The 288,358-nt window shown below is 37.5% G+C and overlaps 1 protein-coding gene across 3 annotated transcripts; it reads left to right on the forward strand.

Moving 5' to 3' along the window:
* Positions 1 to 7,882: 7,882 nt before the first annotated feature.
* On the forward strand, positions 7,883 to 240,051 carry CDH2 (cadherin 2). 3 transcript variants are annotated; one of them, XM_015121712.3, is made up of 16 exons: positions 7,883 to 8,883; positions 38,429 to 38,540; positions 171,976 to 172,202; positions 173,901 to 174,047; positions 176,062 to 176,217; positions 179,969 to 180,113; positions 182,792 to 182,964; positions 191,581 to 191,718; positions 192,378 to 192,563; positions 200,999 to 201,252; positions 202,676 to 202,818; positions 205,571 to 205,804; positions 206,100 to 206,333; positions 208,250 to 208,389; positions 228,086 to 228,250; positions 239,260 to 240,051. In XM_015121712.3, exons 1-16 carry the CDS (start codon positions 8,824 to 8,826, stop codon positions 239,464 to 239,466), a joined length of 2,721 nt encoding a protein of 906 aa, XP_014977198.1. In that variant the 5' UTR covers positions 7,883 to 8,823; the 3' UTR covers positions 239,467 to 240,051. The 3 variants fall into 3 exon arrangements, with proteins under 3 accessions (XP_014977198.1, XP_077831671.1, XP_077831670.1); XM_077975545.1 differs by lacking the exons at positions 7,883 to 8,883; positions 38,429 to 38,540 and adding an exon at positions 106,150 to 106,257; XM_077975544.1 differs by lacking the exons at positions 7,883 to 8,883; positions 38,429 to 38,540 and adding an exon at positions 136,791 to 137,021.
* The last annotated feature ends 48,307 nt before the right edge of the window (positions 240,052 to 288,358 follow it).

Here is a 288,358-nt window from a genome sequence, read left to right on the forward strand (position 1 = left end):
GGGTGAAGGTACCTCCATGGACTGCTTCCACATAAAACCCTGGAAATCTGATTTCATCTGTTTTTTTGTTTGTTTTGTTTTGTTTTTTTGAGACGGAGTCTTGTGGAGTGCAGTGGTGTGATCTCGATTCACTGCAACCTCTGCCTCTTGGGTTCAAGTGATTCTCATGCCTCAGCCTCCCGAGTAGCTGGCATTACAGCACGCACCACTACACCCAGCTAGTTTTTGTATTTTAATAGAGACGGGGTTTCACCATGTTGGCCAGGATGGTCTTGATCTCCTGACCTCGTGATCCACCCATCTTAGCCTCCCGAAGTGCTGGGATTACAGGCATAAGCCACCGCGCCCAGCCCATTTAACTGTTGTTATGTTATGCTGAGGATAAAGCATTTAGAAGGTTTTTTTTAAGGTGAAAACTATAGGTGCCAAAACAAATAATTTGGGGTGAAGTCATTGGTGGAGACGACACTATTTCTCACAGGACATGAAGCACGGGAGGCCCATCATTAACTTTTGTGACTTCCATGTCACAATAAGAGTCCTAAACCGAAAGCCTCCCATGAGAGTGATGTGTATCTCATCCTTGGGAAGAGGCAGATGACCAACTCAGACAAAAGAAAAGTGTCAGTCATCATCCAGAAAATCACTTAGGGCTCCTGCTTCCCTTTTTATCAAGGAATAAATCACAGGTGACATCTTGTCACAGATAAGTAAGGCCAAGCCCCCAGCGGAGCACAGTGTGACTTGAGCCAGTCTCACCTGGGGAGGTTCTTTAAACACCTTTACAGGGCAGGAACTAGTCCCAAGGTGCAGATGGGAATGAGGTATCTGGTGTAAGTGAGGGAATAACAACCCATTTCCTCAGAATGGGAGAAGGCAGTGGTTAGAAGAAGTTTGGAGGAGAAGGTTCCTGGGAAGAAGCCTTAGGGACAATCTGTGACCTCTTGCTTCAAGCAAAAACGAGGCAGGGTAGGGTGCCTCATTAAAACCTGGTAGGACTAAATGACATTCTACATACTAAATAATCTCTTCCTCAAGAAAGCCTCAAACATGAGACAAAAACAAACACTGCCAAAAAAAAAAAAAAAAAAAAAAAAAAAAAAAAAAAGAGAGAGAGAGAAGAAACACAGATAAAGTATAAGCAGAAGAAAACTTTGAACAATATGTAGAGTTGGGAGAAGCTCTTACATTTATGAAATGAGAGCAAAGTTCTATTAAAAATAAGTCAGAGAACACTAAAACCTCTTGGAAATTAAAAATATTATCATCTCAACAGAAAGGTAGGAAAAAAAGGTAAAGAAACTGCAATTTTTTAAAAATTTTATCGTAGAGAAAAAGGGAAAGAGAGGGAGAAAGGGAGAGAAGATGGGAAAGAGGGAGGAAGAGAGAAGAGAAAATGAGAGAGATCAAAAAATTAAAAATCAATACTCTGGAAAGTTCTGCATCCAAAAAAACAGGGGTTCATAAAATGAGGTAATAAATTAAGAAAGCCAACTTACATCTTCTTCAGTTAAAGCTTATACTATCCATTTATTTTCAGTCAAATCGTGCTTATTTTTGACTGGAAAAGACTGTAAAGTACAAAAACCATTTTACATCATCTCCATCCTTACAAAAACAACTTGAGAAGAAGTATAAATAGGTATTTCACATGTGTTGAAGCAGCAATTTTAGAACGGAGGATAACCCCACACATCCCCAGCAAGCATCTCATGAGGAGCTGCTCTCCCTCATCAAGAACTGTGCAAATCTAGGGCTAGGACAGGGTGAACTGGCCTGGATGAGCTGTTACATATCAGGTGCTCCCTTTGTGTGGAGCCTCCTATCAGTTCTGGATACCAAAAGGCTTGTCCCCACCCTCCCGTCCAAATCCCATGTCCTATTTTCCTCTGTGACTCACTCCTAAATCTGGGCAAATATTTGTTGAGCAATTGCTATGATTATGACCTTCCCCAGATCCTATCATTTGACCATAGTCCACACTGTATCCACATCATGAGCCTCTTCTGCTGAGAGAGCACAAACCTCAAGCGCTTTAGTCCTTCCTGATGTCCACTTGTGACCTTTATCCCTGTCTCTCGCCTCCTTTCCCTCACAGCACTGACCGGCGGGCTGCTCAAAGCCCTCTTCCCTCAATTTGAGACAGCCTGTGTCCTCACCTGCAAGAGCTGGAAATTCCACATGGCTTGGATAAATTAGTCTTGGAATGCAAATGCACTTTTATTATTGGCTCTAGTAAATACTTTCGAAATGAGACTATCCCCATCCCTTGCAGACGTGTCTTTGAAAAACCTTTCTCAAGGAGGAGTCAAAATAATAGACCTCCCAGAAAGATCATGCTTATCTGTGATAATCACTCAGCTCTTTCTAGTTACTATGTAAAAAATGGGTCAGAGTGGTATACATTGTAAATTCTGTAATAAATAGGAATATCGTTGATATTTTACATTCCCTGTTTAAAAGGAAACTCAGACCATATCTGCCCAGCTGGTACCGGAATATAAGGATGGGTAAGCATAATCTATGAATGTTTATGATGCATTTAACAACATAATTTTGTCAAATATCTGTGAATGTTGCCTTTATAATGGGAAAGATAACTGTTATTTTTAAAATTTACGAATAAGTGGGAAAAAGGAGAAAAATTTAATAAGCACTTGGTGGCTTGTTGATTATACCACATCATTCAAATGTAACTTAACATTAGACACCAATCATTCCTCTTATAGTTGAATCCACAGCCTTAAAGAATAACATGTACTTATGTAGAACCTCTCTCTCTATGAAGAACTAAGTAGATTTTACCGACATTGTTTTCTTAGTCCCCTCAGCATTCTTACGAGAATAGTGGCATTATTTCTGCTCTATGGATTAGAAAACATTTAAAGAAATTAAGTGTCACACGTAAGATTATTCAGCCAGCCACAGACCTGGGAAGAGAAAACTGGTCTCCTGAACCCAAGCCAATACTTTATCCACTGCATCAATTTTCATTGGAGGAAAGGGCACAATCAAATATAAGTTCAGATAGTAAATATGTTTTACTATCCTCTAAATACTGACAGTTGTGTTTCAGAACTTTCCTGAAGACAGATCTTTGCTTTTAAAAGGTCATGAAGGCAAAAGTTGGCACCACTAAGAGTTACCAAAGTCTTCAGCATGATTTGGTTTATTTTCTCAAAATTTGTTTATCTTGTGAAATAGGCTTTCTGTCTTTTAAGTGATCCAAAGTGCTGGTATTACCCTGTAAGTATCCATGCTTCTGGTGCAGAAGGTAGATTTCTTGGATATCGTGCAAATCTTATTTTCTCAAATATAGCTGATCTTTAAACAAGACTCATGAAATCAACTATGCAACTATGCAAACCCAACTCTGGGAGCACACAGGCAAAAAGCAGTTCAAGAAACCGTAAGAGTCAGGTTAGCAAAAGAAAGGTCCTAAGCAAAATGCAGTTTTAGTCCTGATCTCGGTGTTTTCAATTTATGAGATAATTCAAATATGAATTCATTCTCCTATACCAAATCAATACATTAATACTGATTATATTGTTTCCTGTGAATACTTTCTTATGTCTAGACTTGTTTTTCTGAACATTACAAAGCCACCAAATTTTTCTCTTTTACCAGTCTGTAGATTATGTACTTAGCAATTACTTTTTACATTAGAGATTTTGTGTTGTTTCGTAAAATTTGAACCTCCCAAATAAAATTCTCATTGAAAGCACGTTTTTTAATTGCAGACAGCAACTGGGAGAGGTGAAAGGGTGTTCACTCAGATTCTTAACTGTGCTCTTAACCCTCTGTGGAAATCAGCAGACCTAATACACTATAGATAAAATGCTAAGGCCCTACTGTGCTCTATTGTGTTCCTATCAGACTTTTTAAAGAAATACTGTCATTACCTGCATTTTCAAGATAAGAAAAAAGAGCCTTAGAAATGTCAAGAAACTTACTCAAGGTCATAGAGCTAGGTCTACTCGAATTTATAGCCGTATCTGTTTCTTATACTATACCCCTCTACCTTCCAGAGTCAGAATGGGATTCTTTTTCTTTCTGTTGTTTGTTTGTTTGGTGGGGTTCCTTGTAATTCAGGGCCTGCTTATGAATTACTCACTTCTGTTGAGTTGCTCATCTGGCAACTTTATAACTTACTTCAAGTTACTTTTTTGGTTATATTTTCCATGAAGATGTTGATTTTAATTTTCAAATATTGAAAAACAATAAGTAAATAATATCTTCAAACAAGAGCAGATTTTTTTTTAAGTAGCCAGGTTTTTTTCTAATATTGGATCAGATCACTACTTCTCTGAGCAACAGATGAACGGCTAGCTTGTGTTTAGCAGCCAGGTTGTATCAAAGATATGGATCTTTAAATACCAAAATCACAATAAATAAGACAAGATGATCACACTAAGAAAAGCATATGAAAACTGAGAGCAGTGAAAATAAATGTCCTCAATTTCACACATACTTTGAAGAACAAAAAACTTGAGAAAAATAGTAGACAAATTCCTAGCATCATTATATTTTCTTCTTTAAAAAGAAAAATCTCCCTCTCATCCCATATAGTTGAATTTTTCAATGTTAAAGGAACTTCCCAGAATAAGATAAAGAGCATAGGTAAGAGTGGGAGTAAGGGAACCTGGGTCCCATTCTGCATTCCCTACTTGCCAGCTGGTGGCCTTGTGTACCTTTTTAAGTCTCAGGGTGTCCCATCTGTAAAATGAGGGGGTTGTAAAGACCATCTTTAATGTTTCATTTAGAACATTCTATGACTCTATGAAAGGGATATTACCCAGGGAAAGTCAGCTTTAATGTACACTAAAGCTAATTATGGGGAAAATGTAATTTGAGGGGTACTTTCTAACAGAGAGGGACAATCCTAGTTTGCGCTGAAAACGGGGAGAGGAGGAAGAGTGGAGAAGGGCGTCTTCATTCAACATTTGGGAAGGACACTGCACTAGGTGTCAGACACAAAGACAAGTGTGGAACCTGTCTTTGAGGTGTATATCTGTAGGGGATAGGGAAGGGGAGGTGGGGGAGAGGAGGCTCCAGATTAGACTACTACTGTTGAGCATTTATGTCCAAAGCAAGAACCCTTGTACACAAACACCCACATGGTGAATCTGTACATTTAGCATCTCCTGTCTGACAAAACACACCAGAACAAAAATTATTACGATTTTTGAAATGCTTAGGAAAAAACATCATGACCTCTACATACATATAAAAACTACACATATATAAAAATGAATGCTTAGAAATGAATCATCGTGACCTCCACATACATATAAAAACTGGCCATGTGTTCAGAGTACATCATTTAATCAGTCTTTCCATAATGCTCTGCAGACCTCTTGTAGTAAACAGGCATCACTCCACAGGTCAGAAATGAAGGATTAGGTTGATTTTTGATGTGTGAACGCAGTCATGTTTTATATTATTATATATCTGTTTCTTGTCTCCAACCATCCAACACCTAATACCTCCTGGTTGCTTCACTGGGTCACTGACAATCCCCTACATCCCTGGAGTTCTAAATAGGCTGATGGAAAACCAGTCTTCAGACAAGTAATGCTTTGAGCAGGGGCTAAAAATCTGTGAGTTTGGTTATCCCTTGCCCAGGACAATGAATGGCCCCATTACCTAATCTTAGGTATGGTATTGCTGAAGTAAAGCTGTGTTTGGATATCATAGTCAACACTAGATCTACCTTCATTAACATCAAATGGATGCACAAAGTCTCCAACAGCATGATTTTAGACTAGACTATTCCTTCTTGTAATCAGAGGCCTATTATTATTAGCAAAATTTGGCTGACCAGGTGATCAACTTAAAATGAGGCAAGATTCTAAAATAGTTCACAACTACTGAGGAGTGAGAGGCATGCAAATTGAACTTTTAAAAAATGCTGCAAATGCTTACCTAAAGGATCAAAAACTGTTGGAATCAGAGAATTCCTTGACTGACAGCCATTCCAAAGGAGATTTTGAAATCATAAGCGTTTAATTTATAAGGGACATAATGTTTAAAGCTTCAAGTAAATACTACTAACAAGAAAGAGTTACTCATGCTGAAATTTGTTCTACCTTTAAATTAATCACAATGGTAATAAACATCAGTGGGTACTGCTAGGAGTGATGAGGATGCAATCAAAACCCCACGGCGAGGGTCGAAGCTTAAATCTTAGCCATGGAGATGAGATCTCTACATCTCACATTGGAATACAACAAACATATCCCCATATCTCAACTGAATTTTTACTATTATTTTGCATGACTCCCAGAAAGCATAATTTATAAATACTCTATTGCAAAGATAACTTTTAGGATGATTAGCAATAGTATGACAATAATATCTAGCAAAAAAAGAAGAGAAAGGGTAAGAACAAGCAGTTCTGATTACTATATTAGCTAAGTGTTTCATTTCATCTTTTAAATTTAATTAACATAACCTTTCTTATTCTTTTGAGAAGAAAATCCAGGAAAAATTTTGTTTCATAAAAAACTTACAATATTATGTTTTAATTAAAATTGAATAAGCCTCCCTATGAATATTAAATTTTTAAAAGTCCAGCCAGCAACAGTATATTATTAAAAGCTGCATCACTTATGTCAAGAAATTAGTAGCTGATTTTTAAAGGTTCATCATCAAATTCTTAAATGATCGGTATCTTGAAACTCAAATAATGTTAATACTTCAGTCACCCAAAGCAGAAAAACAAGCAATAAAGACAGAAAATATTCATTAACTGCAATGAACTTCACCGACCTCCCAAGTGTTGAAAAGCTTAGATAAAACGGGTATTTCTATTTACTTGTAAACCTTTTTTTTTTAAACGTTCCGGACGATTTATTACCTCACCAGAATTAGAAAAAACAAAAAAAACCAAAAACTGCTCCCCATCCCCCGCTCCATTCCACAAATGCTTGTGACTCAAACTTGTAAAGTCTCTCACTGTGTTGCACTCCAAGTTCATGCCTTAAAGGAAGCCAGCAGAAACCCTTTACACGGTGAGAATTCTGTATCAGTCATTTTATCTTTTAGATAATCCTGTTTTCACGAGTTCCGGCTTTTAGTCTCTCCTTTTTTTTTTTTTTTTTTTTTTATTTGCTGTTGGGGGTGGTAGGAGGGGATAAAAGTACCCTGAAACTGTTGGCCCCAAATGTGAACAGTACCACTAACGGGTAGTAATAGAAAACGTGAAATTTCAAATAAAATAACAAACATGCACTCTCAAACTCCCAGAGGGGACAAAAGAAAACAAACCAAGAACACAAAAACTTGGGCTGTTCCAGCACATCCGCAAGGGTGGGAGCTGGAGGTGCGAGCTCCAGAGAGAAGCCGCGGCCTCCGCCCTCCCCCGCCCGCAGGTGGCTCCGGGCGAGCGCCTCAGACAACAATAGCTAGGATGAGCTTGGCCTGCGTCCTTAGTTTGCTGTGTCTGCCCCTGCCAGGAAAGATTACCCATCTTTAAGAACGACAAAATAAAGAAGCGTGCGTTAGGCTCCCAAGGATGCACCACCACCCCCGGCTCACCATTCCTCATCTCCATTAGATTCCCTACCGTGGACCAAAGATGAACCTGCTACCAATCAAGTTCCTGCCCAAGTTATTTTATTTCCCGCAGCCCCTCCACCTGCCGGGTGGTGCTCGGCGCACCCCAGGCTTCCCTCCGGCGACCCCCCGCGGGCTGCAGCAAAATACGGGGCGCTTCGGCGGGGCGGGGGCGGGCGGCTGCCGCGGATCCGGCCGGCTACAGCCGCAGCTTGGTGGCCTCCGATTGGCCACGACGCGGGCGGGGAAGCTCGGCGGAGGAGGGAGGCGGGGGCGAGGGCGGCGGCGGCGGGAGGGATAGGAGAGGGGAGCGGGCCGCGCAGCCAGGCAGCGCGTGCGGCGAGCGCGGGGAGAGCGGCGGCGCCTCGCCCAGGTCGCGCAGCGGAGGCCGAGCGGGGTGCGCGGTCGGCGACGGAGGGCGGCGCGCGCAAGTGAGCGGCGCAGGGCGAGGACCGGCGGGCGGGTGCCGGTGCGCGGGCAGCAGGGGCGGCTGCGGCGGCAGCTGCGCGGGACGGAGCCGCGGCGGGAGCGGCCGCGCCGGCCCCTCGCCTCACCCCCTTGCGGCCAAGGCCGGAGAACAGTCTCCAACTCGCCGGGGCACCGGAAAGAGGAGCCGAGAAGCGGCCCTCGGCCCCCACGTAGCTGAGGCGCCGGGTGGCGGGACTGCTGCTCTTTGTGGGTGCAGCGCGCACGGCCCGGAGCGCCCTCCCCGCGGCGCTGTCTCCGGCGTCTTCGTCGCGCCGAGCGGCCCTGGAGCGGGGACCCGGAGGAAGCAAAACCACGAGCCCGAAACCTCGCGTGGCGGAGCTCTTGGGGAACGCCATCCGCTCCACTTCCACCTCCGCATCCTCCACCGGCCAAGGTCCCCGCCACTGCATCCCTCGCGGCTTCCGCTGCGCTCCGGGCCGGAGCCGAGCCGCCTGCGCTGCCACAGCGGCCGCCTCCACACACACACACACACACACACAGACGCTCACACTCGCATGCTCGCCCGCCCTGCTCCCCCGCCCCCCTCCCCAGCTCCTTGATCTCTGGGTCTGTTTTATTACTCCTGGTGCGAGTCCCGCGGACTCCGCGGCCCGCTATTTGTCATCAGCTCGCTCTCCATTGGCGGGGAGCGGAGAGCAGCGAAGAAGGGGGTGGGGAGGGGAGGGGAAGGGAAGGGGGTGGAAACTGCCTGGAGCCGTTTCTCCGCGCCGCTGTTGGTGCTGCCGCTGCCTCCACTGCCGCCGCCTCCGGCTCCTCGCTCGGCCCCTCTCCGCCTCCATGTGCCGGATAGCGGGAGCGCTGCGGACCCTGCTGCCGCTGTTGGCGGCCCTGCTTCAGGTACGCGGCAGTCCCCGCGGGCCGGGCCACGGGCGGGGTGGGGCGGGCGGCGCCGGGTCCCTTTGTTCCCCGCGCCGTTGCGGGGCCGGGCTGCGCACCCGGGAAGGGAGGTGCCGCGCCGCGCCGCGCCGCGCGGCCGGGAGCTGCGCAGGCATCAGGCTCCGTCTGGGCGCCGGGGCAGGGTTGCCCGGGGCCAGCAGGTTTCTCGTGCCTTTCCTGACGGGGCTCTAGGCGCCCGATTGTGGGTCCCCTCTGCTCCTCCTTCGGGGCCGAGCAAGCTCGAGGGGGGGTGTCCCCAGGAAGCAGAAGGGTGAGGCAGGGTAACTCCCAGGTTTTGCAGTTTTCTGTGCCTTTCGCCCCTCGCATGGTACTTTGCTCCATTTTTTTGTTGTTGTTTATTTCTGCAGGGATGGGTCACGAGTTTACAGTAGGAATTCTCACTCTGGTGTCTTAGTTACGGGACTTGCCTCCGCCTTACCCCACCCTGCACCCGTGCGCCTCCCGGTGCCCAAGGGCTCCACTGTCCTATTGTCTTTATCCCAGTCTGGAGTTGCCTCCTTTTCTTCTTCTCTTGCCCTCACAATATTCTGTGTCGGTCCCACCTGGAAAGAAAATCTGGCCCTCTTTCCCGGAGGAGTCTCTGCCGGTCCGCGCCTGCCTCCAGACCCAGTCTGGCCTCTCGCACCCATTTCCCCCCTCCCGGGCGAGAAGTTCCGTTACGCGGCTGCTCCTCTATCTGTCCGGCTGCCTGTGCCCTACATGCGCCCCGGGGGCGCCTTCGCCTGGAGCCTTCCGTACTTTTCATACCCTCGGGAGAGCGCCAGCGAGCCTTTTCATTTAATCTCTACTAAGAGGCTCCACCGCTGCAGGAAGCACCTGCTCCAGTCCGGGCGCAGGTTCCCTCGCCGCTGCGCGCCGCGGGTCCCCAGCCCAGCGGCAGCCCAACTTTCCGCCGCCTCCAGGCCGAGGATGCCCCTAGGCTCCTCCTGACCAGCCAGCCCAGGCCTGGAGGCCACTTCGCACAGCTTCGGCCGGGACCCTCTAGCTGGGCGGGCACAGTGCCCTGGTCCCAAGTCAGTCTCCGCCTGCCGTGGGGTCCCTAGAAGGCTGCGAGAAAGGGGCGTGCCCGCCCTCGCCGCGGGGCAGGAAAATCCGCGGAGGGGCACCTTGGTATCGCTCTCGGGGCAGGGGGAGGGGTGGTCTTCTGCCAGCTGGCAGCCCCGAAAAGTGCGGACGCAGCTCGGAAGTGTCTGCTCCGGGGGTGGGGACAGGTGGTGTGGATTGCCCCGCTCCGTGGTTTTCACGGGTCAGGGCCAGGTGCGCTCCGGCCCGCCGAGGGGTGAGTGCTGCTGGGGCGGGGGCGGGATGGGGCTGGCGCCCGCAGTCTCTCGCGCTTTCTGCCGCCACCTCCTAGACGGGTGTGGGCCGCCGCCGCGCGGAGCCCTGTCCATGGTGCGCCATGGTGCGGCACGCCTCGCCCTGCCCTGCTCCACGCTCTCCTCCCGGGGTCGTGCTCTCTCACTTTCTGTCTCTCTCCACCCCTGCCTCCCAGGCCGCCAGGGTCTCGGCGTTCCTTTCCCCTTTCTTGAATTTCTTCTTTTGTTCTTTAGTCTCCTACTGGTCTTTCTCCCCTTCCCCCCCGCCATCCCCCACTGGGCTCTCTCCTGTCTCGGAGATTTCAGAACTATTAGACTAGACATTTTTGGCCTTTGCAGTTTTGGAGAGTGCATGGAATTCCTTCTAACTTGGGGGAGGAGACCTGCCAGTCACTTGCTAACAAAAGTACCTCCTGTTATAAAACCGCCCTTTATTCTCCCAGCGCACACTCCTCATTCTTTCACCTCGTGTCATTTCATTTATTGTTTCTTCTTTAAAAATGGGGTTTATTAAAGAGGTTAGGCTGAAGGAGGAAGAAGGAAAAAGGTCCTGTTTCTAAAGTGTTTGAAGTTAAAAGGAAGGCAAGACAAACTTAAGACTCCGTATTAGGATTTTTTTTTTTTTTTAACGAAGGAGATGTGATACATTTTTTTAAAATCTTTAAAAACATGAATTTTTGGACAGTATTGGGTTGTCTTATTTACAGACAGTAAATCCTCAGTGTAAATCCAGCAGCAGATGTTTATTTTCACAAACTTTTTCATCTAAAAGTGAGTTTTAATTGAATACTGTTCAGTGAAGTTAGGACACGAAGAGACATTTGTTGGTCATGAATACTGTGGGAAATCTTTACTGTGTGTTACAAGTGGAGCAGTCTCATTTTCTGTTTTAGTCATCTGCCTTGAAGTCAGGTGTGAATTTTCTGTCATTTTTTTTCTTAAGCATTTCTAAAAATATCGTTTATAAGCGTTAAATAATGTGCTTTTCTTTTCCGTTGTACGTTCAGTTTCTTCTATACCAATGTTGACTTTTTTAAACCTTCAGGAAAGGCGAAATTTTAACTTTGTCATCAAGTTATTTGGCAGTCCTCTAATTCATGAGTACAAGTCAAGCAGTAACGCTGAATGATTTGAAAGGTCATTAGGAGTGGAAGCAGAGCAGTTTATGCCACATGAGTTTTAGGGTTAAGTGCACCATGTGGATTGTACAACTGAGATTAGAAATGACTTTGTGCTAATGGTCTGCTTTACGCGCCAGAACAACAAAGCTCTATCTCCAAGGTGAAAGTGGCTGCTCTGCAGTCAGCTGCTGTTAGCAATCTAGGGTTTTTTTTTTTTCCTTTCTTTTTAAAATTACAGACTAAGCAGCCCATAGTTTCAGAAAAGAGAATGCATAGGTTATTAGTGCAGATATGGAGCACCCTTTTTTTTTTAAATACAAGCTAAATATTCATAGGACTCTGTGCCTTTAATTGTTAACTGAAGTGTCTACGTTATTTTACTTTGAGAAATTATTAGTTTAGTTAGTCTGTCACCTAGATTTACATAATTCTAGTCAATTTTGCATATTATGATGATCAACATCAATACTTTCTTTAGTCTTTCTCATTTTAAGATATTAGCGTTTTTTACATTAAAAAATCCGAATTTGAGCATTCAGCCTACCTGATAAAAAGATAAAATATTATATCACAAAGTTATAACCAGCTTTCCCTTTAAATAATACAAGTGACTTTCAAATTCTTACATAGGTTTATGGTTAAGAAAAAAAAATGTTGCTTTTACCATTGACCTAGTTAATTAATATATTAGAAACCTGTGTTGTTTTTCTGGTTCACATCTTAATTGCATAACCCCCATGTTCTAATTTAAATACGTTTGTATGGGTTATGGGGCATCTAGGACAGTATTTTAATGTTCATAGAAATTCAGAGTTCTAAGACTTAACACATAGATCCTGGTTTCAACCCTGCGTGAGGACCTTGGAAAAAAGATGCATAAACCTTATGTGTTTTTCGCCTATTAGATACAGATTTTAAAGAGATTAATATTCAACATATGAAGCATACATAAAAAGAAGCAGCTTTGTTCTAGAATGTGGCAAGGATTCAGTCATCTTAAGTGTAAAGCATGTGTTTATTCTCAGTATGTATTTGATTTTCATGTACTTTGAAACATGAGTTCTTGTGAAAATAAGAGTTAACTTAGTTGGTGTTCAGTTTATTTTAGTTACTAGACAAAGTTATGTGTATTTCTGTGCTTTTCTTAACTTGAGGCATGGCGGTCATTACTAATAGGTAGTAGGTTGCAAACATACTAGGTGTAATTTGAAAAACAGTATTTTGTATATCTTTACTTGTTTTTAAAACACTATATATTAAGTCTTAGATACTTTCTGAGTTTTATGCTTTCATGAAAGTCTGCCCTAACCTTCTAAAAGTTCAGACTGAGATTTTATGAGGAAATACTTTTTAGATATGTCTTGATTTTTACATGTAGAGTCTAAAGTCTTTCTGGAGCAGATTATTTTCATGATAGTATAGAGCAGCAAACTGTCCTTAATTTTCTTTTTCATTAAAAATTTCAATTCTTAAATCTGCTGTGCTTCATTAAGCTTTAGGGTTATTAATAGGGAAATGTCAAGACTTAAAGCAACAGTTAATCTTGCTTTAAATCCTGTTTTTTTTTTTTTTTTAATCCTAAGTGATTAAAATCCCCATCTTGTTTTCAAGGGGATATTATGAAGTTACAAGAGTGATTCTTAAAAATCAGAGCTGTTATTTAAGAAGTGTAGTGTTTGTATATACACTACCATTTTTCCCAGGTTAACATTCAGATTTGTTCTTTTGGCTCAAATACAAAAAAGTAATCAAGTTTAGGCAGTGCTTGGATTTGGTGGTGGATTTTGTCAGCCATTTAAAAACGTGATAGATTTTTAAATTTGGATAATCATCTGAGTAAGTATTTCCCTCTGACAGCAGTATCCTTGCTAGAACCTAAGTATTTTCAAGTTGGGTTGAGAGTTTTAAGTTGAAACATAATTAGTACCAACAAATCACTGTGTCTCACATTTTTGTTGTTTCCCTACTAAAATTTCGTTTTAATTTTTCAGAAAAAGACATCAGTTAATTTGAGCAGATGCTAGTCTTTGTATTTAACTAAATACATGTAAGTTTTAATTAAACAACCCTGTCCATGCCAAGGAAGAGGTATATACAGATTAATGTTTTGGTAAGAGTTATATCTTCTGCATATATGGAGTGATGGGTCTAAAGTAGGCAGAACAAGGTGAATTCACAAGCTAAATGAGACTTTTTGACAGATGTAGATTTAAAGATTATGATTTATGTTATAATAGAGTCTAAGGAAAATTTAGATTAATTTCTACTTAAATTTTTATTCCTTGTTACTCACTCTTTGGTATTCAGTGCACTTCCTTGTCTGCTTCCAACTGTACTTACAGCACTCAGGCCCTTGGATTGCATACACACACATGCACACACACACACACACCCCCCAAATGTATGTTGAGGACTGCTATATACATATGAGTCTCCTGCAACACTGAGTACAGTCTGATATGAAGTATCAATCAATAATTGATTGATTATGTCATGAAAGGTGGTTTAGGCACCAACAGTATAATAACTGATCTGTGCAAGTGAATGCCCCCTTGTGTAGTGTCAAGGGCAAGAGCTAGTGTCAAGGGAAGGAAGCATGGGGTTCTGACCTCATCCAGATGTAGTCTACTCTCTTAAACTCCTGAGACCTCATTTTCCTCAGCAGTAAAATCTTGGGCCTAGTTGGATTAGTTGATCTCTAAGAGACTGTACAGTTGCATGATTTCTGGGGCTACTCAAAAAATATCTCAAACACCTCTCCTTTTCGAAGGTTGTGGAAAGGCTTTTTTTCAGCCTAAAATGTAAGAATTTTCAGATACTTGGAGTGGTAGAGTGTGAGTTTTGAAGATTTATTAACTATAGTTTATCATAAGTGATAGGTTTAAAGTCATCTGTATTTTTTATATGCCTGAATTTTAAACTTAAAATTTTCTTCATTGGCTGTGCTACCTTTGCTAGTAAAAGTAAACGGTTTGGGGGAGGGGTTTAGGTTTAAAGGAAGGTAAGTGTAATATTACTGAGACTAAAAATTATTTATTTTATTAGTTTTATGAGCTCATGTTTCTTTGAGAGAACATAGCCTTCAGGAGAGCCATTGAATTGAGTGATAGGGGTCAACATTAAAAATATAAGTGGGTCAACATTAAAAATGTGGCCCTTTGTCAAGTTCTCCTGTAGCTTTTTTTTTTTTTTTTTTTTTTTTTTAAGATAGTCTCGCTGTCAGACTGGAGTGCAGTGGCACAATCTTGGCTCACTACATCCTCCATCTCTCAGGCTCAAGCAGTTCTCCTGCCTCAGCCTCCCATGTAGCTGGGATTACATGTGCCACCACACCCAGCTGATTTTTGTATGTTAGTAGAGATGAGGTTTCACCATGTTGGCAAGGCTGGTCTTGAACTCCTGACCTCAGGTAATCTGCCTGCCTCAGCCTCCCAGAGTGCTGGGATTACAGGCATGAGCCACTGCTCCCGGCCTCCTCTAGTGGTTTTTTTTTTTTTTTTTTTTTGTACAGGTATGCATGTATTTATGACAAACACCGGTATAGATACATATATGAAGATAGTCATTGAAGTATTGCTTATGATTACAAAAGATTGGATTATTTGATCTCTAAAAGTCCATGAGTAAGAAATGATTTAATAAATTATGGCATAATGTGAAGCTAAATTTAATAACCTCTGCTGTAGGGAACAAAACATTTTCTACTAGTTCAGGTTCAAGAAAGCGATTGTTAAGCCACCTCATGTTTTGGAAATAGTCATTCACCTAAAAAAGCTACAGAGGGCCAGGCACCGTTGCTCATGCCTGTAATCCCAGCACTTTGGGAGGCCAAGGCGGATGGATCATGAGGTTAGGAGATGGAGACCATCCTGCCTAACATGGTGAAACCCAGTCTCTACTAAAAATACAAAAAATTAACCAGGCGTGACGGTGGATGCCTGTAGTCCCAAGTACTTGGAAGGCTGAGGCATGAGAATCACTTGAACCTGGGAGGCGGAGCTTGCAGTGAGCCACTGCACTCCAGCCTGGGCAACAGAGCGAGACTCCATCTCAAAAAAAAAAAAAAAAAGCTACGGAGAAGGACAACCAAAATAAATGGGGATTTCAGGCTTCTGAATGAGGGTTAATTTGACACAGACCACACTATAAGCTGCCACTGAGGAATATACAATTAAACAGTAGAATTAAGAATGAAGATAACCTAACACTAGGACAATCCAAGTTAGGTTTAGAACAACCTATAGCAGCCTGAGCTATAAGTAGATCCAGAGGAAGATTGGCTGAATTAATGGATAGCTAAATAATGGGTAAGTTTCCATGCTGACATCTTGGAATAACCACTTTGTGCTGAGTTCTCAGTGCCTGAGATGTTATACTAGTTCGGCAAACCATGGTAATATTTCACATTCTCCTGACTGATTGAATGTTTAACTTTTCATCTGTTCCAGTGGTGGAAGTGTAATTGAAAGTAGACCTTACTAGTATCAGGAACTGGAGAGACAGAAGAACATTTAGTATAGGAATCAGAGTTCTAGTGTACCCACTGCCTTGATTAAGGAAGCAGTTTAACTTGGGTTTTTCAAAGTAGCATTGGGAGAATTAGTTGTATAATGCTTTAAAACAGCCTGAGCTTTTTTTTTTTTTTTTTTTTGAGATGAAGTCTCGCTCTGTCGCCCAGGCTGGAGTGCAGTGGCCGGATCTCAGCTCACTGCAAACTCCGCCTCCCGGGTTTACGCCATTCTCCTGCCTCAGCCTCCCAAGTACCTGGGACTACAGGCGCCCGCCACCTCGCCGGGCTAGTTTTTGTATTTTTTAGTAGAGATGGGGTTTCACCGTGTTAGCCAGGATGGTCTCGATCTCCTGAGCTCGTTATCCGCCCGTCTCGGCCTCCCAGAGTGCTGGGATTACAGGTTTGAGCCACCGCGCCCGGCCAGCTTGAGCTATTTAAAAAGAGTTGCTATTATAAATATGATAGGGCAGTTATAATGGAGAGATGTTTGATCCATGATCTGTTCTTAGATTTTCTTTCATAAAATATACCTACCTATAATTTAAAAATTAGATAGTGTACTTACATACTCCCATATGTTGTAGTTTTAATTTTAATACTGATTTTTGTGTAATTAAAACATTAATTGGCCATTATAATTTAAAACATGTATGCCCAGATTTTTTTCCATTCTGATATGTTATTTAATTTTGGGTAGATTAAATAATTAGTTTTAAAAAGTAAATTAACAGGTGCATAGTTTGGAGTTTTTATTATTCCAGAAATCCCTGGCACTAAAAATGTAAAAATGACTCTTTTCTCCCTTCATTACTAAAATACACTTTGAGTTTTCTTAACTTTCTTCTGTTGCACTATCGGACTTTGATGTTACTGCTTTCATTAAGGGTTCTAAGGATTGTCCTTAGTTTTTTCCCACATCTGCAGTTTTAAGACATTTCCCAATTTATTTTATATTTGGGAATTGTCAGTAGGTCATTCATAGAACTCAGTAGAGCAAATACAGCAGAGAAAACCCTTGAAACTAGGTATTTGCTGCCTGTTTAAAGAGTTTTTCAAGCCAATGTCTGGTAGTATTAAACCTCCGAAATTAAGTATTTTTAATTTCAGGGAAGGAAACTGTTATGTTTCAGTTCATTGTCTCTATAACTATGAGATAGGTGGTTTTGTTCTCATTTTAGAGGTGATAAAACTGGAACTCAAACATTTTGAATATGATGAGAATCCAGAATAAAACCATATTTGTCATATTCAAGTTGGGTTTGACTACAAAGCATACGAGTTTCTCTCTTTGTCAGACTGCAGCCCTTTTTGTATAATACCCAGAGAATGAATATCACAATAAAGAAGAGTTTCTCTCTACTTACTTGATTTTTTTTTCTTTAAATAATTAACTTTTGAATTACACTCTCCGTTTAACCTTGGCCTTAAATATTTTACTTTCTTTTGGCATCTGAAGCCAAAACATAATGCTTGGTTAAGATTTTCATTCATTTTTCATATGGTCTCTAGGAGAGAGAAAACATTTTAGAAGCATTCATAATCAGTTTTTAAAAGTTCTTCTAATTGTTTTGATCAACAAATAATATGCTGGTAAGTACTCCAAAATAATATATGAATCTTGGAACATAAAATACTTTCTCAAAGCCTATAAACTCTCAGGCCACAGACTACACATTTTTTTTGAAACTCTTTTTTTCCATATTCAGTGTGAAAGTAAATGCAAGATATTCCACCACCAATTTTTGAGAAGTTTTAATGTTTAATGTTCAAATATTTTCCATATTTGAACTTTGCATTACTTTTTCTCACACTATGATAAAGTTATTTGCCGTATTTTAATATACATGTCCACATCTCAAAATGACCCCCTACAGACAAGTTCCAGTGAATATTCTGTAGAGTAACAGTACAGATACTGATTTGTTTGCTGCTGGGAAAAACCTAGAACTATTTTACTTGTAACTTGACCTGTTGTTGGTGGGTGGATACACTTGGCTTGACTGTAATCTTGCACGAAGTGTCTGTTTGTTGGGAAACTATTAAGTGGAACCTGAAATTAAGGACTAAAAAAATACATTTACTATGTTTAAGGGGGATATAATCGCCCCACCCCCGCTTAACATAAATCTTTAATAAACTAGAAACTGTGACCACTTTGTTATTATTTTTCCTTTTGTTGTCTTAATTGGTTAACACAGACATTCAAAGTCTGAAGTTCATTCTTTATGGCTCTCAGGTTGAGTAAATAAAGAAAAGTCTATTTTTGCAGCGAAAATATTGGCCTTTGTCACCCACTCTCTTGGTAAAGTCTGTTTGGTGTCAACACTTCCACGATTGGGTTCTAATATCCTGCTTCCTGATACTATATTTTAGGGAACTCAAAATTAAGATTAAATATGTATAATACACACATATATGTTTACTTTATGGAAGTGTCAAATGCATACAGGAAATTGCACATAGACGTGGACAGTCTGCTAAATGTTTCTAAATGGAACATGCTAGTTAATCACCACTGAATCAAGACAGAATTTTACCGGTACCCCCTTCCAATTTTAACATCCCTCAGTGGTAACTATTTATTTGACTACCAACAGCATGAATTTTTTGCTTATTTATACTTTATGAAACCATATTCTCTTTTGTGTCTGGCATCTTCCACTCAGTACACAGAATCTTTCTCATATTTATATCATATGTATTTGTAATTGTCACAAAATTAGGAAAGACTTATGGACACTATAGAAATATATTGGAGGTAAGGAGGTTGAAAATTGGTTTAAAATGAAAAGATTAATCGTTTTTTGCAGCTAAAGGCCACTTGCACATTTATGGTGTCAAGCCACTAAATACCTTTTGTGAGTTTTCTTACAATGTCTTTTCCATAGTTCTGGTAGTTTGTCAATATCACTTCAGCCAAATGCCAAAGACATTTGGAATTCTGTTAAGTTATAGTCTCTCTTGTCTTTCCTTTTATTAGAAGGAGAGTGGAGACAAAGAACTAAATGATCTTTCTGACCTGAAGTTTTTAATCAGAAGATTTAGGTGTTAACAGACTCTAATCTTTTCAGCGATGGTTCTTAATACGTTCTCTGAGCTTACTGGTGACCCAGTTTTCAACAAGGCTTTACCCAGTTTGTTTTTGTTTTTAATTTTGGAAAGGTTACATTGAGGGGTTTCTAATTCCACACACTGTGTGTATCTGGGTTCCATTTACCTTTTTTTTATGTTTGTGTATCTTTTTTAAAGATCTGAGAGTCTGCCAGGAGGGATGCAGGTTGCCCACATTTGTCCCAGGATCTATCTATCTGGAGGCCTTTTCTGTTTATAATGGTTTAATAGCTCTAGATTGCTGGTAGAGGATTCCACGCATAATGATGAAGACTTGAGGAATCAAATTCCATAGGTAATTGCCCACCAAGGATTTGTTGGCTTCAAAGCTTCTCTAATTTATTTATCTTCTTACACTTGTGGACTTAATTTTACCGTAATTTAAAGATTGTGCTCTTGGTGTGGCCTTAGCTTATTGATAGGTAATTTGTATTTCACTTGCTTTTGCCTCCATACATTGGTTTTCTACCATAAAAGTAATTGTGTACATACAGTGTTTGTGTTTGAGGGCATTACGTCTTCTTCACAGTGCTATCTTTACTGTTTGACAGATAAGAACATTTGGGGAGAATATTATAACCATTGATTTAATTTACAAATTGATTTAGAATTAAGTACCTTGTAAATGAAACCGAGTTAAATTCATGATTTGGTTTATGATCCTTTCCTTTATTTGAGGCCTTCTTGATGAAGCTGTGTTTTAAAGGGAGATAGCGGTGTACTCAAACGTAGATAACAGTGGATTATTTTGCAGATTGCTTATAACATTTTAGGGTGGAAAATAAAGCATTTTGAAAGGTTACTTTAAGTATTTATATATAATAGATACTGTCAAGATTGTGATTCCTTATTTTCGTGAATCTTGGTTCTTCGTAATTAAAATACAGACATACATATATATGTGAGTGTGTCTGAAATACTCCTCTTTGGTGGGTAAGCAGTCATATAAATTGAGGCCTATCCATTTCCAAAGACAGCTTCCTCAAACCTCATACTATGTCAGATATTACTTATCTGTTTGTGTTTTCACATATGGATATTTTATTTAACTGAAATTTACTTTTCTATGTGTTTTGTGGAAGGAGGTCTTGCTTTATTTTTTTGCCTAGATTTTGTATACATGGTGATATATATACACACAATAATACATTTAGCATTTGTTGAAGTTTCTGCTTTTCTGAACTGAAATGCTTTTTTTATCAAGTACATCATTTCTGTGGATTTCTAAATCTTTTTCTGTCTCTTCTCTTACGTTACACTGACTTAGTAGCCTGAAGAAGCAGTGTGACACAGTGTTAAGATTGGGGACTTGAGCCAGATTTGCATTGGTTCCCTGGCTCTGACACTTGTTTTCTGTATGGACTTGGACAACACATTTGATATTTCTGTCTCAGTATGCCCATCTGTAAAATGGGGTAATAAATAGTATCTATCATAAGGTGGTTATCAAGAATAAATGGGTGTGTGTGTGTGTGTGTGCACACGCGCGCATATATAAATCACTTAGAAAAGTGCTTTCAGGCTGAGTGTGGTGGCTCACAGTTGTAATTCCAGCACTTTGGGAGGCTGAGGCCAGAGGATAGCTTGACTCCAGGACGTTGAGAACAACCAGGGCAATATAGTGAGACCTCCCTCTTTACAAAAAATAACTAGCTGGGTGTGGTAGTGCACACCTATAGTCCCAGCTACCCCAGAGGCTGAGGCAGGAGGATCACTTGAGTTAGTAGTTCAAGGTTACGGTGAGCTGTGATCACACCACTGCACTCCAGCCTGGGCAACAGAGGAAGACTCTGACTCTAATAATAGTAATAATAATAGAAAGAGAAGTGCTTTCATATAGTGAGCAAGATGTTGTATATTTATTTGAAGATTTGGGGACCTGGTCATTACTGTGGTTTTACACAAACACAATCAATGGATAATGTAATTGTTTAAATAAGTTTGAGCACTTAATGCATGCAAGACTTTGTTCTATGTTCAGTGTGACAACCAGATAAATTATAGCTCTGCAGGGACTACCTACTACCAGTGTCCCATCAACCACACTTGGAAACCACAATTGAAGGGCAAATATTTTAATAATCCTCCTTAAATTTTAACAGATGTTATCTAGGCTGATACAATTCCACTGTCTTCATAATTAGGGAAAGGCATTAGTGTATGTAGAGTGTTAATTCTGCCAGTGATTTGATTTGGAAACAACAGGTATATCAGATAGGAGCTTTTCTGGTGTCTCCTCCTAGATCTGTCTCTTGTTTCTGTAATTTAATTTTTTCATATGCTAATAAGGATCCATGTGTGCGCACGTGTGTGTGTGTGTGTGTGTGTGTGTTTGTGTGTGTTTTGAGACTAGGCTAGAATCAAAGTTACTTAGCCTCTGAATGCTTTTAACATGATGATGACAAGCCCATAGAGGAGAGGGTTGAGTGTAATGGTACGGTATTGGTTGATGCCAGCACAGCATCTGGGAAAACAGGGAAGGTGGATTCATTGTCCTCATAGATGCCAATGGTTTATTGACGATTAGATGCAGGAAATGTTGCCTTTAACTTAGTATCTTTCTATCCTAATAATAGCTTTTCATTATTTTAGTAATTACTATGTACCAGACATGATACAAAGCACTTTACATGTGTTAACCCATTAAATTCCTCCCCAGTATACGCAATTTACATATTAGGATACCAAAGCATGGCAAGGTTATCTGAGCTATGCAAGGTTGTTTTGTCAAATGTTGGAGCTGGAGTTTAAATGCAAGTAGCCTCATGTCAGGGCCTGTGTTTCTAGGTTTGATACATATTTGAATCCAGGCAGAAAAAAAATGAAAGCAGATTGACATCCGTTTGTATTTTTTATATATATATATGGAGATCACTTTTTAAAAATAACTTTTTATTGTGAAGTGTGATATGATAGAGGAGTCTATAAAGCGTATGTGTACAATTTAAAGGACAATTAAAGTATATAAAGTACATCCGTATAACTACCAGCCTGGTTAAGAAAACAGAATATTGCTACTACCTTGGACATCCCCAGAGTGCTGCGTCCATTCCCCTCTCTCCTCCCGGAGATAACTACTGTCTGGATTTTTCTAACATTTATTCATTGCTTTCTTTTGTAGTTTTATCATCTGTGTATATATTCTTTATAGAGAGGAGACAGCTGGGCGCGGTGGCTGACGCCTGTAATCCCAGCACTTTGGGAGGCCGAGGTGGGTGGATCACAAGGTCAGGAGATTGAGAACATCCTGGCTAACTCAGTGAAACCCCATCTCTACTAAAAATACAGAAAAATTAGCTGGGCATGGTGGCAGGTGCCTGTAGTCCCAGCTACTTGGCAGGCTGGGAGGCTGAGGCAAGAGAATGGCATGAACCCAGGGGGCAGAGCTTGCAGTGAGCTGAGATTGCTTCACTGCACTCCAGCCTGGGTGACAGAGCAAGATTCCGTCTCAGAAAAAAAAAAAAAATATATATATATATATATATATATATAGAGAGAGAGAGAGAGAGAGAGAGGAGACATGTTTTTATATATGTATATACATCATGCATAGATGTATACATGTGTCATACATGTGTATATGTAATGTATTTTTCTGTGATTTGCTTTTTCTACTCAGCATTATGTTACAAGATTCAGCTGAGTTGTGTAGGTGTAATTTGTTCATTTTCACTGCTGTAGAGCATTGCATGCTATGAATATGGTACAATTTACTTACTTGGTTTATTGTTGATGGACTTGGGTGTGTGGTTTCAGTTTTTTGCTGCTGTCAACATTCTTATGCATGCCACCTGGGTATAAATGCCAGGGGTACTCTAGGGCTGTGTTCCCCAAACTTAAATGAGAATCACCAGAAAGGTTGTTAAAATAGGGATTCCTGGCCCTAGTCCTGATCATCTGATTCAGTAAGCCTGCAGTAAAGCCTGAATATTTGCCTGTCTGGCAGACTCCCAGGTGATAGTACGGTGGTCTGCTCTTGGATATGTACCAAGGACTAGAATTGCTAGATTGCAAGGTATTCATGTTTTCATCATTACTAGCTAATACAAGATTGTGTTTTCCATACTGGTCTGCCAGAACTATGTGCATAGTTTCCCCCTAATTTTAGGATACTTGTTGTAGTCAGACTTCAACATTTTAAAAAATCTGGTGGACTGCATAATAGTGTCTCATTTTGCCTTAAATTTGAAATCTGGTTTCTGATGAGAGTTTTTGTATGTATTTTGACCTTTTGGTTTGCCTTGAAGTGTCTATATGAACACTAGCCTGTTGGATGAAGTTCATAACTTGTTTGTAGCTTGGCCTTGCTGTATGTTGCTCATTCTCTTCACCCAACATTTTCAGTCATAGCTTGTATAGGTGTGTTTTGAAGCATTGAGAACCTTCTAGGTAGCCGACACAGGGAATTAATATTTACTGAGTGCTTACTATGAGCCAGGCCAAGCACTTGACCTGCATTTTCATATAATCCTCACATCAATCCTCTGCAATAGGTAGACGTTATTGTCATTATCCATTTTAAAGATGTCTGAACAGAGATTGGCTTAAACTACTCAACTGAAGGCACACTGCTGTGAGGTGGCCGGCCAGGGCTTTAACAGTGCTTTACTTTCCTGATAACAACTGGGCCAGTTCCCTGAAAGTCTGCGAAAGAATGGACGCAGTGGGAGCAAGATTAGTCTATTCTGGACTTTGAAGGATTGTTGCCTGAAGGAGGATTTGGACTTTAGAATGAGGATTTAAAGGATCTCGGTTTCATGGAGCAAACTCTGGGCTTAAGAATGGGAAAATCTAACAGATTGAGCCAGATTCAGGATAGGCTACCAAAGAAGCAGGCGGTTTCTGCTGCTCGCCATGGAGCTTCTTGGTGGTGACTTGGAGATGCAAGTATCTGATGAGCTGTTGATAGTTCTTTCTGTGAATCACTCTGTTTTCTCCTGACCTTACCCCACCTTGGCCCAGTTCTGTACTCACCCAGCAATCTAGGGGCACGAGTGGCTTTCTGTTGCAAGCACTTGTGCTCCCCTGAGTACTTGAGGGGTCTTGGTTGTGCTCCCCTGAGTACTTGAGGGGTCTTGGTTGTGTGCCTCAGACTCAGCACAGAGGCATCCTAGTGGGTCTGAGGCCCTGCTGTCTGTTTAACAATGTTATTTGGACATACTTCTTTTTGATCGTTTAGCCTTGGCCTTTGAGTGTTCAGTAAGATTGAGACTTTGTAGATAATTTTGTTGTCTTTGAAGGGAGCTAGGCAATAGTGCTCCTTATCCATTTCAATTCTGTACAAATAAGACCAAAGAATCAGTAGATAGAGAACCAAAATTACAACATGTATTACTGATAAAGACAAGGTTAGAGAATGTGGCTTAAATCTTAAACATCTCAGATTTAGTTACCCTTGGCCTCCCATCTTCGACAGTGCTCCCATCTGGGGATCCTGCCCCCCTCAGACCTATAGCTTAACAATATTTGCATGACATAGGTGGTATGGCTCTGACAGAAAAAAAGGTGATGAAGAGCCTGGGCTCCGTATGCCCACTTGCTTTATCTAAGTTGCCCAGAAGTCAAGAATATTATTACTAGTGCAGCTCCCTCTACATGGAAGTAGAGGATAAGGGTTACCCTCTGACAGTCCCCAAATTTTGGATTGACTGTTGAGCTCATGTTCTTAGTCATCAAGTAGTGTGTGCTTATTCCAAAATGTGGCAACTCCCCTCAGAGGGCGAGATGGGCATCTGTCAGGACAGACTTATTCCCAACTTCTTGAAGTCTTGGAAGATCTGTAGCTTTCCTTTTTTTTTTTTTTTTTGAGGCAGGGTCTCACTCTGTCGCTCAGGCTGGAGTTTGGTGATGCAGTCTTGGCTCACTGCATTCTCCTCCTCCCGGGGTCAAGCTATTTTCCTGTCTCAGCCTCCCAAATAGCTGGGACTTCAGGTGTGTGCCAACATGCTCAGCTAATTTTTGTATTTTTTGCTAGAGATGGGGTTTCACTGTGTTGGCCAGGCTGGTCTCAAACTCCTGACCTTAGGTGATCCACCCACCTTGGCCTCCCAAAGTGCTGGGATTACAGGTGTGACCCCTGTGCCCGGCCAGCTTTACTTTTTATGGAGTTCCCAAACTAAAACCTAATGGGTCATGCAAGATGATCACAGCAATAGTCTTAACAGTTTTCAAAGTTAGAAAGCAAACCAGGCTCTGCTCCTGGAAGAATCATCCAGACGAAATTGTTTCTCATGTTCCACAGTAGAGAGCTCGTGGTAGGTGAGGGATGGACTGATAGTGGGCAGAGAAAACATTCTTCATTTTAACCTTTCCTGGATGCTGGTCAGTCTAAGCCTCTTGTCTGTAATCTGCAACCTTTGAACTAAACGAAGTTGAAAGGGGGAAGTAGAAACATAAAGATACTGAATATGCTAGATGAGAAAAAAGGCACCTCAAGAAAGACGAGGACCATCGGACATTTCTGAACCTTGTGCTGGGTGACAGTATCTCAGATGCCAGCTTTCTGAAAGAAAACCTGGTATGCATGTGTTACCCCAAGTGGTAAATAGGAAGTGCTAAACAACCTCCCAGTGGGAGCCTCTCCTCAGTTGGGTTTTGGTTTACAGCCAGCCTGTTCAAAACTCCTTTGCCTTTGAGACTTTCCCTTCATGTCCCTTGGATCTGACAGCCCAGTGTTATCAGCACGTTGGGTTCGATCTGGTGGTTGACTGGTGGAGCAGGTGTTTTCAGTCTCGGGCCCCACTGACTCTTTTCTCTGCCATTTACTATGGAGTTGCTTTGGCCAAAGAAGGCTGCCTCAAGGAAAGATTTCTTGTTCACTTGTAAAGACCATCCAGACCACTTGGTGGGGTCTGACCCTTGAGCCAATTGTCAAGCTGTCAGAATCCACACTGTCCCCACCTTGCCCAAGTGAGAACCTTGCTAGTGCTCTTGAACTCAGTGTTATTAAAAAATAACAAACATTGCTCATTGACTAGTCTTTAGGCAGTAGATGTTGAAATAATTCTCTGTTTATGCCCCTCGGCTTGTTCAAGCTGAGGCCCATGAGCACTTCCAGAGTCCTGAGCTACCTTAGACCATTGCCAAGGCCAAACTGTGGCAGCCTTCACCCAGATTGTGGCATCCCTCACCCAAATTGTTCACCATTGGGCTAAGGTCACTGTGCATCCTGCCTCTTTTGTGTCTGGGACCCTTGGTTTATAGTCTTTCCTGAGGTCCTGCTGTTTTTTTTCTTGAGGCACCACCTCTTAAACAGCTATCATTTTCCTGGAGATAAGCCACCCTAAGTGGTGGTCAAGCATCAAGGTCAAAATACTCTGTGGTTTAGGAATTTAGGCCTTTTGATGTTAAAAGCCACCTCTCCAACTATAAAAACCAGCCACCCTACAGAATCAAGGCTATAAACCACCAAGTTAAAAGAAAAGTGCAGGGGACCGGGCGCGGTGGGTCATGCCTGTAATCCCAGCACTGTGGGAGGCTGAGGTGGGTGGATCACCAGAGGTCAGGAGGTTGAGACCAGCCTGGCCAACATGGCGAAAGCCTGTCTCTACTAAAAATACAAAAATTAGCCGGGCACGGTGGAGGATACCTGCAGTCCCAGCTACTCAGGAGGCTGAGGCAGGAGAATTGCTTGAGCCGGGGAGGCGAAGGTTGCAGTGAGCTGAGATTACACAAGTGCACTCCAGCCTGGGTGACAGAGTGAGACTGCCTTTAAAAAAAAAAAAAAAAAAAGTGCAAGCATCCTTTTCCCACTGCCAGAAGCCCAAGTTCCTCCATGAATACTTTCTTCCCCTACATTGGACTCCTTTTTTGTTTCTCAAGATCCCCAGATAGGTCACCAAGTGCTGAAGTCTTTCAAAGGACCCAGTAAATAGGACCTGTCCTCCCTGTCTTGAATTCTGAACCAAGTGAAATGTAAGCCAGAAGAATCAGAAGATACGAAAGGAAAATATCACCGTAGTCCTGATGAGCACTAGGCTGGCAGGCATGGCCTTCCTCTGTTGGCATGTCCCCCTTACTAACACTGAATCCCAGAATTCCAAAGACATGCCCGCTTCCTTCCACTGCCAGATTGCTGCAGGGAATCTGTGAACTCCCAGCATGGAAAATGAGATCACCAAGCTTCTTTTCTGTGGACCTGTGACTCCCAGATGGGCGGAGTAGGGGACAGGGTTGGGCACCAGCTGCTCAGATTATTCTTTCAAATGCAGCCTTCAGGTAAATTTGATCCATCCCTCTCTCTTTAGCATAACACTTTACAAACTTTTTAGTCTCAGGACTCTTTTACTTGCTTAAAAATTAGTTCTTCAGTGAGCTTTTCTATTATAGATAGTATCTATCAGTGTTTACCATAGAGAAATTACACTGAAAAAATTATATTTAATTCATTTAAAATATTAAACCAGTTGTATGTGTAACATAAATAACATTTTTTATGAAAAATTCATGTATTTTCCAAAAGAGAAAAACAAGATTAGTGGGAAGAATAGCGTTGTGCATTACATTTTTGCAATGTCTTTAATGTCTGGCTTAATAAGAAGATAGCTGGTTTTTCATATCTGCTTCTGAATTTTCTCTGTTAAGGTATCACATATAACATAGCCTCTGGAAGACTTCACTTTACACTTGTGAGATAATGAGAGTGAAAAGGGAAAATATGTTGTAATATTTTGGAAGTGGCTTTGATTTTGTAGATCCCCTGAGAGGATCATGGGAACTCCTAGGAGTCCACTCCTCAGACCATACTTTAAGAATTGTCATTCAGGATAAGACTGACTGGGGCAGTGGAAATTACTGGGAGTTGAGAGCAGAGTGCCTTCCACATTGAAAGAAGCATCAGGAAGGGAAGAAGCATTTCCTCTATGGGTTACACTGTAAAACTATCCAGATGCCAAACTTCAGTCACCAAAGATAGGACAATGCTTGTCATTTGCCCTTGAGTTGAAACTGGAGCAGACCATATTAGCTCTGCAACCTCAGCCTGCAGGGCTTGAAGATGTACTTCTTTATTGCATGATCTATTAGAACACCACTGGATGGGGTGCTGCTTCCAGAATAAGTTCAGGAAAGGCTTTGAACTCTGGCGTTATGCCTCCTTTCACTGCAGTGCATTTCTGGAAGCTATGTCTTGAATGTTGTTTTCTCACAAGAATAATGCTATAATTGGGTTGTGTTTATCTTATCAGGGACTCAGAATTACATAAATCATTACTGTGGCCAGCTACTCAAATTAAATCAGAGTTATGGGGACTGTAAACATCTGTAACCATTTTTAAAAACTGAAACCATGCTCCAGGTTTTATGAAATGGGCCTAATTGTACATGAATACAGGGGACTCCAGAGCAAATAAAGTGTATAAAGAGTTCATTATAGACTATAATTATTCCTTCATCAATATCACGTCTGAAAATTTACCCACTAGCCATGATAGCTATTTACTGATAATTTTCCATGTATACTTTTAGAAGAGTTTGGGCTGGGGGGTATGAGACTTTGATTTGGAGGACTTAAAATGTTTTAAAAAGTTTGACCTGATATCTTTTTTTCCTTAGTTTTTTCCATAGTGAACAGAAACATTGAAATTGTTTTATTAGCATATATCACGTATCATATGTGAGAATCGTATTTTAGGAGAAAATTTATTATGGCAACAGGCAGATTTTTCACTTAATCTCAATTCATATAGGACAATTTCCAGCCCTTAGCCAGTTAGGTACTATGTGTCAATGTATGTGAATACTTCCTAATAGGCATTGTAGTGGTTGGGTTAAGGGTTATCCCCAAGGCCTTTTGATGCCAGTTTGAATAGTGTCCCTAAATTGATTAATTAAAAGACTTAGGGCAGTTTCCTTTAAGTTAGTTTCCTTGCCTGCAAAATGGCAGTACTAACAGCATTTACCTCATAAGGTTGTTGTGAGGACTATTTAAGATATACTGCATGGAAAGCATTGTAGCATGCTTTTTGGCACATATTAAGCACTCAGTAAATATTTGCAGTCACTGATGCTGAGTGTATTTAGTTGAATGAATTTCCAAGTTCATTATAAACACAGTCTAATGCCAAGTGCTATACTATCTGATAACATTTTGAGTATTATATATAAGTGTGTTGTAGTCTCTGCTGAGTGTAATGAGTTGACGGGACAGAATCAATCTGAGCCGTGATTGGCCATCTCTCCTGGAATGCCATAGGCACTTCTGGAACTTTTCCTGACAGTTCAATTGCACAGCTGCCTGGGCCATTATCATTTGATAGTATTAGCCTTTTACCTGCCAATTAAACCTGTAGGTACATTGTTGCTACCTGTTACATTAAGCATCCGCTTCATGGTAAGCTCCTGTCTATCCTTTGAGACTCAAGAAAGCCTGGAAGCCTAGGAAGCCTCTTCTCACTTGGGCAGAAGAGATTTGGGATTGCACAAAGGTCTATGTGGATGTCACTGGATGTATATTTTCATCTTGTCCTAAGCCTTGATAGTTTCTGCTCCTAGGAAGGTGACGTTCTAAATCACATTTTATATGCAGACCCAGATTTTTGTCTATCAAACTCTTGTATTGTGGTGCTTTCAGCTAAGAGTTCAATTTCAACAGTTTGCAGGTTCCTGTGCCAGCATCAATGCTATTTTTGACTATTCTGTTTGTCCTTACTTCATTAAAGGAAATGACAATCAGAAAACTAAAAGTACTGGTACTAGAGCTACTCAAGGACACATCCTAATAAGATAATTAAAATAAAGATGGAAATTACTAGGTGGTCAGATGGGGCAAATGTGTGATCTCAGTGCAGTATTCATTGAACCTAAGCTGCTCTAGAGCACATCATGAAAGCAAGAAAGAGTTTAAAAACCCATGCAGGACAAGATAATCTCCTTCCAGAGTGGTACTTGACAAAGCAAAAATATTGCAGCTGTTCAGGGTTAAACTTCTGCACGTTTTAAGCATTTTCGCAGGGATGTGAAATTCAAAGTGCCATCAGTGGCATAACTGACACAGAGAAAAATCTTTGAAGAGTGGCAGTAGCTCTTGAATAATCTTCTTAACATAGCCTCCAGCATCATGGATGGAATCCTGTGAGATGTCGAGAATCTGGCAAATGTAATTGTATGGTGAGAAATTGGATTAAAACATAAAAGAAAATTAGTCATGCCGAATGTTCTTGAACAGTTTCATTACTCTGTCACCATGTACTCAACTGACCACTTTAACAGTGTCTTCATTAACTGTTTATGTTTGCTTATGTCATTTGTAAGACATAACCGCATAATAAAAGTATTACCATAGTTGTCGCCCTCCCTGTACTGCAGCTTCATCCCCCAACCCACAAATCACATATCAAGAAGGGAATTCCACTTGTGCATCTTTTGTCCTTGTTTGTGAGTAAATTTCCATTTTTTTTAAGCTTGGTTTCTTTATGGTATTCCTTCTTTACAAGATAATTTAAAAATATTTCTCAGTTACTTACAGAACAGAGATAAAAGTCTCCACAATAAAGGCCAGGCACGGTGACTCATGCCTATAATCGCAGCACTTTGGGAGACTGAGGCGAGTGGATCACGAGGTCGGGAAATCCAGACCATCCTGGCTAACACAGTGAAACCCCGTCTTTACTAAAAGTACAAAAAAAAAATTAGCCAGGCGTGATGGCGGACTCCTGTAGTCCCAGCTACCCGGGAGGCTGAGGCAGGAGAGTGGCTGAATCCAGGTGGCGGAGCTTGCAGTGAGCCTAGACAGTGCCACTGCATTCCAGCCTGGGTAACAGAGTGAGACTGTCAAAAAAAAAAAAAAAAAAAAAAAATCTCCACAATCAAAACAATACCAGCATCATAATAGCTAACCCTTGTCCTGTAGTGATCACGTATTTTTTAAGCCCTTTGTATTCTTCACAACAATCCTAAAGACCTGTACTTTAGCTGTTATTGTTATTATTATTATTATTACAGAGGAGGAAACTGAAGCACAGATGAGGTTACACAGCTTGCCAAGGTCACACAGGTAGTAGATGGTGGAGGCTGGATTTAAACATGAGCAGGTTTGCTGCGGAGTTCTCAGTCTTAACCCAGTCTTAACCAGTCACAACCCATTATTGCCCTTATTTCCACAAGAAATCAGGGGAGCAAACATAACGCAAAAGAAGGCCTCAGCTTTGTTGACTGCATTTGGTAATCTCCCAAACAATAATCTGATTGTTACAAGATTGTGACTATGGAATCTCTGATAGGGAGAAAGTAAGAGATGAGTGTTTTAATCCGACATCCGATGGATTACATTTAAGAGTTTATGATAATTAACTTAGTCTAGGTTTTGGTTAGGCAGTCTTCAGAGCCAGAAAGAAAAGTTATGATTTCCTTAGGCTTAGGCTGCTTTCAGAGGTGAAATTTTTAGCCAATAATCATAAATGATCTTAATGAGGAAGAGGGTGAGGAGGCAAGGCAACTGAAGTCTGTCCATGGTGATTCCACGTGGAATATTTAAGAGCTTGGATTTAGGAGTGACTTGGAGGAAATTGGAAAGCAGATCGAGTGACCAAGGATGACTATAAAAAAGAATAATGAGAATGGGAACCGAAAAGAGTAGTGGACTCAGGGCTTTAAAGCGCTCAGCATTGAGACCGTGGAAAAATTTGAACAAGAACAAAAACGATGTCCCTGCGAGTGCAGAACCGGAACAGAGAGACCGATACTCACAGGCAAGCAGAACTCAGCTCCTATTACACTTCTGTCCTCTCTAGACAAGGAGGTCGATCTTCAGCCTGGGAAGAGTAGAGCAAATACTTGTAAGAGGAAATTGAAACTCAAGATAGGTGAGCTGATTGTGCGAGAGCACAGAGCGGCACTAAATGAGTTCAGATCCTCTGACCAGCGTGAATTTTGCACTGGTGGGCCGAGAGGACTTGCTGACTGCTTGTCATCCTTGAGGAATTGTGCAGAAGAGGAGAATTGCTAAAGGACTGGGGGTAGGGTAATGCTCTGTACAAAGCAAAACAAAAAATTCAAAATCAAGAAGATGTAGTTTTCAGAATAAAGAGAAGAGAGCATGGGATTAAGAACGGAAAAATCATGGTTTCTTTATTCCTTTTTGCTGTTGCTAAGCTATTGGATTTGAAGACTAGGGTCAAAAGGTAGCTGTGCTGTTTTGAGAACATTCAGAAAGCTTTCCAGAGGTGAAGATAAGGGCTGGATGTGTGGCCACCACATGCAGCACAGGCACTTGTTAAATACCCTGATTTATCCATCACACCTCTTGAGAGTCTGTTTTAATGAGTCTTGGGCTGGGACCCAAGCATCTGTATTTTAAACAAATGTCCCAGATTGCTTGCTGTGTTGAGTAAGTTTGAGAACTACCGGCCTGTATGGCCAATGCACCACGAGTTGGATTCATGTTGCCCCAATAGTATTAATACTGTGATGACAAACAGCTAAAACATTGAATAACCATGTGCCAGACACTATCCTAAGTGCTTTACACATACTAACTCATTTAATTCTCTCATCTGCCCTATGAGTTGGTGCTATCTTTAGTACTCTTGTTGTACAGATGGGGAACTGTTTCTTCTGAGAGGTCTCGCAGATAGCAGTGGGACTGGGATTTAAAGCCAGGCAGTCTGACCTGTTGGAAGTTTGTGCTGCAATCACTGCTCTTCTTAAGAGCTCACTGAGGGCCCTGGAGGTTGAAGGGGTGTACCCCGGGCAGATATCCCCAAACCATGTCTGGGCATGCGACATACCCTGTTTTTAGCATCTAAGTAGCATCTATATGAAGACTTTGGGGTATCTCATTAGACTTTCTTGATACGTAAAGCTGGAAGGAATTACTAAAGCCAGCTGAATTGTTAATTTATTGAGACCAAATTTTGGAGGGTTAAATATAAATTGCTCTCCCTAAGGACCCAAAATCAGCAGCAAAGATAATAGAGGAGGAAGCCATAACTTAACAGTTGCCTGGAAAAAAAAAGATCAGGGTGTTTTTGGTGGACTACAAGCTCAACGGAAATCACCAGGGCCTTTGTTGTGCTGTACCTGTTGCCTGGAATTCCCTTTTCCACTTCCCCCTCTGGCAAATTTTCAATCATCTTTAAAGTCAGAGCCTAAATGTCACTTCAGCTGTGGAGTCTTCCTTGACTCCCACGGACAGATTTATCATCCCATTCTTTCTGCTTCTTTAGCACTTTGTTCCTGATGTTATAGTTTTGCGATTATTTTTCCTACTTGTGGCACCCATGTTCACAGCCACTCAGCTGGAAACATGAGGGAAGGCATTGTTTCCTCCCTCCCTCCCTCCCTCAGTGAGTCCCTGCCCAGAAGGCCCTATCGATCTTAACTATCTGGGTATTGACAAAATCTGCCCCTTCTTCGTTCCTTGTAGCCCCTGCCCTGACTCAGGTCTGTGTCCTAGCTTGTCTCCCTGTTGTCACTTGTCATCCCCTGTCACACACACATTTCCCACAAAACTATCAGAGAATTCTCTGTCAGATGCATTCAGTCTGTGCTTAAAATCTGTCCCTGGCTCCCCCAGCCAACAGGATAACCCCAAGCCCCCAACCATTTATGATCCAACCCTGTCTAACTCTCCAGCCTCAACTTTTGACATCCTGCCTTGCTTCTTGGACTCCAGCGACACTGAACTCATTGTAATTCCACAGGCACTGTGCTGTTTCTTGCTGCCTTGTTTTAGTTCAAGCAGTGACTGCCTAGGATGGCTTTCCTGACACCCTCTAGCGCCTCGCTACTCCAGCTCTGCTTGGGAAGCCCCCAGATTCCCTGCCCTGGGCTTTGCTCATATCCTCTGCATATCTTAACCTCCCACATAAAGTCTTGAGCTCCTTAAGGGCAGGGGCTGTATCTTGTGTTCTGTTTCCAGTGGCAAATGAACACTCAGTACATGTTTCTTGAAAGATTGTGTTGTAATTGTTGTACTTGGAAAGACTACAGAGTTTGAATCCTGCCTCTTTCTCTCCGATGTGAGGTCTTGGGTATTTCACTGTACCTCTGTGTGAGAATCTATTTGCTCATTAGCAAAATGCAGATAGTTTAACCCCCTCTTACCGGGCCTATTGTGAGAATTAAGTGAGATAACAATGTGATAGGAAACTTAACACACTATTGCAGGGATCTGCAAACTACACTCCTGCTGCCTTTTTTTTTTTTTGGTCTGGCCAAGAATATGTTTTACATTTTCAAATGCTTTTAAGCAAGAAAAAGAAGAAGAGCATCTTTCAAGACTTCAAAATGGAATGAAATTCAAATTTCAGGGTATATGAAGTTATATTAGAATGAACACAACCACGTTCATTCATATACTGATTGTCTATGGCTGCTTTTGCACAACAGCAGCAGATTGAGTAGTTTCAACAGAGATCCTGTGGACTACAAAGCCTGAAATACTTAGTTTACCCTTTACAGAAAAAGCTTGCCAACCCATGCACCATTCAAATATTAGGAAAATGCACGTTATTCACATCCTCCTCCTCATACCCACAGATAACTTGTTGAGGGTAGGATTCCTCTTTCTCCTCTTTGAAGTTCCAGAATTTCATCCTGGGCCTGGCAGAGTGATGACTTTATGTGGGAGTAAGCCTCAGGGACCGGGTTTTCGCTCTGTGGGATGCAGGGTGTTCCAAGAGTGATGAGGCTACTTGAGGAGACAGTGATCTTCATACTGATGGGAGTGTTAATGGGTAGGTAGATACCTCTTTGTCATGTGCTGCTGTAGAACAGGTTTTCTTAACCTTGGCTCTGTTGACATTTTGAGCTTAGCACTCCTTTGTTAGGGATGCTGTGCTGTGTGTTGTGTAATGGTTAGCGGCTTCCCTACTCTACATATTTTATAATGAAAAAGAGAAAATATCAGAAATCAACTGAGAGCCAATAGCCACTAGTAGCCAGTAACACCCCCTCGCAGTTGTGACAGCTAAAAATGTGTCTGCACATTGACAGATGTCCCCTGGGTGGCAAAATTGTCCCGGATTGAGAGCTACTATTGTAGAACATTCAGGCATTAGCTGTGTGTTAGATCAGAGAACTTCCAATGCCCAACAAGGATTACCACCACAGTGCAGTCAGTCCCCTTGAGGGAATTCTGCCCATCAGCTCTTGGTCTCCCGCAATCTCAGACCTGGTATCAGGCACAACCTTGTAGGGTTGCAGGGAGGATTCAATGAGATACTGATTTACCAGCACAGTGCTTGGCACAAAGTAAGCCTCCACTATGTCCAGTTGGGAGCCTGTATTCATTTGAGTGCTTCCTGTTTGTTTTTTGAACTTGTTAACTTTGTTATTTTTTGACTGAAAGTTAAGAGAGGAAATAAATAGGGAGAATATATATTTTAATAATTTTATGGAGATTATTTTAAAGAAAATACATTATAGATTATTATTATATTGTGGATCCAGGATAATAATATTTTGTGGATCCATTTTGTCTTGAGGGAGAAGAATTTAGAAAAGTTTCAGCTATTTAAGATGAATATGAAATTATTCAAAGTATGACATGACTTCCATGGATATTTAATGTTACTAGTCAGTATTTGTTAGAGATGTGCTTTAAAAGCATTGTTTCAGTAATTCTGATGGCCAACCTGGCCAGTCAGCACCCTTTTTTACATGAGGAAAATGAGCATGGAGAGGTTTAGTAAGGGGCAGCACATTGAGAACAGAAGGTCCCTTTTCTGAAATAAGGCAGAGAACAAAACACAGAGGTGGACATTCACCATCTTCCTGTCAGCTTCGATGTGGCCCTGAAGTCCTATTTCTGTGGTTTTGGACCAGGAACTTGGTGCTGCTGATTCTCCTACCTTAGGGCAGATCCACTGGGAAACAAGATTCAGTCATGGAGTTGAATAAAAGCTTAACGGTTTTCCTCTAGTCTTGAGACTTCCTTGATCTCTGAGTGCTTACTCACAAACCCACATACTCTACTACCCCGAATGCCCCTATTTGAAATGTGACCCTCATCTGCTCCGTGCCTTCCATCACTGGCTTCTGGCCACTGCCTTTCTGGGCTCTGGCCTCACCTATCCTGGGCTAGCACCTGCCATGCCTCACTGCTCTTAGAAGCCTGGGCTAGAAGGATGAAGAGGCAGACCCCTAACGTGTTGGTGGGACACAGGTTTACAACACATTTGTCCATTTTATATGGCAAACTGAGGAGTTCCCTGTGTGTGTTTGGGTTAGCTAAAAGCAAAAGTTTTCCTTCACTCAGTTCCTGCACTGTGCCGGGCATGGACAGTACCTGGATGTTTACACGTGTCAAGTATCAGACTGTGTCCCAGTGTCCCAAACTTGATGGGTATTGGAAGCCTCACTTCTTATTTCTCAATTGGTTTCTGATATTTTCTCTTTTTCATTATGAAATATGTAGAGCAGATAGTTTGTGGGGTGAATACTGTAATTTGTACCTATGTGTCTATGCAGATCCTTACATTTTACCTGGTTTCCTTCAGAGCCTTTTTGAAAGAAATGAATTATTACAGATAAAATTGAAGCCACTCGTACAGTCTTTCCTGATGCCTTTCCTAGTTTTCCTTCCCCTAGGTTAACCACTATCCTAAATTTCATGTTTATCACTATGCTGTTTTCGTTTTCTTCTTACAAAAGTATGTGTTCAAAACATTATGTTATCTTTTGTGTTTATATAAGTGGAATCATCAGTCATGATTTCTACTTTTTTTGCAGGATTTCATACTGCAGTGAGCCTTGTCTTCAGTCTGAATTTGGGATGTCACACAAATGGGTTTTTGAACTTACTAGTCATCTTTAGGTTGATTTATAATTAAATTTATATCTTAATCATACATGGAACTTAAACCGACTTTTTGTTTTGTTTTAGTTTGCCTCTGAGATGTAGCCCTTTGGATAAATGTAGTTCCAGTTCTTCCATTTTAATGTTGTTTTTTTCTTTTGGCTTTGTGATAATGTATTAGACCATTCTCCTTTTGATGGACACGTACAGAATCTCTGCTATTACAGTCATGCATCAGTGGACATTCCTGCACATGTCCACTGGGGCACTCATGTGGGGTAATATCTCCTTAGGAGTAGGGAGGATATATCCACATTCTTCTTTCCTAGAGTTTGCCAAAAGTATGCCAAGGTGACTGTACCAGCTTCCACTCACACCTTTTAAGGGGATTGGTACTTCTTTATTCTTCACTTGATACAGCCCTTTCTTGCACATAACAGACTTAAAACTGCTTATTCATTTGATGAGCCTGGACTAGTATCTCACTGTTGCTCCTAATAATTTTTTGAGAATAAATACTGTGATATTTAATACTGTTTAAATGTAATTTATTTTTTATTTTCTTGGATTTGAAAAGAACAGTTTATTAGATTGGTCTGGATTTTTGCAACATTAGTATTTGCAAAATTTCACATGCATAATTCAGGTAGTCATTTAATTATGAAGCTGCACTGCATTGCTTCATCCAGACAGTTGTTCTGAGATCTCTCTGTTTCTGGGACTTCCCTTCCTCTTCCTTTCAATTTCTGGTTCTCACTAGGGTGGACTGTCCCTAATGCTGTCCCTGTGGCCACTGAAATCCCTTCATTGGGTAGCCTCATTCTACTCGTCCTTCCTCTGTATTTGAATCCCCATCAGTACATGGTAGAATTTCCTATAATTAATGCAGATGCTACAGGAGCTCTGCTGAGGGCTAACTGTCCTCCAATTGTGTCAGTAGGGCTGAAAGAAGTAGGGGAACTAACTTGGAGGGTTAGCTAGACAGCAGTAGATACGACTGAGTTTTAAGCACACTGAGTAAATTAACTGTGCATATGATGATATAGAAAATGACAGATACTTGGTTACTTTCTAATTTTAAGTGTAAACACATAATTGTATTAATCTTTACTTACATTTTTAATGTATCACTGTCCTTCAAATTATAGAAATAAATATATAGTTTTGATTGGTTTTACTTGGTATAAAATACTATCTGTCGCACTGTTGTAAGTATAATTTTATTTTTTAAATGAACATGGCATCTTGAAACCAGCTTTATAGAGAATTAGCTAAGAATATAAAAATCTCCATACTTGAATGTATACATTTTTCATGAAAACTTAAGTTAGTGATGGTGACTTGTGGAGCCCAAAGACTATTTGGCTGTCCCCCAAACCCCACGCCCACTTGATAGTTCTTCAGTCACAATGAGCATTTTAATGGAAATGTTCAGTCCTTAGAAGAACCTAGAATGTGTATTATTTCGCTTTTACTGGACTAGACAAGTGGGATTTGTTTCTTCTACTCCAGTTATCAAAATGATTAACCCTTTGCCCTCTACATTCTAATTGTAAGCACTTGGAAACAAAGGGGTTGTTTGTACAAGATAGTTGAAAAAATGAGGCTTTATGCCAAGTGGAATGTTTCTCAGTTGAAGGAGGTAGCAATCATTGTACACACACTTTTTTTTTTTTCCCTTGTGTTGCAGGCGTCTGTAGAGGCTTCTGGTGAAATCGCATTATGCAAGACTGGATTTCCTGAAGATGTTTACAGTGCAGTCTTGTCGAAGGATGTGCATGAAGGACAGCCTCTTCTCAATGGTACTCTCTTAAAAGATACATTTGTACATGCAGTGTCCATGCTCATGAAACAAATTAGCCATTAGAAAAGTCTAAATCATCTCTACTGTATAACAAGTATGAATTTTTCACAATCACTATGATGAGACTGTAGGGACTTTATTTTAGGATTACAGAGGAGCTCATGAATCTCTTATATACATAATTAGAAGGCTCCTGATCTCTTGAAATCTTCAGATTTCTTCCGTTTTTAATTTACAGGAGAAATCGTTATGTAACTGATTATTACCATTTTTGTGTATACATTTTACTTAAAGAATAATATTTTGAAGAATAATTATGAAACCTCTGGTTCTAATGGCTTTAAAATTTATTTACAGGAAAAAATGACTTAGTATTTTGAATTAAAGGAAATTATGATATTATATTAGATAAAATGTGAAGCTTTAATATTTAGCTGAATTATAGTGAATGAATTTAACATGTAAAGTCTCAGTGCAGGAGTATGAAATTCATATTTTTGTTATGACATTGTTTATAGCAATTACTAGAAAGCTAATTTAGTTGTAGCATATGTGAATTTCAAATATAGTCTCATTTCCCATTTAAATATGGATCAAGTTCATTATAGTTATCATATGGAAACTCTTGCCAATAAGTCTAGATAAAATCTGAAATAAAACCTAAGTATCAAAAGGAAAATTGAAAGCCCTTTCCTTTAGCTCTAATTGAAAGCAAATAAAATGTTGGTTAGTAGTATTTTCATGGACTTATTTATTATTACGCAAAATGTCATTGAAATGTGAAAGCAAGAAGAATTGATTAGTAAGTTGTATTTAAATTTTAATTCCCCACAAATCTTGCATATCTCTGAGGCTGTTTTAGAGAGCTGCTTTTAGAAAATCTGTGTAACCTCAACTAATTAATTTACACAGAGCTCTACCACACAGCCTTAATTGAAGTGTCTCCACAGAACTGACAAACCTTAGTGGTATAGTACTTAAGACTACCATAGACAGAGGACTTTGAAATGTAAATGGCCTCTTCGCTACTAACATTCTTGGGTGCAGGTTATATTTTATTTTAATTTCTATTTAAATTAGGATTTGCTCACGCCTATGCTATCTTTCTGAAGTTGATTTTTAATTTTTTTAAGGCATGCTCTTGTCCCTGCCTCATTACCTGGTATTTTAATGGGTGAATGTTTGAGTTAGTCTGTCTCAACACTGAATTGCTATCTCATCTGGTGGGTAATGGAGGTTTAATTTAAATCCGTGTACAGCCTTTCTTTAACTTAATATGGCTTTTGGAGTTCTGTGTGTGTGCCATTTTCTTTAAATCTTTAAATTATTACTTGGCACCCTAGAACTAGTATGACCTGTAAATGTGTATAAAATATATTGATATGATTCTGTAGAATAATTCAGGCAGATAACAAAAAGTGGAATTGGTTGCGTTTCTGCAGCATATTTTTGAGATTCATTTTTAAATGGGTAATTTCATTTTCTAAAAGCTTATAATTTGTTGTTTACAAGTAAACACATGGTGTGTCACTAGCAACCATTGATTTAAGATTAATTACTTTGGCACGTTGAATAGTTTTGAAAATGATAGCTTGTTTTCACATTATTAGATAATGCTGGTCACAGTAGAAATTGGACATAGCTTTTTGCCAGTGTCTTTTTAGGATAACTAGAAACAGGATTTTTGCTAAAGTTGTAAATGTGAAAGATTGAAAATATTTTTTACTTTCTGCTCTAGCTATTACTGAGAAAAGTATGTATAATGGTCTGTGGTAGATTTTTGCAGTTTTGCTATATCCACTTGTTCCCAATTTTAGGTTTTAGCCTTTTTTTTTTTTTTTTTTGACAGTTTCTCACATGACACCATTACTTTTTTCTTTATCATTCTCAGAATATGTTAAAGGATACCAGCATCTTAAAGCTCGAAACATACTGTTTAAAATATTGATTAGTAGAAAAAAACAACTTTTTGGAAGGAAGAAAATTTACACAGGCTTTTGTGGAACATCAGCATTTCTATTCAACACAAGCGTGTTATCTCCAGTTAATGTTTCTTCTGGAGAATTGCTACTTAGGATAATTCTAGGTTTTTACCTTTTATGTCTGTAGAAGGATAATCCAATGCTATAGCTATACACTGAAGCCAAATACCACACCATAATTATATCTGTGAATTCTGTGTACTGCAGTAAATCCATGTACTATATATTTGCCACAACTGAAAGGGATATATTGCTAGGCCAACCAGAGTGATGACTTTTGCCATGATTTTGTCGCCTATAAGTGTTGAAGGAAAGCAGTAATTGTAGATAAGAGGTATGTGACAGTTTCCCAAGGCATTTACGTCATAGCATCTTCTACCATATATTGATTGACTTTAGAGTCCAAGACCCTGTTGGAATCATAACTCCTAACTCTGGATGCTTCCTTTAATTTCCCATTGATGGCATATGGGGACAGGATGACAATGGCTCACCAATATGTACAATATACTTTCATAGGATACATCTGACACACTAGACTTTGTATAAAAGTTTAATATGTGGGTGTATTGGTGCCATGAACGCTGATTATTTTTCCAACAATTAACATAATCTTTGCGAAAATGCTTGAAGAACATTGAATGTATGGTAGAGACATAAGTCGATATTTGTCATGGTAGAAGATTATATAGAAGCAGCATGAAATGTGCAAACTGGACTGTGGTTTAAAGAGCATTCTCTCCTCCCCATTTCCCTTCTATTTTTTGCTGGTGTAATGAATTTTACCAAAATAACAAACTCAAAGAACTAACTGTACCCCTTCCATTTATCTTCTAGTTTTTAACCATGTGGTTTTTGCGAAATCATAAAAAGGGTGTTTTGTGATCAACCTTTACATTTTATGTAATATCACATGAATACATCCACTCTTTGAAGATAGTTCTGTATTTTAAAACATGGCTATATAGGCCTTTGTCCCATTTTGTTAGCAAAACCAGATTCTGCTTAACTGTGCCTCTATTTTTGAACATACAGGTTGTTTCTAATTTTCCTCTCTTATATATAGTGCTGCTATGGAGATTCTTTTTAGAGATCTTTGATTTTTCTTTAGGAATTTTTTTGGGGGGAATTTGTGTTCAAAAATAGAATTACTAGGTCAAAGGGAATGTAGAGTTTGACAGTATCTTTTTTCTTTCCATTTTGTAGCATTCTTCATTACAAGGCTTGTATGTTCTTTTCAGCATCCTCATCACCATTTAATTTCATAATGTATTGTCATTTTGCTCTTTCCCCTCTGGTGAAAGTCATTCCGTTTTTATCCCGTGGCATATATATATATTTGCTTTTATAAATTAGGATCAATTTCAGTGGTTTAGGTAGTCATTTTTACTTGCATTTTTATATTCTGTTTTAAAAGCATTTATGGCCAAAATCTTCTTTTTAAAAATAAGCAAATTAGAGCTCAGAGATTATAGGCTTTTCCCGTGATTTTATAGCTCTGTTTTTTTGTTTTTTTGTTTTTTTTTTAAATTTTACTTTAAGTTCCGGGACACGTGCAGGACGTACAGGTTTGTTACATAGGTATACATGTGCCATGCTGGTTTGCCGCATCTGTCAACCTGTCATCTATGTTTTAAGTCCTGTATGTGTTAGGTATTTGTCCTAATACTCTCCCTCCCCTTGCCCTCCACCGCCCGACAGGTCCTGGTGTGTGGTGTTCCCCTCCCTGTGTCCATGTGTTCTCATTTTCAACTCCCATTTATGAGTGAAAACATTCAGTGTTTGGTTTTCTGTGTTAGTTTGCTGAGAGTAATGGCTTCCAGTTTCATCCATGTCCCTGCAAAGGACATGATCTCATTCTTTTTTATGGCTGCATAGTATTCCATGGTGTATATGTGATTATGTGGTTCTTTAAATTGTCAGCAGCAGATCTGGAATTAGAACCCAGGTTTCCTGATTTCTAATTTAGTTCTGATGATGCTGATGATAAAAAACTATTATGATATAACACAGAGAAGGGATCCAGCCTAAATATCCAGTTGTGTTATTGCCACTTTATTTTAGAGCAGGTCTTTATTCCCCATTTACCACCATGAGTTGTGTGTTAACTAGATGTGTTTGGGAATTGGGGAATATGTTAAGCAACTCCTTATAATTAAAAAGCATCTTTCAATTATTATCACTGTTAGTATTTTGTGCACACCTGTTTACAAGCAGAAGAACCTGGGGCTTTTGAAGATAATACATAGTCCTTAATATTTAACTTACACTCCACTGACTAGGGAAAAAAAACCTCTTGTGGTAGCATATTTCTTGAAAATAAAATAACTGCAATCATACATTTTCATTTTGTCACTAGCAGTGTATCTAACACTATGAAATAACAACCACACTGTGACATTGCAGAGAGGATCCTGGGCTGTTTTTCGTGTAGATGTCAAGAGTGATATTCCTGTGTGTTTAGCATTGGTGGTCTGCATGCTTAGATATTTCTCTAAGTAAACTCCTCTGAATCTGGTCAACATAAATAGCAACCTGCAATTACCATGAATATTTTCAGTAATCCATTCATGCTCACCATCTCTGGGCAGCACATGATGATTATTTTCAACTAGATGGAATTTGATTTAGATTAGTGTGCTTACTGATTGAGGCTTGTCTACATTAATGTGGTCAGAGGAAGCTGCAGTATGGGATCTTAAGATAACAGAACTGAAGTACTTTTTATTAGTTTAGTAGGACTATCCAACTGTACAACTCTTCTATATTTTAATAATATGAATACTTTTGTATGATGTATTACTAAATTGGGAAAGAGACTTGAATTATCTGTTAATGAGCGCATGGCTTTTGTTTTTGTGTGTTTTTTTTATTTTTATACATCTTTTTTGTTATCAAATGTGTAAATGTTTTAAAATATTTGAAAGGTAGGTTTATAAACATCTTGTTAATAAAGCCAGCCAGGCCCTTGCGCTTTACAATTTCCAGTTGATTGTGGAAAATGGTACCAAGACAGAGATTGTTCTCTCGGATATTGATGATAAACTCTAAGGAGGAAAAAATGAATTCTCGTCCTGCACATTCTCAGGGGCTGAGGACAGTTTTTTAAACCTTGGGGTATTTTTTGTTTGTTATTTTTTAAAAAAATAATTGAATATATGATAAGATCAATAAAAGAACCAAGAACTTTCCATACTTTTTTTTTTTTTTTTTCTATTTCAATCCTTATTTTCACTGTAATCATTTAGACTTATTTAACACTTGGAATTTTTTATATCCCTTTTGATGTATTTTAGGTCTAGTTTTCTTAATGCAGTGCAGCAAACTAAGATAAGCCAGTTTGGGTGGTCACTTTTCTATAAAGTCATTTTGTGGTTCTTCATAGCCTTCAGTAATTTGGACTAGCTGAGATCTTCTCCCTTACAAACTTGGAACGAGGAGATACGTGTTTAAGAAAGCACGTCACAGCTCCACATCTATCATTGCATGCATACAGACGTATTAGCAAGCAGACACCCAAATGGTTTAAAACCTGTCCTTTTAAGATCACAGAGGCCGTTACTCTTTATCCTTTCTAGTAAACATCTAATAGGAAGTAGAAAAGAAGCTCAATTAAATAAGTAAAATGTACTGAATGATAGATGGTGATAAATGCTATGGAGAAAAATAAAGCAGAGAAGAGAAATAGGGAGAATGTGTGCTTTTGCATTTAAATATGGTGGTCAGAGCAAATGTCATTGCATAGGATACCATTGAGTAAGAATTGATGTTGGTGATGGTTCAAGGATGTTGGTGATGGTTCAAGGGCCTTACATATTAAAGGGAGAAGCATTGCAAAGCTTCTAACAGCAAATGCAAGAGGCCTGAGGCAGAAACGTGTCTGAGGTCGGGTGAGGTCAGATAAGTCATGGGCCACTTTGTGTGGGGCTTTGACTATGAGGAGCTAATGATCTATTGGAAGGCTTTCTGTAGCGGTAAAACATGATCTGACTTTCAAAACAGGATCATTCTGGCTGTTGTGTTGAGGAAAGAGCAAAATGACAAGAGAGGAGGGGAGACCAGGTATATTATTACTAGCCTAGTAATAATCTGATGGTAATAATAATCTGATGAGAGAAGGTGGTGTGGATCAAGGTGATAGCAGTGGAATTAGAAGAAGGGATTAGATTCTGAACTTTAAAAAACAATACTTTATTGAAGTGAAATTCACATAACATAAAATAACCATTTTAATGTGAACAGTATAGTGGCACTTAGTACATTCACAGTGTTGAGCAACCATACCTCTGTCTAGTTCTAAAATGCTTCCATCACTTCAAAGTAAAAAAGAGAAAACACTCTAGTCATTAAGCATTTTCCTTCTGATTTCCCTTCTCTGTGGTGTCATAAACCTTTGGTGTTTGGCTTCTTTCATTTAGCATATACTAGCTTGTATTAGTACCCTGTTCCTTTTTACGCTGAATGTATTTCATTGTGTGTGTATATATATATGTATACTTTTCTGAGTTCCTGTTTTCTCTTCTTTGGAGTATATACCTGGGAGTAGAATTGAGGAATTAAATATTAATGTTTTTCTTTAACTTTTTGAGAAACTTTCAAATTGTTTTTCACAGCATGTGAACCATTTTGCATTCCCACTAGCAGTGTACAAGGATTTCAATTTCTCCACATACTCATCAACACTTGTTATCTTATTTTACATTTATTTTGATTGTATCCTAGTGAGTGTGAAATGGTACCTCATTGTGGTTTGATTTGCATTCCTCTAATGACTAATGATGTTTCATACCTTTATTTATATATGTATGTATGTATTTATTTAATGTATTTACATACATTATTTATATATGTATGTAAATTATATCTTGTTTGGAGAAATGTTTATTCAAATTATTTGTCAAGTTTTTAAATTGAGTTGCTTGCCTTTGTGTTTTTGAGTTGTAGGAATTCTTCATATATTCTGGATACTAGATCCTTGTCAGATATATGATTTACAAATATTTTCTCCCATTTCACAGGTGGTTGTTTTAGTCTTTTTGGACTACAACAAAATCCATAAATTGGGTGGCTTATAAATGATAGAAACTTATTTCTCATAGTTCTACAGGCTGAGGAGTCCAAGATGAAAGTGCTTGCAGATTCAGTGTCTGGTGAGAGCCTGCTTCCTTACAGATGGCCATGTTCACGTTGTAACCTCACATGGTAGAAGAGGCAAGGAATCTCTCTGGGTCCTCTTCTGTAAGGCCACTAATCTCATTCATCAGCGTAGAACCATCATGACCTAATCACCTCCCAAAAATTCCACCTCCTAATACTATCACATTGTTAATGAGGATTTCAACATTATGTAGAAATGTAGGGGGACACAACTATTCAGACCATAGTACTTGTCTCTTCACTTTCTTGGTAATTTCCTTTGATGCACAGATGTTTTTAATTTTGATGAAGTTCAACTTACTTGTTTTTTTGTCTGGTTTCTCTTGCTTTTGATTTTGTATCTAAGAATCCATTGCAAAATCCAAAGTCATGACGAATTACCCCTATATTTTTTTCTAAGAGTTGTATTTTTAAACACTCATATTTAGGTAAATGATCTATTTTTAAAATTGTTGTATATAGTGTTAGGAAGAGGCCTAATTTCATTCTCTGAATATGTTTGAAGATAGTATTGACAGAATATGATGGATTGAATGTGTATGTGGGAGAGACGGAGGATTCAGGGATGACTTCATGTGGCGTTTGAGCACTGGGAAGGATGTGACTGACTGATAGGACAGATCAGGAGCTTGGTTTGAATCTGTTGAGATGAAGATCAGAGATGTCAAGAAGACATTTGGATATGAGTCTAGGGTTCTGTGGAAAGGGCTTGGCTACAGAGTTGGGAGTACTCAATCTACAAACAGTAAGTAAAACCTTGACACAGGGTAATAAAATCATTGTGGAGCTGAATGTGAGGAGGAGAAGCCTAAGAAAGAAAAGAAACAGTTTGCATATCAAGACTTTGAGAACTCTAGTGTTAGGAAGTTAGAGTTAAGATGAACAATAGAGGCTCAGTAAGAGTGATCAGTGAGGTAGCAGAGGAATCAGTAGGGTGTGATGTCTTAGAAGGTAAGTGAGGGAGTGTTTCACAGGAAAGGAGTGATCATCTGTGCCAAATGCTATGGAAGGGTCCACTCAGATGAGGACTGAGAAGTCACCACTGGATTTAGCAACATGGAGGCAGCCAGTGTTTTAGATAGAAACTGTTCAGGACAAGGATCAGAAGCTTGATTTGAGTGTGTTCACCAGTCAGGTGGAGTCTGGAAACTCAGTCTGGATACAGATTGAATTTTTCATTAAGAGAAAAAGAAGAAATTGGGTGGTAGTTGGTAAGAGAAGTGTAGTCAACTGAGGCTATTTGTTTTTGAAGATGAGAGTTAATGTGTTTGTGTAATGAGGTCAAAGAATCCAGTGGGGAGGGAAAAAGTGATGGTGCAGAAGAGGGGAGACAGTTGTTAAGACAATATCATCGAGTAGGCTAGAGAATTAAGATCAAGGAGGTTTCAAAAATCTGCGTTTTTTAACACATCCCGCAGATGTTTTTATGTACCTGCATTTTTAGAACCACTCTAACACATTTTGTTGAGTCACTCCTAAAATAGTTAAAAACTCTTCATTTTATCTTGCTGATTTTATGTCAGCAGAAGGTTTTCTCTACAGAAATGGCAGAGAGGATAAAAATGAAAGCCTTGTGGTGTTCAATGATGTAAACAGCATTTTCATTGCTGTAGCATCCTTGACAGATGGTTTTCCAGTTTCTGCAAGAATACTACTGCCACTCCCTTCCCCCCAAAGAGGAGGAGATCGCTCTTTTACCAAGTCTTCCCCATCTTTGGAGCGCCCTCACTGTTAAAAAGTGATTTCTTAAAAAGTTTAACTGAAGCATACGTTTCTAAAATTTTTACCCACTGGTGACTTTGGCGTGACACAGAGCAAGTATATCCTTTTACTCTCGGAAGTCATTCATTTTATTATTTCTTTATTCAACAAGTAATGTTGAACGGTGATCATGTGCCAGGCCTTTCTCAAAGAACTGGGCAATAGTGGTCAGCAGACAAGCAAAATCTCTGTAATAGGAACTTGTGTTCTAGAGATCCTTCAAATACCTGAACATAATCACCTTGGCTCCTTAAATCTGCCCTGCACTGGGCTAAACATCAAACAATTTCTTCAGTGATGTTTCAGCATTCTTCTTTAGTCTTCCCTTTCAAATAGAGGAAACTGAGGTTCCCTCCACAACTGAGCTCAATGCTTTGTGGGTCTCGATGCCTGCTACAGAGGCATTCTTCTTGCCTTTGATGTAGATGCAGGACTTCTAGTGCAGCCCAGAATGGATTTGGCTTTGTTTATGGCTACATCATTCTGTTGGCTCCTGTTAAGTCTGTGGTTAACTAAAACTCTTGGGTGTTTTTTTCAGACAAACTGCTTACCATCTTACACTTGTAAAATTGATTTTTGAACATAAATGTTAGACCTTTCGGTTGATTTTTTAAAGGTCTTAGCTTCAACATTATCTGGAGACCCCACTGACAACCCACTCACGTAATAGCCCTAGGAATTAATGCCAGTACTTATTTTAAATCCTCATTTGAAGAAAGGGATATGCAATAAAATCAACAAGTTTTAGATGACATAAGCTGTCAAACTGATGCTCTCTCTCTGTCTCTCTCTCTCTCTCTCTCTCACACACACACACACACACACATCTACACACACACAGATTCTTTAAATCATTAAATGAACAAAAATTAGTCCATGAATTTCAGCCTACAGCAACTTTAAGACACATGTTAAGACTATGTTTTAATTCTTGGCCTATGATTTTCTTAAAATAGAATTCTTAATGCCAGGCAGTGGAGAAAAGGCCTACTGCAGATATGTAAAGGTATAAGTAATGGGATTTAGATCATTCCAGTTATGACTGCTTTAAATCTCTCCTGAAAAATGCATCTTCTTCTTTTTAACAAAAAAAAATAAAAATTATATATTTCTAAGAATGTATTTATCTTACTAAAGAACATCTATAGTTGTTAAAGAGTGTCCATTTCATCTTGAGGACTTTTATATCAATAGAGGGTTGTCTCCTAAACTTATAGAGCATAGAACAAAGATATACCCCTTATGGTGTTCGGACGTAATGAGCAAGTTTTTTTTTTTTTTCCTTTGGCCTTTAATACCTTTGTGTTTTGAACTGTGTCTCTGCAAGAGTCTAAACTTTGCTTTTTTAATTGTTCATTGTTAAATCTTTTGTAGATCACTCTGGTTGGGATTTGCTCACTTACAGGGAGAAAGTCACCAACAGCTCGATCTATTAATTTTCCCTCTTCAATGTGGATTAAGGTCTTTTTATGGATGCTTTCCTGTCATTTAAAAAAGATATCCCTTAGACTTCTTTCCAAATGGAATCATCTTTGATGCTAATATTCATACTCTGTGTTGTATGAAGAATGAAACTAAGAGCGCCAGCCACTTTTGAAGATGTGTGTCTTTATACCCGGGCCAGTCTCCGCTGCACCTCCCTGAGAGCCAGTCATTCTTTGTAACAATGCATTATTTCACCTCAATTGAAGGTTTTCATCGTGTGAGGAAATATCCCTTCAACATATGCGCTCATCAGATTTTAATTGTACCAACTTTTAAATTGACTGCTACCTGATTTTATGCTGTTTATATGCCTTTATTTTTCCAGTTCAACTTTTGTTTTTCTAGTGTTCTGTATTAAAAAGTATAGGAAATAACTCAAAGTCCTCATGTTTTAATTCTTCTAACCCAATAGCATTGGTTTTCAAATTTTAGAGTGCTTAAGAGTTATTCAGGGGAAGCTTGTTAAAATGCAGATTCCTGGGCCCCCATCCAGAGTTTGAGATCTGGGTCCTAAGAAATGTATTTTCTCAAGTGAATTCCAAGTGATTCTGGTAGATTATTTCCTACTATACTTAGATATTTGACCTTAGTGTGCATTTCCACGACAGAAATACAGATTATCTTCAGTTATGTTCACTCTGTTTTTAGTCAACCATATTAGTCTAGATGGATTTTTGGAGGTGTGTACTTTGGAGGTTATAAATTAAGTCTTCTTTCTTGTCTGTTTATAGAAGTCTACTTTCTGTCCTTCGGTAGACATTACCATAATCTAAAACAGATACTGAAGAAACCTTTATTCATGTTAACAATTGATCAGAACATGTCTGTATACATTATTGGTACATTTTTGTTTGTTTTTAAATATTTGAATATTTATTTCACCAGATGCTCAAATAAGGAGGTGAGTAAACTCTGATAAACGTGTTTAATGACAAATCGCGATGAAGATTCTTCACTTTACTTGATGGTAAAAAAAAAAAAAAAATTTACAGCAAAGAACATGGCCCATAAGCTGTACTTCTCAGTTCATTCCTGGACCTGAAAGCTCCTCCTTCCTGACCACTTCATTAAACTGCTGATGTTATCATCTGACCATGGACATTTTTGACAAAGACAAATACTGCCTTTGATTTTCTTCTGACATCAGATGGCCTTCCTGATGTTCTTGACTTTAGCAACTTGTTGGATTGTATTTCGAAACCTTGTAAGTCAGGGCCAGTTCATTATTACTTTGTCTTTCATTTCAGAAGTTAACTTTAGATTAAGTATTCTCAGATTTGGCGTGTATTGTGCATTTGAGAAAATGTTGATAAGGAAATTCTCAGGTTCTGGGAAGTCTTTATATTCTGTACATTCATTCATTCAACAGATACTTGTTTTATGTTTTGTGTAAATAAGTCACTGTGTATTACCTTGGAAAATGCTAGTGCCCAGCTATCAATTACTAGTTGTGGTAGTGGGGAAAATATGCATAATTTGTGGCAATCATTTAAATTTAAATGTCTCTTTGTAGAATTTCTGCATGGTTTTCAAGGCTTAAAAAATAATGGGCCACGTTAATGAAATGACCAGAGAAAAATCTCAACACAGGTGAATATTTGTCCTCCTAATTTCTTTGTGAGTTTAAATCTTTCAGATTTTCACCTTATGCATGTATGCAATTATTCCTTCAGTTCAGTCACTTAGATCTGGTATGGCATCTTTGTTGACTTGTCATCTATGTTGATGCAAAAGACAAATTTATTAAAGCATCTCATTGCATTTATATTGTAGGAAAATGGTCCCTTATGGGATAATCTCACACTAACTACTCAAACTGATAAACCTAAGGTATGGTATTCTCACTCACTAATGATTAACAGATTAGTAGAGAGCATGAATTCTCAACTCATATTGGTACCCCATTGTCGTAGTTTTATATGTAAATGTCCTAAGGGTTTAACCCATCTCAAACAAGAATTATAATTTATTACTTCCTAAGCAATGATTAAAAAATAGGAAATGAAGAACAGATCCATTCTTCATTTGGCTGTCTGTTGATAGATCATCTGTCTGGTCGCACGTGGCCATTTCAGCAGTGATACTTTGATGTTTCTAAGAGACGCTTTACCTTTGCCATTTAGATTGGTTATTTTAAAATGTATTACATTTGCATAGAATGTTATACTTCTTGAGCAATTTCATAAATTTTATTTAGCTGTCCCACACCCTATGAGTCAGGTAGAACAGGGGGCATTTCTATTTTCACATAATGCTGAGTCCACGGAGCTGAAGTGATTCACTTAGAATCATGAGATGAATACGTAGCCGAACATGGTCTGGATTATTGTGTTCTCACTTCTGTCCACTGTGGAGGGCCCTTTCCCTCCAGCCCATGACGTCGGCGCTTCTCAGAACAGCTGCTTTTGATCGAGCCTTTGGGTGCCTTCCACTTTCCCATCCTCTGCACGCCAGTACTCACTTGCTTATCTGGGTTTTTAAAGTCCGTGTTGCTAGTCAGGGCACACATTCATTTTCCCATCCTCTTTTCAAGAACAATCACAAAACTTTGCTTGGTTTCTCTGAGATGTCAGTAAGTGCACACTTACTCAAGTTTTGGTCCTGCTGCTGAACACTTTTTTTTTTTTTTTTTTTTGAGACAGGATTTTGCTTTGTCCCCTGAGCTGCAGTGCAGTGGTGCAAACATGGCTGCTTTGTCCCCTGAGCTGCAGTGCAGTGGTGCAAACATGGCTTACTGCAACCTGAACCTCTTGGGCTCATTCCGTTCTCTCATCTCAGCCTCCCAAGTTTGCTGGGACTACAGGCATGCACCACCATGCCCAGCTAATTATTTAATTTTTTTGTAGAGACAGAGTTTATGCCATGTTGCCCAGATTGGTCTTGAACTCCTGAGCTGAGCAGTCCTGCCACCTTGGCCTCCCAAAGTGCTGGGATTACAGGTGTGAGGCACCTTGTCTGGCTGCTCAATCTTTTTTAACCCTCATGGGTTCTGAGCAGTTTTTAGTTCTTTTTTGTGGGGGAAAGGTTGGGGGAAGGGGACAGGTAGTTGGTATCATCAACCATCTACCCAACATACTTTAAGCCACGAATGTTTTCTATTTAAGAAATATTATTATTATTATTAATGTTGAGATGGAGTCTCGCTCTGTCGCTGCTGGAGTACAGTGGCACAGTCTTGGCTCACTGAAACCTCTGTCTCCTGGGTTCAACTGATTCTTCTACCTCAGTCTCCTGAGTCTTCTTTTTTTTTTTAATTTAGTCAGGACTGTAGTAACACCATTATTGTTCATGGCAGCCTCAAGCTGAAGATTTCTTTTACTTTAGCTGCCTGTGTAGCTGGGACTGCAGGCGTGACTCACCATGCCTCGCTAATTTTTAAATTTTTATTTTAGAGATGAGGTCTTGCTACATTGCCCAGGCTCGTCTCAAAGTGCTGGGCTCCAGCCATCCTCCTGCTTTGGCCTCCCAGAGTGTTGGGATTACAGACGTGAACCACTGCGCCTGACCCAGAAATACATTCCTATGGATGATGATAGAAGACAAATATAGCCCTCATGAAGCAGCATCACGGTTTTGCAGTTTACAGGGGCCAGCAGTTGAATAGACACAAATACAGATATAAAGATATAAATCCTCTTTTTGCCCCAGAATACTTGTTGTTAAGAGCTAGCATATGAGAGCACTAGAAAGCAACAAAAATTCCATGAAAACAAATGAGATTTCATGGCTCTGTAATAATAGATTTTATTTATGAAGCAACTTGTATATGCCAAGTTCTTTTTTTTTTTTTTTTGAGACAGAATCTCGTTCTGTCACCCAGGCTGGAGTGCAGTGGCGTAGTCTCGGCTCACTGCAACCTCCGCCTCCCAGGTTCAAGGGATTCTCCTGCCTCAGCCTCCTGAGTAGCTAGGACCACAGGTGCCCACCATCACACCTGGCTAATTTTTTGTATTTTTAGTAGAGATTGAGTTTCACTGTGTTAGCCAGGATGGTCTCAATCTCCTGACCTCGTGATCCACCCACCTCGGCCTTCCAAAGTGCTCGGATTACAGGTGTGAGCCATCATGCCCGGCTTGCCAAGTTCTTATTATAAATTTTCTTTAGTTTTCAGCCCTGCAAAAGTGGTAATCCTGTGTTACAGGTAAGGAAATTCAGATGTAAACAGTTTTAAAGTGATTTACTGAAAGCATATCATTAGCAAATGGTCTGTGGGATTTCCTCTCTTGTTCTTTTTGTGACATAACATGCTGTCTCCATAGGATTTGCCTGAAAGTCAAAGTAAGTGAGGAACCAGATCAGACAGGTATTGCTGATTTCAAGAAGGGCAGTTTGGATGGATAAGGAAGAGAGATAAGGAGAATGTGTGTGAAATTGTTTGACATGGGAGGAAGATTTTAATTGGCGAATACTCTCCCCAAATCTGAACTATTTGGTGAGACCAAGTCTTGAGGATGCTTGAGTGCCAGAGGGAGAATTAGAATTGGCTGATAGGGTGCGAGTTATCTAGACGTATGAAGGAGAATTAAGCAGTTATGGACTTGGGAGAGGACAGTAAGGATGAAGTTGACTTTAAAGGCCATAAGCAGTCGGTGAATAACATTTTGTGTGAAATCAGTTGCATAGTGGACACTATGGTGGTCTCCCCTGAGATTCATTTTTTAAATTAATATTTGGGTATCTGCTCCCTGCTGCTCCTGTGCCATCCATAGCTTTAGGACGGGCTAAGTTCACCTCTGGTTCTAGGGGTGAGGCCTCAAAGTCCTGTTCCTCTGACTGTAGCATAACCCCTTTGGATCAGGGAGATCACATTTAGGGAATTGTTGCTCCCTCCCACCCTTTGCCTTTGTCTTTTGCCCCCTTCTGTCCTTCCCTCCTCACCTCCTTCCCTTTCTCTCAGTGATTCTCTCCCTCCTTGACTGGAGACAGGAAAGCCAGTAATCTCAAGAATCCTTGTCAATCATCCACTTCCTGGCAGAGTGGAGAAAAGGAAAGAAACTGGCCCTTAATGAAATTATTGAGCTGCTGAATTAATATAATCCAGAAGCTTTTCCTATCCCTGGGCCTCCAGTCATGTTAGCTGATAAGCACCATCAATTGTGTAAGGCAGCGTGAGATGAGTTTCTGTTCCATGCAGTGAGTTGCATCCTAACTGACAGTGGGTCTCACTGAAGGTCTCAGTGAGGATGTGAGCACAGACTACATAACTTTGGGGGAATGAGAGGCTAGTGTACATGGCTAAGGCCAGAAAGGGGAAGTATCACGTTAGAGAGAAATAAAAGGTGTTTCCTTTTGATCAAGGGGTCCATACTGCTGTGCTTTTCCGCTGAGCCTGAGATGAGGTCACCTTCGTAAGGCAGGGATGGTATCACATTTGCCCAGTATTCCCAATGCCTAGCACAATGCCTGACGAATCCTGGCCTTTTGATACTCATTGATAGCTTAAATGAGTGTGAACACAAGTTTGGATGTTTATTAAATAAGATGAAGGAGAGTAATATCTATTGCAGAGAATAGTTTGGAAATATTTTTGATGACGTGCTTAAGTAATTTAGAAAGATGGGAATGGGATGCTAGCTTGCGAATTAGTGGAAAACAGTAGGTAAGATGAAATTTTAACTGAGCTGTAGGATCACACTATTTCAGGCCACACACACACACACACACACACACACACCCCACAAATGCTTTTTGAACAGTATCTTCTGTCTTTTATCCTTAATTTTCTCCCTCTCTCAAAATGGACCAATTTTCTTCTAAATGTCCTCCATAATATTTTGGTTTTCTCATAAAAATACAAGATGGAGAGTACAGGGAAAAGAAATCAAGGGCTTTTTCTAGGTCAGATCTTAATATAAAATCACCACCACAGTGATTGATGTTCTGTGTGAAGATTCTGTCAAATGTTCTGTAACTTGCCCAGATGTGAGGGAAGGTGGTGTCAATAAAAACCCATGGTGAGCTTGCACAGAGACCTTGCTACCTTTTTACTCCTGTGGCCTCTTTCTCACAAAGTTGGGGTATAACAATTACTCAGAGTGTTAGATTATTTAAAACTGACACAATATTTACTATCTGAGAATTGTTTTTTAGTTCCTAGCAGTTGTATTAGTATTTCTGAAAAAAAAATCAAGATGATGTAATTCTGGATTTGTGAATAGACCAGATGAAACTTCTAAGGGAGTTATAACTTTCAAATACTGAAGATCTTAAAATACCTTTTTTGCCCTTTTTGGTGTAAATTATTTTACCAACAAATTATGTGGTATTTATTGGTTCTAATGGCATTTGCTCTCTCGGATTTTTGGAACTGTTTATTGGTTATGTCTGGTTAGCCGAGGAAATGGTGTAAGGAGCTGTTTTCATCAATAAAAATAAAGATTCCATTGAATGGATGAGTGTGTGTGTGTCCATGCATGTGGTGTCTGATTCTAAATTTCTAATAAACTCTTGCTTTTTCAAGGGTACCTCATCAAAACTTGGGATTATCAAAACTTAAGTCTCACCCTCCTATAGAAATTTAATCCTTTTACTATTCTAGACCACTTTGAAAGAGGGGTGATTGCTCTCACAGTCTAATTCCACTTCAGAAAGTCTTGGCAGCATTACAGCCCTCTGTGCCCCTAAGGAGGTAACACAGTTTTCAACTTCAGTCACTGGGGACAGAGCCTAAATCCTCTCCCGCAGGGCTCCCTGGAAGAGGCCTGCTCAGCAGCCATGCGCGCCTCTGGATGTGCTCCATTTTCTCAGGACTTGTGCCAGTGAATTCTGGCTTCTGCATCCCAGCTAGGCTTGGTACGATGGTTTCGCAGGTGTCTCTGATTTGGAGTGGATATATGCCCATGTCTTTCAGAGCAGTAGTTGTCAGAATGTTATGTCAGAAATACATTTTACATCACGATACTACACTTACATAGCGAGACTTACTTTTGACTGTGATATACTCCATTTTCCACCCCATTCCTTTCTAAATTATAGCAATAATGTGTTGCTGTCTGCACTTTGAAAAGCATTGCCTCCTCCTTGCTTGCTTGGGTGGAGGGAGTACTTAGCCCCTGAGTCTCTCAGAAGCGTTTCTGTCTGTCCTGTGGCAGTGTGGACGTCTGATGACCAGCCAGGACTTGCTCATGCCCAGAGTCCTTCTGTTAGTCCTGAGCCAACTACAAAATGATCACGATGCTTCTGACTAATATTTATGAAAACTGTATCCTAGATATGAAAATATTTTATGTGAATTAGTTTCTTTATGCTCTACAATCATCTGTGAGGTATAGGCATGGTGATTGTGTTATCTGTTTTACAAATGGAAACAGAAGACAAGAGAGGTTCATTCTTCTGCTAAGCAGGTAGCAGAGCAGGGACACTGTGCTTAATGTCACATTATTGCAACAATTCTGCTTTGCTGGCCTAATAACACCTTTCTTATATAGTTCTAGATGTCCAAAAAATAAGAAAGATCTATAAATTATGTTTGCTGGGACATAGACAGTAGAGTCATTCAGTCTTTTAACATTTAATTAACTAATTAATTAATTTTTGGAGATAAATGTATGATCGCAGATCACTGCAGCTGCAGCCTCCTGAGCTAAAATGATCTTCCTGTCTCAGCCTCCCGAGTAGCTGAGAATACAGACTTGCAACCACCACACCCAACTGATTTTTTAATTTTTTGTAGAGACAGAGGCTCACTGTGTTGCCCAGGCTGTTCTCGAACTCCTGGCCTCAAGCAATCCTCCCACCTTGGCCTCCCAGAGTTCTTGGATTACCAGTATGAGCCACGCAGGCCCAATTTTTATAAGTTATTTATTTGTATTTTCCAAGTTGTAGCTAGGCCTAGAGTCTAACTGATAATCATCTGCTTTGGAAATCATAAGCTGGACTTTCATCAAGGAAAATAAAGTTTTGATATTTTGGTTCATGTTTACCTAATATATCAAGGCAAACTCCTTTCAAATATTTTTTGACAGTTACCACAAAGTGTGATGGCTTATATTATAGATAGGTTTTTATATGCAGGTGGTTATGTTTTATTTGCGAATTTAAAATTTTACAGCTGTGATTTAAAAATACCAGACTGATGGAAGTAAGTTTTTTCAGAGAAAAATAATTTAGCATTAGCAATGCATCACCTTTGGATTCAATGATATTTTGAAAGACAGATTATAATTTTCAGTGGAGTAGCTATTAACCAGAAGATCACACAAAGCAATTCTAAGGCCTGTTTGCATATATCAGGGGTAAACATTACTTAGCATAAGATGCCTAATTCTTTTGAGTGGACTGGGATATATCTGAAAACTATATAGGAAGGTTTGATGTACTTAGATCTTATGGGTGTGGCCTGTTGTTGGTTGCATCTGAAAGTAGTTTACATATTGACTTTCAAATGTAAGCAAAACAATTCAAATAGGCCTTTGGTTTGTACCACTGGCATATCTACCAGAAAAAAATAAATAGGGTGCTTGTTGCATGTGTGGCCGAGTGCATCCTGTTTGTGTTTTTGTGTCCTGTGGAAAGTAGCCTCATTAATCATGGGGTGAATGCTAAACCCAGCATTCACTTAGCTCCTTAATTCATGAATGCTACTGAAGCACATGAAAACAAAACTTTAGGTATTACAGTTGAACAAACTTTTTTTTTTTTTTTTGAGACGGTATCTTGCCCTGTTTCCTAGGCTGGAGTGCAATGACATGATCGTGGCTGTCTGCAGCCTTGACCTTCTGAGCTCAATCTACTCTCCTATCTCAGCCTCCCAAGTAGCTGGGACTACAGGCATGCCCAGCTAATTGTTTGTTGGCTATTTGTGTTTTTGTAGAGACAGGGTTTTGCCATGTTGCCCAGGTTGGTCTTGAACTTCTAGGATCCGCCTGCTGAGGCTTCCCAAGTGCTGGGATTAAGGCGTGAGTCACTGTGCCCTGTCAACAGTCACTAGTTTTTGAATATTAGCCACATCATTAGAAATACATATACATATATCTGATATTTTAGGTGCACAGACAATATTGTACACCTAGAGTTATTGATGCAGAATCTATGACTTTATATAAGTGATGAGATTATGAGACTTAGCCAAATTCAAAGTTTTTCAGAACATAATTATGTATTCTGATGTAACCTATTTCACTTTCACTACACATTTGAGAAACTGACAAGGAATTTTTTAATACACTTTTAAAAAGTGTGATCACAAGTTGCCATAGACTTCATTTTGTTGTTAGTGGTATACTAACCATATTTTAACCACTTCCTTTAGTCGAATGTCCTGGGAATGTGGGAGGTGTCCCAGGATGACAGCCAACCTGTCATTGATCATCCCTTTATCTTTTTATTTGTTATCTAAACTGTTTGGCACTGAGCATTCTTTTAGGATTTCTGGTTAATATTTGATAGGTTAACTTTGCAAAATATTTGACCACTGTCATTCTTGGCCAGTATTACCCATGTACTTTGATGCCTGTGCACATAAAGCTTCACAATATGTTAACCATACAATTAGCTGAGTTTATGTATATATATAAAATGCAGGCAGAAATGTCACACATTTGTGTCCCTTTATGAAAGAGTTTTCTATTTGAATTCGTCTTGAAATAGCCTTGAAGGACTTGGAGACCTTTGGGCACCCCTACCTCCAGCCGTAATAAACTGTGTGTTTTTCTGATGTAGTTGTATTCATAAGTATTTGCAGTTTTTTTGGTCATGGCTTAAATTGCTATATTGTAATCAGCCTTGGTGTTCAGTTAATAGATTTTCTTGTTAAAAAGTGAAATGAGCATTATTTTAGGAACATTAACTGCAATCTTAAATGTATTTTTGCATAGGAAAATTGACTTAACCATTGCACCACGATAAGGAAAGTATTTTCCCTTTGCAGCAGGGCCTCGTGCTGATGGCTGCGTCCCAGTTTCAGATAGGGCTGGAACAACCTGTCACTATGGCTAACAGAATTTGAATTTGCTGTTATTGGGGGAAGCTTATACATTCCCAAGCCACTCGGAAGTTGAATCCGTCCACTAAATCCGTAACTGCTCCTGTGGGAACTAGGAGAAAAGCCAGGTAGATTTTAGTATTACTTCCCCTAAATCAGGTTGGTGGATAGGATGATTTGACAATTAGTTTTCATTCTACAAAATAAAGTGATTTCATAAATAACACAGTACTCATCATTTTTTAAAATTAATACAATTTTTCTCCAAGCTGTCTTCCATTTGGTTTCTTTATACACAGCAGATAGCACGTCTTTCTCCTGCTTAAGAACTCATGCATGGTTCCACAGTGCTTGAGGAGGAAGTCCAGCTGCTTGGCCAAGTGGGACCTTTGGGTCTGCCTCTGGAGCACCCCTCCAGCATCTCTGCCTCACCGTCCCTCTGGACATTCTGGGGTCACACGGAACCCTTCCTAATTGATGCGTCCCCGCTGCACATGTGATCACATTGTCATGTCTTTCCATGTTCCGATCGGTTTCTCTCGAGATTACTTGTCCCTTCTGTCCACCTTTCAATTCTAGAAAGTCACTTTTCCCCACCAGACTGCTAGTTCTGCCTGGATGGCCTGTATCTCAGTCACATCTCTATCTTCTGTGTCAAGCACAGCACCCTCAATGAATGTTTGGAACAAATGATGATAGCGGGCACTCCTTCTCTTTATTTAATGGAAAATTGGAGCAATTTACCCCAAATTATTATTGTTTTTCAAAGTTAATTATTTGTAGATGAGAGATTGGAAGCCCCCGACCTTATTTTATTATACTTATGTAAGTATATCAAATTTGCATGAATTCCAGATAATGTCTCGGGGTTTTAGATGTATTACTTAGCTTAATTATCATCACAGCCAGTTGGAGTGGATTTTATATATATTTTAAAGGGATTCAGTAAACAGATTGAGTAAAGCTAGGGTGTTTGAACAAGCACCCAATGAGTAAATAGAAGATTATGTATTTTTTCAAAGGCCATATGCCATCTTTCTTAAGCTAGGATATGTTACGTGCTATGTTCTAAATAAATAATTCACTTTGGTTTTTGGAAGTTTTATGATGTAGCCATATTAACCGTCCCCCACCTCGCGCCATTAATCTATTTAAGTGTTATTCCATATATCTGTTTGGTAATAGTATATTACCAAAGCAGTCATGCATATCTATAGTTTATTTTTTTTATAATGATAGCAATCTTCAAAATAAGAACATTTGATCAGTTTTAAAGCATATACATCTGGGTATTTCCTCTAGAATAAATAATCTGTAAACTTTTAACGGTCTCATTTTCATTAAATATCACCTGTTTTTCTTTAAATGTGAACCCTTGTCCAGCAGTTCAAAGTGTTAGATAATGCAATTGACCATAGACTCTTTTCCTGTAAAAATACTATACATAAGGTAAGCTTTCATATTTCTACATTTTTATACTATTTTCAGTTCAAAATTGAGGAGAATGATGAAATCACATTGTGTATTTTGTACATCCTAAAATATTTAAAAAAAAAAATTTTTTTTTTTTTTTTATTTGAGACAGAGTCTCGCTCGTGGCCCAGGCTGGAGTGCAATGGCACAATCTCGGCTCACTGCAAGCTCCGCCTCCCGGGCTCACGCCATTCTCCTGCCTCAGCCTCCCAAGTACCTGGGACTACAGGCGCCCGCCACCTCGCCCGGCTAGTTTTTTGTAGTTTTTAGTAGAGACGGGGTTTCACCGTGTTAGCCAGGATGGTCTCGATCTCCTGACCTCGTGAACCGCCCGTCTCGGCCTCCCAAAGTGCTGGGATTACAGGCTGAGCCACCGCACCCGGCCAAAATATTTCTTAAATGTAAACTTATATATGATGTATTTTGTAATCAGGAGTAGTGATCTCTGGATTGTAAATGAAACCTGAGATTAACCCCTTCAGTTTCTTTATTGAAAACTGAGGATACTAATGGTGACTGTCTCACATGCCTGTTAAGGTGCATACATGAGTTAATATTATAAAGGGCTTAGAACAAGCTCAGCACTAGTAAATGCTAAGTAAATGCTCATTATGATGATTTAGGGGTTTTTAACCCAGTTTTTTCAAAATGAAGCATTTTCTTAAATCAAGTGAATTTATACTTAATGTTTACTGTAAAACATGAATATGTTAGGGTGGAAGTCCATTCTTATAAAACATGTTTGGATTAGGTTCGCCATTTTTTCCCTCTCCAATACATTTCTACTTCATCCTGGCCTCCTTTTTTTTAAAAGAAATTGAATTTTGAAAAAAATTTTTTTTTTTTACTCCATTCCATCTCCTCTCTGCCTTTGGAATCACTGCCAGCAGATATTAGTTTTTACATTAGTTCTTGCTGTATTAAGCAGCAACATTGCTTAATGTATTATTCATCCTAGGTACTTTGTAAATATTGGTTAAGTGAATTAATGACTGTGTAATAATGTACAGGCAGTCCCGGCTTACCATGGTTCAATTTACAGTTCTTGACTTTATAGTGAGTTTCATTGGAATGCAATCACATCAGAAGTCGAGGATCATCTGTAGTGAGTTTCTGTCTTCCTGACCTTTAGAGGAAGGAACTTAAACATTTTCTAATGCCTCATATACTGGAACGTAAATTGTAAAGTAGAAGTCTCTCCCCTTTCCCTCCTCAACTAAAAAGTACATAAGGTCTTTGTGACAGCTATAGTCTTCTCTGATAAAGTGGACATAAAGATGTTAGCATTTAAATCCCACGCAATTTAAAAAATAACTCATACTTGTGTCTAATGCTGTTTTCAAATAATTATCGTAAAATGTCAGAACCAACCCAGTGAACAGGCAGCATGTACTCCATATCTTGAAACTGAGAGGCATAGCAACTTGCTGAAGATACCACACTGTACAGCTATTTAGTGGCCAAACCCGTATTTGGATTGCATTCAAGCTTAAATTCAGTTCCTGGGCTAGAGTTTTCTCCCTCTTGACTGAAACCAATTACTTTATGTGTTTTAAGTTGAAAAGAGTTAAGAAATAGAAAAATTAATGCGGTGGTTGAATACAAAATAGTTATCTTCTTCTCTTTTAAATATCAAGATACCGAAGTAGTAGATCAGAGTATGTAAGTCCTTGAATGTGAAAGACTAGGTGGAAAGCCTTTTGGGAGATGTTCCAGTGGCCAGTATTTAGAAAAAACAGCTAGGCTTTCTTGTTTGTTTTAAAATTGAGAACGCTTTGAATGTGTAAAGATGGGCGCTAACAGAAATTGGGAAACACATGCTTGGCCTGTGTTCTGAAAACCAGGAGAAAGGGGTGTGGTTTTCCCTTTTCTGAGATAAAAGCCTGCTGTAAATTTTGGCAGCAATATTTTATTGTAATAAGATCAACTCGCAGCACATTCAGGCTTTTTTTGAATGAGAATTGAGTTTGACTAAAGAAAATAATGTCCTTCCAAATGAAAATGAAAATGAGCAGATGTACAAAATGAACCTTAAAATTAATCTTGGATTTACCCCTCCCTGTATGCATCATTTAGCAGTCAGTGAAAGTGACGAGGGTGGGGAAGAAACTGCTGTGTAGACTTAAAAAAAATCACTACAGGCATATTTTCAGGGTTTGAAGGAAACAACTGTATTAGAGACAAAATTGCTTTTCTGCTTAGAAACATGAAAATAAAATATTCCTCTTTTAAAGGTAGTGTTACCTTTCACTTGTTACTATATCATTCTTAAAATTGGGAAATCCTTGAATTTAACGTAAGTTTTATCTCCCCCACCTCCCGCCATTCTGTAACTGAATGCTGTCTATTATTTAATCATGTTAATCTACTACTTAGTGTAAATTGCTGCTCTGTGGCTGCCTGAGAACAAAAGTGCTTTCTGTTCTTCCTTCTTCAGTGAACCAGGGCTTCACATCATGCATGGTCTTGCAAACAGTTAGGGGTTTAGTCTGAGCTGATCAATAAATTCAGAACCCTTTATTTAGTGAGATCAATATAGTGTAATGAAGTCTGTGCTTCAATTCCCTTCCAAGCATCACTGCCAGGGTAGGAAGGTGTCTGTTTTTCTTTCTAAAGCACAATCAAAATTATGTTTGAGGTTTCTTCTTATTAGCCAGGATGGAGCAATGCATTTGAACCCCCTCCAAACAAACCTGAAAGAGCTTGCTGCTGGGTTCATCCAAAAACCTGTCCTCTCTCTAGTAATGAAGAATGAGTGAACAGAAATCATTTGATTCAAGAAAGAAAAATTGAGTATTAGCAAAATACTGCTTCAGTTAATATCTGTGACTTAATCACATGAGATGATTGCTGCTAAATGGTTTTGAATAAAATTCTTCATTTTATGAAAATATGCCTGCAGGTTAGCAGCATGCTTATCAAAAGTATATGGATAATCATAGCGTCTGAGAGGTGATCTGTCAACTCTTATTTTACTACAGATACATTTGTATGCAGCATGAATAAAACACTTTGGAATATATTGTACTTTCTGAATTGTTATGCTTAGTTCAGGATTTGCTGTTAGTGAGACTTAAGCAGTTTTTATCTTTAAAAATATTTGTATATTTGGAGTAGTATTTTAGAGTATTTGGGATATCAGCTTTCTAACACTTGTATCAAGATAAGCAGAACTGAGGCCTGAAAATTGATCTCTTACATAAAAAGTGTTAAAACACAATTTGTCACCTTGTTGGCTACCGTATCTTAATACATCTTTCACAAACTTTCATCATGATCTGAAATTGTCTTGAGATTGTTTTTTACTAGAAAAATCTATCTTGATAAAGGTTGTCCTATTAATTAGAAATTACTCATTTTTAATACAAGACTGTTTCATGTGAGGCCCACTGGAGAATTTCTTTTAGTTACTAAACGTTTTAAGAAAATGTTTATAGTCATAGGCAATCAGTGTTTATATTCTTAGGCATTAAGAGTGAAGTACCTCTACTCTGCTAAAAGAGTTATGTTTAAGAAAGTTTGATGGAATCACCTTATACGGTCGTGATTTAAAGAGTTTATTTCTTAGTGTTTTATAATTAGAAATCTTCACACTAACTTGTTTTTCCATTAACCATATTTTGTATGATCAAAGACTAATAGAATTCTAGACTTAGAAGGAATTTTTCCAATTACGTAGCACCACCCCACCCTTTACCATGGAGTCCAATAATTAATAAAATGAAAAACCTAATTTAGCTAACTTAATTTATGTTGACTTTGCTAATAGCGTAAAAGAAGATTTTTGAAATACCGAACATTACAAAAGCCGGTGTGTAATAATGAGTAGGGACAACCAAAAGAAAACTCCTAGGAGAAAAAAGGCAGCACCTGCTGTGTACAAATACCATAGTACAACACTGAATAGAAACAGTCTTGCTTTCCATAAGCTTTTCATTAAAAAGGGGAGTTGTTTGATACAAATACAGACAATATTAGTGGATCCTTGAAAGAGTGATTATTTTTTGCTGTGGTGGAGGTTGAAAAAGGTTTCCTGGAGACATGGCATCTGAGCTAAGCCCTAAAACATAGGTATAAATTAGATGAAGCCAATTGAGATGTTTTGCTTGGCATTGTTTTTGCCGTATGGTACCAGGAGGAGAAAGAAGCCTAAAACTTTCAAGGTTTTGAATATAAGTAATTACAAGAATGCTAGTACCACCAACTGAAATCCAGAGGCACTACCAGCACGTGTCAAGAGGGAGAAGGGAAGACCACCCTCATTTTCTATCACCTTTAGTTCTTTCTATACCGAGGGAAATCATTGCAGTTCCCAAACTCTCTCAGCTGTACAGCTTTGTATGGATCACTTACTCATCTCACCTCCACCCTCCCATTCTGCCCTGCTCACTTCGCTGCTTGGGATTTTTACAAAACCCAGGCGAAGTATCACAGCTTTGTGCGCAGCCACTGAGATAGGTGCTTCTATGCTACTGGTTCAGACTTTTATCATCTGTCACACCAATGTCAATGTGGTTTTGTTTTATGGGTCTACAGTGTCTGTTTTTTTTTTTTTTTTTTTTTTTTGTTTTGGTAACTTTAATCCCTGGCACACAGTCAATGCTTAGTAGATGAGTGTTGAATTGATGAAAGTCATAAAGAATTTGAATTGCTGGAAAGGTAGCTACAGGGAGGACATCCAGAGCTGGAGATTGGGCCTAGCTTTGTGGAAGAAGTTAGGGAATCTAATGCATGAGACTTGGTGCAGAATATAGAGAAGAGTAAAGAAAGCTGAGGCCTGAATTGTGGGACCCACATGTAGAGGTTAAGGTAGTGGTCAGTACCACATAAGCTAAAGACAAAGAAAATTCCAAGAATTAAGGAATGACCAAGGGGTTAGAATACTGCAGGGAGGCCAAGAAAAATGAGACATAATGAAAAGGTTGCATTCAGTGAATGGGCGTCTTTCAGGCCCTTTGAGAGTAGTTTAAATAGAGTGGTTATGATGAAAATATGTGTTCCTTTAAGAAAACAATCACATGTTTTCTCATGTCATTTGTAATGATCTGTTGGACAATTTAGTTTATTTAGGTGTTTTCTATTGACCTTAAACCTCTGTGTAACCAGAAGGCTAAGGATTTCTTGTGGTCATTTTTAGTTGATTGAAAGCTGGTTACTGGGTAAAACATATTCTAAGCACTGGATACTTATGTGAAACGGCACAGAATAACATTAGCGTTTCACTGTGGTTTCCATGGATTTCTGTATTTGTCCTTGGCTTGGAGGGAGCCTATCAAATATAAGCTATTACAGTGCCTGTGAGTGGTCAGATTCCCTAAGTAAAATCTTACACCTGTGGCCAAAGGGGCTTTCTCTTGGGTAGGGCCAAAACCCTTACCTAAGAGTTTAAGATCATTTTCGCAGGAAATAAAAACAACAACAAACAACTTAATAGTATGGGTAATATCTGTGTCTAGGGGTGACCCATGTGTGTTGTGACTGAGTATTTCTTCAGTACTGTTCTTTCATTCGTAGGTTTGTAATGTAGAATAGGATAGATGGGGTCGATGAAGTTCCATAGGTTTTCTCTCCGACTTGGGCATAAATCATGCCTCCCTTTTATATCTGTGTGTTTGATAGTACTGCTCATCTGTCTTCTTTATTATAGGTATGACGTATCTTCTGAATACAAACAGCCTGTTTGCCCATGTACCATTACATGAAATATTAATTCTGGTCATGTATAGACATGTATTTGCTTTTTATCTATGACTGTGTAATAGCAAAGTTTTTGGAGAGAACTAAGTGATGTATATATTTTATATATCAAAATATATATCTTATCTTCTGTTATTGAACATCTTATGATTTCTTTGGTCACATTCTCAATTGGTCATATTTTAAAACATCTAGTTGAATGACTTGAGGAGAGGAAGTTTAGGAAATATCTTGGACCTATTAGCATGATAAATGATATGCCATCTGAAAATGGGGCCTATACACATACATACAAAATACATATATGACACACATTATGACCCATATGAGTGTGCCTGTGTGTATAGTTTCAGTCATGATGTGTGTATGTGTGTATGACAGAATTTAGTCAGAGTACTTAGAAATAATTTAAAAATAGTGGTTTTTGTTCACTTGGTTTATTATGAATTAGGCAAAATACAGTTTTGGCTGTGTGAAACAGGAAATAGGAAAAACAGTAACTTGAACAAGGAAGATGTTTATTTCTCTCACATGTAACCATTTGGAAGCTGGCATTCCAGGAAAGATACGATGACTTTGTTTCATGAAGTCATCCAGGGATCCAGGCTCCTTCGTTGTCGTTTGGTCTTCCTATAGTATTGCCCTCATTTGCAGTCTGAGATGGCCAGCAGTCAAGTTCACTGTCCAGGCAGCAGGCAGGCAGAGAATGCCCTCTTCATTTTCAAGGCATGACCTGGAAGGTACACATGTCACTTACCCATGTATCCCATTGGTCAGAGGTTTCTTAAAAGGCACAGCAACCTCGTGGGAGACAAAGTTGTGAGTGGCAGTATGCCCAGCTAAAACATCTATTACTGTGGAAGAAGAAGAGAATGAATATTGGGTTACAGTTTCAGTCCTAGGGCACAATAGAGGTGGTGTATATATATAGCAGATACATATTTTCTATATTTACATTATTATTGATCAGTTGTAGAATGTCCACTCAATATTGCTCAATATTAAGGCATTATTGAATGCTTTATAAATTATGCATAAAACATCTTCTAAATTTGCAAAACCTGATGATCTCAAATTCTAGAATTTTAAACTTTAAGGATCTGATTGTGTGTAGATGACAATTACTGATGGAGATCTGTTTGTTTTCTAGCAGGTTGGGGTGGTCTGTGTCTGATTGCTTCTTGAACATTATTCTTTTCGCACATTCATTTTGACTCTTTATTAAGCTCCCCATATGGTGGTCCTTTGCCAGGCTGTGCATGGGATATACCTGAATGGGACACAGGCCTAGCATTAAGGCATTTACAGTTATGTGTACAGGCCTATGAAAAGCAGTCCTGACAGTAGCAGCTGTACCTGGTCCAAGTAACAGGAAAAGTTTCCCAAAGGATTCTTCCTCTTTGTTCAGGAGTCTGCTTTGCACAACATTCCCTGAACATAACCCACTTTGGATGTGGTTGCTGCTGTGGGGAGTATTTTTTGAAGCTTCAAGTTCTTTATGTTCCCTGGATATTTTGGTTTTGAACTTTCCAGTGGATTATATAGTAACCTTTTCTGTGGTATATAGGACATGTCAGAGAGCAAGGAAAATAACTTTAAATATGTCTATTTAATTAGAGATTTTTCAGGATCTGGAAAGTTATTTTTTAACATAACAAAGTATACTTTTAACTAGTAATTATATACATTGTTTCCTTTCATAAGCAATTCAGAGTTCATACTTTCCCATTTAATTAGACTGTAATTTTGGGACTTTTTAGAACGAGCAATCTTGATAAAAGGCTGGTTTTGATACAAAATTAGTGGAATATATCAATAACTACTAAGGTATACAGCCTAAATATTCCTTAGGTGCAGCGTTTGGTTTTTATTCTTAAAATCCAAAACAGTAAATTTTGTTATGATTCCCATACTGCTCACAACCTAAATTCAGCACACACACACACACACACACACACACGCACACACACACAGTGAACTAAATTTAAAAGCAGACTACTAATTAAACTGTAAATGCATTGTAAAACAGCAACAACAAAGAACACTTGGCTCACCCAGTTTTATCTTGCTTTGTGTCATTCTTTTTAATGAGAACTGTGGAATTTGTTCTTTTTAACAGGATTCTTTGAAAATAGGTTGATTATTTTCTTTGACTATCTAATTACATTAAAATAGTAAGGACCAATATTGATGTCACTAAAAGCCATGCGTAATAGAAGATGGAGCACTTTGGCTGTAAATGTGCAGCAGTGCATTTGTGGCAAAATCAGCATTTGTTCCTAATTCCTTTTTTCCTATTGTATTTCTGTCCCTTCACTTCTTACTATTCTTTCCATCTCAAACTGCTCTGTTCTTTAACATAGTTGTATGTGAATATTAATTATCATAGAGACAACTTTTGAAGGATTCAGTTTTATTGTATGGATAGAACATCATTGGGGATATATTTAAAAAACAAAAAACAAAACTCAGTAGAAAAAAAAGGAAAAGGAAATTGTATGTGTTGCCCTAAACTTGATGGGAGGGTAGATAATATTTAAATAAAGATGCAGATAGAACATCACTATTCTTTGCTTTTATTTTTAATAAATTAAGTCAGATGAAGCCCTTAAGTTCTGATATATGAAAACTCTTAATATTTTTCCCAGGATGGTGCATGTCATTTAGATGACAGGTGGCCTACATACTAGAAAGAGTAATAGTCTAGGAGTCAGGCAACTTGGGATTGGGGTTTGGCTCAGCTACTAACTTTATTATAAACTTACCTAGTGTGTAGGACCTCTGGGTGCCATTTTCTCATCTGTAAAATGCAGGCTTTGCACTACGTGGTTACTGAAATTACTCTTAGATCTGTGATTATCATTTTACTGTCCACTTTTGTCTTAAAACCAATACAAAATAAAACAAAAAACGAGCAGTTTTTAAAAGCCGCCTTCTGCAAAGCGGGATTTGTGCACACATCTGTGTAATTCATCTTCCTTTGAGGCTATGAACATTTCTTGATAGCTTAAACTCTTCATGAATCTATTTTGTGATCCAGTGATGTTAGGCTCTCGTCCCTGTTATAGCATGGAGCCTCTTTCTACTCTATTGTAGGAGCACTTAAAATCTCTGAACCAGCTCACAAGTGAAGCTGTTGGTGTACACTTGGTGTAAGCAGCCCTAACCCTAGTGTACATGCCACGGTGTGGGCCAGGTGGCCAGTCTGGAAGGGATACCTGTGTCCTGCTGGTTGTGAACATTTGTCCAAGTCATATATTTTTCCTGTAGCCATATTCCCCTGCAATCACATGTCTGGCCATATGGATTTAGTTTATTTAATTTGAGATTGGTATATCCAGTCTCAGTTAATCTTATTTAGAACCATTTGTTCTTTTACAAGTATGTGAGTGGATTCCTTTTTGTGTGTCATTGCATCACCTTTTTGTGGCAGCAATTTTAATTTAAAGAGAATATTAAATAGTAGCATAAAAATGAGTAAAGTAAGCAAGCCACTTCTCAAACTTCAAAAATTAGAAGATTTATCTCAAATACATTGTAATTTGTGAGGGAGGAAGAGTACAAAAATCAGATTGCGGGCACATTTGTAGGAGATGAGGCTACTTAATGAACCCTACTCCGCCTACAATTTGATTAATCTAGTTTTTTAAAAGATGAAATACTGATTCTTCTCCCTTTATTTCTGAGACAGGTACTTACTACATAAAACAAGCAGCTATTCCCTTAAGAGTATGCCAGTGTTAATTCTTTCAGGTAGCACGGGTATCTTTAGTAAGCCTGGTTCAGTTTTCTAAGTCAGGAGTTCATACTTGGAGGCACCCAGACCTTGAGCATTCATTGTGTTACACTGATTCTGTGCTCCAGATCAAAGACAAACAGGGAAATGACAATCATTAACTGGTTTTATATAAAAATCTTGAATGTCAGTGACCTTTGGTATCATCTGGCTTAGTCTGCCCTTTTGGGAGTTGTTTCTAAAATAGGCACATCCATGGACATTCACTCTCCACTGAAAATCTTACAGTGATAACTGACTTCCCATTGAAATAGTGATTTCCTCAAGAAACTTGGCTTTGTTCTAAGCTAAAATTCATGTGGCTTGACTCAACATAGTCTATAAAAGGACATTCAAAATCATAGAGTCTGATGAGAAAATGTGCTAAAACAGTAAAATTTAAAACACGATTCAAAAATATCACATTATTATTTTGATTGTTATAGATGCTTGGGTTTCAAAGCCCAGAAATTGTTTGATTATTAAACTATCTTACCTAGTGGTCTCTCCCTAACAAGTTGTCTTTTTTATATGCCAGGCCATATGGATTAAAAAGTAAAATTAAAAAAAAAAAATACACCTACCGAAGACATTAAGCCAGGGTTTTTCAACATCGGCACTATTGGCATTTTGAACCAGATAATTCTTTGATGTATAGGGCTGTTCCGTGAATTATAGGTTGTTTAGCAGCATTCCTGACCTCTACCCATTAGAATCCACAGTTGTGACAACCACAGTATCTCCAAAGATTGCCAGATTTTCAGAAGCCAAGATCACCCCTGGTTGAGAACCACTTCATTAAATAAACAAACGATTATTGTCACTATTTAACATAAAAATGTTTGAATGAATGCTTTTCCAAGAAAGAATAATGTGGCAAACTTTAGGTGACCTAATAAAAATGCAATATAAAAACTTCATGAGATTTACTGAATTTTCCTTGTTTTCTTGATACATGTTTGAAAAATTCAGAACAGATAGTACGAGATGAAATAGAGTGCAGATATCCCACTTGTTCTGTCACTTAAAAAAAAAGTGTTGTAAAATTCACACAGACATGTTTGTATAAATGGAAGTCATCATTTTAATTTAGTTCCCTGACTTTGGAATAATCTTGGAAAATTGGAAAGCTGGCCCACAGTAAATTGGTTGTGATGGTTCCTGTGTGGTTCTGGATGAGGGCCGCAGCCATCTTCCTGTCTATCCTCAGGATTGTGTGGCTGGGGGCCCTGGTGTCAGGAATTTCTCTGAGCAAGATACCAGGAACCAGTGGAAGCTTTGTCACCAGTCAGTAGGAGACAGCTGCCCTGGCCCATGTTTGAGAATCCTTAGGGTTGACTGGTTTCACTTCTGCCAAGTCACTGGTGGATGTTGCGGTGGTCAGCACCAGGACAGCACAGTGATTCACACTGGGGATATTCCTGCATCTTCCTGTTTGGAGGGTCTGGAGAACAGGGGAGTAACTAAAACAGGATGACTCATGCCCCCCTTCCCATAAGGCATTTTTTGTGGAAGTAGTTGCTATGGGCAATCACCTGTGAGCAGAGGAATCTTTGTCAGGAATCTCTTTCATAAAAAGCTTCAGCCTCAGTACCTACCCCAGGAGCTAGCGCTCTGAGTAACCCCAGGTCTTTCCAGGATATCAGTTTGTTTCCCAGGCTTTAAGGATAGGTTGAAGACTCCCGGCACTCCAAGGTTCTCAGCGCAGTGAATTTCTGTAGGCAAGAAACGTTCTTCTCCCCGTTGGAGATCACTGGAACATGACTTAGGAGCTGCTTGTTACACTTAGCTGGACTGGGCAAGAAAACGATTGAGAACAACAAGGAGCCTAACAACTTTTGACAAACAGAATTTAAACCTTAAAGCTATTCATTGTAAGACTTTTTTTTTTTCAATTTTTTTTTTCCATTCTGTAGACAGCCTACAATTTAGATGGAGAAGAATAGATTCATTTTTTTTAAGAAGATGGACAGGTTGAGTCTAAGGTTGCAGTGTGCCTAAGGTCATGGCATATTAATATCAGATTCTGGATGTGAAAATCTAAAAGCCCTATAACTAAAAGCTCTCATGACTTAGTAACTTAAGTATTTTACTGACACCAGGTCCAGACAATGTCAACTTTGAACTACAGCTTGATATGTGAGTCATTATTAAAAACCACCTTTGACAGCTCCATGGCACAGGAATTTAAAGGAGAAGAACATAATTTAAATGAAACTAAAGCCCATTTTTTTGCTCACCACTTGTCAGGCCAATTTAGGAAAAATTCAAATACAAGTTTAATCCAGATACAAAATATTCAATCACTTTTTTTCCGATTGGACAGTTGTTTCTGTGCTGTTTATATGAGGACCAATAGAAAAAAATACAGGGTAGTGTGTGCATAGAGGCTTGGAATCAACTGGAAGTACTCTTAAGATCCAGTTCTCTTGCCCTATCTAACATCTTTTCTTTTAATTTTATTTTTTATTTGACCAATAATGATTGTACATATTCATAGGCTGCATGATGATATTTCTATACATATAATGTATATTGATCAGATCAAAGTAATTAGCATATTCATTATCACAAACATTTTTCATTTATTTTGTTGGGAATGTTCAGTATCTTCCTTCTAGCTATTTGAATCTATGGAATATTGTTAGTGTCATCCTTCAGTGCTATAGAACACTAGAATTTATTCCTCCTATCTAGTGATAATTTTGTATCCTTTAACAAATCTCTCTCTATCCCTCCCTCCCCAGCCTATAGTATCCTCTCCCACCTAACATCTTACTTGTTGGAGGATGCCACTACTAAATACTATGAAATCTGATTTCATTCCAAATGACTGCTCTTGTTTTAGATAGTCTTTTTCCTTTTTCTTTCTCCAGATACTGTCATTTTTCCTTCGCGATTTTTAAAAGGAAAATGCATATTTTCATTATGCCTCTTGGGAGTTTGTATAAATTACTCAGTCTTTTATAAATTACTCAGCCTTTTATGGAGTGTAACTTTATATACATTAAGAGTCATCTTTAAAAGCTTGAAGGAATTTATAGCAGTATTGAATATTCGCTGTCTTTTTTTCAGAGCTAATTCTGTCATTTTTTTTAAACTATGTGTATTTTATACAGTATTCCAAAGAAGAGGATTCCATAAAAATGCCCACAGTAGTAGAAATGTTTTGGTCCCATCCCATCAGCTATGAAGCTGTCTAAATCCAAATCATTCTTATTTCAGTTATGCTAAATCTACCTTGCCTTCCCTTCTTAGGCAGTGGAGAATATTTATGCCACATCTTTGGTAAATATATTTCTTTTTTTCATCTTCTTCTTTTTTTTTTTTTTTTGTTTTTTTACCTTTTCCTGGCTTACCTCAGTATATTGACACTTCTGCATTCCAGACCAGTAGCCATATGTAACTGTTGATCATTTTTAATGTGGTTGCTCTGGATTTCGAAGACCATGTACCCAAAAAGAATATAAAATGTCTCCTTTAAAAATATTGATTATATATTGAAATGATAATATTTTGGATATACTGGGTTAAATAAAATATGATATTAAAATCCATTCACCTCTTTCTTTTTACCTTTTTAATCTGACTGCTGGAAATTTTTAAATTACACATGCAGCTCACCTCATACTTCCACTGCCTTAGTTCCTATATAGTTGCTTTGCACTGTAGCACCCAGGTTCAGTGTTTTATTCAAGGTCATAAATATCAGTTGTATTGAAAGGAGATTTACTATCATCATAGTCCACACATACTTCCCAGTACATTTACCTACCTCCCTGGCATTCTTAAATTTTAGCAAAGTTGATTTATTTTTTCTTATTGTTTTCAGTCCGCAGATTTGGCCTCTTTGATTCCTTTTTCTGTGTTGTCTGTGCTGTTGACTTTTCTTCAGTAGGAGAATTAGGATACACTCTTGCAAAGCCTGTATGCCTTGTTTGCTTGCCAGCCTGTGAAAATAAGGGGCCTTGGAGTGTGGCTTTGATCTCCGCTTTGAAGTAGGTAAATCTGCTACTCTGAATGTGGGCAAGGATCCTCGGGAAGTTGTTGTTGTTTCTTTCTTTTCTTGTAAAATACGGTTTGAATGACTAATTAGAAGATATTTATAAGAGCCTACATACTTCATGGTAGTGAAAGGTTATTGGCTTATTAAAAAGATCATGAGCACTATAATGTAGTTTTAAGAAACTTTCTTTTGGAAAACGTGCCTGTTAACTTCTTTTAAGCGTTTTTGAAGTTATAAGTGAAATTTTACATAAACTTCACAGCCTTATGCTGAATCCATCACCTCAGTGCCTCCTTCAAAGGAATTTGAGTCAGCCTCTTTACTGACCATTTGGTATCATCTGTGCTGTGAGCCGGACAGAATCTTTTTCCGCTCATTCAGACCATAGTGTGGAATTCTGTGGGCAAGACATCACTAACCCATTTTAGGACAGTGAAAACAGAAAGTCAGAAGGTTTTATTTTGGTTCAGTGAATTTGCCTGTGAGCCTGGAGCTAAAATATGAAACAAACCAGCTCTGGAGACACAGAGTCTTGCATTTATAGTGGGGGTGATTAGATAAGTGGTCTGCTGGTGACATGGACGTGATTCATGCTCTATCTACTGATGACTAAACTTTCCAAATACTTTCAGTGTACTGATAGTACATTTCTTAAATGCTAAATATATCTAACTGTTAACAGCTAATTGTCTGTTGGGCTCATTGTCTGTTACCCTTAAATGCTAAGGTCAGACTGTCCTTCTAGTTTTGTAGATAGAAGAATATGTGTGGCAGAGGCCAGCGAAGAAAATCTATAAAAAATGAGGGTATACTTGTAAAAGTTTGTTACTTTAAAATTTTGAAAGTAATTATTTTAACTGCAGTTTAAACTGTTTACATTTTTTTTTTCTTGTTATTCTTATTCAGTTCAGAACAGAATCATAGAACTTTACATTTGGGGAAAAAAAAAAACTTGAAAGATCATGTGTTTCAAGCTCTTAATCTTTCCCTGTTGCGTATTAGTATACTGGGTTTAAACAGGTGAATGACATTTTCAGTCTTTATGCTAATTGATAGCATGGGTTAACCCAAAATTTGGGACTCTGACATTTAGGTTTAGTGTTCTTTCTGCCAGGGTTTGGCTTCACTCAAAAAGTTTCAGGTTGATCAAGACATCTGGGAACTCAGTGTTTTTAATTTCAGAGAGCCCACACCTGCCTCTCTGATGCTCAGTTTATTTATAAAATGCTAGGTCTTGGATAGATAATTTCTAAGATTATCTTTTTGCTCCCATAAATTACAGTACAGAGTTCTTTCCCTTTTTTTTCTGTGATGTGGACAACATTCTTACCTCAAATACACATTTTCAGTCTTTTAAAAAGCCACTTCTGTTCCAAAGTTATGCTAGCTAACATTGAAAATCCAGATGAAATTTCATTGCTTGGGTGTTTAGGGTTGGGGGTCATATATGCATGTGCTACACCCATGCCCCAAGATAGCTCTGTCTAGGTCAGCAAGTGGGCTCCAGGACGGAAGAGGAGGCTGAGGCTAAGCTGCGGAGGCTTTGAGGTTTGATAATAGAAGTCCTTCTCTGTTGTTTTCTTCCCTGGCAGTATTTGGTTTGCCTCTTTCCAATACCTGTAAGTAGGCTGGGGTGCCACTGCAGATTGGGCTTGGGAGTTAATAGGAGAGCTGGTAAGAACTCTCTTTTTGCCACACTAAGCAAGAAGGCCCACCTTCCATGACTCTGCACAGACCAGTGGCTGGATGGGCATTTTCTTTCTTTTTAAGCCTCTTTCCTTTCTCATGCTAACCTCATTTAGCTTGATGCACTCCGAGTGCTGCTTGATCTAGAAGTGGACCCCGGAGAGAGTGTGGCTTGGCGAAGAGAACCCACAATTTAGAGAATAGTGGTTTGGGTTCTACAGCCATCTTTGCACAGGAGTGCATCTGGATACCTTTAGCCACATCTTACCACCTCTCTTTGGCCTCCACTGCAGCCTATATAGATACAGGTGTCTTTTTCATTTGAATTCTTGCTGCAGTAAATAACATATTCACTTTAGCAATTACAGTATGCATTGATTACACCATCATTAATTTCTTTCTTTTAGTGTCAAAAAGAAATCCGCAGTCTACTTTTAGTTTCCCAAGAGCATGTATATTCATGATCCCACCTCTCTTGACTCCTCCTATTGCTTAGGTGGATTGGCCCAGTGGCTTGCAGAACAGATTCATTATTTCAGGCATAAGGGACAAAAGCAAAGGCTTTTGCAATGAGAATTGACCGTTGCTGTGCACATTTGGCCGCAGTCAACTGACTTCTTTTCTTGGTTCTGTCTTCATTATTCCCTTTTTCCTAAGTTTGATTCTGACTGACTTCCTGGCTGAAGTGGCTGCAGCAATCTCTTACTCCTGGCCTTAACTTAGCATTTCACAAAGGGCCCAGGTTTATTCTCAAGAAATAATTTATGCAGCGAAAGCATGTGGCTGACAGAGGGTCCCATGTAGGGAAACGCTGTTTTGTTATGTTAGTCTTTGGCTGCAACTAAAGCAAAGCAGAATTAACCATGGGATAATGCTAAACAGCGGAGATAACAGCAGAGGTCCCCGTGGGTAATTAGTACAGCACGAGTGTGTTCTCATTTCATGTGTTTACATGGGCAACACCAACTTCTTAATTCAGAAAGGGAATAAACTCCTAAGTGTGTGGGGTTATTGCCTCTTATCTCAGGAAAGGACACCATATGGCCTTGTAGTTGTATGCTTTTGCCATGACAATTCCTTCTGTCAGAAGTGATTTTCTCCAAAAGTATGGTATGTACATTCTTGGGCAGTCATTCAAAAAAGAAAGGGAATAGCCTTTGTTAGCCAGCATTTTTGAAAGTACTATTTTGGCATATGAAAGAGGAATTCATAACACTTTATAAATGCTGACACTATGTGCTTTTTGTTATAATAAGAATCCATAATTTCATAAACAGTAAGAAAAGCTTTCTTATGATCTTCAGATTACCTAGACATGGAATTTTTAAAAAAGAGTTTCATATACTTAAGTATTAGAGAAAAGTGTCAAGAGATTTTTGGCACCAGTTACTTGTGAATTCACCTGGAAGCTAAGACTTGGTTTTGTCTTGACACCAGTTATTTGTGAATTCACCTGAAAGCTAAGACTTGATTTTGTCTCGAATGATACTGAAATGTACAATAATAATAATTCTCCAGGTTTTGAGATTAACAGTGCAAAATTTCTTATTTGTATGGTTATTCTCTATCCAGCTCCTCCTATTGTCTTGTTTCTATGTATTACTGTAACTAACAGAGATGTGGCCAAAGAATTCAGCTGTAAGTTTTCATTATGTTCAGTGCATCTTCCTCTTTAAATACCCGCATGAACTGTGTAAGGAGGAGAAAATCTTTACTGTTTACTTCCAACAGTGTAGAGATACAGTAATTCCTCAACTTAAAATTGGAGGGCATTTCGTGTGTTGCCACTTCTTTGCAAATTAGTAAACATTTTCTGACATAACTGTGTTAAACATTTGTTTTAAACAGTAAAAGGTTACTTGTGGTCACAGGCCAGTCTACCAAAATATATTTATTTTGCAGCATAGATATCTTGTTTCTATGGAAAATATTCTTCATTTGATTGGCCATTTTAAGCATGAATATTCTCTCTTATTTCTTATTAGCTCCAGTAATAGGAATTTGTAGATACAGTATTTAGGTCATTAGCAGCCTAATTATTCTCCAATGGCATGGTGGCCGTGGTTCAGATGCTGGTTTAATAAGATTAATCATGCTGCTTTTAGCACTGGAGAAGGCGCTGTTGTGTTGTCAGAGTATTTAATGTTCAACAGGAACACAGCCTGTTGAGGTCTGACTAAACTTGAGTTTTATGATTCTGCCTTTCATGATTTGCCAGGTAAATGGAATTCTGCCAAGTAGTAGGGAAGAGAGGGGAAGTTTTTAAATTTAGTTAGACACCCTTGCTTCTATGTAAGGTTAAGAAAATTTGGGGAAAGCTGTTTCTGCCTTTTTTTTTTTTTTTTAAAGTACATCTAATGTTTTCTGCAAAGCAGAGTTTACATCTTTAGGAAGTGGCTAGTAACACCTGATAAAGCTCTGCTTAATGCAAAATAGCATCACAGAATAAACTTGAATTTGTAATTTTGTAATTGAAATGTACATATATTGTATTTGGCATGTGCAAATGCATTTTGGAGACTTAGAATAAACTTGATTTTATGAAATTCCTCCTTGGATGGGTTCTGTTACAGGGACACAAATGTGTGTCTTTGAGCAGCTGCTTGATTAAAAGCTGAGCCCTGGTCTGTCAGGGTGAGTTGGACTTGGCCAGGGCTCAAGTGTATTTGATTGCATTTCATCTGTTTGTTATCTCAACAAATGGATCTATTTCCTTGAGTATTTGTAGTTTGTCCTTCAGCAATGACTAGATATACCAATGACTATAGATTCCAATGACCAGAAAGAGTTAATGCTTTTCTGTAGAATGTTTCTCGTAGTAGTCTAAACATTTATAGATCCAATAAGCAACTGAGAGTTTTTCGTACTTTTTCAGATCTTTGGAGGTTGTCTCCAAAGTCTGATCCAAAGAAAATGAGGCCATTTATCTTTCCAGGGGTTTCCATGCCCTCTCAATACCTATCTGTTAATGGGATAAGTAAGAGTAGTTTTCACTTCTTGAATCCTAAAGGGTATCAAATAGAGAGGAAAAAAAAATGGGAAGGTTACTGTTTCCTCTGTCTACCAGGTTTTATTATGGAAACTGTTCACCAGATAATTGGGTTTAATTTGTTACAGAGGGGAAGATTTGTATTGTAAACAAGAAAGTTCTTTGAAGATAAATCTTGTCAGTAGCTGTTGGAAGGATACTGGAGGAAACTGTGAATGTTTTTTAATGGCCTAGAATGGGAGGGTGTTTTTCTTTTTTCTTTCTTTTTTTTTTCCCCCTTTTCTTTTCCGCTAGACTACAGAGTGTTAGTGGGGCTAGAAGGTGATAATTAGTAGTCTTCTCCTGATTCCTTTTTTTTTTTTTTTTTTTTGCAAGATGGCTAATTAAAATGCATAAAAACCTTTCACGTTTTTGTCCCCAAAGGAAAACATACCTTTTTTTGACATCTGCCTTTTTTGCCCTGCTGCAGTCTTCCCTGCTTTGCTCTGTGTTGTATTGCCTGCTTCTTTATACAGTTGAAAAGAGCTCTAATACGCTTATTTGTAACTTTTAAATATTAGGAGAATAAGTCCTACTTGTCAATGTAAGCTGTGTACCAGTGTTTATCAGGGTTATGGCATACATATTATACTCCTATTAAGTCATTTATTTGGTTCTCGTATTTTCTACATTGGACTTTTTATTATTTAGTTTTGCATCATTTTAAGTGTCCTTAGGTATACAGTCTTCTATATTACAATAGATCACAGATTCAACAGTTTCCATTTTCATATGCATACCATCGAACACTCCATATTCTGTGGTCACACCAACTAATTTTTTTCAACATTTTAAACACAGTATTGGTAGGTTTTGAGTTTGGAGTATTTTAGTTTCACTACAATATTACAGACTTCACTTTAAAGCTTGTAGGTGTCTTCTTTACATAATAATATATTATTTATATTATACGTATATTGTTTTGTAAGGAAAAAAATTTATTAGATCTTTGAAATGATTAACTTTGATTTTGTAGTCTGAAATGGTGCAAGAATTTTCTGAAATACTACTGCAGTAAATGGACTATAGTAGTATATTTTAGTTTTGCCTGATTTTAATTGTCAAACTTGTGGAGTTTTTCAGCTTTACTGTTTTCAAGTTTTTCATCATCTCACAAAATATTCATGGAATTGGTAATGAATGCCCAGCTGTGTGTGTGAGTATGTATTTAATCAGTGCCAGATTAGGTTGCCCCTTTGTATGTAATTTTGACTTTTCTTGCTTATATCCATAGTAATTTTCACTAAACATTTGTGTAACTAGGTAAACTATAAAATAATTATCTCATGATATCTGTGATATAAATAATACAATTAGAGATGCTAAACTGAAATTATAAATTATACATTATTTTAAAGACTTGAATTTGATTTCTTTTAAATGCTCATATGTATTTACCATTGTATAGTAAAAAGGTTTTAAAGAATAGTTAAGACAGAAACAAAGTCTATTAAATGGGACAGACATGCTGAAACTCACAAACAGAAAAGTAGCTCATCTTGTGGTCTTCCTCACTGTTCGGTAGTTATATGTGACATCATATTTTTAAATCATACCTAGAAATTTTTAACTGTAGTGGATAATTTTTGTCTTCTTTGATAATAAAGACAAACCATCTATCTGGGAAGAAACAAACAAACAAAAAACTCTGGTAAGTTGATGTCCATAACATAGATATAAGACTTTTTTTTTCTTTCTTTCTTAAGATGGGATGTTACTCTGTCACCCAGGCTGGAGTGCGGTGGCACCATCTTGGCTCACTGCACCCGCCACCTCCCAGGTTCAAGCGATTCTCCTTCCTCAGCCTCCTGAGTAGCTGGGACTACAGGTGCACACCACCATGCCCAGCTAATTTTTGTATTTTTAGTAGAGATGGGTTTTTGCCATGTTGGCCAGGCTTGTCTCGAACTCCTGACCTCAGATGATCCACCAGCCTTGGCCTCCCAAAATGCTGGGATTATAGGTGTGAGCAGCCGTGCCCAGCCAGATATAACACTTTCTTATTCCACGTTTGCTAATGGTGACTGACTGCTGGCAGGATATTAAAATTTTCAAGAATCTCACACTAACTGCCGGAGCAGAGAACTTGTGAATAAGCACTGTGAGTTAAGTAACATCTTGAGGATATTAAAGAGAATGAATTCTACTCACTTCGCATCTATTACAACTTCTGGTTACTGCTTTTACAATAAATCCTCAATTAACTAATAAGCATAGAAAAGAGGTTTTTGCCTGGTAAATTAAGTCATGTAGGAGTTTACCAGAAACCCATTTTTAATGTGAAGCTTTAATTTCAGACATCTTTGTAAGACATATTAGGATACTTTGGTTATTAAAATTCTATTGGTGAATGTAATTATATTTTTAATTTTCCGTACATTGATCTGGGTGGATATTTTTCTGAATTTGAATTTTTATTTTTGAGTTTAAGGTCCATGACTCAGAAGTTAAAGGTGTGTGAAAAAGGTTTACTGAATGACTGATATAAATTTGTTGTCAGTTTGAACTTTCCTTCTAGGTTTAGAGAAAAAAATAATAATAATTTTTAAATTTATGTATAATTGATACGTTCTGTTTAATTGAGACTGTATTTTTTTTTCTCGTGAAAAGCTGATTTTGAAAATGATAGCAGGAATTTGGAAGTATTCCAGAAGTCTGTAAAATTCACAGTTAATAATTTGCTTCATTCAGATTTATTTTGATTGGCATGTGATCCCTATGTTGTGTTCTGAATTATCTGAAATCACAACATCTTGATAGAGTTTGCTCTATTTTTGAATTGTTTTAAATAGTAACTTTAAAATTTGCATTAATTGAAAGGTACCTTGTCACAACATTTGCTTTGTGTCATGGAAGGTTATCTATATTTGGAAGTAACATTTTGGTAAAAGGAGGATTATGGAATATTTATGAACTTTCTCTCTCACAGATTCATAGATTTTTTAGAACAGGATGGAACTTTAGAGCTTTTCAACCACAACCTTCTCAATTTACAGTTGAAGGAAATGAGTTCCAGAAAGATTAAATGACTTGCCCAAGGACCCACAGCTAGAATAGTATAAGAAGGATTGTGACCCAAGAAATCTGGCTCCAGATCAAGTATTTTACCATTGAAAATTTTCTTCAATAAACATAATATAACATTTCTAAAAAAAATCATGGTACGAAGCTAGACAGGAGTGAACTAAAACATATATTTTACATGTATTTTATTATGGTGAATATCTGTCTACAAGTAATATTATCATCTAAGATAACCATCTTCATTCACATAATTAATGCACAAACAGGAGTAAACATCATTCAATAGGCAAAAAAGCATTTGATTACCTAAATATAGATATGGATGCAACATATATCTATCTAGATAGAAGATAGATATGTATTATAGATAGATAGATAGATAGATAGATAGATAGATAGATAGATAGGTAGATATGTGTTTGCATCTATATGAGTGTTTAGGTAATCAAATGCTTTTTGCCTATTGAATTACTTTTAATTCTGTTTGTGAATTAATTATGAGAATGAAAATGATTATCTTGGATAAAGATAATTTTACTTACACTTCTCACCCATTTTTAGGACTACTACTCCTTAATAACAATACCTCCATAAGATAATAGAAAGGCGTAAGAATTCTATGTAAAACATTTAGTTTGAATTCTTGGATTGCTTCATGGTTTTTAAAAAATATTTGAAAAGGGAGAAAAATTAAATATTATCTGTTTGTTATCCTTGATTTCAAGATATCAACAGTTATAATCTCCATTTTTCTGTTATCAGATTTTATGATAAAGAACAAATACCTTTGCACTTTTAAATCATTTTGCTTTAGTCAGTTTCTTCAGAAGAAAAGGCTTTTATGGTTCTTTTAATGAATATATATGGTAAATATTTTTATAGTCATAATATATGGTAGAGAACCTAAAGACATTTTTGATAAGATTGTTTATAGTAGTTCTTAATCATAAGTCTGTTTTAGTAACAAAAATCAATAATACAACCAGCTGGAATTAACACTGATTGTTTTCTTGGATAGGCAGACAGGAAAAAGTCATAGCCAGCTGGCATCAGAAATTACCGCAAGAGCTCAATGCTACTGGCCACAGCTGGTACACTTTGCCAGAAAAAGTGGCGCCCCAACTTCTCCTGGGCCAGTGGTATTCATACTGTGTCACTCATTTTTCTATTATAGAACCAAAAAAAATTAACAGCGTTTAAAATTTCTAGTGAGTTTTTTTTTGTCTGTGTATATAAATATAAAATACACCATGGAATACTATGCAGCCATATAAAACTATGAGTTAATGTCCTTTGCAGGAACATGATAAAGCTGGAAACCATCATTCTAAGCAAACTAACACAAGAACAGAAAACCAGCTACTGCATGTTCTCACTCATAAGTGGGAATTGAACAATGAGAACACGTGGACACAGGGAGGGGAACATCACACACTGAGGCCCCTCAGAGGATGAGTGCTAGGGGAAGGGATAGCATTAGGAGAAATACCTAATGTAGATGACAGGTTGATGAGTGCAGCAAACCACCATGACACATGTATACCTATGTAGCAAACCTGGATGTTCTGCACATGTATCACAGAATTTAAAGTATATATATTATATATATGTGCAATAAATTGCACATAGGTATTAAATAATGTAGGTAGAAACTGTAGCCTATATTTATTTATATTTATACATTTATATATATAAATATATATTATGTATAAATATTAAATATACATATTATATATAAATGTATAAATATATATAAAGGAGTTCATATATAAAAGGAGTTTATTAGTTGGGCTTAAGTGTTTTATTTACATTACTTCATTTGTTTCTTCACTGACAGTTCACTGAGTATCTGCCTACTATGAGTACCTAGTATTAGGTAACTAGTGATAACAGAGTGTTTTTTTATAGGCAAATAATAGATTTTGATTATTTAAATCAGCACAGATGTATGTAAGAAGTACTTCACCTGACTTCAAATTTACCCCCTAATTTTTTTTTTTTTCATAATCTGAAAACCAGTTTTAATTGCAGTGTTAGGGATTCCTAGATATTTAGCATTGCTCACCATAAACTGTAGCCTATTTTTATTCTTTATATTTTCTTCCAATTTCCATATCAGTTTCTCAGATAAGTACTTTGAACCACTACTGCCCACCCTTTGCCACCTCTCCTCCCACAAATAAGTCAAGTAAATAAGGCCTCTCAATAGCAATAATTTACTCCAAGCCACAAAATAAGTTTTAGGATTTTCTATATTTAATTTACATTAAGTGCCTAAACTCTTGACTTAAAAAGGCAAGGGAATAATTTGCATATTCATTATAAAATAAATAATCTGCTCTGCAATTGCTCTTTCCCAAGGCACCAACTACTGTCACTCACTGTTGGATAGTCAGTGTGAAAATAGACCTCTTTTCTTGCACATGGTCCACAGCTTTGCTCACAGGGCTGGATATATAGAACCAGAAAGCAAGGATATGGATAAGGATTGCCTTCTGTGTTTCCAGTTAAAAAACACCAAAACATTTCAAGAAGTGATTCTATAGAGATGGATCAGAATACCCTGACTGTGCTTGAAATTTTCATTTCTTCTTAATAATTCTTTAGGTGGTTTGTAGTGAATCAATTCCAAACACTTGGGATTTCATTTCTCCATTTAATATAATGATAAAAAATAAGATATTTTTTCTACTAAAATTAACTCATTTATGGAGAACATAATACTTTCTCCCAAAGAGAGGGAGGAACCAGTTATTTTTGCTCTGTCTTGTAACTGGAAAAGTAGGACACAGGCAGATTTCATAGGAGACAAGGTTTCTACTCCATGATTAAGGAGAGTAAATACAACTTGGGCATTTCTTTATGGATGACTGTGGGAAACAGGAACTTGCTTTAACTTCTCAACCAGCACATCCATCTTTTTTTTTCTCTTGAGCAATTTGAGAAATAAGAAGAGATGTATGTAGAAATGGAGAGGGCAGAGAAAAACTGAATCAGGTGCACAAGTGGCTAATTTTGCCTTTGGTAGGATATTCACTGTGACAAAAGTGGGGTGTGTTTGTAGGGTAAAGTGGTTTTTTTCTTCTTATATTTGGAATTCTTAAGCAATCAAGAGAATTAGAAACCCTTTCATGCTTAGGGTAGATTCTTTCTAATCTATTGTGTGCCTCAAACTATGCAACTTAGTTTCCTAGATTGCAGAAAAGTTTATGCTTGTACTTCAATCAGTCCTTTCTCTTTTTTAAAACTCTTGATCCACAAGAACAGCTATTTCGGCAAACATAGCATTTTGCTCAAATTAAATTGCACATAGGTATTAAATGAGCTTGGTGAGATTAAATTCTCAAATGCGTTACGGTGTATTTGTTTATAAATCACAGGTGTAGTTACAGTCAATTCCCCAGGTGGCTTTTGGAGAAATATAAGTTAATAAGGTGCTGTTAAAGAAATGAATACAGGTGCAGATGACTTTGAAAGGCAGGAGAATTCACCACTAACTTCATTATGGCAGATGAAAATCAAGTTGTGTTTAGTCAGGAGAGTCATATAAATAGCTACAGGGGTCATATGACATACTGCTAGGGAGATAGTTTTCACGTATACTTTAAAACATGAGGGCATAGGAAGGTCTGAAATACTCTTGAACAAAAGTTAGGATTCATAAAATACTAAGTGGGAAGCAAACTGCTAAGGTGTTCTAGAGCCAATGCAACTAGAAAGTTTAAGCCATTAACATTAATTCTAGTCATTAGCAGTATCTGTATTAAAGGTAAAATTTTATGTTTTATGTGTTTAAATCGTCATGTGTACTGGATGTTCAGTTCTCCACTGGGGTGTTCTAGAAAGTGTGTGTTGAGAACAAATATGAAGGGTCACAAGTTATGTCATACTGATAATTGTTTAAAAGTTTTGCAGAACTTCACATTTTAAAAGCATATGTCTGAGTGAATTCTAGCTCACTCTGTTTTATGGTATTAGTCTCACTCACCTACATCCAGACTTTGTTCATTGGGATAGAAAGGTATAATGTTTCAGTTAGTGAGTTGGGCAGTGTACACATTGCATTGATGTGACCCGTAGTGAGTTGTTTTTTTATAATTACACTAATAACTGTGAAGATTCTATTAATTCTCTTTCTTTAAGTTCCAACAAAAAGTTTTTAAGTTTCATTATAAATTTCTTACAACTTTGGGAATGCAATGTGTATGTGAATAACATTTGATTTTCATGGTTAAAAGATCTGCCAAGCTAGACTGAAGACCACAGGTAAGTTGGGCCATAAACCAGGTTTGGAGAAACTCAGAACTCCTCTGACATGCTCATGTATCCTGGTAGCCCAGCATGGTTACTAGCCACGGTTCTCCAGAGAAACTGAGTCATAGGAGTTTTTTTCTAAGGGATTGGCTCATGGGATTATGGAATCTGACAAGATCCAAGCTCTGCAGGTTGAGTCAGCAAGCCGGATACCCAAGAGAGCTGATGGTGTAGTCCAATGTGAAGAGTGGCTGGCTTGACACTTGGGAAGAGCCATTGTTTCAGTTTGCGTCTGATGGCAGAAAAAAACTGATGTCCCAGTTCAAAGGCAGTCAGTCAGGGGGAGTTCTCTCTTAACTCAGAGTAAGGTATGCTTTTGTTCAGCTGATCGGCCTTTTGCTTTTGTTCAACTGATTGGTTCAACTGGTCTTCAGCTGACTGGATGAAGCTCACCCACATTAAAGAGAGCAATCTGTTTTATTCAGTCTACTGATTTAAATGTTAATTTCATCCCAAAACACCCTCATAGAAACACCCAGAATAAAGTTTGGCCAAATACCCAGGCACCCCATGGCCCAGCCACATTGTCACATAAAATTAACCGTCACATGTGGTATTTATCCAGTGCCCCAAACAGTACTTTATAAACATCAGTTCTCAGTAAATATTGGATGGATGAGTAGATGGATGGATGAATGTTCATCATAGAAATTAAACAAACTTAAGTTTTCGTATTGTAGATCAAAAAATACTTATGTTTTTGCTGGTTAAAAATTTATAACTTCACAGATGTTTGTCTGAAATATAGTAATATTTGATCATTGTATTTAATATTTAGGCCACTCTAAAGGTGATACCTACCTTTGAAAGTAAGATGTTTAAGAGATCAAATATTTTTCTATCTGAAATGTATGCACATGCTTTCACTTGCTATTTGCTTTCTCTAATATTACACTGTCTCTCAATTTTTCTTTTACTTCCATGGCCTTGTTTTCTTATCAAGGTGTATTTAATATTTATATTTATATTTAATTTTTTATCTTTATAGGTAGTGGTTATCTGCTCTTCTCCCTAACTCCTTTTGGATTTGGTTGGTTTTGCCCTTACTAAACTTCTTTCTAGTGGTTTCTTGCCAATTGTTATTATTTTTACTGTGTAGTTATAACAACGTTTTATATTTTAATTGATGTTAAAGTGTTTAGTGAGGTCTTGCAACTGGTTAGCGGTCATATTAGTGTGACTACAAACATGAAATGTGAAATATGACATCATTGTTTTGGAAATGAATCATATAAGCTATAAATAACTTGAGTCCATTTTCTCTTCATGTAGTATTATCACCACAGAAAGTTAAAGTCCTCTTGACCTGCATTCTTTTTAACTCCTTAAAATTAGATACTGCCAGTGGTTAAGGGGAATGGTTAATGGCAAATAACTCTCACTATCACAAACTATTTAACAGTGTAAGATAGTTCTTAAAATATAATGTAAACACCAAAATTGTAAAGGATTTTGTTAGTGTTAGTTTTCTTCCTATAATTCAAAAGTTAGTAGATGTTTGCAGTAGCTAATTAGAATAGGTAATCAGATATGTCATAAGTAATTGAAGCAGCATGATAAATTTACCTTGAAGCAGCAGATGAGCAAAAAGAAGTAAGTATTACGTGTAACACATTTACTTAGTTACTGCATGGAGAGATTCCTGTTTCTAGATTACTTAAATCCATCCGGGTTTCCCCCTATGTGTATATACAGTCACTCCTGCTTATTTGTGAGGTCCGTATCTGAAAATTCACCTATTCCCTTAGACGTATTTGTAAGCCCCAGTTAATACACATAGCATTGTCTTGGTCATTGGCAGACACATGAAGAGTAGCAAAAAATTTGACTCAGCCAGCACGGACTTTCCCACCTGAGAATGAACAAGTAGATTCTCTGCCTTACTATTTCAGTCCTCAGACTCTAAACAAATGTCCTTTTTGCAGCCTACGTAATATCATGTTTCCTCATTTGTGTGCTTTTTGTTGGTGATTTCACTGTTTAAAATGGTCCCCATGTGTAAGACTGAAGTGCTGTCTAGTATTCCTGAGCACAGGAAGGCTGGATGTGCCTTACCGAGAAAATATGTGCAGTCAATAAGTTTTGTTCGTGAGTTATAGTGCTATCGGCCATGTGGTCAATATTAATGAATCAACAGCATATATTAAATAAGGTATCTTTAAATAGAAGTACACATAAGATATTGATCAGTTGATGAAAACCTTGTGACCAGAGGCTCATAGGAACCTAATTTTGCATTTCTTCTAAGAGCAGTGGTTCAGTGTTTATGAATTCAGTGTTTTTGGCAACTTTACAAATCATAACTACTGCAAATAATAAGAATAACTCCAATTATTTTATTTTTTCAAAATGAGTTTCCTCTCTAATGCGTTTTCCCTAAATGGTATATTTTAAGTTATTTTTCCTGTATCACTAGATCTTCTTCAATGTTATTGTCATATCTGTGTAGCAATACAGCATACAGATGTGCTATTAGTATATTTATTAAAAATTCTTTTATAGAGCATTTACAACTTCCTGTTCCCCAACATTTTGCTATTATATAAAATTCTGGAATAAACATCCTTGGCAGTTAATCTTTATCAGAACTATGATTATTTCCTTAGGATAAATTTTCTGCAGTGAAATTTTGGGACACAGGATATACAAATTGAAACTTCTGCTATTTGCAAGAGTCCTCTATAATCTTTCAAATATGCTGTTTCTTTTTCTGAACAAAAGAAATTAACAAAATACTCCATTTTATCAAAATTTGAAAATCTTTTTAGGAACATGAAAAAATTATAAAAATTATTTTTAGCTCTTATTTCAATGGCCATTTATAGTACATTTTAAAATAATGCATTTAAATAGCAATGCAGAGTACAGATGTCCCTCGGTATTCTCAGAGGATTGGTTCCAGGAACCCCTTTGGATACCAAAATCTACAGATGCTCAAATCTCTGATATAAAATGGCATAGTATTTGCATATAAGCTATGTGCATCCTCCTGTATACTTTAAATTATCTCTGGATTACTTATAATACATAATACTATGTAAATACTGTACTTTTTACAATATTGTTAGTTTTCATTTTTTTCAATATTTTTTATTAGCAATTGGTTGAATCTGTGGATGCAGAATCCATGGATACTGTGGGTCACCTGTACTTTAGACATGGACAGAATTACAGATTAGATATGAATGCACTTGTAAGAACAAAATGCTGGGATTATAAGCATTAGCTACTGTGCCCGGCTGGAGTTGCATTTTTTTTTTTTTTAAAGAACAAAACTCGATAGCTGTGTTTCCTTTGGAATACTGTGACCATAGCTGTGTAGGAGGACTTAGACTGTCCATCTCCATTTTCATTCCCTTTTTGGTCTCTTTTTTCTAGCTTTGAAACACAGGTATCTAAATTTAAGAAACACAAATACATATTGATTCCTTGTAGACACAGATGTAGAAGTGAAGAAAGGATACTACTTCCTTTCATCCTGCACATCAGAGCAGATACACCCTCAGCTACAAGGGAGACCCTGACTGATGCCTCAGGGGGACTCTAAGCAGAGTGTACTTGAAATACAGAGGTAGGAGAAAATATCACTTGTGGCTGTGAGAATTGGATGGCTGAATGAGGTGGCATGTGTAGACATTGAAAGATGGCTTAAAATTATCATGGGAGAAATTACTGCTAAAAATTTGCATACTTTCACTACATTGGCAGATTTTTAATTTTGATCTTTCTCAAGTAGGGAGCGTGCTTTGCTTGTCATTATTTTAAGCATTGCTGCTACAGAAGAGCAAATGTTGATTAATGCTGTTTAAGTCTTATTTACAAAGTGCACATGGCATTTCACATTTTTTACATATCCTCATGACAAATTTTTGTTTTGTTTCTGCAGTGCCTTTGTGATCATAAACTATTGAGTACATGATATTAGATTGTGTCAATACACTTTAGTTTGTTAACATTCTTCTCTGATTTGATGAATTTGGATTTTGCTTCACTTTTTGATTTTTACAGATAATGCCAAATAAACAACTTAATGCTTATTTCTTTTTTATTTCTTATGGTGTATTTTTGGAGAATGTGTTCTTAAGAGTGGAATTACATGAAACTACTTTTTTGTTGTTGTGTATTTTCATATTGCGTTCCAGAAATGTGTTACTAATTAATAGTATTCGCTGCCATGGTTACCTCATCATTGTGTGTTATGTGAAAAAAAAAAAAAAGAAAAAAAAAGAAAGTATGCAACTTGCTTCCTTGGCAGCCATAAAATGGCATCTCAAGGTTGCTTTAATGTATACATCATTGATTACTAGCATGGACCAATCTTTTTCTAATATTATTTACTATTGGAATTTTGACTTATATAACATTGTTCATAATTTTTGCCCAAATACTTGCCTGGTAAAGCCTTTCCTTTGCCACAGTAAAGATCATTCCATTCTTTCAGGAATCATTCCAAGTTATATATGTTTTTATGTTTGTAAAATTTAAAGTCTGTAATATGTACCTTTACATACCCAATGGTATTGAGGGAATAGCACCTCATACTGTTGGGTTTTCACTTGGATCCAGACACGTTAAGGCATAAAAACATGTCTGAATCACCCTCACAATGACCTATGAAGGAAACAGAACTAGTTTAAACTGCATAACTCTCAAATAGTTTGTTTTCTGATGTTAGGATGCACCATAATTCATGCTGTAACCTTTATGCCTCTCTCCAGTTTTTTCAGGCCCTTTCTGTGTTGCTATTGTACCTTGTATGTATTCTCCATTTCCATTGTGGAACTTAGTCATAGTATATGGTAATTCTCTTTCGTTTCTTTTCTTTTTTTTTGGATAGAGTTTCACCCTGTTGCCCAGGCTGGTGTGCAGCCACATGATCTCAGCTCACTGCAACCTCCACCTAACGTGTTCAAGTGATTTTCCTGCCTCAGCCTCCAGAGCAGCTGGAACCACTGGCATTTGCCATCATGCACGGCTGATTTTTAGTGACGATGGGGTTTCACTGTGTTGCCCAGGCTGATCTCGAACTCTTGACCTCAGGTGATCTGCTCGCCTTGGCCTCCCAAAGTGCTGGGATTACAGGCATGAGCCACCACACGCAGCCTTAATTAATTATTTTTTACCTGCCTGTATCTCCTTTTCTGGATGCATTCTAAGGAGTGGAACCCTATAGTTAGATTCTTTTTTTCAACTTTTTATTTATTTTTTATTTTTATTTTATAGAGATGGGATCTCACTATGTTGCCCAGGCTTGTCTTGAACATGTGGCGTCAAGCAATTCTCCCACCTTGTCCTCCTAAAGTTCTGGGATTATAGGCATGAGCCACTGCACCCAACCCTTTTTTTTCTTTTAAATTCCACATGCCTAACTCACAGCAGTGCAGTCACTCCTTGGCTTGTTTGTTTATCTAGCAAGCATTTATTAGATGTCTGAATACTCTTCTAAGCTTTATTGGACATGGAGCACATACAGATGAAAAATCCCTGGTACCTGAAGCCTGGCCATTTACAGGGACGTAAAACTTGAGTCCCTAGTTAAGTGACAGAGTGTGAAAACTGATCTTAGAGCTTAGAAGGGTCTTAAGGCACTAAAAGATATGAGTCAAGGCACCTTATTAAAGCAGCAATGAACAGAAGTTGTTGGAAAACGTATGTTATAATATGTCATATATATATCTCTAAAAGAAATTATAACATGCTATAATTTCTTTAACATTTATTTCCCCCCAATTTATAGGTTTTTAGTTAAATTGGCCTGGCCCACTGAATCCTTGCTTTCATTTATAAAAAACGTTAAGTCTCAGAACGGTAGCATTTATAGTTGGTAGGAACTATAGCAGTCATCTGTTTTGTTTGTTTGTTTGTTTTTTGAGATGGAGTCTCACTCTGTCGCCCAGGCTGGAGTGTAGTGGTGCGATCTCGGCTCACTGCAAGTTCTTCCTCCTGGGTTCACACCATTCTCCTGCCTCAGCCTCCCCAGTAGCTGGGACTACAGGTGCCTGCCACCATGCCTGGCTAATTTTTTGTATTTTTGGTAGAGACGGGGTTTCACCGTGTGAGACAGGATGGTCTCAATCTCCTGACCTTGTGATCTGCCCGCCTCAGCCTCCCCAAGTGCTGGGATTACAGATGTGAGCCACCACACCTGACCTTTTTTTCTCTTTTTAAAGATAGAGTTTAACTCTGTCTCCAGGGCTGTAGTGCAGTGGTGTGAACGCAGCTTTCTACAAACTCTGCCTCCCAAGTTCAAGTAATTCTTGTGCCCCAGCCTCTGTAGTAGCTGGGACTACAGACCTGCACCACCATGCCTGGCTAATTTTTGTATCTTTTTTGTAGAAACAGAGTTTCACCATGATGGCCAAGCTGGTCTCAAACTCCTGACTTCAAGCGATCAGCCTACCTTACCCTCCCAAAGTTTCGGGATTATAGATGTGAGCCACTGCACCTGGCCACAGTCATCTCTTTTAACTCCTCGTTTTTACAGTTGAGGAACTCCAAAACAGTTGCAGCGTCCACTAGGCTAGCTGGGGTTTCTTTTCAAAGGAGATTATTTCGAAATTGTAGAAGGATATATTTTCTCATAAATGTGATGAGGAACTTTATTCACATATTTGCTCATTTGAGTCTAAGTTTTTAATGTACTCCAAGAATAATTGAGATTCATTGGTGTGAGGGCTATGGGATGTGTCCAGTTGACTTTGAGGACCACCTCTGCTCAGGCACCCCCCTGTTTCCATTCTGTGTAGACCTCCAAACATGCCTCAGGGAGCTGAGAACTGTGATATTGTACGTGTATGCTCTTCACTTTTTTAAAAGTAAAAGTGAAATTTACTTTTGAGGTTTAGTTGTGATTCTCTTTGTGACAAAGGCGTGTACAAGTTACTACTAGGTTTAGAGTTTTAGTTTTTGAGTATAATGTATAAAAGAATGAAATAGAATATGTCAAGGAAAATGGATTAATCGTTTAACTGGCTGGCAGTGATGGTGATTTTCACAATGTTTTATCTGAACCTTATAGCTAAATTTGTTGTTGGTTTTGAGAACATCCTGATGTGTTTTGTTTTGTTTTCCTTTTTTTTTTTTTTAAACTTTGCTTAGACTTTAAAAGATAAAGACATTCATATCTTAATCATACCAGACAAAGCTAAATAGTATCTTCCATATGGGAGTCGAATGGTGTAAAGAGTAGAAAGAAACCTTTGAAAATCTGTATTATTGATTCACAGAATTTTAAAAACAAGTTAGGATTCCCATCTTACTCCTTTATTACATGGAAACAGTCTTCTAGTTGAGATGAGGGATCAGTTAGAAGAGACTTTACCCCGTATCTTCTAACTTGGGCTTTGTTTTTATTTATCTGATTCAGAGGTTTAAATATTATAATACTTTTTGGGGGATATTTTCAACTTTCTGAAATGCCAGATTTTGTGTGTATTATATGCATGTGTGTATATATCCATCTATCTGTATAGCTATATATGATTTTTTCTTGGAGAAAAGGTTCACATAGTCATCAATTATATTTTAAAAGGTGTTCTCTGAGGAAAACTATGAGTAGTAGCATTGTTTCAATCTTTTATGCAGTACCTACTAGATCGTGATGACTTACGAAATGGCCAGCCACTCTATTGCCACTATCCTTTTTAACGAGTCCTTTGGAGGGACAGAGGTGACAACTCAGTGTTACCTACATTTGTGATTTGCTCAATAATAGAAAAATATTCAAAATCATTTGCCTTTTAAAGAGCACAAAATGTAAATGAGGGTGTGGCATAGGCTGGAATATTGGTGGATTCCATTGGGTTGTTAAGAAAGTAGTTTCTTAATGGACCTCATCCTTCACTGTTAAAATAGGGAACAGATGTGAAGACTTCTACAATTCTGTTGTTTTCCTGTCATCTCATTTATTCTAAGAAGGGTAAATAAAATTAGAAATAAATAGTAGTGATGTCATTTAATACCACCTCTGAATTAGGGACTTTTTCTTGCTGTGGTTTCTTCAAAGATTTTGCCTTACAAAATAATATTATTTAAAATAATAGTATATGTTAATATTTTCAACTGCTGAGGTTTTATGGGGCTTTTACAATTTTAGATTATTTTCATCCTTTTTTCCCCCCTTCTAATCAGTATTTCATTCCTATTCCTTGAAATAGGGTAGCAGAAGGAATTTTGAGAATTGGATTGAGCAGTTTATTACAATATTCTTCCGAGGGTGACAAACAAAATTTATGTGTGCTACCCTTCCTTTGATTTATTTGTTTCATTTCATAAATCAGCATTTTATATTTATACATGAAAGTAATCATTTCTTTAATAAAGGCTAAGGTGAGACCTGTATTAGCACTATTGTTGGTTTGGCATCATGGTCAGTAATTTCTCTGCCTTCCGAAAGTCTGCCTTTCTTGGCCTTTAAGAAGCAAGAGTGTCATTACGTGTTAGACTGAGAGAAGGAGACATTATAGAGCCACTTGGAAATGAAGAGTTAATTTTTGGTTAGTGGGTGTGTTACAGGCTGAATTGTGTTCCCTTAAAATTCGTATGTTGAAATCCTAAACCCCCGAATGTGGTGGTATTTGGAGAGAGGGTCTTCATCAGGTGGGCCCTAGTTCAGTGTCATTGGTGTTCTTAGGACACAGAGATACCCAGAGGGAAGACCACGTAAAGAGACTGGGAGAAGGTTGTCCACAAGTCAAGCAGAAAGGCCTGCGAAGAAACCAACTCTGTTAACACCTTCATCTCAGACTTCTAGTTTCTAGAATTGTGAGAATACACATTTCTATTGTTTAAGCCAGGCAGTCTGTAATGGAGCCCTAGCAAACTAATGGTGGTGGGGGCGGGTGGTGGGGATGTTGCTTAAACAGTGATTAAAATAGCTCAGTTAATCAAATGAAAAGATAAGTTTACCATTTTCTTTGGAAACAAAATTGGTATTAATGTCATTTTCAAATAACTCCTATGAGAGCATCCCAAAGCCATTGGTATTTTAATTAATTTTCCAGTGGTAGCTTCTTCAAATAGTAAATCAGTAAGTTGTCTTTAAAGTATCATTTTCTGTGAAGCTTCAGGAAACTTACACTCTAAAAAAAAATTTGAGTTAATCATTTAGGATTAACTACTTTATTCCCATCAAAATACTATCTTTTTCTTCTCTGATGGTAAGAGAAATGAATAAGGTTCCCCGCCCCCCGCCCCCCACTACTTTACAAAAACATAGAGAGAGAATTGTGAAATATTTACCAGACAGACTGAAGGACAAAGTTTACTAGCTAACCGAACTAAAGGGAATTAAATCCAATTTGTTACAGAGTAGGTGAAAGGCATTTAATTGTCAGGGGGTGTTTTCATTTTCTTCCCATTTCTGAAAGTAATTTAAGAACAGAGGGGGGAAATGAGGGATTGAGGAGAAAAGTACAGTTTTATCACCTTTGCTCTCAAGTTGGCTTATGATCCCCAGTGTCAATTCTAGTAGGAAAAAAACAAAACTTTTTGCAATCATATAGTTATTACAGAAACCAGTGCTCTTAAGTTTACTTTCTTCTTTTGACTTCATAGCAGAGTACATCTAGATCCTTTCATTTTGAGAACTTTGTCCTGGAAAATATGAGAAAATCAGCGTATGCAATTAAATGCAAAATCAATGTAAACTGCCCGGAGGACTAGCATATTAGGTATTAGCTTGTAGAGACAAATGCTTTTTCAGTCCTCTTGTGATTCAGCCACTATTGGATATAGAAATTTAAGGCTTAATCTCTATTATCTCAATGTTCTAGTTGTAGGCAGAGTGAAAAGGAATCAAAGAATTATTTTTTTTCTTCCCCAAACCAGTAAGATACATGTTGTTTTAGAAATATCATACTGGCTTCTGGGTATTTTTAGGCTATGATGGATACAACATTCTTTAGTACAATAAAATAAAATTTGTCTTTTGCCCTGAAGTTATATTTTAGCTTTCATTGAGTTCTTGTCTACCATAAGGTTGAAAAGGGAGAGCATTTATAGCATGCCACCAGTTTGCTGGAATACGGTACAAGCTACTCTAATAAACATAAACAGAGATGACTTTTGAATTTTGTAGCTAAAGGAGAATTGTCCTCTGTGGAGGGAAGGTTATGGGTAACACCTGAGCAGATGCTTGTGGACGCTGCTTTGGGGGAAGAAGCTATAGTCCACAGTGTTCTCGCTAGCCGGTGGTATGGCCTTCGAAGATGGTGCAGTCATTTCTGGTCTTCATTTGTGCTGCAATGAGGACAGGAAGGAGATGGGTGAGATTTTTGCCTTTATTGCCTTTAATGGCCCTTGGAACTGTTGTCCAATACACAAATCCATACATCAGCCAATGCCACACAGTTGTCACTGTGAGACAAATTAATTTAGATGTTATTACTGTAATAGACATGTATTTAAAAGCATAGTGAATTCAAAGTAGTTTATAGGCATTGTCTTAGTCAACAGATGCAAAAAAGAACAATTACTAATATGTGGAGGGTCCACATACCTCTGTGTTTGTGTGTAGTTCTGTTTTGTTTATAAATTAAAAATTGGCACTTGTATTCAAAAAGGAAAGGAACCGCCAGACGAATTGATCTCCAAGTTCTTTGACATCGATGGCATCCAATAATTTTTTGAAGTATGCTAACTACACTTTAGTTTCTCATCAATTAAACCTCAAAGATTTACTAAGGATGTAATAAAACAGTTTATAAGAGCATAATTCACAGTGGATGTGGAAGGTTCTGTCAGCTGAACATGGATCTGAAGTGTGGAGAGCTCTATCAGGACAGGCATCGGGCTCTGTCCTGTTTACCTCTGTATTCCTGGCACTGTTCACATACCTACAGGTAGCAGGGTAGCAGGTGTCCATTAAATATTTGTTGCTAAGTGCATCTCTTGGGATAAGACCTGGTGAAGAGTACTAATTATGAATTTGGCTAACTCTACTTTCTTTAATCTTGTTTTAAGAAAACCCGTTACAGATTGGACCAATTAGGAAATGCATAAATTAGATATAACCATTTGCTTTAGAAAAGATTATTGGACTTGAACAAAATTGCAATTGAAATTTCTTTAAATTACTTAAATAATTCAAGGACATTTAAAGTATAACTCTATTTACAGACTATCAATTTATATGCAATTTTTTGGTGAAAAAAAGATTATGGAAATTAGATAACCCATATGTATAGTAAGGCATAATAACCCTTTAAAAATTTTCCTTCTAGGAAATGCTACTGACTATAGTGATTAAAATGTGAAGATTTTATAATTATAATGTGAGGAAATATATGTGATTGGTTATTGTAAGTTGTGACTGAATATTGTTTTTCTGTTGTAGTTATTATATAGAAAGAATTTCGTTGTGTTTATCACTCTTTTATTTGAGGTGCTAAAATCTTTTTTCTAGAAAATTATCATTTGATGGTGTCCTCATCTGGTAGAGAGTCAAAGATCTAGGTTTGGCGTTTAGGTTTTCATGAGGTTTCTATATTATGAGGTTCTTTATTATAAGCAGGCTTTTCCAGTGTGCTAGGGTTGAATGACATGTAAAGGAGATGTACTCCTGATGAGCTCTGTTCCTCCTCTTTTCTTTTCTACTTCTATTCAGTTATGAGAAAGAGCAAATGAATGAAACTAAGTCACAGTGTATAGGCTTTTGTTTCCAAAGCTCTTTAAGAATCGCTATTTTGTAAATTATACTAAAGTGTAATAATCTAGATATTAATATTTTTTCAAGTCAGGTTTGTTTCCTCTTGAATTGGCACTGTAGTCTTTTTCTGACACCCAGCGTAGAATTTGTATTTTGTGTCCTGATATGCAATATCTGCCTCCACTCATTTCACACTTTGGCTTCTTTGTATGGTGGCTATCTTTTGCTCTGCATAGAAGGCCCCCAGTTTAGAAACACTTGACTTGCTGTAAGGTGGTTGTCAGGGAACACGCCCGCCCCCTTAGGAACCCTTTCAAACCCCTGCAGGTGCTGTCTGTGCTAGAAACCCTCTTCCTCTGTCTGCTTCCTTTGGGAGGTGCCTAGCTCACCAGATGCCTCTGGGACAGACTTACATACTCCTCAGGACATTTCCTCCCCATCACCTTAAGGGTCTGAAAGCCTTCAAGCACATGAGGCTGAAAGGCAGGATTGCAAGGTTCCTTGTGCTGTTAATTCACTCTGCTCTAATTTAGAAAGGGTATCTGAGCTAACTTGGAGATATCCAAATGATTTTTGATTTAATTTGAATGAAAAAAATTATGGTTCAAGTGTCAGATTGATAAATTAACATTAAAACTCATTTGCATGTTCAGGGCTTACGTATGTTTTATTTTTCACGTTAGATTTTGAGTCTCAAGGGGCAAAGACTGTGTCTACGGTGATTTTTGTTTATATCAACTTATATAAGTCAACTACATTCAAAAATGTAGTTGACTTAATGAGTATCAATATATTCCTTCCCCAAGAAAAGTAGAAAAAGAAATTATACTTTAATCTGATGTGAAACAGCCTCCTTTTTCTTTAACCTATTTTTGTCAGTGTAATGTTATAAATTAGTTGCTTCTCACCCATTAAGCCTAATTAATCAAGGTAGTATTTAATTTTCTCTGACTTACTGTCTGGTTTAATATTTTCACCAAGCAGCCCTAGTTACTGAAGGGTCATCTTTCCATTTGACAAATCAAGTGTATCTATTGAGCTTGTCTGTGTAAATTTCACATTCACTCCCTCTTTGAGGGGGAGAAAAAAAAATGAGGCGGGAGAGAGTAAAAACCTGAGTATCTGTAGTGTGGTTTGCCTGTCCTTTATAATACAGCTATAATTTCCCAGTCCCAGGGCTCCCATCATGAAAGTTTGGTCAGCCTTATTTTTTGTTTGTTTTTTATTTTCATTCATTCTTTTGTTTTGTTTTGTTTTTGTTTTTTTTCTTCCTTTGAGTGGCTGAGCCTGTGAAGTTTGGAGCAGAGGTGAATATGTGTGTCAGTAGAACATGATGACAAGTGATATTGCCACAGTATTTTTAATATAACAATATCCTATCAAAGGAATACATATTTGAATTTTGAAGTGTAGAGAGAAGGATTTTTTTTTTTTTTCTTCTTAACCCAATGTAATAAAAAGCTTGGTTGAAGACCGTCCCAGGAGTAAAAACCCAGTGTATCTAACTGGTGTCATTTCAGGACGGCAGGATGCCAGTGGAGTTCAGCCCCTGCGGTTTGTTTGTGTTGGCATGCCGTCACGTATAGAGGGCATTTTAAAGTGCTCTGGCATAAGAGAGGAAGAAGATGCTTCGAGTATTTTAACCTGGTTACTGCTCCCGTTAGAACATGTGCTTTTGCTTTCGTTAGGCGGGCTTGTTGTGTTTACGTCTTTGTCCCTCATCATGGTGTGGGGAGAACTGCTTTATGCTTTATCATGCTTCTCTTCACACAGATGCACAGCCCTTTGTGTGCTTTGCATCAAACTTGTCTTTCATCCTGCCTTTTGGATCTTTCTCAAGGAAATTGATCTCATAAAGAATGCTATCAAATTCATCAACTGGCAAAAGATAGCATTTCAAAGTATAAGTAAGAGACATAAAAAGGATGCAATCGTAAGCTTGGCTGTCTCAACAGAGCTGCTTAGCAGAAAATATTAAATTCAGCCTGCCTGCCATTCAGTCACTCTGGGCATAACTAGCCAAAGAATTTCACAATGTGGATAACCTCCAGCCCTCTGACTGTATGCAAAGTAGGAGGCCTGAATGAGAGCATTGTGTTATAAAACCTTAAACTGGAGCAAGACTAAAAAGCCCAATCTCTCTGGTTATTTTGGACATTCAAATGCTGTCTAAGAGAAAAGAACTCATTATGACTCAGTTCCGTTAATTAGACGTAAATTACCATCTTTTATCTGATACAAAAGAAGGTAAAGGGAACTCTGCAAGACCAGAGGATACTGAAATTCTAATGAGATGAGAGCATAGGCTGGAAACTGAGTGAAAACAAGAAGCCATTCAACTAGAGGCAAGCCCCTAGTGTGTCTTGTGTGTGAGCAAAAAGCAAAAACATACATTTGTAATTGTCCAGATTCATATACTATTTAGAACCATGGTCAGTGTCCCCAGAGAGCTCATAGGGTCCTGATTTTTGACAGGATGTGATGCTGACTCACACAGAAGGAAATAGGCTCTTTTCCTGAGTATGCTCTGAAGATTTTTGTTAGGTACACAGCCTTTCTCAGTGGGAGACCGTAGTGTGATTGAATGATAAATAAATGGACCTTTTACATAAAAACAATGAAGACTTAATAAATAAGGCAATTAGCAAAGTTTGACTAAGAGATTTAAAGAGTTATATGTAGTAGAGGAAATGTTTAAGCCTAACAATAACCGAAGAACTATGGAGTTATAATGTTGAAAAGGACTATAGGGTAGTTATAAAACTGGAAACTACTTCGTTAGGATAATGAAATAGTATAATAACCCCGTTAATCCCTTCTTTAGAACAGTATAAACACATTTTCTTAATTGTATCAACTTCTCAATTGCAAACCAGGTTGTTCCAGAGTGAATTTAGCTGTACTGTTGCTGCCTGCTAGAAGGTTGACGTTCTCCCTGTGTTAGGCGAAAATTAACATAGTCTCAAAGGTCTTGTATTCTGTCAAGTTTATAATACAGTGGTGAGCATGATTCCAGATGGATAATATTTTTATTCTCCTTCAGAGAAGATGGGTACCGTGGTAGTTAATAACCTGTGTCCTGTGACATTGACTATCATATGATTAGTTCACATGACCTAAATACTAATTACTTAGGAAATTATAATATTGCAAGTAATTAATCATTTCATTCATTGAGCACATTAAGTACTTACTAAGTCCCAAACACAGTGTTATGCACTAGGGATTCAACGATTATTGTGACTCTAGGGTTGAGAATAAGAATGTAGAGTATGGGACCAGATTGAGAACAGAGTTGAAGATTTCCATCAGAAGTGTGACTTTGAGATGCTTATGGACATGACAATGTCAGTCAGTACAAAGTAGATATTTAAACATGATTTTCTGAAGATGGAGGTTAAGTCTTGGCTAGAAGGTGCAGATGTAGCAGTCAACAGTAGGGAGTTGTTTGTTGATACTATGTGGTAGTGGTTGCAACCATACAAGGTGAATGAGAAGAGCCGTGATATAGGAATGATGCCTTGGACGGTTAAGATTTGAGGGGCAGGGTGGAAATGAGGATACTGAGGTGGAAAACCATGCATGTGCAGAGGAGCGGGTGAACAAGTAGAATGCAGTGCTTGCGGTGCTGTGCTTGCTAGCTAGGGAAGTGTCTTTTCTCAATATGTTTGAGTTGGAGGAGATAGAGTGTGTGTTTGTGTAAGTGTAAGAGAAAGAGAGCAAGAAAGAGACTGCTTAATAGAGCTTAGAACACTAAGAGAAGGCCGGTGGTGGGAGGAATGACCATTTTTTAAGTTTATGGCTGTGTACAAGGAAAGTTTAAAGAGAAAAATGGAAAAATGGAAAGGACTGAAGATAATCTGTGTCTCTAGAGGAAGTCAGGGTCAGGAACTCAATTGGGAAGTCAGTCTCCAACAGGAGGAGGAGTTCAGAGTTAGGGATGGGTATGGCTCTCTCTACATATAGTATATTTTAGATAGAAGAGTGGAGTGGGAAATTCAGCTTTGACCAGGGCTGGTGGCCTTCATCTTTTCAGGAGAGCAGGAGATAAATCACCTGTTGGTCCAGAGCCTAGTGATGGTCTAGAATAGTCTCTGAGGGAATTGAGAAAGAGCTGTACCAAGGACACCTAAAAAAATTCATTGTTACTGGTTACCAGATTAGGACTCAAGTCATGGATAGGAGGAGAAGCACAGCACAATTTTCCCCCAAAAGTTTTCAGCTTCCTGCATCTGAATGAGAGATCGTGCTTTGCTGTATTGATCCCAATTTTAGGGTTTTGCTGGGTGGTTGAGGTTGAAGGAACAGGTCAAAGTGGAAGAAACGGTTGTTTAGCTGGCCCATAAGCTGATAAGAGCAGGCTGGGACTTTGATATTTTATGGGGGGGGGGGTGTGTGTTTGTGTGTGTGTGTCCTTTTTTTTTCATTTTGTACTGCATGTTACTTCCAATTACTATTCCCTTTCTTGGAAATAGTGTTAAAACTGGCTTTCTTCCGCTATGTGACTTGGAGAAACCAGATAAAGAGGGAGATTCTCTGGCCATTTTTCAGAAGGTTGACCACAGATGAAGACAAAAAAGCAACTCCTGAAATGGTGGTGACTCTTAACTGTTCTTGTTATTTTGTACTATTTTGTACTGTTGTATCTTCTCATAAAAACAAAACAGCAAAGAAAGAATAACATCAAATAAGGAATTCCCTTCCCTGCTGTGTTAGAGTTCAGTGACATTTTTGGAGGCTCTGCCCTGTTGGATTTTTTCCTCAGTATTGCTTGCGAGTTCTCAGGCAAAATAAAAGTGATAGGCACTGCCTGAGTGATTATTTCTAAAAGCTCAGAGGCTAATAGGTATACAGAGAATTAAATAAATCAGATCCGTGTATGCCAGTTCCTATCACCGAGTGTTGTACTGTTGGTGTTTGTTCATTTGAATTTGTCAGACAGAAGTCTTCATGGCTGATTTGCTTACTGGCTACCCAGGACAGACTTCAGATTATATGTGAACCAAGTTAGACACAGCTCTCTAAACTCGGCAAAATTGCTGTCCACTGAGCTCAGAAAGAGAGAGGTAGAACTCATTAAATCAAAATACTTACCCGCCCACCCTCATAAGAAAATGTGAATGTGAGGAGTTGCTCACAAGCCACCGTAGTATTTTCTCAAAATACTGGATTAGGGCAGTGATTGTCAGCCCTGGCCTGGTGCTAACTAGTCCTATATCCATTTGCCTCAGCAGACAAACATGAAGTCAGTCAACTACAGGGTGTGTATGTTTTCAGTCGACCTTACAATCCATCACACCTGTTATGATTGAAAGAGCATATTCACACAAAACTTACGTAAGGTATAGGGAACTAGTGTACTAAATCTTAGCCTGAATATAAATAAGAAAAATCTGTATGCTAGTTCTTATTCAGCAAGTAACTAGCTTTGTTACCTTAGAAAAGTCACATACCTCTGGGAGGTTAGTTTCCTTATTCATAAAATGATCTTAATTTAAGGTCTTTTTCAAATTTTAATAATTCATTAAATTGCACTTTAAAGATTTTTAAAACAATTTTTTTCTTGATGTTTTCTACTCAGTCCAATGTGGTCCAGCTATCCATGTTTCTATTGGATCAAAGCCTTTCATTTTCTTTTTAGTTCTGTTTTCCAAGTGATTTTTGGCTATTTGTCTATTAGTATCTTCAGCATAGAGTGGACTGGGACAATAAAATACAAAATTCAGGCAAGGTAATACTGCAGTCTTGGTCTGATGCTGAAAATGAGTTTCTTGGGGGTATTATCTTTAGTTATTTAATTATAGTGTCTGTGTCTCCAGTAGCTAATTGAAAGAATAGCTCTGCAACCAGATCAACAGCAACGAGCATGTTTTACCAGGTCTCTCCCCTAGGAAGTCCATAGGCAGGAAATTGAATATTAACATTCTTTTTTGCTCAGTTGGCATCAACTGTTACTTGCTTTTAGGATAATCAAAAGGTATTTTTAAACTCTGCTACTTTCGTTCACTGTGAAGGACAGCAAACCCTAACCCTGTTGTCACAGGAGGGTGGGAAAGAACCTTCTAGTTGGTGCAATCCAGCCTTCCACCAGTGCTGAAATACTTTTCTTAAGAGATGATATTAACTGTTTTCTGTGGGTATTGACAGTATTTTCCTGTTCTTTTTCCATGTCTCCCAAATAATGCATTTTTTGAAAGTATGTTTTCATTATATTCAAGAAACCACAGCTCAAGTTCAATTAAGGCAGCAACTATTTAAGGAACAGCTGTGTGGTCATAAAACAACATGTGTAATGCACCATTTTATGATCTAATATAAAATAGGATTAATGAAATGATAAGAATTGCTTTGTGAATCTTTGAGCAGTTTGTAGGAAAAAAATATAAATTAATTTTTGGATGGGGGTTGCCTATTAAAATCTCTGATGTGGCAAATATACTCAAGAACTTGATCTACTTTTGTTAGGCTGGCCAACCTTTGTTATGGTGTCTCTAGTGAAGAAATGTAACAATGCCTATAAGTATTATGTTCCCTATTATTTATTTATTTAGAGTCTTGCTCTGTTGGCCAGGCTGAAGTGCAGTCGTGTGATCATAGCTCACTCCAGCCTCAGTCTCTGGGGCTCAAGTGATCCTCCCACCTCAGCCTCCAGAGTAACTGGGAATATAAGTGTGAGCCACTACACTCAGCTAATCGTTTAATTTTTTTTTTTTTTTTTTTTTTTTTTAAGAGACAAGAGTCTCCTTATATTTCCCAGGCTGGTCTCTTAACTCCTGGGCTCAAGCAGTCCTCCTGCCTCTGCTTCCCAAAATGGTGGGAGTACAGGCTGTTGTCAATTTAAACACTTTTTAGAAATCCTAAATTGACTGTGATCCTTATAGCAAGAAAATATTAGATCAGTCATTTTTCTCACAAAAAGATTCTCAGTAGTTTATAGCAAGATTTTACAAGACTATGAACTTCAACCTGGACTTGATTATGTGACTTGAAGAGCTGACACTGAAAAAGATGGTATTCAAAAGATGACAAAGAGGAAAATGCTAAACTCCTTCCTTCCTTGCCGGCTTATGTTATATAATTTGATCAAATGTAATACCCTGTTCCAAAATGTGTAACCTTTGATAAGCATTATTCACATATATTTTATTACCTTAATGCTAACTTATATATGAAGCTCAGCAGCCTCTGAGCTAAGCATTAAACCATTGTCAACTTATGATAATGCTGTAGCATAAGAAAGGGTCAATTTTATAAATGCAACATCGTCATTATTCAGGGAAGTTTTGTAGACAGTCCTGAAGCCAGATGGTATTTTATCCATGAAGCATTGTTACACTTAAGTGAAATAATACAATTAATTATGTATTTGATTTATATATGGCAAAATTTACTTTTTTTGGATGTCCGAGAAATAGATTTATAATATCATGACTTGCTAAATATTTTCAGATAAAATATTACAGCTAGTTTGTAAAAGACTTTTAAAGTATCCTGTTTGTAGGGGAGTTTCTGATACTTTTAAAACATTTTCTAAAAGTTGTTCTTTCTAGCTTTCAGTCGTCTATTTTTTAAAAAATGGATTTTCTCAGGCTTTCAAGGATAAATGAATTAATGGACAGTTATTTTGACTAGTACTTTAGGAAGTGCTTCAGTGTATATGATGGGATCTGCCCTAACTGGTATGAAGTACAGCTAGGGAGAACACTAACATAAGTAAACAATTTCAAAAAGCAGTGATACGCTAAACTGTTAAGAGTTAAAAAATCCAGAAAAGGAGAGCTTATCCTGACCTAGGTGAATGAATAGCATCTTGGGCTGTATCTTGAATGATGAGACTCTGTGTAACTAATTCCTGTGGTGTACAGGGAGTCATGCGAGGTCCTTTGCTTATGGTTGAGCATCACAGCAGCCTCTTCTCAGATGAGGAAGCCAAGGCCAAGAGTTTAATCATTTACTCTTGATCCTGTAGCTGGGTGCTCAGTGGGCTGCTTGCTTCTGGGCAGAGAAGACTTTCAAGATGGAAGGAAAGGTGCTGACTCTGGCACAACTATGCTCTCCAGTAGTTAATAGGTGCTAAGTTGATAGGAAATCTGTACATTACAGGAAATCTGGAATAAGCAGAGGAATGGGCCTTTTTCAGTTGTGTTAAATATTTTTCTTTGTATTACAAGCCGTTCACAGGATTGTATTGTGAAGGTGGAATATTAACTGAGGATCCGCGGTGCTCAGTAATAGTAGCTGATTGAGTGAAGGAGTATTGCATCTTTCCCAATTTACTGTATCATTCTTAAATTAGGTTGGTCATTTGTTTAAATCTTAGCATGAGCATGATTTCACAAATAAGCTGTAAGCAGTATGCAAACAAAATAAATTTAAACTCTGTTAAGATTTATGGTAATTTGTTTCAGCATTTTTTGATAATCAAAGGTTTCAGGTTTTTTTAAGTATTTCTTTTTCTGTTGTCTTATGCTTTGCTAATTTTTGAAAGACCTAGTTATTAAATGTGGGTGCTGTCATCTCACAACCTCAAAATTTAGAAACTAAGCAAGGCAGCTTTATGGCAGAAACCCATTGGAACTGTAAACTTGCGTTTTAACATAATTTCTGTGGAATTTTAATTTCATTTTGAATGGAAATAGAGGTTCTTTCCAGTTGCCTTATTAAACAGGAAGTGAAAGCACAGATTTCTGAATTCTGGTGTTATTCGTGGTTTTCAGATCATTGCTGGGAGGCCTCGGGCTTGTGTTGGATTTCACAGGTAGTGACCTTCCTCTTTATTGCTAATTCTCTCTTTGCCCTTAAAGCCAGTGTCATTTTAGTTTTTGCTTTGCCCTCAGGATCTTGTCTTTCCTCAACCTTCAGGTAAATTAATTACCAGCACATTTCTGTTTCTCTTTTGAGTTTCAGCGCTGTGTCCTCTTCCTGAGGAACCTCTCATTAGTCACTGAAAGCTCCTCAGGGTCTCTGGATCATACTCTAGTAATGCTCTTCTGGAGAATTTCAATTCATGTGTTAAATGTAAGAAGATGTTTTTCTGGCCTCATGTTTCCACTTGCTAAAATTATATTTTGCTGCTTTAAAAAATTGCTCATAAAATAATGGGCCAGTTCTAAAAAAATCAGTTAAGGCCCTATGGTCACATGACACATGTTTTCTGAGTTGGGGGTGGAATTTACCTTTAAAAGCAGTGACCTGCTAAACGTGCGAGAACAAAGTGTCCATCATAGGGCATTACCATGACGATGCAGATCTGTGGTTTTAGGACAGTGTCCTGCTTAACAAGGCTCTCCCCTTCTCAGGGGTTTGTTGGCTTGCCTCTGATTTGATAGCAGAACTGGAATTGAGAATCTTTACTCCTTAAAACATTAACCGCAACATCAATTTTTGCTTTGCCTTGGTTTTGTTTTAAAATAAATTTATCCTGCAAAGGAAAAGATTTTCATTCAGTGGGATTATGAAACAAAACTGTGACCTCTTAAAAAGCAGAATAATTTGCATCAAGGGAAGGCACTTAGCTATAGAATAACAAATAATTGGAGAGACCCAAATACAGTTGAATATGTATTCTGATTGTTTCTAGACAGGACTCAGACCCACACAGGATTGAAAGTCATGTAAACTTTACGCTGTGCTCTATTGTAAAATACTACCTTCTGCATGTATTGCATCCTAAGAATTAATAGAGAGATTAAAGAAAGCAATAGAAAAATAATGTTTAGAGAGCAAGGGTTTTTGTAATCTGAAGGGAGGGTGAGAAAAAACACGTATTCATTAACCCATTCATGGATGTTGATGAGAGGAATTATGTTTTACCACAGCTTTATCTTGAGAAATGATGCTAAGCATAGGTTGGAATTGTAGACAATTTAGATAGCTAAATATTAGATGATTTTACGATTTTATTGAGCATATATTTGTTGAGGATTTACTAAGTTGCTAGGGACAGAGTTAAATAAGAAACATTTCTGAAGACTTAAGGAACCAAAAGCCCATTATTAAAACACGATAAGCAAATAATGGCAGTTCAAGGTAGGCTCTACTCTGATAAGTGTGTGGAGGAATGGGTTATTAATGTCCGGAGGAGAAGTCCTTTTCTAAGTTATCACGAATTTGATTATTCAACCAAATGTGAAATAAGCATGCTGACAGTAGAAGAGTGAGAAGCATACTTTGACTGCATAAATGACGGGGGTTAAACTGCTGGGGGGAAGAGTATAGAAAACTGTTATTGTGTGGACATGTTAGGGTCTTAAAAGGTAAGTAGAAGTTTTTCAGCTAGAGAAGGGTATTTCAGGAAAAAAAAAAATTAAACGTGCAAATGCCTAGGTGCTTGGAGGAGCACTGTATTGGGAGGGAGAATTCAGTATAGCTGGAATATCAAATATGAGGGAGGTGAGGCAGGCAGGCAGGCAGGCAAGGTCAGGAAGGGCTAACACTGCCACTCTTAGGAGTTGGTACTTTGTCCTGACGTCAGAAATAGCGTCATTGCCCTCCATTGCCTCAGTATCCTAATGGTCACCAACTATAGTCTCCGCTGTCTTAATCCATCTTTAGTTAAGTTCCTCCCCAACACTCTACCTTTCCCATTGCTGAAGTTCAGATATCCTATTATTTTTCTCAAGACATTGAGGTTAATGAATCTCCATTTTCATTTACATGTGTACATCACTACTTTGCTTATATATATTAAATCATACAGTGTTTGCACAGTTCCAGAAGGTCAACAGCTGATCTGGGTTCTCTCAGCGCTGGAGAATCCTGTCAGTTAACCTAGAGAGTTCTGAGACACAGAATGTATCTTCAGAAGCATACTCTAAAATTTTAGCTTTGAACTTCATTTTCATGACAAGCAGAAATGCAAAAGGAATGTAATCTGTCCTGCATGAAGGACATTTTACAAATAATCAGAATATATTCTGTGGGAGGGATGTCTTTTGATACAAAGTTTATGTCCAACTTTGATGTTGATAAAGCTGTGGTAAAAACATGTCCTTTTGCCGTGGCCACAGATTTGATTTGGTATCCAGAATTTTGCAAAGCTTCCATTTTAATGGAAGAAGAATAAATGTTAATGATGTTCACTTTTCCTTTTCTTTTTCTTGTTTTTTTTTTTTTGTTTGTTTTTTGTTTTTTGTTTTTTGTTTTTTGTGTTTTTTGAGACAGGGTCTCACTCTGTCACCCAGGCTAGAGTGCAGTGGTGCAGTCTCAGCTCAGGGCAGCCTCCACATCACGGGTTCAAGCAATTCTCCTGCCTCAGCCTCCTGAGTAGCTGGGACTGTAGACACACACTGCCAGACCTGGCTAATTTTTGTATTTTTGGTAGAGACGGAGTTTCACCATGCTAGCCAGGCTGCTCTCAAAATCCTGACCTCAATTGTTCCGCCCGCCTCAGCCTCCCAAACTGGTGGGATTACAGGCGTGAGCCACGGAGCCTGGCCCTCACTATTTATTTTCTTTGGGAATAGGATAAATGTTTTGCAATTTGTTTTTATTTTTTCTGCTTAGTCCTCTATTTTGGAGGACTTCTAGTGTTAAAAAACGATGATATTTCTGGGATTTCAGACCACACTGACAGATGCCTTGGTCTAATATATGCAGGAATGTTTGAATGTTCTTGCAGTGATGATTTTTCTTATTAAAGAATTTCTTTCAGTCTTATTTTAATTTCTGATCCGATAACATCTTCCTTTGTAAATTTTCATGTTGTTCGTTTAGGAGATTCTGTTAATCTTTGATGTAATTCATTCTTTGGCTGTTGACTCCAAAGATTATGATTTCTGCTTATAAACTTCTGATTGTAAACAAGCAGAATACTATACCATTACTCACTAGTTGGCTTTTAGCAGTTTTAGTAGGCTTAAAACAGCAAGCAGTGTGGCCAGTGTTCCAGACAACAGTAACTATTTAAAATAGGAAGGGCAAAATTAACATTTATTACCAATTTGGCTATTTGATGAAAACTGTTTAGTACCCACTTTTCCACCCTGGTACTAAAATAGAAGATGAATAGGTGCTTCCATAGTTGATGACGACTGATGATTAAGATATGCTAATGATAAAGGCAAATTTTTATCAAGGCAAGTGACAGCTACTATATAGAGTACTTCCTATGCATTATAGCATTTAATTTTCATACTCTTTTGCTTTTCCATCTATCACAGATTTGCAGAGTTATTTTATTTAGTTATAATTTTATGAGAGATCTGATAATCCACACATTTCCTGAAAACAATGTTTCTCAAGCTTGATAAATGAAAAGGGCCTCCTTTAGTTAGGAGTTAAATTATATTACGATAATTATAAACATGTAACATACAAAACTAGTTAAACCTTTACTATTATATATGGCTTATATAGTTTTAAAAGCAAAATAATTAAACACACCCAAAAAAACTAAAGACCCATGCGGGTGTGGTGGCTCATGCCTGTAATCCTAGCACTTTGGGAGGCCTAGGCGGGCGGATCACTTGAGGTCAGGAGTTCAAAACCAGCCTGACTAACATGGTGAAACCCATCTCTACTGAAAATACAAAACAAAAACTAAAGACCAGTTTAAACTGGAATTAGATAATTAATTTAATGTCGTGGATAGTAATGTTTTATTAAAAATAACATTGCACAATTATGCTGGTGGCTTCAGCATTCTCATGTAAGCATGTGTCATGACAGTTGACTTCCTCACTGCTTTCCTTATTCAAACTAGCTAAGGTCTTCATACAGCACAGAATGGCCTCATTTGATCTTTGCTTGAGAAGTGAGTATCATCCATATATTAGGTTCACCTTTACATGACTGCTTTGTACCTCTTTGTTCATGTAAATACAAGTTGTCATTAAGTATTCTTGTTAACTTCAAAAAGTATTATATGAATAAAAACCAAAATTAATTTTAAAAATTCTTGCAGAGAATTTGTAGTCTCTCAGAACTTTTTGGGCAAATCTTCCTGCTTCCCACCACCTCTGACATGTTAATGAAATTAATACAATGTAAACAACAAGATAATGAATGGCTAAACACATGTTGGGCTCTTTGTATGCATTATTTCATCGAATCTTGGAGCAACCCCAGGAGCAAGGTCGTCTGGTTAACCCTTTTTTGCAGATAAGGCTAGTGAACCTCAGATGTATTAAGTAAATGCCTCCCAAGGTCACATGGCTAGTAGAATATCAAACTGATTTTGAACCCAGATTCTCTCACTCCAGAGCCTGTAACACCCCCACTAGTAGCTTCATTAGTTTGTCCGTTCAATAAATGTGTTTAACGTATCTGTTTACCTGGTACCAGTCCAAATGCTTCTCATACATCATCATCTTTACAGTTTCAGCAGAGTAGATTCTGTCATCTGCCTTTAGTGAGCTAAGAGGGCTCAAGGTCACCCTTTTAGTGACACTCTTCCCCCCACCTTAAGAGATGTAAAAATGTAAAGACTCATTGTGAGGGACAGTTTTAAAAGCAGAATTTAAAATAGTGTCTTTATTTTCTGTATCTTCAGGGCTTGATTTACAATTTTCAAGGAAAAAAAAACCAATCAACTAAGAGATCCTATCTTTGTATTGATTTTTTAAAAATAAAAACTCAGAAAATGTCATTAGAACTTGAGCCTGTTAAGCTTTTTAAAGGCCCTCATTGTATGTGAACCTCAACAATGGACATGAAATAAACACCTTGTGAAATGAACTTCTCTACATTGAAAACATGTTGGGTCAGTAAATTTTTTGGCAAATTTATCGATGTAGTAAATATTTCGTTTACTAATAGGGCTATTTGGAAGAAGATTTGTTTACACTAGAGAACTGAAGGAAATGTAATCCAAATTACTGGCATGATGATTCTCATTGGTATTCTTGCAGTATCCTCTGTATTATGTGCATCTATCAAATGATTATATTTTGGAAAAAAGCATTCTGTGCCACCGTCTGTGTAATTTATGTGACATTATTGACAGTTGATATTCTGACAGCTAAGACAGTAATAGGGATGCTAGGTGAGTATGTGTGAGTATATATGTGTGTATATAGATCTACACATACACATAAAGGCATGTATGTAACCCATGACTCCAACTAAGGTTTATATACTTTTGAACATTGATGGATTTTTATTTTGAATATATGTTGTCACTCTTATGTTCAAATGCTACTGTTTGTGTGAAGCAGAAATTACTGCTTTGTGTATAAACAACTATTTGAGGTTATTTTGTTGATTACTTTTGTTTGAAGAATAAAGCATTGGAATAGTAAATACATCATAAAGCTCAGAAAGCCTTCCTGTGTTTTATGTAAAAGTTGTATGGAAAATTGTTCGTGGGTTTTTAGTCTCTATTATTTGGACATGATGTTCTAACCTACTTTATTATTCAGAACTCTTAATTGGCTACTTGCTACATTATAGAGGGTAACAGTGTTTAACAAGTGTTTAACAGAGTCCGTGACCTGAAGGAACTAGTGGGATGGATAGTTAACAAGTGCATGATTACAGATGGTGGTAAGGAAAAGGACAGAGAAGAACTGTGCCAGGTGGGATCTTCCAGGTTGAGTAGGCCTGTGTCGAGGGGGATAGGAGGCACTGAAGAGGAAAGACAGAGCCGCGTGAATACAGGCGCTCCAGTGCAACAAGCACAGCACTGCTTAGAAGCTGGAAGGCATGTGGTATGGCGGTCACATAAGGCTAGTGTTGGAGACAGGTAGGTAATTAGGAAAGGACTTTTTATAGCATATAAAGAAAATTCAAGCAGGGTGCCTAGGAGCACACCTCTACCCAAGAGAGAGGTAAAAGAGTCTGATAAGGAAAAGGCACGAAAATGGGAGAGGAGAAGGAGAGAATGAGAGAACCTGATAGTTGGGGCCAAGGTGCATGGGGAGAGGGAGTTTCAAGGCAGAGAGAATAAGTGATTCTCTGTCAAACATTGCTATGTTTTGACAAGAATTCTTTAGAATCATGGACTTTAGCGATTAGGCTTAAGCTATCATTGGTGACCTTATCAAGAGCAATGTCATTATCTCTATTGTAAGTTGAGTTCCTAGGATCTTCGAAGAGTAATTGTATCATTAAAAGTCTCATAAACCTAGTCATTTTTTTCTAATGGCACTATCCTAGGCATATTATTGCCACCTTTAGGGTTAATAATGTAATCCGTAAGTGTGAAAAGAAACCAAACTTGGCCTAGAAGGAAGCTCAAAGGGAGAGAAAGCATTACTCAAGCTACTGCAAGGAAATGGATAGTGGACATAGGCTCATCTAGAATACTTAAGTGACAGTATTTATCTTAAGTAGCTTAGAAACAAAATTACTGGGTTGCTGATTAAGAAAATGCATGCCAACTTGTCAGAATGCCAGTAGTTTGTTAATTATTTAGCAATAAAATAGGTTTAATTCTTTCCTGCTTTCTGGCTAATGGGGAGATGAGAAATGGAGGAAGGGAGAGAAGGTCAGACTTGTGCAGTCCTGGGAAGGTAAAGATCGGCCTCCTGTGCTCGGTGCTCTGATGATGGTGTGACAGTTATGGACAGAGTGTCCCTCCCACTAGCCTTCTCTACTCCCTGCATTCACTTACGCTTTTCCTGCTTGATTTCCTGCTTCATCTCCAAGGAGCAGAGAGTGACCTTCTGACTAGTACATACCTGCATTTTTGCTCAGCAGCACTTATTAGGAACCGGCACATACGTATTTTCCCAACTCTTCCTCTTACTCAAAAGAAGGGGAAAGAGAGAGAGAAAGGGAGGGAGCAAAAATTGGGAGAAAACTGTGAAAGAAAATGAGTTTGACAGATTTGTTCAGTTCTGGATGCCTGTCCTCCTGTTTCCTAAATCTGTCAGAAAAGCTAAGACCCTGCCCCCACAAAGAATAAAATCCCCAAGGCTACAGTCTGAAAAGAGGGGCGATACACATCATTTTCTCCCCATATTATCAGAAGGAGATCCATGCAGGCAGAACTGAGACACAAATCATTATCTCCAAATTATTGGCACGAAATCATATCCATGCTTGGGGCTTTAAAATGGGTGGGCTAATGTGGAGGAGAAAAAATAATTGAAAAACAGAATGTCTCCTGAATAATAAGTAAAATCAAATTGTAATTTAATTTGAATCCAACCACTGATGGATTGCTCGTGATTTGTGGTGTGACATGGTGTGCTGTTTACCATTTCCTGGCATGCTGCCCTACTACCTGTTTTTGTCCCCCACATTTATCTTGTGACGTTTAACTACTTGTTTACACTGTGTTGTCCCCAGTTACACCATGAGCTCTGTGAGGGCTGGGAGTGGGCTTACTGCCTTCACAGTGCCCCACTCACAGTAGGTATTCCAGAAGGCTTTGTCGTCTGGTCTAGTGAAGCGTCCAGCTCAGGAATGGAGGACAGGCTAGCTGTATGTATTCTCTTCTCAGATGTGTTAGCTGGGCAGTTTGCTCGACATCCTGTCCCTTTCTCCTTTTTGTGTTGGTCGATTATAGTCTCATGCTACAGGAGACAACCTGGTACCATGGAATGAGAGCATCTGATTTGGAATCAGTGACACCCCAGTGCAAATCCCACCTCTGCTCCTTAGCAAGTACTTTTCCAAGCCTTAGCAACTAAAACAGGGATAATTATACCTATCTCATAGGGTTGTGATATGGTTCAGATGAGATAATAACTATGAAAGCACTTTACAAATTACAAAGGTGGTAGTTGTAGTTGAACTTGTAAGATGGAGTAACAGTAGTTGAAAATACTATACTTTCTATGCAACTTTTACTCTTGGTAAATTTCCTTCTATAGACAGGGTAGTGTGATTGTAAGTTTAGCTTAAGTTTTCTTGACCTACAAAATTCCAGCTCTCTTCTAACCCATGTTCCCAAATCACATCCCAATTTTCACCCTATCTATGATTCTATGAAGATTGGATTAACTGTCTGGTTAGTTGCCGTGTTTACTAGTCTGGTTATTTGCCTCTGCCTACTAGACTTCTTGTGGATGTTGATACACTGGAGGCCTTAAAGTGAACTTCCACTTTATCACACTATTTTGGTTGGGGGGTGGTGGGAGGAGCTACTTGTATTACATTTTTATAGCATTCCCAGGGAAATGGTACCTTGAGGGGAGTTTCTGATGGGGTGGAAGGTTAGGCAACCATTTCTCAAGATGCCTTCAGAAAAGTTGCAGTGTCAGCTCTGAGTGCAGCTCAGATGGAGATCTCCCACATAAAATATGGTAGACGCCTTAATATGTCCCGCATTCTAGTGGGGCAGCTAGTTCTCTCAGTGTGTGCTCGTAACACAGGTATCAAACAAGTCCGGGAAAGCCCAAGGACTGCATCCTGATAATATATAGATGAGATAATAAATGTTCTCTTTTATTTTTAAGATCTGAGGGAGGAATGTTTAAGGTAATCCACCTGAAAAAGGCTAAGGTACCCTGGAAAGCAATGTTGAGGTGAGTTGGTTGTCACCAAGTCTGTTGGTTCTGGGTACTTGAAAGTTGGAATGAAAGAAAACATGGGATTACTATTATAGAGAGACTTCAAAATGAGGAGGGTAGTTCCTCTGAAAGATAGAAATTTGTCATCCATTGAGCCAGAGTGATAACGGCAAGTTCAGAAAAAAATTGACTATTTTTTCCACTTACAAAATAATCATATAGACCTTTTTAGATTGTTGCCTCAAACAAATTTTGAAGAAGCAAGTCAAATTCTACATAAACAAACCAAGGAAAGGTTGGCATTAGTGTGATCACATTTCCAAAATTGAAAATACTGTCATGCAAAGATAGGTGTAAAACTTTGTGCACAAGCTGTGAAATAATGTGCATCTCTACTTTGTCAAGTTTACTATAATTTTCAAAGTAGTTGAGGTGAATTAATTTTCATGGTGATTCCATTTCATATGGTAAACAGAAATACCTTTCATTCCTTGTTATTTTTAGTCTGAAATTAAGGGGGAACTCCAGGAATAGGCCCCCTGCATAATATGGGACAACATTGTGTTTTTCCGTTTTCCAAAAATAACAAAAGAGAAAGAATAAAGATGGTTTATGTAGTAGAGAATGACTTGTCCTTTATGTAATCTAAGGTTTTTATGTTATTAAATAGATTGAAGATTGAATAGCTTTTCAAATGCACATTCCCTGTCAGGTTGTATCTAAAATAGCATGGGATCTAATTCACCATGATGAGTTAGTTCTTGACTCTGTATATCTTCTTCAGCAAGAAGGCATTTCTTGTCAACCTTCTTAAAACCAAGTGTACCCTTAAATCTGCTAGCACTGCATGATGGTTGCTAATGTTATTATTTTTATATGTGAACATCAAGTGTCAATAGTCTCTAACAAGGCTCAGTGAAGCTATTTTGGTCATACTGTTAACACATCTTCCACTTTTAATACAGAATATCTGCATTATAAGCTGTATGAGTAAATTCAGTTTATTTTAAATTTGTTGATGTTTTGTACTAGCTGGGAACATTTAGGAACATTTATTCGTGTATTCCATCTCAGAATGTTCAAAGTGGTGTTGATAGTGACATGAGTGTTTGTGTGTGTGTTTGTTAACCTTTGAGCTTCAGCAGTGCGTACTGACAAGTTCTTAGGTTTAGACTGTTTGGCACCTTTGTATTTATAGATAGCCATTGTTCATGCTAATAATGTTGAGACCTTATAGCTAGCAGCTCTGACATTTTTATTTCTTCTCTTACCGTTCACTTGCCAAATCTGAAAAGCTGTTTGAAATGGTTTGGGGATCGGGGATCTTCTCTTTGCTCCTTTGCATCTACTCCCTGCCCCAGGAGGCTGATTTGTGTGGACTCAGCAGTGGGATCCTCCCTTGTGTTTCAGAAGGATTTGCCACTGAGAGCCTTGGCAGAGATTGGAGGGAGGGAGGAGGGGGGAATCAGGATATTTATTATTCTGTTTTTCTCCCTGTGGAGTGGTTTTACACTGGTGTCACTATACTACATTTGGAGTTTTATTCAGCTTTATTTTGACAATTCTTTACATTGCATTATAAGCATCAATTTCTAAATAGTTAAAACTTTACGCTCAGAAATAGTCTTGTCTCATTGTAACTAGACAATTTATCATTATAGAAATGAGAAAATTTGAGGCTCACATAAGATGATAGACCTTACTTAAGAATATTACAACTTGACCCTAAGGGACATTCAATACTTTTGACCATGGTCTTGAACAGAAAGTAAATTATTTTACTTTGAGGAGAGGTTGCTTTATATGCCTTGATCGGATGAATACTTTTAGTCAACGAAGTAAAACAAAATAAGAGATACTGTTTAAAAAAATTAATCTATTGGAAACAACCCAAATGCCCATCAGCTAATGAATGGATACATAAAATGCGGTAGCATATCCATCTAATGGAGTATTATTCAGTCATAAACAGGAATGAAGTACTGATACATCTACTACATGGATGAAACTTGAAAACATTGAGATAAGTGAAAGAAGTTAATCACAAAGGACCACATATTGTATGATTCCATTTGTATGAAACGTTTAGGTAAATCTTATAGAGACAGAAAGTAGATTAGTAGTTGCCTAAGGTTGGATGGTAGGGGATTGGGATTGGGGAAAGGGGTGAGTGGAGTGGGAGGTGATGGCTGTGAGGTGCAGGGTTTCTTTTTGGGTAAAGAAAACATTTTAAAATCGGTTGTGGTAATAGATGTACAGCTGTGAATATACTAAAAGCCATTGAATTATATACTTTAAATGAGTGAATTGTATATGTGAATTATCTAAATAAAGCTGTTAGTAACACTAGAAAATAAACAAAAAGCAAACAAAACCCAAAGCACAGAAATCTGTATTTAATAATCTATATGAGCATGCAGATATTTACTTTCAGATTTTGTGAAGGCTTTTATATAAGTTGCTAATTACCAGGAAGTATATAAATCCCTGCAATCTATTCGTGAGTACATTTGTAGAGTTTGTTTTCCCCTGTACGTTACAAAGTTTTGTTTTTATAGGTTTGTTCGTGAGGAGAAAGACCCAAATAGAAAACTAAATTTCTATATGTTCTTATTTTAGGGCTTTTATTTTGAGTTTTACTTAAAATTTACTTTCAATTTTTATCTTTTGTGAGTTTTGCCAATTCTTTCACATTGGAGGAGTATATACATAAATGAGGCAAGAGTTGAGTCTAGTAAGTACTAAATGTGCTCGTTTTGTGGAGTTCAAATTGTGACAATAAACTTTTTTTTTTTTTGTAATTTACAGATTAATTTTTTTTCCATCTAATCCAGTGGTAAAACTCACCCTTTGTACAATTCAGATTCAGCTTGATTATAATAGAAATCATTATTCAAACAGTAGAGTAGTAGCAGCTTTTCAGTGGCACCTAAACTAAAAAGAGAATTAGTAAAATGGTTTTAATTACATGCTTGTCTGCTTGATAGGCAGTAAGAAAAGGAGAGTTTCGCCTTTGAAAAGTGAAAAGGGGTCTATTTGGAGAAGGGAGTTGTCAATACAATTCCATGCATTCCTATCAAGAATTATTCTGAAAAATTCTTAATGCATTAAACATAAGAGCCTTTGTTCAAACTCTTGTGCTAAAGGTGGCAACCTTAAAATCTAAAAATACTGTGATTAGACACCCAAGTTTTACTTTAATAATGTAAAATTAGTGTTTCTCTTTATGAAATATCTGCATTTTGAAGTTTATATGTAATTAATTTTGAAGGTACAATTATTTTATATTTAGTAAGTGTCTGCTTTGGCTAGGTTTCTTTCTTCTTCCTGTGTGCAATTGAAATATTGTTTAGTATTGTTTAGTTCAGTCCATTGTAATTTCAGATACATGTTTTGAACTTACCAACAACTTTCAAATGGTTATTATCAGAGAGCATTGTGACACAAATGAACACGCAAGTCCTAGAACATGGCTAGCTCTTGAGTATTTGATGCACCAACAGGGAGAATGGCAGAATGCAGCCAGAAACCTGTCATCCCCCTAGCGCCACCTCCACTGGAAGGCCCCAGGATGCTTTCTGTGTCAGAATTGGTACATGTCTGGGTGGATAATCCTCAAAGCCCAGGTAGAGTGCAATTTAATGATGTGGTCTTCTTAGAACCCCTAGCATTTAAGTTTGGCGTTGCCCATAAGAAATAAAGGGTGGTGTATCACCTCATACCTAAGGGACTACTGAGATCTTTGTATACTTCTCAGATGTCATTGGTTATGTTCTCCCGCAGAATTTAATATTGGAGAATTAGACAGGATGATGATGATAATGATGATGATAAAGATGAGAATGACAGAGGAAAAAAGGATGATGTAACATTTCTCATAAAGTCAGCACTCTGGGCAAACAAGAAACCAATTCTACCGCTAGTTACCATGGATTTCCTTGAAGGTTGACAATGACTGGATTATCAGTGTAGCATTCCTGGCACTTGAGCTAGTGTCTGGGAATGTAGAGCAGTAATCCCTCTTCCATATTAGGAGATGGAAGCATATATAGTTGAAAAAGCAGTCCTTTTGAAAAATATTTTTATTACAGTTGCTATAGAAGGATTCTTGTTAACATGGAATGACCCAAGTGCCGTTTTTGTTAATTACATCTTTGGTAATTAAAATTCTGTTTTGGATACTCGTCCATCACCCTACCACCTGTATGTATCCTGACATACTAATGTTATGTTGTATAGGTTGTCAGCTGTGATGCCTGATAGAGTTGGGACCCTAGCTTAGATCTTGGCTCAGATCTTGTCACATCTCTTAACAATGAAATGTCAACAGGAGATAAAAATCCTTGGTGAATGAATTTCTGGCTCAGTTCCCAAGAGTTGCCCTTTATCAGGACTGGAGAGTATTGCAGTGAGCTACAAACTGGGATAGTTACTGTGAATCTAGAGTTTTTTGGTAGCCACTGAGCATAGCACTTGACTTGTACCACAGCTTCATTTGTGACTTCCTTGGGCATGAGAAATCTTATGCTGGTAAGCAGCTTCGGGAAGGAAAGGGATAATTTATGGCCCTTGGAAAGGACAAGCTGAGAGAGGCAGGTTTATCATGAAGCTAGGGAAGGTCAAGGTTCAGGACCCCTCACTTTCAGGCCCTGAGTAATAGGGTTTGCTGGAAATTATTTTAGAGTGTCCTAGGAGGAGAGCAGAAGCAAGGTTGTAATTTGAAAACATTTCTGGTAAATTTCCTCAAGAGATCTCTGAAGAAGGGGACCCGAATCTCTCAAGGCTCCAGTAACGTTGGTGATTTATTTTCTCATTTTAAGTGACTGTTCACTTTATAGTTCATGCTTTTATTAAATAGGACTCCAGGTTTTTTGTTTGTTTGTTTGTTTTTAATTGGGGTTTTTTGGTTTGTATTTCTTTAAACCACCTCAGAACTGGGGGTAGGTGGCCAGTTCCATTCATCCCCATCATTCTGTTTTAGTCTCTATACCTGTTTTATTTTTTATTTATTTTTAATTTTTTCTTATTTTGCCACTCTTGTATTTCCTTTCTCCCCACTGGCTGGTATGACCCTATAGGCTTTGGCTGATGCCTCATGGAAAAATGAAGTTTAGGAATCCAGTGAAAGAAAAGGGGATGCTGGGTGTGGTGGTGCACACCTATGGTCCTAGCTGGTTGGGAGACTGAGGCAAGAGGATTGCTTGAGCCCAAGAGTTTCAGGCTGAGTGACTGCCTGGGCATCTAGCCTAGGCAACAGAGTGAGACGCTATCTCTTAAAAGAAAAATGTTAAGAAAATTTTTAAAAAGAGATGAGAAAATTTTCCCAATCCCCAGGGATTGCCTCCATACAAATGTCATGTTTAGAGACGGGGTTCGTTTTGAGACAGAAGAGAGAAAAATCTCCTTCCATCCCCCTGACCCCATCCTCTTTTGAGGAATTCATAGTTTTAAGAGATTTCCAGATGTTTCTCATCCAGACATGTCTGGAGAAATAAATGAAGGACAGCATATATTTTAACTTGTTTTGGTTGTTAACGCCTTGCAGGCAGGCAATAAATACTCTATTACCTTTTCCTGTGTCTAAGTCGATCTTAAAGGTAGAATAAATTGGGGCTGGTTATTATTTGCAGTATACTGTGCTGCTGGTGATTTTTGAAGATTATAGAATACAGACATATTAAGTTCTAATATGAATCATATTATGAAGCACCTGGACGAAGAAAATGTAGAAAAGCCTGTTAATGCTTTCTGAAGCATGAAAGAGGATACTTTTGTCTACAAATCCCAGAATGTGTAGTTTAAATGGTATGAAGTCTTACATACACAGTTATGCTGTCAGATCTGCCCTAACCAAGTAAATTTGTCTCTGCAGACACCCTGCTGTAGATCATTACCGGGTTCAAACTTCACTTTATGGCTTCCTGAAGCTATAGGCCTCCTGCTGACATTTAGTTTTGCATGTTGATGAGAAAGGGAGCCCCTGTGAAAAGTTTTTATTAGGATGTGTTAATGATGCTTTAGTGCTCTACACTAGGGCTGAGAGAGAGGAGCTGAAGTTGTGGGTGTGTGCCACTATAAATAACCTGCCAGAATTCCCTATTGTTCTTTGCTCCAGCTGAGAAAGACTGCCATAGCCTTCACAGAACAATTCCTCAAAGGAACCGTCTCTTCTCATTCCCTGAAACCGTGTGTTATTCTTCTGCCTTTAGTTAATGTACTTCCTGCATTGTTGGTTGTTGACTCCTCTACCCACTTTGTTTTGTTTTTAAACACCAATTGGTGAATAAGTTCCAGTAGTAATGAAATGTTCAGTAAAATGGTTAAGCTTCAAGATACAAGAAAAACAGTATAAGGATTTTTATTGTCCCATAATAATTTTGGGGTTTTTTTCCCAAATAGTTTTTAAATGAAACGAATAGGATTTTACAAAGCTGTATACTTTTATTATAAAAAAAAATCACCATAGCAAAGACTTATGAGTACATACACTCCTACTTATATCTAATGTAGCTACGTTTAAAGTACTCCTTTTTAAAAATGCTATCATAATATAGTTTTAACAGTTTGAGAGCATATTAGGCCTTTATGAAATGTGTATTTCTGAGACAGAGTCATGCTCTATCACCCAGACTGGAGTGCGGTGACATGATCTCGGCTCTCTGCAGCCTCTTCCTCCCAGGTTCAAGCGATTCTCCTGCCTCAGCCTCCCAAGTAGCTGAGACCCCAGGCATGTGCCACCACTCTTGGCTAATTTTTGTATTTTTGGGTAGAGAAGGGGTTTCACCATGTTGACAGGTTGGTTTCAAACTCCTGACCTCAAGTGAGCTGCTTGCCTTGGACTTCTAAAGTGCTGGAATTACAGGCATGAGCCACCATGCCTGGCTTGGACGATGTATTTCTCAATTTGTGATAGTTCATTCTATTTTTCTTAATGTTGCGCCATTAAAATTTGGAGAGTTTTAATATATGCAGTTGCCTGGTTTTATGTTAGTGTGGTGAATGCATCATGAACTCAGTTGCACAGGGTGGATTACTTGACTTACAGTATAAGGGCTCTTATAAAAGTAGTTTTATTATTTAAAAAAAAACTTGGAAATAACAGTTTTCATTATAGTATGTTATAAAAATACTGAAGACAGGCAAAACTCTTATTATTGACTCCAGCTGAATATATGGGATTATAAATTGTACTTAATTAGTTGAAGAAGTTATATGTTTTCTGTTGGAAAATTGACATATTCTTTCATTTATTGGACAAATTAATAAATATTTATCAGTAGTCTTTCCTATTGCATTATATTGTCTTTCTGTTGAAATAATTTCAGCCTCTTTTCAATTTTTAAAAAGAAATAGATAAATGGCTAGAAAAATATTAAATATCTCACAAATTTATAGCAAAAAAATGAGGCTGTTCATTGTATCTGTTTGTAAAATTTAAAGACTGCAGCAAACCAAATGATTATAAACCAGGAATTGATTGAATATGTGGTACATCATTCTAAGGAAGTACTATGTGGCTATCAAAAGGAGTGAGGGCTGTGTACAAACTGCTGTGAAGAGATCTCTAGGTGATATGGTTTGGCTGTGCCCAAATCTCATCTTGAATTGTAGTTCTGTAGTTCCCATAATCCCCATGTGTCATGGGAGGGACCAGGTGGGAGGTAATTGAATCATGGGGACAGGTTTTTCCCTTGATGTTCTCATGATAGTAAGTCTCCTGATATCTGATGGTTTTATAAAGGGGAGTTCCCCTGCACATGCTATCTTGCCTGCCGCCATGTAAGACATTCCTTTGCCTTTTGCCATGATTGTGAGGCCTCCCCATCCATGTTGAACTGTGAGTCAATTAAACCTCTTCCCTTTATCCATTATCCAGTTTTGAGTATGTTTTTATTAGCAGTGTGAGGACAGACTCATGCGCTAGGATAAAGTGTGTGTTTGCTTTTGGGTTTTTGAGACAGAGTCTCACTTGGTCTCCCAGACTGGGGTGCAATGGCAGTCTTGGCTCACTGCAACCACTGCCTCCTGGGTTCAGGAGATTCTGCTGCCTCAGCCTCCGAGTAGCTGAGATTATAGGCACGTGCCACCACGCTTGGCTGATTTTTGTATTTCTTTAGTAGAGATGGGGTTTCCCCATGCTGGCTAGGCTGGTCTCAAACTCCTGACCTCAAGTTGTCTATCTGTCTTGGCCTCCCAAAGTGCTTGATTTCAGGATAAAGTTTTAAGTGAAAACAGCACAGAAGAGGGAAGTACACTTAGTAAACAGCGCTTACTGTTTGTAGAAAGGAGGGTGTTTTGTGGACTTGACTTTAGAAATGTGTACAAATTTTGCATTAAGTTTAAAACAAAACCAAGATAATGAAGACAACTAGTAAAAGTGCAATACATAAGTCCCAATGTAAATCATGTTGCTGGTATACATGGCCACACTGAGAAGAACCATTTTAAATGATGTTATGTCACAGAAATGTAACTATATAGTACAACCTTAGTGGGATATACATTGAAGTTCAAAAAACGGCAAAAGAAATTTTAACCTGTCTCACAGTCATTTTTGGTGGTAGTGCTAGTATTAGGAAGAAACACAGAGGTGTAAGATTGGTGTGATTAAGTTAAAAAAGTGAATTTGCCTGAGAAGTAGCAAAATTATTTATTTTTTAAAATTGCCGATTTTGCTGATTTATCCTTTGGAAATGCCCGAAAACAATGAGTATCCAATAGCAGTGAATACCCTGGGGGTCCATACTGAAGTTCACCAGAAGGAGCCAGGGTTCTTTGAAGAAATGGCTGGTTCCATGTCCAAGGCACGAAGTGTATGAGATGACCTGGAATATCATGTTGTCTTATAAGATTACTAGTCTTACCAAATGTTCTCCTGAAACTAAGCCAACTTAGTTACTAACAAGGTTACTAATTGAAGATGAGGAACAAAACCTATCCCATTTTGTGTATGGTTTTGAAAAAGATAAAGAGAAAGAATCAAGTGCTTGTTTTGCTTTTTTTAGAATGACTATACTTTAGGTATCTAACTATATTAGATAGGCAGGTTCTTCTGTAAAGAAATACTGCAGTTAATAAGTAAAGAAGGGGCTAGGCACAGTGGCTCATGCCTGTAATCTCAGGACTTTAAGAGACTGAACCGGGCAGATCATTTGAGTTCAGGAGTTTGAGACCAGCCTGACCAACATGGTGAAACCCCGTCTCTATTAAAAATATGAAAAATTAGCTGGGTGTGTTGGCACACGCCTGTAGTCCCAGCTACACGGGAGGCTGAGGCAGGAGAATTGCTTGAACCCAGGAGGCAGAGTGCAGTGAACCGAGATCGTGCCACTACACTCCAGATTGGGCAAAAGAGTGAGACTCTGTCGCAAAAATAATGATAGTCATGATAAGTAAAGGAGGAATTATAGAAACTGATCATCACCATTTTGTATCTCTTATTGAAATAGTGGACCTACGTGGTGATCACCAGTGACTAAAAGGAAGACTATCTGTTTTGTATTGTTATGTGCTCCTGATAGGAACTTGTTTGCCAAAACAAACAAACAAACAAAAGAAAAACCAACCTGGGTCTGATCAAACTTCTAGATGTGCCAGCTTATAAGTAATATAGAGTGCAGAGGATTATATTATATGAAATTACAGAATTACAGTCAGCAAAATCTAGATCATAGGGGAAAATGTTGTAGGACGAATGGTCCAGTTTCTTCCACAAAAAAGTTTGAAAGGAAAAAGAGGACAAAGAATACATAGATTAAAGAAGAGACCTATCAACCAGTCTCCTTGGAATCTGATTCAAACAAATGTGCATGTCTGTGTTCAGATATATAATATACATACATCTACATATATATGAAACATAAATATGCACTCATATATGCATGTGTGTGTGTGTGTGTGTGAGAAAAGATAAAATTACAACAGATTTTATTCAAAGATCTTAACTGGCTTTTATTCACAATTCTAAAATATTGGGCAGCCCTCAGAACCAGAACAGGTTCAGAGAACTTCAGGGCTGGAACTTGGTCAGACAGTATTTATGGATAGAAAATAGAAGTTAGTTATAGAGTTTAATTGGTTATAATCCTATTTGAATTAGTTAGCTGCCTATGATTAACTAAAACCCAGGGCCTGTTAACTATCTGAAACCCAGCTATTTGTTTCATGAGTATACTCCTAAGTTAACTAGTTTTGTTTAGCATGATGACTCCATATTGGTTTGGTCTGTTGGACTAAGTACAGGAGCCCAGTCCAAATCAATGGTATTTCCCCCTTTTTGGTCAGGCTGTCACTTAGGTGAGAGTATGACCACAACTTAAGGGCATTAGTGCGACTCTCAGTTCTTATCATTTTAGATTTCCAGTCTTAACCTCATAGGTTACAGTGTTATAGTGATCATGCATTTCATTGGGTTTTTGTTATTCCAACCAAAGAGACCATTTGGTGTTTGATGGTTATAGGCAAACATTTAAAACTTTTGAGAAAGTACAGCATACCCAGAGACTGCCATTATGACTCTCAGGAGGATAATACCAAGAGTTTGGAGTTAGTGGCTTAGCAAGGGCCCCCATAAATCAAACCAACTAAAATCAAACAGATAAGCTACATAAGGAGTTCACCTGTTTTAACCAAATAGCCTGTTTCTTTTCATTGTTTTATAACCAAGTGTCTACAATACTTAAGGTATTTATGCACAACAAAAAATACTAGCAACTGCACAGACTCCTACTTAGCCAGTAAGCAATCTAGCATTCCATGACTGGGCCAAATCAAAGCAGGAAGTGAAAACAAGTGGGTCCAGAAGTTCAAATCTATAAAACAGAACACTAAGAAAATTTAAATAAACAGTCAGATTAGGGATGTTGCTAATAGTAACACTAAGTGGACTAAGGAATCGCTGAGATCATAACAGATCCAACATTTCAGACCGGTTATGAAGCTCTAACTTCCAGGTGAAAAAAGTAGGCATAAACAAGGAAAAATGAAGAGGGATAAAAGTCACATTTTGATGAAGAGTTTTGTTCTGATTTCTTAGAAAACACCATCCAGGCTAAAATGTCATATGTTCCTAGGGAAACTTTTCCCTCATCAGTTTTACCTTAAAGTCTTCAACAGGTGTACAGTTGCATGAGCCTGGAGGGGCCATTTTAACCTTGAACCAAGGTTCAAGGTCTTGAAGCTTTATTGCAATATAGGGGAGAAGAACTCTGTATTGTCCCTTCCAGTGGGGTTCAAGAAGAACAGTCTCTCTCTCTCTCTCTCTCTCTCTCTCTCTCTCTCTCTCTCTCTCTCTCTCTCGTCTTGTCCAGAAGATCCAGTCTTTGGGTTCCAGATCACCAAAGGTCAGATTGTCATCAGTGGATTATGAAAGGTTTGTTTTAGCTATAAAAATATGCCTTGGTATCACAGTTTGTAAGAATGGGTGATACATGAGGTTTTACTCATTGTATTGACTTTCCTGCAGGGACTGCTTTGATCCAACCAGAGAACACTGTTACAAGAACATATTTACATCCCATTGAAATGGTAATTGAATGAAATACCTGTGTAAATGATCCATCAGATAGCAGAATTATACGAACTGAAGTTTTGATTATCTTCCCAAGATGACAGGTTTGAAAAACTAAACAGGGGTCACAAACCACCTTAGCAATTCTAGAACAATCACCAAACCAATATTTTTTCCATGATTTGTATTATTTTGTCTACTCCATGATGAGTGATGAAGTGTAGAACTTTTAATAATGGAAACTTAAAAAACTCAAGAAAGACCAGGTGACTGTCCAGGTTCTTCATGAGCCTACACTTAATACTGGGTTTATATCCTCTTAAATACCAATTTCGATTGTCCAGTTCAGGTGCATTGGACTGCTTCCTATTAATAAATAAGTTATCATAGGTAATTTGACTTTGATCAATCTAACAGAGTTTATTCAAATTTCTTTTTTTTTTTTCTTTTTTTTTTTTGAGACTTAGTCTTGCCCTGTCACCCAGGCTACACTGTGGTGGCATGATCTTGGCTCACTGCAACTGCCGCCTCCCGGGTTCAGGCGATTCTCCTGCCTCAGCTGCCCAGTAACTGGGATTACAGGTGCGCACCACCACGCCCAGCTGATTTTTGTATTGCTTTAGTAGAGACAGGATTTCACCAAAGTGTAGGGATTACAGGCTTGAGCTACCTTGCCCGGCCTCAAATTTCATTTCTTAGCAATTTCAGTACTAGCAGACTTAGCATGAAAAATCTGCCAAAGCATTTCCTTGGTATTTAAATAATTCTTGTTCTGCTTGATGTTCATTTAGCAGTTTTATAAAACAAATCAGTTTCTTCATTACAGTTCTGAGAATTCTGACCCAGTCCAGTGATATGTTCTTAAAATTATCAGAAACTTGTACTTGTCAGAGTTCTTTCCATGAACCTCCTTGAAGAGGAAATAGTTATACTTGCTCAGGAATGTACCAGAGTACATAACCATCTGTGCATGACAAGACTTCAAATGATCATGTTTCAAGATCTGATTAGAATTCCTTACAGTAATGAAGGAAATTTTGTTATTTCTGTGGCATACAATAATTCAACACAATAACCAAAATTATGGCTAATATTGAATTTCTAAGAATTTTACACAGTTTCTGGAACACACACCAATAACATATCCATGCAAATATAACTCAAGGTTTAGAATCACTTATTATTTGACAGTGCTTCCCATATAACTTAATATATCAAATAACCTTAATTAATTGAGTATATCTCTTTTACAAGAGGAGAGACACATTTTTGGAGGGTTTCAGGGACTCAATAGGAAAATTCCAGAGTTAATTCTAAGGCAAAAAGTCTTAGAGTTTCCTTTTGGGAAGTTTGTTAAAAGTATCAAAGGTTTAAAACACTTGATCAAAATGGGATCACAGGTCACTGTGAAATAAGAGTCATTTATTTAGCCAGAGTGATCATTAAATACTTCAAAGACAAATAAAGTTACATAATTGTAGGGAAAGTCTTATTTTTAATAGAGAGGACCCAGTTTTCTTACATGATCAAAGGCCTAAGAAACACAAAATGAAGCACAGGGATTCATCTTGATAAAACACAGAATCTTTGTTTCCTAGGCCAATTACCTAAGAGATAAAGAAAAGCCTTTTACCATTTCCTGTTAGGAGCAAATAAATACTTCAAGAAAACCTATTTGTTTTATCGGAAAGGACCAAGTTCTAGTTTTGCATCAGTGTAGCTTTGATAGTAAAGTTCAATTTTTAGAAAGCCTTACAAATAATTTCCATTCTAATCTTAGCCAGCTTGGTCATAACTAAAATTCCCTTCACAAAATCCATGTTCTACAAATCCTCCACCTTCTAATATCCTTTTCATCAGTCGTTTTAGGACAAAAATTACTCTTTTTCTCTTAAAAAAAAAATCTTTTAAACCTCATGGCTTCACTTACCAAAAACATGTTTTCCTTTCCCCGAATATGGAGTCATTTGCCCTACCATTTCCAGTTTCAATTACCATATAGTCATTAGAATACTTAACTCTTAGTGATCTTAATTTCTATTAAAAACCTAGGAAGTAAAGTAAAGCAGTTTTGAACTTTCTGTCATATAGTTACACTTTCTGTATATACATTTCAGAGTTTCTAACAACATGTGGGGCTTCCTCATAGAAAAATATTTTTTCAACTAATAGACCCAAATATATTTAGCTTCTTTGCGCCATACAAAATCAAGATGCCAAAGTATATATATAGCAGTTTCAGTGTTTAAACATACTTAAAATTACTCAGACATTTCATAAATACTAATTAACATAGCTTTAAATGTTTAAATTACTTTTTAAAGCCAATTAAAGCTCTTTATAAATTTTAGAAAAAAATCACACATATATAACATACAGACATATATAGATATACATAACCATACAGACAGAAACATATCCTAGAACTTTCATTAAGATTTTTCATTTGCCAGTCTCCAAATAACTCTTCTTCACCCTTTACACTATCACTCTTTCAATTACCTGTTTCATTGCCCTAAGCAGTTGTTAGCTAGGTTGCTCACTGTAGTAAATTTCAAGCCTAAATACCATTATTTTCTGAGACAAAGGCATAATAAGCCTAGTGATGTGGATTGGCTGTGTTCCCACCCAAATCTCATCTTGAATTGTAGCTTCCATAATTCCTGCATGTTGTGGGAGGGACCTGGTGGGAGAAAATTGAATTATGGAGGCAGTTTCCCCCACACTGTTCTCCTGGTAGTGAATAAGTGTCGTGAGATCTGGTTTTATAAGGGGAAACCCCTTTTGCTTGGCTCTCATTCTTGCCTGCCACCATGTAAGACGTGTCTTTTGCCTTTTACCATGATTTTGAGGCCTCCTCAGCCAAGTGGAACTATCAGTCCAGTAAAAAAAAAAAAAAAAAAAAAAAAAAGGTCCTAGGTGAGGCATGTTATATAAATTTAAGCTTTTGGCTTCTCCATTGTAAAAGTTTCTAGTCACTTAGCTCTTTCTGTCTTCTCGGTATAGAGAGGGAGACACACTTAAAATTGCAATTTTCTTTATAGATATAAATTTTTCTTACAGAAGGGTCTTGAAATAACCAGCTGAAAATAATCCTTATTATGCCATAAATGCATTTTTTTTTTGACCAAGAAAAAATTTAGGAGCGTAGCAAAGATTATGACAAGAAAGAGGTGGCAACAAGGGTTTGAGAGGAGGGATTTCAGTCAACTGAAAGTTTCCCATGTTACAGGATCAAACAGGAAACAACAAACAGAGGGCTAATTTGATGATTATTATCCTGGGAGTAAAGTCTTTTGGGGCTTCCTTTAGTAGGGAAATAGTCCAGGTCTCAGAGAATACATTCATCAAGTGGCTGGTGTAAAAGTGGACGATTTCCTTTCTAATGGACTGACTCTTTACAATAAAGGCAGACATCTTGGGTACAAAGTTTTTTAGTTTGGGACATCATGGTTTTGGTTTAAAATGTGGCAAGGAAGTTCTTTTGATTTCTGTAAGTGTTGTAGCTGTAAAGACATGCACCTGTTTGCCTTTGCTAAGGAGGCAATTTTTGATTAATCTTATAGCCTCTGTATTCCAAACAAAAAAATGTGTGTCATTGTTCCTGTGAGGTTCTGATCTTTTCTTTCATAACGAACCCTACAAGTGAACAATTTTATCTAGATTAGAACTTCACTGTGGGCAGTCTAACTATTTTTGGTAAAGTTTACCCATTTTTCTTAAAAAACAAAAAACACAGCTTCTGAGTCCATAGTTCTTATGCATGAAATTGTCTGGAGTTCCAGATGGAGGAGTTCTAGACTCCTTGGATCCAGATGATCCCAGGACTTCTTGTGTTCTAGTAACCTTACCTATCTCGGGAAGCCAGTCCACTTTTAATCTGACTCAGACTCCTGACTCCTCCCCACAGGATCCAGTCCTGTTTTTGTCAGGACTTTCAAAACTTCTGTGCTCTCTCACAACACAGACTCACCCTTAGTGCCTAGCCCCAGGTTATGCAGCCTCCCACAGCACAAACTAGCCCTGGATTCGGAAACCTAAAAGGTTAGGGGCTCGATGCAAAAAGCAGAGTCCAACCCGAGAGGAGCTTAAAATTCTCGGGAGCCCATAAGAAAGATAGAGAACTTCAAAAAAAATTTAGTGGTACCTCTCCTGCTTTCCTCAAGGGGTGTTTGGATTCACCGTCAATACCCTTCTGGTGCCACACTAGGCACCGGTAGTCTTAAAAGACAAAAAAACCAATAGTCTTAAAAAACAAATTTATTATACAGATGTTAATTATTTAATATTTACGATTCTTGAAACGGGCAGCCCTCAGAACCAGAACGCACTCTGAGGCTGCAGCCTGTTCAGACAGTATTTACAGAAAGAAAACGGAAGTGAGGTATAGAACTTAGTTAGTTATTTGAATCAGTTGGCTGCCTCCAGTGACTAACTAAAGTTGTAACTAACCAAAACTCAGTGATTGGTTACATGAGCATGCTCCTAAGTTCATTAGTTTCATTTAGCATGAATTACCCCATCTTGGTTTGGTCTGTTGGGCCCTACAAATTTTGTTTAACATGTGACAGGTAAATTACTCACTGGATATTTGATAATCTTAATGAATTATAGTTATCTTCTTAAGCATAATAGGTTTGTTATCTTTAAAAATGTCTAATATTTAAAAATTAAGGTTTTACTAACTTGCCTGGTTATGTAAGAAGTCAGTGAATAATTTGTAGAGTTTGAAGATTTTCAAACTAAACATTTACAAGGTGGAATGTCTTGCTTGGGCTGACGTAACACAATACCACAGGCTGCATGGCTTAAAGAATAGAAATTTATTTCTCATAGTTCTAAAGGCTGGAAATCTGAGACCAAGGTGCCAGCAGGTTTAGTTTCTTTAAAGGCTTCTTCTCCCCCAATTGCCTTCTAGCTGTGACCTCACATGGTCCTCCCTCTGTGCACATGCATGTCTGTGTCCAAAATCCTTCTTTTTATATGGTCATCAGGCATATTGGATTAGGACCCACCCATACGACCTCATTTTACCTTAATTACCTCTTTAAATGACTTATCTCCAAATACAGTCAGATTCTAAGGTACTGAGGAGTTAGGATTTTAATGTATGAATTATAAGGGGACACATTCAGCCCATAACCCACAGAATATAATTTTCTAGTGATTTGAGGGGAGAGATTAATTTTTAAACTGCATAAAACAAGGCATCTCATTTCAATGAACTGTTTCATGATGTTGAGCAGGTAGGCACACCTGAGAATATCTGGCCACTTTGTCACGACCAACATTTTCACTTTCAGTTCTTCGGTGGTTTGTATTTTGTTCCAGTACTGTTTTCCTTTTAATTTTCCCCAATATTGATAATTTTGATACATGTACCCGTGTAACATTGAAGTTAAAGCACTATTTAATGATTTTCAAATACTTCTCTGCCGTCTTTGAAATTTCTCTACCTTTCTGAACAAATACACATAAGACCTTATAGAGAGGCGAACCATAAAATATATTAGCTTTTCATTTCAGAGTTTTCTTCTGTATACTCTTCAGTGACAAAGGACACTGAGAAGTTAAAATTTAGTTTTTCATTTGCTGTTGTTACAGCTTAAATATAAACTAAAATTCAAATAATAATTTCTTTTTCTTCATCTGTTTAATTATAAGTTTGGTACAGATATTGATACCATGTCTTCTTTCAGTTATATTTCTCTTACACAAATTACTTCCCATGTGGAATAAGTTGAAAATAGAAATTATGACTCCTTTAATTATTTCTCATTTCTTAATTTTTTTGGGGAAACGCACTCTAGAGCTGGGAAATACAAAGACTTGTCTTTGTAAAATATATTATGGTGTATTACCACTTTAACATCGTATATCAGATATCTCATAACAGTTATCATTAATTATGTTTGGGCTATGATGACATCATGGTTCTTTAACGAAAGTGTCTATATTTGTAGAGATGCATACAAATGGGATCTGGGATTTGCTTTAAAGTACTTAGGCAACTGCAATAAAATGGATATATAAAACATGCGTGGCAAAATGCTGATAGCTGTCCAATCTGGATGATTGGTATGAGTTTTTCCATACTTTTCTCTCTTTTTGTGTATTTTGCAGTCATTCCCAGTAAAAATTAGTGCTATGGCATAGTTATCATTATTATATAGTGATTTCATAGAAAAAGATATAACAGTAAACTTTACCACATTCAGGAGTTTGATTGATGTACTAAAGATTTAGAGGCATTCTTAATAGTCCTCATAGGATGTATGTTAGAAAACTTACTCATAAACACTCTTGTATCCAGGGCAAGTTCTATAGTTGGTAGGAGACATATTTTGAGTAAGGTTAATTTGCAGAAAAGATTCTGTTATCTTTAATAAAAATGTTTGACATTTAGTATCTTAACTTTAAAAAGTTCAGCACTCCTGATAGAAATAAGAATGATTCTGACAAGGAGTCTGTCATCTTACATGGAAATCACTTTCTCTTACTTTATACACTGCATTTCCCAGGACAAGCAGACATTTTTAGTTGCAAGTCTAGTATTACAGACTGTAGAGATAACACCATCCATTAATTATGCAGGGGTTAGTTTGAAATTTATTTTCCCAAGGTCATTGTTACTTCTAATCATTATATCTATTTTGTGGTATTACACTATCTTCAGGTTTTGAATGATTTTTGCCTAGTATCATTTTAGCTATACTTTAGTTTTCACTACTATAAAATAGAGAAATCCCGACTACCCTGGGGTCCTAGGAAATGTATCTGATAAAAGTGTGTGTGAGTTACAGAAATATTAATACTAATATAATACCTGGAAGGATTTAATCTCTTCATCAGTATCTTCTAAAAGCTAACTCAAGAAAAATGTTCATAGTTACCTATTTTTTACAATATGCATATGGATTAGAATTGAGAAGAAAAATTATTTGAGAGAATTATATTTTCTTTTCAGTTGGTAACATGGATTAGTTAGGAATACGCCTGGCTAAGGAAATACATATTTTTAAAAATAAAAGTCTGATTTTTCCTTTGTGTAGTCCTTATCAAGACTGAATTATCTTAATGATCATAGATTAAAAGAAATAAGCTTTTTAAAAAGAATCCTCTTGAGCTAAAACTTATGACTACCGTAGGAATTTTCTAGGCTGTACTTCTCCTGTGCAAGAAGAGAGCTTTCAGGCATCCCCAGAGGCCTCTCCTTGTCAAGTGGACCATCTGGGGGTGGGAATGGGAGAGCTATTTCAGTGCTAGATGAGTCCCTACAGAGCAACAAAAGTGAAAAAGACATTATATCTCCTCCATGCAGCCTGCTGGTTTCCCCTTTAAACATTTTTAAATAGAAAAAATCTTACTCTGAAATACGGTTAAGTGTTAAGGAAGCACCTTCTTGAAACCTAGAACTGCAGCCCATTAGCTGTGGGATCTGATAAATTGCTTAACCTCTGTGAGTCTTAATTTCCTCATCAGGAAAGGAGGATAATATTTACATTACAGGAATTGTTTTAAGAATGAAATGAATAGAAAGTGACTGCTCTAGTGCCTGAGACATAGTATTTATTAAATGGCAGCAGCTACTTATGTGGGTGTAGTAGAGTCAGAAGAGGGTAAAACTAAGAAGGTCCAATTGTACAGTACTAAGGCTTATAACTATATGCTGTCAGCAATACTGAAATCTGTATTTTAATTTTACCCTATACCATTTAATTAAAAATGGGCTCTATTTATGATGATGGATTGTTGATGTTGTTCTCAGTTAGCATTTGCCACAATGATGCTGCATAACAAACCACCTTGGAACTCACTGGCTTAAAACAACAATCACCCTTCTTTTCCGTCCGGCATTTGTGAGCTGGGTGGGGCTCAGATGATCCAGGCTGGGCTTAGATCCATGCCACAGATTTGGTCTAGATCTGCTCCACATGCCCTCATCCTTAATTTGGTGGATAGGCAGAACATGTTCTTTTGCGTGATGGTAGCATAGTCCAAGAACAGGCACATTTCAGGCATTTACTGATGTTACATCCACCAACATCCCAGTGACCAAAGCAGGACAACTCACCACACTAAACATCAATGAAATGGGAAAGTATATTCTGCCAACAGTGGCAGTAAGAGGGTAGTGACTATTGCTATACAATAATCTAAACTATTTAAATGATTATCATCATAATAATTATTAGTTGCATACAGGTTAAATTGCACCAAACATTTCTAACAGCAGTGACTAGGTCTGCAGGATGTGGCTGAGGCTGTTGTGGTGGTGGTTGGTTGTTTTTTGACACCTAATGTGCATGTGGCCTTGTCCTAGATATTATTCAGTGATGAGTTAATCCATTCACTTTGTTTCCTTATGATCAATATGCCATTCGTGATACACAAATACATATAAGAATTTTAAAGCACATTGGTGCTTCTCCGGTATCATTAACAATCTAGTCTAGCTGAGGATGTTTTCCACCCGTGTTATCAATCTGCTTTATTCGGTCTAAATTTCCCTTCAGTACTACCACAGTGTATATTTGTCCTGTTCATTTCATCTCTGTGTGAAATTTTCCTCTCTTGCAGAAGGTAGTGTTTCAGGAGCGTGTTTAGCATTGTAACAGACGAATTGGAAATAGCCGTATAGCAACCATCGGCAGTTATTTTGGTGCACGTAGTATATGCCCATAGCATGTTTTTGTGTAGTCATCACAGAGGAAGCTTTTGAAATGCACTCACCTTTGCTGGTTGGATTTGACATTTGCCACTTGTAAGTGCTTATTTCTTCATACTTTTTCTTTTACCTCCACATGACCCCAAGCAAATCAATCAGAAGCCCTCTGCTTGAAAAGTTTTCCAATAGATGTCATAACACCGGCATAATCTTTAAAAAATAAAATCACTGTGTATTTCTCCGAATGTACAATAACTGGGAGTATCAGTTAGGTTCAGGGAATGAAATAGAGCCTAAAGAGAAGTTTTTGGCTGCTCTGGGTTCATGCTGGAGTGCAGCAAATAGACCCACAAGGTTTGTCCTCCTGCTTGCATGTAGATGGTATTATCAGTTTTCTTTTCTTTCCTTTTTTCATGCAGAAGTGGGTGGAGAGGGCTGTTTCAGCTGCCATTGATGAAAATCCAACTCCTAATGTCTGATGGCAGGCTGTTGTTTCACGCTCTGCTGTTTCTGTTTCAACAGAAATTTCGTTTGTTGTTTCTACTGGCAGTGTTTGCCTGTTCTGAAGTAAAGGCACTGCTGCATTTAGTTAGGGGATCAGCATTCTTTGCTTACATTTAAATTTGTGTCATGGTTATGGTGCTTCAGATTTATTGAAAAGAAACACCTTCACGAAAGCTGGGAAATAGCATTTTGAATAGCATTGTAGTCTTGAAGAAATGCCAACACTTTAATGCCAGTCTCTCGGTACCCACTTTGTATGCTTTGGGAGCATTTGACCCATATCAAATACATATCAAATACAGTTATTCTTTATAACAACCAGAATCATTATTTACCGCCCTTGTGAGGTACATTTTTGCAGAGTTGTTTCTGTATACACATTTAATATAGTAAGATCTCTGCCTATAATTTCAAATGAAAAGCAGATAGGTGAAGCAAAACTATAATGGAAAAGTTTACTGTAGCTCCCCTCCCTTTTAATATTTAGCATTAAACACTAAATAGAGGTAAAAACATACCACAGTTCAAACTTGCCAATAAACCTGGAACTTACCTTGATACCTAGAACTGCAGCCCATTAGCTGTGGGATCTGATAAATTGCTTAACCTCTGTGAGTCTTAATTGCCTCATCAGGAAAGGACGATAATATTTTACATTACAGGAATTGTTTTAAGAATCAAATGAACAGAAAGTGACTGCTCTACTGCCTGAGACATTGTATTTATTAAATGGCAGCGGATCCCTGCTATTAAGATCTCTGCCCATACTTTCAAATGAAAAGCAAATAGATGACACAAAACTGTAATGGGAAAGTTTACTGTAGCTCCCCTCCCTTTTAAAGTTTAGCATTAAATATTAAAACATTAAATAGAGGCAAAAACGTATCACAATTCAAACTTACCAAGGTTTCATTCTTTTTATGGAAGCAGCCTCTTTATGTCAGTCTCAAATCTTAAGAGATCAGAACTTGAAAGATCAGTTGAACACTCTGCTTTTCCCTGTCCTGATACCTACTGAACTGAAATCTAGCACAGCTTTATAGCTCAGGTTGTTTCCTGTGTTTTATTTATTTATTTATTTATTTATTTATTTATTTATTTATTTATTTTTTGAGACGGAGTCTCCCTCTGTCGCCCAGGCTGGAGTGCAGTGGCCAGATCTCAGCTCACTGCAAGCTCCGCCTCCCGGGTTTACGCCATTCTCCTGCCTCAGCCTCACGAGTAGCTGGGACTACAGGCGCCCGCCATCTCGCCCGGCTAGTTTTTATTTGTTTGTCTTTTGTTTTTGTATTTTTTAGTAGAGACGGGGTTTCACCGGGTTAGCCAGGATGGTCTCGATCTTCTGACCTCGTGATCCGCCCGTCTCGGCCTCCCAAAGTGCTGGGATTACAGGCTTGAGCCACCGCGCCCGGCCGTTTCCTGTGTTTTAAAAGGATGAAATCGTTAAGTACGGCCCTCTGTTGGCTGAGTGCTTGACACGCCAAACATAACCTCTGTCCTTAAGATATCTTCGGATGTAAAATGAAGAGTGTTTTGATATTTTTTCTTGCTTAGCCTTGAATATTGAGGGCCAAGACTTTGTATGATAGATATCTAACTTTAATCAGTATCTCATTTCTTCTTGACTTCGAGCAAGCTTCTAGGTATTTAAATCTCTTGGTGCTTTTTTGTAACTTGTTGCTTCTCTACAGCTAAAACTTCACTTCCTATGGAAGTGACGGTAATTTGTTTGTGAACCACCTGGAGCCTGGCAGATCACAAAGCTGTGGAAGATCTGAAGTGTAAAGGAATCCCTCTAGGAATCACATCAAATACATCCATTTGGTTTTCAGCACATCCCAGTAATGTATGATTCTTGAAATTCGTAGAATCTTTCTTTTCCAACTCTCCACTAGATTTCACAAAGGTAATATTGCATACCTGCCTTAAGGCTGCTTTAGAGGAAGAAATTCACTTCCAGTTAATCAGTCATGGCTCCTGTCACTTCTATCCATTACTCCAATTGAACATAGGTGAAATCTGAAAAGCAAAATTATGTTTTTGCTTTGAGCAAAGTTCATTAGAAAGTCCACCACATTTTTTAAAGGGCTATTTATAAAAGTTAAAATAAGTAGCATATCTAAAAGTCTATAAAATGGCCATTGATTCCATTTACTTATTTAATTGACTAGGCTGAATCTTGACAACTTACATAGATTTTATTCAGGTCTGTGACAAAATTTCATAGAAGACTTGTTACATAGGATGCATTCTATAAATCTGCAGAGCATTTTCTCAGCACTGAGTCTTACAACTTAATTTGATTCATGATATACGATTTTTCTCTAAATTATGAGTTATGTTTATATTCTTTCCCACCCAAAGCATCACTTTATGCCAAAAAATGCTTACTTTCTGGGTTTCTGACCACATCTTTGCATTTATTCTAAAGTTTTTATTATAGCGTAACTATCAACATTTTTAAAGAAATAATTCTCTGTTTTAATGAGCTCATTAAAATATTCTTCTAATATATTTTTATCCTCCAGATTTTTTCTGAAAGTTCAGTTACATACTAAGGAAGTTATGTGTACATGTATTGAAGTGCCTACATTTCCTAATAATAAAGGTGATCACAAAGTACTAGATAACAATAGCTTTCTTTCTGGTGCTGCTCTGTAATGCACAGTATTTAAATTATTTAGACTGTGAAGACTTTCTGTTTCTCAGATTGTCATTTAAGGGGCAATGGCCATCTTATAGAAAGGAATGCTTGGCTCAGTCCCTTTTGGAATGATGCATCAGCTTCATCACATACTTGACTACCTTAAATAAGGCATCCTTCACAACTCTGATGGAGTGTTTTCTTAATGAGTAGAAATCGTAAAGATGAACAGTTATTGTATTCAGTATCATTGTCAGTCCAGTGAGAGTCACTGAGCTGAATGTCTGCAGACTCCAGAACATAACCTGAACTTTACTGTTAATTATTCAGTTCTCTCAATTGTCTTTTTCTGCTTTCTACCTTTATTCATTCAGCAGGCAGATCTCAAGGGCCTGTTTTGTGCCAGGCTGTGAGCTAAGCACCAGAGCTTCTAAAGGAAGCTGTGGTTTAGGAAAACATGTAAACAAGCGTGTGAAATTCAGCTTTGAGTGCTGTGATGGAAGCATTTAAAGAGTACAGTTGAAGCACACACATGGGGGAGGGCTTTGTCTGCTGGGGCTTCATAAAGGAAATGACCCTTGAAAGATGAGTAGCCACTGGCCAAGGTGCTTAAGAAAGAGTGTTCCACTCAGATGGGCTAGCATGAGCAAGGCAGAAGCCTGAAACAGTTGGATGTGTTCCAGAAACTGTAAGCAATTGAATACAATGGAAATGAAGTTTATTAACAAGACCATGATGAGAGAATTGACTTTAGGCTGTGGCCACATTGTTGAAGGACACGTGTAACAGTCAAAGGAGTAGGTCTTTCTTTTCTAATCAATGGAGAGCTATTAATAGATTTAAACCTGATAAGCTTTGAGTTTTACAAAGACTTGTTCATCAGCTGTTGGGAGGGTAAATTTGGTGAGTACAACAAGGACAAACTAGCTTAGTTAGGAAGCTGTTACTAGAGGCCTGATAAGAGGTTTAGAGAATCTATGTGCCTGGGAGAAGTGGGGAGGATAGAACCTTTACCCTTAAGGGTAAAGGCTATAGGGCTTGAAGACCAGTTGCATGAAGAGGAACTATAAGATTATCATACTTATGGCTGAGGTACTGGTAGATGGTGAGTGGTGTAGGAGAACCCAGGCTCAGAGGAATGTGGATGTTAATTTTTCTTTTTGAATTTGGAATTTGAGGTCTATCTACATGAAAATTTCCTATAGGTACTTAGATCTATTGCTCTGAATTGCAAGAAAGAGTTCTGGGATAGACGTAATGAATTTAAGTCATAATGAAATATAACGACTGTCATTTATAGAAAACACTCTATGTGCCAGGACCTGTTTACACACACACACATACACACACACATAATGTTATATATTATCTTCTTAAAATCTTCAGTGTAATTCTAGGAACAAGATACTCATTTTTTTTTGACAAGTAACTAAGGCTTAGAGAAGTTTGAAAACATGTACAAACTTCCACATCTAATAATTAGCAGGTCCATCATTGAACCCAAACATACTGTTAAAATAATGTTCACTGTCTTTTCCACTATTATTTTTAGTAGTGTTTTAGAATGGGAAGCATGGCTATGTATGCACTTTGCATGACACTGAGTAGATAGGCCTGGAATTTGAAAGCCTATAGAAGTGTAATAACAGAGAATATTGAAATATTTATAGTCTTAATTTTATCTTATTGACCGTAGGAAACATTGAAAGTTTTTAGCAAGATGATTAGAAAAGGGGAATGGATCAGCGGGAGGGGGTGCGATAGTACTCTTTTGGATGGAAGTAACAGAACCCATTTTAAGCAGAAGGAATTGTTTACTGGAAGAATATACCAGGAAAACCTTGGAGAAACAATGTAAGGGGTTAACAAGCAAAATGTGAACAGTTTCTAGAATTCCACCTCCAGGGTACAGCCAGCAAATTAGCACAGCTACCAACTGGTCCTTGTCTTTATTTACCTCCGTTCAAACATCCAAGAGTCTAGCAGGGCGTGGTGGTGCATGCCTGTAATCTCAACACTCTGGGAGGCTGAGGCGGGTGGATCACTTGAGATAAGGAGTTCAAGACCAGCCTGACCAACATGGTGAAAACCCGTCTCTACTGAAAATGTAAAAATCAGCTGGGCATGGTGGCGGGTGCCTGTAATCCCAGCTACTCAGGAGACTGAGGCAGGAAAATTGCTTGAACCTGGGAGGCAGAGGTTGCAGTGAACTGAGATCATGCCACTGCACTGTAGCCTGGGTGACAGAGCAAAAGCAGGACTCTGTCTAGAAAAAAAAAAAAAAAAAAAGTCCAAGATTCTGAGAAAGATGAGCTGGAGAAGAGTGGCCCAGCCTGAGGATGGCCACTCATAGCTAAAGCAGTGTGCTGTGATCATTCACTTGTAACACAGCATCTCCAGCTCCTTTAGGTCTTTTGTTCAACTCTTGACCTTAGAAAATCATTTTCTTCTATCTTTACTTGTTAACTCAGAATGAGACTTTTCAAAGATGATGATAATAAGAATAGTGCCGGTGGGGAATTTATTTCAAGAGGAGAAACCATAAAGTTTGGAGTGAAATTAGATGTAATGGAAGAAAACTCAGTGCCATCGACTGTTAGAGGTCTAGTTTAAGTCTCCTTAAAGCTCATAAGTCCCCATCAACTACTTCAAATCAAACCTGTTTATATATATATTTATTTATTTATTTCAGTAGTTTTTAGGGTACAGGTGGTTTTTGATTATATGGATAAGTTCTTTAGTGGTGATTTCTGAGATTTTGGTGTACCTGTCACTCAAGCAGTGTACATTGTATCCAATGTGTAGCCTTTCATCCTTCACCCACCTCCCACCCTTCTCCCCGAGTCCCCAAAGTCCTTTATATTAATATTATTATTATGTCTTCATATCCTCATAGCTTAGCTCCTGCTTATAAGTGAGAACATATGATATTTGGTTTTCTATTCCTGAGTTACCTCACTTAGAATAATGGCCTTCAGCTCCATCCAAGTTGCTGCAGAGGCCATTATTTTGTTCCATTTTGTGACTGAGTAGTATTCCATGGTGTATATATATATCACAGCCAACAAATAGTTGATTTCTTTTTGACTATATGCTGATGATAATTCTTGCTTTAATATTGGCAACAACTGACTGGCAGTGCCAGAAGCAGAAGCAAATCTCTTCTTGACTGATTGAACACAAATAAAGTTGGCAAATATTTTTTATTGTGATCCATATCTTCAGTTTTCAAATACCATCATTATTTCTCCTTAGTAGTAAGAGCTTTATTCCTTCCATTCCTGTATGAGGCCTAGTTTCCAGCTAGAAGCATTTGCTCTGATTTTTATTATTTTTTTTTTCTTGCTGGGAAAAGACGAGATCCTGAATTTAGACTTCAAACAGAAAGAATGCTAACATTCTACTTTTAAATCCTTAATTTCCTATAGTAACTTTTTCTTATCTATGCAAATCTTGCTTTAATTTTTCATAAACATTGTGTGTGTGTGTGTGTATTTTTATGGTTTCTTTTTTATTCACTGCAGTGTCCCTAGGGCCCCTAACAGTGCCTGGAACATAATAGGTACCCAGTAAGTGCTTGTTGAATGAATGAATAATTTTATAAGATATGTTAAAGTGAGACAACTTGTCTCCTTGTTTTCAACATGAAAATTAGAATAGAATTTATCAAACTTCAAGATTTGTAAATACTTTGGTAGCATAATATCAAGACTATCACTGTAGATACACCAACCGTAATACCATTCTGTAAAGAGTGGATTAAAACATCAGACAGATCACCTTAAATGTCATCTGAGTCAGGTTGATGATGGAATTACTAAAGAACTTTTAGGCCGGGCGCGGTGGCTCAAGCCTGTAATCCCAGCACTTTGGGAGGCCGAGACGGGCGGATCACGACGTCAGGAGTTCGAGACCATCCTGGCTAACACGGTGAAACCCCGTCTCTACTAAAAAATACAAAAAACTAGCCGGGCGAGGTGGTGGGCGCCTGTAGTCCCAGCTACTCGGGAGGCTGAGGCAGGAGAATGGCGTAAAAACCCGGGAGGCGGAGCTTGCAATGAGCTGAGATCCGGCCACTGCACTCCAGCCTGGGCGACACAGCAAGACTCCGTCTCAAAAAAAAAAAGAACTTTTAAACGAGAATGCTCCTAAAGTAATAAAACATTATTTCCCTAATTCCAATGCTGTCTTATTGGGTATTTTAAAAGTAGAAAAACTTGTCTATGAATAAACAAAATAAATGGTTCTAGTTATATAATACTAACGATTTTAAGTTTCCTATATTTATATTGTTAAAAACATTAAGACTAGAATGTACTAGTAAAATAGAAAAAATACATAGTGTAAATGAAAAGGGCTTATTAGCAGTTTGGCATTTCAGATATACTAATTACAACTTTGATATTTGCTATTTTTATGGTGATGACTGTTTCTCAGTGATATCTACAATGGGCATAGTAAAAATTAAAGACTGCTCTTTAAGGGGCTGGGCATTAATTTGTTTCTTTCATAAATAAACTATATTTAAATGAAATCAGGGTAAAATTCTTAGGTAATTGGAAATATTTATTGGAATGGTATACTTTTACATATTTATGTTATTGTAGACTACAAAGTTGTTTATAAGGTACAAGAAAATATTTACACTGTAGAAATGTTGAATAGTGGCAGCACTTAGGGAGAACACAAGTCCTCTACAAATTCAGGAATAGGTATAAAAACTATGTTGAGGAAGGCTCATACTGCCTGCACTGCCGCTTAATTCTGTTAAGAATGATTCGTCTGAAAGAAGGAAGGAATCACTAGGTTAATTCTACCCTAATCTCTTTGAGTCTGCTAACAGTGTTGCGTCCACTGCTGTAGCATTTTTTCCTGTTGTCATGGACACTTATCCATTAAAAACACCATCGCCTGCTGACTGTCCATCTTTGCACATTGCCTGGTGAGGCTGGAGTGTGATTTTGGGCTTTGATTAAAGTAGAAAGTATTCAGTAGAAATCCATTCTTTTTATTTTATATAAAATGCCATGTGTGATTACAATGAGAAAATAATTGAATTGTTTCTTTTGTGCTTGTTTTCAGCAAAGTCAAAAACATTTATGTAGCCCTGGTCCCTATGTATACCTTATTTCTAAATAAAATGTTTTTCTCTTCAGAACACCAGTTTTGAAAACATGTCAAGTAAAAGCGATTGTTTGAAGAATGTATCAAATGATAAAGATTTCATTATTTTCTAAGTTTATAATCTAGTGCTGCTCCTAAGGAAAATACATTTTTATTCATAAAGTTACTAATTCATGATTTATGTTTTTACTCTCAATATGTACTCATTGTGGACCCCTCCCCAGTAACTGAAAGCCAGTGTGATTTTTTGAGGAAGCATACCAGGATTTGGAATCACACAGTGATGTTCAAACATTCTTAGTTCCACCACTGTGTCATCCTGAGTCTGGTATTTTATCTCCTTATGACTCGGGAGTTTTTTTATTTCTAAAGTAACATCTACCTTTTAGAGTTGTTCTTAGGATTAAATGAGATGATCTGTGGAGTGTGTCTGGCATAAACACCCAATCAGTGGATCAAAGATCTTTCCATGTGAGAATAATGAACTAGAATACTTGGTATTTGTTGTGCTCTCACTACACTGTGAGTCTCCAGTAAGCTGGGATGGGAGTCACCCATTTGGCATTCTGTGTATAATATTTTTGTTGCACTTAGTAGGGCAATATTTGCTATATAAGGGTTTATAGAATTCTACATTGAAGCTTGGCTGGACTGTATTTTTTCAGCATCTACTTTATATTGTTTGCTCTGCTCTCTGCATCTGATATTTTTCAAGCAGTTGCTATTTTTGCTGCCTATGGATAATTTTGTTCTGAACATTTCTGTTAATAGGAGGTAAACCTAAAGGTTTTTGTGTTGACTGCAGATTGTTGGAACACGATTTTTATCAGGATGCTGACCTAGGAAAATTAACATTGTCTGTTCATGGAATTTTACCTACTTGGAGGTGAGTTAATTACTGATGTGATGGAACTCGCTCCGCTGGCATACAGTTTTTGGAGTCCTGCCATGTCAGGAATTATAATTGGCCTTCTGCTTATATGAGGGCAGTTTTGTATCGTTTAAAAGTGCTTCACAGCTGTAAGTTAGGAGTACTATTATCTTGATCATACAAGAAATCTGGGGTGGTTCTCTTTATTAAGAGCAGTGTTTTAGCCATAAAGTGAGTGTTTAGTACCCCAGCATGCCACACACTTGTTTGGATTCACTCTGAGGCCCTGTGCACAAATGTTCAATCAACTTTCAGTAAGCATCGTTGCCTCCAACTAAACAAATAATTATTCAGTCATCAGTAGCACCGTTTTAAGATATGATCATAATACAAGCTATTTGCAAATTTTATTTGTGTTCAGTTAGTCAAAATGAGATTTGCTTCTGGTTTTGGCATTGCCGGTCAGTTGTTGCCAGTATTAAAGCGTGCATTGTCATCAGCATATAGTTAAAAAGAAATAACTATTTGTTGGTTGTCTAATACTCTCTTTTTCTTGAGCCATAAATGTTGACCGACCTTTGCTTTCTTGTGTTTATACTAATCACTGTAAAATATCAAGATCTGTTTTATAAACCACACAGAACTCCAAATTGTGTGGAATTGCCTAACCCTACAGCTTTTAAAATTGGAGGAAAATTATCCTTACAAGTTAGTGGTGAGAAGAACTTGACAAAAAAACACACAATACAGACTATGAAATCCTGACTTGGCACTGGTAGAGCAGAAAATAGGTAATTATAACAACCCATAAAGTAAATGTGAGCTAGAAACCTATCGTTATTTATAGTTCATTTGGTCCCTAATAATGGCAGTTTGTTCTGTTTGACAGTTGTGGTACCTAGGGGCAAGTTGCTTAATCTCCCTGAGCCATAATTAATTCATTTATAAAATGAAAATATGAGTTGCTGCCTACTCAGCCAGGAGTTCCAAGGATCAGATATGATCATGTATGCGAAATCAATGAAATATCAATACCAGTCTCCCAAGTCCAAGAGAAGACTGGAACTAGCATGGAAGGAATGCAGCCAATCAGAGAGTTCCTGTAGCACCCTGCCCTGAACTCAAACGCGGGACATCCTGTGAGTCGTGTATCCTTGCCCTTCCCTATGCCACACAATCCTGAGGTGTCAGAAATGTGGATTCATGCAAGGGGCTAGGCAATGTAGGTTATGGACTTGCTAGCTTCCAGTAACTGTGGAAAGGAGAGAAATGAAGGGACTTTGTATGACATTAGACCCAGTCTGGTGGCAGGGCATTGTTTAAACAAGGAACTAACAGAGTATGATGACACATAAGGGCTACTGTCCTGTGTACAGTCCCAGAAATGAGATGTGGATCCCTCAATTATCATTAATACATTCAAAGATTTTTAAGCCCACGAGAAATTGCCAAGTCTTCATAGGAGTTCCAGAAGCTGTAAAGTATTTTGCATTCAGTAGGTACTCAAACATTGTTGTGATGACAGTAATTTGCACCAGCAGTTCTGCTCTTAAAAATTTTAGTTTTGTGAGTTTTACGTTTGAAAAAGGTGGTAGCAAATTAAAATGTGGTGCAGAGGAAACACACAAATTATCAAAGATCCATGAGTAAAGAAACTAATAAATTCAGTAAGTTTTGAATTTATTAAAACAAGGCTGACATCAGTACAGTTTTTAAAATACCTTTTTGAAGAGATGTCTGCGTACAAGATGGCTATCAGATGTCTTCTGTCAGTAAGACCAGTAAACAAGATAATCTAAGCAGGAAAATGTTCGATTAGACATGACTTTCTCCCTGAGAGATTTCACTTGATTCCTGGGACTTCAACTGTACAAAAAAAATACATGCATTGGTTTCTATAATTGGACTGGGGAAGCTCCTGCAGAGTAAGGCCTTGGGGTTAGTTTATGAGTCCTTTATACCTAGCACTCAGAACAGGCACATTTCATACACACACACACACACACACACACACACACACACACACACACACCTTTTTTTGAGGCAAGGTCTCACTCTGTCACCCAGGCTGAGTGCAGTGGTCCGATCACAGCTCACTGTAGCCTCCACCTCCCGAGCTAAAGCAATCCTCCCACTTCAGCCTCCTGAGTAGCTGGAACTACAGGTGTGCGCCACCATGGCCTGGCTAATTTTTGTATTTTTGGTAGATACAGAGTTTTGCCATGTTGCCCAGGCTGGTTTTGAACTCCTGGGCTCAAGTAATCTGCCTGCTTTAGCCTACCAAATTGCTGAGACTATAGGTGTACCCGTTGCACCCAGCCCTCATATATATTTTTAATGCTGAATTAAATCAGCAGTTCTGAAAAACAGTCTTTCATAAAACTATTTCCTCCTTGAGATTTAACCTGTTTCTATTCATCTTTTGCCAAGTCAAGATTCAAAACATCGGCATCCTTTTGGACTCCTTACTTCCCTTCAATCGCTATTTTCTATACCCACATCATATTAGCTACACGTTCCTATGGATTATTTCCTCATCATCTCTTTTTATATGTTTCTTCTTTTGAGATTCCCATTCCCATTACTCTGGCTAGATCTCTAGTTTGTGTTCAAACAATAACCTCTTGAGAGCTTTGCTAGCCTTTAGGTTTTCATTTATAATTTCAGCCTGTATATTTGTTTGGCCCAAAACATTATTTCCCCCTCTCAAAAGTGTTTGACACTTGTCTACTAAGTTTTTGTAAGTTTTCCCATATCCAATTTATAGGTTTTTTTTCTTGTATGAATTCCATATTTTAAGCAGTGGTTAGCTTTGCTTTTCCTTGGAGGTGTCATTGCCTTCTTTCTTCTACTCTGGTTATTTCTGCAGCTTATTGGAACTCACTTCTTCCCAGTCTCACCTCTCAGAATCCTAAGGTTCAGCATTGTCTCGAAGTATTTCTGTAAGTTATTTTACTGCTTCCGACAATATTCTTATGCTGTACCAAACCCCTTAGCATATGGTGTGAACTAGAAAGTTGATTGTTAAAAGGGGAATGTTTAAAAACAAGACATCTGACCATCCATTGTTAAAGGTAGCTCTGCCTTCATGCTGGCAGCCTATCTGAATCCTCAGAAAGTTTCATGGTGTGTAAAAATCTGGGAGAAGAAGCACTCTTTGAGAATCTTGTATCTACCCATTAGCAAAATTATTTATAGGCATGGTTTGCACTTAGAGCATCTTTCATTTTACATAAAATGCATTTCTTTATTTATGAGATTTTGTATTTTAACAAGTCTCCCAGATACACTCTTTTTGACATCTAATCTTGGATTCATACCCAATTTAGGATATGAAACCGACTCCCTACAAATCTTAATTATCTTATAAGCACTTTGAGTGCTACTGAGTATGCAAAGCATATATTATTGACTTTTCACCCAAGTTCCTTCTTGAGAAAAAGCTGGGACAGCTATAGATGTTTTTACTTAACAGATTGCTAAATAACAAGTGATGGATTGTTACTAGCTGAAAACACTAGATAGAATACGCATCTAAGACAACCAAAAGGGAGAGATTTTTCCAAACAGAAGTGCTGTTTTACTCCCTTAAAGTTTATTCTTATGTTGTATTTTGTTTTGCAAACAGACAGAAGCACCAGCAAGCTCAGGAAGGTTTTGTGTTGTGCCCAAGGTTGGGGGCAAGAATTTGAAAGGGATCAGTGAATCAGATGTAATAAGGGCTCTGTTTGAGCCACCCAATCTCTGTTTTGCTGACGGTCAGTATTCCAGTTATAAAAAGCTGCATCGGCATTTCCGTCAGCTCAAAAGAACTTTATCCCTGCTTTCATTCTGACATACCTATTATGACTTTGTTCACTAAGCAGAAGGAATTATGGGAAATGGAAACTCGATGGCATGTTTTGATTAAGGCATTATGTGTGTATCTTCACTGAGAAATTAAAGAACCAAGCAGAATTGTATGTTTTCCTTTCAGGTAACAAAAATTGCCTTATTCATTCCATATCATGGTGATTTAGTTAACTTGGAAAACAAAGTAGCATAAAATGGGAAGACTTATGTACAAAGTACATTTGATATTTTAAACAAGGAATTTAAAGCTTATGTGAATTTCTATTATCCTAAAATCAAACTAAAACATAATCACAGAAAACTCTACAAATGTATTTTATGGGGGTGGGATGGTGATGATTTAAAAAAAGGGAATGTTACAAAAGCTGTATTTCACTCGTCTTTTCTAGAGTTGTAGACTTAGAGAGTTGTACATTTGTATTTCAAAACAAGGGATACATTTTCAAATCTAGCTGGTAATAGTTAGCAAGAAACTATATTTGCACCTTTTATTGTAGCAGACTTTCTTCTGCAAACTACAGGCAAATTAACATTTACAAGCCATTTTTTTTTTGTGGTAAAGTTTATATTTTCTGTGATACTCTATTTAATTATGTTATATAAATGTCAACTTCAGCTTTTAAATTTCTTAACCTAATTTCCCTAATCCCCACTAGGTAGATCTTCATCTTAATTCATATAATTTACTGCAGAAATTCTTAGATACAAGTGTGTCTTCCTTGCTGGTGAAATACTTGCCCCATTCACTTTTATATTTTCAACTCGCTCACAGTGCCTACCTTGTAATGAGACATACATATTCGGCATGGAATGGAAAAAGACAAGAGACTCTCATGCAGCTATGATAAGGACCTTTATACAATGAAAAACATGATCAGGCCGGGCGCGGTGGCTCAAGCCTGTAATCCCAGCACTTTGGGAGGCTGAGACGGGCGGATCACGAGGTCAGGAGATCGAGACCATCCTGGCTAACATGGTGAAACCCCGTCTCTACTAAAAAATACAAAAAAAAAAGAAAAACATGGTTAATATATCTTTAAATTTTAATGCCGAGCTTTCTATCTTCGTAAGTCTCTCATTTATTGTAAGTGGAATTAACCTGTATTTAGTTGTCTAATAAATGTGATTGGTATTACATACATCTCCTTTTTTTGTATCTACTTTGAGCTTAGTAAATTTTCCTAAAAATAAAGTTAAACAAGATGAATATGAGTCATCCCTAAATGAGAGGTCTATGTTAACATAAAGAAACTTTGAAAGTCTGAAAAATGAAGGTTAACCTCATTCGTTTTGTAAAAATTCACCAAACATCAAGGGGTGTGAAAACACCTAGAAAAACAATAAGATATGCAGCAAAGTTGCCTGTTTTAAATTCGAAACTGTAGTCCATGACAAGAATTATCAAAAGGTAGTACGTGTATGTAAAATAGGCTAGTAAAGCAAATGACTCTGAACCTGAGAGAAAGAATGCTACTCACTGGAAACCCACACTTGGGGTGGAGTGTCTGTGGATGGCCATTATGATAAGAAAACTGAATAGAGAATGAGTTTATTTTGTTAGAAACTTTCAAAAAGACACTATGTCATGTAAGGTTAAAGAAGAGCCTGTTCTGCTTTGCTTGCCACATAAGGAACTTCATAGGTCTTCAGTTAATCTTTCCTGAGGAGCATTTATCCTACCAAAAAGATAAACTCGAGAGAAATAATGGATTGTGTCCTTAGTTGTCTTGAAAGTTTAATTTTATTTTCCAGAGTTACAGCTGTTTTGTATTCCTTATTAGGTCAAAAAACTCTTTTAAAGAATTGTGCTCTAAACAGTTTTCCCTTTACCATTTGACATCCATTACTTTTAGAGGGAATGAGACGTAGAATTTGGAACCTGAAGTACGAATAGTATTGTTTGAACTTCAAGGATTTATACTCATTGTGACACCTTAGTGTTGAAATGACTGAAATCTGTTTCATGCAAAAAAGGCGACTGGTCTATTCTGGGGAGTTGGGTTTCAAAAGCCTGAGTTTTGTTTTTGTTTTTCTTGTTGTTGTTTTCTTTTTGTGATGACATACGAACTTTAGCAAAATAAAAGCACCTAGATTATAAATTAAAATTCATTAAGGCCTATGTAATTTTTTAATGTATTGGAAGGAAGAATGACAACTGAATAATTACTATGATTTTTTATTTGCAGCACTTGCTGCTCTTTCATCTATAGTTACCTGGAATGTGATATTTGGATTTTAAATTTTCTGTGGGATATATAGCTGTTTAAAAACCAGAAAAAAAATTTAAAACAATTTTATCCCTGTAGGTGTTCTCCTTTGCTTTTTGCCTTAGAAAAACCGTTGTATTTTTCATAATGACTGCTCAACATGAACAAAAACAAACAGAACATGAGCGCAGCGTTCACTGGTGATATTCACTCGGGCGCTCGTTAAGATACCAAATTTTAGACTATAGCGTATGCATAGTTTTAGTGCTGTATGAGATATTAGCAGAGTAGTCATCTAGTGAGACTCCTTCATATTACAGCTGAAGAAATGAAGATCCAAAGCTGTTGAGAGATTATCATCAGTGCAACCACAACCGCAACTGGGTTTACTGGCTTTTAGTTCATCGCTCTTTTTATTTTTTTGCACCAAACCAGAAAGAATTGATAAAAAATGATTATCAATGTAATTTCTCCCAATTTAAAGAAAAGTATACTATATCAGACTAATCGAGGGTATGGTTCAATTGAGTATAAAATGATAGTGGCTTATTGAAGATTACTTGTAAAATACATAAGATTATCGTTGGCCTTTTTAATACAAGCATGTTTTTTTTAGTATCTTAGAATTTATTAATAATTCATCTCATTAGATAGTGAAGTTACTTCTGTACTGTACTCCAAATTAAAGTGCATGTTTAGTGCCTCTGTTGGCTGGACTATAATTTATACAAGGCATGACTGTAATATAATGAATCTGATTTTTCTGTGTGACTTGTGGAATCAATCCTATTTCTTTATAATCACATCTTGTATATTACATTGTGTATTTTTTAATGATGCCTGTGTTTCAAAAGTGCCACTAATGGTCTTTCTCATATTAATATGTCAAACCCATGGGATCAGAAAATGGGGAAATTCTAAGCTTTTGTACAAAACTGACAATGGAATTTAAATTTTAACACTTAATCCTGCTGTGAGATATGTCTGTTACACACACATACATACATACACATACACACACAGAGAGCCCCTAAATTCAGTGAACCACTTCATGTGCATCAGTAATTAGATCTTTAGTTTGTGCCTCTGTCGACATTTTCCTTTCAGACTAATGGATTTCAGCCTACCTAGAGACTGTTTTCTCAATAAAAGACATTAGTCCATAAAAATCCCTCCCTACAAAAACAACATGTCTTGCCAAACAAATTGGTCCTTGAAAAAATACTTCCCAAATACTCATTAACAAAGGCATTGAGGGAAGAACTGCCGTGCTGATCCAGACACCACCCTTTCTCTACGTATTGATACCTCTGTGAATGCACCATCACTGCCTGGCGTTCATGCCCCTGTTTATGCCGAAGCTGCTACCTTTTTCTATACCCTACTGGGATTATGTTTATTCTTTGGTGATTAGATCAGAAGCCACCTGCCACTTCCATTGTATCTTCAGTTATTTCCCTCTCTCCCTTGAAATGTAATTATTAAGCACGTTAGTTTTGCCCATTATGTTATTTAGTTTTAAGCCATTTCCCCCTAAATTTAAACTCTTAGGGATAAGGGACCTTGCCATGTCCATCTCTATATCACTGTAAATGGTAGATTAGAAATCATGTAGTTCATTTTCATTGAGTGTGGGGAAGTTCAACAAGAAACGGAAATTTCCCTCTGTGCTAAATTTGAATGGGTGCCTCCCAGGATGCCCCAAAGAGCTTCCAGCATCAGTGCCACCCACCACTTTTCAGTGTGACCAGGAAACTTATGCTCTGTGACCTTTTGTTTTGCTACTTGTAAAGGTGGGAAACCATTGTCTAAACAGCAATTTTTTTTTAATATACTTTAAGTTCTAGGGTACATGTGCACAATGTGCAGGTTTGTTACATATGTATACTTGTGCCATGTTGGTGTGCTGCACCCATTAACTCGTCATTTACATTAGGTATATCTCCTAATGCTATCCCTCCCTCCTCCCGGCTCTCCACAATAGTCCCCGATGTGTGATGTTCCCCTTCCTGTGTCCAAGTGATCTCATTGTTCAGTTCCCACCTATGAGTGAGAACATGCAGTGTTTGGTTTTCTGTTCCTGTGTTAGTTTGCTGAGAATGATGGTTTCCAGCTGCATCCATGTCCCTACAAAGGACATGAACTTATCCTTTTTTATGGCTGCATAGTATTCCATGGTGTATATGTGCCACATTTTCTTAATCCAATCTGTCACTGATGGACATTTGGGTTGATTCCAAGTCTTTGCTACTGTGAATAGTGCTGCAATAAACATACATGTGCATGTGTCTTTATAGCAGCATGATTTATAATCCTTTGGGTATATACCCAGTAATGGGATGGCTGGGTCAAATGGTATTTCTAGTTCTAGATCCTTGAGGTATTGCCACACTGTTTTCCACAATGGTTGAACTAGTTTACAGTCCCACCAACAGTGTAAAAGTGTTCCTATTTCTCCACATCCTCTCCAGCACCTGTTGTTTCCTGACTTTTTGATGATCGCCATTCTAACTGGTGTGAGATGGTATCTCATTGTGGTTTTGGCAAATAATTTTTTTAAAAGTACTTAAAAGTATTTGAATCATTGTACGTGATATCCAAAGGAGATATTTTATCACAAACATTCTGAACTCATGACTTAGAAACAGTAGTAATGAGAATAATATTTGATTACTTATTCTGTTCAGAGTATAGCACTGTATGCCACACTTTTATATTCAGATAGATGAATTCACACATACGTAAAAAACAAGTTAATGTAATATTGTTCCCAGTGCTGTTGCATATGAGGAAGTGGGTACAATCTTTACCTTTGTTCTTGTTTTCTTACGTGTCATTCAACACACATTCTCCTTGAAGCAGGGTTATAATCGACGGTTCAGATGCTGAGCCCACAGATTTCTTTGTGCCTAGTCCCCAGTAATACATTTATGAATGAACCCTGGCTCAACACCAGACTGTTGTTGTTGGCCTTGTATATTAATATTACTGGGAAGCTAGTTGGAATTTAGTTCATTATTTGTGCAAGTTTTCAAATTCCAGCGCTGTTTGAGAGGGAGTGTGCTATACAGTCAGAGTTCAGACTGTCGGGGTGATCTGGGGCATCTCAGCCATAGCTACATGTTATGGTTAGCAGACCAATAACTACACTGCAACATCAAAACGCATTTATCTACCACTTCTCCATCTGTTTAGATTTTATTGAAGAGCGTACTATACTACATACCTCCCCTATGAAGCTGATTATTCACATCACTCATTTCCAGAAAAACCAGCTGAAAAATAAAACAAGATCTCATGTTCGTTTTATTCATTATCTGATTTGATGACATGTCAGCTCTGATCACCCATTGAATACTTAAAGAAAAAGGAAGAAAGTTGGAAAAACTAAGGAAAAATAACTTTAGCTATAAAATCTATAAAAGACAAAAATGAGCCTAATCTCTTTTTTTTTTTTTAACCTGGATTTCATCTCCTGCCTGTTTTTCCAAGTTCTGTTGATTCCCCTCTTCCACTGTTCTTTCCTCTTCCTTCTCGTCCATTGTCCAATGTTTCAAATATACAAACAAGGCCCTGAAGCAGGACCCAATTTAGCTTGTTGGAGGAATAACAAAACATACGTAACTGTAGAGACCCAGTGAGCTAGGAGAAGAGTAAAGAAGGATGAGGTTAAAGGGCCAGGGCCTTTGTTAAGGATTTTGTTCTGTGTGTAGTAGGAGCCTTTTGAGCACGATCCAGTTTGTTTTTCAAAGGCCACTGTAGATGTTGTGAAGAGTGGAAGTAGGAGATCAGTTAGAACCTTCTATCTATGACTTATGCTGGATAATGACTGAAGGTAAGATGTTAGCTGTGGAGGTGATGAGAATTGGTCGTATTGGTGATATATTTTGGAAGTGGAGCTGTTAGAACTTGCAAATAGATTACACTTTGGTAAGACAAGAGTTAAACTCAACTCCTAGACTTGTAGTCTGAGCATTTGGGTGGAGGGTGAAACTACAGTGGAGTTGGTTGTACAGGAGGAGGGTGAACCCAGAGTTGGCTTTCACATCTCTATAGTTTGAGTTGCTTATTAGATTTCCAAGTGGAGATGGCAAGCGGGCAGTTAGATGTAGGAGTCTAGATCTCATTGCAGTGGTCACGGTTTAGACATACATATTCAAGATTCATCTTAGTACAGGTGGTTTTTAAAACCTTAAGATTGGTTGAAATTACCTAGGATGAAAATGTGGATCAGGGAAGGTCATGATCTAAACCCTAAGGCACTGAAGGAGATGGAGAGGGAGTCGTCAGTGGGATTGGGGAAACCAGAAGAGTACCCCAGGGAATTCATTTCCTTTGCAGTGTGATAGGTTCTGGTTATTGATTTTTGTTGGCTTTCTTAAGCACTTGATTTTTTTATGTGTAATGATTTGGGAATTTCAGGCTCACTGTGAATGAGATTTTTGTTTTCATCTCTCTTTCATTCTACCCTTGCTCAAGCCCAGCCTCAGCCCCAGCCCGAGCCCCAATCCTTGGAGTCAAGGGGCATCCTAGCTGCTGTACCAGCTTCCTGTCGCCTCCACATTCCTTTACCCTGCAAAGGCTGAACTTCCGCTTGTCCTCCACTTGTTCCCTATCCAGGCAGCAATTTACACTGGTTCATTTATGGTACACTATCTTGTTTTTGATCCTGGCCAGTATTTTGTTGTTGTTGTCTGTTTGTTTTTACTTTTACATCTGATTATTATTGCTGTGTATTTGAACAAGGTGATACTTCAGCAGTGTGGACCTATTGTGCCATGCCATGCTCTCCAGAAGTCTTCATACCTAATTTCTATATGTCCTTGGTTTTATATCCCTACATTTAAAAAAAAAAAAGTCATTTTTTTAGACAAAAAATTTACACGTAATAATTTTTCATTATTCCTGTTTAGGTGTGTGGTTTTTTTTCTGTCATTGTCCCAATTATTCACATCTGTTGTTTTTCTTCACTTTTATGCTTATGGAAGTCAAATGTCCACTGTAAGTTAGTTTTCAAAAAAAAAAATAGGATTTTTAATATATTATCCTGAAGCATTAATAATGCCAGGGCTTTTAGGCAAAGGATGTAATTTAGACTAGTCTGCTTATTGCATCTATTTATCAGGACAGGATAAGGATATTATTTTAGCCTAACTCGATTTGTTGTAGCTAATACATACAGATTGAGAAATGTAAATGGGGAGCAAATAATACGTGCACAGGATGCTTGCCTGGACATCATCTTAGTTAATGTAATGGAAATCCTTTAATACATGTTTATATATTTACACAGGGAGAATTAAATGTGAAAATTCTTTACCTCTGAAAAATTTAAAGATACCTTGACCCTTTACAAGTACACCTAACAGCTGGACTAAGAGTGCTTAGCAGCATTCAGGAGGGGTCTGTGTGGAATTCTCCTAGGCAGAACCCTAGAGCAGCCTTGCACCAACCTAAGACACTTTCCAGATAAAACATGTGATATGGAGCTGGAACATACCTGAGATGGCCATCCTGTTACAGTGTATGGCAGTTAATCCTATTCACTTTGGTGTAATTAATGAGAATGGTGAAATAGAAGTGTAATCATTTCTGCAAGAGGAAATGTCAGCCCATTAATGAGAATAAGGGTTATTATTGTCAGTTGAAGCAGCAACTATTCAGATTGCTGAGTTGGTGTGTTCACATATTTAGATGTTCATTTCAGGGTATAACAGAGAGGGAACATTTTTCAAGAGGATTTAAAAAAAAAAACAACCAATGATGGCATTTTGACATGACTACAGTTCTACAGTTGTAGACCCTAATAAAAATCTAGTAAGCATAAAATGTAATTTCTAAATAAAAGTAACTGGCATTTTAAGAGTCTTACCCAAACTCAAACATTTATACGTGTATATAAAATTAAGTAACCTTTAAATTGCCTTTTATTATTGTTATGTTAATACTTTAAAAGTGGAATCCATTTCTTATTATGTGCCATAGACTACTTGTGGTTGTTTTCTTTGTGGCTCTGTATGTTAGACCTGAGGGAGTTGAACTGAGTCTGAGAAATATTACCTATCCCTATAGATTTTTGGGAGAATATCTTCCCTACTAAAGCAGCTTTCTAGGGTTTATGCAGTAATTCTTTGAAAAGTTGGAAAGTAGTGAACTGAGATAATCATAAAAAGATGCATTGGGAAGCCATGATTTTTACCTGGTTACATGATCATATTTCACAAATAATAAGGCATCAGTTAACTTATATTAGAATTCATTGATTGTTTTTAGTACTTAAATTCTGTTGGCAGCTTAAAGATTTCATGTCATGACTTCGAATATCTTCATTGCCTTTGTGAAAGAGTAATAATATTGCTGAAAGTTTCATGGAATTCTGTGTACATTAAATACTTAATACACATCAGGTTGCAAATGTTCAGAAAATGTAGGTATCCTTTAGAAATAATGGGGTTTGTGTATTTTGTTAAATTCTTATAGTTTACTTGAATAGTACAACTTTTCAACTTACAAAGTTCTTTCCAGCAGCTAGTGATCTGATGTATCTTTTTGTTGGATTTGCAGTAAATACTGGGAATTCACCTTTTAAACTATCAGTTATGTTGTATTATGGTAAATTTTCAAGAACTGTTTTATATATATATATATATATAATTTCTTCATGTATGATCATGACCTTTTTCTTCTAAAAAATAAGCACTTCTTAAATTGTATTAAGTATTTAGGATGAAATCTTACCTTGTTGTTTGTTTTGTAACTTTACTGTCAGCAAATGATTTGGGGTTTAGTAGCTTAATAGCCCAATGTACTTTTAATTTTAGTTACTGTGATAATCACATCATACCAGTGGGGCTAGTGTGCTTAATGCACATCATGTTCTATGAGTATCTTCTTTTAAAATCAAGTTTTACAAAACAGTAACGTCCTTTTGTTCCTTGGGCTACCTATATCTTAGTAAGTTAGTTACTCGGGGGACACATTTGTTCTTAATGGTTTCTGTAGCACATTTTGAGGCCACATTGTGGAAATTCATTGAGAAACAGGTTTAATTTAGTTTAGCTTTTTTTTTCTTTTAGAGTAGTATATTTGAAAATGCCAGTTAGCAAAATTTCTGTTTTCAGTAAAATTTATGTTGAAACTCTTCTTTTTCTTTCAAAGTTAACAAAAACCTGTTTTAAAAATTAGGAATTAGATTTCTTTCTTTGTTGACATAAGTAGCCAGAAATATGGAGCTAACTAAATTACATCAAATTTCAGAGACTAATAATGATACAGTTGGGAAAAGGGAGCTTCTACACCACCTGTACTCTGAAAGACTAATTTAATTAGAGGTAGTGATATTTCAGTGTAATTTGTTAATGGGTACATTCTGCAAAAAAAAAAAAAAAGAAAAAGAAAGAAAAAAGAATAATTCTGCCTAAGCACTGGTAATTTTATGTATTTTTAGCTGGATTCTGTCAAAAGAAAGAGTTTTCTTTGAATTTCATAGCATAGAGATGCCTGGAGGAAGAATATCAATGAAGCGAAGAACAGCTTAAAAACTTTTGAGTTATTAGAATGTATACAAGGGAGAACGCAATAATCTTTTTGCTTTCCCAGTACTTTAATATATAAAATTGTATGCATAGCATTACTAGACTACTGAAAGCTAATTTTTTTATTTTTGATGTCATAATCATTCTTCTGTATCATCCCTACTGCTGATTTGATTTTTTTTTACAGTTTCATATTGAAGAATATCATAGCACATTATTTCTTTCTTTTATTTGTGGCAACTTGTATACGTTAGTTAAATATGACATGACCTCCTGAAAAGGAAATGAAATAGCAGCTCCTAATAGACTTTGTAGTATTTGGGGGAACATTATAATAAAAGCTTTCTTGGTAGGGAAATATCAATACTTGTAGTAATTTTTAAAAGTTTGTTTTTTGAACTTAACCTACAATAAGTTTGATTCTGATTTATTTCATTTTTATAGAACTTTCATCCTAATTTTACTGTCTTGTAGGTCACTCAAGTTGAGGCCTTATTAGACATGATGGGCTAGGATGTGCTACACTAACAGTTACCACCAGTTTTCTGTGTTTAACACAAAAAAACTGATATTCATGCTAAGTCTGTTGTAGGTGTGGATGACTTTCAGGGCAGCTCTCCATGGGGGTGGTCACTCATCCTGTGGGCTTGATCTTGTATTACCTCCAGCTGGCCCGTTCTTTCATAATTACCAGGAAGAATGACCACTGCAAGGGAGGAGGGCGTCAACTTTTAAATGCTTCTGCTGTAAAGTGATATGTGTCCCTTCTACTTGCTGATTCTGTTGACCATGTGGTCAGGCTTAATGTCAAGGGAGATGAGAAGTGTAATCTTTCTGAATATCTAGGAAGGGGAGAAAAACTGAAGATACTTCCGAGCATCACTAATGCTTACATTCGGCTTAATGTTTAAGCAGCATGGCAAGTATAGATCCATGTTTCTGAGCTAGAAGGCCATGAATGGGATACCGGTGTGCTACAGATACTCACTGCAACTGGTTTTTAGTTTTTAATGTGGCTGCTAGAATTGGTGAAATAACATATATGGCTCACATTGTATTTCTGTTGGACAGCATTTGCCCTCCAGGCCATCAGCAGGTAGCTCCTTGGGCTGAGAAAGGAGAATAATTTCCAGGTATCAAGAGGATGATCTCTAGGGAACTGGTGGTGATGTCAGGTTATGGATGGTCTAGCAAGGTCTTGGAGTGCCTGCCCTTGATACGTCTGTCATTCTGGTGTGATCCCTGGAAGGCTGTCTCTAATTATACCTACTCCCCACGTCTACTACCATGTTCAAAAGACATTAACCAAGATTTCTCAGCCTGTTCAAACCACCATTATGTTTTGATCCAAATAGCTTTTACATTATTAATGGAGTAGAAGGAAATTTTGGTAATGGAAAGTAAAAGGACAGTAGTGGGAAAAGATTTTGGCTAGAACTTTAGTGGTCTCATTTTATGGGCAAATCAGTGCCTTAGTTTTATCAGCTGGCCTCCCAGGGGGAAGCAGAAAGATCAAAAGAAAATGAAATTATTTTGTTGAAATGCTTCATGGCACAAACAAAGCATGACTGAAGACTAGACCAGGCCTAGCTGAATTTGGCTTTTCTCTACGATTTAAAGTTTCACAGAGAGATTCTGGTTTCTGGCTTTTGATAGTGGTCAGTGATGTCTAGTGACTTCCTAGCCACTAGAATCCATTTCCTCCCATGAATGATGAAGATAGTAATTAGGAACAATAATGATCCTGTCAAATTAGAATTCATGTGCCCTTGGGCTTTTTTATAGTGTTAAAAATGTGAAGACTCTTTACAATAAAACAGATAAAAATTAATTCACAACAGTTAAAATAATATTTGAAGGGATAATATTCAAAATCGTATATGCACTACTGTATACCCCATTGTTATTTGCCGTAGCTACCCTATGCTGTAATAGAACTGTGAAACTTACTCTTCCTGTCTAACTGATAAATGTTTAAAGTGATGGCTATGGTAATGACCCTGATTTGATCACTGTAGTACATGTACATGTATCAAAACACCACACCATACCCTGTAAGTATGTATAATTATGTCAATTAAAAATTAATAAAAATAATAATATATTTAAATACCCTTATGGCTTGCTCTGAAAACTTCCTGCAATTGCAAACGCTTATTATTTTCTTTCTTTTTTTTTTTTTGGAGACTGAGTCTCGCTCTGTCACCCAGGTTGGAGTGCAGTGATGTGATCTTGGCTCACTGCAACCTCTGCCTCCTGGATTCAAGCAATTCTCCTGCCTCAGCCTCCCGAGTAGCTGGGACTACAGGTGTACACAGCCTTGCCTGGCTGATTTTTTGTATTTTAGTAGAGACGGGATTTCAACGTGTTGCCCAGGCTGGTCTCGAACTCCTGAGTTCAGGCAATCCTCCTACCTCAGCCTCCCAAAGTGCTGGGATTATAGGCATGAGCCACCGTGCCCCGCCTATTATTTTCTGTTACTCTTCTGAGTAAGACTTGTGTAGATCACAAGAGAGGTCTCCTGCATAACACTTCCCCAGATTATCTCCCTGACCATGACCTCACTCATGGAGCAACCACCACAAAATTTCCCAACTCTCCCATCAAAATTCTTCAGTTAATCTCATCACTATTTTAATACCAATATGTTTATCCTCAGTGAAGATTTTATGCAAGTATTGATTTTATCCTTCAGTTTAATTTACGTATTTTTTGCTGATATTTTTACTATTTAATTCTAAAATAGAAGTTATATAAATTTTGTCATTTACTGTTTTTGTGTGGTATCTGAAAATTACTAATTTTGTAAATTTTCTTAATTGCTTATTTTGTCTTCCCTTTTTCTTTTTACTCTTTCTTTGCTTTCATTTCTTTTTTCCTTCTGATTGGATTTTAAGGTTAGCAATTAGTCAAAAGTCTTATTATTAATGGAAATCAGTGATTAATTTTGTGTGTTTTAGAATTAAAGTGTTTATAGTGTTTATATTATGTTTAAGATACACATTTTTAGAAAGAAACTCCTTTCAATTAAATTAGTTGATTTCTCTGGACACTAAATTACTAAAGAGAACAGTAAGTTCCAGAAACTGATTGTTTTCAAAATACATTTTGGTTATCTAGGAATGTAGAAAATGATTATATTGTATATATTTTTAACTTTTAATTACTAAATTAAATTCTAATTTAGATCGCTGTATGTTTAATTTAGAAGCTTTTTATATGCTTTATATTAAAGCATTTAAAATGCAGATAGTCTTAATTATATATTTTAAATACATATAATTTATATTATTTATATATATACTTTATATTATTAACAAATAGATTTTCTAGATTTGTGCATGCCTGCAATCTGTTTTGTCTTTAGATTTCATTTCTACATATGTTTATTTTCCCAACACAAAGGAGAATTTGAGAATTACTGCTGAAAACCTCTGAGCCTCACTAGAGTGCACCCCTCAAATGATTAAGATAATTGGGCAATATAATGATGATTCTCTTAAATTGGAATTCATGTGCCATTATAGTTATTCTCACACATGGAGTAAACATTTCATTTGCATGCAAAAGTGATGAAGTGAAGCTCCTTGCATGACAAATTTTTGTGGCACTCTACCCCAAAACAGCCATCTTAGACATAAGTAGTTTTGAATTCTCTTACACAAAAAGTAAGAATCTTTCTTTATGAGAAAGATATGAGCACTATATGCTCAAGTTTTAAAAGCCATCTTTTACAAGGTTTCACATATAATACTTTAAGCCAAAGTGCTTCCCTGTTCTATGGAATTTCTTATTTTACCAGTCTCTGTGTTCACTATCAGTGGTAGACTGGAAACAAATGAAGCAGAAGAAGTAGAAAAGAAGCCGGGTTAGCATAACACTGTCAGAACAGGCAGTGATGGCGTGTCACACATCGTAGTGACAGCATTAATCAAACAGATTATTAAATTTAAAACTTATTGTATATTGATGACGTTAAGACCTTAGTATATTTGCTAATTAATAGACTTTTTAGAATCCTTGAAGATCATTATTTATTCTGAAAAAATCAAAACAAACTTCTGTAGATTATGTATGCCAGGAGGCAAATAAATACTCATATTTCATGTTTTAAAATATTCATATTGGCCAGGTGCAGTTGGCCTGTAATCCCAACACTTTGGGAGGCCAAGGCAAGTGGATCACTTGAGCCCAGGAGTTTGAGACCAGCCTGGCCAACATGGTAAAACCCCGTCTCTACTAAAAAATAACAACAATTAGCTGGGCGTGGTGGTGCATGCCTGTAGTCCCAGCTACTTGGGAGGCTGAAGCAAGAGAATCACTTGAGCCTGGCAGGCAAAGGTTGCAGTGAGCCAAGATCACCCCACTGCATTCCAGCCTGGGTGACAAAGCGACACTCTGTCTCAAAATAAAAGTATTCATACATGAGGCTGATGCTCTGGCCCTAGTGGCATGCAGCTATAAAGGCTATAGATGATATGAAGGTGTAAACATCAAGAGTTTCATCTGAGATGAGTTTTACTCACATAGCAGCTCTTGTACTCAGCTCTTGTTTGCTCATAAATCATAATTCCACATAAATTCATATGAAAATATGAATCTAAATAAATGGCTATCGCTTTATTCAAAGGTAAGGGATTAGATTATCACATTTACTGATATTTGCCAGTGTGTACACAAGCTGTCCAAAAAATACCTTTTTTTCAAGAGTTAATTAAAAAAATGTATTGTGTGTTTTAAATGTTACTCTCTTTAGAGTGGTCGAAGGAGAGTTATTCCCTTGAAAAGAATAGCTTGCTTACCAGACATTTTGGAGCACCTGAATGAACTTAATTGAAAATTGCAAAGGCCATATAAAAATATTACACACACAGAGTTTATAGATACAAAGCAAAAGTTAAACTTTCAAAAAAGGATAAAAATGATTCACTTGTGTTATTGGTGTTATATTGAAAACCTAAAAAACAGTATTAAAACTATTAGAGCAATCCCTGTGGATGTTTGAAACTCATTATTTTGAAGTACTTAATAGGAAAAATTTTGAAAAACGTTTGCATTTCCGAAGGACTTTCCACATTACATTTGCCCTTGTAAGTAAAAGGACCATGAAATTTAATAAATTTAGCCCTCATGGCTCATGACAAGAAAGAACTTTCTATTACTTGGAGAAAAAGTGGTAAATGCTATAATGTCCTTTGCTCCCACTAACTCTTGTGAATAAAGTTTTCGTTGATAGCAATTAAGAATTTGATATTTCAGTCAGAAAACATACAAAGATATTTTGTGAACACAAGCTCAAATTTATCATTAAAGATTAAAAAAATATTTTAGTTGGAAATTTTACACATATTAAAGAATTTATATATTCCACAATACTCTGTATTTGTTTTCTTATCATAATTATATGCTGTAAAGAAAATGGAATGACTTTTTTCACCAAGCTCATTCTCAACCTGTCTCTAAAACTGTCCCATTGTATATGTGTGAAAAGGATTGGTAAGCCCTGACATGGCAACTAAATTATTCTAGAGAAAAAAAAAAAATTGTTCCTGTATGAAATTTAGAAAGGAACTATTGTGGCAAAATGATACCAAAGCAGATTTTTTTTAGGATTTATGAGCAAATTTGTTATGTGGTAACTATCCTCCGTTGGAATGTATATGTAAAAACACTGGAAGTGTACTTACTGGTGAGACAGTTTCTCCCTACCTTCCTCCCTCCTAATGCCTTCATTAATTGAAATCTCATTCATTAACAAATACTGCTCTGTGGCTGTGGAAAAGAAATTTCTGTTAACACTGTGAAACTATTTCTATTTTCTGAATGCCTTTGAAAATAGCAATTAGTATGGGAAAAAAAAGTCAAAGGTATATTTAGACATGAAAATATTTTAGTGTTCTCATATAATTGTTTCTAAATGGTATAGTGTTTACTTGAGCAAAAATTATAAACCATATGTATTTGCACATTTTCATTCATTTGGCTTATGTAGTGCTATTAACTGCTAATACATTTAATATATAAGATCTGTGGTTTCTTGTTAATATTTTATAAGGATATTATGGTTTTATGGTTAACATCATTTTGAGGTATTGCCTTTAGAGTAAAAAATTTCTTTAAAATAATTATTTCCCTGGTGATTAATTTTATGTTAATCATGTTCACACAGTTTTATGTGGGCTAGAACACAGTAACTACATCTGATGTATGTAAACTATGCAATATCTCTAATAATACATTTGTTGTTTAATAGTACGATTTTTTTGCCATAATCATTTAGTCATGTATAGACTTAATTAATCCAGAGGATCAAGCCTGTTATTTCATTTGTCTAAGGAAGTGTATTTTCTTTTATCCTATGTTATGATATTCTGGAGTTTCTACCTGAGATTATCTGAGCATAAGCAAATTTAATGTTGGTGAAAGGAAGGTTCTCTCAGGAAAAAATCTCAAGCCAAATTTTAAAATCATTTTTGAAATAAAATTTTAATTGTTTACATGTATCTGTTAAAATAGCATAACTTTCATTAAATGTCAACGCAGTGTCTTCATACTTAGGATAATTACATAAAGTTATTGGTTCAATTATATTATCCAACTCTGACTAATACCAGCTTGAGGCAATACAATGGAAGTCATGTTTGTGAGAGATTGGGGATCTTAACAACTAGACAACCATCCATTCCTTTAAGATACATCTGATAATTAGCATGTTTGACCATCATCTGTACGAAATCTTATACTTTTTTAACTTAATAAACTTTACTTCTTAGACCAGTTTTATGTTAGCAGAAATACAGAGTTTCATATATCTCTCCCAGTACTTGGTTCCTCTATTGGTGACATCCTGCATTAGTGTGGTATATTTGTTACAATTGACAAATAAATAATGATGCATTATTATTAACTAACGTTTCTAGTTTGCAGTAGGGATCATTCTTTGTGTTACACAGCTCTATGGATTTTGCCAAAAACATAGTGCTATGTATCTACCATCAGAGCATCATACAGAATAGTTTCACTCCTACACATGTATTTTAAGATAAATTTGACATCATCTCTTCTTGAAAGCCCATATATTAAAAATGATAAAACTGCTTCATATTTTGAAAAATAAAAGTTGAAAATCTTGTTCATTATGTTACTCAGAGTTCTGTACCTGCCATTCATAAGGAAAATATTTTAATAACAGAAACAGGTTGACTCCAGTGGACTATGTATTTCTTCTTACAGCAGTCAAATATCCATGATATTAGCCTTATTTTCATCATCAAAGTTTAATTTTTGAAGCTAATTTAAAATATTAAAGCATGTCCCTTGTTTATCCTCTCCCTTCCACATTGTTTCTGTGTACTATTTTTATTTTTAAGCCTAAAAGTCTTTCTGAAAGGCTAGGAACTAAAAAATATATAATTTATAAATTATATATATATATTACTGTATACCTAAGATTCTTTAACTTAACAGTTTCCCACTTTTTTCCTATTAACTTTTAAGTTTGTGTAAAATAAACTTGAGTAAGTTTTAGTGTTTGTTCCTAGAGCAGAGGTGAATCTTTTCAAATTCAAGAAGATATTCATAGCTGCATGTAAGTCACAGGTGAACCAGACAACAGGCAATAAACCTTAACCCGTGAATGATAAATGGAATTCACATGTTATCCAATGAAATTTGAAAGCTTTTTAATTTGTGTGACTTGCACATAATAAAATATGATTCACATGGAAGAAGCATATAATCATGAGCCAGGTACCATACATGGATTGCTTCAAAATCACAAGATCAAGTCAGGACTAATATTTCGTCAAGGAGAACTTTTTCAGTTGACTTAGTTTTATCTAAGATATTGACCCAACTGGTTAAATGTACAAAGGGAATTATGTAATACACCACATTCCATAGAGCCTGAATAATGCCAAAAGATTTTGTGTATTTTAATATTTGAGCACATGAGAATTAGCACCTGTTTTTAAAACTCTGAAAATTGTAATAACAGATATATTAAACCAATTCATATTGGTCATAGGTTAGGGGCAGAGGTGATAGAAAAAGTAATTGACTTTAAATGACCTTTATACAATTTCCTCCAAAGTGTTTTCTCTAGTGTCAGACTCACTTAGGTCAACCTCTTCTCATTCATAGGATCTGCAGTAAGTGACTTTTTACAAATGCATTTTTTGCAGAGGCCTCCTTCTTTCCCTCCCTGAAGCACTGTGACACCTGAATCCGAATAGGTAACAGTAGAACATTAATAGAACAAGCGCCAGTGACTATGAAATCCCCTCTTCTGTCTGTCACACCTTTATCCCACCTTTCTTTCCTTCTCTTTCTTTTCTTCTTTCTTTCTTTTTCTTTCTTTTCTCTTTCTTTTTCTTCCTTTCCTCTTTCTTTTTCTTTCTTTCTTTCTGTTGCTCTCTTTTCCTCCCTCCCTGCCTCCCTCCCTCCCTCCCTCCCTCCCTCCCTCCCTCCCTCCTTCCTTCCTTCCTTCCTTCCTTCCTTCCTTCCTTCCTTCCTTCCTTCCTTCCTTCCTTCCTTCCTTCCTTTCTTTCTCTTTCTCTCTCTCTTCTTTCTTTCTTTCTTTCTTTCTTTCTTTCTTTCTTTCTCTCTTTCTCTCTTTCTCTCTTTCTCTCTTTCTCTCTTTCTCTGTCTTTCTTTCTTTCTTTTCTCTCTCTCTCTCTCTCTCTCCCTCCCTCCCTCCCTCCTTTCTTTTCTTTCTTTTCAAAAAATTTCAATAGGTTTTTGGGGGAACAGGTGGTGTTTGGCTACATGAATAAGTTCTTTAGTGGTGATTTCTGAGATTTGGGTGCACCCATCACCCGAGCAGTGTGCGATGTACCCAGTGTGTAGTCTTTCATTCCTCACCCTGCTCCCACCCTTTCCCTGAGTCTCCAAAGTCCTTCGCATCATTCTTACACCTTTGCATTCTCACGGCTTAGCTCCCACTTATGAGCAAGAACATAGGGTTTAGTTTTCCATTCCTGAGTTACATCACTTTGTATAATGGTCTCCAGTTCCACCCAGGTTACTGCAGATGTCATTAGTTTGTTCCTTTTTATGGCTTAGTAGTATCCCATGGTGTGCATATAAAAATTATATATATATATATGTATGTATACACACACATATATATGTATATATACACATATATATGTGTGTGTGTGTATGCACGCGCAAGTATCTTTTTCGTATAATGACTTCTTTTCCTTTGGGTAGATACTCTGAAATGGGTTTGCTGGATCAAATGGTAGATCTACTTTTAGTTCTTTAAGAAATTGCCACACTCTTTTCCATAATCATTATACTAGTTTCCATTCCCACCAACAGTGTAAAAGCGTTTTCTTTTCACCACGTCCATGCCAACATATATTAGTTTTTTATTATGGCCATTCTTGCAGAGTGAGGTGGTATTACATTGTGGTTTTGACTTGCATTTCCCTGATAATTAGTGTACTGAGCATTTTTTTCATACATTTCTGTTCCATTGGTCTATATGCCTATTTTAATACCAGTACCATGCTCTTTTGGTGACTGTGGACTTATAGTATAGTTTGAAGTCAAGTAATACAATACCTCCAGATTTGTTCCTTCTGCTGAGTCTTGCTTTGGCTATGTAGGTTCTTTTTTGGTCCCATATGAATTTTAGGATTGTTTTTTCAGGTTCTGTGAAGAATAATGGTGGCATTTTTGATGGGAATTGCATTGAATTTGTAGATTTGCTTTTACAGTATGGTCATTGGTCATTTTCACAATATTGATTCTACCCATCCATGAGCATAGTATGTGTTTCCATTTGTTTGTGCCATCTGTGATTTTTTTTTCAGCAGTGCTTTGTAATTTTCCTTGTAGAGGTCTTTTGCCTCTTAATGTTAAGTATATTCCTATGGTTTTTTTTGCTTTGTTTTGTTTTGTTTTGTTTTTGTAGCTATTGTAAAAGGGGTTGAGTTCTTGATTTGATTCTCAGCTTGGTCGCTGTTGGTGTATAGCTGAGCTACTGATTTGCGTACATTAATTTTGTATCCTGAAACGTTGCTGAATTTACCAGTTCTAGGAGCTTTGGGATGAGTTAGAGTTTTCTAGGGACACATGTCTTCAGCAAACAGTGACAGTTTGACTTCCTCTTTATCAATTTGGATGGCCTTTATTTTCTCTTGTCTGATTGCTCTGACTAGGACTTCCAGTACTGTGTTGAATAGAAGTAGTGAAAGTGAGCATCCTTGTCTTGTTCCAGTGTTCAGGGGGAATGCTTTCAACTTTTCCCCATTCAGTATAATGTTAACTGTGGGTTTGTCATAGATGGCTTTTATTACCTTAAGATATGTCCCTTCTATGCCAATTTTGCTGAGGGATTTAATCATAAAGGGATGCTGGATTTTTTAAGGTCATGCGTTAAGGAGCTAGAGAAACAAAAACAAACCAAACACAAACCCAGCAGAAGAAAAGTAATAACCAAGATCAGAGCACAACTACATGCAGTTGAAACCAAAAAAAACATACAAAAGATAAATGAAACAAAAAACTGGTTCTTTGAAAGATAAGTAAAATTGATAGACCATTAATGAGATTAACCAAAAAAAGAAGAGAGAATATCCAAATAAGCTCAATTAGAAACGAAACAGGAGATATTACAGCCAATACCACAGAAGTACGAAAGATCATTCAAGACTACTATGAACATCTTTACATGCATAAACTGTAAAATATATAGGAGATGGATAAATTCCTGGAAGTTTACAACCCTCCTAGATTAAACCAGGAAGAAATAAAAACTCTGAACAGACCAATAACAAACAGCAAGATTGAGGTAGTAATTTAAAAGTTACCAAGAAAAAAAAGTCAAGGACCAGACAGATTCACAGTTGAATTTTATCAGACATTCAAATAATTGGTACCAACCCTACTGACACTATTCCACAAGATAGAGAAAGAGGGAATTCTTCCTAAATCATTCTGTGAGGCCAATATCACCCTAACCAGGAAGGGACATAACAAAAAAAAAAAAAGGAAAGAAGACTACAACAGACCAATATCCCTGATGAACATAGATGCAAAAATCCTCAATAAAATAATAGCTACAACAGAATACAACAGCATATCAAAAAGATAATCCACCATGATCAAGTGGGTTTCATATCAGGGATGCAAGAATGGTTTAACATCTCCAAATCAATAAATGTGATACACTATATAAACAGAATTAAAAACAAAAAATAACATGATCACCTCAGACACAGAAAAAGATTTCTTTTTAATGTGCTATTTACTAATGGTACTCTCAGAGGTCTAAATTTGGCATTCTCTTCATATGCATTTTTCAGATGTTTTTGTTAATTTTATTGTTTTATATTAAAGCCTTAGATTTCAGTGATTTGTGTCATGGGTTTAGATTCTTTTGCGCTTTTGTATGGGAAGAAACAGCTGGAAATCAAACAGCCATGTGCATAGATGACTTGAAGTTTTCATCCTCATCTGTAGAACAGAAACAAGGATTCCCACCTCAGGAGTCATTTTTAAGGTTAACATATGTGACATAATCTTAAGTGTCTTTTTCAGTGCCTGGCATTCCACAAGTATTAATTCATTTTCTTCTACTACCAACAACTTAATAAAAAGAATTTTTTGAATTGCCTGGGTTTTGTTTATTCATTTGTTTGTGATGCTAGATGTTACTATAGTAGGTTGTGGGTACTTCTAAGGTTCCAGTCTATTTCCTAGTTTTTGAAAAAGTTGTAAGATATTAATGGGTATTTAATGAGCACGTATACTGTTCCTGTCACCGTCAAGTGTCATAAGAAACAAAAGAACCAAGACTTAACTCTCATGAAGCCAAAGTGAGTTTATAGTCTGCTTAGGGAGAGAAGATCTACTCATATGAAATTACTGGTAACTATCATTATAACTATTATTATTATAAAAATAAAGTATCAATGTGTTTTAGTGGACAGGAAATACAAATAAAAATAAAAAATTTAGAGCAGTTCCAAATGAAGGCATAGGCTGAAATCTTGTAAAAGTCATCATGGTCGACTCTTCCCCCAAAATGATGTCCTGGCTCTAGAGCTTTGGTATGGAAAATGGGAGAGTGTCCCAGGTAAGATGATGAGCCCGTGGGGTGGAGCAGCACGAGGTAGGGGATGAATGCAACCTCACTCACTGGGCAGTATATGTATTAGAAAGTGGTTCAAGTAAAACTGAAGAGACCAGGTGACCCAAGAATTAAGAGAACATTGTACTCTAGATTAAAGATCTGACATATAATGTTACAGATTTTAAGCAGGGAGGAGAAAATCACAGCAAGGGTCTAGTCTAGCAGTGGGCGTGCCATGACCAGGAACTGGGAAGACTACCCAGGAGGCTTATGTAACAGTCCAGGTGTTTATGGATGACAATTAATAATACTAGAGTGATCACAGTTAACAAAAAATGTGTGCAGAAGAGTATATAAGTTTTCTAATCCAGATTATGTTTTTAAGGACCATGAATCCCTCTTGTGTAATATAAAAAAGTACTTTTTATACAAAAAGATGGCAAAAGTCTCTTTTTTTAATTTCTCAGCAGGGTTCCAAAAAACAATTTTATTTTCATTTTTTGTCTTTAATGAAAGATGAGCAGTAGATGGCATTGTTCTGTAGAAAAGATTCCCATTTTTCACTTTTAAATCGTGAGGCATGGAAGATAGAGTAATTAAATATCTTTTGGGATACTTCTACTCCAAAGACAAACATTTTGACTTCACATTATTTAGTTTGAGATATAACTTTTATTTTCACTTTGAAATGATTGAAATATGAAAGATGATATAGATGGCATTATGTGGAAAATAATATATTCAGTAGTTAAAGTATTTTATGACTTACATCAAGGGTTTTATGGTTACTAAGGAAAATAAGCATGCCTGTTATTTGGCTGTGACTGTGTGCACGTCTCAGTGAATTTATACTAATGACAGCAAAAGAACTGTCAGCAGCTCATTTGTGCAGTGAGAGGGTTCATAAACACTTAGATCCTCGAGAAAACCACAAGGTGTATTTGATTATATTTTGTAATATGTCCCTATTAATTACATTCCAAAGAGTATCCTATGTATTTATAGCCAGAACATAATATCAGACGTTTACAGAAATAAAAAATCACTTTTTATTTGATCCCTTTACTTGCTATTCCCATGGAATTTTTCTTCAGAAGAACAATTAAGGACTTTAAAGGAAATAATCTTCCTTAGAGAATATTTTTATTTTTATTCTTAATATCTTGAATTTGTCTAGTTCTACACAAGTTCATGGTTTAATTTTTGTTTTATTACCTGTTGAGGCATAAGCTGTCATAGCATTTAAGAAAGCACTAGTTTTTTTTTAAGTGTGAAGTCATTGCATGTATGATAGAGATAAGACACTGAACCTTTTTGAATTCGTCTACTCTTGTCATCATTTTTTAATTTAAAATTTATTTTGGGATACACCTTTATTTTTATTTGTCTTAAAATTTTTAAAAATGTTACTGCTTAATAGAAGTACTATAAGCACTAGGAGGAATAGAAATTTGCAGATTATTTACCTGTTAATTACCGTAAGGTCTTACAATTCTAGAGCATAGTAAGCATTCAATATTAATAAACGCATTGCTTTCTTCCTGTAAGCATTTGTTCAGAAATTATGTATTAAGACTGTGTGCCAGAAAGTATGCAGGGTATGCAAGATAACTAAGAACATTTGCCCCGAACTGCGTCTTCCAGGCAAAGAAACTGAGGTAGCAGAAACTCAAATCACTACATGAAGACTGAGAAAAAGGGGGTTTGTTCTACTTTGAGTGACGTTAGACCTGGGACTGAAGAGTGAGTGGAAGTTTGTAATAGGGTGGGAGGAAATATCAGTGAAAGATGTCAGGGTGAAAAGCAGGTGCACCTGAGGACCCAGTGTCCAGGAAGTATGAAAAGAAGGGGAAAGCTTTGGAAGAAGGAAAGGCTAGGGCACAGCTAAGAACTACCATCTGGCATTTCATAGTATGAAAATGCCTTTAATATAATAAAATAAAAATAAAACTTCTGTGTTTCATGCTACTGTATTTTTATCTTTTAACCTAAGCAGGATATAGGTTTAAGTATTAGGGGTTTATTTTTTGCCTTTTTGGTATAATTATAATAACTGATATATTTCTTATCTTTTACAGTGAAGTTTAGCAACTGCAATGGAAAAAGAAAAGTACAATATGAGAGCAGTGAGCCTGCAGATTTTAAGGTGGATGAAGATGGCATGGTGTATGCCGTGAGAAGCTTTCCACTCTCTTCTGAGCATGCCAAGTTCCTGATATATGCCCAAGACAAAGAGACCCAGGAAAAGTGGCAAGTGGCAGTGAAATTGAGCCTGAAGCCAGCCTTAACTGAGGAGTCAGTGAAGGTATAGTATCCAAATCTGGCTTTAGGGCTGGTTAAAAATCAGATTTACACAGTTTGAACTAAATATATGCTTTGCTTCAGGTCACATTAATGGATGGCCACTATTTGAATTTTTATCAACCTCGGTCATTTTAGTAATTTTTTTTTTCTGTTTTTAATCTTTTAAGATACTTAGACTAAATATATTTTAAGCAACTAGGAATTGTGTTTTAAAGATTTGTTTATACTTTGAGATTTATAACTTAAACTAGAAGCAGTTTGTTTTAAATTTCTTAGAAGCTTTACAAGCTGCTAAATAAAACCACAAAATAAACAATTCTTTACAAGATGTCATCAGTCAGATTTATTAGATGAGAAGTACAGATTTAAAGTAGTAACAGGAAAACATTTCTGGCAGTGAGTATTGGGTTTTTGTCTTGTTCCTTAATAATCAAATTGGGGGGTATGAATTATTTATACTACCAACATGACTTTTTAGGAATGATATACTCCCTCTGGTGGAAGCTGCTGTGAGCCAAGATAAAATAAATGAGGTACATTTCCAACAGAGTGCCATTCAGTTCATTTCAACAAATATTTATTGAGCACTTAATTTGTATAAGTCACTGTTAGGAATTTCATTAATAAAATACAGTAACTTCAGTAAAGTTATGATAATATTTTCTGAATATTTTAGTTTTTTGAGTTAATTCAAAACAAATATGATGGGACACACCCATATATTCTGAAGTCCATGAACTATGGAACTATGACCACTACATTATTTTATACTTATTGTACTGTGAGAGATGGAAACACACACATTCATTTTGGGTATTTAGTTGTAAATGTGATATACATACCCACCATCAAACATGAATCAAGATATCAGAGGAAAATTTATCATTTTTCTCTTATTTCAGTGTTGTGGTTTTATTATGTGAAATTTACTTTGTTAATCTATTAACTGTTGAGGGAAGTCATGTCATTTGGGTAATATAAAGTGAAAACCCAGTAACTAATGGAGTGAAAAGATGCTTTTGTTGTCGATTTGCTGTGTTCCAGCAAACTAGCTTGGATATTTGCACTGAAGCAGCAAGGGCTAATGGCTAAAATGTCTACAGATAGAGGAAGAAACAGAAGAAAATGTTGACATCCAGCAGAGATTAATACCTAATGTGCAAAGTGGGTCATCTACAGCATCCATCATGGCTGACATAGGTTTAGAATAATTACAGCATTAATTCTGTGGGATTTAATAGGGTCATAAATATTTGAGACATTACTTAGCAGTATGTATTAAACTTCTCTTGGAATTCAAATTATATTTTAGCACATCAAGATCTAAATTTAATGTACAGTAGCACATTACCTGAACTGTGGTTTAAACTAATGAGAAATATATAAAAGGGTACTATTAAATTTTGCTCAATATTAACTGCTATCTAAGAAGGTTTATAGAAACTGCAAATAGTTTACACAGCTGTGCCATATAATAAATTGTTTAGAATTCAATTTTTCAGATACACAGTATAACCCAAAAATTTTATGGTGTTTTCTGTTATTTTAAGAGGGGGCCGGGGAAAAGAGCCTCCAGACTTATTTTTTGTTCATAATAAACTGTGATTCCTATGCTTTCAGATATTCAATAATATTGATGTACTTTCGGAAAATGTTTTTCCTAGTACTCAGGAATGTCTTGTTGTATTTTAATGTAAAGGAGCCACCAGAAGTTGAAGAAATCGTATTCCCAAGACAACTCAGTAAGCACAGTGGCCACCTGCAAAGGCAGAAGAGAGACTGGGTCATCCCTCCAATCAACTTGCCAGAAAACTCCAGGGGACCTTTTCCTCAAGAGCTTGTCAGGGTAAGGTGGCACAATTTGAACTGTTTTCGTAGCACAAGACAGATGTATGTTAAAAATATTTCTTTTTTTTTTACAAAGTAGAATTGATGACATGTATATACTAAAAGTGTTTTTCTATATAGATAGAATTTGTGTAGTGTTGTAGAAAGCCTCTTCTCATTTGCTTTGTTACCTTTTGGATTATTTGTAAGTAGAGCTCTCTTGTAGGTCCTGCACACTGTGGATTAGAAAGCTTTTTCAGTTTGTGACTACACAAGCCCTAAAGCCAACACATATTCCCAACCATACCATTTCCACTCTCACAACAGACACACCCCTAAACTTCCCTGTCTGAAAGCTGGACTCTCTGTAATGATCTTTGCCCTCTACAGATGGTTTTTGGGCCACAGAAAAAATAAAGGGCAATCATTGTTAAAAATGCCAGCACCAAATGCATTTGAGAGATTTTTTAAAGAAAAGAGTGACCTCTGATACCATTAACAGAATCCCCAGGGCTGTGTAAAATCATAGGCTTTCAAATCTGAGGAGTAAGTTTTGTTTGTTTTGTTTTATTTTGTTTTTATTTACTCTAGATACATACCATCAGCTACATAAAAAAAAAAATGCTGATATTTTTGCATTTTAGTAAACCTAACAACCCATTACTTATTACAAAAGTATAGTAAGACAAGTCTGTTGTATTCCCATTTGTTAAATATAAATGTTTCTGTATATGATTATTTTAGCATTCTAACACATACTTACTGAAAGCCTTTTTTTAAAAATAAGCCACTTATTTATGTTGCATATTCTGTCCTAATGTACATTATAATTCACTTTAACAATGAATGTAACTCTGAAATAAAGATACTCTCTTTTTTTCTACTTTAATGAAGTTTTAGAGAAAAGAGCATTTTGCTTTAACTTAAAAAAAAAAAAAACAGGTCGGGTGTGGTGGCTCACGCCTGTAATCCCAGCACTTTGGGAGGCCAAGGTAGGCGGATCACAAGGTCAGGAGATCGAGACCATCCTGACTAACATGGTGAAACCCCGTCTCTACTAAAAATCCAAAAAAATTAGCGGGGCGTGGTGGCGGGCTTCTGTACTCTAGTCTCCTGGCTGAGGCAGGAGAATGTCGTGAACCCGGGAGGCGGAGCTTGCAGTGAGCCGAGATCGCGCCACTGCACTCCAGCCTGGGAGACTGAGGGAGACTCCTTCTCAAAACACAAAAACAACATAAACTAGATTTTATTGATGGATTAAGTATAAGTAACTAATACATAAGGATCTCTTATTTTTTTCTCTGTACCTGCCTCCCTCCGTCCCCTTCCGTAGCCTATTCTGTCTCCTGTGACTGCTTATACATTGACTTAATTTTCTTGAGAGTAGTTGTATTTGGAGAAGGCGGTGAGCCTATAAGTGATATAATGTTTGCGAGCACAAAAATATATATTAAAGTGCTTTCTTTTGTGCTTTATTGTTAATGAAAATTTCAGGTGTCACTTTAGAATGATACGGAACGCTTTGGTGCTATGAACAGTGTTAGTACAATGCAAGTACAGAAATCCGACATTCAGGCTCAGCCATGACTGTATTAGTGTTCCATTTGAGGATATTTCACACTATGGATAGACAATTAATTCTTGTTACTGATGCAAAAAGGTAAACAATGTTTATTTTAATGAAATTGGACAGCTGTTACTACGTTAAATCGTCTAACCTAGAAACTCCCAGGACAGAGTTTGATTGTTTAAAAACCGACACTTGTAGATTTGGAACTTTTGCACTGCTCCTAGTGAGTCTTCTTTTAGATGTTAATGTTGCCTCCAGTCTTTCTGGTGATAGATGACATCTCTTTTGAAGCCTATCACCAAGAAGCAGAGGAAGAACAGGCACTCGGAGAGTTTCAGTGATTTTCTGGGAAGAGATGGTATAAGTTTGTAGCTGAAAAAGGGCATGAAGTGTGATGTGCCCCATCTCTGATAATGAGCTCATTTAGTCTCTCACTTAATGTGATTGTTTTCTTGATCCTCAGATCAGGTCTGATAGAGATAAAAACCTTTCACTGCGGTACAGTGTGACTGGGCCAGGAGCTGACCAGCCTCCAACTGGTATCTTCATTATCAACCCCATCTCGGGTCAGCTGTCAGTGACGAAGCCCCTGGATCGCGAGCAGATAGCCCGGTTTCATGTAAGTTTCCAACCAGCTGATAATTCTGTGTATTAACACTTCTAAATGTCTACAGAGTTTACCATTGCCTCTTATATCAGTCTGAAAGCCTCAATATTGAGAGTTTTAAGAATTGCATCTGTAGTCTTTTGGTTAATTTTAATAATTTTATTGTTTTTGTAGAATTGATAAATGCCCTGATAGAAAAACAAATAGATAGATAAATGCCACAACAAAGAAAGAAGGAAGTGAAATTGCCTAAAATCTCGTTACTCTTTACATATTGATCCTTGCCTTCAGATATGTGGTTAAGAACCTGTAAGAACAAATTTATATGAATGGAGTCAAATCTGTTACATGTAAAATATATAGATACCATAGCATCGTTAATGAATGCATAATATTCTAATCAAAGTGAGTCCCCTATTCCTTTCTTATGTTGAATTTTCTTTGGGATTTTTTTACTCTTATTGTTAAGAACCTTTTATCTAATTAGGAATATTAGTGCTTAGTGTGTCCTACATTTTCTCCTTATGTTTATTTCTAACATTGTCAATAATTTTCCCATAGTAGAACATCGTTTTTACACTGTAAAATTCATTTAAAAAATTTTTTTCATACATTCTGGCTTTCCAGAGATGTTAATAAAGGCCTTCCCTACTGCAGGATGCCAGTCTCCCTAGTTTTACTCCAGGATACCAGTCTCCCCAGTTCCCCAATTTTTTGTTGTGTTGACTTTTTACATGTGAATTTTTAACCTCTGTGAAATTATTTTAATAAAAGGAGACACCCACTTTGTTTTTCCTTTATGACTAGCTACTTGTCCCAACAGCATATATTGAATTAGTTTGCCCGTTAGATCCATCATCTACACTTACTTAATCACTAAAACTTTCATCCCACATGTGCATAGATGTGTTTCCAGACTCTTATTTTGCCCACTGATACACTTGTTGAATTCTTGTACTTTTACCTACTTTTAAAATTATTGATGTTTTTTTCTTTTTTTTTTTAAATTATACTTTAAGTTCTAGGGTACATGTGCACAACGTGCAGGTTTGTTACATATGTATACATGTGCCATGTTGGTGTGCTGCACCCATCAACTCATCATCTACATTAAGTATTTCTCCTAATGCTATCCCTCTCCCCTCCCCCGCCCCAGGACAGGCCCCGGTGTGTGATGTTCCCCACCCTATGTCCAAGTGTTCTCATTTTTCAGTTCCCACCTATGAGTGAGAACAATTGTTGAAGTTTTTAAACTTCAATAGATTCACCTAGATCAAACAGACAAATAAGCATATGAAAAATTTAAAATGTCTTATGCACTGAGTATTGCTCTATACTCTTTCTTCCCAAAGACCTTGATTTCTTCATTCCATTTTTTAAAATCAATGGAGGAATAGGTTATTCTAATGCTTTCCATATTGTTTTGAAATGTAGGAAAAGAAGTAAAACTTCCAAACGTCTCACAAAGACAACATAGCATTAACAAGGAAACGTATTTTTAGATAGCACACAATAGACCAGCCACTACTTAGACTAGTCTCTAATTTATGAATATAAATAAGATCAATTTAAAATTCTTAAGGATCTCTTCCTATAGGAATTCTCGCTATCTGAATTCCTGTGGTTAAAACTCAGGAAATGAGTATATTCAGGTCAAATTTGGATTAAATTATTGCTAAGTGCTTGCTACTTGCACATTAAAAGAGCAATACCAGCCAGGTGTGATGGCTCACACCCGGAATCCTAGCAATTTGGGAGGCCAAGGTGGGTGGCTCACTTGAGGTCAGGAGTTCCAGACCAGCCTGGCCAACATGGTGAAACCCTGTCTTTACTAAAAATAAAAAATAAAATTATTCTCATGTGGTGGTGCACACCTGTAATCCCAGCTACTCAAGAGGCTCAGGTGGGAGAATCACTGGAACCTGGGAGGCGGAGGTTGCAGTTAAGCCGAGATCATGCCAGTGCACTCTTACCGTCCAGCCTAGGTGACAAAGCAAGACTGCACCTCACAAAAAAAAAAAAAAAAGCAACACCCATAACAGAGTAGAATTAATTATACAATAGAAAGTATTAAGGTTTAGTATTCAGATTCAATATTTTATACAAGTATAATTAAGTTTTAGTATTAAGAATATTAATGTAATATAAGATATTAAATAAGCCAAGGGAAAAAAAAAGAATTATCTTTATAGGTATTGAATGGCAGTATTAAAATTTACATTGTTTTTATGTGTTTAAATAACCTCTGAATTTAAAAAAGGATATGTTGAAGGTGTTTTTTAATTTGATTGAGTATCCAGCAGCAACCAATGGCAAGCATCAGACTTAACAGGAAAACTAGAAGCATTCCAGTCAAAAAGAAACAATTAAAGGAGCACTAAACAGCTATTGAAAAGAATGAAATGAATCTATGGGCTAGATGAAAGGATTTTGATGATATTCTGCCAAGTGTAGCCGAATGATTATTTTTGTTTAAAAAGAAAAATAAGATAAAGTTTCTAGAACAGTATCTATAAAACTGAGAACTGAGCTGGGGAGAGGAACAGCTATCGTATATACTCGTGTATTTTTTTGTTTGTTTTAACGGAGTCTCGCTCTGTTGCCCAGGCTGGAGTGCAGTGGCACGATCTCAGCTCACTGCAGCCTCCGCCTCCTGGGTTCAAGTGATTCTCCTGCCTCAGTCTCTTAAGTAGCTGGGATTACAGGCACCTGCCACCACACCCAGCTAATTTTTTGTATTTTTAGTAGAGACAGGGTTTCGCCTTGTTGGCCAGGCTGGTCTCAAACTCCTGACCTCAAGTGATTCACCTGCCTCGGCCTCCCAAAGTTCTGGGATTACAGGCATGAGCCACATGCCCGGCCATATACTAGTATATTTTTAACGTTTGTGAATGACTTTTACAATTAAGAAAAATTAAAAAAAAAAACTAGTGTCAAATTTCCTACGTACACTTACTTCTTTCTAGATTATTTTCTGTTCCCTTGATCTCTATGACTACTTTGTGCTACTTCCACTATTTTTTTTTTTTTTTTTTTTTTTTGACACACGAGTCCCACTCTGTCACCCAGGCTGGAGTGCACTGGCACGATCTCAGCTCACTTCAACCTCGGGTTCAAGGGATTTTCTTACCTCAGCCTCCCAAGTAGCTGGGGTTACAGACATGTGCCACCAGGCCCAGCTAATTTTTTCTGTATTTTTAGTAGAGACAGGGTTTCGCCATGTTGGCCAGGCTGGTCTCAAACTCCTGACCTCAGGTGATCCGCCTGCTTTGGCCTCCCAAAGTGCTGGGATTACAGGCGTGAGTCACCGTGCCTGGCCTACTTTCACATTTTTAATTACCTTAAGTCTGCCTTCTCAACTGGTTTAGCAATAGGATTTTGGAGCTGTACACAACTGGTTTTGGATCTGAGTCCTGTCAGCAGCAAGAGCAGTGACCTTCATAAATTTCCTAGTCTTTCTGAGGCTCAATTTCATCTTCAAATGCTGACAATTTCTGCCTCACTCCTTTATATGTGGATTAAATGAGTTAAAATCCATTGTGCTCTGAGAACAATGCCTGGCATATAGTAAATGATAGCTTTTTGCTACTATATCTATCCTAATTATATGGACTTGGTGTAACTTAAATTTTGGTGGGAAGAACAACTTTCGTTTTTAAGCTGTGAGTTTATTCTTGCTATTTTAGTAGCCTTATAATGATGTATTTATCTTCTCACAGACATAAATCTGTTAAATAGTTTTGTTTTCTAATTACTTTTGCAGTTGAGGGCACATGCAGTAGATATTAATGGAAATCAAGTGGAGAACCCCATTGACATTGTCATCAATGTTATTGACATGAATGACAACAGACCTGAGTTCTTACACCAGGTTTGGAATGGGACAGTTCCTGAGGGATCAAAGCCTGGTAAGTTTAAAGATAATAATTTGAAGATGACTTGAGGAAAGTTTGGCATAAACCAGCCCTGTTATATGAGCAAGAAATGGAGAAATCATGTGAGCCTTTTTGGATTGTTTTCTTTCATTCATAATGCTTTTGGGAAAGAAGGAAGGTAACTTAGGAAAAAACCGATTGAAGAGAGAAAAATAACAACAACAAAAATCCTTGTTGTTACCCATAATGATTTTGACCACCTTTGAAAAAATATGCACTACAGTATTTGATTCTGTCCTGTGGAGTACATAGGATCCTTTCATTCTGCTTTAGTTGATTCAGCCAATGCATCTTGAAAGTGAGCCCCAGAAGACGAGAGGCTTCCTGTTTACAAAGTACAGGTGTGACTGTATGAGACATAGCAGCAATTAAACACGGTGGGAAAGCCTTAAAGATACTTGACGTTCCTGGGACTAGGTGGCGAAGTCAAAGCGAAAGCATGGAAGGGGCTTAGTGACAGCTGCGATTGCTGCTCTCTAGCTCCTCAGGACAGTTATTTTCAGGGTGGCCAGCGTGTCCCCTGCAGTGCTATCCCTTCAACCAGCAAAATGGAAAATGCGCTGGCCTAGAAATAGCACTTGAGGAAAGCCACTCATGATTGTAAAGTGGCGTTTGACTAAGATTTTAGATTCTTACATTAAAAATATGACACACTTCAGTCACTGTAGAATAGCCAGGCCCCTAGAAAACCAGTGGACAAGACAATCAGTTGGTATAGGGATGGTAAAAGTAAGTGTTTGACCAGGCTTCCTGAGATGACATGGGGTTCAGAGAGATTTAATTAGCTATTGTATTTTTGTTTCGTATTTTAGAAAGCCTCAGCATTTAAAATTGTGCTGCATAATACCTTTGTCATTGACACCAGTTTATGCAACAACCTTATGCATGAGTCAGTTTACAGATATAACCAACTATGGCTCAAACGCATACATTTTCTTGGTCCCAGTGCATATATGTGCCTCTTCAGAAAAGATGTAGGGGTAGGGTGGGGGCAGCTGGAGGGAGGCCAGGGGATGTGCAGGAAATTCAGCCATCTGTGACTCCTTCTAAGTCACGTCATCAGAGTAGCTTTCTTCAGTATTTTAAAATACAGTAAAATTAAAGCAAATTCAGCATTTCCTTACTAAAACACAAGTCTTTACAAATATTCCAAAGAAAACAAACGTTGGGCTTTTGGGACTGTGAAATTTTTTTTATATTATTTTCTTTTTTTTCTCTATTATTTCAAACTTTACAAGAATTGTTTCACAAAAACTGTTTAAAATGTGCCACTAAAGCTATATTTATTATGCATTTTACCATGAATTTCCATATGATGCACCCATAAATAAAAGACTCTCAGCTATTGCTAGAAGTAGACATATTGTGAGTATATTTCCTGTGGGTCTTCTGTAAGTTTGAAAACATCCTTCTAGGCAAGATTTGTGATGAATCTTGAGCTAAACTGTGTTGTGATCTATATTTTGGCTCACACTTTTGAAACATACCTTTTTATTCTAATGATTTATTCATTCATTCAGCAAATGTTTATAAAGCATGTGCTGTGTGGTAGGCCTTGTTCTGATACCGTGGATACAGTGGTGACAAGCTAGTTCCTGCCCTGTTGGAACTTAAATTGTAGTAGGGGAGAGAAATAAAAAACACGAAAACAAGCAAGTACACACTGAAGGTTTTGAAAAAATAAGGGTGTAGGGATGACACATAATCAAAACAGGTAAATGGTTTAAAGGGACAAGTTCTGAAATGAGATTTGAATAATATTACCAAAGCATCGTTAGTTCAGAACCCAAGGTATACCATGGAGAGAGAATACCGAATGTAAACAGGCTCCGAGGTAGAACTGAACTTGAGTATTCAAAAGGAAGGTAGACTGGAGATAAACATTTCATAATTCAGTTCTTAAAAGGATCCCACAGAACAAACCATTCTAAACAGTAACTACTTCTCACTCTATTTCTAAATTACAGTTTGTCTAGCTAGTTTGAACTAATTGGATACAAAGGCTTTGAAGATTTCTTTTCCAAAATACCTAATAAATTGAAGTCTCTAAGTTGGTTCCAATGTTCTTTTAATCACTGAGGAAATAATGAAACACAATGCCAAATCTCTATGCAATGTACCGAAACAGCAGTGCATGAAATGGTTCCTTATGACCTGAGGAAATGGAGTGTGCCGCGTTCTGCACACAGCCTACATTCGGAAAATGACTCAGGCACTGGGGAGAATCATACTCAGCATGTTATTTTAGACGTTATTGCATAACGGAAGAAAAGATGACAGAGGGAAGAATCAGCGGCAATAAATTATGTTTCTAATGGTATCTATATTATCCATTATTTGCATTTTATATAAATTAAGGTCTAAAATGAACCTTTTTGGAATCATAAAGTGAATTTATCTTCCAAGTTATGGAAAAATTGAGTTTTTATAAATATGTATGTTGTATAATTTTTCATTCAAGGATCCAGACCAGGTTTTATCTTTTTTGAAATAAGTACTGTTCTTAGGAGTAGCATTTTAAATCAAGTCTAAATGACTTTAATATTTGTTTTTAAAAAGTGAAAAGAAGACATATCAAAACTATAAATATACCTTCTCTTTTGGGGTCCCTGGAATGAAGGGTAACCATTTTCCATGTACACTGTCTCTAGGAACATACGTGATGACCGTAACAGCAATTGATGCTGATGATCCCAATGCCCTCAATGGGATGTTGAGGTACAGAATCCTGTCTCAGGCTCCAAGCACCCCTTCACCCAACATGTTTACAATCAACAATGAGACTGGTGACATTATCACAGTGGCAGCTGGACTTGATCGAGAAGTAAGCCAACCAAAAACTCTATTTGTGTTTGCTTTTAATCTTAAAGGTGCACAATATCACATACATTTTATCTCCACATCACAATATACTCACAGTGTTGTTCAAATGCTATGCTAATCGTTTTCATTAAGTAATCTGTTGTATATTTTTCTGCAGAGCTTCAAATTGGTTAAATGATGTATATATACTAGATAAATCAATGCTAGCTTATGTAGTATTTAATGTGATACTGACTAAGCAATATTCTCTGGTATCTGATTTTTAAAATTTTTAACATTTCCTCAATTTTCCTTGATAGTCAAAGGTTTTTGTGAGGAATTAAAAATCACAGCCAAAAATTTGCACACAAACTTAGGATAATTGTTAACGCTTGTGTTATTAAAAGGCTGCAAATAACACGTATGTGATTTGGGTTTTTTTAGCCCTTGCGAATAGGCTGATAGAGTGTATAGTAGATTATCTTCTTTATTAAAACTAGCCCCTTAACTCTATGATGAATTTACTTAAAAGGCTTGAGCAGTAGTAACTGCATTAATTCTACTCACAAGTATTTGAAGTTAGAAATACAGAGAAACACATTTCTGACATAACATTTAGTTGAAAATGTATGCAGTGTTGAAGCCATTGAAATACTATGCAGTATCACAGTCTGACAGGGAACGGGTACTTCTGTTGATTCTCGGTGGGTCATCTCAGTGTTACCAGCCTCGACCCACTGTGCTCCTGCATACCCCTGTGTTTTTGCACATGTGATCCCCTCGGCCAGGCATGCCTTGCACCTTTTTCTTGATCTTGGATCTTCCAGTTCTTCAGGTTCTGATTCAAGCACTGCTCATACTCTTTCCTGAAAACCTCACTCCTAGTGAAACTTTTTCATCCTTTCTCGATTGTGTCCTATTTTCTTACTGATTCTCAAGGTCATTATTTTGACCATATGTAATCATTGTTTGAGTGAAATATCAAAGTGCCAACTCAGGGAGATCGGTGCTTTGTAGATTTCTGACTGAGCCAGCTTTTACTGTAATGAGACTTCAGATTATGTATGTCAAAAGGAGACCTTATAACCACTGCAATAAAATAATCATTGACAAGGATTTTAGAAGTTCGTTGTTTTTTGACACTTTATTTTCTGTAGATGCATTTATTTGAATTGAATAGAAGAAAACATTACTATTGCAATTAATATTATACACAAAATAGTGCTAGAAGCACTACAATAAAGTAATATGAGCCACTTAAGATTACTTTATTCTGAGCTGAGAGCCTTACTTAGGAGTTAGTGTATGCCTATGACATTGTACCTATTAACTTGTAGGCATCAACAGTTCTTTTTCTAGAATTGATTTGCATCAGAGATTTTTGAAATCAGTTTAGTTTCTTAAGTAGTACTTTTAGTTCAGTAATATTTGGAACATGTATATATTTTCACCTCTTCATTACCATATGAAATACTATTTTTATATGCTGATAAACTCAGCATGAATGCCATAATTTATCTGAGAATATGGGGTAATTTTCAGTATTCTTTCTTCAGTGCCAGGTTGCTCATATACCAAGTAGATTTAGTTCATTTCACAATCCTAATATTTCTCTTTCATTCACATTGTCATTGTGAGATACAGAAATGAGACTTCATCCTGTTTTCACACGGTAATATTCCTATCTCATTTAGATGGCTGTTTTATGGAAAGAAAGAGGCATGGAAAATTAAAGATACTTTTTACTAAAACAGACCAACCATGTTTAAAAATCAAAGAGACTGTATTTCGTTTAGAGGATGAAAGCCTGACGTGAGGCCATAATCGTCATTAAGTTTATCTTCCAGTGGATAGAGAAGCTGTTCACTACCCCTTGATGAAACTAATGTGGAAATGGATTTGAAACTATAGAATTCTGGGTTAGATACAGTATGAGAAATAGCTTCTTGACAGTGAAATTGTTAAACACAACAATGAGTTACTAGGGAAAATTATGGAAAACCTTCCTTTTCTGAAAGTCATTTAACATAGAAAAAATATATCTATCTCGGATGGTTTATGATAATTCTTCCTGAGGCCGGGGATAAATTACTTTGACTTTTTCAGGCCTCGTGCAGGCTTGAAATTCTTTTATTTCTATTAGAATTCACAGTTTCCTTTCTGTCAAAAGTAATATTTGTTCTCGTTCTCTCAGGATGTATGGCACCTTTAAGTGATTGAACTCCTAATCACTGAAATGCTTACTGAGATTCAGCTTTTTATTTTTCTTTCATCTTCAGGTTTTAAAAATTCCGTTTTAATTCTTTAGCTTCTCCAGACCTAAAGGTGTATTTGCCACGTTACCCCAGTCTTCAGCGTTTATTCCTATCTGTCCTCTTGTGACATTACTTGCTGGTAGTATTCCTGGCCTTTCCACTTCATGTCCATTTTCCTCCCTTTTTGTGCAGGCCTGCCAGTGACTCACCCTTGCTCCCCCCAGGTTTGAACTCTGGCTCTGCTTATTATGGGCTGTTTGACTTCCAGTGTATTAACCTGAAACCTCAGCTCCTGCATCCGTAAATGGGAATAATAATATTACCTACCTCATGGGACAGTTTTAGGAATTATCTAACATGACACATGAAGCATTCAGGCCAGTGTGGTGGCCCATACCTGTAATCACAGCATTTCGGGAGGTTGAGGTGGGTGGATGGCTTGAGCCCAGAAGTTCAAGACCTGCCTGGACAACATGGCAAAACCCCATCTCTACAAAAAATACAAAAATTATCTGGGCATGGTGGTGTGCACCTGTAGTCCCAGCCACTCGGGAGGCTGAGCAGGAGAATCACCTGAGCCTGGGAGGTCAAGGCTGCAGTGAGCCGTGACTGCACCACTGCACTGCAGCCTGAGTGGCAGAGCGAGACCCTCTGTATTAGTCTGTTCTCACACTGCTATGAAGAAATAACTGAGACTGGATAATTTATAAAGAAAAGAGGTTTAATTGGCTCCCAGTTGCGCATGGCTGGGGAGGCCTTAGGAAGCCTAGAATCATGGCAGAAGGTACCTCTTCACAGGGCGGAAGGAGAGAAATGAAGAGTGCAAGCAAGGGAAATGCCAGACACTTATAAAACCATCAGATCTTGTGAGACTCACGCATTATCATGAGAACAGTGTAGGGGAAACTGCCCCCATGATTCAGTTACCTCCACCCGGTTCCGCCCTTGACACATGGGGATTATGAGGATTACAATTCAAGGTGAGATTTGGGTGGGGACACAGAGCAAAACCATATCACCCTGTCTTAAAAAAAAAGTGTGTGTGTGTGTGTGTGTGTGTGTGTGTATTTAAAAGCATTTTGAAAAGCATTCAGTACAGTGCCCAATGCATCTGAGCTATTGTTTTCCCCATTGCCATGATGAATAGCAACAGCAGCGTCTCCTGGTTGAGCACTGTCTATCACCTTTACTCCTCCTCATAAGATGAAAGAAATACTTCCTGTTTACCAAACCTAATAATCTTTCTGTTTGTGCCTTCAACTCCTAGTTCCATCCTGAAGGGGTGTTCTCCTGTTTTCTATTGTGTCTTCAATCTTCCTTTCTCTACAGGTTGCTTCATAATCTACAAACCTGCTGGGTCTCCACTGTGGTAACATAGCTCTCCACGCCCTATAGGGTGAAGTTAGAGCTTTTTAATAGTGCATTCCAGATCCTCTGTGACCTTGGCCCCAAAACCCTCCTTAACCTAACCCCCTAGAATTAATTGCCTTTCACATACAAATGATGCCCAACCATTCATTGAACCACACGCAGTCCTTGTGCAAATAGAAAGTTTTCTATTCTTCTGTTCCCTGTTCCCATTTGCTCTGCCTCAATATTCTTTTCCTACATAACAGGCTGATCCTTACCCTTTGAGAGCCAGTTCTCAATCACTTCTCTGAGCACCCACAATAGTCTCTGCATACCTCTATATAGACTGTGTTGCACAGAAAGTATATCTAGATTCCCATTCTCAACATCCGGTGGGGCAGATGTTCCTTGTCTCATTACCCTGAACATGAATCTTAAAGAAATGTTTAAGTTACTATACTTTCCAGTTTTCTCCAAGGGACAGCCTGTACTCAAGGCAGGCAGATCACTTGAGCCCAGGAGTTTGAGACCAGCCTGGGCCACATGGCGAAACCCTATCTCTACTAAAAATACAAAAAATTAGCCAGACGTGGTGGCACATGCCTGTAATCCCAGCTACTCGGGAGGCTAAGGTAACAGGATCACCTGTCACCTGAGTCTGGGTGGTCAAGGCTGCAGTAAGCCATAATCACACCACTGCAGTCCAGCCTGTGTGACAGAGTGAGACCCTGACTCAAGAACAAGCAAACAAAAAATACTTCCACTCCTTCCTCATCCTCTTGAAGTCTGGCTTTTCATCTGCTTTCCCCTCTTGACCTGTGCACATGCTGCGTGTGTGCAGTACTCTGACCATCGTAGAAGGCACTCACATAGTGGGTTGATTAATGGTACAGATTCTTGACTCAGACCTGAGTTCAAGTCTAGTCTCTGCCTCTTATGGCTGGGTGTCCATGGCAAGCTTCCGTACCTTCCTAAGCCTGTTTCCTCATCTGTAAAATGGGGTTTCAAAACCCCACCTGCCTCATAGGCTTATTGTGAGGACTAAATGAAATAATGCATAGTGTGTAGCACTCTGCCAGGCACGTAGTGCTCAAACTCAATAAAAGTTGTTTTTAGTTTTTAAATCACGGCCCTTGGAACAGTGCCGGCATGTAGTACGTATACAAAAGAAAGTTAGATTACACATTTATAAGGTAGATGGTACTTTTAGTCCCATTTCACAGATAAGGGGACTGGGGCTTAGCAGGTAAGAATTTGAACAGAGTCACAAATCTATACTTCCCTCCTAAGTTTCGGTGCCATTATTATTCAACTCTCTGTCCCTAACCCAGTTTATCTAGAGGCAAATATGTCATGCCCTAAAACCTGTGATTTATGATGAATTTCCTATTTCACATGACCAGGACCTTCTCCTCAGTCTCCCAAGGTCATAGTTTAATTGCCTTTACTACCCACAATCTGTTTAGTCATCAAGTTCTCTTTTTAATCAAAAAAAGTAATGACATTAAAAGTAATTGCCATTAAAAGTAATGACAAACACTGCAGTTACTTTTGTACCAACCTAATAGTCGGTATGCACTATTGAAGGTTCTTCATATTACTTCTTCCTACCATTTCTATACTTACACTCATGCATTTGGTGGCTCTCTATGGTCCTATCATCCGTTACTCTCTGCCTCCATTACTTAATGAAAGCAAGGCTGTATCTCGTTTTGGCCACTGTTTTATCCAAGTAAATACTCCATTGCCTGGCATTTAGAAGACATTCATTAAATGTCTGCTGTATGAAAGACTGAATGTTCTCACCTCCTCATTCACTGATGTCACTCTAGTTCAGTGTTTCAAAATAGTGCTGCACGTGCGTAAGATTTTAACTGGTAAATGCAGAGACGCCTCTAGGACAGCAAGCGGACACAGCCCTTCAGGTGCTACTTCATCAAGTAGAGACTGCCAGAATCTAAGAAATTCATCATGTTTATTTTTTACTGTCATATTCATGATAAGTGATGCTAGCTTTCCATTTATGGGACTTTTACAATAAATTAAGCTTTGAATAGCAAATTAATGTCAAGATAAATAGGAAGTGACTCATAGTATGAGGAAATGTTAGAATTGGGACTATTGTATATGAATCACTGTGGTTTTGGGAAAAGGTGAGCTAGTTTATGCTCCCAGTATGGGTTTTAATAAATAAATTATAGCTATCCATGTGAATAGAAGATGGTTTTTTCTTTACCTGAGGTAAGATCATGCAAAACCCAAGGTTTCTTATGCATTCACCCATCCATCCACCAAGTCAGAAGCATTTGTGGAATTCTTACTCTGAGTCAGGCACTGTGCCATATGCCAGTGACACAAGCATCAACAAAGCAAGGGCCCTTGGGACATGTATGTGTGTGTGTGTCTGTATATATGCACACACATGCACAGTGAGGCAGATACAAATATACGACCGGTAACAGCCATATAAACTATAAACAGTGATGGGATGTGTTGTGAGGGCTCTGTCCTGAGGACTTGGCAGAAGTCATCTCCAAAGTGGCTTTTAAGCCACATGTTAGCCAGGCTTGGAATGAAGGGAATGGTATTCCAGGCAAGGGTTTCTCAACCAGGACACTCTGACATTTTTACTTGGTTATGAGGCCTATCTTGTGTATCATAGGATGTTTAGCGGCATCCTTGGCCTCTAGCCATTAGGTGTCGGTACTAAGTTTGGTTGTCACAACTAAGCACTCCTTAGTTGTGACAACCCAAAATGTTCACTCTGGGTAACATCCACTACTCTAGCCAAATTCTATGACATAGGATCATGACAGGGCATTTGAAGATAAATGCAAAATAGCTCCAGGTGTAGGGTAAGCGAATGGGAGGAATCACTTTTGTAAAATAGGCGAGTTTCAGAGAGGGAAGGATTGACAGCAAGCAGATGAGTTTGGATTGTATTCTATATAGAGCAGGAAGGGAGGAGAAGTTTTCAAGCAGAATCCCCTTGATCAGCTGAGGTACTATGAGAGTGGGAAGTCGAACCCTTACGGAATCTAAATGTCAGTCATTCACAAACAGATGCCCAGTGACCAAATTAGGCAAGAATCTCTAAGCAGTTCATTGTCTAAAACATAGGCCATCGAGGCTTCCATACTAAATATAAGAATATTTTACCAATCAGGCATTTGAAAATGGACATGACATTATTTACCAACTGAATTTTTTTTTTATTTGACGAGATACTGTACTTTGGAAATAACAAGTGTCCTTTTGTAATTTAAAATTTCCAGACTAGCTTGCAGCAATAAGAAATGTCAAGTATTAGCAACTAATTCCAGTATTGCAGATCAGTGGAAAATTATTGGATGTATTATGCATACACAATTCTAAAGATTTTTGTAGAATAGACATTAGGAAAGAACTATACCTTCATGTAATACCTATGTGAGTTAACTTCTTAAAAAGTAAACTTCCTTTTTTCTCTCTTTTTGAGAATGTTCATCTGTTTCTGCAAATAACAGCTAACAAAACTGACATTTCAAAAGTCATAATTTTTTTTATTTTCATGGTTTTCAGCTGGGAGGCTGAACTGAATGCCCCGCAAAATTCTCTCACTAACCATGAAAGCATTAAGCTGAAGTGACACTTCTAACTGGGGAAGAAAACCAATTGAAGAAGTATTATAGCTTATGTTCACGTTATAGCGAGGTACTGTGGGTTAAGAAAAATTAAATGACTCAACCAGCATTATTTCTTTGTGTGTGTTTTTTAATTCAAAAAAGTCTAACATGTTCTCTTTTAGGAAGACAAATAACTGAAATAAATAACTGCTAGAGACTGGCATTTGGGTGGACAGACAGAGACTTAGAATCGAATGTGGGCGGTTTGGCTTTCCCTCCTACTCCTTTCTTTTCTTTGCCCCTCCCTCTGACAACTAAATCAAAAGCTACAATTTGTGTCTGTTCTATCTAAGCTCCAGAAATCCCTTAAGAATGGCCATTCATAATGTTAGCTATATTTAGAATCAGGGAAAACTACACTTTGCAGTGACAGTTTATTTTTGTATGTAGTGGATTTTGTTGTTCAGAATGTTTTAACATTTATGAAAATGATCACTGTTTTTGATCTATCTGTGCCAATTTCCACAGAGATTCCAAATGATTTTAGATATTGTTTGTAGTTAGGCTTTCCTAATATAAAACTTTTTCGACAAATGCCTGACTTCTCAATCTCAGCATTTTCTCTTAGATCTATTACAGCTTAATTTGGCTCTCTTTTAAAACAGTCAACCTGGGATTTGAAAGTAGTGGATGCCTGTCTAATAATAATCATCTAATGTAAACGTATCAATATTTATATCCATTGTAGGTCTGTGCGCAAAACAGTGGACACAATGAGTGTTATACCCAAATCCTAATCCATTGAATACGCAGTTATCAGATAGAAGACTATGGAAATAAACATAAACCCTTCAAGTTTTGACTTTGTTTAAGAATGCTGTGTATCTCTTCTATATGGTTTTGAATTATATGTATTAATGGAATTTAAAGGGAAGTATTGCATCTACCCTGTTAAAATAGAATATATGTAAGAACATGTAAAGGGAAAGCTTACATACTTCGTGAATTATATATGCATTCTTCTCCCTCTCTTGAGATTCTTCATTGTCTTTAGTATCCTAAACTGGGTAGAAATTAACATACAAGAAAGTAAATATGAACCAAATGACATGAATGCTTGATCACAATCCTGTGAAGTGAAGAAAGGCAAAAGTTGGAACCAGATGGAGGTTTCAGCTCAGCTGTGAATTTCACACATCTGCATTGCGTTCCTTTCTGCCAGTAGAGGTGAATATACACAGTTAAATCTCTCTAGACAGGGACCAGACCTGTGCTTCTAAGTTAAAGGGAACTCCACTTGGGAAATTTCAAGTCATCATCAATGAATGATGCCATGCTCTCCTTGCATTATAAAGAGCCATTTACAGAACAACTGTTATGTCTTCTTGAGGAACTAGTTTCATTTAAGTTATCTTTATTTCTTTTTAGAAAGTGCAACAGTATACGTTAATAATTCAAGCTACAGACATGGAAGGCAATCCCACATATGGCCTTTCAAACACAGCCACGGCCATCATCACAGTGACAGATGTCAATGACAATCCTCCAGAGTTTACTGCCATGACGGTGAGTACAGCCTGTCACTCACACAACTTTGGGTCTATAGTTCGTTACTGAGAAGTTTGGTCATGAATAATAAATGTGTTAAATAGAGGTGGAACTTGCTTTACCTAGTAGTAGCGTGGCTGCTAACTAGGACATTTCTGTCATCAGGGCCTTACATGAGGCATCCAAGTAATTTGTTTCCTTGTAGTCTCCAAGTCCACTGCTAAAGTTGTTAAAATAAGCTGCCTGGAAAACACGTCCTACAAAGACTGTGCTGTTATAACAAAATGCTTATGAACATTTTCAGGTGCACGAGCTGCATAACTGATTTATGCTACTTTGTCAGCATATAATTATCCATATCTGGAGTAAAATCATTTTGCGCAGACAAGTTCTTTCCCCCACCCCACCATAATCACCTAGAGACTCACAAATGGATGCCGATTTTAATATTAATGAAACTGTAAGGTAATTTGGAAAAAAACTGGAGTACTGAAAAATGTTACAGTATTTTTAAAGTCAGACATAAATGCTGTGATTACCTGCATTATCAGTCTCCTCATTTAGTGTTGATAGTAAAAATTTAATGGGGCAGTAAAATTGGATGGTGTGGTCGTCAAGACAAGTTGTCCTTCAGTGGTCCACGCTGCTCCTCTGACCGAGGTTTGTCTTTCTCGCAGTTTTATGGTGAAGTTCCTGAGAACAGGGTAGATGTCATAGTAGCTAATCTAACTGTGACTGATAAGGATCAACCCCATACACCAGCCTGGAATGCAGTGTACAGAATCAGTGGCGGAGATCCTACAGGACGGTTTGCCATCCAGACCGACCCAAACAGCAACGACGGGTTAGTCACCGTGGTCAAAGTAAGTGTTCCTCAGGCCACTGACAGCCGCTCAGCAAGGACCAATATATGTCCCCGACTTGTTGTTTTGCAATGGAAACTTAGGACGTTTTTCTTTCAGATATCTCCAGGTGTGGGTCTGACATATATTTGGGAGGTTATGTCTTACTGTGTAATTTATGCTGAGGCATCATCACTGATGTGAGGGTGTTTGAATGAGAGGTTTGTGATGAGAGTTTTGTGAGTTTTTGAGTGAGTTTTGAGTGAGTGTTTTGTGAGCATTTTGATGATTTTTTTTGAATCAGTTTGGACAGTTTTTACCAATCTGAGGACAGGACTGGCCTAAGCAACATTAGTTGTTGGTGTAGTTGATATATTCGTGATATATCACATTCTGAAGCTTTGATCACCATTGATAGCTATTAAGAATGATGCCTCACACCTGCTATTTTCATGTCTACAGCTGTTAGAATATTGGCAGATAGTGAACAAACCGGAAAAGCCATAGAAGTAAAATGGAATGAGTAGGCAAGAAGAAAGCCTGCATTTCAGAAAGCTCTTGCATTTGCATGGCTGTTTTTAAATGCTGTTTCCAAGACGTTAAGAAATCGGTTCTTCTGATCTTATGGTCAAAAAAGAACCAAACAAAACAATTGAATGCTAGAAGCCGAGTGGATGTTCTTCAAGAATAATAAACGCATAACTATAATGGAAAAGCCTGTTAAAGTGAACATCCCTTCCTTTTAGCCGCCCAGTAAAGAGATTTACTTCTTTGCCTCCCACCTAAACACTCTTGATTTATAAGTGAACCTAAATGTTGACCTTACATACAAAGATGTGCGAAAGTTGCCAAGAATTATGCAGATATGTGAGTAGAATGAAATGGGAATGAAAACTCTCAGAAGGAACATGGTGATCAAAAGCACCAACTCGAGTCCGCTGTCTGTGTAGAGTCCCAGCGCTGCTCCTGATATCTGTGTGATCATGGCCAGCTATGTAACCACTGTAAATTCTAGGTTTGTCATGCAGAAAGGGGCTGATAACAGTATGTTAGTCATGGTGTTATGAGAGATAAATGAGCTTCATACACATTAAAGGACTTTGAACTGTGCGTATACCCCTTAGCTTAAATAAATGTTACATCAGGGGAAGGTTTCCTGTGGCTAGTGAAATCACTCTAAATATTGCAGTCTTACTTTTTGGCATTTTTTCTGCCTTGTTTAAAATACTAGAGAAAGGAATATTGAATTGGGGATTTTAGAGAGAAAAAAACGACGTGTTTGAAGATTTTAAAAGGTGGTCTAGGGTAGGAAGCTGGTACAGTTTCTGCTGATAATGAGGCTTTCTCATGAGCATCACCTCTTGATCATTCTTAGGCTACCAGTTATGAGCCTAAGAGATCTTAATGCTCTTGTTTTTCCTGTTATTACTGCACATTAACGCTTATTTGCACCTCCATTAGCAGGTGAACAGGGGAAATTAAGAGTGAATGTCCAGTGTAGTTAGTTGACTCCTGGTAACATTGCTAGTGACAGCAGGATTCAGTGAACTTTGGAAGTTAATATTTACATGAAGGATTATTTGTGCATTGCATTTATCTAGAGTGTTTTTCTTAAATTTGGGGATTTTACAGACCAGTAAAATACTCAGAAATATTCTGGAAGACAGCAGAGTTTTAGTTTGCTAAGAGGAAAGGAAAAATCTTTTCCACCTACCAACAGTATTATTTTTAAAAGGTGTGTTTGTGATTAGGTATACATTTGTACTGCAAAATGTGTACTTCAAATTATGAAAGGTATTTTTAAATCAAAAAAGTTTAGCTTTATTTAAAAATTACATTTTCTGATTTTTGGGTTGTTGTTTTTTTTTTTTAATTTATTTATTATTATTATACTTTAAGTTGTAGAGTACATGTGCATAACGTGCAGGTTTGTTACATATGTATACTTGTGCCATGTTGCTGTGCTGCACCCATCAACTCGTCATTTACATCAGGTATAACTCCCAATGCAATCCCTCCCCCCTCCCCCCTCCCCATGATAGGCCCCGGTGTGTGATGTTCCCCTTCCTGAGTCCGAGTGATCTCATTGTTCAGTTCCCACCTATGAGTGAGAACATGTGTTGTTTGGTTTTCTGTTCTTGTGATAGTTTGCTAAGAATGATGGATTCCAGCCGCATCCAAGTCCCTACAAAGGACTCAAACTCATCCTTTTTTATGGCTGCATAGTATTCCATGGTGTATATGTGCCACATTTTCTTAATCCAGTCTGTCACTGATGGACATTTGGGTTGATTCCAAGTCTTTGCTATTGTGAATAGTGCTGCAATAAACATACGTGTGCATGTGTCTTTATAGCAGCATAATTTATAATCCTTTGGGTATATACCCAGTAATGGGATGGCTGGGTCATATGGTACATCTAGTTCTAGATCCTTGAGGAATCGCCATACTGTTTTCCATAATGGTTGAACTAGTTTACAATCCCACCAACAGTGTAAAAGTGTTCCTATTTCTCCACATCCTCTCCAGCACCTGTTGTTTCCTGACTTTTTAATGATTGCCATTCTAACTGGTGTGAGATGGTATCTCATTGTGGTTTTGATTTGCATTTCTCTGATGGCCAGTGATGATGAGCATTTTTTCATGTGTCTGTTGGCTGTATGAATGTCTTCTTTTGAGAAATGTCTGTTCATATCCTTTGCCCACTTTTTGATGGGGTTGTTTGTTTTTTTCTTGTAAATTTGTTTGAGTTCTTTGTAGGTTCTGGATATTAGCCCTTTGTCAGATGAGTAGATTGCAAAAATTTTCTCCCATTCTGTAGGTTGCCTGTTCACTCTGATGGTAGTTTCTTTTGCTGTGCAGAAGCTCTTTAGTTTAATGAGATCCCATTTGTCAATTTTGGCTTTTGCTGCCGTTGCTTTTGGTGTTTTAGACATGAAGTCTTTGCCCATGCCTATGTCCTGAATGGTACTACCTAGGTTTTCCTCTAGGACTTTTATGGTATTAGGTCTAACATTTAAGTCTCTAATCCATCTTGAATTAATTTTCGTATAAGGAGTAAGGAAAGGATCCAGTTTCAGCTTTCTACTTATGGCTAGCCAATTTTCCCAGCACCATTTATTAAATAGGGAATCCTTTCCCCATTTCTTGTTTCTCTCAGGTTTGTCAAAGATCAAATGGCTGTAGATGTGTGGTATTATTTCTGAGGACTTTGTTCTGTTCCATTGGTCTATATCTCTGTTTTGGTACCAGTACCATGCTGTTTTGGTTACTGTAGCCTTGTAGTATAGTTTGAAGTCAGGTAGCGTGATGCCTCCAGCTTTGTTCTTTTGACTTAGGATTGTCTTGGAGATGCGGGTTCTTTTTTGGTTCCATATGAACTTTAAAGCAGTTTTTTCCAATTCTGTGAAGAAACTCATTGGTAGCTTGATGGGGATGGCATTGAATCTATAAATTACCTTGGGCAGTATGGCCATTTTCACGATATTGATTCTTCCTATCCATGAGCATGGTATGTTCTTCCATTTGTTTGTGTCCTCTTTGATTTCACTGAGCAGTGGTTCGTAGTTCTCCTTGAAGAGGTCCTTTACATCCCTTGTAAGTTGGATTCCTAGGTATTTGATTCTCTTTGAAGCAATTGTGAATGGAAGTTCATTCCTGATTTGGCTCTCTGTTTGTCTGTTACTGGTGTATAAGAATGCTTGTGATTTTTGCACATTAATTTTGTATCCTGAGACTTTGCTGAAGTTGCTTATCAGCTTAAGGAGATTTTGGGCTGAGACAATGGGCTGAGACAATATACAATCATGTCATCTGCAAACAGGGACAATTTGACTTCTTCTTTTCCTAACTGAATACCCTTGATTTCTTTCTCTTGCCTGATTGCCCTAGCCAGAACTTCCAACACTATGTTGAATAGGAGTGGTGAGAGAGGGCATCCCTGTCTTGTGCCAGTTTTCAAAGGGAATTTTTCCAGTTTTTGCCCATTCAGTATGATATTGGCTGTGGGTTTGTCATAAATAGCTCTTATGATTTTGAGGTACGTTCCATCAATACCGAATTTATTGAGCGTTTTTAGCATGAAGGGCTGTTGAATTTTGTCAAAAGCCTTTTCTGCATCAATTGAGATAATCATGTGGTTCTTGTCTTTGGTTCTGTTTATATGCTGGATTATGTTTATTGATTTGCGAATGTTGAACCAGCCTTGCATCCCAGGGATGAAGCCCACTTGATCATGGTGGATAAGCTTTTTGATGTGTTGCTGAATCCGGTTTGCCAGTATTTTATTGAGGATTTTTGCATCGATGTTCATCAGGGATATTGGTCTAAAATTCTCTTTTTTTGTTGTGTCTCTGCCAGGCTTTGGTATCAGGATGATGTTGGCCTCATAAAATGAGTTAGGGAGGATTCCCTCTTTTTCTATTGATTGGAATAGTTTCAGAAGGAATGGTACCAACTCCTCCTTGCACCTCTGGTAGAATTCAGCTGTGAATCCATCTGGTCCTGGACTTTTTTTGGTTGGTAGGCTATTAATTGTTGCCTCAATTTCAGAGCCTGCTGTTGGTCTATTCAGGGATTCAACTTCTTCCTGGTTTAGTCTTGGAAGAGTGTAAGTGTCCAGGAAATTATCCATTTCTTCTAGATTTTCCAGTTTATTTGCGTAGAGGTGTTTATAGTATTCTCTGATGGTAGTTTGTGTTTCTGTGGGGTCGGTGGTGATATCCCCTTTATCATTTTTTATTGCGTCGATTTGATTCTTCTCTCTTTTCTTCTTTATTAGTCTTGCTAGTGGTCTGTCAATTTTGTTGATCTTTTCAAAAAACGAACTCCTGGATTCATTGGTTTTTTGGAGGGTTTTTCTGATCTTAGTTATTTCTTGCCTTCTGCTAGCTTTCGAATGTGTTTGCTCTTGCTTCTCTAGTTCTTTTAATTGCGATGTTAGAGTGTCAATTTTAGATCTTTCCTGCTTTCTCTTGTGGGCATTTAGTGCTATAAATTTCCCTCTACACACTGCTTTAAATGTGTCCCAGAGATTCTGGTATGTTGTATCTTTGTTCTCATTGGTTTCAAAGAACATCTTTATTTCTGCCTTCATTTCGTTATGTACCCAGTAGTCATTCAGGAGCAGGTTGTTCAGTTTCCATGTAGTTGAGCGGTTTTGATTGAGTTTCTTAGTCCTGAGTTCTAGTTTAATTGCACTGTGGTCTGAGAGACAGTTTGTTATAATTTCTGTTCTTGTACATTTGCTGAGGAGTGCTTTACTTCCAATTACATGGTCAATTTTGGAGTAAGTACGATGTGGTGCTGAGAAGAATGTATATTCTGTTGATTTGGGGTGGAGAGTTCTATAGATGTCTATTAGGTCTGCTTGCTGCAGAGATGAGTTCAATTCCTGGATATCCTTGTTAACTTTCTGTCTCGTTGATCTGTCTAATGTTGACAGTGGAGTGTTGAAGTCTCCCATTATTATTGTATGGGAGTCTAAGTCTCTTTGTAAGTCTCTAAGGACTTGCTTTATGAATCTGGGTGCTCCTGTATTGGGTGCATATATATTTAGGATAGTTAGCTCTTCCTGTTGAATTGATCCCTTTACAATTATGTAATGGCCTTCTTTGTCTCTTTTGATCTTTGATGGTTTAAAGTCTGTTTTATCAGAGACTAGTATTGCAACCCCTGCTTTTTTTTGTTCTCCATTTGCTTGGTAAATCTTCCTCCATCCCTTTATTTTGAGCCTATGTATGTCTCTGCGTGTGAGATGGGTCTCCTGAATACAGCAGACTGATGGGTCTTGACTCTTTATCCAGTTTGCCAGTCTGTGTCTTTTAATTGGAGCATTTAGTCCATTTACATTTAAGGTTAATATTGTTATGTGTGAACTTGATCCTGCCATTATGATATTAACTGGTTATTTTGCTCGTTAGTTGATGCAGTTTCTTCCTAGCCTCGATGGTCTTTACATTTTGGCATGTTTTTGCAATGGCTGGTACCGGTTGTTCCTTTCCATGTTTAGTGCTTCCTTCAGGGTCTCTTGTAAGGCAGGCCTAGTGGTGACAAAATCTCTAAGCATTTGCTTATCTGTAAAGGATTTTATTTCTCCTTCACTTATGAAACTTAGTTTGGCTGGATATGAAATTCTGGGTTTAAAATTCTTTTCTTTAAGAATGTTGAATATTGGCCCCCACTCTCTTCTGGCTTGTAGAGTTTCTGCCGAGAGATCTGCTGTTAGTCTGATGGGCTTCCCTTTGTGGGTAACCCGACCTTTCTCTCTGGCTGCCCTTAAGATTTTTTCCTTCATTTCAACTTTGGTGAATCTGGCAATTATGTGTCTTGGAGTTGCTCTTCTCGAGGAGTATCTTTATGGCGTTCTCTGTATTTCCTGGATTTGAATGTTGGCCTGGCCTACTAGGTTGGGGAAGTTCTCCTGGATGATATCCTGAAGAGTGTTTTCCAACTTGGTTCCATTTTCCCCCTCACTTTCAGGCACCCCAATCAGACGTAGATTTGGTCTTTTTACATAATCCCATACTTCTTGCAGGCTTTGTTCATTTCTTTTTCTTCTTTTTTCTTTTGGTTTCTCTTCTCGCTTCATTTCATTCATTTGATCCTCAATCGCTGATACTCTTTCTTCCAGTTGATCGAGTCGGTTACTGAAGCTTGTGCATTTGTCACGTATTTCTCGTGTCATGGTTTTCATCTCTTTCATTTCGTTTAGGACCTTCTCTGCATTAATTACTCTAGCCATCAATTCTTCCACTTTTTTTTCAAGATTTTTAGTTTCTTTGCGCTGGGTACATAATTCCTCCTTTAGCTCTGAGAAATTTGATGGACTGAAGCCTTCTTCTCTCATCTCGTCAAAGTCATTCTCCGTCCAGCTTTGATCCGTTGCTGGCGATGAGCTGCGCTCCTTTGCCGGGGGAGATGTGCTCTTATTTTTTGAATTTCCAGCTTTTCTGCCCTGCTTTTTCCCCATCTTTGTGGTTTTATCTGCCTCTGGTCTTTGATGATGGTGATGTACTGATGGGATTTTGGTGTAGGTGTCCTTCCTGTTTGATAGTTTTCCTTCTAACAGTCAGGACCCTCAGCTGTAGGTCTGTTGGAGATTGCTTGAGGTCCACTTCAGACCCTGTTTGCCTGGGTATCAGCAGCAGAGGCTGCAGAAGATAGAATATTTCTGAACAGCGAGTGTACCTGTCTGATTCTTGCTTTGGAAGCTTCCTCTCAGGGGTGTACTCCTCTCTGTGAGATGTGGGGTGTCAGACTGCCCCTAGTGGGGGATGTCTCCCAGTTAGGCTACTCAGGGGTCAGGGACCCACTTGAGCAGGGAGTCTGTCCCTTCTCAGATCTCAACCTTCGTGTTGGGAGATCCACTGCTCTCTTCAAAGCTGTCAGACAGAGTCGTTTGCGTCTGCAGAAGTGTCTGCTGCGTTTGTTTAGTTTACTGTGCCCTGTCCCCAGAGGTGGAGTCTACAGAGACAGGCAGGTTTCCTTGAGCTGCTGTGAGCTCCACCCAGTTCAAGCTTCCCAGCAACTTTGTTTACCTACTTAAGCCTCAGCAATGGCGGGCGCCCCTCCCCCAGCCTCGCTGCTGCCTTGCCGGTAGATCACAGACTGCTGTAGATCACAGACTGCTGTGCTAGCAATGAGGGAGGCTCCGTGGGTGTGGGACCCTCCCGGCCAGGTGTGGGATATGATCTCCTGGTGTGCCTGTTTGCTTAAAGCGCAGTATTGGGGTGGGAGTTACCCGATTTTCCAGGTGTTGTGTGTCTCAGTTCCCCTGGCTAGGAAAAGGGACTCCCTTCCCCCTTGCGCTTCCCAGGTGAGGCAATGCCTCGCCCTGCTTCAGCTCTCGCTGGTCGGGCTGCAGCAGCTGACCAGCACCGATCGTCCGGCACTCCCCAGTGAGATGAACCCAGTACCTCAGTTGAAAATGCAGAAATCACCGGTCTTCTGTGTCGCTCGCGCTGGGAGTTGGAGACTGGAGCTGCTCCTATTCGGCCATCTTGCTCCGCCCCCCCGGGTTGTTTTCAATTCATCATAGACTGGTGAAAACTTCCCTGGATGAGGAGTGATCTTTGTAGTAATGTTTGAGAGTGTGCATTTAGACAGTCATGTTCTCATTGACTTTAAATTATTTAGTATTTTTAGTCAACAGTGCTATTCTTAAGAATAATCAAGTTTTTAGATGTACCTAAATAAATAAATCTGTGCAGTAATCGTGTGCATTGTTTTGTGAACATAAATCTTTTAAGTACTCAAGATTTATAATTAGGTTAATTGGAATAAATATTTTGATAAGTGACCATGCTAATGCATGTTTTCCAGAAACTTGAGAGGAACTTTATCATGTAGTAAATGAAGAAATTAATTTTTTGGAAATGGAGTTGATAGAGGAATAAACTACAGAATGCAAGCATTCTTATTTCCTGCAAAAATATGGCTTCCTTTTTATTTTCCAGCCAATCGACTTTGAAACAAATAGGATGTTTGTCCTTACTGTTGCTGCAGAAAATCAAGTGCCATTAGCCAAGGGAATTCAGCACCCACCTCAGTCAACTGCAACCGTGTCTGTTACAGTTATTGACGTAAATGAAAACCCTTATTTTGCTCCCAATCCTAAGATCATTCGACAAGAAGAAGGGCTTCATGCCGGTACCATGTTGACAACATTCACTGCTCAGGACCCAGATCGATATATGCAGCAAAATATTAGGTATGAAATGCTGTTTGCAGTGCTTTTGGAGCTTATGTTCTAATTCACTATTCACTATCACTATTCACTATCTAATTCACTATTTGAGTAAGAAATTTTCATTGGAATCAAAACTACATATTAAAAGATAATTTCAAATTCTTTGAATTTTCTTCTCAGTCAATGATTATATTAGATATAGATATCTGTATCCATATTAAAATGGCTTTATTATTTGAAGAAAAAGCTGTTCTTGCTTCTCTGTACCTGCCATTTTTACTTTTAAAATACTTTAGAATTATTTAGCCTGTGCCTTTATGCCAAACATCACAAAAAGGTTCCACAGGGAACTTTCAGAAGCTTATAACATTTATCTCTCCTCGATGCATCATGAAGGAAAGAAAGCTTATGCCAAAACCAGTATCTAAGAGCTAAGTATTTTCATCCCTTACCTGTACAGTAGTTATTGGACTTATAAAACTTATCTGTAAAGATTTCCAAACTAGCAAAATCTAATTTATCCTTCCCGATGAGGGAGTGGATGGTTGGCAGAGCACACGCCATGCAACTCTTCTCCAAACCTGGTGATGATCATTTTTAAAATGAACTTATATTTCATTAAACTTCTTACAGAACTGCTGCTAAAAGATGACTTCATATTGTTATCTTTTATTGAATGTTAAATGTTCTCCATTTCTCTATTCACTGAAATCAAGATAGCTATTAATAAATAGCCAGTTAATAGAGGTATTGAAATCCTACAACTTTACCTCTCTAAACATAGCATACCTTTTCCAATCCGATTGGTTATCTAATCTTTAAAAGTTAATCCTCACTCCAAATTTTAAAAAGGAATTTAAGCTGATAAATCTGCCAATTTAGACTCAAGACTATAGGCCTTTCTTTGCAAAGGTATAGATCTGAGGCTCGGCCCAGTGTGAAAGATGCAAGTAGGAATGGGATTATGGTCTTTCCAGTGTGGCTTCATGTTGGCCATGATAAAGTGTTAAAATGTTTTAGGCGTGTTCTTTGTGATACAGTATTCAATTTCTATTGTAATTTCTCTTAACTCCTACACATTGAGACTACTGCTTATCTAGAAACTATATTCAAGCTATTTTCCTGCACCATTGATATCTGCTGAAGTGGACAAGAACCTAAAATGATATCTTTCCAATCTGCTTTAGCCCACATTAGAGAGACTGTGCTCCTAGTCTTGTCCCTCAGACACCTGTAGAATGTTCCCTACATGCCTGACCACACAACCTTTATGTGCCTCCCAATACCACTGTCACAAAAATACTTTTTCATGTTAAAGCTGTATTTCCAGCCATCATCTACGGAAATGCAAGTTAATGAGCCAGTTGCATTTGGAACTAAACCTGTAAAATATGCTTTTTTAAAGTTTCATATAAAAAAATTAAACTTCACTTTCATTTTGTAGATACACTAAATTATCTGATCCTGCCAATTGGCTAAAAATAGATCCTGTGAATGGACAAATAACTACAATTGCTGTTTTGGACCGAGAATCACCAAATGTGAAAAACAATATATATAATGCTACTTTCCTTGCTTCTGACAATGGTATGTTCCCTGTTTTTTCTTGTATGTTGATGAAAGACAGTAGATCCTCATCATGCATGCTCAGGAATTAAAATTTTCTACAAAACTCAATTGCCTGGAAAACTGACTTTTATAACTCCGAGGTCCAGCTTTTATTTATCATTTCAGACAGGTGTTCTTGGGACATCCTTCATTCTTTGCAATGACTGTTCTCAATGTTCATCCACCATTCATGTAGACATACCTTTGTTATCTTATTGTGCTGTCACACGTTGATGCCCTAAGTCCATCCTCAGTGGCCCTAGACGCTGGGTTTTTTGAGTGGCTCTTTTTATATGTCTTCTAGTCACTCTGTTTGCTGCCATTCATATATGCATCTCTATCAGTCTTGCTTTTTATAATTCTCTGCCTCTGTCTGCCATGGGCTAGGAAGCTTAATTTTGTGCATAAATTGAGCTAAGTGAGTAGTGAGCTTCAGGGTGTGGGTTTTGGAATATATACGTAGCACCTTCTTTTTTTCCTGAGTCTCTGCTGGTTTTTAATTGGTTAAGATTTACAGATAAGGACTTTTTTCAGATATGTAATACAAAGGGAACTTACGTAGGCCTGATGAGGGGCTTATTTTGCTTTGTTAGCTCTCAGTATGATGTGTGCTTCAGACTTCAAGCTCTGGAGTTCTACAGGACCCCCAGGCGCAGACTCCAGCTTTCCCACTTTGAACTGTGGGATTGGCATGAGGTTTTAAATATATTTATTTCCTTTTTTTGTTAAATAGAGATCGGTATCAGCACCTAACTCAGTGTTTTAACTAAAATATAATGACTTCTACATATATATGAAGCATTTGAAACAGTGGCTGACACAAAGTAACCACTCAAATAAGTATTCCTATTGTGTATTAATAGTTTCAAAACTGAACTACAAGTATATTTTACAATATTTTCAGTATTAAACTATGAATATGACTGTTGGTATTTAATAAAAAAAAATAGCAGGCTTCAATTTGGTGGTTGAAGTTGGTGTTTGCAATTTTCAAATTGTAAAGTATTTTGCATTGCTAAAATATTACATACCAATACTTTAAGAATAATGTCAATGAACCTTTCTAAATCTGTATACTAAGATTTAATGAGATTACTATTTGTAGAAAATCTATGTAATGACCAACCAAAGAAATATTTCTTATCCTTTTTATATGGGACCTCTTGTTTAAATAGTGTTGGAACTTTGTAGGAATAGCTTTTGCCATTGTACATCAAAGCATATCATTAGTACCTGTTTTATGCTTTTTTGCCATAAACAGTGGCTTGCTTTCTACAGTGGAACTGAAAGTAATGCATCTTGAATCACTAGGTTAAGATCTAAAGAGCCATAAAATTATATGTATATATGTATGTATATTGGTTGTGAGTTATGACCAGATTTCTCATTCACCAATAAGGATTGTTTTCTAATTGAAAGGCTTTTGATAAGAGAGAGAAGTGACCTGTTAAATGTATGTAGCTGTGATGTTTTGCAAGTGCACTTTATTTTTAGTCACAAGGCTAGATTTGGAGCCCCAGCTCTGTTCCTTAATGATTAGGCAAGCTCTTATACTCTTTATGCCTTAGTTTCATTATTAATAAATTGTTTCACTACCTACATATTCTATATAGTTGTTATAAAAGTATAGTAATATTAAACATGATAATAAATTTCAAAGTCCCTCAAACTATTGAGTATCATAGTGGTCATGGTGGTGTTGGAATATTGTAACAGCCACTATACGCTTCCAGTTCAGCTCTCCCTGATCTTAGAACCATCATGTTCCTCATAGAAATTGGTAAACATTCCTCCTTATTCCCTCCCCAGGATTGTGTATGTATGTGCACCTTCCTAGTTGCATGACCTTTGGCAGGTCCCTTAAATCTCTGGTCTTCAGTGTACAGCATTATTTATAAAATATTCATAAACATATTATATATATGTGAGTGTGAATATTTATAGTATAGCAGAAGAAAATCAAATCACTATAAATTATCACACAAAGTGGTGGAGACAGCATTTTATTATCGTGGAATGAGAATGGGTTTGAGGTCAGGCCGACCCATCTTTAGTAACAACTCCACCACTTACAAGAGTGTGTGGCCATGAGCAGTTTACAGACTCAGGTTCATCTGTTTAAACCTGTGTCACAGGATTACAATGAAAGAATGTACATAGAGCAGCCTAATATGATCTCAAGCAGGTAGTTGGTTAGTAAATATCATTTCTCTTCTGCATGATATTCCTTCCTGAGTTGAGGTCTGTGGTTCTGTATCACTTGTCTGTAGACTGTTTCAAGAAGTCAAAGCTGTGTTAGATCATTAAAAGCATTCTTATGTTCTTTCATGCATATGTATTGGTTCTCCATAAAAAGAGTAGGGTCCACAGGATCACGAGCCCTGTGTTTGCATCTCCAACATTCCTCACAGTGTCTGGAGGAGCATGGTCTGTGCAAGCCCTGAATAATGGGCAGGAGGGGCAAGGAAGGTCTGGGATTCCATAGCAGGGGCATTCTTCGTCACCTTGCTCAGCTCCTGCAGAGCAGCAGTGGCAGCTCAGGGTCATTCTTTCTGGCAAGCAGGAAGGGGCTTTGTTCTGGAAACGGTCTGCCCAGATGCCATAGCAACTAAATTTTTCCAAGGTTACACAGTTATAAGGGCCAGAAGGTTAGAAGCTTTGAGAATTTCACCATAATTGAGGCTCATTGGAGAGAACTGTTCAGCATCGCTTGTGATTTTTCTCTTTTCAGGAATTCCTCCTATGAGTGGAACAGGAACGCTGCAGATCTATTTACTTGATATTAATGACAATGCCCCTCAAGTGTTACCTCAAGAGGCAGAGACTTGCGAAACTCCAGACCCCAATTCAATTAATATTACAGCACTTGATTATGACATTGATCCAAATGCTGGACCATTTGCTTTTGATCTTCCTTTATCTCCAGTGACTATTAAGAGAAATTGGACCATCACTCGGCTTAATGGTAAGAACAGGTTAATTATTTGAATATATATGCAGTTGAGAGATTTTGAAGCCTGGCATGAAAAGTTAATTTTTATGTGCTTCGTAATCTTCTCATTATACATATTTTAAAAGCTACTTAAAGTTTAAGTAAGATATTAAAGGCCTTTATGGCCAAAAAAGTATTTAGAATGCAGCATAGTTGTAATTCACTTTATGTGTACTGTTAGGTAGTAAATACATTCTGAACAATGCTATGTGTTTTTTTACCACTTTAAGTATTACCTATCAAACTATGTTTTTCCTTTTTCATATAGGTGATTTTGCTCAGCTTAATTTAAAGATAAAATTTCTTGAAGCTGGTATCTATGAAGTTCCCATCATAATCACAGATTCGGGTAATCCTCCCAAATCAAATATTTCCATCCTGCGCGTGAAGGTTTGCCAGTGTGACTCCAACGGGGACTGCACAGATGTGGACAGGATTGTGGGTGCAGGGCTTGGCACTGGTGCCATCATTGCCATCCTGCTCTGCATCATCATCCTGCTTAGTGAGTACTTTTATTGTCTTTTAGATTTCAGTTCTTTTAGCTTCCAGGATGTTCAGCAAAGTCATTTGTTGCTATTGTCTGGCAAGGTAGTCTAACAACCCTTTGACCTTTCAGCATTTCCTCGCCAATCATATATGGGTCGGCCAAGTCCACTTTAGAATGAAAAAACCCCAGAGCTTTGTTTCAAGCACTTGAGGTTTGCAACAAGCCTCCTCAGCATGCCTCTTCCGTGCCCTCTTACCCTTTCTCATGTTGATTGCTTAGGGAGCTGTAGTAAACGCTTTTCATAGAAAAAACGTTAAACAATCCGAAGTTTGAGCACTTTTCTTATGATTTGAGTATGAATTTATGGCACGTAGTTGTTGATTTAGGAAAATAAGTATATCGCTTTCCTTCACCTTCCTTCATATAAAGCACAGTCAGCAACGTGCTCCAGTCATGCGAGGATCAAGGTATTTGTTTCTGAAGGGCTGTGTAAAAGAGTGAGAGATTGCACTTCACATACAGCACATTTGATAATAGAAATGATTACACAGCTCACTAAATTGTCTGTCTTTAGAGTAAGTGTAGATTAAGGAATTGCTTCTTTTGAAGATACTTTACAATCTTTGGTTCAATGGAATGCAAAAAAATTAACCACTGGAAAGTACTTTAGGAACCACTTCTAAGCATGCAGGTTAAAAGAATAAATTGCCTGGGCCCTGTGTTTTATTGTGAAATAGCAGCAGGACTTAGTTTATTGTGTGATCATGCTATACACCAATCACTTTCTTGAAAATGTTGGCCATTTCTTTTATGTTTTCTCCATTTACAAGTGTTCTGGTAATTTAGAATTCTATCCCTTTATTCTAAGCAATTACTATAGAAGTCTAAGCATTTTTTACTTCCTGTGTGGAGACTACTTTGGCTATAATTTGAAACCTGCATGCTATACTAATAATCCACTTGCTAGATTTAGCCCTGGAACAATAGCAAATGAGATCATGTTATCTGGCTTTAAAAGGAGGATATTTACTTTTATGGCCAATAATAAAAATATGCTCCAATAGGAGTCATTAAATCTTTTGCTTCAGGATATAAACTGATACCCCCAGATTTTAGACAGAATTTGTTCCTAGATGTGCACTCAGGGATATGTTTCTGTTTCAACTGAAATGTGCCATAGTTGCCAATCTTATCAAGAAAGACTTAGGTATGATGGATTATGGCAATGAAGAAGTAACTGACGTTTTGAAGGAAACTGAATTGGTGCTGATTTTAACATCAACTTACTGGAAAATTTATGGTTCTAGACCTGGCACAAAGTATAAAACATGAAAGTCTAATGTTTTTTCAGTGTTCAAATGAATCCCCTAGCTTTCTTAGCTGAAACACGCACCAGCCTCTGGGAGTCAAAACCTCAAGGTCCAATTCCTGACTTAGTTCCAATTTACTACCCAGGTCATCTGAGCAAACTTTGTCCTCCTGGAGAAGTGTTGTTTTCTGTGAATTTCAGAGTGTAGTGATGACTGACCAACCTAAATAACACAGCAAGTAACAACTTACTGCTGTTTTGTGTCTCTAGAATTTACGAGGCCCTATTAAGGACAACTATCCTTTAGCAAGCCAAAGGGAAGATAGAAAAAGTTACTGTCCCCATATGTGGATGGTAAAACTAGAACAAGGATGATCACCTCTCAAATGAGTTTGCAGGGCACCAGGGATGGGAGCCCAGGCCTTCATACTCTAAACCCAGTGCTTCAGGCTGCCTTGTCTTGTCTCTCTTAATGTGAGATCAGAAATATATAGTAGAGTGAAAGATGCATTATAAGCCTTCAGCCTATATAAGTATAAATTATTAGTACTGAATACTGTGACTAGATAGGCCAGGCTTTAAAAATGACAATATTACGTATTTTTACTATTTTCCTACCTAGTCCTTGTGCTGATGTTTGTGGTATGGATGAAACGCCGGGATAAAGAACGCCAGGCCAAACAACTTTTAATTGATCCAGAAGATGATGTAAGAGATAATATTTTAAAATATGATGAAGAAGGTGGAGGAGAAGAAGACCAGGTGAGCAGTGCTTTAAATCTTTAAAAAGAAATTTTATGATCATATAAATTTAGTAGTGGGAAGTGTTAATACATCAGTAAGAAAATGGTATCAGGTTTCCCTTCTGTTATCAGTCATTTGGTGAATTGTTTCCTGTGTGTGTTGAATATTTCTCAATTTTTTTTCGAAGTACCAAATGTCATTGTGTTTATTTTGTAAAAAAAAAAAAAAAAATCATTAACATTGTTTCAAAGACTTTAAACCCAATTCTAGTTATATCTATGTAATGATAAATACACTGTTCTTTATAGTTTCTCTTCACTGGATATCCAAAATATATTAAAAGCATCTTCTGCTTTGGGATCTAGATAATTATATGTATGGTAGAAAACTAAGACTATTTATTCCACAAGTATTTACCAAGGAAATCCAATATTTCAGGTACTGTTTTAATCCCTGAAGATACTTCCATGGGCAGAGTTAACAAATATCTACCCTTAAGAGTCTTACATTCTTATGAAGTATTTGAAGTTACAGTGAACATCTAGTTCATCTTTGTATTTATAGTGTCTGTCATAGTTCCTGGCTCGAAGTGGTTGTTCAATAGATGTCAGAATCCCCTTCTGGCCATTAAATAATATGAGCCTATATCACTATGTGCATATGGGACTGCATACCTCTTCAAGGATGAGAATAACCATAAATGGAAAACAAAGATCTCCACTGTTCTGAAGCAACTTTTTCAGTGTTATCATAGCAAACATCTATAAGCTCTGTACTACGTGCCAGGCATTCTGTTAAGTACATTAGGTGCTACTCTCTCTTAAATCCTTGAAACTTGTGATATTAGTACTGTGAACATCTCCACTTTTGTGGTATAAACCCAAGTTTAAGGATGGTTAGATTCTACAAAATCATGCACTTAGGAAGTAATAGATGCAGAGTTTGCATGTAGGTTTCTCTGAATTCACAGCCTAAACCAACTATTCTGATACAGTTTCTCTTGAAATTATATGGGCAGTATTAATGTAATCCATGAGAAATCACTGTGACAGGTAATTCTTAGATACATTTGATAGTAGTCATCTAATTTCTACTGGCTAATGCGAATGTCAGGGATAATAGTCTGAAAGAGAACCTAGGATTCTTTGGTTTTGCATCAGTATCAGTAAGTTAAAATGTACTGTCTTAAGTATATGTGCAGATATTATTGATAAGGCTATTAATTGAATAAAAGCAAATTTTCATGAACATATTTTTCCCTTCACTCCTTTGAGGAAATGATACATCACTTTTCATTTTACAGAGCACATTTACATCCATTATTATTTAATATTTGTGGCAGCCCCTTAGAGTTTTCCATTTTACATTTGAAGAAAGTTGCATGATTTACTTTCAGAGTTTGTAACCCCACAGAGCCAGGACTCAAGGCCTCATGTTCTGATTCCAGGTTCCGTGCTTGGTTTACAGTACCCCAGCTCTCTCATTTAGAAGAGATGCGTATTTAAAATATGTTGAAAACTTGACTCATGTGTAAAGCCATTTTGAATACTGACTAATTAAAGTGGCTCTATAAATATACCTTAGGGTGTTTTGCTTATGAATGTCTTTGAATATTAAAATTCACGTTTGGCTTAATTATTTAATCTATTCTTTCACACTCCTAGGCTGTTTTCAAGATCAACAAACATATATTGGTCACATTCTCTCATAAATCATCTACTTTCAGTATTTTATTTCTTATGTAATTGTGTATACTTTACAAAGGCATAAACCTAAAACCCAGCTCAGTTAGGCTTCAGTAAAAGTAGTAATAACTGTAAGACCACCTGTAGTAACTGGATGCTGCCCAAAATTGGAGGCTCAGAGGCAAGAACCAAGAAAATTCTCGTATAGGGACTGGACCATGAGGTATTTAATGTCAACTGATCCGAATCTTTCTCTCCTTTCCCCACCAGTCCCTTCGATAAATTGTTTAATATGGCTTTATTGTTATAGTTATATTAGGAAAGACTTATTTTATTTATTGACTTTATCCACTTAGATTGATGCTTGAGATTAAGTGGTGAAACTCACGTATTATAAGATTTGTTAAAATAATTATCATAAATCTTCAGGTTCCTCTTTACCTAATCTCTGAAGCTCGTTGGGTTTTGGGGATTTTTTTTGACCCCAGCCAAACTCTTGGACATGAATGTGTTGCTTCATACCTACTTCCCCACGAGTCCAAAGATTTTTCTGGAATTTTATCTGTATTGTACTCTGGGGCTAATTTTTAAATTTGGTACCAACCTTCCTGTGGCGTCTTTTTGTCTGGGTTCTTGAGAGCATATTAGTCTAGATCAAGAGCTTCCACTCATCTGTGATCCTCTGTTGTGATTTCTGCATGCAGTTCTCATTCTAGACAGTTGTGACAAAATTATATAATGGGATTTTTATGCATCTAATTTTTAACCTCATAACACAATAAAATATGTGATGTAGGAGTGCCACACCAAGGCTCTTTCTCCTCTATCTCTAAACCGTTCATGAAATCCATTCACTTATCTTCATTTCCAAGGCCTCTACCTTCACTTCCCTCCATCCTACAACAGATTCCTAAACAGTGTCTTGTCTGTGCTTTAACATTCCAATCCACCCTTTGGAACTTCTTCCTTAGCATGACAGCTCTTCAGCGCTGCACCCAGCCCTTGGTTTACCCCCTCGTAAACTAGATAAAAACCCATGAGAAAGAGTCAGTGGTGGGTGCAGACTCCCTCAGGATGTGAATTCATCAAGCCTGTTGACTCACAGTGACTTCAGCTTCCTTCAAAGTTTGGGTGATTTATCCGTATGTTTTTTAAAGGCGGAGTTCTGTCTTCTTCCTCTCACTCTTCTTTCAGGGATAAAGGCAGCTGTGGGTCTTCTCCTAGAAAGGGCTTGTCTGATTCTATATTTTCATTCAGTTAGGCTTTATTTTGTTCTCTGCTATCTTATGGTTTCAAAAAGCTTTGGTTGGGAAGTTAGCTGATTTGTTCTTGGCATTAGAGTTTGAATAATGGTCTCGTGACTTTATCCCAACCAGAAGCAGATGCTTTCTATAGGGTTAAGAGTGTAACTACGACTCACACCAACAAAGAACATTTCCAGCACCCTAGAAGCTTCCCTTGGACCCACAAACAGGTGGTTTGCCCTCTGTCCAAAGTAACCACTCTTTTTTATTTCTGTACCATAGATTAGCATTCCCTGGTTTTGACTTTTATGTAAATAGATATCAAACAGTGGGCACTCTGTGCATCTGGCTTCTATTACTCAACATTATACCTGTGAGATTTGTGTGTAGAAGTAGTTCATTTTTGTCACTGCTGAATAGTATTCTGTTGTAAGAATTAACTACATTTTATGTATCCATCCTACTTCACTTAGGCACTTGAGGTTTTCCAATTGGGTTATTATGAATAAAACTGTTATGAACATTTGCATGCATATGTTCTAGTGCATTTTCTGGTGTGTGCACAGGAGTTGAATGTCTGGGCCACGGAGTGTGCATATGTGCAGCTCGACTACAGTCCTGTACGTTTTCCAAAGTGATCGTACAATTGACATCTCCCTTCCCCACTGTGGTACATGAAAGTTCCAATTGCTCCACATCCTCTTTCTCACTTAGCCCTTGGATTTTTTTCAGTCTTTTAAAATTTAGGTCACATTGATGATGTATGTCTATTTAATTGGGATATTCCTACCTATGGTTTTACCCTTTTGATATTTTATTTCATGAAGTTTGTTCAGCCAGTTTGTCTACTTTTCTGTTGGGTCGTCTGTCTTTTTCTTACTGACTTGTAGGAGGTTCTTACAGATTATAGATACGTGTTCCTTGTCAGATAAATATATTGTAAATATCTTCTCTCATTCTGTAGCTTTTTAATTCTCTTAATAGGTCTTTAGGTGAACAGAAGTTTTTTTATTATTTTTTATGTTGTCCAGTTTATCATTTTTTTTTCCATTATGGTTAGTGCTCATGTTTCTATTTAAAAACTTTGAGTAGGGCACAGTGGTTCATACCTATAAACTCAGGACTTTGGGAGGCTAACGCAGGAGGATCACTTAAGCCTACGAGTTCAAGACCAGCCTGGGCAACAGAGTAAGACCACATCTCTTAAAAAAAAAAAAATTGTTAATTAGCCAAGCATGGTAGCTCATACCTGTAGGCCCAGCTACTTGGGAGACTGAGGTAGGAGGACTGCCTGAACCTGGGAGGTCGAGGCTGCAGTGAGCTGTGATTATGCCATTGAACTCCAGAGCCTGGGCCACAGAGAGAGACCCTGACTCAGAAAAATAATAGTGAGAAAATAAAACTTCTACCCCAAGGTAATGAATCCTCCCCAACTGTACATATTATTTTCTTGAAACTACATTGTTTTACCTATCATATTAAGTCCATAATTTATCTGTAATTGATTTTTCATTTGGTTAAGACATGGGTCAGGACTTCTTCATTTTCTTTATGAATATCCAGCACCCTTTGGTAAAAAGATGCATTGCAGTGCTACATTGCCATAAAGCAGGTGCTGTGTGTGTGCAGCTTTGTGGGTTAGCTTCCTGCTGTTCTCTGCGGTACTACCTGTTCTGTCTATTCTTGAGTCAATCCCATGTTGTTTTAATTACTATAGCTTTCTAGGGTCTTGAAACCAATAGGGTAAGTTTTCTGACTATATTCCTCAAGGTTTGTTTGTTTTTAGATTTTTGGTGGATTCTGTTTTTACTTTTTCCTTAAGAAAAATAAACCATTTATTTATCTTATTTCTTAAGTGTATTTACTGCAAGTACTCCACTTTCTAAATAGATGTTATTACTTTAAATCTTAAAATCATGGTCAGTTCCTGAGAAGCTCAGCAATATGAAATATACTGTGTTCTATTTTCCATAATTTACATGTGGCTCCCTGTTAGAAATTCTGTTTCTTTGTAGTGTGAAGTAAGAATTTTTGGCAATCGAATCTAATTCATAATTTTTATGTTTTTGAAGATATTATCTTTCTACAGTAATAGGCCTTGGAAATGGGACTGGTGCCATGCTGCATTCTGGACAAGTTTTCATCGATCTTTATTATCTATAGCTGTTTTTTTATGGAGCCTGTGTGTTACCTTCAGGTGTGAATGGGTGGTGATGACCAGTGCTGGTCTGGTCTGCTTCATGTCTTAGCTGGACAGTCTTTAAAGAATCATTTTTGCTGTTTCTGAATAGTATTCCATTGTAAACTGAACCACATGTTGTTTATCGAGCTCTGAAAGTTGTGTAGATCCCCGAGATCAGTTTAAGTATTTGCTGGATGCCAGGTAATGACTGTGTTTACAGCAAGGCAGGTCTGTACAGCAGTCTCCAGAAAATTAGCCTGAAACTGGCTCAGCTAAGATTCCTCTTCTTCCTGCCAAGACAAAGTATCCATACCAGCAGCTCACTGATTACAAAGAAAACAAAGCAAAATAGTCTTTTACAAGGGTAGTTCTTATCTTCCCTTTGATTAGAGTCTCTATCTGTGTAAGTTCTATGTCAAGGTACAGTTTGCTAATTTCTTTAACAAAATAACTAAGAGGGGCCTAATGGGAGAAAAAAAAAAGCTACCCCGATATCCGTTTTTCTTACCTTATGTATAACAGAGATTTATTAGAGTTTGTGGATCTTCTGCTGTGGCTTAGATTGTCAGGAGGCTAGGTTGGGCCCATATTAGAAACTAGCATTAGATGAGTTCTGATGAGAGTGTTATCTCCACACAGGGCTGTTAGCGGTTGAACAGACACTTTTAGTATCATATCTAGACTCTTTTCAGAGGGTGAAGTTCTTTCTTTATCTGCTTCACTGCTATAGTCAGCAGGGCTTTTTTGCTGGTTAGTAAGGCATGTTTAATTACCCTCATGAGTAAATGTCCTTCAGTGCCCTTTTGGCCAATGGGGTTGGTTGCAGATGCTGTATCGCTTTCCATGATCTTTGTATCAAGTTCCTTCCGTATCAGCATCACTTATAAAATCAGGGTGAATGTACAATATAGCTGATATCTCACTTTCCCTGGGACCATCCCCTTTCAGCTCCAGAATAAGAAACAGTAACCGTTAGCCTTCTGCTTTTTAAGGCTTAGACTTAATTACAAACATTTATTGAGTGTGTATAAATGGTGCTCAGTAGCTGGTACTCACTTTAAACCTCTACCTACGTCACCTGACACAATGCAGTTTCATTCTCTATACTAATAGCAAAAGCTGTTATTTGGTGTACCCCATGTGTTAGGCACTGTACTAAGTACGTTATTTTGTTATTGAAATACACTTTAGTTCATTTGTCCTTCACAGTAGTCCAGTAAAATACATGTATATTGTTAGAAAGTAGCAAAGTGAGGATTAAATCTTTGTCTGCCTCAGTGCAGAGAAAGTGGTGTCTACCATATCTTACACCATCCTTGGCAAAGCTCATGTTCAACCAGGCAACTGAAATACTGCCTTTTGGAATGCCATGCAAATTTGTCAGAAGGCTCTCCCGTCCTTGAAGCAGAACTGGAACATCCAGGAGCTTCCGCTTCCTGTGCTTTCAGAATTTGACTTGAAACATTAACCATTCCCAAGGCCTTGGGCTGATGTGGGAACTCATAATCTGTGAAAAGAGGTGCTGCTGTTCATCTTGGCTGGGGTCACAAATGATAATTGATAGAAACTGGAACCCTTCAGACCATGAGTTCTGACTCAGGGAGCAATGCCAGCCTCAGATACAGGCAGGAGGCAGAGAAACTCTAGGCAGACAGGGATGGTCCTTGGCAAAGCCCCACCTTAAAGCTGGAAAGCCTGGAACCTGTAGCTCAAAGTGAGAACTTCAGTCCCTGTTTGTCTGCTCTCTCACGATTGGTTTCTTCTAAATAATGCCTTTTTACCAATCAAATGTTACCTTTTCCAAAACTACCTATGGCCTGCCCTGCCCGCCATCCTGTACCTATCAAGACCCCAGACTCAGCCGGTAGAAGAAAGAAGCAGCTGGATGTCAGAGAGAGGCATCTGACTGCAGAGGAGATGGGCAGAGAGGTGACTTGACTTCAGGGAAGAGCAACCCGCCCTTCCCATCCCGTTTCCAGCTCCCCTCTCCACTGAGAGCTGCTTTCATCACTCAATAACATTCTCCACAGTCACCGTCCTTCAGTTTGTCGTACGACCTCATTGTTCTTGGGTACCAGACAAGAATTCGAGACCCACCAAGTGTCATACCCAAAAGGCTGTCACACGGGCCCTTTGCCCACACTGGCAGAGGGCAGCCACCTCATGCGATGAGGGAAATGGCCCACTAAGCTGATAACACACTGCTGTTTTCAGACGGCAGAGCTAAGAGAACATTGTAACACACCCTCTGGGGCCTTGGGGTAGCAGGCACCCCCACCTAGACGCCACCACGGCCTGCACGGAGTTTGCTCCTGCCAGTGTCAAGGTGGCCAGCCGGTTCCCGCACTCCCTGGCCTGTGCACTCCCTCCTGCAAGGGATTGAACACAGCATGCTGAGTAAATGGGGCACCCCTGTCATGAGTCCCACAAAGGGGTCAAGAAAATATCCTGCGGCCGGGCGCGGTGGCTCATGCCTGTAATCCCAGCACTCTGGGAGACCGAGGCAGGCGGATCATGAGGTCAGGAGATCGAGACCATCCTGGCTAACAAAGTGAAACCCCGTCTCTACTAAAACATACAAAAAATTAGCTGGGCATGGTGGTGGGCACCTGTGGTCCCAGCTACTCAGCAGGCTGAGGCAGGAGAATGGCTTGAACCTGGGAGACGGAGCTTGCAGTAAGCCGAAATTGCGCCACTGCACTCCAGCCTGGGCGATAGAGCGAGACTCCATCTCAAAAATAAAAAAGAAAATATGCTGCATCAAAGGGATGAGGACTTTTCTCTCAGTCTGAGTTAACTCATGAGAGACTGAAGCTGATGCTGGGCAAAAGAGGTTGTGACAGTAAGGCTGGGTGGCTGTTTAAAGATTCCACATCAGTTTTCTCTTGATCACTCTTGGGTTCTTGGCCCTTGTGATCCACCATGTCTCAGCTTCTCATACTCAAGTCTGTTGCTGACTGGAGCATGACAACTGGCTCCATTTTCTTCTCAGTCTCTCCAGACAAGGCCCAGCACCTCTTAGGCTCAGAGAACACTGTATAGGTTTCACATGCCAGGACTGAGAGGACTCTGCCTGAATTCCGAAATGTGTTTTTTTAAGTTTTAGAGACTGACCAGGCCTGGTTCATTGGTGTTTTTTGTTTGTTTTGTTTTGTTTTAATCTGAGATGGTACTGAACTCTCAAAGAGGGTAGTTCAGGCTGCTGTAACAAAATTCCATAACCTGTATAGCTTATAAATGAGAAATTTATTTCTTACAGTTCTAGATGCTGGGAAGTCCAAGATCAAGGCACCAGTAGATTCAGTGTCTGGTGAGAGCTTACTCTATGCTTCATATAAGGCACCTTTCTTGCTGTGTCCTCATACAATGAAAGGAGCAAACAACCTTCCTTGGTATTCTTTATAACGGCACTAGTCCCACTCATGAAGTCTCCACCCTCATGACCTAATCACTTTGTAAAGGCCCCACTTCTCAATACTGTTGTATTGGGAATTCAGGTTCAGCATGTGAATTTAGTGGGGGACACAGACATTCAGACCATAGCAATACCTCATACCAACCCCTATGTCTTGGGGGACATGTCTGGAAGATGGATTCTGTATCACTTTAAAGTAGCATTTTATAAACTGAGAATCTGTTCACACATAGTCCATGACTATGTTTTCTTTAGCTTGCACATTTAAAAATGGAAAATATTCACATAAAATTCTTGTTTCCTAATCCTTTCAAAAACGCAGAAAGATCTGGAAACATGGCCTGCATTTTGACATGACAATTGTTGGTTACTAAATAGAGATTTTCCCTCTTTAAGCAGGACAAGCATGTTCCAGTATTTTTTTCTTTGTACCAGACAAGCTTTATTGATACATGTTATCAGCCCATTCTTCATAGATTCTTATTTTGGAGACTCTGATTGAATTATACAATAATAAATAAGTCTTGGATTAACAAAAACAGATTTATACAAAAAGAAGGTAATTTTCTAAGATAGTTTTATATTGCTTAAAGAAGAGAGACAGAAAGAGAAAAGTAGCCACACAAATATATTTAGCCAAAGGTATTAGTTAAAATAGGCTAGCTGCTGTAACAGACTGTAAAATTTCAGTGACCTAAGTCTAGTTGAAAATGTATTTATTGCTTTTTTAACAGTAACTGGGTTTCAGGTCGTGGGCATTTAGGATGGAGAAAGGAGGTCTGCTCCTCTCCACACAGTCATTCAGGGACCTAAGTGCCAGAGGCTCTCCCATCTTTCACATGTGACTTCCAGGATCACCCTAGCCTTAAATCCATGCAATCACTGTATGACAGCAGCGCACAGAGGATGATTTTTGGGAGATTTTTATGGGCCAGGCCTAGAAGTGGCACATGTCCCTTCCACTGCTAATTACCTGGGAAATAACCTTTAGCAATGTGCCTAGCAAGAAGAATAAATGGTTTCAGTGATAAGTTGGAAGTCTTAACACACCCAGGTTAGGTACTTGAATTACTTGAATTTAGAGAATCTTTTTGGAGATTCTCTGAGAACCCTTTTTACCCCACCCACAATGGGTTGCGTTGTTCTGACCAATCCAGCTATGTTACAGGGAAGTAGGTCTCTTGGCACAAAGGAGATACAGTAGGCACAGCTCATGAAACACAACACTGTATAGGCATGAGAAACGGAATGTAAGGTTCACTAAAAACAAGGGAAGGAAGCTTTCCTTTTTCTGAAGAAAGCTTCTCGTACTTTCTGTGATACTAAAGTCTTCTTGATCAGGATCCAGCACTGGCACATATAAGGAATCACATACAATTTCAGAATGAAGGGAATTATAATAGGAGTGCCTCTTAGTGGCCTAGGTTTTTAGAACCTAGAAGATATAGATGTAATTGCCATATGAGTGTCCATTGACTTTTTTTCAATGAAGTTGATTTTTTTACGTGATTTGTGGAAATTAGCTTCAGTATTGATATAGATGAGATCCCTAGAATCTTGGTGACACAGAAAGCACATTCCGCCAAGTCCAAGTGCCTGAGATGGGGTAAGAACCCACAGTTCCTATGACCTGGGGTTTGGCTTTTAGGAGGGAACTTCAAGGGTTGACGATTTAGTTTCTTCTGTCATTACCCCTCCACTTTGCATTTTGAACTGCCTGTACTTGCACACATATACCACACTCTTTCACACTTTTTTAACGTAGTCCATTTCTTCACCTAATTCTGTTTAGCCATCAAGATTCATCGCAAGACATCTTGTCTTGGAGTACCAGCCTGAATCGAGTGTCTCCGCTCTGCGCCCCCACAGCATTCCCTGTCTACCTCTATTTTAAGCTTTTATGTCCACTGCTTGTCCTGACCTTAAGCTCTGTAAGGCACGGATTTGTCATACTTATTTTTTATTTCTAGGACAGTTGGCACCTGGCAACACTTATAGAATGTTAGTTGAACTGCTCTGGTCCCTCTTCCTGAATTTCTAACTTAGTTTGCAACTTTATCTGTGGCTTAATTGAACCAGTACACTCCCGATAACTTCACTGTCATCCTTAGAGATCTCTGATGTCTTCAGGAAATGATGATAGCATTCATAAATGCTAGCATTGCTGCATACTTGTTCTGTGTCAGGCACTGTGCTACTCTCTTAGTTTGCATGTCCTTTATAATGTTCCTGATGACTCCATGAAGCGGACACTGCTATTAGTCTGGTTTTCAAACCTAGGTCTGGTGACTCGAGAGTTCAAGCTCTCATGCACTGTGATAGAGGTCGTATGATAGGTATTTTATTTAGTCTCACTGGTCTGTAGCAGGCAGGAGGTGTTACTGACTTGGACCAGTACGGCTAGGCTTATTAGATGACCACTGGTAATATGACTTTAGAAGACATAAGGGTAATCAATTGATTAAGCTTGCAGAATTGGGCACATTTTGACATTAACAAAGTTAAAATCTGAAGAAGCATTCTAAGCAGCCAAGTTATTTAAAAAATTCTGAGTATACAGTCTGGAGCTAAATCTGAAGTCCAAGCAGGATGCCTAGACAGAAGGATGGGGCACAGGTACAGGAAAGCCACTTGAGAACAAACCAGCTACTTTTCTGAGTCAAGAAATCTCTTGTTGAGCCAGGGAATCTCTGTAGACTTCTGCCAGTCTCAGGAACCAGACCCTAATGTGGGCAATCAAGCCCAACTATCTGACTAAGTTGAGAATGAAGCTGTATAACCTAACCGTGGTATATTTGATTGCTTGAAATAATTGCTTATAAATTTATTCTGCCTTATAAGCAAACTTAACAGATGGCTGAATCTGGACGTAACTGTGGAGACCACTTTCAACACTTTTATTGTTGGCTAAAGCATGCTCTGTTAATGATGTTCCCAAGTTATTCATACATTTTTACTGACCTGCAAACACTATTATATATTAGTTATTGAAAGAATTCTGATTGCACAAAAGGAAGGTTTCACTAGGGATTGGGTTAGCACATTGTCACTCCCTTTTTGCATGCTATTCTCAAAACACTTGTGGCCAGGGTACACATTAGTAGGCTGTAAAAGCATGTGTTCTGAACTGGTCAGTGCCCATCCCCTCCCACTTATTAAATATTTTCACTGTGCACATGATTTGCATATGACTTTTCCTTTGTCATTCCTGTCACTTCATGCAAATGACACAGTATTTTATATAAGTCATTTTAATATTTATTCTTCCTGGCTAATTACAAATTTTCTGTATTTAGTTTTAGGGAAATGGAAAGTTATTGATATTCTGGTAATAACAGCGATAAAGATTTGAACAAGCATGTATTAGTACTATGCAAAAAAAAAAAAAAGCTAACATGCAAAAATGCTATAGGCCAGTGTTCTAGCAGCTACCAAATCCACCAGCTATTTTTTTTTTTCCTTCTTCTTCTTTTTGAGACTGAGTCTCACTCTGTCACCCAGGCTGGAGTACAGTGGTGTAATCTTGGCTCACTGCAATCTCTGCCTCCCAGGTTCAAGCAATTCTCCTGCCTCAGCCTCTGGAGAAGCTGGGATTACAGGTGTGCACCACCACGCCCGGCTAATTTTTGTATTTTTAGTAGAGATGGGGTTTCACCATGTTGGTCAGGCTGGTCTCGAACTCCTGACCTTGTGATCCACCCTCCTCGGCCTCCCAAAGTGGCTGGGATTACAGGCGAGAGCCACCGCGCCCAGCCTACACATAGACTTCTGCCTCAGCCTCCCACCTGTTTTTATAAATAAAGTTTTACTGGAGCATGGCCATGCACCATACCCGTTGATGCCCATTTTTTGTGTATTATCTATGACTACTTTTATGCTGCAGCAACAGCAGAGTTGAAACATCGTGACATGGACTATCTGGCCCCAAAAGCCTAATATATTAATATTTACTATCTAGACCCTACAAGAAAAGATTGTTGAACCTTGTTATAGACGTATTTAATCAATGGAATTCTCATTGGCTTTTTTGTCTAAAAGTTGAATACTATTAAGGTTAGCATGGGAAGTTTATGTAATCTGCTCAAAGTCACACAGTCAAAATATGATGGAGCCAGGATTTGAATCAAGGATTTTAAAAAATCAAATACTTGGCTCCCTTTGCAGTATTTACTTGATGTGTACATTTATCCTAAAACAAAGAATATTCTTGAGGACATTTCAAAATGATGTGTCATAAACTAGGGACGGATTTTCATGCTCTGCCACCATATTCTCAACCAAATGTTGTCATCTCTTTATTACCTATTTTGGTGTTTTCTCTGAGACGAATTAATAGGTCATGCTGAGATAGAGTGGCTTTGATCTCTATCCAAGTGGTCACGTTTTTTGTTTTTTGCAAGAAGAAATTGGAGCTCAAGGTGAAAACATGGAACCTAGCATGCATTTAGATGGCTGTACTTTTGTCTCCCAAGACAGACAGTGGCTTGGAAAGGTTAAGAAATGTGTTTCTCTTTATAGGAATGTAACTGGATTGCATCAAAACAATGGGAAATTATTTCATATTTCAAGTGCTCCATCTTTCTGAAGCCCTGTTCCTCCACATATCTGCATCCTCCCTTCTTCTAGCAGTACTTCCTTCATAGCTTCTTACACCTTCACTTTCCATATTTTTTGTAACAGTTTAGATATTATATTCAGCTTTCATTTTAATTTTTTTATTATTATTTTGTTGAGACAGAGTTTCACTGTTGTCGCCCAGGCCGGAGTGCAATGGCACGATCTTCGCTCATTGCAACCTCTGCCTCCCAGCTTCTAGCGAATCTGCTGCCTCAGCCTCCTGAGTAGCTGGGACTACAGGCACCTAATTTTTGTATTTTTAGTAGAGACAGGGTTTCACCATGTTGGCCAGGCTGGTCTCCAACTCCTGACTTCAAGTGATCCACCAGCCTCCACCTCCCAAAGAGCTGGGATTACAGGCGTGAGCCGCCACACTTGGCCAAGCTTTCATTATTTTTAAATGTGTCCTGTTAAAAGACATTAGACTAAAGGCTCTATGATGTTAGTAACTGAGTCCGTTTCCCAAGAGAGACTCCTCTTATGAAAGAATTTGTGGAATCAAATCTAATTGAAGTGTGTATATGCCACATGTTCCTAAAAGAATAAGCCATAATTTTACAACAGGAAATAAGTTGTGATAGGATTTCAACAGTCGCAGTTTCTAAAATTGAAGTGTAATTTTACATCAAAGAGTGAACCTATAGCTCATTCATAATTCTGAAAACAGCATTTTAAAGGAAACTGTGACATGTCAGCATTAACAGTAAGCCACAGGGGCAGAAACAATGACTGTGCCCTTTTAGTGGGGACTCAGTCATCTCCCTTGTGGGAAGTAGAAAACTGGCTACCAGTAAGATTAAAATGTATATGAAGAGAGAGAACAGAGATCCTTCATCTGTACACTGGAAGTCCCCAAGTTATTTTATTTCTGTTAGGTTTATGGTTCAATCCAGAAAAAGCTTTTAGCAAATCTTTTATTGCAGGGGCGGGGTGGGCTTTAATAATCTATAGAATCTACTTAGTTTTCCACATCATTTGACCTGTGAAGATAGTTAGCGTCATAACGATATTTCACTGGGGAAGAAAATCAGGTTGTAATGTAATTTACATAAAGCTTGCACAGGTATATTTGACTTACTTCTCAGCAGTTGTATGGTAATATGTTGACACCTTATCACTATTTTATTCAATTATTTTAATGCCAGCAGCTGTAGAGGGTGAGATAATGATGTTTTTCTCTCCCACCTTCCATTTCTTTTTGTGTCTGAAGTTTCTTGCCTGTGCCACAGTCAGCTTTTTTCTGGATACTTTTTTTTTTCCTTCAGGATTTTGTCCATTTACTTCCACGTGAGTATTTTAATTTCTCTCAGTCACTCAGTCTTGAAACATTTTTAATGTTTACCTTATCTATATGGGGATTTTAAAGTCATTTGCCTTTGCAACTATAAAAGGAAAATGTTCCACTTGTACCAGCCCATGCCTAAGAGATAGCAAAACTGTTATGTTTCATCACTGGTTCTAACCAGTGGAGGTTGATAAAGGCCTGTGAACTTTGAGTGTCCACCCCTCTCCTCCATGTGTCAGACTCTTACTTGATCTAAGTGAGGACTCCTTCCTGCCTAAACAACAGTTAGTCTTATTTTAACCAACTGTGCACAGACCGAAGAACTCATTCTGTTCTATGCAGAGTGCTGGCGCCCAGTGCCTGATGTGCAGAACCATCTTGAACTCCCCCTCCCAGCACTTCAAACCCCAGATGTTTTCCTCGTCAGTAAACTCTTTGGTGCATTTCTGGCAAGTGACAAAATGATGCAGCTTTTTGATTATTTATTTTGCTTGCCCTGGTGGGCTCTGTGTTATCCTTTGACATGCTTAAATGAGTCTGTGACCTTGGTCAAATCATTAACCTCCCTGAGCTACAGTAATCCATAGAGGGGGAACAGTAACACCCACTTAGAAGGGTTTTTGTTTGTATTATATGCAATACCACATGAGAAGGCACCTAACGGAATTCCTGACAGATGATGAGCACCACATAAAGGTTGCTTGCTTGCTTGCTCTCAGACCTACCTGAAAATGACATCTGGCACCCAGTAGGCATTCCATATATACTGGTGGGATGGTAAATGAGTGAGTGAGTGCATTACTCCCTGAAATGGGCTAACTGTATAATTCTATAGATTCTACATGCAATGTAGTTTTTGGAAATATTTGCCTGGGATTCCAGAATTTCAGTTGATACTGATGCAGCATTTTATTTTATTGTAGCATTACCAAATGCTCTGAGTTAAACGTGTATCATTTTCCAAACTAATTATAAATCATTGCGAGTCATGCTAACTTCTTACTAACTCCCCCAGAACTGTATCACCTTTAAGACATTTTAAATCATAGACCAAAAAAATTTTAAGTTACTTGCAGTGTTAATATTATCAAAACCCAAATTCTATGCCTACTTTTAATTATGATTGCCAATTAACACACATTCCAAACATTAAAATGAATTTAAAAAGAGATTTTTCTTGGCCTTCGTTTGAAAATTAAATTTCTTTGGGAAGTTAACATCGTAAAGGTTGGCAATCATAAGAGAATTTTCAGACCCACTCTTTGTCTAGAGTTTTAGGAACCAAATAAAGATGTCTTTTTGGATTGTTTATAATCTTCAGGAGTAAGGCCATGAACTCAATGACATTGAGAAGATTTTTGGTCTTTGTAATTCTCTTTATAATTTTCATCCTACATGTTGTCATTTGTGTGTTTATGTACGTCATTATGGGATTGTAAAGATGTATAATTAGGGAGGGTTTTTTATCAAAAGGTCTAAAATTAGACTCTCAGGTCAGGACTTTTGCCACACAACACAGATAGATGCCAACAGAAGAGCCCATCACTGTGATCGGAGGACACTTCCACACGCTGCCTGCCATCAGCAGATTTTTATATCCCATATTTGTGTAGATAAGGAGAAGCCATCACAGAGATACTCTAAGCCGTATATTTTAACCTAGTGTCTAACTTCCTCTAAACCAGTGATTTTCTGCCTCTTTTTGGACACCATCACCGTGGAGGAATTTAACAGGTTTCCGTCATTATGGGGTAGATTCACCATGGCAATGATTCTCAGCAGTGGGACCAGGGGGTCTTTCTCTCCCTTCTCATCATAAATCATTACTATAGTGTATAATGTGATCCAAGTCACATTTCTTGAATTAGCTGCTCCTTTGATATCTGCCATAAATATCATCACTGAGATTATATTCAACACTTTTTTTTTAGTGAGCATTTTCTGTGAGCCTGACACATTGATGGTCCAAAGGTCTGAGCAAGACCACAGAAGTTTTAAGACTCTTCCTGCTCTCTGGTTCTTAAGACAGTAGGAAAAAGCTATCAAAAGAAAGATAAAGAACTGTAAATTATTTGCTATTATGTATGTTATATGCGCATTCATGAGTGAAGCAGGTTAGGAGGATATCCTTTCCTTGTCCAGAGGGGACAGCTGCTCTCAGCGGTAGCAAATTGTTGTCAGAATGTAAGATCTCTTTTGCCAGATCTTGTTATTCTCAGGTGAGATACCCCTATGTCTAAATGTCGGTGACCTATTTGAATATGTTTAAAATTCTACTAGCTAATCAAAATGCAATTTTATTTGCAACCTCTGGATACACTGGGAGTTATAGAAGAAGTCAGAGTAGAGTGGCTCTTCCCAGATAGGGAGTAGCATGAGTAAAGCCCACATGCCTCTTTTATCTCCAGTTATGTGAAAGAAATTCTGCTATATTCTTATATTTGTCACCCTGAAGCTATTATGTAATATATCCAGGACCATCAAAGAATATGTTGCCAGGTAAAAGACGGTGCTTAAATGTAAGATTCAATTACCTATTTTTGTGTAATTTAGACTTCCAATAAAACATTTTTCGCCCTTAGGGAAAAAACATTTATTAACTGTCATCGGTATACTTGCCATCTATTTTCCCCTGTTTTAGGGACAGCTTTGGTAATTGAATAAGAACACATACTTACAGTTCACCCCACTCTATTGTCCTTGGTAGTTACACAATTAAACATGGCCTGGAAAAAACATGCTTTTTAGTGTGAAAACATTCAAATCTCTCTAAATAAATCCCTCTCTTTTTTTTTTTTTTTTTTCCCTCCTTTTAGACAGTCTCTATCTGTCACCCGGGCTGGAGTTCAGTGGCGCAATCTTGGCTCACTGCAACTTCTGCCTCCCCCTGGGTTCAAGCGTTTCTCCTGCCTCAGCCTCCCAAGTAGCTGGGACTACAGGCACCCACCACCACGTCCGGCTGATTTTTGTATTTTTTAAGTAGAGATGGGGTTTCACCACATTGGCCAGGCTGGTCTCGAACTCCTGACCTTATGATCTTCCTGCCTTGGCCTCCCAAAGTGCTGCGGAATAAATCCCTCTTTTTATCATGTATAACATTTTAACATTTCAAGGGCTTTCACATCTGTTACATCATTGAGGGACTTTTCTGAGATATTCTGTAAATAACTCAAATTCTGTAAAATTGAAAATGGAGCACATTTATGCAAGATCAAGGTGTTTTTCCTCAAGTTTTGTATGGATGATTTGAAATACTCCATCCTGACAAGAGAAAGCAGCATTCTGATGCCTTTGCTCCTGCTATGGACTCTCCCAAAATGGTGCTTTGTCGCCAGCCCATAGATGGTTCAGAGCTAAAGCCGGTTTCCCCCTGAACATTTTATAGTTTGTAATACACCAAATACACATCCCACTCTGGCGGGTTCAGAGTCTCTGTACCTACCTCGCTTTCCGCATCACATTGCACACACCTAAGAGGAGGAGCTTTTCCATCAGGGTATGTGAGTGCCGTCACCTGCCAGCTGAAGTTCTTGATAAGGAAACATTCAGGGAGAGTGTTGCCAGGATCAGAGTGTCCCAATTAGCATACAGATAAATTTTAAATCAGGTGCTATGAAGTCAGACACTCATGGTTTTGATTCTCATTTTAGTCTTATACTAGCTGTGTGACCTTGGGCAAGTTACTCAACCTGTTTCTTCATCTAAAAAGATGATAATAAAACACTCTTCATGGGTTTGTTAAACAGCATTGATAGTGAGAAAACACTTATCAAGAGCCTGGTTTAGTGCCTGGCCCACAGTGAGTGTGAAGATTACTGACCTTTTCCTTCCTTTTGTCTCCTTGTTATTTAAGCATTCTTCACATTCCTGTCCCTCCAAACTCATTTATCTAGTTCCTTACCTTTAAATCCAACCTTGTAACTCAGTCTTGATTTACTCATAGATGATTGTGAAGAGAGCCAGGCTTTGGAATCTAATACTCTTGGAGTCAGAATCTGTTTTTTAATAGATCTAGGACCATAGGTAACTTACTTGGGGTATTTGAAACTTAGTTTTCTCATCTCTTAAGTGGAGATAATAAAACTTAGTATCACATGTACTAAGGATGAAAGGAGTGAACATATATAAGACACCTAGACCATTGCCAAAACATGGTAAATGTTCAACTGTCGAATAAATCAAAGTCTCCATAGAGATAACTGCAAAAGGTTTTAAAAGCTAGTTTCAGACAGAGAGATGGAGCCTAAACTAAGAATAAAGTATAAGTAAATCTATGCTTTCTGCAAATGCCAGTTTTGAAATGGGAGAATGTTGGGTAAGCTGGGGATATGATATTTTATATCTCCAGAATTCAGAGGTTTGAAAACTACCAAGTAATTTACCCAACCCTAAAATGTGGATGTATTTCTACATTGTAGTCTGTTTCTTTATACATTCCTGTCCAGCTGTCTGATGCCTGAGCTAAAAATAGTTCTGAGGGCCCAACCTATGGCCAGAGCATCCTTCCTTACAGGTTGTACTTTGTCTCTCTGAAAGTGGACGGACTGTTTTTCCAGGACATTCCCACAAGGCAGCCTTGGAAGAAAATCCGCCCTCTCTCTGGCCTAACACCTCTAAACCAGAGGTCAGCGAACTTTTCCTCAGTAGGGCCAGAGAGTAAATAATTTAGGTTTGTGGGCCACATGTATTCCTTGTAGCACATTTTTCTTTGTCATTTTTATTTTAAGTAACTTTTTAAAAATGTAAAAGCTAGTCTTAGAGAAAAATAGGCCACAGGTCACACTGGGCCCGGAGATCGTAGTTTTCTGACCTCTGCTCTAGACTTGTAGAAGGGAGAGAGGGAGAGAGGGAGGGAAGAAGAGTGGCATGAAACCTTGATGAACTAATGCCTTCCTTTAGGGAAAAGGAAAAATAACCACCCTCATTTTAAAAAAATACTAAAGACAGTAAGTTAGCCCCTTTACTTCTATGGTACAACTATATTGTCTAGTCGGTTTCTTAGTTGTTTTATAGTGAGACCTTATCACACTGCTGTTTTTCATTGGAAACTGATGAGGAACATTGTAAAGCAGATGGAGCACAGACTGTAGAAATGAAAAGCACAGAAGAAAGAGCTGTGTGAAAGAAATATTTAATCATAACATGAAAAACTCATAGTGGCAACTTTTCCATTATGTTAAATTTTCCTCATTTCTCTGTGTTCTGAGTATGGGTTTAAAAAACGAGGTTGTAATTTTCTATCTCGGTGCCCATCTCCCATCGGTTTTTGATTTTGTCTTTTTGCAGGACTACGACTTGAGCCAGCTGCAGCAGCCTGACACTGTGGAGCCTGATGCCATCAAGCCTGTGGGAATCCGACGAATGGATGAAAGACCCATCCATGCCGAGCCCCAGTATCCAGTCCGCTCGGCAGCCCCGCACCCTGGAGACATTGGGGACTTCATCAATGAGGTAGAGAGAGACTCGTTCTCTCTATAAGAGTTTTCATTTCATGCTAATGGTTAGATCTCTGTAGGCCACAGATTGCTTGGAATACAGCTATATAGTTCACTAAAACATACTTTTGTTTCTGAAGTTTATCTTCGTGTCAAAGCAAATGTGGCTTCGTTGACAGATAACAAATGTAATTGCTTTGATCAAGCACAGAGATCTATCAATTAAGATTCTGCATTTGTAAAATGACATACATCATATATGATCAGAATTAGTCACACTGTCTCCAAGAAGGATTTTTCCCCCTAGATTACAAGTAATAAATAGACTAACAATATTATAGTGCATTCTAATTTTATTTATTAGCATTAATAAATATAACAGTAGTTCACTTTAATTTTCCTCACACTGTACCCTTTGAATCCTGCAAATCATGAGAATTCAGTGCCTGCCCAATGACTCCATCAAAAGAGATTAGTTGGAAGAGCTAAATTAAATATTATGTAAGTGATTGAAATACTTGTCTAGTCGAGGAGTTTTAAGAGCTTCTGTAAAAGAAAGCTACTTCTCTGTTGCATATCACAGATATGATTTTCACTGTCAGAATTATTGTGACATTCTTTTATTACTGACCAAGAGTTCTGTTACATTTAATATTTAAGTTTTGAAGTTCAATGATTTATGCTGCGTCTTCTGAACATGTCTATAGTCTTACTATAATTCTTTTGAATTTTTATTGTGAATATAAGAGAACAATACATATCGATGTTGATTGTGAATATGTGGCAGAACTCCTGTTTTCTGGTCGTATCATTGGTGTCTCCAAGATCAGAATAGGTCTCAGTGCATTACAAAGTGGAACGCATCTGTTGTATACGGCCTTCAGTCATAGGCTGATAAGACTCTTGTATCCTGGGCTTCCTCAAAATTCATATAATATTAAACATAATCTACATTCGATTTTTAGATATACTTATTGCTTGTAGAAAAGTTTTAAAACAAAATTGGAATAGTTGCCTGTCTCTATAACTATCCATTACTTTCTATTCCTAAGATATATGCTGCCTTCTGAACATACATATTCATTTCTGCTAGATAGGTAATAAGGTTAATTTGTAGTTGACATGATTTAAAAACACATGGAAAGCAAAAACAACAGAATGCCAGTAACTCCCTCTATCCACAGAAATATGTCCTGACTTTGCCAGCTCTTAGTTATATATAGATCCAGTTAGGAGAATTTGCAGAAATTTATACATATATGCCTAGATCTTTTAGAAAAATGTAAGAGTGCCTAATGATTTTATTTCTCATTTCGTGTTTGTCATCATAAGAAATTGTTGAGTTACTCTGATTGTTGTCAATTCAAGATATAGTGAATCTTTTGTCTGTAGGTTTAGGAACTGGACTTTAAAATTTTGTTTTTTAATTTTTATTTTTGTAAAGACGGGGTCTCACCAGCCTGTTTCCCAGGCTGGTCTTGAACTCCTGGGCTCAAATGATCCCCCTGCCTCAGACTTCCAATGTGCTGGGATAACAGGCATAAGCCACTGTGCCCAGCTGGAACCATACTTTTTTGAAGCCAGAATTCTGCCTTAAGTATAATTTAACAAATCCTTACTAAATATTTCTGCCTGTCCCTGAAGTATCAGTATTCTGTGTGATTTCTTTCCATCCCTGATACTCTTCTTTTCTCAGTGCTAAAGATCAAACAGTAAGGTTTATTTATAAGGCTATTGCTCATCCAATTCCTGCCTTCTTCTACCCCTCACCTCCCCACATGCCCCTTCTGTGCTGCAGCCCCACTGAACTATTTGCAGTTCCTCAAAAGCATCACAGTTTTGAATATACTGTAACTTCGGCAAAGCCCTTACCTGCTTGGCCATCTGCAGGACTCCCACTTCGCCTTCAGGATTCAGCTTGAAACATTTCTCTGCGAGGCCTTCCTTGATACCTCTGGGAAGGGATAACAAGCTGCCCCTCGGGTCACAGCCCTCACCAGCTGGGGTGTAACTGTCAGTATTTCTTTCTCCCACTCAGCATGTGAGTTCTCTCCAGGACAAGCACTGTTCTTGTTCATGTTTTCATAACTTAAACATCTAGTATGTTACCTACCTCTTAGATTATTTTCATTTTCAGGCATTCGAGTGTGCACTCTGGCTAATGTGTAGGGCATGATGCTATAGGCGCCACCCACTTTTCATCTGATTGAGATTCAACAGATACTGAGTCTGGAGCCTTTCATCCTACTTGTCAGATTACATTCAAATTCTGAGTTTATGTTTAAGTGTGTACTTTCTGTGTGTGTGTGTGTTTGTCTATGTCTATGGTCATTGATTTTTTTGTTGTTCTTTGTTTTAACAGTGACTATATCTTCTTCAGTAGATAGAAAAGAACATCTAGTCAGTAAGATTCACTTACCCAACCCTTCTCAGCCACAGTAGGAGGAGTTATAGTGGGAATTTCCATTTGGAATTTTCTTTCTCCTGAACAGTGCTCAGGTACACACTTTGTTATGGCTGGAGACCATTAACGAACAGGTGTGATTACTTATATGAAAAACGTTGTTCCAAGCAACTGACTGCAAATTGACATCCAGAATACAATCTCTTCATAATTTGAAGATTGTCTGCGTATGTGAAAAATGGCTCATTGTGAAAGCATCTTGAGCTCAGTGCAAGATCATCCATTCAGCAAATCACTATCAAACGTCTATGTGTGTAACATAACTGTGCAAGTAATATATAGATAAAAGCATAAATTAGACATCAGTTCTCCTTGTGTGTATACCCTGCTTTGTTGCTAGCACGATATTTGTGCAATGCAAATGTGCCAGCATCCAAAGCCTTATTTTCCAGGCATAGGAGGCCAATTCTGTCTGGTTCTTACTTGGCTTTCCAACTTCATCTCAAGGCCCTCACCACCCAGCATCTTGCAGGCTGTCTACAGAGAACTCTACTTGTCATTCACGATCTCAGCTTACAGTTTCATGCTGGTGCCCATCTGATGTTCTTCCTGTCTAGAATTTCCTTCCCCATTTTTCTAGCATTGGGGGAACTTCATTAAGTATTTACCAACCCAGGAAAGGTCAGGCATACAGAGTATGGGTTAGGCACCATCCACTGGCATCCCATGGTATCCAGAACTCACCTCCCTCAGATCACGGATCCCATGATTCCATCCTGCTTCCCCCCGAGCCCTTCCGTGTTCCATGGGAAGGGAGACGGGCTTCTCCCTGGAGAGGCAGTATGGGGCACAATGATTTGGTGAACAAGTGAATGGATGAAAGGATCCAATTTGGAAATCATTCCGAAAATGGCAGCTAAATCCGTGTGTGTGTGTGTGTGTGTGTGTGTGTGTGTGTGTGTTTTAAGAGACAGGGTCTCTCTCTGTTGCCCAGGCTGGAGTGCAGTGGCACAGTCATAACAAACTGCAGCCTCAACCTCCTGGGCTCAAGCCATCCTCCATCCTCAACCTCCCAAAGCGCTGTGATTACAGGTATGAGCCACCACACCTGGCCTAAATCCATGAATTTGAATGTGATTACAAGATAGAGAAATGTGGAGGAGAGGAGGAACCAAATATATTCACCTAGAAATGCCCCTAGAGTTGGAGACAGAAAATCTAAGTATAATAGAAAACAATCAAAATGATAGTTTTAAGGAGATGATGGTCAGTTCTGTGGGACTTTTAAGGGAGATGAAAGTCTAATGTAAGTCAGAAGACCTAAGCCAGTAATAACTCTCCAAAATACCATCTAGACTCTTTCATGCAAGATACATGTTAAGACTTGTTCAGTGTCTTCATTTACTGTACAGACAAAAATGAATACTTGTAGAGTTTTAAAACAGTTGAAAGCACCTAGAAAGAACTCAAGCACATTTTATAAAAATATTTAAAAGGCACACAAATTTATTTATCTGCAGGTCTTATTTGATTTAGCAGAGCACCAAATGTTCCAAAGGAAGAATAATATAGTGATGATTATAATTGGAGTGCTTTTATAGATGTAAGAAATAAGAAAGCTCATGAGAACATTTTCTAGTTTATTTAAATAAGGAATGAATGTTGCCTTGAATCTCAAAAATGATAACTTATTTCCAGTGTGGTAGGCAGAGTAAAATAAGTCACATGTTTTTGAATTTCCACTGTAGAATTTCATTCTGTTTTGAGTTTTTAAACATGACCTTCAGAGAATGAAAAGTTCAAACAGATTCATTTAATCTCAGCCCAACAGTTAGATATTAACATACCTCCAATAATTTTACTAATACTAATCCTGTATATGTCTTTGTAAAAAGAAATACACTTCTTTATATATATGTGTATTTTTCTGTTCTCACGCTGCTATGAAAAACTGCCAAGACTGGGTAATTTACAAACGAAAGAGGTTTAATGGACTCACATTTCCACAGGGCTGGGAAAGCCTCAGGAAACTTAACAATCTTGCCAGAAGGGAAAGCAAACACATTCTTCCTCACATGGCGGCAGGATAGAGAAATGCCGAGCAAAGGGAGAAAAGCCTCTTATAAAACCATCAGATCTCATGAGAACGCACTATCGTGAGAGCGGCAGCATGGGGGTAACCGCCCCCGTGATTCAGTTACCTCCCACTGGGTCCCTCTCAAAACATGTGGGGATTATGGGAACTAGGGAACTCTCACAACATGTAGGGATTATGGGAACTAGGGAAGATAAGATTTGGGTGGGGATAAAGTCAAACCATATCACTGTGTGTGCACACATGCACATATACACATATATACATATAAAAATGTTTATTATGTGTGTATATATGTATTCAATAGTATATGAAGTATATTTCTCTACTCAAAAGTATAAAAATCAAGTGAATAATTCTGTTACAAGACCACCTTTTTGTTAATATTGTTTAAAACTTTTGGAAGCTTCTTACAACTTACTTGAAATGCGGTGACTCACGCCTGTAATCCCAGCACTCTGGGAGGCTGAGGCAGGCGGATCACAAGGTCAGGAGATTGAGACCATCCTGGCTAACACGGTGAAACCCCGTCTGTACTAAAAAAAAATGAAAAAAAAAAAATTAGCTGGGCATGGTGGCAGGTGCCTGTAGTCCCAGCTACTAGGGAGGCTGAGGTAGGAGAATGGCGTGAACCTGGGAGGCGGAGCCTGCAGTGATCCGAAATCGCACCACTGCACTCCAGCCTGGGTGACAGAGCGAGACTCCAACTCAAAAAAAAAAAAAAGCTTGTCTTTTTCTCCTATTAATTTAATTTCTCTTTTTTAAAATACCTCATTCTGGTCTTACGGAAGTTGGGCATTTGTGTAAGTTCAAATCTAGCCATCTCACCTAACAGCTCTGTTACCTTGTACAAGGTCAAGATCCTTTTCTTTAACCTTTTCAGTTTTCTTATTTGTAAAATGGGAATAGTAATAGAACCTCCTTTTGAGACTGCAGTGAGAAGTAAATGAGATTATCTTTGTAATGTGCTTGGTATACTGCTTGTCACATAGTAAAAACATCTTAATTATTATTGATGTCATATTAGTAACTATTACAGGTAAATTACCTTTTAGGAGTAAAAGACTTTCTACTGTTCTCTAATTGTAAGAAAACAATTAAAATCCACTCCTTCTGCATCAAAAATTACTTTAAGTAAAATGAAATTCCCAGAAAGAGGGGTAGTAATGTTGGCCTTGATATGTTCAGTTCTACTGTAATGTAAACATGGTGTACTTTTATATCCACATGTCTTAAATCTAGATTCTAGCTTTTTCTGAAAGGAGTGGATATAAATATGAAGAGGATGCTGAGCAGGAAAAACTATGCCCAGGACAACAATGAATAGTTACCTTATAGAATACCTGTTGAATGTCAGACAATGTGTTGGACAGCGAGATGTGGATACAAAACAGCCTCTGTAGAAAGGGATGTCACAATCTAGTGTTTTCCAAACAAGATGATAAGAGTAGATGAGGCCGGGCACAGTAGCTCACACCTGTAATCCCAGCACTTTGGGAGGCTGAGGCAGGCAGATCACTCGAGCCCGGGAGTTTTGAGACCCACTTAAGTAACAAGACAAAAAACCCTCTCTACAAAAAATGCAAAAATTAGCTGAGCATGGTGGCATGCGTCTGTAGTCCTAGCTACTCAGGAGGCTGAGGTGGGAGGATCACCTGAGCCCAGGAGGGTCAAGGCTGCAGTGAGCCATGATTGTGCCACTGCACTACAGTCTGGAGTACAGAGTGAGACCCTGTCTCCAGAAATAAAAAATAAAAAAGTAGAAGGGACCAAAGAGACCACAGGAATGACTCCTAGTCATGGCTGGGGAAAAAAGATCTGTGCAGTAGAAGTGATATTTTTAATGAACTTTTGGATGGATGGATGGATGGATGGATGGATGGATGGATGGATGGATGGATGGATATTAATCAAATAAAAAATATAAGAAGTGTAATTCCAAAAAAATGAATAAACAACATAGAAGTGCCCAAGAACATGATGCTTTGGGGTTTGGGGGGATTCCCTTTGGGGGTGCATAATTCAGTTGTGGTTGCTGGAGCTGAGAATAGCTGAAACGGAAAAGGTGGGTAAACAGTCTTGGTTCACTGAATGCTTTCTAAAGAGTTTTAAATAATTGTTTTAAAGTGTTCATGCACCAATTAAAAATCATTTTGCCCATTGCTGGGGGAACTCTTTCATTTGGAAGGAGTCATAGAGAGCAGTCAGAGGTCTTAACTTGCAGGAGTGATATCAAATAACGTTTGAGAGAGAAACCAATAGTTTGTAGGAAAGAAGCTGGAATAGTGCTGTAGACAGGAAGACCAGTTAGGCAGGCTTTTTCTCTGGTCCAGGCAGGATGTAGTGATGACCTGCACTAAAGCAGTGGCACTAGGACTGTAGAAGACAGAATGTAAAGGAAACAGTAAGACCTCTTTTCTTTTACATCCCTCATGTGTTCCTCACTGCATAATGTGGGGTTTTATCCTCATAAAAGCATGTCTCCGCCCATAAAGCCTGGGATCAGAAGTCTATAAATACAAGCTCAGCAAGAATTCAGCCAGAGCCAAGCTCTCTCTGCAGAGAAGAAGCCTCAGTCTTTAGAAAATAGTTCAGCTTTATTCAGAATTCAAGATCTACCTCTCCAGGAAAGGTGGAACAAGAGGATACTTTGCTAAATTTAGTCAAACCTAGAGAAACACAGGCGGTTAGTTTGTAAATTTGGTAACAGTACATCCTGTGAAATAATGTTCACATCCAAGAATAAAGGAATCCCATAAGGGAGAACCAGAAGGTTCTGTTGCCCACTGGATTTCTTCTGTACATTCACTCAGATTTCGTGCCTGTTACTGTCAGTTTCTTAGGACTTCAGTGCAATCTTTTTAGAATTACCAAAATATTACCAAGAGTTTATATAATACCTCGTTCAGAAGAGTCATATTTTATTCTCAGATGAAAATCAGTGCTATCCAAGTGGAAGGGATTTAAAGTACTTAACCTGCATAGAAAGCTGGCTTGCCTAAGAACTCTTGAAAAGTTCAGTGATTTTGCCCTTTTGTAATTGTTAAAACATAAGGCAATGCACCGTGCTCTAGCATAGCACAGTGGTCTCTCTCTAATGGATTTTATGGCCTTAACCTCTTTAAAAAAAAAAAAAAAACAGAAATAAAACAGAGATTTGTAAACTACCAGGATGATCAGAAAGCCAATGCAGGAGCTAAAAAATACGATAATATTTTGTAGACTCAATAGTGGATATGGGAGTTGATTATCACAAGCATTATATTTATTTTAAGGAATTAAATTAGGTGGCTTAGCCATTTGATGAAGAGTCCTGGGGTCCATGAACACACGAGGGAAGACCAGACCGCTTATTGTGTTTATTCCCTGGACGTAGTAAACACAGGCCATCCCTTTTTTCCTCCTCCAAATCTAGACAAACTTGAGGCCTTGCCATTGACTCTTTAGGGCTAATTTGAGTCTTTTTTTTTTTTTTTTTTTCCAAACTTGTCATTCTTTTTTTTTCTATTTTTTTTTTTTTTTTACTATTATACTTCAAGTGCTGAGATACATGGGCAGAATGTGCAGGTTTATTACATAGGTATACACGTGCCATGGTGGTTTGCTGTATCCATCAACCCATCATCTACATTAAGTATTTCTCCTAATGCTATCCCTAATTTGAGTCTTAACCTCTCCATATTTCCAGTTTAGTGTTGACATCATAAGGATTGGGCCAGGGCTCTGTGTGTATTTTCACTTAATAATTAAATTGTGGTAAAGCAGATGACCTGAACAAAGTGATCTTAGCCATTGGCTGTATTATAACGCAGTTGTCATAATGAAAATTTAATATTTGTCTTCAGGGACCCATTCTCCTTATCAGGAATTTCCCTGATTTTTCTTGTTTTTTCTCCAGATCCTTCTTGGGCCTACTTATATGACCCCAAGTCAGACCATGCTGAACTAAGGGAATCCCTATTGCTTAAATTTGCAGTTGCTAGACTTTGTAAGGAAGAAGAGTGTAGGCTAATATGTGAATGTTAACTCCACGAGGGCAGCCCATTGGATCTAGCTCATTAGTAGCTGTGTCTCTACCAGTAAGCAGAATACATTGCAATAATATTAATAGATAATCAACAAATATGTCTTGAATCGAATTAATAAACACAAACAAAATGAATGAAGGTGCATTCTTTGGCTTTTGTTAGCTAAGGCGCCAATCACTGACCACTCCAAAATATTGCTGCTTATAATAATGAAGGTTTACTTCTTGCTTAAATTATAAGTCAACTGTAGTCTGTCAGTGACTCAGTTCCTGATCTATATGTTTTCTTTGTTTCAGGATCCAGGCAGATAAACTTCCCATCTGGAGCAGGCCATTCTGGCAGAGGGGGAAAGGAGGATTGGTGGAAGGGTGGAAACACATTAAATAGAGTTCTTGAAGCAGCTACTTTTCACAGCTACTTACACTGCGTTGGCCAGAGCCAGTCAGACAGCCAAGCCTTACAGTGTGGTTGGGAAAGTAAACCCTGACCCCAGAGAGGCACTGTGGGAGGGGGGGTGTGTGTTCTGCCTTCAGAAAAAGGGCAGTGAATCACTGAGGGCAGTAACACAATCTACCACAGAAGGGAGTTACAAGTTTTGAGAAATTGTAGGTTGTGGTTCTCAGTCTTAGCAGAATTGCCTTGTAGTTTAGTCTAAAAATAAGATAAAGAAAATCCCATCTAAAATTATTTATGTTGTATATATCAAAGTATTTTGCTGAAACCTGCTTTATTTTATTTTACACAGGCTTTTCTGGAGTATAAATAGTATAAAATGACATGAGGAAAAGTAGCAAAGTACTGCTAAATTTCATGGTTAAGACTGTTAAGTAAAGAGGTGCCTGAAGATGAGAAAACTGGTCATGTGTACTTTTTTCTCTGATTTTTGATGCTAGTCAGCAGCTGCCATTTTCTTTCTTAAAATATATCTTTACTGTTTTTTATTTTTTCAAATCCCAAGGCAGGACATTTTTCTCTCAACTTAAATTTTTAAAAAGTACTAATATTCATTGAGCTCTACATGTGCCAGTCACTGTGGTGAGCCGTCGGGTCCCTTTGTTGCATTTGGTCTTTATAGTAGTCTTATGATGATGATTACAGTTGCAGATGAGGTTATGTGGAGGTCCCACAGCTAGTACTGGGGAGAGCTAAGGTGTCATCTCACAGTCTGATCTCTTAACCACTACACCATACTGATTCTGACCTTAATTTTTTTGCTTTTTCCCTGTTTCTCCTCTGTAACCTTGAAAGGATAGATGAACACGTGGTCATAAAAACCCATGTATGCGCTCATAAAATGCATGTGTATTGGCAGGCTTGATCTCTCAAGTAGGACTGTCTGTGACACGTCTTAGATAGTTGAGGCCATATAAGCCAAGTAGCATTTGACACGTAGAATGTGGAAAAAGGGAATGTTTGTTTTAATGTTAGTAATGTTAGTATATCTAGGAGTACTAGAATGGAATTGGGAAAAAAAGTTAGAAAATATACCAAAGGACCTAATACTGAATCCTTAGAAGTTTTGCAGAGCATAGAGACTCTAATTGTATATTAAAAAGCATCTGCTTACAAAAGTTACAAATATAGATAGAGAGTAGTTATTTCCTCGTTTCTTTCTTTTTAAAATTCTTTATAAGAACCAGACAAGCGTGTTATTTTAGATTGACAGGAGTCCTCCTCTTTTCAATATTTATACCATGTACAGATACTGGATTATGATATTTCTAGGATTTATGGAAGTTAGAAGTTACCCTACATTTTAAAATACCAGTTTAAAATTAATCAATTCATTCCACATTTTACGTTATGTTAATCACACAAATGATTTTATGAGTACCTCCCTTTATGTAGTAATCACATCTGACCCGTCTTCAGTCTTCCTTTGATGTCCTTCCAAAATTAGGTCAAATACAATGCTACTTTCTCTTTGAACTCCTAGCTCTTAATGCTGATCTGAATTTTTTTTCCCCACAACCTGATGGTTTTTGCTTTGACTTCACAGTTTTGTCACTTGTCATTTGCTTCACACAGTAGTAGTACCTGTTAGGCTAGATTGTAAGCCTAGGGAGGGACACGGACCATCTGGTACTCATTTGTATGTCTCTTGTATTTCACTGAGGTGCTTTTTTAAATTTAATCTAGCAGTGCTGCTCTATATATTATGTTATTTAAGATCCTTCCTTCTCTGCCTCAAGCAGAGCCATTCATTTCTGCCACCTGTCCAACTTATTACTCAGTTAACCCCCTCCCTTCATAAGTCTTGGCCTCCCTGAGCTTGACTGCTTAGCGTTGTTTCTTTGCACAGGAAAGATGTAAGTTAATTTTTATCTAACTTTCAAATGGTTATATCCGCAGTTTCCATGTGTTGAATATGTGGTCTGTAAATGAAAATTTACAAACAAGTGTGTGTTTGATCCCATGAATTCATTAGGATCTGCTTGTGGTTTTGTAAATTGTAACCCTCTCTTAATTCTTTCATTCTTTGTGTTTCCAAATTGCAGGGCCTTAAAGCGGCTGACAATGACCCCACAGCTCCACCATATGACTCCCTGTTAGTGTTTGACTATGAAGGCAGTGGCTCCACTGCTGGGTCCTTGAGCTCCCTTAATTCCTCAAGTAGTGGTGGTGAGCAGGACTATGATTACCTGAACGACTGGGGGCCACGGTTCAAGAAACTTGCTGACATGTATGGTGGAGGTGATGACTGAACTTCAGGGTGAACTTGGTTTTTGGACAAGTACAAACAATTTCAACTGATATTCCCAAAAAGCATACAGAAGCTAGGCTTTAACTTTGTAGTCTACTAGCACAGTGCTTGCTGGAGGCTTTGGCATAGGCTGCAAACCAATTTGGGCTCAGAGGGAATATCAGTGATCCATACTGTTTGGAAAAACACTGAGCTCAGTTACACTTGAATTTTACAGTACAGAAGCACTGGGATTTTATGTGCCTTTTTGTACCTTTTTCAGATTGGAATTAGTTTTCTGTTTAAGGCTTTAATGGTACTGATTTCTGAAACGATAAGTAAAAGACAAAATATTTTGTGGTGGGAGCAGTAAGTTAAACCATGATATGCTTCAACACGCCTTTGTTACATTGCATTTGCTTTTATTAAAATACAGAATTAAACAAAAAAAACTCATGGAGCGATTTTGTTACCTTGGGGGATGAGACCATGAGATTGGAAAATGTACATTACTTCTAGTTTTAGACTTTAGTTTTCTTTTTTTTTCCACTAAAATCTTAAAACTTACTCAGCTGGTTGCAAATAAAGGGAGTTTTCATATCACCAATTTGTAGCAAAATTGAATTTTTTCATAAACTAGAATGTTAGACACATTTTGGTCTTAATCCATGTACACTTTTTTATTTCTGTATTTTTCCACTTCACTGTAAAAATAGTATGTGTACATAATGTTTTATTGGCATAGTCTATGGAGAAGTGCAGAAACTTCAGAACATGTGTATGTATTATTTGGACTATGGATTCAGGTTTTTTGCATGTTTATATCTTTCGTTATGGATAAAGTATTTACAAAACAAAGTGACATTTGATCAATTGTTGAGCTGTAGTTAGAATACTCAATTTTTAATTTTTTTAATTTTTTTATTTTTTATTTTCTTTTTGGTTTGGGGAGGGAGAAAAGTTCTTAGCACAAATGTTTTACATAATTTGTACCAAAAAAAAAAAAAAAAAAAGGAAAGAAAAGAAAGGGGTGGCCTGACACTGGTGGCACTACTAAGTGTGTGGTTTTTTTAAAAAAAATGGAAAAAAAAAAAAGCTTTTAAACTGGAGAGACTTCTGACAACAGCTTTGCCTCTGTATTGTGTACCAGAATATAAATGATACACCTCTGACCCCAGCGTTCTGAATAAAATGCTAATTTTGGATCTGGTGACTGGTTTGAACTTTTTCTTTTCTACTTGAGCTGCTTTGAATGTTGCAAAAATCCCAAGTACTGGAGAACAACAGTACAAAAAGTATGTATTTGTTCTTGCACTATTCACCATTGAATCGTGTAGCATGGCAACCATGTATGGTGTGCAGCAGAGAGAATCATTTTGGACCTTCCCATCATCATAGAAGAAAAACATCAAGTGATTCAGGAATAGACCCTACTGGTGGTGATAGAAAAATCACATCCTTTATCTTCAGTGAACTTCAGTGTCAATTCTTAATATAACTCGTGTTTTAATTGGTTTCTGCTCAAGCTAATTGTTATGTTGATTGATAGGCCTTTCCCATTAAAGCCACCACCGTAAGGGAAACTTCAGTAAAGTGGGTTATGGGACTGAACCTGGAACCTGCAGTGGACACCTGGAATTCTTGTGCAATTCATTGAAGCCACTGTTTTATGTACTTAGTGAAACACACTTAGATTTGACTGGCTTTTATCCATTGACTTGATCATTTGCTGCAGTTTGATATAGTAATGGTTGCAGAGGACAACAAAAGGAAACAATCTTGCTAAATTTTGTAAAATTGTTTATGTATCTTACTAAGATTCATTCTGAATTTTAAGAGGCAAAGAAATTCTCACTTGTATTTATCTGTTTGTTTCTTAATCATTATCACACCATACAGTCTTATACTGTACACTTTGAAAACACTTATATAATATACCTCCTCTAATTAACTATATTTTTTGCTTGACATAGACAGTGGAATTTACTTTTCTATTGATTCATTTTGTAGGCAATACTTTCTTGTTACTTTTCTAATCATTAAATGCCAGAGCTTGCCTCTGGGATTTTCCGTAATGAAACTTATTAAATTTGCTAATCAGAATAGTCTTTTCTAAAATTGATTCTTAGACTGTGCCTCCATGCTGTTGTACATCCAAATGAAACAACTATATTTTCAGATTCATACATTGTAACACTTAACGTTTATACCATTTAGATAAACACTGTTTAAATTATTTTCTTATGGTTGATGTACAATTCACAGGCCATATATCTACTGTGTATATATATAAACTTTAAGTGTTTGTAAGGTTTAATATATACACAACCAATAAATGTAAATGTTAATTTTTGTAGGCATACACAACTGTATTTTCTTTGTAAAAACATTCTTTTTATATATAAAAAAACTAGGAAACTAATAAAAAATGGAAACTCCCTGCCATGCTACAGAAGTAACTTCTGTTTAGCTGGTTGATCTAGTTTCTAGTCCTTCCAAAAAGCATTTTTACACACACGTCCATAATGATTTTCTTTCGTTTTTATGAAAATGAGATTGTACATTGTGTATTATTCTGTAAGTTGCCTTTTTTTCACTAAGAGTGTATCTTGGAAATTTTTCCATATTAGTATATATGTACACCTACCTCATTCTTTTTAACTGCTACATAGTATTCCATAATATGAGCATAATAGTTTTATTGAACCATTTCCTAATAATTTGTTGTTTCCAATTTTTTGCTATTAAAAACAATGCCACAGTAAACATCCTTGTGCATGTCTCTTTGCATGGGAGTATTTCTCTAATACTAGTAGAGGCTTGGAGATGGAATTGCTGGATTAAAGAATGTGGAGATAAGTTAATTAAATATGGCTGAAATTATAAATGTTTTAGCATGCTTAAAAGTGCCTTTTAGCTGAAAGAAGACAAGGCTTTCTAAAAGCCAACAACTTCCTCCACTGGCAAAAGGATTTTATGCAGCTCAAAATAGTAACCACAAAATGTAAGACAATCTAGCCAGGACCACCTTCTTTTTTCTTTGGAAGTTAGCCTTTGAGTCAAGCCGCAATATAGTTTTAAGTATTCTGTAAAATAACTGTAACCATGTGACATAATAGAACCTTGAAAACTATACATTTATGAACATGGTTTATGGATCCCATCCAGAAACATGTTTTTCTAGGCCATTCCTGGTAATTTGGATCTCTTCTGCAATATTGCTAATAAAAAACATGCATACAGAGTGTTAGTACCCCATGAAATAGGTTATTTTCCATGATAAAAGTGTGTGCAGTTTAAATTTTAGTAAGACGTTGCCAAATTTCTCTTAAGTAAAAACTATGCCAATTTACACTCCTACCAGCCTGTGTACAAAAATGTTTACACTCATCCTCAACAGTCCTGTACATCACATACACATTTAAAAGTTTTGCCATTATGATACGCAACAAAAGATACCTCATGTTAATAATTAGAGTTTTCTGATTACTAATGAGGGGATTGGAGATTTTTTTCTTATGCTTATTAGCCATTTGTGTTTCTTTGAATTACATATTTTCATTTCCCTGTTGAGTTATTTGCCTTTTTAAAATTAATTAGTTAGGGCTTATATGCATTTTTTCATGATCTTTTGCTAATCCAGTAAATTTTCTTACAGAAATTTATAGCAAGTTTCATTTTTATGTGGTTTATTCTATGTTTGTAGATTTTTGAGAAGGTCTTAACACCTTTAAACTGTAAGATTATTATTCTATATTGTTCTCTTACCATTGTTTTGCATTTATCTCTTTAATACACCTAGAAATGATTTTGCATGATGCAGAAATCTAACTTGCTAAAAAATGTATAGATAAAGGTCTGTTTTCCAAATGCTACTTGTTAAAAACGTCAGTCTAAACCCAACCATGTGGAATGCATTCTTTACCATATACACGCTTCTATCACATACACTTATATCACTTATATCTGTTTTCCAAACACTGCTTGTTAAAAACTTCAATATAAACCCAACCATGTGGAATGCATTCTTTACCATATACACTTATAACACTTACATCACATATACTTACATCACATATCACATACCTATATCACATATACTTATATTACATATACTTACATATCTCACACATATCATATATTTATATATATCACATACATATACTTATATCACATATACTTATATCACATATACTTGCATTAGAGTTGTGCTATAAGCATGTGTTTGTTTCTGCATGTTTTCTGTTCCATTGATCTTTAGATTCATGCACAATACTCAATTGTTACACTGAATTATCAGTTCTGAACAAGCCACTTACAATTTCTTATGTTCTTTTTTCACATTTTCTTTTGTGCATAAATTGTAGAAATATTTTGTGAAGTTTCATAACAAATTTCATTCAAAATTTGATTGAATTGTGAAAAGCTGTTTCATTTACTATTCTATCCAATACTATACTATCGTTCTCATTTTTCACATTATATATACTTTCATGGAATTTCACTAAACATCTCATTTTATTACACTCTAATAATTTTCATTGCTATTATGAGTGGGCTCTACTTTTCATAGCATTTTTTCTAGTGATACTGCTCTATTGGAAATTTATCGACTTTTATTTCTCGTTACTGTCTTATTTTACTGTTGTATTACTTTTAATAGCTTTTTGGCGATTCTCTTGGATTTTCCTGACAAACAATCATAACTGCAATTAATGACAGGTTTTTCCTTTTTCCAAGATGAATAGTTTTTTTTTTTTTTTCTGTATCGTTAGTAGCAGTGATCATTATAAGCATTGTTTTATTATTCCTGACTATAATAGGAAAGCTTTGTATGTTTCATGATTATGCATAGCATTTAGTATAGATACAAGTTTCTACTTACTTAGAGATTTTGTGTGTACATGTTGAATTTTATAAGATACATTTTCTTCATCTACATAGATGATTGTGTATTAGCCCACTAATAGAGTGAATTATATCATTAATGCCATTAGATTTTCTAATATTGAATTGAACTTTCCTGGAATAAACCCTACTTGGTCATAATGTTATTCTTTTAATGGGTTGATATATTTTATTTGCTGCTATATTAGGAATTTTAAGTTATATGTGATTATCTTATACTTTGTTTTTTCAATATTTTTGCTCAGTGTTAGTATCAGGCTTAATGCTAGCCTAAAATAAGTAATTAGGAAGACTGCCATTTTTCCTGTGCTCTGGATTTTATACATCACAATGAACTCTTCATTAAAAATGCTAAAATTCTATACTTTTACCATTGTGGGGACAGGTTTTCTTCAGTAGGAATTGGGATAATTCAGATGTTGCACTTATTTTTGAACAATTTTCACAATTTACATTTTCCTGAAAAGTCTCTTGCAGAATCTAGCTTTAAAAAAATATATATCAGTAGAAAATTGCATACAGTATTATCTTTATAAACTCTGTATCATACCTTAGGTTACGTTTTCTTACCCCCTTTTTCCTTTTACTTTTTTCTTCATCAGGGTAGTCAAATATTCTGTTAAAAGAACTAGCTTTACATTTACTGATACAGATATTCATTTGGTTATTGGGTACACATTTCTCCAAGCCTATTAATTTGTTTTTCATATACTAGTGTTTTACTTCCATTTGGTTTATCAGTTCTTGAAAGGGATTTGTTAACATTTCCCATGAGCTTTTTGGATGTATTTCCAGACTATGATGAATATGTGCTTGAAACTTGGATTGTAACTTTTACCCGTCCTTGCTCGGTAATTTTCAATACCTTCAGTTCTAAATTCCACATTATTCCATATTAATATAGCCATACCTGCTTTCTTTTGTTGATTTTTTGTTTGATTAGCCAAATATATGTGTGATTTTAGTCTGAGGTAGCATGTCCATCTCTTCATTGTTAATAACTTGAATAATTTTTTCCTTTTACATTGTAAACATGTATGTCTTAAAACTTTTATTTCAATGCCATTTTCAAACACCACTGTAACAGTGGATTGGTCAAAATACCAGTCCAGACAATGATTTGAGTTTTGCAGTTGTTTACCTCCTTTTAAGCCAATAACAGTCCTGCATTTTGAATTGTGACTTCAGTGAACTAGGCTCTCACTGGTGGTCCCACAGCTCTTCAGGGTATCTCCAGGTCACCAGCATGTTAATGGACCCTGATGGTATTGAAGAGAAATTCAACAACCAGGCTTCTTATCCCTCTCATGTTTACTTCATGGTAGCTTTATAGTTTTGATATAAAAGTTTTTCCTCACTGGGGGGAGAAAGTATCATTTTCATATTCAAAGGAAAAATGGGAAGACTAACTCATAAGGAAAACTGGAAGACCTGAGAGTTCATATGATCCTGAACTGTCACTTTTTTGATTCATTCAAGATGACTTTAAGATCCTACAAATATCAACCACCTGACAGTTATTATCACCATATCCTTAGCAACAACAAGCAAACAGCAAAAAATAATCTTCCTTACTGAAAAGTATCAGTTGATTGACCCCCATTACGAAAAGACTCAGAGGGGAGAAAGCAAGAGCACTTCTTTTTTTTTTTTAATGCAGCAAATTCAGTCTTACAGGTCCTGCTTTTTCACTGGTCATCAGTACTTGTGTAAGGTTTATAGTAAAAGCTAACACATCACCATTTTTTCTGCTTGTTAGCCAGCCTAGTTAAGCACTGGATGAGTGGAAAAAGAGATGATGCTACAGCAGCTAAAACAAGTTTAAGAGAGATTATTTGTATATTTAAAGTAATTCCAGTACCTTTAATTTCTAGTACAACAAATGGATGTGCTGACGACAGGTACAACTTAAAATCTGAGAATAGGCCGGGTGCGGTGGCTCACGCCTGTATCCCAGCACTTTGGGAGGCCGAGGCGGGCAGATCACAAGGTCAGGAGATCAAGACCATCCTGGCTAACACGGTGAAACCCCGTCTCTACTGAAAATACAAAAAATTAGCCGGGTGCAGTGGCAGGTGCCTGTAGTCCCAGCTACTCAGGAGACTGAGGCAGGAGAAAGGCGTGAACCCGGGAGGCAGAGCTTGCAGTGAGCCAAGATTGCGCCACTGCACTCCAGCCTGGGCGACTGAGCGAGACTCTGTCTCAAAAAAAAAAAAAAAATCTGAGAATATATTTTTTATAATTGTTTTAGCAAAAACTAAGTCTACATGAGAATTGCAACTTTTTTAGACAGGGTCTTGCTCTGGCACCCAAGCTGGAGTGCAGTGGCATGATCATAGCTCACTGCAGCCTCAAACCTCCTGGGCTCAAGACATCCTTGTACCTCAGCCTCCTGAGTAGCTGCAACTAGTGTGTGCCTGGGTTTTTTTTTGTTTTTTTGTTTTTCTTTTTTTGAGAAAGGAGGTCTCACTGTGTTGCCAAAGCTGGTCTTGAACTCCTAGCCTCAAGTGATCCTCCACTTCAGCCTCAAAGCACTGGGGTTACGTGCAACATGAGCCACCTCACCTGGCCTCATACTTTAAGTGCCCACTCTTGGATGAGGAGGCAGAAGGAGGGGAAGAGGTGAAGCTTGTTGATTAGGAACATCTTTGTGAATCAGAAACATGATGGGAGACAGACATCCTTTGAGGTATTCTGTTACTGTTAGCCAACATGTATTTGATATATTAGCTTCATTTAATCAGGTTTTAAAGTTTGGACAAGTTGATCTCAAGAGTAATTCAAAAAAGTATTTATATTTTCAGGAATTCATGGCTAACTTAATTATGAAATAGATGTCAGCTTCTACAGTAATTTACTTGATCTTTCTCGGCAACTAAGGAACGCTGAATAAAAACTGCAAGTTTAAGAATGTTGACCTTTGTCTTGTAGGTGAATACATATATATTTATCAGTGACAGCTTATTTTTCTAGTTTCTACTTTGTGAGAAAGGTAGTTTGCATAGTACAATTTTAGAGTTTGCTGCTTTTTTTGAATAGTTTTAAAATTATATATAGTAAAGGCATTTTATTAACACCCATGGTCAGCAGCAAAACATTACTGAATGAGAATATTTTTGTTTATTTTCATTTTAAATGGATTTTATAGTCAGAGGCTGGTTGAGACTGTTTTAATAATTTTTTGTTTCATTTTCTTCCTGTTTTATCTCCATCTTAATCTTTAGGTATCTAAGCATCAACCACCACAGAAAAGCATCAACCACCACAGACTGAAGGAAATGTTTTCCTTTTGTCCCAGAGTTTTTTTCACCTGGAATACTTAGTTTTATACCACTGCACTAGTATCTCTGCAATCTTTGGAATAAGTAAAACTAAATCAAAGCCTCATCTCTTCAGGCCTCATGTGAACAATATAAATTAAAGCGGACCTCTTTTGTGGTTGTGGAAAACATGGCCTCAGAGACTGTGTTGAACAAAAACTATTGCCAGTCTTGCACAGAAATACATCCAACAACATGGATGGATTTCATTAATACTGAGTTCTTCCCATGTGCATAGATACTGGGCTGTGTATTTGGCATATTAAGTCATTTAATCTTTATTGTAATTACTTCATCACTTCTTATTGACTCATCATTACTTCCCACATTTTAACAATTCTAAGATCAAGAGGCTTCATAGAGTTAATAGCGTGTACCCCAGCAAGGTGCTGTAGTTGTGTGAAAACTTTACATTGATGCTTTTTGATAACATCAGTAAAGCACTAGCATCAGAGTGTCTGAGTCTATGAAACACGTATTAAAGTATATAAGGCCACTTTTATTTTTCCTGATTTCTTGAGATGGAGAAGCTCTATTAGGAGAAGTTATGTGACTTGTCCACTGACACTGAGCTAGTCAGTGGCAAAGCCATGATTTTTTAAGCCCAACTGTCCAGCTCCAGAGCTCACACTTATCTCTACAAGACACTGAGTGAAAAAACAGAAGGCTGAGTGAACAAAAGAAAGAGTGGCTCTTTTGCATAGTGCCATGTGTGTATTAGTTGAACCACATAGGATCGCCATTTTGGGGTGTTCAGACAGTCAAATATTTATACACCTAAATTAAATCTTTAGTTCATTCTAAACTTTAAGAATGAATCACATAATTTACAAGGAACCATAATACCCTGTGAAACACTAAGCATAGAAGTGTGGGTGTGTGGGGGGAAGGAGATGAATGGGAGACCTCAGGATAAGAGGAAACTTTTTAAAAACATAATAGTTTATTATACTCACTAAGTTCCTTGACTGCTTACACCAAGACTGCCACATTTCTAGGGTTCTTACTCATCAGTCTCTCCAGGGCCTAGAAAGCTGCCAGGCACGCTCACATAGCCGCCATGGACAAGCTCATTCATACACAAAACAAGACCTACCTACCATCTCTGGCCCACATGTTTCATTTTCCAGTTATAAACTGAACAAGTTTGAAAATCAAAGTAACATTTCCAGGCTCTGGGGAACATTTAGTCTGCTAGCAGAAACTCATTTTCTTCTCCACTAAGAAAGATGAATCTTCTGTTTCTTTGTGCAACATAGCTTGGATAAAAAACATTTGTTTTTCTAATAGACTAACTCTTGGCCTTCCAGAGCGCTGCAACATCCTCAAGTGCCTTGAGAAGAAATTAAACATGGCCAGAGGCACAGACTGGTATGATTCTCCCTGGGTTCAAATCCCACCTGTGCCCTTTAATGGCTGCATAACTTCAGATAATTTGTTCAGTCTCTGTGTCCTTGTCTGTGGAACAGAAGACACCTGGAGCATTGTAAACACACCATTACAAGTTAGCTCTTGTTATCTATTATTAGGAAGACATGTTCATGTTTATCTACATGCCTATAATTGTTACACTATAGCCTTTTATAATTTACTAAGAAAGAAAATGTTTCACTCTCAAAAAGCTTTTAAGTTTCAGGTTCTTCTCTTATTTTTTCAAACATTATTTGAAAGGGCTTCAGACAGAACTTCCATAAGAACTTTGTAATTCTATCATACATATTCTTTTTGCCCTTCTAGTATACACACTTATGTTGGTAAGAGACTTTACCTCATTAAAAAAATAAAAAATCTGTCTAAGTTTTCTGCATTCCAGGTTTCAAACTTTTTACCATTATTAAAAGCAGCATTAAATATGTTTTATATAATTTATTTGGCCCTTATAGTCAAGTTTATGGAAGTAGAATTGCACTTGATTTCTGGTCCCAATTTCCAGAATGCTTCAACATCTGTTAACTTTGTTTCCTTAACTGCCAGCTCTGGAAGAATATCCAAGTACATCCAGGAAACTTGGAACCACAGAAATTCTGAAAATCGATTAAATTGCCTGGAAGTGATAGATCCTAAAGAGATCAAACTTTATTACTCTGGAGATATTCCTTGTGGACTTTGGCATAAAAAGTGCAGATTTAATAACTCAGCTATGTTAGCAGAATCATCCATTTTAGCCTGGCTCACCTAATTCTATATCTACTTTCTAATATTTCCCTTCTTAACAGTATGATTCCTCTTAAACCCTTTGGCTGCATGTATAGGAATCTTTCAGAAATTAGGTCATCATGCAACATTAAACTTTAATAACTGGATGTACAGGGCATAGAAGCAAATATATCAAATTGCTTTTGTTAATCAGAATCACATTCGTTACAAGCACTTAATATCAGTATCACCAAGTTTATGAAATCATTTAGCACAACTGAAGAATGTGAAATGAGACCAATGATGTGAAGGTATTTTATAAACTAGAAAGGGCTGTATAAATGTTAGGTTTTAAATATTAAATCAGTAACTTGGAAAAATGGATGGCATATGTAACATAACAAAATGTGCTACTTGGCCGGGCGCGGTGGCTCACGCCTGTAATCCCAGCACTTTGGGAGGCCGAGGTGGGCGGATCACGAGGTCAGGAGATCGAGACCATCCTGGCTAACATGGTGAAACCCCGTCTCTACTAAAAATACAAAAAATTAGCCAGGCATGGTGGCAGGCGCCGGTAGTCCCAGCTATTCGGGAGGCTGAGGCAGGAGAAAGGGTTGAACCCGGGAGGGAGAGCTTGCAGTGAGCCAAGATTGCACCACTGCACTCCAGCCTGGGTGACAGAGCAAGACTCCTCAAAAAAAAAAAAAAAAAAAGGTGCTACTTAGATTGAAACCTCAGCTATGTGTCTCTCCTACAAACTAAAAGCCAATACTCAGCTGTCTCAGAATGTACTGATGTCACAACCCAGAGAAACAGGTCACAGATGGAGCTATTCATTTGTTCTTTTGTTCCAGGATATGTTTGCTTGTTGATTTTGTTTTTCTCATAGTTGCAATAATTTATTGTAATTATGACTTCTTAACGGTGAGACAAAATTATTAAATGGTGTGACAAACTGACATTTTGTCCTTTGAAGGATACTGTCTTTTACTGTTTTTACATGTTAAGTTGATTCTTCTATTATCAAACCTTATTTCTCTTGTGACTAGTCCTCTAGGAAAGATGAAATATGTGAATAAATCATGTAATGACCTTGAAGAATGGAGGAACTATAATGGGAGCCAAGGAGACTGAAGTCACTCATTAGTCTCAGGGTGGAAAAAACATGGCTTCTCAGATGAGCATTAAACAAAACTATTGTCCAAATAAAGCACAAGAAAAAGCTCCAAAGAGTTGGCAAGGGTTTTTTACAATAAGAGGCATCCAAGAAGGTGGAAGGACTTGATGGATAATGGTTGAGTTTATTGGCCAGTGATCCCTAAACTTACTACCTATTAGAATTTCTAGGGATCTTTTTAAAATACTGCCTGGCTCCCACACCAATATACCCAGGACCACAGTCTGAGCAACTGAACCCACCATGCAGGATTACCCAAGAGAAGAGCAAGTCTGGATTTGCCTAAAAGCGTTGTTGGGGTCTCATCTGATTCAGACAGTTGGTAACCATATGGAGGAACACTAATTAAGAACCTGTCCCAGTATGGGTTCCAACGGAAGCATACTGAGATGGAGATTAGCATGCAGAAAGTTTATCGGGGAGTAATTTAAGGATTTATGTTTGTGGAAAGAAAGGGAAAGAAGCCAGATTAGGTAGAGAGAGAAGTTGGGCTACTATGAAGTGTCAACAAAGGCTCTCAACTGATACCTGAGGAAACTAGAAAATTATGCTGGTTCTTTAGGGTGGTCCCAAATTGAAGCCCAAGGGTGGGGTTGCGGGCACACCTATATAGCCCAGTATAGATAAGACACTGGATGTGTGCAGCCCTAGGAAGGTTTTAGCCTTGGGAGGCAACCCTAGAAGAGGGCTGACGACTGAAGGCCATCTGCCAGCAGTACTCTCAGCAATGGGAAAGCACATTTTTCAGTTCTCCAGAAGGTCCTGAGAGGCACAGTATAGTGCATGCTCATTAATCTGTTTTTAACTTTGGTAACTTAGCCATTTTATGCTGCAGTATAGTAAAAACAAAATTAAACCACATAGTATAAGAATTCCCCTTTCAGGAAGGAAGTCTTTGTCTAGGATGATGACTTCTTGGGAATGAGGCAATGTGAAAAGAGGTGAGTTCAAGGGCCACATCTGCAAGGTACAGGAAGTGTCTGGAGGTGAATGAAAGCAGTGATGCCTAAATAACAGCATGGGAAAGTTTGACATCAGGGCCATTTTACACTCACTTTCAATGTGTTGCAGTGCTGAATACAAACCACCCCCTCCATTTCTACTACAAAAGTCATGTGGGAGGTTTGGGGGATTTTGTTGTGCTTTTTCTCCTTTCGTGTGTTTCTAGTGCATTGTGAAAATCAGGTAAAGATTCAGCAGGAATATTAGTGCAGCGGGGAGTGACAGATTGAAATAGAAGTAATGTAGCTCTTAAGGACACCAAGACCCCAGGAGCTATCTGAAATTGCAGTTATTTTTATGACTCCCAGGGTTTACCCACAGTGATTAGTTCATCTATGGAAGAACGCGTGTGCTTGATTTGGTAGCTGCAAGGAAGAAAACGTAGGGAAACTCACTAGGCCATCATGTAGAGCCAAATTGGAAGGAAGGAGCCCAAGAAATAAAGGACTGGGAAATGCAGAATGCATTCCCAAAAACACACAGGAAGAAAGAAAATTCATCTGATCCAGGAGGCCCACAAACATTCTCCTGACAAATAGAGATAGGTACTTTGTATAAACTTCTAGGGATATATTTTTATAATGTAATAGCATTCTTTCTATCTAGATCGTAAATATTACACCACTTGAATATTTGAATTTCTTGCTAAAAATATTTTTGCTTTCCTTCAAATATCCCAATTTAGCAGACACAATTTGCATATACCTGCATGTTTCTATACCAATTAATTGGTGTGTATTGTCTTAAATTCTACTAGATTATACATACAGAAGTTAAGTTATGCTATACCTCTATGCTGCTCAGTACTTGATAGTGAGGTGATTTAAAAAGCAAAGAGGTTTTAGTTTCTCAAGATAAGGGAAATATCTAGAACATAATCAAGTATAACTTACTAGAGTGAAAGGGTATAGTATGTAATTATTAATAATTCCTACTTAATAGTCACAAGTAGCATCTTTTAAAACTTGCTTTAATCTCAGTGCTCTCAAAAATGCTTTTGATTAAAAAAGATAATCCAAAAGTTGATCCATTTTGTTCTTCTCATAACATTTTATCACCTTGAAATGTTGATGTCAGAGATAAGAATTATCTATTATAACTCACAGTGATAGAAGTGTATGAGGACAAACATGGTCTATAAATATTGATTATGTATTCAAATTATATACCCAGTTTATGAATACTATGTGGGTGGTATTCAAAATGTATGCTGTATAAGGCCATTCTCACATTGCCTATAAAGAAATACCCGAGACGGGGTAATTTAGAAAGAAAAGAAGTTTAACTGGCTCAGAGTTCTGCAGGTTGTACAGGAAGCATAATGCGGGCATCTGTTTGGCTTCTGGGGAGGCCTCAGGAAACTTACAATCTTGGTGGAAGGCGAAGGAGGAGCCAGCACCTCACATGGCTGGAGCACAAGGAAGAGAGAGATGGGGGCAGTGCCACACATTTTTAAACAAGCAGATCTCACAAGAACTCACTATTGTGAGGACGGCAAAAGGGGGGGATGATGTTAATCCATGAGAAACAACCCCCATGATCCAATCATCTTCCACCGGACCCCACCTCCAGCATTGGAAATTATATTTTAATATTATATTTGTGTGGGGACACATATTCAAACCATACCATATGCCTATATTTTTAAAGAAGGTAAAAAAAATTGGTGTTTTCAAAATTAAATAAAAACTTGCCTCACTATTCATAGCAGATGATTTTCTGACTATCTGGATCTGCATAAAATCTTTCTGGAATGAAAAATAAATTATTGATTTTCTTGAGAACCTAAAATAATTGACCATTAGTTCAACTTATGTCAAAGAAAACTTGAAATGTAGTTCCTACATCCTTGGCTCACTTATAATCCTACCATTGTGTTGTGCATCTCACAGGTCTTTGAGAGAAATAGTGAAGAGAATTTAGAAAAGAAAGTTAGATTAGAAGACTCAGTGTGTAGATTATTTTCATGTTATTCAGAGGTACATATCAATGGTACCTGAGACCCTAAAATGGTATATTAAAAATAACAAAGGGATAAATTAGCCTAATGTCATAATAATAACAATCTTTTATTTTGCACATCTTTTCCTGATTGATATGCTTTACAGAAATTATCTAATTTGATTCAAATCTCAACCTGTCTTACCAATGAGTAAACTAAGATTCAAAAAGTATATATGTAAGTTGCCCAAAATCACACAGTAAATTACAGAGTTTGGAAAAAAAACTTAGTCATGTCTAATTCTAAGATCCAGATTTTGAACCACTACATTTTCTTTTAAATGTCTTTAATTATAATAAAATTTTCATAAAGATGGATTTACCTCTAATATAGCAAAATTTCAAACTTCAATTGTAAATTTTGCGTATTTTAGTAAAATTTCAAGCTTTTAATGTATTTGAAAGTTGACCCTACAATTTCAAAGCTGTTAATGTTCCCAGAAAAGAGAAAATAAAATGAAATTTGAGGATATTGGCTGTCCTAATATGAAGTTTACTCATATTTTGAATATGAATGTAATTATTTTGCTTGCACATCTTTTTTTTACCAGCACATTCAGTTGGCATTACTAAAGTTTCCTTTTGAATTAGAATATCTCTAAAACTTGAGAGTGTTTTACTTTCGTAATAAAATGCCAGTTTCCTATAAGTTTTTTTGAGCCCAGGCAGAAATAACTGAAGTAATTCAAAAGGGAGGAGAGGGGCGGCACAGTGGCTCAGCCTGTAATGCCAATCCCAGCACTTTGGGAGCCAAGGCAGAAGGATCGCTTGAGCCCAGGAGTTTGAGACCAGTCTGGACAACATAGTGGGACCCCATCTCTACAAAAAATAGGATAAAATAATCAGCAGAACATGGTGACACGTGCCTGAAGTCTCAGCTACTCAGGATGCTGAGGTGGGACCATGGCTTGAGCCTGGGACATTGAGGCTGCAGGGAGCTGTGATAGCATCACTGCACTCTGGACTGGGTGACAGAGTGAGATTCTGTCTTGGAGAAAACAGAAGGGAAGGGGGGAAGATAGTATACAAAAGAAAAATACATCAGCTATGAAAGCGTGAGTGAGAAATAGATTGTTTTACTTATTAAAAGGAATTTGTCGGTAGTCAGATTCATAGAATAAGGAATGCTGTACAGTGCAGTGAACGAGAAAGGTTTTCAGCCAGGAGCCCTGCATTTGTGTCCCAGAATCGCCAGTTACTCGTGAATATGCACCGCGGCATCCGCATCCTTATCTGTACCGTGAGCATATAACAATGCCTGCTTGTCTATTTAATTTAAAAGGCTATTATGAGAGGCAAAAAGGAAATGGTATAAAAGACCTTTGTAGAATGTAAATGTATACAGATAGTAATTTTGATCTTCTAACCTTGACTGATGGTTATCACAGCAGTTCATTATGTGTAAGTGTAAGCATTGAGTCTATCCCTTTATCTATCTCTGTCTTCCATTGTCAAGAAGAAGTGAAATTAAAAACATAAAACCAAACACATCTGGACTTCCCTTGTTGATCTATTTTCTGTCAGTATTACAGTTGTGTTTATAGTGCAACAGAATAATATAGCAATTCACATAAATCAATGAGTACAAGTTTTAGTGAAGCCTTCTTAAAAGGGCTTTGTTAATTCTTTAAATGTGAAATGAAAAAATAATTTGCTTTTTAATTCTTTTTTTTTTTTTTTTTTTTTTTTTTTTTTTTTTTGAGACGGAGTCTCACTCTGTCGCCCGGGCTGGAGTGCAGTGGCCAGATCTCAGCTCACTGCAAGCTCCGCCTCCCGGGTTTACGCCATTCTCCTGCCTCAGCCTCCCGAATAGCTGGGACTACAGGCGCCCGCCACCTCGCCCGGCTAGTTTTTTTTTTTTTTTTTTTTGTATTTTTTTTAGTAGAGACGGGGTTTCACCGTGTTAGCCAGGATGGTCTCGATCTCCTGACCTCGTGATCCGCCCGCCTCGGCCTCCCAGAGTGCTGGGATTACAGGCTTGAGCCACCGCGCCCGGCCGCTTTTTAATTCTTAAGAGACAAATTTTGTTGCATAAGAAACTATAATGAATAAAGAAAATGGATTTCACATGGTACTTTAGCCCAGAAGGATAGCCATTGAACAACAGACACTGATTGGACCTCTGTTGTGTGCCAAGCACCATGCTAAGCACAAGTCTACAAAGGTCATTAAGACTTCTGGTCTACCCTCAAAGACTTTCTGGTCTAATGTAGAGATAAGTCATGTGGCCAGACACTACACAAGGCAGTACCATAGTGGAAATGGACCCAATTCTACTGGAGCTATTGAAAGGAATATCTGACTTCATCTGGTCTACCTACTTGTCATGGTGATATGTTTTGGCTCTATGTCCCCACCCAAATCTCATATCAAATTATAATCCCCAGCATTGGAAGTAGGCCTAGTGGGAGATGATTGTATCATGAGGGTGGTTTCCAGTGGTTTAGCACTATCCCCCTATGCTGTCTGGTTATGTGAAAGTATGTAGCACCTCCCCCTTCACCCTCTCTTTCTCTCTCCTGCCAACCATGTGAACATGTGTCTGCTTCCCCTTTGCTTTCCTCTATAACTAGAAGTTTCCTGAGGCCTCCCCAGAAGCAGAAGCCTCTACAGCCTGCAGAACTGTGAGCCAATTAAACCTCTTTTCTTTATAAATTATCCAGTCTCAGGTGTATCTTTATAGCAGAGTGATAATGGACTAATACACATGGCAATACTTACTATGAGTGTGGAAGGCTAAGTTTCCCAAACCCAAGGGGGAAAAAAGGAACATTCTCAAAGGGAACAGCATAATACAAAAACACCAAGGTGTGATCTCAAGGCACGTTCTGGGAATGGTCAAGTAAAGCACTGGAGGGTAGAGCAGCAAGGAATGAAGTTTGCTGGAAGTTGGGGCAGGTTCAGATCATACTCAGACCTGTGTAGTATGCTAAAGAATTTAGATTTTTATGTCTTGGGTTATAAAAAGCTGAGTAGGAATTTGAAATAAAGGAAAGATATCATCAGACTGACATTCTTCAGTAGTCACAGTGGTAGTTCTATGGAGTCTGCAGGGCCCAAATCAAATCTTCCACTTGCTTCCAGTGCAGACACAACTCTGTTCCAGACTCTTGTACCAAATTAATTAATTGATTAGTTTAATTAATTACTGGTTCCAAAAATCCTGGGGTCAAGGACCAAAGAAAACACAGCTGTGTGACTGTTTCATTGTATGTTAATATTAATAGGATGTTTCAAATGCTTACAGAGATGATGTTTTATCTAATAAATGTGTTATTAAAATTAGTGTATTGCCCTTTAAGGAAGATGCTGGTTTAGAAAATAGCTGATCTTTAGGGCAAGAAAGGGACATCCCGCTAAAATAGAAAAAGGTCTCTGAAAGAAAATCCTGCAGTATCAAAGAGACAATAAACCACTGTGATTCTGATAGAAAAAGAAATCTATTCCTTGCAGTAATGGAACCTTCATTGGTTTGAAAAGAAATCTGTACATCGAAGCAAAAATGGCACACAGATTGCTCTCAGAATCATGTCAGAAGGCAATATGGAGTTAACTGACACAACCTACTGGCTAGTTTGACAGACATTGATGCAGACAGCAGCATAAACTAGACCTAAAATGGAAGCCGGCAGAACCAGAAAGGGAAACAGACCTTGGAATGTCCGTATGCCTGTGAGTGTGTGTGCCTCAGCACGCCTGATGGAAGTAAAGAAAATGGTATTAATAGAGGAATCATAATAGTATTTGGTGTATTTTATCCTACGTGTATTTGTTAGAATGAAAAGGGTATAAGCAGCCCCGTCATCTCACTATTTCATAGTTGTGAGAGAAAAACTGTATTTACTGGCTGATAACGTATTTTCTTTCTTTAATTTATGTTATTTCAGTGAGACTGTTCACATGGAACTCAAATAAGCTCTTCAATCAAAGCTACCTAAAATTATCACCATTTGCTAATATACCGTGGCCTTCAAGTCAACAACTTCTGATAAATTATTACTGGGTTTGGAAAGCCTTAGTTAAGTATAATCTCAAATTTCTTAGAAAACATGCATTAAGGTGTCATGCCATTTTGTTTAAATCCCAAATACTTGTAGCTTGCTTTTTCTGAAACAATCATTGATGCATCAGTCGGTTTCATAGCTTAGTGACTCTGGGCATCCAAAACAGGTTAGAATTACAAGATGTTTAATCTCTCAAACTAAAAGCCACTATGTTGGACCTCAAGACTGCTTTTCTTCTAACATAGTCAATATTTCTCTGTCTCCCTCCTTTTTTCTCTCTTCCTTTTTTTCCAACCTAAGAACTGGAATTATGTATATTCAAACAGCTAACTAGTTATTGTAGCAAAATCATAATATTCAGGACATGCTATGGGGTTCAGGAATAATACATATTATGATTTATATTGGTCATGTTGATGACTAAACAATTATTTCACAACGTATCTATACATTTTATAGATGAATAGTTGAAAGTAAAGAGGACCTATTTCCATAAAGTCCAGAGTATATGATTTTGCCAAATATGCTCTTAAAGCAAGATATTCTTTTGATTAAATAAAGAAATTCCCTTTATGTTTGAAGTTGGTCTTAGGTACAATAAGGAGGACATGCATTTTGGTTTGGTTTATTTAATATCACCATCAGTGTACCTCCTGTTCAATGGTATGTGTTAATCCAAAAAAGAGATAAGACTTGAGATGCTGGCTTTTCATTTTCTTTCTACAGAAAACCTGGCCCACACAGAGCTTGACCGTGGCTATGACCTTGGCTTCGTGGGCACCATGATCTCAGCAATGCATCTATCATGCCTGCCTTTGGACCTAATGAGTATGAACCACATTACATCAGAGAAGAGTGCCAGGGTCAACAATTAATATTTTAGAGTTACAACTACATATGAACCTATGTACTTGCATTTTCAGCAATATTGCAGCATAGTATTATTTATATCTAAAATAAAAAAATGCATGAGTATATTATCTGGCTTGCTAGTAAATATGATTCCAAGTGGGCAAATATTATTAATATATCTGGATCATAAGTAGCGGGATTTAAAAGGCATGATTACAAGCCAAAGCCAAATCTAACTCTCCCTTAAATAAAGCTCTAGATTTAATTGAATGATATATTTAATTGATCATAGATACTAAAAATTGATGAATAGAACTGATCCACCTAATTTAATTTATCTCTTCTGTAAGTCAAAACTTCATATAATTAATTTGACAGTTAAAATCAAGGCATGTTATATTGCTTTCAAAGGTCCTCCCACCATTTACATGGTTTACAACAGCAACAGCTATGCTTGTCTGCCATGTTTCAGCTTTCGGGCCAAAGTATATGGGGCCGATCCTAGTTTGACTCTGAAAACATGTAGCTGCAAACAAGACTTCAACTCTGTCATGTTCATGTCTTAATGAAGGCAACACAAACATGGAGTTATTCAATAGCCATTTTCCATCATATGAACTGAACAAAAAGAGCTGGTCTGCAACTGGAGACTCAGCAGCTGCACAGAGACACAGAAATGACAGGGGACAGCTGAGGTTTTCAATGCAGGCAGTCTAGTGCCTCTTTCTCAGACATTCCTCGATGCCAACCCCATTGCTGTGTATAGCTTACAAAAGAGATCTCTAAGTCCTTGCACTACATTGGACTCTTTGCTTAAAACTGTTCAGGTGATTTTTTTTAACCTATGACCAAAGGAGTGCTAAGAAGTATAAATGGGAACCAAGCAGTATTCAAGAGAAATCAAGAAAGGTTAATTGGTTCATAATCCCCAAAGAGTCTGGCATAGGAATTTCTTGCAGAAGGAAAAGTACATTTAATTTAAATGTTTGATTTATGTACATAATATCAATCAACTGTCATAAAGAGATGGTAGAAAAGTTTCTAGTAAACATAGTCTCTCTTATATAAGAAAACCCAAAAATAAATATGTCATTTGACAAGGGTAAAGTCAGATATTATGTTAACAGTTCACCGAAACGAAGGCATGTCAGTCTGCATGTGGGGCAGGTGGCATTAATTTCTTAGAATAAGCAGATTAAAATGAAATATAAATTTGATTCTGCTTCATTTGGGGAAGACGAGATAGTGCCTAGCTTGAAACAGAGGCACCATATGGAGATAAGCATAGGCAATGAGAAAGAGACGTGAAGAAGGCATATTGCCAACTATTATGACTTTTAATCTGTTTGCCAATTGTGTCCTAGATACCTCTAAAGGCCTTACTTTTTTACCTCTGAGTTTTCAGGCTACAGCAAGAATATGAATATGTATAAAGGGGGATAAATGATTCAACTAAGATTTATTCTGTTAGCTAAAGAGAGCTAGAGCCAATTTCATATTTGCATTTTTATCACCACCTCTTTAAATAAGATTACATAAATTCAAAATTATCTAGTTGTTTTCCAAAACTTTTTTGCATCAAATTTTGAGTTAGATTTATATTTGAAATAATGAAAATCATTTTTCTGGGCCATTACTCTTTTATACCTATGGTATTTGGTAGAATCTTTAAATTTCTGTTTTTGTCATACTTTTTCAAAGAATATTGACCATACAATGAATATTTTGATTTCTAAATTGAAGACTTGCAGTTGGTTAGTGTCTACTCAGTGACACAGTAAGTAACTCAATGAGACATAGTAAGTTAACTGGTTCATGCATCTAGCACAAATGGATCAAGCTTCATGCAACCAGAAAACACAATGAAATAGAGTATCTTAATCCTTCAATTATTGTGAATAATTGAATTGACATTATATTTTGATATTTTCACATATTCATTAGATATATATGTTATTTTCTGTCTTTATTAATTCCATTACTTTCTGGGTCGACATTGTTGAGAAATCATTAACAAACAGAAATATTGACCTTATGAACTGGGATTTGGAACTGACAGATGAAGAGTTACAAAGATGTTATCAATTTTCAAGATCTTTGCTTCAGGAAATTACATTTCAGCTCTTCACTCACTGTTATTTTTATAAACAAAAAGAAATGGTTATTGCTGGTATAATTATAGGATGCACTTCAGAAACTGATATTGTTGCACAGTAAATAAGGCACTACATAAATCAGAACTTTAGAAACAGGCAAGTTTGCCATGTTGCTTCAAGGGTACTTGTGGGCATAGTGCCCTCTCAATGTGAACAACTCACTCCCATTATTGTTAATAATATTTTCTCATATAGGCATCTTAGAGAAGAAAACCATTTTCCTTTTATTGGTTGCCATTTCCATATTTCTGAGTGAGTGCCAGCTCTTTGCAGTTTAAAATAAAAATACTAATTTACATTTAACTAAAACACTGATTTAAATGTGTACTAAATCTCCCCATAACAAAATGATGAGATACTTAAAACTAACTATAATAGTTTTAATGTGAGAAAAATAATGATGCCTAATTCTGAAATGTTAGTGAATTATTGTTATTTAATTGCTCTTCATGAGCTCAGCAATAGTACCACTTCCCTATAACCAGGTAAAGAATATCATATAAATTTTTACTGTATTTTTTATAAAAAGTAAACCTCAAATATTAAGCACCTAGTGACATGATAAACCTAAAAAACAAAGGGACTATCATCTTCACTCGGGTCTTAGGACCTAAGCACCTAACTACCTAGAAGAAATGAGATTGGTAGTGTCAAATCAATCCCTATTAGATATCAACTAACATCAATATACCATTACACATAATTCACATGAAGAACAGCCAACTAAAAACAAGTTGAGGATTGTTGTTTTGGGGACAAATTGCTTATCAGGTTCTTATGATTGAAAAAGATGATTTCTTCAAGTCAAAAGGAGTATTAATGATAGGCAAGTGCAACAGTTAAAATGACAAAACAGAAGCTCACTGCAGTGACGGAGAAAAGAAAATATTTGCAGAAATTGGGGAGTATTTGTAAGCATAAAGAAAAATTGGATTTTAGGTAACTTGTCACTAGTAAAATGATGGTGCATGATATGCACGAAAGGCAAACACAAGGTATTGAAGGAGCAATGAGTTGGTAAAATAAAGGTATCAGAAATAAGTATGCAGAGAGGGATTATATTCTATACCCATAGAGTTTGTTCTTGATCACAAAAGCTAAGACTGTAAAATATCTTCAGCTTGCTACTGCTTAAGTCACAATTTCTTCAACTGAGGAAATACAAATAACCATACATTTCTGTAGCATTGTTCGGAATATCAGATGAGTTAATATAGGTGAAGCACTTTGAACAATGCCTCAAATATACAGTAAGAATTCAATAAATATAGCATGTGCTATTTTTATTATTATTATACTACTTCATGAGAAAGAGAGAGCTTGGAAAATGACCGCTTTTCACGTGATGATTCCCTTATATTTATATCAAAAGTGATAATATATTATACAACACTTCCAAGAGTGTATATGACTCACAATTTGAACTTACTGAATCACTTCTTTTTTTAAAGAAAGACTTACTTCCCCTTTACTAGCAGTTAGGTAAATATCAATATCTAATCAAATTCAAAATTAAATATTTGTCTTTAAAAGTGTCCTTGCAAGCAGTGGGTCATAGTGTGTCCCTTCTCTCATATTCCTCAAAGCCTCTTTGAGAGGCCTACTGAAAATCTAAGCATTTTAACTTTGTAGGAAACAAAGGGCTTTTTGGGGGGACAATAGCATTCTTTTATAATGCCAAAAATGATGCAAGTATTTGCTTCTTTGGAAAGCTGGTTTCAGCAAACATTTTTGAATAAAATAACTGAGCTGGGCACTAATGATAAGAAGATAAATAAGGCATGGCATATGGCATCAAGGAGTTCACAGTATATTTGGGGAAAACAAGTACATGAAAGTACCTACAATCAAAATTAGATATTGACAAGTGATTAGATCGAAGCAGAAATACATTGCTTCAGGAGCCTAGAGTTGGGGTATCAGTTTCTACTCAAAATTTTACAAAGAAAATGCTGTCTTATGGATATGAATGGGAGGATAATTGGAAATCAAGACTTGGATCACAGAAGAATGATAGTCTAAAGCTAAAGATTTAGAAAGACATTAATAGAGGAGATAGTAGGGGTCAGAAGAGGTCATGGCTACAGATAAAATTACCCAAAGATATATTAGAAAACAAAGAATAAATCTAGACAGAATCCCTAATATCTGGTGTAAATTGATTAATGGATCTTTGTCTTATTTTATGCAGAAGACCTGAATGCATAATAAGGTTCATTTTGGCAGATTTCACTTTTTGTAACTGCAAAGTAGTTAATATAGAACTAACTTTCCTTTATATAATGATTCTAAACTGCAGGCAACTATTAGCACTGGAGAGAAATCAAAAGCAAGCAAAAACTGGAGAAGGACTGGTCTTTGAAAAAGAAGAGCACTGGGTGAGATTTTGTTTACACAGCATTTTGCTTGAGGACACATCCAGTCCCCATGTCTGAGCCACTTAAGCATAAGCAGAAAGCCTTGGTCTTATTCAAGAAGTCAGAGGTTAGGAATCAGGACTGCCAGACAGGTGGAATACTGAGAAGTCCCAGGTCAGAGGAACATGTCACAAAAATGTATGAATAAACTTTGCTGAACTAAGCATACACAGGAAGTCTCTAAAAGACTAACTAGAATTAAGAACTGGAAGAATGAGACAAAGTTTTGTTTCAGCTATTGTTCATCACAGGAAGAAGGGAATTTAGAGTATAATTAATTGCCTGCTAGAAAAAAAGTTAATATTCAGAAGATAACAAAATCCAGAATCTCTACCACATATCTCCACAATGTTCAGTATATAATAAAAAAAATACTAGACATGCCCCCAAAACAGAAAAAATGTGTCACATAGCCCAGAGAAAAGCAACTAATACTACTCAACTCTCACATAAATGAGATATTGGAATTATTGAACAAGGACCTTAAAGCAGCTATTATAAATATGTTAATGTTTTTAAGGAAAAGTGTGGAGTAATACATTAACAGATGGAAAGTATGAGAAAGAACCAGATAGAAATTTTAGAATTAAAGATACAGTATCTGAAATAAAAAATGTCCTGATTGGCTTAATAGCATATTAGAGGTGGTAGAAGAGTCAATACGCTTAAATATAAATCAAAAGGGAGTATATAATTTGAAGAACAGAGAGAAAAAAATTTAATTACAAAGATTCTCCGTGGCATGTGGGACATCAAGTGGTCTAACATACATGTAACTGAAGTCCTAGAAAGAGCGGAGAGACAGAAAGGGTCAGGATATTTTCCAAGTTTGGTGAAAAGTGTAACTTGCAGATCCAGGAAACTCAGGGAACCCTAAGAAGTTTAAGAACATAAAATTGTACCTAGACACATTGTAATAAAACTTTTGAAAACCAACAATAAAGAGAAACATTTTGAAAACAGGTAGATTAAAATGACATATTGTGTACAAAGATATAAACTAAGGTCAACTTTCCTTCAGAAACAATGTGAGCCAAAGACAAAGGAACATCTTCAAACTGCAGAAAATTGCAATCTGGCAATCCAGAATTCTATATCCGGTTGAAATATTCTTTAAAAATGGAGGTTTCCACTTTAACAAAAGACCCTCTACCTACAGAAAAAGTATGACTTGCTGAAGGCTTAGACGATCATTAGCATTTTTTGCAATTAAGTATTTTAAAATTAAAGTATGTACATTGATTTTTAGACATCACGCTACCACACACGTAATAGGCTACAGTATAATGTAAACACTATATTGTTCATAGAGTTAAATGGAAAAGATAAAACTATACATATTCTAGAAAGCAACATATGAGAATAGCTTTACAGTAGGCAAGAAAATACTTCTTAGATACAGAAAGCAATAACCACAAAAGTAAAATAAATGATAAGCAGACTACATCAAAATTAAAATTTTCTACTCATCAGAAGATTGTAAAGAAAATGAATGGGCATACCAGCCCAGAAGAAAATATTTTCAAAATATATAAACAAACAACTTGTACACACAGTAGATAACTCTCAGCAATCAATAATTAAATGACAAAAAAAAAAAAAAATCCAAATGGGCAAAAATTACGAATAGACACTTCACAAAAGAGGACAGCCCTGGGTAGCCATATGCAGATAACTGAAACTGGACCCCTTCTTTACACCTTATACAAAAATTAACTCAAGATGGATTAAAAACTTCAATGTAAGACCAAAACCAAAAAAAAAAAAAAAACCCTAGAAGAAAACCTAGGCAATACCATTCAGGACATAGGCATGTGCAAAGACTTCATGACTAAAACACCAAAAGCAATGGCAACAAAAGCCAAAATTGACAAATGGGATCTAATTACACTAACAAGCTTCTGAAACTAACAAGCAAAAGAAACTATCATCAGCATAAACAGGCAACCTACAGAATGGGAGAAAATTTTTACCATCTATCCATCTGATGAAGGGCTAATATCCAGAATCTACAAGGAACTTAATCTAATTTACAAGAAAAAGACAACCCCACCAAAAAGTGGGTAAAGGATATGAACAGACACTTCTCAAAAGAAGACATTTATGCAGTCAACAACCATGAAAAAAAGCTTATCATCACTGTCATTAGAGAAATGCAAATCAAAACCACAGTGAGATACCATCTCACACCAGTTAGAATGGCAATCATTAAAAAGTCAGGAAAAAACATGCTGGAGAGGATGTGGAGAAATGGGAATGCTTTTACACAGTTGGTCAGAGTGTAAATTAGTTCAACCATTGTGGAAGACAGTGTGATGACTCCTCAAGGCTCTGGAACTAGAAATACCGTTTGACTAGAAGTACCATATGACCCAGCCATCCCATTACTGGGTATATACCCAAAGGATTATAAATCATGCTGCTATAAAGACATGCACACATATGTTTATTGTGGCACTATTCACAATAGCAAAGACTTGGAATCAACCCAAATGTCCATCAGTGACAGACTGGATTAAGAAAATGTGGCACATATACACCATGGAATACTATGCAGCCATAAAAAAGGATGAGTTTGTGCCCTTTGTAGGGACATGGATGCAGCTGGAAACCATCATTCTCAGCAAACTATCGCAAGAACAGAAAACCAAACACCGCATGTTCTCATTCATAGGTGGGAACTGAACAATGAGATCACTTGGACTCAGGAAGGGGAACATCACACACCGGGGCCTATCATGGGGAGGGGGGAGGGGGGAGGGATTGCACTGGGAGTTATACCTGATGTAAATGATGAGTTGATGGGTGCTGATGAGTTGATGGGTGCAGCACACCAACATGGCACAAGTATACATATGTAACAAACCTGCACGTTATGCACATGTACCCTAGAACTTAAAGTATAATAATAATAATAATAAAAACATAAAAAGAAATACCATTTGACCCAGCAATCCCATTACTGAGTATACACCCAAAGGATTATAAATCATTCTACTATACGGACACATGCACATGTATGTTTATTGCAGCACTGTTCACAATAGCAAAGACTTGGAACCAACCGAAATGCCCATCAATGATAGACTGGATAAAGAAAATGTGGCACATATACACCATGGAATAGTATGCAACCATAAAAAAGGATGAGTTCATATCCTTCGCATGGATGAAACTGGAAACCATCATTCTCAGCAAACTAACACAGGAACAGAAAACCAAACACTGCATGTTCTCACTCATAAGTGGGAGTTGAACAATGAGAACACATGGACACAGGGAGGGGAACATAACCCACCAGGGCCTGTCGTGGGGTGGGGGGTTAGGGGAGGGATAGCATTAGAAGAAATACCTAATGTATATGACGGGTTGATGGGTGCAGCAAACCACCATGGCATGTGTATACCTATGTAACAAACCTGCACATTCTGCACATGTACCCAGAACTTAAAGCATAATAAAAAAAGAAAAAAGAAAAAGAGAAAGAGGACAGCCAAATGTGAAAAAATTAAAGTAATAAAGGAGTTTTGTATTTCATTAGTCTTCAGGCAAATGAAAGTGAAAACAATAATGGGATACTGTTACATTTCTTTTAAAATAACTAACAATAATAAAACAAAATATTGAAAATGTTGGTGAGGACGTGGAGTAACTCAAAGTCTAATACATTGCTTGTGGGAATACAAAATGATGCAGCTACTTTGGAAAACACTGTGGCAATTTCTCATAAACCTAAACATTCATTTCAACATAAAATCCAGAAACTATACTTCCATGTCTATGTCTATGTCCATCTCTACATCTACTTCTATGTTCATGGCTGGCTATCTATTTATCATCTGTCTTCCTGCCTTGCTATCTAACAACATCATTACATACATATGTGTGTATAATAACTTGTTAACTACAAAGAAAATATAGAAACTTTACAGCGGAGAAAGCTTACAGACACCACCTTAACCATGTGGTCAAAATTAACATCAGCAATATTGGGACAACCTGAAGTCGAATGCTTCCTGACATGCTGCACCAGAAAAGATACAGCAACCTTATTTTTGTAGCATTCCTGGCAAAAAAAAAAAAAAAAAAAAAAAGCATAACCTGTATTTAACTACGAGAAAACATTAGACTAAGCCAACTGTGGAAAGATATTTTGCAAAATAACTTTCCTGTATTCTTCAAACTATCAAGATCAAGGAGGACAAAGAAATGCTGAGAACTAGCTCCATGTTAAAGGACACTCAAAACAACATGATAACTATGTTCAACATGTGATCCTTGATAGGATTCTGGACGGGCTAAAACAGCTATCAAGAACATTATTGGTACAGTTGATGAAACTGAAGTATAAACTGTTAATTATTCATATCGTGTAAATATTAAATGTCCAGATTTTGATCATTTTACTGCGATTTAAAGTAAAAGAATGTCTTTTTGACGGGAAATTTACCCTGAAATATGTAGAAGTTAAAAGGCACGATGTCTCTAATTTACTCTCAAATGGTTAAAAAAAAAGTTCATATATGCACAGAGAAATGGGAGAACAAAGGGAATGGTAAAGCAAATGGGATAAAATAAAAACCATTTTTAAAATCCACATAAACATTTACGGTTTTGTGTGTACTAAACTTGCAAATTTTCTACAAGTATGAAATTATAAAATGTTACCCCCAAAATGAAATAAACACAGATTTTCATCTATCTTGTTGAGCCATCCATACTTTGCAGAAGACTGACTCTAACAAATCCAAGAGAACAACATTATGGGACAAGGTAGTTATTTCCCTTGAAGGGCAGTTACAATACTGTCTACTCTGATTCATTTACACATCTATTTAACAAGCACGAAGTTAGGCTCTGGGAGTACAAAAGTGAATGGTATGCATTGTTTCCTAGTGAAGGGTGTGAGTGAATTGAATGAGCCAAGTCAGAAAACAGGCAATGAAAAAAAAAAAAACAAACTGTTTATAAGCACGAATATATAGGTAAGTAGAGGATATTGTAGGAGCAAATAGGAGTAATGAAGCCCTTTCTGAGGGTCTGCAAAGGTTACCCCAGGAAGAAACACCACAGCCAAAGCCTGAAGGACACAAAGTGGGTAAGAGGATATGTATCATCAGGATGGAGAGGGAGGAGGCATGGTAGTACAGGAAAATTGCAGGTAGGTGCAACAAGATGAGCAAAGGTAAGAAAAATATGGCGCATTTAGCGATCTGAAAATAGTTCCAAGCCCAGTCCCAGGAATCCCTAGGTTGTCAGAACATGCCAAAGTAGAGACTACTCTTGCCCTTGTTTGGCAGAGGGAATAAAATAAATCCATGCTCTGGAAAGATACTCTATGGTAGTCTGGGGTAGAGCCCACGCCCTCTAATTTCACCATCTGGTCACCCTTAAAACAGTTCAAAGTTCATCTTTATGAGGCCTTTTATCCTCCTTGTCCCTCATACCATTTCTGTAGCTATCTTTATCAAGACACATTACATTGTATTATAATTACTTGTTTCCTCACCAAATGCAAAGTCTCAAAGGTAGGAGTTACAGTTCATTCATCTATGTTAGCAGCTCATAGCAGGGAACCTGGACCACAGTAGGCATTCAACACCCAATACCATCCTTCTCCTTGCCTGATGTATAAGTTAAAGTGACATATACAGTAACCACATTCCCCTGATCATTGAACAACAGGCTGACTTTAGAATGTTCTGTCTTGTTTGTTCTCAAAAGACAATCAAAATATTTCAGAAACTCCAACCTGGCATCTTTGACACTTTTTGCAATGTGAGTGAACACTGTTTTATTGTCCAACCATGTGTACCATTATTTTTTTCATTCAGAGAATGAGTTCACCAAGGTATATGTCACGTTGCCTTCAGGCATCAGTGCCTAAGTGGCAGGAATTAATTGTGAGAACGTTCTGCCCAATTGATACCATGCTGTGGTTGCTCAATACTTATTTAAAATATCCACAAAACTTGCTTCTTTGCTTTGACATTTGAACCAGCTGTATAATGTTGGGCAAGTATTTTGATTCCCATACATCTACATGCCAAAGCTGAAAAAATAAGGGACCTATTTTTCCCTCAGAAATGCTTCATGCCGGTATCAAAATACCAAGTTACCATGGTGATAGCTACTCTTGTAAATAGGGCAATTCTACCCCCCCATAGAAGCAAATGTAACACAAAAGGGAGGCAAAATAAGCTCTGAACTAGGGGACAAAAGAGCCTGGGGAAAAATCCCCACAGAGAAAGAGATAAAGCCTGTTTCAGATAACAGTCTTGGAAGGTGACAGGCATCCCCCATTCCTCCTCCTCACAGGCCACAGCATAAGCAGACAGGGGTAGGACCCTGAATATGGGTGGCGAGGGGATTATGCAGTGCCAGCACAGGGAGGTGGTGTTTGCTGAGCACAGAGAAACTGAAGTATTAATCATCATCATAATAACTAACATTCGCTGAGGGCCTATTCTGGGCCAAGCACCACGCTACAGGCACATAAAGTGCACTAACTCATTCCACCCTCACAACACTTCCGGGAGGTAGATCGTAAGGCTATTAAGGAGACAGGCCGGAATTCCACGTCGTGCACTTAATCTCATCACTGTGCTGCCTGAAGAGTAATGAGGAAGGAATTTGAAACACTAAAGGGGGAGAAACTGGCTCTATCTTTATCTTTAGAATCAGAGAGTGAAAAAGGAAGGAAGCTGACGATCAGAAAAGTCACGCCGGATCAGAAAAGTCACGCCAGATGAGAGCAGGCGATCGCCCTAAGCAGCGTCTAGTCCAGGGAATGGCCGGCCAGTGTGGATGGGAGAGAACACCCGGAGGAGGACCCCAGCAGCAAGTTAGGGAGAAAACTCGCCTTCAGGGCAGGAGAGGAGAAGTTTCTGCCAACTGATTGTTTACTGACACTGAGGGGTGTGTGCATATCATTCATCTATTTGGGTGAAAGTAGCACTGGCTCTGCTCCCGTGGACTCTCAGCTGTGGTCTTCCTTTAGCGAGCTTGTTAGCCATTTCATTTTAGTCAAATTTCAGTACCTTCAGGGGGATGACCTTGTGGCCTTCGAGGCCATCTTCTTCACCTGTTTGAAGCAGTCTTGATTTCCTGCTGCCTCTAGGCTGCTGGCTGTGTAAAGAAAGGGGAAGCTTTCATAGGAAGCCTTCCACCAAGGCTAGAAGAAAGGTGGGAACTCAGGGCAGTTTTTGGGAGATGGTGCTGAAGGAGGTGGGCCTACCATGAGGCTCGGCCCCAGCCTGTGGCTGAGAGTACTCACAAAAGAGCCCTGGCCTAGCAGAAACAGAATGGCTTTCAGAGACACATTCGGGACAACAAACCTTAACCCGCCTTCAGCGTTGTACTGCTAGGAATTATAAAGTGTTGTTTGTTAAAATGTCAATGCCATAACGTATGCAGACAAATGAATATTGTCCTCCAAGATAGGTTCTTTGGAAGTTTACATGCTCATTTTAACAAAGGTCCCATTGGTGCAAAGTCCTTTTAAAATGTCCTGTGGAGCAGTAGCAATCACTTGTAATCACGCCTCATGTTTAGCTCAGAATTCCATTAACCAGATTCAGCACCTATTTTAATCACTATACCAAGTGCTACGTAACTTTCTTTATGAAAATCAAACCCACTGTCAAAGAACTAAGGTTCTTCTCTGAGGATTTTGCTGAATGTGTTGTAAGCTCTGAGTACAATTCCAAAAGAGGAACTCCAAAAGCATTTGCTGAAGGGTCAGCATCAATGGGAAATGTGACCTCTGAAGAGGACTGCTTTAATGCAGTCTGTACTCACACAGGCGTGTGTAATTTGGTAGACTTAAAAGCAGTCAACTCTCTTGGAATAATGTCCTAAATAATGAAAACAATATAAAGCAAATTCATGGCTAATTGTACTTTTCTTCTGGAAGAGTTTTTTTGTGAGTTTGCTTTAATACAAACTTTTTAATGGAGACTTTGCTTTTGGAACCATATTATTGAAGAAAAAAAACTGGCAAAGAAAATTCAGACTTGCATTCATTCAAACATACTTGTGGAATTAAGCATGTTTGCCTACATCAATCGGTATGAAATTCCTCAAGGAATAACTTCAAACGGTGATAAAACTATCATCAATTACTTTGATCCATGAACTCATGTGTAGCCATTTTCTAGGGACATTCAGAGCCATGGGCGATTGTGTTGCTCATGGATATTCTGTGGTCCATTTTGTGCATTTAGTTACATGCACATTGACTAAAATTGTGTGCATTTATTTAAGCAATATGTTAGTTTTTTTGAGAGTATAGCATTATCTATGAGTGCTAATCATCTGTGAAGGAGTCTGAAATTTTAAGCATAATTAGTCAAAAGCAAAACTATGAGTCAATTACCAATGCAAGTGATAAAAGTGAAATAAAATATGTTTTTCTTTATTATTACTGTTTCTCTGATATATATATATCATTCGTTTATATATATATAATTTTAGCTTTTCTATAGTTATTTGCTATTTGATATAAAAATTTTGATTGATAATAAGACTTACCCATGGCAAATTTAACTGGATCAATATTTGCATGATTTAATTTTATCTTAATTGGGTATCTTGAGATTCACTGCAGGTTTTTGTTTTTTTTTTTTCTCAATATGTGCCAATAAGTACTCTTTCCCATTTGTTCTTCTTAAGATTGTATCCACGGGCAAAAAAAAAAAAGTCCAACTGCTCCCCTTTATCAAATGCAAGCCAGCTCACATTCGCAATCCCCAAAGGGAGGAGTAAGTAAACCTAACACTTTAAATTGTAACATTGAAAGGTCTTTTTAGGAGTATTCTGATTTAATACAATGCAATTTCAAATGGCTACAAATGAGCCTATTTCTAATGTAAACTCTTTATGTCAGAATCTCATATATTTGTATTTATTAAATCTATTCCATTGATTCAAAAAATTACCAATATATGGAAGATATAAAATAATCATGTTACAACAAACATTCATGTATTCACCACCATTCTAAAAAGAGTTATATTAAAATTACCTTTGAAGCCTCCTGAGTGCCCCTCCCCAATCCAGTTCCCATGCTGTCACTCTCAGATGTCACCACTAGCCTATATTTTGTGCTTATTATTCCTTCATGGTATCTAACAGCGTTACTGAAAATGTTGTGACCCTAAATATATTCTTTTTAAAGCTTTTTGTTTAGAAATGATTTTAGACTTAGAGTGGTGTTACAAAAATAATACAAAGAGCTCCTGTATGTAGTAGGGTCTTAACCTAACTTCCCCTAAAGTTACTATCTTGTATAGTACAGTTGCCAAAACCAGGAAAATAACATTAGAGAAATTCTACTAAACTGAACTACAGACCTTTCTGAATTTCATCATTTTTTTGAGTGGTGCCCTTTTTAATTCTGTTCCTGATTCCAATTCAGAGGCATGAATTTCTTTTGAAGAGTACTGGTCAGTTATTTTGTAGGATATCTTTTCATTTTGATGTTTAAATATTTACTTATCATTAGATTGAGATTACTTTGGTAAGAATGCCACAGAAGTAAATTTGTTCACTATATCACAGGGTGTATGATGCCAATATGTCTACTTACTTGGTAAGGTGGTATCTGTCGGGTTCTCTAGTATTAATATAAAGTTACTATTTTTCCTTTGTAATTAGTAAATCTCTTTGGTAAGGCATTTTGAGACTATTAGAATATCTCGTTCTCCTCAAACTTTTACCCACTAATTTTTGCATCCATTGGTTAATCTTGCATGCAATAACAACTATTCAATGTGGTGTTTGACAGATGATACTCTTTCTATTCCCTTTGTTCTTCTACATTTACTAATTAGAATTCTTCTGTGAATCCTTTCTTCTCCTTCTATATATGTATTTAATTATTTATATTAGTATTTGCTCTGAATATGTATTTTATTCTATATATTCCAGTGCATTGTTCATTATTTTCTTCAAATTGTTCCAGTTTTGGTTATTAAGAGTTTCTTTAGGATGGCTTCTGTGTTCTTTTAACAAGCTCCCAACTCCTTTTCAGTAACTTCTTACCTTCTGGCACAGCAGGATGGTCCAGGTTGCTATCTTGTATGTTTCTTGCTCAGTCGTGGAAGTGACCATTTATCCAAGGAGCTTTGGTTCCTTCTACTGAGAAATGATATTTGGATTTTGGAAACTAAGCTCTAGATACTAGGTGTATTCATTGCTTTCGATTGGTATTACTTCTAGGCAAGAGACCCAACAAATACGCACACGCACACACAACCATTAGCTCATACTGATACTTCTGATTCCAGCCCAACACCGCAGGGTTCATTCTAGCATGAGAAGTGAATCTATCAACAAAAGTAAAGTATTTGTGCACAATTCCATTTGTCATTAGCCTGACAATATACAATCAAAATACAGTTTTTACAAGTTACTTAGATCAATTGTCTTCTCTGCTCCCTTCAGTGAGTTATTTATTTGCAATACAGTTTGGAGTATTGGTTACTGTTTGTATTCCTGTTGGGTTTCCCAAATGCTGTATGATTTCACTTATCTATTCGTTATTGGGGCATTTGAAACATGACTTTGAAGCTTAGCGTCAGAGCTACACAAAGAGGCGGACTTAGAGAAGTGTTACATCTTTCTCATGCTAGTCCAGTTCCATTTCCACTTCTTTCAACATCTTTCTCATTCGTTCCCTGTAGGAAATTTTCTTTTACACGTATGAGCGGATTCATATATCTTTTCTTATAGCCTGTTTCCACATTTGAAGGATAGTATAGACATGTTTGTTTGTTTGTTTTGTACTTTGCTGTTTACGCTTAGCAGTATAATCTGCAAATCACTTAATAGCAATACTCAGTGATCATTTCCATCCCTTTTACCACCGTATATTAGTCCATTGAGTGGATGTACGTAGTTTATTCAACCATACACTTAAGCGTGTACATTTAGACTGTTTCTAATATGTTGCAATTATAAACAACGCTGCACTCAATAACCTTGTGCATATGGATTTTTGTAGTGTTAGAGGTGTAACTTCAGGGCAGATTCCTAGAAAGTGATTGCTGGTAGAAAGGTAAGTGTATATGTAGGTTGCCAAATTCCCCACCAGACGGACTGTAGCAGTTTGTATTTCCATCAGCAATATATGAGAGTGCTTGTTTACCCACAGCTAGTCAACAGAATGTGTTGCCATACTTTTAATTTTTGCCAATTTGTTAAGTGAAATATGGTAGCTCAGTGTTGTGTAATTTACATATCATTATGATCAAATTTGAACATTTTTCCATATGTTTCAGGGCTTTTTAATATTGTTTTGTATGTGAATTGTTTATTTATGTCTTTTTCCGAGTTTTCTATCAGGATTTTGATCCTTTGTCCCTCAATTTGTAAGAGTTCTTAAATTATAGTCATGCATCATTTAACAACAGGAATACATTCTAAGTAATGCATCTTTAGGAGATTTTGTCATTATGTGAATATCAGAGTGTACTTACACAAACCTAGATGATACATATAGCCTACTACAAACCTAGGGTACATACTATAACCTATTGTTCTTAGGCTGCAAACCTGTATAGCGTGTTACTGTTATGAATACTGTAGGCAATTGTAACTCAATGGTAAATATGAGTTTATCTAAACATACCTAAACAGAGAAAATTTACCTTAAAAATGTGGTGTAAAAGACAAAAAATGGTACATCCGTATATTCACTTATCATGAATAAAGCTTGCAGGACTGGAAGTTGCTCTCTTTGGGTCAGCGAGTTAGTGGTGAGTGAATGTGAAGGCCTAGGACATTACTGTAGACTACTGTAGATTTATAAACACTGTACACTTAGGCTACACTGAATTTATATAAAATATTTTTCTTTTTTCAATAATAAATTAACCTTAGCTTACTGTAACTTTAAAAATTTATACACTTCATTTTTTAATTTTTTGACTCTGTTGACATAACATTTAGCTTAAAACACAAGCACATTGTATAGCTATACAAAAATATTTCTTATATATCCATATTCTATAAGCCTTTTTCTATTGCTTTTTTTTTTTTTAATTTTTAAACCTTTTGGTTAAAAACTAAGACAGAAACACACATTAGCCTAGGCCCACCCAGGGTCAGGATCATTAATATCACTGTTTTTCATCTCCACATCTTGTCCCACTGGAGTCTTCAGCGGCAAAAATACATACAGAGCTGTAGTCTCCTATGATAACCGTGCCTTCTTCTGTAATACCTCCTGAAGGATCTGCCCGAGCCCGTATTACAGTTTAACTTTTTAAAAAAATAAATAGATGGTAGATACTCTAAAGTAATGATAATTAATTATAATAAATACATAAATCAATAACAATTATTTATTATCTAGTATTATATACTGCACATAATTGTATGTACTATACTTTTATACAGCTAACAGCACAGTATGTTTGCTTTCAGTAGCATCATCACAAACAAAACAGTAATGCACAAACATTAGCATCAATGTAAACAAAAGAGTAATGCACACATACTGATTACACTAGCATCACCACAAACAAAAGGTAATGCACTGTGCTACAAGGTTATGATGGCTACCGTGTCATTAGGAAATGGCAAATTTTTAGCTCCTATAATCATATGGGACCACCATTGTTGACTGACATGTCATTATATGGCACGTGACTGTATTAGGGATTTAGCCCTCTGTTTGTAGTGTATGTTGCAAATATTTTCTCCTAGTTATCAGTTGTTTGCTGACTTCATTTCTGGTATTTTGTGTCATACAAAATTATAATTTTTTATGGCCAAATTTATCATTTTTATTGCCTCTAGATTTGGAGTCATAGTTAAAAAGCCTTTATCTACACTGAAATTAGAGTAGTTTACCCATGTTTCCTACTAGTATTTAAAGTGTTTATTTTACGTGCAAATCCCTAAACTGAGTTTACTTTTGTATATGGTGTGAAATATAGATCTACCTTCACCTTTTTCCAAGTGGCTAAATGGTTGTCTCAGCACCATTTATTATAAAGTCAATCTTTGTCCCAGTGATTTGAGATGCCACCTTTACCATACATTGAATATATGTATTTTTATATGTATGTGAGTTAATATCAGCGCTTTATATTTATTCCACTGGTTTATTTGTCTAGTCACACTCCAGTACCATGCTGATTTAACTGGTATCCTTATAATATGTTACAATGTCCAGTAGAACTAATCTTCCTCATAGTTTTTATTTCTTGTGTTTTTCCAACTGTTCTTGCATATTTGTTTTTCCATATGAACTTCAGTGTTATATTGACTTTTACTGTTGATTTGTTTTATGCAGGTATAATTCACTTATGCATCTCTTTTGCATACTATTCCATTATAGAATATATCATAATTTACCTGTTCTATTGTTGATTGGCATTTAGAATCTTTCAAGTTTTTTATTATCATAACCTCTAATATTTTGAACAATTTGGAGTATGCCGTTAATACTCCAAATGCAGGATTTTCTCTAGTATATATCTACAAGAAGAATTGTGGGACCATAGGATATAAATATCTTTAGCTTAACTAGATGATACAAATTTCTTTTCCAAAGGAGCGATTTCAGTTTATTGCCAACATGTTTAACCACATAGATTTTTCTTGCTATTGTTTTTATTACAGTTTCTAAAGTAATTTTATCATGTACTATTTTGTTCATTGATACCAGAGCCTGTAGTTATGCAGTAGACACTATAATTATTTACTAAACTGTGGTCAGCCTACTAATTCTTTGGAATTAATTGATATTAGCTTAAGTTGCTAAATATTTTATATATTCTTTAAAAGTGACACATGCTGTATTTTGTTGGGTGCAGTGTTGTATGCAAGAACATTATGTCAAGTTTTTATTTATTTATTTATTATTTTTTGAGACAGAGTCTTGCTCTGTTGCCCAGGCTGGAATGCAGTGATGCAATCTCAGCTCACTGCAACCTCCACCTCCCAGGTTCAAGCAATTCTCCTGCCTCAGCCTCCCTAGTATCTGGGGTTACAGGCAGCTGCCACTATGCCTAGCTAATTTTTGTATTTTTCTGTAGAGATGGGGTTTTGCCAGGCTGGTCTCAAACTCCAGACTTCAGGTGATCCACCCGCCTTAGCCTCCCAAAGTGCTGGGATTACAGGCGTGAGCCACTGCTGTTGGCCAGATAAGTTTTTAAATTATGGTTTTTGATTATTCTATATCCTTATTAATATTTGGCCTTGTAAATCTACTCATTGCTAGTGGGGGAAGTACACTGAATATATTCTGTGATTGTTGATTTGTCTATTTCTCCTTATAGTTTTGTGAATTTTACTACATATATATATTTCAAGGCTATGTTATTTGACACATATAAGCTTACAGTTAGTTAGCACTGAACATTGTACTCTTTGTAGTGACCTTCTTTATTGCTATTAACAATAATCTTCGCTTTTAGAATGAAAACCTGGAGGTTAGCACTGTGCTTCAGAGGGATAGCCTGGCAAACTTTCTAGTTCTAATTTGAGGAACAGACAATGGAGTTCCTAAAGCAGAGAAAGTGTCAGAAATCCCACTAGTTTTTCCTCTCCTTTTTCTCCAGTCTTTCGCAGTTCAGATTCCAACCATTCTACAGTAGTAGCCACAGTAAAAATAAACCAGCAAGAGGAGATTATAAGAGTCCAAACTCTGAAAGAGGAGAAACTTCTAACACTAAAGCTGCAGTTCCAAGACGATGAGGCCAAATTCTATTGCTTTTTTCTTTATATTTCTGTCTTCAATTGCTATGGTGAAATAGTGGAAACATCAGATTTCTAGTCAGAGAACTAAACAGAAGAGCTTCAGGAAATCAAAGAGTACTGAATATATAGTAGAGTTGAAGAAGTTAGAGAAAACTCCACTGGTAAAGTTTTAAACTCACTTCAATATACAAATGAATGTTTTTAATAGTAATTGGCATCCAAAGACTTTGAGAACGAATTTAAGAGATAAACCTCCAACCAGGACACAAAGCAACTCTTGGGTGGCATGGATCTAGATAGCACTGCAAAGGTTTTGAAAACTGAAGTGGTATTGGAACCACAGCCCACAGAAGGCTGGCGGAAACTTGCCTGTTGAACTGAATCAGGTAGTGCCTCTTAAAACAAAATATCAACATCCTCCATGGGATTTAAATGAGAACATAATATTCAGGCTCTCCAGGGCTACAATCTGAAAGTACTTGGCATAGCAAGAATTATGAAACTGCAACTTGTATGGGAAAAGACAAGTGATTCTGATGATGAGATGACACGATGTTGGAATTATCTGACAGATCTTTGAAACAAAACTTAAAAGAGAAAGTTTTCACAACAAAATAGAAGACATAAGGAAGAACCAAATACAAATTTTAGAAATTAAAAACACAGTAACTAAAAAGAAAAACTAACCAATTGGACTTAAATGGAGGTGACAGAGGAAAGATGGTGAACCTAAAGGTAAATGAATAGAAATTATCTAATTGGAAAACAGAAAAAACTAAGAGTTTCACAGACCAACAGAAAGTCTAACACATGTGTCATCAGAGTTATAGAAAAAGGAGAATGAATAAGATGCTAAAGGAAAATATTTGAAGAAATATTTGCCAAAAAGTTCTTAAATTTGGTGAAAGGCATATGCCTACAAATTGAAGAAGCTGAATTACCCCCCAAAATAATAAAACTCAAATAATAATTCCCAGATGCACCATAACCAAATTTCTGAAAGCTAAACACAAAGAAAAATATATTGAAAGAGGGTAGAAAAAAAAATAGAACACTCCACTTAATAGCAGAAAAATAAACTTTTCAATTTTATATAGACTATTCACCAAGATGAACCATAAGCTGGGTCATAAATTAAATCTTTACATTTTTAGAAGAATTCAAATCATGCAAAGCATGTTCTCTGATCATAATAAAATAAAATTAAAAATAAATAACAGAAGAATAAAAGGAAAATCTCTAAAGTGTATAAAGTAAACAATATACAGCTAAATAATCCACAGGTCAAGTGAAAGTCTCAAAAAGAATTTGAAACTATCTTGAACTGAATGAAAATAAAAATACAACATATGCAAATTTGTGGAATATAGCTAAAGCTGTGTTTAGAAAGAAATGTATAGCATTATATGTTTAGATTAGAGAAGACAATGAACTAAAATATATAATTTAGGTTTACACCTTAAGGAAGTAGAAAAGGAAGAGCAAAACAAATCCAAGTCAAGCAGAAAAAGGAAGAAATAGTTATCTATTAGAATAGATAAAGAATAGATATCAACGAAATTGGACACGGAAAAACAATAGATCAAATCGATGAAACTAAAAGTTGGTTCTTTGAAAAGATCAATAAATAGCAGAGCATGCTGAGTCACACATCACCCTTGTGGGTCTTTATTAAGGACCTTGGCCCAAGCCTACTTCAGATGCTTGCTCTCAGGAAAGGCCAGTAGTTGTGGTAGTCCGTGTGATTCTCTAGGTGGCTGCATTCCACAGTGCACCATGATTTCTATTAGTGATTTTTAACCTTAGGTGTAATGCTTCCTTTTATAACATTATGTGCATCCTTTACTGTCATAAAATTAAGTTATGGGTGGCATAAGTTACATATATTAGTGGTACAAAAATGAAACATAATGATTAAAAGTAACATGGAACAAAATGAATTACAAATCTGTATATAATCTTTTCTTTAGGGGAAAAATTGACAAACTTCCAATAAATCAGAAGAGAGAGAGAAGATATAAATTACCAATATCAGTATTAAAGTAGGCATATCACCATACATCCCACAACTTTAAAAGGACAATAAAAGTATACTATAAACAAATCTACATACATAAATTTAACAACTTAGGTAAACTGGATTCATTTCTTGAAAACCATAAGCTACCAAAACTCCTTGTAGATGAAAGACAACTTAAATAAACTGAATAGTCCTTTGACTCTCGAGAAAATTGAAGCCACAGTTGAAAACTTTCTGAAAAAGAAGTCTTATGTCCTAGATGGTTTCACAGGCAAAATCTACAAAAAAACAAAAACAAAAAAAAAAAAAAAAGGAAGACATCTCTTCCAGAAAATACTAGGGGAGCAAACACTTCTCAATGCCTTTTAGAAGGTTAACATTACCCTTCTAAACCAGACAAAGATAGTACAAATAAAGAAAATATTCTTCATGAACATAGATGCAAAAATCCTCAAAAACATTTGTAAATTTAATAACAGAAATATATAGAAATAATAATACACTATGGACAAATGAAGATTATTCCAGGAATGCAAGGCTGGTTCAATATTTAAAAATGAACCAATGCAAATGTACTATGTTAGCAGCCTAAAGAAGAAACACCATGTTATCATATCAAATAATACACAAAAGCTATTAGACAAAATTCAGCACCCACTCATGATAACAACTCTCAACAAAAAACAAAGGGAAGGTGCTATAGTTTGATTATTTTTGTTGCCTCCAGAATTCATGTTCAGTATTAGTCCCTTCCAAAATCCAATTGTGACCAATGTGATACTTCAAGAAGTGGAGTCTTTAAGAAGTGATTGCACCATGAGTGCTCCTCCCTTATTCATGGGATTAAGATGCTTATAAAAGAGGTTTTGTGCCTTCTGCTATGTGAGGACATAGCAAAAAGACCCTCACCGGATGTTGGCATCTTTATCTTGGACTTCCCTACCTCCAAAACTGTGAGAAATAAATTTCTTTACAGATTCTTTTTATTATTATCTTACTGTCATGCAATGGCATGCTAATAGCTCACAGCAGCCTTGAACTTGGTGGGCATTCCTCCTGCCCTAGTATCCTCTGAAGTTAGGATTATAGGCATGCCTCCACTATAGGCTATTTTTTTTTAATGTTTTGTAGAGATGGTCTTGCTTTGTTGCCAGGCTGGTCTTAAACCCCTGGCTTCAAGCAATCCTCCTGTGCCAGCCTCCCAAAGTCTTGGGATTAACAGGTGTGAGTCACTGTGCCTGATCTCCTTATTTTTATTTTTATTTTTAATTTATTTGAAACAGAGTTTTGCACTGTCTTCCAGGCTGGAGTGCAATGGTGTGATCTCGGCTCATTGCAATCTCCGCCTCCTGGGATCTTGCAATTCTCCTGCTTTAGCCTCCCAAGTAGCTGGGATTACAGGCACACACTACTATGCCCAGCTAATTTTTTGTATTTTTAGTAGAGGTGGCATTTCACTATGTTGGCCAGACTGGTCTCAAACTCCTGACCTCTTGATCCGCTCAACCTCCCAAAGTGCTGAGATTCCAGTTGTGATCCACCGTGCCTGGCCAATTTCCTTATTTTTTATGGTGAAAGTCTAAATGTGTTCTTCCTAAAATTGGGACAAGGCAAGAATGTTCATACCACTACTAGTCAGCATAATAATGGAAATCCTCACCAATGAAATAAGACAAGAAGAAAAAATTAATATCATACAGAGGGTTGCAAAGGGAGAAATAATACTATCTCTATTTACAGATGGCATAATGGTCTTCACAGAAAATCTCAAGGAGTTTTCATAGAAAAATAGTATTAGAGCTAATAAGTGAGTTTTATAAGGTCTATTAGAGAATGCAAAACAAGTTACAAACTGGGAGATAATATTTGCAAATCACATATTTAACAAAAAGCTTGCATCCAGAATATAAAATGAACTGCTAAACTCAACAATAAGAAAGCAAGAAAAATTAAACAAAAAGACGACCAAGTTAAAAATGGAGAAAGAACTTGAAAAGAGGGTATAAGTTTGAGAAATAAGCACATGAAAAGGTGTTCAACATCATTAGCCACTACAGACATGCAAATTAAAACTATGGTGGGATACAATTACATACTTGAGTAGCTAAGTTTAGTAGCTTAAGCTAAACTAAGTAATTTAGTTTATTATAGTAGCTAAAATAAACAATCCTGACAATGTCAAGTATTGGTAAAGGTACAGAGCAATTAAAACTCTCATACCTTACTGGTGAAATTGAAAAACAGTGTAACAACTTTGAAAAATACTTTGGAAGATTTTTATACTTAAATATACACTTTCATTATCCTATTCTTGGGTTTTTACTTGAGAAAAGTGAACTGATGTTCACACAAATGTTTATACCAGCTCTGTTAATAATTTCCCATAGCTGGAATTAACCTCAATGTCCTTCCTTGGAAAATGGGTCAACAAATTGTTCTGTAGTCATATAATGTATCATACTGTGAAATACGTATTTGTTCTTTCTTCCCATTTCCTGGCATACAGCTCCGAAAATTCTTGGAATCTCCAAAGTGATGAGTATCTTCTGTATGCTAAATAGGATGACTGATGACTGGAGGCCCCTTCATTGCTTCAGGATGGGGCTGGTTGCCAGAAATACCACAATATGATTAGCGCATTGGCACTTAGATTTTTATTTCCCAACCTCTGGGGAAGGGAGATGGACTGAAGGTTGGATTGATTACCAATAGCCACTGCTTGAATAAATCATGCCTATATAATGGAGCCTTCATAAAATCCCAAAAGTACTGGGTTCATGGAGCTTCCAGATAGCTGAACATGGAGATGGGCCAGGGGGTGGCGTGCTCAGAGAAAGCATGGAAACTCCATACCCTTTCTTCCACACCCTAAGTATCTCTTCCATCTAGCCATTTATCTATATCATTTATAACACCCTTTATAATAACTGGGCAAATGTGTGTGTTTCCCCAGGTTCTGTGAGCTGCTATAGCAAACTAATTGAACCAAAGAGGGGATCATGGGAACCCAGATTTAAAGCTGGTTGGTTACAACTCTAAGTGATAATCCACTACTTGCAACTGGTATTTGAAGTGGGAGGTAGTCTTGTGGAACTGAGCCCTCAACCTGTGGGATCTGACACTATCTCCAGGTAGAGAATGTCAGCATTGAATTGAAGGACAATCAACTGGTGCTTGCTGATGAATTGCTCAGAGTGTAGGAAGAAATTTCAACACATCAGTGTGAGGAGTATTTATTGTGCTAAATTGTGTGAGTACAGAGTTGGAAAAACACTTTGGTTTTTCTTATATCCTTATACAATGGCATATTGGTCAGCAACAACATAGGAACTCACAATTGATGCCCACAACTTGAATGAGTTTCAAGAGCATTATGCTGAATTTAAAAGCCAGTTTCAAAAGGTTTTATATCATATGATTCCATTTGTATGACCTTCTTGAAAAGACAAAACTTTAGTGCTGGAGAATAGATGAGAAGTTGGCAGGGTTAAGAGTTAGGAGTAGATATAGAAAGAATAGAAAGGGACATCCAAAGGGAGTTTTTGTAGTGATGGAACTATCTTGTATCTTGTTTGTTGTAAGAATAACATGAATCTATACATATGTTAAAGTACAACTGTATATCAAAAGGAAAATAGTATACTTTCTTTTCCATTGTTTAGAAGATTAGATTTATATGCCCCCAAATTGGAATCCAAGTATTCATCAACTGGTGAAGGTATAAATGAAATGTGGTATAACAATACATAAAATGCTATTTAGCAGTAAAAAGCAAGAATCTACTAAAATGTACTACAACACAAATGAACCTCAAAAACATGACACTATGTGAAAGAAGCAAGATGCCAAACAGATGGTCCCCACCCAAATCTCAACTTGAATTGTACTCCCATAATTCCCACATGTTGTGGGAGGGACCCAGGGGGAGGCAGTTTAATCATGGGGGCAGGTCTTTCCTGTGCTATTCTCGTTATAGTGAATAAGTCTCATGAGATCTGATGGGTTTATCGGGGGTTTCCGCTTTTGCTTCTTCCTCAGTTTTCTCTTGCCGCTACCATGTAAGAAGTGCCTTTCACCTCCCACCATGATTCTGAGCCCTTCCAAGCCATGTGTAACTATAAGTCCAATTAAACCTCTTTTTCTTCCCTGTCTCAGGTATGTCTTTATCAGCAGCATGAAAACTAATACAGTAAATTGGTACCAGTAGAGTGGGATGTTGCTTAAAAGATACCCAAAAATGTGGAACTGACTTTGGAACTGGGTAACAGCCAGAGGTTGGGACAGTTTAGAGGGCTTAGAAGAAGACAGGAAAATGTGGGAAGGTTTGGAACCTCCTAGAGATTTGTTGAATGGCTTCGACAAAAATGCTTATAGTCATATGAACAATAAAATCCAGGCTGAGGTGGTCTCAGATGGAGATGAGGAACTTGTTGGGAACTGGAGAAAAGGTGACTTTTGTTATGTTATGGCAAAGAGACTGGTGGCATTTTGCCCTGCCCTAGAGATTTGGGGAACTTTGAACTTGAGAGAGGTGATTTAGGGTATCTGGCAGAAGAAATTTCTAGGCAGAAAAGCATTCAAGAGGGGACTTGGGTACTGTTAAAGGCATTCCATTGTAGAAAGGAAACAGAGCATAAAAGTTTGGAAAATTTGCAGTGTGATGATGCAGTAGAAAAGAAAAACCTATTTTTTGAAGAGAAATTCAAGCCAGCTGCAGAAATTTGCATACGCAGTAGCAAGGAGCCTAATGTTAATCCCCAAGACCATGGGGAAAATGTCTCCAGGCCACATCAGAGACCTTCACAGCAGCCCCTCCCATCACAGGCCTGGAGGCCCAGGAGGAAATACTGGTTTTGTGGGTTGGGCCCAGGGTCCCTGTGCTGTGTGCAGCCTAGGGACTTGTGCCCTGTTTCTCAGCTACTCTGGCCATAGCTGAAACAGGCCAATGTATAGCTCAGGTTGTGGCTTCAGAGGGTGGAAGCCCCAAGCCTTGGCGGCTTCCACGTGATGTTGAGCCTGAGGGTGCACAGAAGTCAAGAAATGAGGTTTGGGAACCTCCACCTAGATTTCAGAAGATGTATGGAAACACCTCGATGCCCAGGCAAAAGTTTGCTGCAGGGGCACAGTGCTCATGAAGGACCTCTTCTAGGGTAGTGAGGAAGGGAAATGTGGGGTTGAAGCCCCCACACAGAGTCCCTACTGAGGCACCGCCTAGTGGAGCTGTGAGAAGAGGGCCATCCTCCTCCAGACCCCAGAATGATAGTTCCACCGACAGCTTGCACTGTGCACCTGGAAAAGCCACAGACACTAAATGCCAGCCTGTGAAAGCAGCTGGGAGGGAGGCTATACCCTGCAAAGCCACAGGGGCAGAGCTGCCCAAGACCATGGGAACCCATCTCTTGCATCAGTGTGACCTGCATGTGAGACCTGGAGTCAAAGGAGATCATTTTGGAGCTTTAAAATTTGATGGCCCTCCTGTATTTCAGACTTGCCTGGGCCCTGTAACCCCTTTGTTTTGGCCAATTTCTCCCATTTGGAACAGCTGTATTTTTCCAATACCTGTACCCTCATTGTATCTAGGAAGTAACTAGCATGCTTTTGATTTTACAGGCTCATAGGTAGAAGGGACTTGCTGTGTCTCAGATGAGACTTAGGACTGTGGGCTTTTGGGTTAATGCTGAAATGAGTTAAGACTTTGGGGGACTGTAGGGAAGGCATGATTGGTTTTGAAATGTGAGGATATAAGATTTGGAGGGGCCAAGGTGAAATGATATGGTTTGGCTGTGTTCCCACCCAAATCTCAACTTGAATTGTACTCCCGTAATTCCCACATATTGTGGGAGGGACCCAGAGGGAGGTAATTAAATCATGGGGTCAGTCTTTCTCGTGATATTTTCCTAATAGTGCATAAGTCTCATGAGATGTGATGGGTTTATCAGGGTTTTCCACTTTTGCTTCTTCTTCATTTTTCTCTTGCTGCTGCCATGTAGGAAGTGCCTTTTGCCTCCCGCCATGATTCTGAGACCTCCCTAGACATGTGGAACTGTAAGTCCAATTAAACCTCTTTTTCTTTCCAGTCTTGGGTATGTCTTTATCAGCAGCATGAAAACTAATGCAATATTTTATGATTCCATTAGGTTTCACTTCCAATATGTAAAGACCTTGGAAGTCATCACACTTCCCTTACAACAGAAAAAAAAAAAAAAAAAAAAAACTGAACAAAAAAGATGACTTTTCCCAGACTTATTGGAAAACTGACATTGCAGAGAAAATCTCCACTTTGACATTTGGAAAGACAGTCTCATCCAGAGACATACAATCAAGGCCTTCTTATCTAACAGCAAGCTGCTGGAGCTGCCATAAACTGGTAAGACCACTAAGAAAACTATGATTTCAATAAATTGCTGGCAGTTGTAATAGTCAGGATTCTCCAGAGAAACAGAACTCACCCCCCCACCCCCGACAAACATATATATATCCAGCAAGCTAGAAATTCAGGTAAGAGTTGATGCATCCTTGAATCAAAAGGTAGTCTGGAGACAGGATTCCTTACTCCTTGGCAGACCTCAATCATTCCTCCTAAAGCTTTCAACTGATTGAAAGAGGTTCACACACAGTGAAGAGTAACCTGTTTTGTTTACAGTTTACTGATTTAAATGTTAATCACATCTAAAAGTATACCTTTATGGCAACATTTCAACTGCTATTTGAACAAACAACTGGGTGTCACAGCCTAGTCAAGTCGACACATAAAATTAACCATCATGCTGAATGTGAAGTATTATGATGGTGACAAACTCCTGGGGATCACTGTTTTAGGGGGTGCTCCACACTTTTGTTGGCTTTCCCTCCAGGAACTCCACCAGATTCTCATGGTGAAGATCTGAAAACATTGCCTCATGGTTCTGACAAAAATAGGAGAAGAATTATTGCTACAGACTGCATTCTGTCCCTCCTACTCCACTGCCACCAAATGTGTGTGTTGAAGCCCTGACCCCAGTGTGGTGCTATTTGGAGATGAGGCCTTCGGGAGGTCACCAGGATTAGATGATATCATGAAGGTGGAGACCTTATGATGAATCAGGGAAATTCTAAGAAGAGAAAGAGAGAGATAGCTCTGACTGTGCCATGGGAGGACACAGCAAGAAGACAGCTCTCTGCAGGACAGGAAGAGAGCACTTACCAGGAATGGAATCAGCTGGCATCATCTCGATCTTGGGTTTTTTTAACCTCCAGAACCATGAGAAATAAATATCTGCTTTTTATGCCACCCAGTCTGTGGGTATTTTGTTATACCAGCTTGAGCAGACTGACCCAGTAATCGTTGTGAAATAGGCTCAGAACCTTCATAAAAAGGCTTATGCTCTAGAAGCTAAGAGTCTTACCCCAGTTGGGTAAGGGTTATTCTCCTACTTCAGCCTCCATTTGCCCTCCTGTTTTATTTCATGGAAAAAACAAAAAAACATAGTCAACAGAAGTAAGGGCTTCAAAGAAATAGATTGGGAATGCTGTGGCCAGAAAAGGAAGTGGAGAATGCAGAAAAAGTTTTCCAAAGCATAAATTCACTAAAAGACTGAGATTAAATCATAGGATTGTAGAATGCTTTCCTTCCCCAACCCCTGGTCATTATACCAACAAGCCTCCAGGAAAATCACAGAAGACAGCTGAAAGAGCTGCAGGAAATGGTTTCTCTCTGAAGATTAATATGTTGGGGAGCTCAAGGTTAAGAGGAAAGACAAAAAAGAGGGCTAGAAGAATCAGAAGACTCTGTCACCTATAGTTACAGAAATTATTAAACATAGTGAGTATTGTAGCCAGGTTACTGTAAGTCCTCACACTAAAGGCCTATTTAACCTCAGCTTTTGTTACCCAGTACAACATGTCCTGCTTAAAAAAATAAATTACAAGGCATGCCAAAAGGCAAAAACAAAATGAAATGAATGAAAAAGTCTGAAGAGACAAAGCAATCATTAAGAATAAGATTGGAATGTGGCATTGATATTGGAATTATCGGACAGAGTTAAAATAACTATAATTAACATGTTAAAGTCTTTAATGAAGAAATAACACAACATGCAAAAAGATGGGTAAGATTTTGAAACTTTATAAAAGAACCAGAAGGAAATTCTAGCAAGCAAAACCCTAGTAAAAGAAATGAAGAGTGCCTTTAAAAGGCTCGTGAGTAGACTTGACACTGCTGAAAAAGAAA

Source organism: Macaca mulatta, chromosome 18 (genome assembly GCF_049350105.2).
Source record: "Macaca mulatta isolate MMU2019108-1 chromosome 18, T2T-MMU8v2.0, whole genome shotgun sequence".
Taxonomy (NCBI): Eukaryota; Metazoa; Chordata; class Mammalia; order Primates; family Cercopithecidae; genus Macaca; species Macaca mulatta.

What these genes read in the sequence shown, in the direction of transcription:
- CDH2 (XM_015121712.3), top strand. Translation starts at nt 8,824, where the DNA reads ATGTGCCGGATAGCGGGAGCGCTGCGGACCCTGCTGCCGCTGTTGGCG. An exon ending in TGTTGGCGGCCCTGCTTCAG is followed by an intron (nt 8,884 to 38,428) that starts GTACGCGGCAGT and finishes CTTGTGTTGCAG; the next exon opens with GCGTCTGTAGAGGCTTCTGG. An exon ending in TTGGGGACTTCATCAATGAG is followed by an intron (nt 228,251 to 239,259) that starts GTAGAGAGAGAC and finishes TCCAAATTGCAG; the next exon opens with GGCCTTAAAGCGGCTGACAA.